We start from the raw sequence: 285,381 nt of genomic DNA, 5'->3' as shown, positions 1-285,381 counted from the left end.
TGGTCTCCAACTCCTGGGCTCAAATGATCCACCTGCCTTGGCCTCCCGAATTGCTGGGATTACAGGCATGAACTATCACGTCTGGCTCATAATGAATTCTTTTTTATTTTTTTGAGACGGAGTTTCGCTCTTGTTTCCCAGTCTGGAGTGCAATGGCATGATCATGGCTCACTGCAACCTCCGCCTCCCAGGTTCAAGTGATTCTCCTGCCTCAGCTTCCCAGCTAGCTAGGATTACAGGCATGCACCAATATACCCCGCTAATTTTGTATTTTTAGTAGAGACGGGGTTTCTCCATGATGGTCAGGCTGATCTCAAACTCCCAACCTCAGGTGATCCTCCCACCTCAGCCTCCCAAAGTGCTGGGATTACAGGCATGAGCCACTGAACCCAGCCAAATTTTTTTTAAATAACAATAGTGGAGTCATCAGCCTGGGCAACATAGCAAGACCCCATCTCTATAAAGTTTTTTTTTTTTCTTTGAGATGGAGTTTTCCCTCTTGTTGCCTATGCTGGAGTGCAGTGGCATGATCTTGTCTTAAAAAAAAAAAGATAATAACTGCCATGTTAGTACGTTACGATTTTTTTTGTTGTGTTATTATTATTATTATTATTTTCAAAGACAAGTTTGCACTATGTTGCCCAGGCTGGTTTTGAACCCCTGACCCTCAAGCAATTCTCCCACTTCGGCCTCCCAAAGTGATGGGATTCCAGGTGGGAGCCACTGAGTCTGGCCTTTTTTTTTTTTTTTTTTTTGCTTTTGTTAGGCTTTTTTCATATGCCTCATGGCTAACAGGCCTAACAGGCCTACCGTTCCTCACCGTTCCTCACCAGCCCTCTGCATGTTCATTTAATCCTTGTATGGACCCTGTGAAGTAGGAAGGATTACGTGTTCATTTTGCATTTGAAGGAACCAGGGAACATAGTGGTTTAGTAACTCACCCTTCAGGGCCAGGCAGGTGGCAAAAATGTGTGAACAGTAGGTGCTGAGCACACACCCTAACAAGTTGAGTCAAGTTGTCTTTTAAAGTAACCTGTGGCACAAACAGACACATCCACAGGCTATTTAGGGCCTGGGGGCTGCCAGGGTAAGGCTGTAGGAGACTACAGTCTCTAAAACGTCCCAGTGCCTCATCTTCCCTACCACAATGCAGGAAAAGTGCTAAATCCAGATGTTGTAGGGAGGAGAGTTACATTACCAGTCCTCAATTTTTGCCAACAAGATAATCCACTCCAAAAGAAAGTGCACATTTGATATACATCTTTTCAAATATTTGTCGGTCATTTGTATTACTTCTTCTCTTGGATTTATGTGACTTGCCCATTTTTCTGCTGTGTTATCTTTTCTTCAGTTTTTTCCCCCAACTACTTTATTTATTTATTTTTATATATTTCTTTTTTCAAGACAGAATCTTCCTCTGTTGCTCAGGCTGGAGTGCAGCAGCACGATCTTGACTCACTGCAACCTCCACCTCTCAGGTTCAAGCAATTCTCCTGTCTCAGCGTCCCGAATAGCTGGGATTACAGGTGCACGACACCATGTCAAGCTAATTTTTGTATTTTCAGTAGAGACGGGGTTTCACCATGTTGGCCAGGCTGGTCTCGAACTCCTGACCTCAGGTGATACACCTGCCTGGGCCTCCCAGAGTGCTGGGATTACAGGTGTGAGCCACTGCACCTGGCCTTCCCCAACTACTTTAATTAATTGTTGTTGATGTTGAGATCTTCAGTGTATCTAGTATGGGTGGCAGAGATGAGTAGGGGGAATATATTTATGGTCTAAAGTAGACCTAATTTGTATTCTTCCCAAATAGACATATAATAAATTGCCTTCACTGCACACATGGGGCTGATGGAAATGTCATCTTTTTTTTTTTTTTTTCTGAGATGCAGTCTCACACTGTCGCCCAGGCTGGAGTGCAATGGTGCAATCTTGGCTCGTGGCAACCTCCACCTCCCGGGTTCAAGCGATTCTCCTGCCTCAGCCTCCTGAGTAGTTTGGAATGCAGGCGCCCACCACCATGCCCGGCTAATTTTTGTATTTTTAGTAGAGACAGGGTTTCGCCATGTTGGTCAGGCTGGTCTCGAACTCCTGACCTCAGGTGATTCGCCCACCTCAGCCTCCCAAAGTGCTGGGATTACAGGCATGAGCCATGGCACCTGGCCTGGAAATGTCACCTTTAATCATATAATGAGCTGACCTCTATCCATGTGCCTTCTTCTGCACCCTCTTACATGTTTAGTTGATTCTATTCCTATGATTCTGTTCCAGAGTCTATTCCTATGCTGATGCCAGACTGTTTTGATTATTGTAGCTTTCAGCCTTGTTTCAATTTCTGCCTTATCTCCCTGGTTCAAGTCTTCCAGTAAAGTTATAGAACCAATGTGTCCTGTTCTTCCCCACCTTCCAACACATAAACAAATCTTGCTCTAATTTTGTGTAGAATTACTCAGAATGGGTAGATATAAAGACTGGATATCTTTCTACTAATGAGGCTGAGATTAGGTCTCTTTTCAGTCTAGAAAGGGCAAGCCCTGGGGCAGAACCCTTATATTAAAGCAGTAGCTCAATCAAGGTGATTTAGTGCCCCCGACCCCCCAGGGGACATTCAGCAAGGTTTGGGGATATTTTTGGTTGTCATGACTAGGGAGGGTGCTCCTGGCATCTAGTGGATAGAGGCCAGCGATGCTGCTCCACATCCTGCAAGAGGGTGCTATGGGAGGCTACAGGGTGGTCTGGTCCGGTCCAGGGGTGAGACAGCTTCGCAGCAATCCTGAGGGTCTTGAAGGATGGAGAAGATCCTTAGAGGAAGCAGGGGGAGGGGAAGGGATAGCAAGGCCCTGGGGCATCCAGAGCCCAGCCAGAATCGGAGCACTAAGGGTGGGGTCAGGAGCTGGTTCTTTCCGTCCACAAACATCCATCCTCTTATCTACCTTGCTCAACAAAGCATTTGGACCACAGCGAGTGTTTAGTAAATAAGATGCTTTTCTTAAGCTGCAAGGGCGGTGGATAAGACGTTCTTGTTTCTGCAACAGATACACTCTGAGCACCTCCCGGATGCCAGGCCTGGCTTGGGGACCCTGGGGAACAAAAGCAACAAAGCCCCTGACCTCACAAAGCTTACCATGACTGGGGAGGATAAACCACCACAAATGAATACTTAGGACACTGTCAGGCATCACTCGGAAGGAGAGAGAAGAGGCGTGGTGTCTTAGAGGTCGCAGCAAGTCCTCTCTGTGAAGGTGGCTCCCCACCGCACCCTTGGTAACCCCAGAGGCAGATGTTTAGAGACGTCCCCTTTAGAGCCAGGCAGGCAGCTCAAGCGAGATTCTCACACCAGGTGCTAAACCACTTGCTTTAAGATTAAACTATTTCCCTGCTTGATTGAGACACATTTTAATATAGCCTGTGGCCCAAGCAAAAGCCACCCCACAGGCTGTTTAGGACCTAAGGGCTGTGAGCATTTAGGAAGTTCAATGCTACAGAATGTAATAGATCATTCCCCATAGTATCTATAGGACTTACAGAATCATACAGGTACATGCTATAGGGTAAATGCAAGAAGGGAGGGTGTAGTGTCCAAGAGTTTGTAGCTAATGCTACATTTAGGTTCTCAAATGCTCCCACCAATCCCTGCTGACAGCAAGGAGGAGAGCCTGTGTCCTGGCAAGTTCACCTGCAATGAGTGTTCCAGTTGGTACGCCATAACGAGTAGGAACTCCCTAGCTTCTCCACAGAAATAACCAGGATTAAGAAGTCTGTAGCCCTTGAGTCCTTTTTCTATGTACTGTATTTAAGTACATATTTCTGCACACAGCATTTATAAAGAAGATCTTACTGCTCTTTTACATGAATTTGCCAAGCAACATTCTTGGCCATTCTTCGACGTTATCTACAGCTATGTCTCATTCTCTGTTTGTTTATCATTTTAGCATCTGCACACCCTGATGGTAGAAATGGTATGGTGATGACAACTTTTCTGGTATTTACTGTATTTACTGTATTTACCTGTATTCTTTCTTCAGTGAACTACCTGTTTAAGCTCTTTGCTCATGTTACCATTGCACTATATTTTTAGTGTTCTTTCTCTTTCTCTTCTTCTTCTTCTTCTTATTATCATTATTATTATTATTTTGAAATGGAGTCTCGCTCTGTCGCCCAGGCTAGAGTACAGTGATGTGATCTCTGTTCACTGCAACCTCTGTCTCCTGGGTCCGGTCCAAATGATTCTCCCGCTTCAGCCTCCTAGCAGCTGAGATTGCAGGTGTGCACTGCCACATCCGGCTAATTTTTGTATTTTTCTTTCTTTTTTTTTTTTTTTTTTTTTGAGATGGAGTCTCACTCGGTCGCCCAGGCTGGAGTGCAGTGGTGCGATCTCGGCTCACTGCAACCTGCGCGTCCCAGGTTCAGGCAATTCTCCTGCCTCAGCCTCCTGAGTAGCTGGGATTACAGATATGCACCACCACACCTGGTTAATTTTTGTATTTTTAGTAGAGATGAGGTTTCACCATGTTGGCCAGGCTGGTCTTGAACTCCCAACCTCAGGTGATCTGTCTGCCTTGCCCTCCCAAAGTGCTGAGATTACAGGCATGAGCTACCACGCCCGGCCTAATTTTTGGATTTTTCATAGAGACGGAGTTTTGCCATGTTGACCAGGCTGGTCTCGGACTCCTGGCCTCAAGCAATCTGCCCACCTCGGCCTCGCAAAGTGCTGGGATTACAGGCGTGAGCCACCCCTCTCAGCCTTTTTATTATTATGTTTAAATGGTGCTCTACATATTTAGAGAAACTTTTCTAGTAACCAGCTATAGAAATTATCCCTGAAAGTATAGTTTCTTTCTTTTTCTTTTTTGAGACGGGGTCGCACTCTGTCACCCAGGTTCAATCACTCAATCGGGGCTCATTGCAGCCTCCATTTCCTGGGCTCAGGCGATCCTCCCACCTCAGCCTGCTGAGTAGCTGGGACCACAGGCGTGTGCCAGCACACCCAGCTAATTTTCGTATTTTTTATAGAGACGGGGGTCTCACCATGCTGCCCAGGCTGGTCTCAAACTCCTGGTCTTAAGCGATCCTCCCGGCTAGGCCTCCCAAGGTGTTAGTGTTATGGGCGTGAGCCACCGTGCCTGGCCCAGTCTTCTTTTTATTAGTCTTGTGTCAAGCATTCTCATATAATTTGTTTTTTAGGTTTGGGTCTTGAGCCCGTGTGGAATTGTGGAATGTGCGTCTATATGTGTTTGGGGTTTGAGGAGGAAGCCTCATGTCACTGTTTCCAAATGGATAGACTTCCAGTTGATTGGCCCAATAGCATTTACTTAAAAATCCCTCCCGGCCGGGCGCGGTGTCTCAATCCTGTAATCACAGCACTTTGGGAGGCCGAGGCGGGCGGATCACAAGGTCAGGAGTTTGAGACCAGCCTGGCCAGTATGGTGAAACCCCGTCTCTACTAAAAATACAAAAGTTAGCCGGGAGTGGTGGCAGACGCCTGTAGTCCCAGCTACTCGGGAGGCTGAGGCAGGAGAATTGCTTGAACCCGGGAGGCGGAGGTTGTAGTGAGCTGAGATTGGGCCACTGCACTCCAGCCTGGAAGACAGAGCGAGATTCTGTCTCAAAAAAAAAAATAAAATAAAATAAAAAATAAAAATCCCTCCCATGGCCAGGCGCGGTGGCTCACACCTGTAATCCCAGCACTTTGGGAGGTTGAGACGGGTGGATTGCCTGAGGTCGGGAGTTCGAGACCAGCTTGGCCAGCATGGTGAAACCCTGTTTCTTCTAAAAATATAAAAATTAGCCGGGCGTGGTGGCTCATGCCTGAATCCCAGCTACTCGGGAAGCTGAGGCAGGAGAATTGCTTGAACCTGGGAAGCAGAGGTTGCGGTGAGCAGAGATCGTGCCATTGCACTCCAGCCTGGGCAATAGAGCGAGACTCCATCTCAAAACAAAACAAAACAAAAAAATCCCTCCCATTTGAAGTACTGTCTTCATCATTTCCCTGATTCCCACATATTCATGGATCCATGCTGGACTCTGCCATGCTGTGGGTGAAACCGTCTACTGGACACAGATACCAGATGGCGTGCAAAGGCCTTCACCTTGTTTCTCTGCCTCCTCTCACCAACTCCACCCTCCGCAAGAACTTTACAAACTTTACAAACTTTACAACTTTACAAACTTTACAATCTGTAGAGTTGGATTTCCCCAACTCTACACGATTCTCTCCACCAAGAAATTTTTTTTCCTTTAATTTTGAGCAGAATTACTCTGAATTTGTGATCCCTTTTGAGAGATCTGAGATCTTTATATAAATTAGACAGAGATTAGGTCCCTTTTAGGTATAGCCCAAACAACAACAAAAAAAGTCAGTTCTTTGATGCAGAGCCCTTGGGCTAAAAAAAATAAAATTCCAGACAGGTGACTGAAGGATGGCCACAAGGGCATAGAGTCCTCAGATGACTCACCTGCCGCTCTGGCCAAAGGCTTCTTCCGGATTCTTCTGCTCAGGGCAAGGGTGTGGCAGCACCAGGCTCCCAGCCCTGAGGCGAGGTTGGAGCAGTACCCAGGATAGGGTGCAATTTATTTCCAGTGAAAGAACTGTAGCCTCATTCCGCATAGGAACTCTTGCTGTGGGTAGGAATCAGATGTACTAAAAAAACAATCACTAATCAGGTATCGATCACTATTAGGCACTCTCATTGTTTGAAAAATTATAGTAACTTTCATTCAACAAGTATTTCTCCTACTCCTTCTGTGTCCTAAGGGTGGGCATATGACAGTGTGTGTGTGATGATTACATCCTGGCCTGGGAGAAAAGCAATGAGCAAATAAGTAGTAAGGTGCGTGGTCCAACATCTGGAGACAGGCCACGGGGCAAAGTAAAGCCAGAGGGGGAGGATGCCTTAGGCGCTGGAACGATTTTGTTTTTCTTGTTTTTTCTTTTTTTTTTTTTTTTTGAGACTGAGTCTTACTTGCTGTATCACCCAGGCTAGAACACAGTGGTGCGATCTGGGCTCACTGCAACCTCCACCTCCTGGGTTCAAGCGATTCCCATGCCTCAGTCTCCCTAGTAGCTGAGATTACAGGCAGGTGCTACCACTCCCAGCTAATATTTGTACTTTTAGTAGAGACGGAGTTTCACCATGTTGGCCAGCTGGTCTCCAACTCCTGACCTTAGGTGATCCGCCCACCTCAGCCTCCCAAAGTGCAGGGATTACAGGTGTGAGCCACCGCACCTGGCTCTGCTAGTGCAATTTCAGTAGGCTTGTTGGGGAGGCCTCATACAGCTCATAGGTAAACAATCACAACCTGAAATTGCTTTATTTCTTTATCAATTTATTAGCTTCTTGTCTGTATCTTGCGCTGGAATAGGAGCCTGTCAACGGCGGTGACCTCATCTGTCCCCATAGGCCTGGTTGACGTTTAACGCATGGTGGGCTCTCACTGCTGGTGGGAGGACTCAGTGAAGCTGCTACCAACCCGCAAGATCCAGGTCTCAAAAAAAGTAGATTAATTCAGAGCGGACCGGCCACTGCCTTCCACACAGTGTAGATAGCCAACCTCAAACTTTAATGATCCATTGGTTTCGGTCAAGTGGTCGTTCCGTTCCACTGGATCTCCACTGGCCCTGGGCCTGGGATTTTGCATTTCCAGCAAGCTCCAGGGTGGTTTGGTAGCCTCACCCAGGGATCACACTTTGAGCACAGCCCTTGAAGACATTCATTTAAGTGCTTTACAATGTTTGCCAAGTTTCCAAAGCTTTCAGCTCTTCCTCTGGTCTCCTTTAAAAGTACAGAATTGAAAAGGGGACCTGTTGTTAGATGGTAAGGAGTTATTATTCATTTATTATTTATTTTTTTGAGATGGAGTCCCACTCACTCAGTTGCCTGGGCTGGAGTGCAGCGGCATGATCTCTGCCCACTGCAACCTGCCCCTCTCAGGTTTGAGCAATTTTCCTGTCTCAGCCTCCCCAAGTGCTGTGATTACAAATGTGAATCACAAAATTAATAAATGCCTGGCTTATGTATTTATTTTGAGATAGGGTCTCACTCTATCACTCAGGCTGGAGGGCAGTGGCACAATCATGGCTCACTGCAGCCTCAACCTCCTGGGCTCAAGCAGTCCTCCCACCTCAGCCTCCCAAGTAACTGAGACCACAGCCTCCCACCACCACACCACACTAATTTGTGTGTGTGTATGTGGAGATGGGGGTCTCACTCTGTTGCCCAGGCTGGTCTCAAATTCCCTGCCTCAAGCCATCCTCCTGTCTTGGCCTCCCAAAGTGCTAGGATTGCAGGTGCAAGCCACCGCACCCAGCCCAGAAATTTTTATTAACTTGTACTGGGTGTGATCATCACATTGGGGGTTAGAAAAACAAACAAGCAGGAATGCCTTTATCTGCTTAGATGCACATTGATGTATTTCTGGGTAAAATGATATGAGGTCCGGGTATGTTTTACAATACTGAGAAAGGAGGGATGGGTGGAGGAGAGGGATGGGTAAAATCCAAGCGGCAGAAAATGTGGCAGTTGAGACCACGATGGGTAGGCCAGGCACAGTGGCTTACGCCTGTAATGCAAGCGCTTTGGGAGGCTGAGGCAGGAGGATTGATCGAGCCCAAGAATTCCTGACCAGCCTAGGCTGTTCTCTACAAGACCCTGTCTTTACAGGAAATTTAAAAATTAACCAGCCATGATGACGTGTGCCTGTGGTCCCAGGTACACGAGAGGCTGAGGCAGGAGGATTGCTCAAGCCTAGGAGGTTGAGACTGTAGCAAGCAGCATTTGTGCCGCTGCACTCCAGCCAGGGTGACAGAGCAAGACCTGTCTCAATTAATAAAAAAGGAAAAGGGCCAGGCATGGTGGCTCATGCCTGTAATCTCAGCACTTTGGGAGGCCCAGGTAGGTGAATCACTTGAGGTCAGGGGTTTAAGACCAGCCTGGCAAACATGGTGAAACCCTGTCTCCACTAAAACTACAAAAATTAGACAGGCATGATGAGGCATGCCTGTAATCCCAGCTAATCCAGAGGCTGAGGCAGGAGAATAACTTGAACCCAGGAGGCGGAGGTTGCAGTGAGCAGAGATCCTGACACTGCACTCCAGCCTGGACAATAGAGGGAAACTCCATCTCAGAAAAAAAAAAGAAAAGAAAAGAAAGAAAGAAAGAAAAAGAAACAGGGTCAAGCACAATAGCTGCTGCTCTTATTCTAATTAACATCATTATTATTCAAAAGGCAGGACTGGGTGCGGTAGCTCCCACTTGTAATCACAGCACTTTGGGAGGCCTAGGCAAGCAAGAAGAATGCTTGAACCCAGGAGTTCAACCCGGGCAACATAGTGAGACTCCATCTTTACATACAATTTCAAAATAATAAACATTGGCCAGGTGCAGTGGCTCACGCCTGTAATCCCAGCACTTTGGGAGGCCGAGGCAGGCAGATCACTTGAGGTCAGGAATTCCAGACCAGCCTGACCAACATGGAGAAACCCCGTCTCTATTAAAAATACAAAATTAGCCAGGCGTGGTGGCACATGCTTGAAATCCCAGCTACTCGGGAGGCTGAGGCAGGAGAATCGCTTGAACCTGGGAGGCAGAGATTGAGATGAGCCGAGATTGTGCCATTGTACTCCAGCCTGGGCAACAAGAGCGAAACTCTGCCTTTAAAATAATAGTAATAATAATAATAGTAATAATTAAGGCCTGGGGTCAACTGTTGTGCCTGTGCACTATGCGTAGAAGGGTTTCATATCAGACTCAGAGGTACTCATTTTGTGGGTCATTGTCTTCTTTTTCCTTTCTTCCTTTCTTTCCTTTTTTCTTCCCCCCATTGGAGGGATGGTTTAATTTCTTTCTCCTCCCATGACTCCGCCCAATGCATAGCCATCCAAATTTGCTGCAGAAAACCCTTGCTATTTGCATTTTCTCTTAACAACAACATTTACTTACAAAGGAACAATTCCAGATCTAAGGGAACATTGTTTATGGTGGCTACCTGGAAGTGGGAAGGCAGGTGAGTGGTGGGTGGGTAAAGGCAGAGACTTGCATTTTTTTCCACTTTATAACTTTGTTAGCTTTCAGTATTAATATATTTTTAAAATCCAGGAAGGCATATGTATATTTTGGTTATAAAATACTCTTAAAATATGTATAAGTGTATTTTATAAATATGTATTGCTATGGAACACATAAATGTCCATCTTCCTGACTTTTTCCCAGAATTGAGTATTATTCCTGAGGTTAATAGGATATTTCTCTCAGGCTCTGCCCTGGCAGGTGCTCTTCCCATACCAACAAATAGGAATTGCTTCGCTTCTCCCCAGAAGGAAACGTGCATTATTGGTAAATATCCTTGGAGTCCCTTTTCTATATATTTAAGTACATATCTCCGCATACAGCTTTTTTTTTTTTTTTTTTTTTTTTTTTGAGGTGGAGTCTCGCTCTGTCACCCTGGCTGGAGTGCAGTGGCACCATCTCGGCTCACTGCAATCTCCACTTCCCGGGTTCAAGCGATTCTCCTGCTTCAGCCCCCTCTAGTAGCTGGGATTACAGGCACCCGCCACCACACCCGGCTAATTTTTGTATTTTTTAGTAGAGATGGGGTTTCACCATGTTGGCCAGGCTGGTCTCAAACTCCTGACCTCAGGTGATCCACCCGCCTCAGCCTCCCAAAGTGCTGGGATTACAGGCGTGAGCCACTGCGCCTGGCCTTGCATGCAGCTTTTATAATGAGGATCTTATTCTTTACTATTTTGCATAAATCTACCACCTGGCAAGATTCTTGTCCATTCTTCTGCATTATTATCTTTGCCCATATCTCATTTTATTCTCTACTAGCCTTTTCCTCCAATTTTATTAAGCTGAAACTGACAAATGAAAGTTATGTATATTTACAGTGTACAACATTTTTTTTTTTTTTTTTTTTTTTTTTTTTGAGACGGAGTCTTGCTCTGTCACCCAGGCTGGAGTGCAGTGGCCGGATCTCAGCTCACTGCAAGCTCCGCCTCCCGGGTTTACGCCATTCTCCTGCCTCAGCCTCCCGAGTAGCTGGGACTACAGGCGCCCGCCACCTCGCCCGGCTATTTTTTTGTATTTTTTTAGTAGAGACGGGGTTTCACCGTGTTAGCCGGGATCGTCTCTCGATCTCCTGACCTCGTGATCCGCCCGTCTCGGCCTCCCAAAGTGCTGGGATTACAGGCTTGAGCCACCGCGCCCGGCCAACATGTTTTGATATATGTGTAATACAATTGTGGAGGCTGGGCTCGGTGGCTCACATCTTCTTTTCCATTTGGGAAAAAAAAATATATATATACACACACACATACATATATATAAATATATATACCCACACACATATATATAAATATATTTATATTTGAGGGATTCCTTTTGTGCCCACAAAGATTTTTCTCCATTTGCCCAAACTTGTATTTGGCCTCCTCAGGTGTAACACGATGTACAGCAAAGCGACCCTTGGTGTCATAGATCAGACAGAAATTCTCTCCCCTCTTGTCAATGCTGCTGATATCCATGAATCCAGCAGGGTAGGTTATATCAATACAAACCCTGCCGTCGATCTTCATGAACCGCTGCATGCAAATCTTCTTTACTTCATTTCCTGTCAGGGCATACTTAAGTCTGTTCCTTAGGAAAATGATGAGGGGGAGACACTCTCTCAACTTGTGGGGACTGGTGGATAGACGAGGAGCAAACACACCGCTCAATTTATTCAGCATCCAAGCTTTGGAGCTGCTACCTGCTTCGGATGCTTCTTGGGACCACGAGCCATGGCTGCATTAGGCAAGGAAAGACGACCTCCGTCTTCCGGTGTGCGTAGAAATTGGGGCCCTAATTTTTATATTTTGTAGACACAGGGTCTCCCTATGTTGCCCAGGCCGGTCTTGAACTCCTGGGCTCAAGCTATCCTCCTACCTCGGCCTCCCAAAGTGCTGGGATGAGCCAGCACAGGCATGAGCCACCGTGACCAGTCTTTTCTCTTTTTTTTGTAAATACAGACAAGGTCGTGCTCTGTTTCCCAGGCTGGAGTACAGTGGCACAATCGTAGTTTGTTGCAGCCTCCAACTACTGGGCTCGAAGAATCTTCCCACCTCAGTCTCCCAAGTAGCTGGAATTACAGGCTTGAGCCACCACGCCCAGCATGCATTTTTTAACATCTGGGGAAAAGTCCACCTTATGATGGAATGTAAGTTAGTTGATAGATAGAAACGATAATTTTCTCTTGTGGTAGGAGACCAAGATTCGTAGGATTTGTTATTCTAGTAACCAAGAAAATATTCCAGGATAATTTAGAATTTTCATTTTATCAGATGGCAGCAAATCTATGAGACACTCCACTCCCCAAGTGTGGTGAGTAAGGGAAAGTCTTGTGAGCCTGCATAGCCCATCCAGGAGACAGGTAACAAAAGCACTGGCACATAAACTCTGACCAGGAGAACCCAGGGCATGGGCATGATTTCTGCTTCCTGGGTCTAGCTTATTTTTATTTTTTGACATGGAACCTCTTGTCACCCAGGCTGGAGTGCAGTGGCACGATCTCGCTCACTGTAACCTCCGCCTCCCAGGTTCAAGTGATTCTCCTGCCTCAGCCTCCCGCATAGCTGAGACTACAGGTGAGCACCCCTATGCCCGGCTAATTTTTTTGTATTTTTAGTAAAGACGGGGTTTCACCATATTGGCCAGGCTGGTCTTGAGCTCCTGACCTCGTGATCTGCCTGCCTCAACCTTCCAAAGTGCTGGGATTACAGGCGTGAGCCACCGCACTGGCCGGGTCTAGCTTATTGAAAGGTGACTTGGTACCAATGTTTAAATAAAAGCAACCAAAATGATGAATGCTCTGTTACTCACAGGTTCTGGGTTACTCAGGCACAGGGACATAGCACCTACACAGATAAGTGGTGGAAGCAGAGGCTTCCCTTTTGTCACCCAGGCTGGAGTGCAGTGACGCAATCTCGGCTCATTGCAACCTCCGCCTCCCAGGTTCATGCAATTCTCCTGCCTCAGCCTCCCGAGCAGCTGGGATTACAGGGGCCCACCACCATGCCCAGCTAATTTTTGTATTTTTAGTAGAGAGGGGGTTTCGCCATGTTGACCAGGCTTGTCTCGAACTCCTGATATCAAGTGATCCACCCACCTCAGCCTCCCAAAGAGCTGGGATTACAGGTATGAGCCACCAGGCCCGGCCTTGTTAGCATGTCTTAACCCTTTCCTAGGCACCTAGGATAAGGGTTTTCCTGTCAATCCACAAACATCCATTGAGCACCTACCATATACTCTCACAATTACAGGCATTGGGCATAGAGCAGTGAACAAAATAGACTTAGTGCCCAGCCCTGTGGAGTTTCTGGTCTACTGGGGTATTGCACGCCTTAGTCGTGGCTACTCAGGAAGCTGATGGGGGAGGATCACTTGAGCCCAGGAGGTTGAGGCTGCAGTGAGCCATGATTGTGCCACTGCACTCCAGCCTAGGTGACAAAGTGAGGCCCTGACTCAAATATATATATACACACACAGACACACACACACACACACACGATATATATAATATAGAAAATTACATCCATATATTTATATTATATATACACACACCATATATATACATACATGTGCTACAACATGTGAAAGAGTGATGGAGGAGGGAAGATATTGCAAATAAAAGAATCAGCATGTGTCTTGCTGTGCAACTTTAACTTGAGGAATTTCACCTACTCCCTAGCAGTATGATTGTGGATTAGACAGCCGCTCATGACCGCATTTTTCCCATCAATAAAGTACTAACAATCACAGCGCGTTGCTAGCCCCAAAGGTGCATCATTTCTAGCTAATGAATAGGGACCACCCAGAACGCTGGAGAAATGACTGCGACCTCCCTTCGCTGGTCCTGAGGCCCCGCATGCTCCCCAGCACCCCGGCTGGGCTCTGGCTCCCTAATTCTGCTGCAAACCCTAACCCAGAGCTTTATCTCTGGGAAGTGTGGTTAGGAGAGGTGGGAAATTAAACTCTCTGGGTGTTGTCTCAACATTATTTACTAGAAGCACGTGTCCTCTTGATAATAATACCAATTTCAATTAAGTGATCTGGTACTGGTATAGGGTAATCAGAAAACTTAATAACATAGAATAAGGCATTTAGAATTCCATCCACATATATATGGGGGTTTGGTACATGGTAAAAGGTATTATTTCCCATTGGTGGAGAAATAACAAGTGATACAATAAATGACATTAAGGAGAAGCATTTTAGGGAAATTTTAAGCTCCTTATTCCAAAAAAAGACTACAGTTGTCCCTCAGTATCCATGGGGCATTGGTTCCAGGACCCTTATCAGGCACCAAAATCCATGGATGCTCAAGTCCCTTACATAAAAATGGTGTAGTATTTGCATGTAACCTGCCACACATCCTTCTGTATACAGTTAACGTTCTTAGAAACTTTGACTTAAAGGGAAAGGATGTATAAACAAAACCATTTGTTTTCCCATCAATGATATAATGAAACAATGTTGAATGAAAGAATGTTGGCCAGGCACAGTGGCTCATGCCTGCAATTCCAGCACTTTAAGAGGCTGAGGCGGGCGGATCACCGGAGGTCAGGAGTTCCAGACCAGCCTGCCCAACATGGTGAAATCCCGTCTCTACTAAAAAATATAATAATTAGCCTGGCATGGTGGCGGATGCCTGTAATCTCAACTACTCAGGAGGCTGAGGCAGGAGAATTGCTTGAACCTGGCAGGCGGAGGTTGCAGTGAGCCAAGATAGCACCACAATGCACTCGAGCCTGGGTGACAGAGCAAGACTCTGTCTCAAAAAAGAAAAAAAAAAGAGTGTTATTTGAGGACCTGCTGTGCAGTCGGTAGCTTTAATACCTAATACAATGCAAATGCTATATAAATAATTGTTACACTGGGCCGGGCGCGGTGGCTCAAGCCTGTAATCCCAGCACTTTGGGAGGCCGAGACGGGCGGATCACGAGGTCAGGAGATCAAGACCATCCTGGCTAACACGGTGAAACCCCGTCTCTACTAAAAAATACAAAAAACTAGCCGGGCGAGGTGGCGGGCGCCTGTAGTCCCAGCTACTCGGGAGGCTGAGGCAGGAGAATGGTCTAAACCCGGGAGGCGGAGCTTGCAGTGAGCTGAGATCCGGCCACTGCACCCCAGCCTGGGCGACAGAGCAAGACTCTGTCTCAAAAAAAAAAAAATAATAATAATAATAGTTACACTGTATTGTTTAGAGAATAATAACAACAAAAAATGTCCATGTTCAGTACAAACACAACCATCCTTTTTTATTTCTAGTAACTTCCACCTGCAGTTGCTTGAATCCATGGATGAGGACCCCATGGATATGGAGGGCTCGCCGTTTAGATATAGCAAAGAGCTAAAGGTATAAAAATATGTTAGGAAGAAAAAGTGTTTAAGGCCAGGTGCAGTGGCTCACACCTGTAATCTCAGTGCTTTGGGTGGCCAACGGAGAAGGATTGCTTGAGCTCAGGAGATTGAGACCAGCCTGGGCAACATGGTGAGATCCTGTCTCTACAAGAAATAAAAATAATTAGCCAGGCATGGTGGCTCACACGTGTAGTCCCAGCTACTGGGGAGGCTGAGGTGGGAGAATTGCTTGAGCCCAAAATGTCGAAGCTGCACTGAGCTATGATCACACCACTGTACTCCAGCCTGGGTTACAGGGCGAGATCCTGCCTCTTAAATTAAAAAAAAAAAAAAAAAGGTTTAGTAATACACATGATTTTAACACCAAGACTTGAAGAAAGAGGTTGACAAAATTTATTATGTAAACATTTAAAATATAAAATATTTCAGATATGAAAACATAGGAGAAATAATAGAATAACCACATGTGTACACCCTCCCATTACAGAAGTAAAACATTATAGCAAGTTACCACCCAGGCAAGCAGAATTTAGAATATTTCCTTCTGTGCATGTTTTTATTCTGCTTTTTCCCTGGTAGGAATCTATGAATCATAGGTAGGCACAAAACTTGATAGAGATTTCTTTTTAAATTTTTTTTATTTTTATATTTATTTATTATTTTTTTTTAGACAAAGTCTTGCTCTGTCACCCAGGCTGGAGTGCAGTGGTGCAATCTTGGCTTACTGCAACCTCCACGTCCTGGGTTCAAGAGATTCTCCTGCCTCAGCCTCCCAAGTAATAGCTGGGATTACAGGCACCCACCACCACACCTGGCTAATTTTTTTTTTTTTGTGATGGAGGAGTCTCGCTGTGTCACCCAGGCTGGAGTGGAGGATGGTCTCAATTTCCTGACCTCGTGATCCTCCTACCTTGGCCTCCCAAAGTGCTGGGATTACAGGCGTGAGCTACCATGCCTGGCCTAGATTCTAGTACCTAAATTTTTCCACCCAAGGATACATCCTGGAGATCCTTCTAGGTTGAGACACATAGCTCTACAACACGCAAATGCAAAACTGCGAGAGGAGCAGGCAATGATGGGGTACGAAGCGCCCACCTTGCTAAATTCTCTGCAGTGTCACCCTCGGTTCTCACCTGGACCTGACCCTCTGGGGGGTTCAGGCTCTTCTCCCCATGACAGATGTGGTCATTGGGGCACAAGAGAATCCACTGGTGTGTCTAGACCATGGGCTCTGAAGAACCCACAGTGAGGGGGAAAAAAGCCGAGACTGGCCAGAATCTGGCGGCTCCCGAGGTGAGCGATTGAAAACCCAGATCCCCTATGGAAATAACAAAGGGTAACATCAGCCCAGGAAATTCAGATCATGCCTCAGAAAAGGTCCTTCCCCTTTCCTGCTGGGAATTGGCCCATTTACGCCAATTGATGGTCTTCCTAAAGTCTAGAACCCTGGTTCTCACCGAGAGGTTCTCTTTGATGCAACATCAGCATCTCCTGGAAAAATAGTAGAAATGCAAATTGGGCCTTCTCTCCTGGGTTCGTCCCCAGTCAGGAAAAGCTGGGTGTGGTGTTGGGCGGGGAGGAAAAGAACAACCAATAATTTTAAAAAGAAATGCAAATTACAGGGTCCCATTCTAGAACTCCTGAATTAGGAAGTCCTGGTGGGGGATGGGCACAACGGCTCATGCCTGTAATCCCAGCGCTTTAGGAGGCGGAGGCAGGTGGATCACTTGAGGTCAGGAGTTCAAGATCAGCCTGGCCAACATGGTGAAACCTCATTTCTACTAAAAATACAAAAATTAGCTGGGCATGGTGGCAGGCATCTGTAGTCCCAGCTACTCAGGAGGCCAACGAAGGAGAATTGCTTGAACTCAGAAGGCGGAGGTTGCAGTGAGCCAAGATCATGCCACTGCACCCCAGCCTGGACAATAAATTGAGACTCGGTCTCAAAAAACAAAAACAAACAAACAAAAAAGAGGCCAGACACAGTGGTTTATGCCTGTAATCCCACCACTTTGGGAGGCCGGGGGTTGGTGGATCACCTGAGGTCAGGAGTTCGAGACCAGCCTGGTCAACATGGCGAAACCCTGTCTCTACTAAAAATACAAAAATTATCCAGGTCTGGTGGCACATGCCTGTAGTCCCAGGTACTCTGGAGGCTGAGGCAGGAGAATTGCTTGAACCTGGGAGGTGGAGGTTGCCGTGAGCTGAGATCACACCATTGCACTCCAGACTGGGAGACAGAGCGAGACTCAAGTCAAAAGGAAAGAAAGAAATAAATAAAAAGAAGAAAGAAAGAAGAGCCGGGTGCGGTGGCTCATGCCTGTATCCTAGCACTTTGGGAGGCCAAGGCGGGAGGATCACGAGGTGAGGAGTTCGAGACCAGCCTGGCCAACATGGTGAAACCCTGTCTCTACTAAAAATACAAAACTTAGCTGGGTGTGGTGGTGCATGCCTGTAATCCCAGCTACTCAGGAGGCTAAGGCAGGAGAACTGCTTGAACCATGACCTGGGAGGTGGAAGTTGTGGTGAGCTGAGATCATGCCACTGCACTCCACTCTGGGCAGCGAGAGTGAAACTCTGTCCTAGGAAAAAAAAAAAAAGAAAGGAGAGAGAGAAAGAAGGAAGGAAGGAAGGAAGGAAGGAAGGAAGGAAGGAAGGAAGGAAGAGAGGAAGGGAGGAAGGGAGGAAGGGAGGAAGGGGAGGAAGGGGAGGAAGGGGAGGAAGAGGAGGAAGAGGAGGAAGGGGAGGAAGGCAAGGAAGGGAAGGAAAGGAAGGAAGAAAAAGAAAGAGAAAGAAAAGAAAAGAGAGGGAGGGAGGGGAGGGAGGGAGGGAGGAAGGAAGGAAAGAAGGAAAGAAGAAAGGAAGGAAGGAAGGAAGGAAGGAAGGAAGGAAGGAAGAAAGGAAGGAAGTTGCAATGGGGTCTCCAGGAAATTCAGACGGGAGCTCCAGCTGGCAACTGCCTCGAATTTAAGATGCTCAAGGTCTTCTCTTTCTGCCAGTGTTCAGCAGTGCGCAGCAGATCATAACTGACATGAACAAGCAGTAGGTGCTCAACAAATACTGTGAATAATTCTGTAAATATTTTCTAAATGCTCACCACGGGCTAGGTCTTTGCATGGTGTCCCAGGTCCTGGGCATCTGGAGGTAGAGTCCAGTGGGGGAAACCTGTAGGGAAAGGACACCTTTCGGAAGCCAGCTCTGTTGCTGAGAACCTGACTCTAGCTGACCTCAAAGGGGAACAAGGGGTGGGGTTGGATATGTTCCTGCGGAGAAGGAGATTTAGGTGCAATTTCTGCTGCTCTTCAGTGCCTGTGCTAATGTATTTGGACTTATGTATAATAAAATAACTAGTTTTGTTTTTCTTTCTGTTTTAAGACAGGATCTCTGTTTGTCACATAGGCTAAAGGGCCGTGCTGGGATCACAGCTCACTGCAGCCTCGATCTCCCAGACTCAAGCAATCCTCCTGCCTCAGCCTCCCCAGTAGCTGGGACCACAGGTGTGCATTACCACACCTGGCTAATTTTTTAAATTTTTTGTAGAGATGGGATCTGGCTATGTTGCCCAGGCTGGTCTTGAATTCCTGTGCTCAAGCAATCCTCCTGCCTCAGCCTCCCTAAGTGCTGGGATTCCAGGTGTGAGCCACTGCACCCCACCTAGTTTTTTAAATTATAAAAACAAGACATCTGCATGGCCCAGAATGCAAACAAAAACAGGGCAGAAGGACCGAAAATAGAAATTGATTTCTCCATTCCCCCAGCAATTCAAACTAATTTTTATTTATTTTTTATTTTTAAAATTTCTTCAATTTTTAATTTTTTTGAGATGGAGACTCACTCTGTCGCCCAGGCTGGAGTGCAGTGGCACAGTCTCCGCTCACTGCAACCTCTGCTTCCCAGGTTCAAGCAATTCTCTTTTTGTATTTTTAATAGAAACAGTGTTTCACCATGTTGGCCAGGCTGGTCTTGAAGTCTTGACCTCAGGTGATCCATCCACCTCAGCCTCCCAAACAGCTGGGATTACAGGCATGAGCCACCGCGCCCGGTCCATCCTCATTTTTATACTATTATTTTTTAAATTTTGAAGTCTTGCTGATTTGCAAAATAAATGGCTCCACATTGTGTAACATGCCTGTGGCTAGAAGGCCTTCTTTAGAAACCAAGTTCATAGAGTTTCCTCACCCAAACATGCTTCAGTAGTGACTTAAGTACAGGAATGTTAAAATGTCCTTCTTTGGAACTTCACATAAAGGTAAGCCACAGAGCTTTGTGTGAGTAAAACAAATCTAAGACAAGAAGCCCGGGTGCGTTGGCTCTCACCTGTAATCCCAGCACTTTGGGAGGCCAAGGTGGGAGGACTGCTTGATCCCAGCAGTTCGAGACAAGCCTGGGCAACATGGCGAAACCCCGTCTCTACAAAATCTACAAAAATTAGCTGGGCGTGGTGGTGTGTGCCAGCAATCCCAGCTACTCAGGAGGCTGAGGCAGGAGAATCGTTTGAACGCAGGAGGCGGAGGTTGCAGTGAGCCAAAACTGTGCTAGTGCACTCCAGCCTGGGTGAGAGAGCGAGAGTCCATCTCCAAAAAAAAAAAAAGAAAGAAAGAAAAAGAAAAAAGTTCTGGAAAAAGTTTCAAAAGGGTATATCATGCATCCACGAAGACAGCTACAACCAAAACTGCCAGGCCTCTGAGCCCAAGCTAAGCCATCTTCTCCCCTGTGACCTGCACGTATACAAGACTCAGCCCACTGCACCCAGGTGATTAAAAAGTTTTATTGCTCACACAAAGCCTGTTCAACGGTCTCTTCACACAGACACGCGTGACAAACACCACGAGAAGTGTTGATGAGAATGACAGATGTGGGGATTATGATGCCACAAGCATCGGTACATTTTTCTAGGGAAAAGGGGCCGGAGCCAGAGTAACCATACGGTTTATCACAGAAGGAAAGGAGCGGTTAGTTCATGAGACACCAACCAGGTGGATCCCAGGAAACCCTGACGTCGATCATCCTACTCCAGTGATTCTCAACCACTGGTGGGGATGGGGTGGGCAATTTGCACTTCAGGGGATGTCCGGGTCTGGAGACATTTTTGGTCGTCACAACAGGGAGGGAGTGATACAGGTATTTAATGGGTAGAGGCCAAGGAAGCTTCTGTAGCACACTCTGCAATGCACAGGACAGCCTCCCAGAACCAAGAATGACTCAGTCCCCAAAGTCAGCAGCGCAGAGGCTGAGAGATCTCCTGGGAGTCAGTCCTGTCACCGGCTTCAGACCAGAGCTGAGGCTGAATTTTCAGGCTATTTTTTGGCAGGGGGATGTCGGAATGAAATTTTAAATTACTTCTGTTGCCCAGCTCTGGCAAAACAATCTTAACGTGACCAAGGAAGCACTTGAGCTGTTAACACCAGCATTTACTTACAATGGAATTGTAACCTGCTTAACGTTATTACCTTTTTGTTCAACTTTTGCTTGTTTTAATGCAGTAAGTGTGTGTTTTCTAAAATGACCTCAATATTATCTAAATACAATCTTTTTTAAATGCCAAAGAGGTAACAGATTTAAGTACTTTGCATTTCTAGGCCCTTGTCTAGGCAGTCGTATGAATATCTCTGTGCAAGCATACATAATGTTAATGTTTGCTTTGTTCTCTAATGCCAGATCCTTGATACCATCTTCAGCTCGGCCTCCTTATTTTTGACACCTGAGAGGCATTCCATTGTATGGATAGACCCTGATGTGTAAGTCAGCAACCCCTCTCTCCTCCATAGACCCTTAGGTTATTCCAGTTTTTCCTGCTTTTACAAAGCGAGATAAAAGAAGTATCCTCTACACACCTGCTGGTTGCATGTTTTTAAAGATGAGGTTCCTGGAGTTCAAACTGCTGAGTCATGGGGTCTGTACAGATTTTAAATCTTGTTAAAAACTCTTCTATAGTGATTGAAGTTTTAATCCCAGGACCATATATTCCCTTCAACTAAATACATAAATATGTGTGGGTTAATTTCCTCCTGGAACTAGGAGACCCCCGGAGTGAAGACCAAGGCATAGCATTATAATATAGTAACTGTTAAGAGGAGGCACTATTTCATCATGTGCAAAAAAATCCTATCTAATTCAAGGGAGATAATCTTGTGAGGGCCAAGCCCAAAATATGCTAATTACAAAAAAAAAAGAAAGAAAGAAAGAAAGAAAACCTGTTTGCTGGGGGACATTTGGAACCAGGACCTAGCCAGGCATATAAACCCTACCTGAGAGCGCCCAGTGCATGGCCAGAATTTCTCCCCCGTCTTGTGTCTGCCCAGCTGTGGGAGATGGATGCTTATCAAATACAGTGACAATGATGAATGATCTCTTCCTCACCAATTTTTTTTTTTTTTTTTTTGAGACAGAGTCTCACTCTGTCACCAGACTGGAGTGCAGTGGCGCGATGGCTCACTGCAACTTCTGCCTCCCAGGTTCAAGCAATTCTCCTGCCTCAGCCTCCTGAGTAGCTGGGACTACAGGTGCCCACCACCACGCCCAGCTAATTTTTGTATTTTTAGTAGAGATGGGGTTTCACCATGTTGGCCAGGATGGTCTCGATCTCTTGACCGCGTGATCCACCTGCCTCAGCCTCCCAAAGTGCTGGGATTACAGGCATGAGCCACCGCGTCCTTGCTCTCACCAATTCTTGAGTATTTACGGGGAGCGGAGTTCCTGCAGGCTGGTGATGATGAAGGCACAGTGGGAGCAGGCCTTTTGGTTACGGGGTAAGCTCCTGCTGGCTGGAGTGGGACAGCCTCTGAGGCCTCTAGGGCTGTGTCTCAGGAAAAGCAGCCATGGATATAGTTGCTCCCTTTCTAGAACACTTACCTGGGAGCCTGCCAGGCATTTCCACGTGGGTCACAAACCTCGGTGAGGATACACTACGCGCTCCCCACTGTTGCTGGTACCACTGCACGGTCACGAAGGAAGCACACCTTTTGCGGATCCTGGTGGGGCTCCTGATCTAACACAAAAGACAAGTTTTTTGTTTGCTTGTTTGTTGGTTTTGCTTTTTGTTTTTTTTTGTTTGTTTGTTTTTGGTTGTTTTTCTGAGACAGAGTCTTGCTCTGTCACCTAGGCTGGAGTGCAATGGCACAATCTTGGCTCACTGCAACCTCTGCCTCCCAGATTCAAGTGATTCTCCTGCCTCAGCCTCCCAAGTAGCTGGGATTACAGGCGCGTGCCACCGTGCCCAGCTAATTTTTGTATTTTTAGTAGAGACGGGGTTTCAACATGTTGGCGAAGCTGGGCTTGAACTCCTAACCTCAAGTGATCCACCCACCTCAGCTTCCCAAAGTGCTGAGATTACAGGTTGTGAGCCACGGTGCCTGGTGGAAGACAGGTTTAATTTAAAAATAACATAAATGGCCGGGCGCGGTGGCTCAAGCCTGTAATCCCAGCACTTTGGGAGGCCGAGACGGGTGGATCACGAGGTCAGGAGATCGAGACCATCCTGGCTAACACGGTGAAACCCCATCTCTACTAAAAAATACAAAAAAAAACTAGCCGGGCGAGCTGGCGGGCGCCTGTAGTCCCAGCTACTCAGGAGGCTGAGGCAGGAGAATGGCGTGGACCCGGGAGGCGGAGCTTGCAGTGAGCTGAGATCCGGCCACTGCACTCCAGCCTGGGCTACAGAGCAAGACTCCGTCTCAAAAAATAAAAAAATAAAAAAAATAAAAATAACATAAATGGACCAGCCACAGTGGCTTAACCCTATGATCACAGCACTTTGGGAGGCTGAGGTGGGTGGATTGCTTGAGGCCAGGAGTTGAGACCAGCCTAAGCAACATGGTAAAACCCTGTCTCTACAAAAAATACAAAAATTAGCTGGGCATGGTGATGCATGCCTGTAGTTCCAATTACTTGGGAAGCTTGAGGAGTAGGATTGTTTGAGCCTAGGAAGTTGAGGCTGCAGTGAACCGATCACACCACTGCACTCCAGCCTGGGCAACAGAAAAAGATTCTGTCTCAATTAAAAACATCAAAGGCCGGGCGCGGTGGCTCACGCCTGTAATCCCAGCACTTTGGGAGGCCGAGGCGGGCGGATCACAAGATCAGGAGATTGAGACCATCCTGGCTAACACAATGAAACCCCATCTCTACTAAAGATGGAAAAATTGGCGGGTACCTGTAGTCCCAGCTACTGGGTCGGCTAAGGCAAGAGAATGGAGTGAACCCGGGAGGCGGAGCTTGCAGTGAGCCAAGATCATGCCACTGCACTCTAGCCTGGGCGACAGAGCCAGACTCCGTCTCAAAACAAACAAACAAAAACCAAAACATCAAAATAGAAACAAATCACACAAATATATAGTTACAAAGTCTGGCATTGTGCTGAGTTGTTCCAGGCAGAAGGGTAGCACCTGGTCTGCTATGCAGCTTTAACTTGGAGAATTTTTCCCAATTAGCCGTGCAGCCCTAAGCATGTCACCTAAGCTCTCTGATCCATCCCCTTTCACCTATTGAGTAAAAGTAATAAGTAGAGCCTCACCTTATTGGAACTGTGCCCATGTAATTCATCATCCAAGGAAGGACTCTTTTGAGAATAATAAAAGGACATGGCTGGGCGTGGTGGTTCCCACCTGTAATCCCAGCACTTTGGGAGGCCAAGCGGGTTGGATCACGAGGTCAGGAGTTCAAGACCAGCCTGGCCAAGATGCTGAAACCCCATCTCTACTAAAAATACAAAAATTAGCCGGGCATGGTGGTAGGTGCTGGTACTCCCAGCTACTTGGGAGGCTGAGGCAGGAGAATCCCTTGAACCCAGGAGGCAGAGGTTGCAGTGAGCAGAGATCGTGCCACTGCACTCCAACCTGGGCAACAGAGCAAGACTCCGTGTGGTGGCACACGTCTGTTATCCCAGCTACTCGGGAGGATGAGGCAGGAGAATCGCTTGAACCCCAGGCATCGGAGGTTGCAGTGAAACAAGATTGCACCACTGCACTCCAGCCTAAGTGACAAAGCAAGATTCCATCTCAAAAAAAAGGACACTACTAACAATGACAGGGGGCCAGGTGCACTGGCTCACACCTGTAATCCCAGCAATTTGGGAGGCTGAGGCAGGTGGGTCACTTGAGCCCGGGAGTTCAAGACCAGCCTGGCCAACCTGGTAAAACCCCATCTCTACTAAAAAGAAAAAAAAAAAAAAATGGCCAGGTGCAGTGGTTCATGCCTGTAATCTCAGCACTTTGGGAGGCTGAGGCAGGCAGATCATGAGGTCAAGAGATCGAGACCATCCTGGCCAACATGGTGAAACCCCATCTCTACTAAAAATACAAAAATTAGCTGGGCATGGTGGCATGTGCCTGTAGTCCCGATTACTCAGGAGGCTGAGGCAGGAGAATCGCTTGAACTCGGGAGGCCGAGGTTGCAGTGAGCCAAGTTCGCCCCACTGCCCTCCAACCTGGCAACAGAGTGAAACTCTGTCTCAAAAATAAATAAATAAATAAAAAATTAACTGGGCATGGTGGCATGCACCTGTAATTCCAGCTACTAGACAGGCTGAGGCAAGAGAATCGCTTGAACCTGGGAGGCAGAGGTTGCAGCGAGCTGAGATTGCACCACTGCACTCCAGCCTGGCGATAGAGCAAGACTCTGTCTTAAACAAAGCAAACCAAAATGAAAACAATGACAGGGAAGCATGGTCCCCCTACTCATGTGGGCACACAGTGTGCACACTCCTACACACTCGAAATGGGAAACATTATCCTGATTTTACAGATGAAGATTCAGAGACTCACCCAGAGAACTAACCTGCCCATTCACCTGGCAAGTAGGTGGAGGAGCCAGGATTTTTATCCAAGACTTTTTGACTCCAAAATCCAAGAGGGGAGTTATTGTGCCATACTGAGATTAAGTTGAAATACCTGCCTTGCAGCATTGTTGTAATTATCAAAATGTATTCCAAGTTGCCTGGCCTGTAGGAGGTGCTCTAAAAAACAGAAATTATGGCCGGGTGCGGTGGCTTACGCTTGTAATTCCAGCATTTTGGTAGGCCGAAGCGGGTGCATCACAAGGTCAGGAGATCGAGACCATCCTGGCCAACATGGTGAAACCCTGTCTCTAATAAAAATACAAAAAATTGGCCGGGCGCGGTGGCTCAAGCCTGTAATCCCAGCACTTTGGGAGGCCGAGGCGGGCGGATCACAAGGTCAGGAGATCGAGACCACAGTGAAACCCCGTCTCTACTAAAAATACAAAAAATTAGCCGGGCGCGGTGGCGGGCGCCTGTAGTCCCAGCTACTCAGGAGGCTGAGGCAGGAGAATGGCGGGAACCCGGGAGGCGGAGCTTGCAGTGAGCCGAGATCGCGCCACTGCACTCCAGCCTGGGCAACAGCGTGAGACTCCGTCTCAAAAAAAAAAAAAAAAAAAAAAAAATACAAAAAATTAGCTGGGCATTGTGGTATGTGCCTGTAATCCCACCTACTTGGGAGGCTGAGGCAGGAGAATCACTTGAACCAGGGAGTCGGAGGTTGCAGTGAGCCAAGATCGCACCACTGCACTCCAGCGTGGCAACAGAGTGAGACTGAGTCCCGAAAAAAATACTATTATTGTAATTAGCAAGGACTAAAACCAACATAATCCTTGGGTTAAGCAATATTAAGACAAGCAAAAGTCATTTCACTTCTTGCTCCAAAAAAATACCTGCCCTGGAAGATAAGATTATGCATCAGATGTGACTTCAAAACCCTGGGCCCACCATTCCAAAGCTGTCTGTCAGAAACTCCCCACTCCCAACCAGTTTCCTGCCTTGCAAGACTTGCTTTAAAATCATCCAGCCAGAGCTGCGATTTTAAACCCGTAAATACCATTCCCTAATTTCCCTAATTTGAATCTGTTGACGTGGTGTTCTCCTTTACTGCAGGAAGTCCAAATAACCTAGTTTTGCTTGATCGACAAGTTTTTCGGGTGGAATTAAGCTAATGGAATTAAAGTCTAGGAAGGCACTCAAAAATGTTTTTTGTTATTAGTCTACAAAATAGAAACAGCCAAATGTGGTAGAACCAATAATTTTGGTAGCCCCCAAAAGCTGTCCACATCCAAATCCCTGCAATCTATAGATATATTACCTAACATGGCGAAGGGATCTTACAGATAGGAGTAAATTAAGGATCTTGAGATGGGAAGATTATCCCAGACTATCTGGGCAGGCCCAGTGTAATCACAGGGGGCCTTCCAGGACGGAGAGGCAGGAGGATCTGAGTCAGAGGAGGAGAGGTGAAGATGGAAGCAGAGGCTGGAGTGATGTCTGGAAAGATGGAGGTGACCACCAGGAGCCAAGGAATGCAGGCAGCTTTTAAAAGCTGGAAATGGCAAGGAAATGGATCCTCCTCTAAAGCCACCAGAAGGAATAGAAGGAATATAGTCCTACCAATCCTTTTTTTTTTTTTTTTTTGAGATGGAGTCTTACTCTGTCACCAGGCTGGAGTGCAGTGGTGCCATCTCGGCTCACTGCAAACTCCTTCCCCCGGGTTCAAGAGATTCCCCTGCCTCAGCCTCCCAAGTAGCTGGGACTACAGGCGCCTGCCACCACGCCCAGCTAAGTTTTTGTATTTTAGTACATACTGGGTTTCGCCATGTTGGCCAGGATGGTCTCGATCTCCCGACTTCGTGATCCGCCCGCCTCTGCCTCCCAAAGTGCTGGGATTACAGACGTGAGCCACTGCACCCAGCCCCGCCAATCCATTTTAAACCTCTGCCTTCTAGAAATGTAAGAGAGTAACTCTGTGTTGTTTGTGCTTATTTGTTGAAGCAGCAATAGAAACAAATATACCAAATATTCAAGAGAAAGAAACTATCTGAAGGTTGCCAATAGAAAGCGGTGGTGAAGCCCACAGTCTCTGAAGCTAGGTTACCTGGGTTCAGATCCCTTCCCTGCCACTCCCAGGCTGGGTAACAGTGGTTGAGTTATTAATGTATCTCTCTGAGCTTTACTGTTTCCATTTATAGAATTAGGATGATACAGTAACTGCCTTGCAATTTGTTGCGGTGAAACAATGAGATCTAATTGGATAAAGAGCTCAGTGCAGTGCCTGGCACATAGTAGGTGCTCAGTACATCTCAGCACTGAGGTTAGGCATGGAGGAGCTGGGGCACATTCCTCACTCATTTTCTTGGGAAAGAGCAGGAGTGATTGGGATAACCAGGCTAATCTCAACTATGCCGTTGCTGTATGTCACTGGGCACATAATTCATCCTTCTGACATTTTATTCCTTAACTTACACAACAAATTGTGTATCCTGCAAGGATTATTTCCATGGATACATTGTATCTGCATCTAAGTAGCTGTAAATATGCTATAAAATGTTTCTCATGAACATGAAGCAAGGGGCAGGATACATGCCAGAGAACTGGGAGCAGTTCATTCTCCCTTCCTCCTCCTTCTCCTCCTCTTCCTCCTCCTAATCCTCCCCCAACCCCCCGCCACTTCTGCATTGTTCTATGGATTGCATAAAACTTCTAGGAGAAGGAGAAAGACAGGAATGGCACTCCAGATAGCAGCAAACACAACGAGAAAGTTAATGGGGTGGTGAGGAGGAGTGGACTTTGTGAGAGGCTTGAAAATAAGCTCCAAAGACCAACCGGACGCAATGGCTCATGCCTGTAATCCCTGCACTTTGGGAGGCCAAGGCGGACAGATGACCTGAAGTCAGGAGTTTGAGACCAGCCTGGCCAACAAGATGAAACCCCATCTCTACTAAAAACACAAAAAATTAGCTGGGTGTGGTGGTGCAGGCCTATAATCCCAGTTACTCACTAGGCTGAGGCGGGAGAATCACTTGAACCCAGGAGGCAGAGGGTGCAGTGAGCTGAGATCCTGCCACAAGAACAAAACTCCTTCTCAAAAAAATAATGATAATAAAATAAAATAAAAAACAGGCCGGGCACAGTGGCTCACACCTGTAATCCCAGCACTTGGGAGGCTGAGGTGGGTGAATCACCTGAGGTCAGGAGATCGAGACCAGCTTGACCAACATGGTGAAACCCCATCTCTACAAAAATTACAAAAAAATTAGCCAGGCGTGATGGCGCATGTCTGTAATCCCAGCTACTCCAGAGGCTGAAGCAGGAGAATCACTTGAACCTGGGAGGTGGAGGTTGCAGTGAGCTGAGATCGTGTCACTGTACTCCAGCCTAGGCAACAAGAGCAAGACTCCATCTCAAAAATAAATAAATAAATAAATAAATAAATGAAATAAAAAATGAGCTCCAAAAACCTAACAGAGAAAGGGGATTCTACAAAGTAGCCTGCCTCTCTCTCTCCCCAGCACCCCCACTCCTTTTTTTGTTTTGCTTTGTTTTGTTTTGAGACAGAGCCTTGCTCTGTCGCCCAGGCTGGAGTGCAATGGTCCCGTCTCAGCACACCGCAACCTCTTCTTCCCAGGTTCAAGCGATTCTCCTGCCCAGCCTCCCAAGTAGCTGGGATTACAGGCGCACTCTACCACACTCAGCTAATTTTTTAGTAAAGACAGGGTTTCACCATGTTGGCCAGGCTGATCTTGAACTCCTGACCTCAGGTAATCCGCCTGCCTTGGCCTCCCAAAGTGCTGGGATTATAGGCGTGAGCTATCGTGCCTGGCCCGTGTCCCTCCCTCCTTCTATCTCACACACACACACACATGCACACACACACGGATCCCTGTCTCTAGATTAGATATTTATTTATTTATTTATTTATTTATTTATTTATTTATTTATTTTGAGATGGAGTCCCACTCTGTTGCCCAGACTGGAGTGCAACTGCGTGATCTCGGCTTACTGCGACCTTCACCTCCTGGGTCCAAGCGATTCTCCTGCCTCAGCTTCCCGAGTAGGTGGGACTACAGGTGTGCATTACCATGCCCAGCTAATTTTTGTATTATTAGTAGAGACAGAGTTTCATCATGTTGGCCAGGCTGGTCTCGAACTCCTGACCTCAGGTGATCCACCCGCCTTGGCCTCCCAAGTGCTGGGATTATAGGCCTGAACCACCACACCTGGCTCTTTTTTTTTTTTTTTTTTTTTTTTTGAGACAGAGTCTCCCTCTGTGGCCAGGCTGGAGTGCAGTGGCATGACCTCGGCTGACTGCAACCTCTGCCTCCTGGGTTCAAGCAATTATCTGCCTCAGCCTCCCAAGTAGCTAGGATTACAGGTGCCCACCACCATGCCTGGCTAATTTTTTGTATTTTTAGTAGAGACGGGGTTTCACCATCTTGGCTAGGCTGATCGTGAACTCCTGACCACGTGATCCACTTGCCTCGGTCTCCCAAGTGCTGGGATTACAGGCGTGAGCCACCGTGCCCGGTCTCTCTCTCTTTTTTTAAAATTTACTTATTCATTTTTACTTTGTGTAGAGACGAGGTCTCACTATGCTACCCAGGCTGGTCCTGAACTCTGGTCTCAAGCGATCCTCCATCTTGGCTTCCCAAAGTGCTGGGATTACAGGCGTGAGCCACCACGCAGCCCGGGACTAGAGAAGATTTCTGAACCCAGAACCTGGGAAAATGGGCCTCAGCAATCCGAGAAGGCCATGACACTGTGGGTAAAACCTCGGTTTCCTGTGTTCCTTTTTCTCCTGAGAAGGGACCAGCATTTTCCGGTCTTCCTTGGGAGAGTCTGGATCCCCAAAAGTTCTCAACCTCTGATCTGGGAACTCCCTAAAGGGCAGAAACCCCATGGGCCTGACTTTCCTCTCTGGTTTTCCCTGTTTCCTCTTAGGATTGGGACTAGCCTCTCCTTCAGGCTGGGCATCAACACTGCTGCTTTCTGTTTCTTTTCTTTTTTTTTTTTTTTTTGAGACGGAGTCTCGCTCTGTCGCCCTGGCTGGAGTGCAGTGGTCGGATCTCAGCTCACTGCAAGCTCCACCTCCCAGGTTTACGCCATTCTCCTGCCTCAGCCTCCCGAGTAGCTGGGACTACAGGCGCCTGCCACCTCGCTGGGCTAGTTTTTTGTATTTTTTAGTAGAGACGGGGTTTCACCGTGTTAGCCAGGATGGTCTCGATCTCCTGACCTCGTGATCTGCCCGTTTCGGCCTCCCAAAGTGCTGGGATTACAGGCTTGAGCCACCGCGCCCGGCCTTCTGTTTCTTTTCTTTTCTTTTTGTTGAGACAGAGTTTCGCTCTTGTTGCCCAGGCTAGAGTGCAATGGCATGATCTCGGCTCACCGCAACCTCTGCCCCGCCAGGTTCAAGCAATTCTCCTGCCTCAGCCTCCCGAGTAGCTGGGATTACAGGCGTGCGCCACCACACCCGGTTAATTTTGTATTTTTAGTAGGGATGGGATTTCTCCATGTTGATCAGGCTGGTCTTGAACTCCTGACCTCAGGTGATCCACGCACCTCGGCCTCCCAAAGTGTTGGGATTACAGGCGTGAGCCACCGCGCCCGGCCTCAACACTGCTTTCTAAACAGGGGATTGTGGACCTCCCTGGGCACCTACAAGGCAGACGCTGCAATGTGGGTGTGAACCCCACTGAGAGCATGCTCTTAGCTTGCAGTGAGCTGGTGAAGGAAAAAAGGTGCAGATGGCTTTCCCAAATGTCAGGAGGGCCCATCTTCTCAACTAAAGGGTCAAGACCACCCAGAAGCTTGGGGACAATCTGGAAACTTCCCCACTGTTGGTCCTCAGGCTGGGCCTAGCCTTTAAAATGCTGGCCCTGGGCTGCGCACTGGCTCCATAATCATCCTAGGAAGAATCCTAACCCAGTCCTCTGCCTCAGGGGACCCAGGATTGGGTGAGAAGGGGTGAAATTACCGTGTGTTTTATATATTTATTTTATTATAATTTTTTTTTTTTTTTTTTGAGATGGAGTCTTGCTCTTTTCACCCAGGCTGGAGTCCAGTGGCACAATCTCGGCTCACTGCAACCTCTGCCTCCCGGGTTCAAGTGATTCTCCTGCCCCAGCCTCCCAAGTAGCTGGGCTTACAGGTGCCTGCCACCATGCCCTGTTAATTTTTTTATTTTTAGTAGAGACAGGGTTTCACCATGTTGGCCATGCTGGTCTCGATCTGTTGACCTCATGATCCACCCACCTCTGCCTCCCAAAGTGCTGGGATTACAAGCGTGAGCCACTGTGGCCGGCCATGTGTTGTTTTAATGTTGTCCAACTTCTTAATTTTTTTTTTATAGAGACAGGGTCTCTCTCTGTTGCCCAGGCTGGAGTGCAGTGGTGCGATCATGGCTTGCTGCAGCCTCAAACTCCTGGGCTCAAGTGATTCTCCTGCCTCAGCCTGCAGAGTGGCTAGGACTACAGGCAGGCACCACCACACCCAGCTGTCTAACATTTTTGAAATAATGTTTCTCATTTCTAACATTATTCTGAAAACAAGATTTTTCTGAAAACCAATAATAGGGTCCTAGTTCAAAAATAAATTAAAAAATTCAGTAGACAAGGGAGTGAACAGCTAAACAGACATGCAGATTTGGTAGATGCTAGAAGCTATTATTTTCCTATCAGTGAAGGAAGAAATAGCTACCCAATAAGGGCCGGGCACGGTGGCTCACACCTGTAATCCCAGCACTTTGGGAGGCTGAGATGGGCAGATCATGAGGTCAGGAGATCGAGACCATCCTGGCTAACATGGTGAAACCCCGTCTCTACTAAAAATACCAAAAATTAGCCAGGTGTGGTGGCGGGTGCCTGTAGTCCCAGCTACTGGGGAGGCTGAGGCAGGAGAATGGCATGAACCCAAGAGGCGGAGGTTGCAGCAAGCCGAGATCGTGCCACTGCACTCCAGCTTGGGTGACAGAGCAAGACTCCGTCTCAAAAAAAAAAAAAAAAAGAAATAGCTACCCAATAAGTCACATGAAGTCCCACTTGGAAAAACAAAAGTAAATAAAGTCAAAATTTAAAACAGGAAAAAAGCTGGGATTTGAGCCTGAAGCACATTCTGTGCTGCACCAGCTCCCCAGGTGGGCGACTGGAAATGTGGACCCACCCCGTGAAGGACAATGGTGACATCAGCCCAGGAAAGAGCTGGAATTCAGTGTGGGCCTCAGAAAAGACTCTTCTTTCTCTCTGCTGGGAATTGACCCATTTGCCCTAATTCATTGTCTTCTCAAACTCTAGAACGGTGGCTCTCAAATGTAAATGTGGACCGGAAGCACCCAGAGAAATTGTTAAGCCATGGATTGCTAGCATCGACCCTTAGAGTTTCTGATTCAGTAGGTCTGGGGTGAGGCCCAGGAATTTCGGGATACTGATGCTGCTCGGGTGGAGAGTGCACTTTGAGAACCCCTAGTCTAGAATTTAGGGTTTGCAGAATTCAGCACGGCGTCTGGCAGTCAGCATCAATCCAACCATCACTGGGTCCTCAATTATGATTGTGTATAACTCCTCCCACTGGCAGTTCTAACTGCCCACGGTTTGCCAGGGTCTTTGCCCAACACTAGGGACCCTGCTGCTCCACATAAAAAGGAAAAGGAGGAAGAAGGTCTGTCTTGGGGAAAATCAGAGTCTCATGGGGAGAGCCGTCAGCAAGGGAACCCCGACAGTACAAACCCAGCTTAAACAGTGGAGCTTGAGTGGAGCTTGGTTGAGGGCAACTGGGGTGCAGATGGCCAAAGTCAGGGGATGATGGGGAAATGAGCAGTGGGAGAGATGAAGACCATAAAAAAAGCAATAAGCAATTCCTTGGTCACTTGTATTTCCACGCACATTAGTTTTCTATTGTGCAAACAAGTTACCCAAAACTTAGTGGCTTAAAACAATACATATGTATTGCCCACAGAGTTTCCATGGATCACAAATTCAGGAGCAGCTTAGGGCTGCAGTCACCTGAAGTCTCTGCCCAGCCTGAAGGATCAACTTTTGTTTAGGCAGTTTATTCTTTTTCGAGACAAGGTCTCACTGTGCTCAGACTGGAGTGCAGTGGCACAATTGTCGCTCACTGCAGCCTCAAACTCCAGGACTCAGGCAATCCTCCTCCATAAACCTCCTGAGTAGCTAGGACTACAGGCACACACCACCACACCCAGCTAACTAAAAAAAATTCTTGTAGAGATGGGGTCTTGCCGCGTTGCTCAGGCTGGTCTCAAATTTCTAGCTTCAAGGGATTATCCCGCCTTGACCTCCCAAAGGTCTGGTTTCTGGTGTTTAGAAACAAAGATCTGGCTACTAGGTGTGCTCATTACTACTGGGGTATGGGTGTGAGTGTGTGCACATTTACGTCTATTGTTTTATATATTTACATGGAAAAACACATTCATATTAATTCTTACCATTCCAAAAGCTCCCCAGGATTCATTCTAGCATTTCCTCCTTCCATAATTGGACTTTTTTTTTTTCTCTGAAAGTAAGAAATTGGATCCCAGAAATCCTCCATATGTTGACTTATTTTCTCCATCACCCTATGTGCAGCAAATCCCCTGAACTACTGGGCCACTGGATCTCCCAGGCACCCTGACGATATGAGCACCAGCTCCCAGCCAGGTTGCTGCCCCACTTGTCCCAGGGACTTCCCCAGAGGGAACGCAAAATATATGTTCTCCATATTTAGTTCCATTTCGCTTAATGATACTTTATGTAGGATTTTTGAACCGTGTTCCTGAGCAATATTGGTCATGGTGTTTGTTTCTGTCCTCTCTGGTATTGTACTAAGGATGAATCTACCCTCACTAAATTCGATGGGGGCTGGGTGAGGTAGCTCACACCTGTAATCCCAGCACCTTGGGAGGCTAAGGTGGGTGGGTCACATGAGCCCAGAAGTTGGAGACCAGCCTGACCAACATAGTGAAGCCCCATCTCTACTAAAAATACAAAAATTAGGCAGATGTGGTGGCATATGCCTGTAATCCCAGCTACTTGGGAGGCTGAAGCAGGAGAATTGCTTGACCCCAGGAGGCAGAGGTTGTAGTGAGCTGAGATCACGCCACTGCACTCCAGCCTGGGTGACGGAGTGACGTTCAGTCTCAAAATAAAAACAAATGAGATGGGGAGTGAAATGGTTTGACTTTGTGTCCCCACCCAAATCTCATCTTAAATTGTAATCCCCACATGTGAAGGGAGAGACCTGTAATCCCAACGTGTCAGGGGAGGAGGAAATTGGATGATGGCGGTGACTTCCCCCATGCTGTTCTCAGGAGATCTGATGGTTTTCTAAGTGTTTGGCAGTTCCTCCTTCACACACGCTCTCGCCTTCTGCCATATCTCTTCACCTTATCTCTATGTATTTACTTCTCAGAGACAGGGTCCCCTTCTGTCACCCACACTGGAGTGCAGTGGCATGATCACAGCTCACTGCAGCCTCAAACTCCGAGTCTCACGTGATCTCCTGCCTCAGCCTCCCAAATAGCTGGGATTAGAGGCATGTGCCAGTGTGCTTGGCTTGTTCTTTTATTTTTTAATCTCTACCATGTCTGTAGTGACTCTGTTTTCATTCATAAAATGTATACATTTTCTTTTTTTTCCATAAATAATATCATCAGAGTCTCAGTTATTTGTCTTCATTTTCAAAGAGCCAGCTTCTGGTTTTGTTGATACTCTGAGTGCATTCTAATCAATTTGTACTATTTTTTTTTTTTTTTTTTTTTTTTTTTTTTTTGAGATGGAGTCTCGCTGTGTCACCCAGGCTGGAGTGCAGTGGCGCGATCTCGGCTCACTGCAAGCTCCGCCTCCCGGGTTTACGCCATTCTCCTGCCTCAGCCTCCGAGTAGCTGGGACTACAGGCGCCCGCCACCACGCCCGGCTAGTTTTTTGTATTTTTAGTAGAGACGGGGTTTCACCATGTTAGCCAGGATGGTCTCGATCTCCTGACTTCGTGATCCACCCGCCTCGGCCTCCCAAAGTACTGGGATTACAGGCTTGAGCCACCGCGCCCGGCCTTGTACTATTATTTTTATCATTCTCTTTCATTTTCTTTGGATTTACTCTGGTGTTCTTTTCTAATTTGTTGAGTTGAATCTTTAACTCATTATCTTTTAGTCTTTCCTCCTGATTATATGTGTGCTTTTATTTAAGGCCATATATTTTCTCTTAGGTACAAGCTTACCTGCCTGCCACACATTTAACTAGGTAGGGTTTTCATTGTCCTTCAGTTCTAAGTATTTTCCCATTTACATTGTGATTTCCTCTTTGATCCTGACTTATTTAGAGGCTTGTCTTTAAACTTCCAGATGTATAGGATGTTTTTGGATTCTTGCTATAGCTTTACATAAAAACATAATAAAGTTTGAATCACAAGAACACATTGAACTATATGCAGCTGGCAAAACTCAGTTATACATTTTAAAACATTTTACAGCAGAGAAAATGTTGGCCAGGCGCGGCGCTCACGCTTGTAATCCAAGCACTTTGGGAGGCCAAGGCAGGCAGATCACCTGAGGTCAGAAGTTCGAGACCAGACTGGCCAACATGGTGAAACCCCATCTCTACTAAAAATACAAAAATTAGTTGGACGTGGTGGTGCATGCCTGTAATCCCAGCTACCCGGGAGGCTGAGGCGGGAGAATCACTTGAACCCAGGAGGTAGAAGTTGCAATGAGCTGAGATCACACCACTGCACTCCAGCCTATGCAACAGAATGAGATTCTGTCTCAAACAAAACAAAACGAAACAAAACAAAGAAAACGTTTCAGATGTTTGCAGCAGGTGCATTTTGTTATGGTTTGTAGTTTGTGGGGTGTCAGTAACTAAAGTGTGAATGTACAGATCCTACAAAGATCTTCAACTGGACTTGAGGGGTTGGAAATAATTCTTTTTTTTTTTTTTTTTTTTGAGACGGAGTCTCGCTCTGTCGCCCAGGCTGGAGTGCAGTGGCCGGATCTCAGTTCACTGCAAGCCCCGCCTCCCGGGTTCACGCCATTCTCCGGCCTCAGCCTCCCGAGTAGCTGGGACTACAGGCGCCCGCCACCTCGCCCGGCTAGTTTTTTTTTGTATTTCTTAATAGAGACGGGGTTTCACCGTGTTAGCCAGGATGGTTTCGATATCCTGACCTCGTGATCCGCCCGTCTCGGCCTCCCAAAGTGCTGGGATTACAGGTTTAGCCACCGCGCCCGGCCGGTTGGAAATAATTCTAAGGCAGACATGAGTTACTGTGGGAGGTAAAAGATGACCCCTGGTTCCAAAGAACCTAGAGACAATGTGAACAGGAAAGAAAACCGCTAAGTTCATCATCCTTTATCCCCTCACTTCTCCATCCATGGAGAACTTTTCTCCCAGGTCCAGCCTGCCTTCTGCAAAAGGATTCCTCTTGTTTCACACACCCAGGCCTAGTTAGAAATGCTCCCGAGAGAGTGTCCACAGGGGTTGGGGCGCAGGGAGTGATGCCCCAGGCTGGTCTCTTCGAGTGGATGCCAAGTAGTCCCACAGTCAGATACTCAGGAGGGCCGGCCGGTGGTCGGGGTGGGGCTGTGGACCTACATCTACTGGGGATCCAGGCCTCGGTAGCCTCTCGGCGATGTTTCCCCCCAACCCACCCACCTTGTTCTTTTTGACACTCTCATGGGCCCCTGGAGCGGACTTTTTTTTTTTTTTTTTTTTTTTGAGACGGAGTCTTGCTCTGTCGCCCAGGCTGGAGTGCTGTGGCCGGATCTCGGCTCACTGCAAGCTCCGCCCCCCGGGTTTACGCCATTCTCCTGCCTCAGCCTCCTGAGTAGCTGGGACTACAGGCGCCCGCCGCCTCGCCCGGCTATTTTTTTGTATTTTTTAGTAGAGACGGGGTTTCACCGTGTTCGCCAGGATGGTCTCGATCTCCTGACCTAGTGATCCGCCCGTCTCGGCCTCCCAAAGTGCTGGGATTACAGACTTGAGCCACCGCGCCCGGCTGGAGCGGACTTTTTGTTCTGAATTAAATGGTGGGTGTTGCCAGCATCCTTCAGGGCTGGGGTATTTCCAGCAAGGGATGCCCCGACTCCTCTTCCCATGGGTGTACTGTGGACGGAGAAGACACAGCCCAGGTGCAGTCAGGTCTCTTCCCTCACACTGGAGGCGCTGGGCCTTCCCTCCTCTGTTTCTATGGCAGGGAGGGGTGGGAGCAGCTGTGAGATGGGGGTGGCCACCCCAAATAACTGTCGTGATAACAATAATATAAATGAAACAAAATTAGGCAAGGCTATGTTCAAAGAGAGAAGGAAAAGACCCTTATTTGGGCCCTAACCGTGCCAAGGTTCTGAGGCAGGAGCTTCGGCTGCTTGAATAAACTCTGTGGGTGCCCAGTGCCCACTGTCTTGAATTCTTCATTTCCTCTGCCAAAAAGCGACACGTGAGGGTCGTTGGTTATCTCTAGAACACAGAGAGGTAAACTCTGAAGATGACCCTCCTGGAGATCTGTCCTTTCTCACACCCTTTATTAACCCTCCTGAGAAGCTCAAAGATTCTTGCAGTGCGGCACGGGAGCAGCTGTAAGCGCAGGGTCCGGAGACCAGTGGAGACAGGTCAAGTCCTCACCCACCTCTCCCAGCCTTGCGCAGGTCACGTCACCTCCCTGAGCCTCGGATTCCTCATTTGCAAAATGGAAATAAACCTCCCTGCAAGGCTGCTGGGATGATGAAATAAGGTTATAAAATACATTCCTCTGTGGTCCCACTAGGAAAATGAGCTCTTTGGTCAGAAGAAGCTCTTTGGACAGATGGCCACGACCTCAGACACACAGTTCCCCAGTAGGGAGCAGCTACTGAAAATTGCTGAGTGACCCCTGGCCGGGCCCCACCTCTTTCAGGATCTCAGCTTCCTCTCCTGTGAAGCAAAAAAGTATTGGGCAAGATCTTCACTAAATGCCTGAAATTCTGTACACCTGGAACATGGCCTGGAGCACACAGCCCCGCTCACAGGCTCTCTGGATGCCTGTTCATTAGCAGGAAGAAGGAGCTGGGCTTCCAAAGGGCCCTGGCTTCTGTCCTCACTGGCCCTGTTTCTGAATCTCATTCTGGAGTGCCTGCCTGGGACCTCCAGCCCCCAAAGCCGTCCAGCCTGTCCAGTGAGCCTTGGGCTCACTGCTAACCTAGGGAGCGGAAGTCCTGCATTTTGAACAGAGCCTTGAGAAGTCTTGCTTTCTTTATTATTATTATTATTATGATTTATTGAGACGGAGTTTCGCTCTTGTTGCCCAGGCTGGAGTACAATGGCACAATTTCAGCTCACCACAACCTCTGCCTCCCGAGTTCAAGTGATTCTTCTGCCTCAGCCTCCCAAGTAGCTGGGACGAGAGGCACGCACCACTATGCCCAGCTAATTTTGTGTTTTTAGTAGAGACGGGGTTTCTCCACCTTGGTCAGGCTGGTCTCGAACTCCCGACTGGTGATCCACCTGCCTTGGCCTCCCAGAGTGCTGGGATTACAGGTGTGAGCCACCGCACCCGGCCCGAGAAGTCTGGTTTTCTACCTTGTTTTCTCTGAGCCTCAGTTTCTTCCTCCCTAAGATAAAGTGGTTAGACATTTCCTTATTTATTATAATTTTTTTTTTTTTTTAATAGAGATGGGGGTCTACCATGGTTCCCAGACTGGTCTCAAATTCCTGGCCTCAAGCAGTCCTCTTCCAAAGTGCTGCGATTACAAGTGTGAGCCACTGTACCCAGCCCCTATTTTTTTTTTTTTTGAGATGGCGTCTCAGTCTGTCCCCCGGGCTGGAGTGCAGTGGTGCGATCTCGGCTCACTGCAACCTCTGCCTCCCGGGTTCAAGCAATTATCCTGCCTCAGCCTCCTGAGTAGCTGGGACCACAGGCACATGCCGCCACGCTCAGCTAATTTTTTTTTTCTTTTTTTTTTTTAAGAGATGGGGTTTCACCATATTGTCCAGGCTGGTGGCAAACTCCTGAGCTCAGGCAACCTTCCTGCCTCAGCCTCCCAAAGTGCTGGAATTACAGGCTTGAGCCACTGTGCCTGGCCTTTTTTTTTTTTTTTTTTTTTTTGAGTCTCGCTTTGTAGCCAGCCTGGAGTGCAATGGTGCAATCTGGCCTCACTGCAACCTCCGCCTCCTGGGTTCAGGGATTCCCCTCCCTCAGCCTCCCAAGTAGCTGGAACTACAGGCACGTTCACCCACACTGGGCTGTTTTTGTTTTGTTTTGTTTTGTTTGTATTTTAGTAGAGACAGGGTTTCACCATGTTGGCCAGGATGGGCTCAGTCTCCTGAGCTTGTGATCCACCTGCCTCGGCTTCCCAAAGTGCCAGGATTATAGGCATGAGCCACCACGCCTGGCCTATTTTTTTTTTATTTTAAATTTTTAATTTATTTTTGAGACAGAGTCTTGCTCTGTTGCCCAGGCTGGAGTGCAGCAGTGAGATCTCAGCTCCCTGCAACCTTCACCTCCTGGGTTCAAGCAATCCTCCTGCCTCAGCCTGTCAAGTAGCTGGGACTAAGGGAGGTCAGACTTAATGATCCCCCAAATCTAGGATTAGGCATCCAAACTACCTGGGCATCTTATTTTCTGGTTTTATGGTAACAGTGAAGAAAGATGTTCTTATTTATTCCTCAGAAAAGTAATACCCACCAACCAAACAGGAGTTTTTACCAAATGCCGTGACAGCCGCCATTTCTTTTCTTTTTTCTTTTTTTTTTTTTTTTGAGACGGAGTCTCCCTCTGTCACCCAGGCTGGAGTGCAGTGGCGCAATCTCGGCTCACTGCAACCTCTGCCTCCAGGGTTCAAGAAATTCTCCTGCCTCAGCCTCCCAAGTAGCTGGGACTACAGGCTCCTGCCACCACGCCCGGCTAATTTTTTGTATTTTTTAGTAGAGACGGGATTTCACTGTGTTAGCCAGGATGGTCTCGATCTCCTGATCTCGTGATTCGCCTGCCTCGGCCTCCCAAAGTGCTGGGATTACAGGCATGAGCCACCGCCCCCAGCTGACAGCTGCCATATCTTACTGGGTCTTCACTGTGAGAGATGAGTGTGTTGCTGTCCCCATGAGTTGGAGACAGAACCTGAATCCTCTTTGGTCATATGGCTGGGAGTGCAGGAACCGGGACTTGAACTCAGGCCTGTAGACCCTGGACTTCGGTGGGAGGAGAGACCTGGGTCCAAATCCTGTCTCCACAACTACATGGAGCCCTGGGGAAAGCAAGATGGAAGATGTGCAGTCCTTAGGTTTGGCCACACGATGGCAAGCTGACCCCAGGCATGTGCTCCTAGGCCTTGCCATTAAAGAGGCACAAATGCATGTCACAAATGTGTGTTGATCCCCCAGCCCATACCTTACTTTCTCTCTCCAGTCCTGGATCTGGTTTTGCAGGGATTGCAATGATCTGAAAAGAAAAGAAAAGAAAAGAAAAGAAAAGAAAAGAAAAGAAAAGAAAAGAAAAGAAGATCAGGCATTATGTTAAAGTCTCCCGGGACTTCTCATCGTATTGAGAATAAAATCAACAAGTCAGGTAAGACCTGGCCCCTGCACACCTCTCCTCCTCCACATTCTTACATCCTACAGGCAGCCTGCCTGCTGTGGGTGAGCAATGGCTTAGCTGGCTCAACTGATAAATTTGGAGGTTGGGCCCTGTGTGGTCCAGGGATTCTCCCATCCTGCCATCCTATAGTTCCGCGATTTAGAGACTGAGAGTCTTGTGTGTGCTGATAAAATTAACCACTGGCCAATAACATGAAACTCAAGGCTCTGGTTTGAGAGTGATTTCATTCGTTCATTCATTTATTCATCAAATTCTTTTTTTTTTTTTTTTTTTTTTTGAGACTGAGTTTTGCTCTCATCACCCAGGCTGGAGTGAAAGGGCACGATTTTGGCTCACTGCAACCTCTGCCTCCTGGGTTCCAGCGATTCTCCTGCCTCAGCCTCCCGAGTAGCTGGGACTACAGGCATGCTCCACCATGCCCAGCTAATATTTTTTTTTTTTTCTTTTTTGAGACGGAGTTTTGCTCTTGTTGCCCAGGCTGGAGTGCCATGGCGCAATCTCAGCTTACTGCAACCTCCGCCTCCCAGGTTCAAGTGATTCTCCTGCCTCAGCCTCCCAAGTAGCTGGGATTACAGGCATGTGCCACTCCGCCTGGCCTAATTTTTGTATTTTTAGTAGAGATGGGGTTTCACTATGTTGGCCAGGCTGGTCTTGAACTCCTGACCTTAGGTGATTCACCTGCCTCGGCCTCCCTAAATTCTGGGATTACAGTCATGAGCCACCGCGCCCAGCCATTTATTCATCAAATATTGCTCTAGCTCCTTCTCTGTGCCCAGCACTTGGGATACCATTAATAGTAGTGCAGAGAGATGTCAAGAAGAGGTCACAGCCACACTCCAGCTCCAGCCGTGTCCTCAGGCCACCCCAAATAACTGTAGTGATAACAATAATATAAATGAAAGAAAACTAGGCAAGGCTGCGTTCAAACTTCCAGGACATGGGTTATGATTTAATTTGTGAAAGGCAGAAGCCAGTTTTGTAATCTATCATTGGAATAACTGACCACTCATAGAAGAAGGAGGAAGAAGGAGGAAGATGAGGAGGGGGAGGAGGAGAAGGAGGAGGAGGAAGAGGAGGAGGCGGACAGGTGTGAGCCACCACCCAGCACTTTGAGAGGCTGAGGTGGGTGGATCGCTTGAGGTCTGGGGGTGGCACTGGAGGTGGGAGAGGCAGGGAGGGGCTGGCTGGGAAGGGTTGTGAAAACCGAGTTAAGGAGGTTAGCTTCACCTGAAGAGCAATAGGGAGCGTGAAATGGTTTTAAGCAAGGAACTGGCTTGATTTGATTTTTATTCTAGAAAGATCTTAATGGCAGCAGCATGAAAAATGGGGGACGTTGATAACTTAGAAGGCTGTCACAGTGTCCAGGCAGGAGCTGATGGTGGCCTGGCCTAGGGTGACAATGCGAGGATGAAAAAAGTGAGGTCTGAGGAGGGGAGGGTTTTGGGAGGAGGAGGAGGGAATCCAGCTTGGCAGTCGGGCACCGGCTGGAAGGTTGGCACCAGTGCCTGCTCCAAGGGAGACTGGGAACAAACCAATGTGGAAGGCCCTGGACAGTCTGGTTTAGGAAACGCTAAGTGTGGAATGCCCAAGAGCCAGAACAGGGGTATCCAGCAGGCCACAGACATGTGAGTTGGCAGTGAGACCAGAGTTGCAATACGGGAGTCTCAGCTTCTAGATTGTGTTAAAAACCTTGGCCACGGATGAGATCATCCCGTGAGAGTCTAGCTAGAGGGGGACCCAGGGCCAAGCCATGCAGAAAGCCAACATTCAGAGAATAGAAATAAGAAAATTCAGAAATGAAGATTGAGAAGAGGTGGCCAGGGAGGAGGTGGGAAAGTCATGAGCGTGTTCCAGGAGAGGAGGGAGGAGAGCATCCTGGGTCAGAGGAAGGAGGCAGGAGGGTCAGAGGGAGGAGGCAGGAAAGCCATGCACGTGTCCCAGGAAGGGAGGGAGGAGAGTGCCCTGGGTCAGAGGGAGGAGGCAGGAGGGTCAGAGGGAGGAGGTGGGAAAACCACGAGCTTGCCCCAGGAGGGAAGGGAGGGGAGCACCCTGGATCAGCTGTGTCAAGTGCAGCTGGTAAGACCCATCCCGCGAGGACATGGAAGTGCCTGTTGTACTGTGCACGGGGTATTCCTGGTGACCTTGACAAGAGTGAATCTGAGAGGAGGGGAGGGGAGGGGAGGGGAGGGGGGGAGGGGAGGGGAAGGGAGGGGGGGAGGGGAGGGGAGGGGAGGGGGGGGGAGGGGAGGGGAGGAAGGGGAGGGAGGGGAGGGGAGGAGGGGAGGAGGGGAGGGACCGTAGGTGCCAAAGCCAGCTAGAAGTGGGCTGGAGAATGGACGGGAATTTAGGAAACGAGGCAGGGGTTGCAGAGAAGTTTGTCTCTGAGGGAAAGCAGGAAAAAAGGGTGGAGGGGGTGGTCGGAGGGGTTTCTGTTTTTGTTTTAATCTGGAAGCAGGTCTGTAGGCTGCTGAGTTTCGAGGGAGAGGGAGAGATGGATGAGTCAGGAGAGGGAGAGGATCATTAGAGACTTGAAGTCCTTGAGAAGGTCAAAAGGGGTGGGATGAGGGCGCCCATGGAGGACTGGCCTTGTGTAAGAGCAGGTGTGCTGTTTCTTCACAAGGGAGGAGAAACCAAGGCGAGAAGGGAACACAAAGGGAAGAGAAGGCTGGGTTGGCTATGTGCCTGCAGCCTTGGGCCCTGGAACTGGGGGGGAAAGCCTCTCGGCGTGATGTGGCTTGTCTCTGAAGTCTGAAGCAACTCGCCCAAGAGGTGAGTTGATTTGGCCCGAGAATGGAGACCCAGCCCAATGCAAATGCCATAGCTCACCTGCTTCAATGCTGGCAGCCTTCGGCCTACCTCCCTGCAAAGTCTGCACACAGCGGGTTCCACCCAGCCAGAGGGAAGCCAAACAAGGCCCTGGAGAAACAGTTGTTACCAAGGGCATTCTTTAGCAATCCTTCAGGTCTTGTCCCTGCAGACGGAAGATGAGAAATTGACAAAGGGCCTTAATCCTCCCTTAATCCTGCCCACTGCCAACCGTGAGCAAACTGCCTGTCTTGCTTATTGAGTTACTTAAGAAAAGGTATCAACTGACTTTGGGTATTTAAAGAAGAAAGGGAGGGAGGAAGGGGGGCAGGGAGGACAGAAAGAGGAGCAAAGGAAGAAGATTCCTTCATGTCAAGGTGTCTTAAGGGGAGAAGCTTCTGGAGTGATCCTTGTCCCATCCATCCACACACAGCCAAGCTCTGCAGCAGAGGGAGGCACTGGCAGCTGCTCGCTGGCATGGGACCACGGGCTTACCTGGTCTCAGCTTGGAGATGCATCAGTAATCAAACCCTGGCGCAGTGCCTGCCTGAGCGCTGCTCTAAGTCGGGAGTAACTATCACAAGTTCCCTGTATTGAGCACCAAGAATCAGGTGCTTCAAATGCTTCTCAACAACTCTGCAGTTACCCCCATTCTGCGGCAAGAAAACCAAGGCTCTAACAAGGCCAATGCCTAGGCTTGCCCAGCTAGTGAGAGGCAAACCCCGAATCTGAACCCCTCTGAAGCAGAGGGAGGCAGCTTTGCAGAGCGGTTATGTGACTCTCTGCGACGAGACTGCCTGGGTTTGAAGCTCTCACACTTGCTGGTGTGTGATATTAGAAAGGCCACTGTGTCCTCACCTGTGAAATGGGGGTATTAAAAAGACCTGCCCCACAGGGTTGTTAGGAGGTTGAAATGAGTTCACACTAATAAAGTTCACAGAAAATATCACAAGTGCTATGTTGTGTTTGGCTATTATTATTGGGAGGATATTTCTCTGCCTCCCAATCTCCATCAGCACCCCCATATCAAGCCACACCAGATAAGCATACAATCTAAATAAAAAATGTATGCTTTCTGGCCAGGCGCGGTGGCTCACACCTGTAATCCTAGCACTTTGGGAGGCCGAGGGAGGCGGATCACTTGAGGTCTGGAGTTCACAACCAACCTGGCCAACATAGTGAAACCCCCGTCTCTACTAAAAATACAAAAATTAGCCAGGCATCGTGGTGGGTGCCTGCAAGTCCAGCTACTCAGGAGGCTGAGGCAGGAGAATCTCTTGAACTCAGGAGGCAGAGGTTGCAGTGAGCCGAGATTGCACCACTGCCCTCCAGCCTGGGTGAGAGTGAGACTCCGTCTCTATAAATACATACATAAATAAATGTATGCTTTCTAAGAAGACATGGTTTTAAGACAAATGCTCAATAGTACAAGTAGGTTGCCACCCTTAATCCCTTCTTCCTTTACCCATAGAATTTCTAGAAGTCAGTCTATTTGTATTTTCTTCGCTTTATTGGCTTCCAGCCTTCTATCCAGTCAATATTGCAAGATCCATTGAAATAATTTTTTTTCTTTTCTTTGTGTTTTTTTGAGACAAGGTCTCGCTCTGTTGCCCAGGCTGAAGTGCAGTGGTATGATCATGGCTCACTGCAGCCTCAACCAGGCTTAAGCAATCCTCCTGTCTTAACCTTCCAAATAGTTGGGACTACAGGCATGCCAATATGCTTGGCTATTTTTTGTATTTTGTGTAGAGATGGTTGTGGGTGGGGGGCAGTCTTACTACATTGCCCAGGCTGGTCTTGAACTTCTGAGCTCAAGATATCTACCTGCCTTGGCCTCCCAAAGTGCTGGGATTATGGGCATGAGCCAATGCATCTGGCCCAGCTGTTCTTTTAATTGTCTCTCTCTTTTTTTTCCCCCCGTAAGGGTCTGCCCTCTTTTCTCCACTTTTCAAATACATCGTAGAGATCATTTCAGTGCAGAGCCATCAGCCTCGTCCGCTCTTTCTTTTTTTTTTATTTTTTTTTACAGAGTCTCACTGTGTCACCCTCAGGCTAGAGTGCAATGGTATGATCTTGGCTCACTGCACCCTCCACCTCCCAGGTTCAAGTGATTCTCATGCCTCAGCCTCCCGAGTAGCTGGGATTACAGACACGCATCACAACATCTGGCTCATTTTTGTTTTTAGTAGAGATGGGGTTTCACCATGTTGGCCCAGCTGAACTCAAATCCCTGAATCTCAGGTGATCTGCCCACCTCAGCCTCCCAAAGTGCTGGGATTATAGGTGTGAACCACCACGCCCGGCCAGCCTTGTTCTTTCTTAAAGGGGCATCCTATCGCCCCATTGACTGGATGCTTTGCAGCTGGTGGAATTTAGGTGGTTTCCCGCCTTTGCTATTACAAATAGCATTGCAATTAATATTGTTGTAAGTAGAGCATCTCACGCTTTGGGGGAACTGTCTTTAGGACGAATTCCTGTAAGTAGAACTGTCTGGTAAAGAGCTTTTGTAATGGGAATTTCACTTTGGATTGGTGTTGCATTTGTATTTTGGTTTGTATTGCTTCGTATTGCATTTTGCTTTGTAATGGGAATAGAGTGGAAGCCAGCTGTGAGCACACCCATCTCTGCTAAGTCTGTGGTTTCAGTCACTCAGCAAAACTGCTACTAACAGACATAAAATGGGCACTTGCCATGTGCAAAGCATGGTCCCAGCTTCTGGGCAGAATATCAGGACAAAGGGAATGAGATATGAACAAGCAAAGTGGCTCAAGAAAGGTACCAAGCTCACTAAAAACTTCCATTTTGTTCAGCCACGCACACAGGTCACCTTCTTATTCTTAATTTCTTAGCAGCCTTTGGAATTGTGGAGTGGCGCCTCTTTGAAACAATAACTTCACTTGGTTTCTTAGCATCTTTCGATCGTTTACCTTTGTTAGTTCTTCGTCTGCCCAGCTCTCCTAAATGTTAGTACTCCTCGGAACTCCTTTGCACAAAGTCTTTATGAGCGTCAGGTGAGATAATGAAAGAAAGTAAGATTTCATATAGGTGTGAGCAAATTTCTAGAAATGTCAGAACATTTTCCTCTTCATCTCATTGCCCATAATTGCATTCTGTTAAAGTAAATTCAGGCTGGGTGCAGTGGCTCACACCTGTAATCCTAGCACTTTGGGAGGCTGAGGTCAGGAGTTCGAGACAAGCCTGACCAATATGGTGAAACCCCGTCTCTACTAAAAATACAAAAATTAGCAGGGCGTGGTGGCATGTGCCTGTAGTCCCAGCTACTCGGGAGGCTGATGCAGGAGAATCGCTTGAACCCGGGAGGTAGAGGTTGCAGTGAGCTGAGATCATGCCATTGTACTCTAGCCTGGACAAGAGTGAAACTCCGTCTCAAAAAACAAACAAACAAACAAAAAATAATAAAAGTGTGTGGTGGTTCCTCCTTCACTATCTCTTTCTACTGCCGCCATTGTGAAGAAGGTGCTTCCCCTTCACCTTCTGCTGATTGTCAGTTTCCTGAGGCCTCACAGTCATGCTTCCCATTAAGTTTGCAGAACTGTAAGTCAGTTAAATTAATTTTCTTCATAAATTACCCAGTCTCAGGTAGTTCTTTATAGCAGTGTGAGAACAAACTACACATAAAATTTATACCAGGAGTGGGGTTTTACCATGTTGGTCAGGCTGGTCTCGAACTGCCAACCTCAAGTTATCCACCCACCTTGGCCTTTCAAAGTGCTGGGATAACAGGTGTGAGCCACTACTCCCAGCCTCCATTAGAGACTTCAATGTAAAGCTAGCTGGGGAAAATTTCTCCCTAGAAGCAGATGGTGTTCTAGACCTGGATGGCTTTTCCAAGATCAAGGCTCCTCTGCCAGTCAGAAAAGCCTTATTCCCTCCCTCCCTTCCTTCCTTCCTCTCTCTCTTTTCTTTCTTTCCCTCCCTTCCTTCCTTCCTTCCTCTTTCTTTCTTTCTTTCTTTCTTTCTTTCTCTCTTTCTTTCTCTCTCTCTCTTTCTTTCTCTCTCCTTCCTTCCTTCCTTCCTTCCTTCCTTCCTTCCTTCCTTCCTTCCTTCCTTCCTTCCTCCTTCCTTTCTCTCTCTCTCTCTCTCTCTTTCTTCCTTTCTTCTTTTTTTTTTTTATTTGACGGAGTTTCACTCTTGGTTGCCCAGGCTGGAGCGCAATGGCATGATCTCAGTTCACCGCAACCTCTTCCTCCCGAGTTCAAGCAATTCTCCTGTCTCACCCTCAAGTAGCTGGAATTACAGGCATGCGCCACCATGCTCGGCTAATTTTTTTTAGTAGACATGGGATTTCTCCATGTTGGTCAGGCTGGTCTCGAACTCCCCCCAACCTCAGATGATCCAACCGCCTCGGCCTCCCAAAGTGCTGGGATTACAGGCATGAGCCACCGCACCCAGCATTCTTATTCTTTTCTTCCTCATGTTTTGCTGTCTTAATCTTTTCCTTTACTCTCGAGGCAAATCCATGGGACCATAATTTATGAATGGCCCTAGCTAAGGTTTATGCTTTATGGAGCAATTATGGGGTTTACGAAGACAAGTTAGTTTCCTCGATGAAAGAGTCCAGTGAGGTTTCTGGAGGCTCACCCTTGGCACTTGTGGGGTACTAGTAGTATAGAATTTGAAACTGATCTGTAAATTGGGGAAACATCTTGGATCTTGCAGTCAGCCAGACCTCCCCACTGTTCAGAGGGGTAGAAACCACTTTCTAAAAGGTAAGTGATAATACATATGTTCAACAAAAACACCTAACAGAGCATCCTGCTTTAGATCTCCTTTAGATCTCCTCTCTCAAGTTGGAGCCTTGTATTTGGTTTTTAAGAAAATGGAATGTTGTATCTATTTTTCTTTTGATTTTCCTACTACAGAAAGCTTAATTAAAAAGGTGACTGAAGGCCGGGCACAGTGGCTCATGCCTGTAATCCCAGCACGTTGGGAGGCTGAGGTGGGCAGAACATGAGGTCAGGAGTTCGAGACCAGCCTGACCAACACGGTGAAACCCCATCTCTACTAAAAATACAAAAATTAGCCCAGCATGGTGGTGTGCACCTGTAATCCCAGCTACTCAGGAGGCTGAGGCAGGATAATTGCTTGAACCCCAGAGGCAGAGGTTGCAGTGAGCCGAGATCATGCACTCCAGCCTGGGCGACAGAATGAGACTCTGTCCACCCCCCTCCCCCCAAAAAAGGTGGCTGATACTGTTGTTTCTTTAGACACTGCTACCAAATACACCAAGAAAATTTCTCAAGGCATGACCGAGTGCAGTGACTCATGCCTGTAATCCCAGCACTTTGGGAGGCCAAGTTGGATCACTTAAGACCAGGAGTTCAAGACCAGCCTGGCCAACATGGGAAAAACCTCGTCTCTACTAAAAATACAACAATTAGCCAGGTATGGTGGTGTGCATCTGTAATCCCAGCTGCTCGGGCCGCTGAGGCATGGGAATCGGAAGGCAGAACTCGCAGTGAGCCAAGATGGCGTCACTGCACTCCAGCCTGGCGACAGAGTGAGACTCTACCTTAAAAAAAAATAAAAATTAAAAAAATAAAAATAAAAATAAATTGCCAATGTAACCACAACAATAAGAAAGAAAATTTCTCAAGGAAAAGGAACAGATGATGTGTTTATGGTCCCCGGGCCTCCTGGGCGGTGGATGGCCAGCTTGGCTCTTGCAAGGTTTTCTCATCTTCATGTTCTTTTGGTAAGTCTCTATATTATACAGCTTATATTATCAGGCTAACAACAAAAACAGATACCTCTTTAAATCAGGCCATTTTATACCAAACTATAGTCCTTCATTGCCATCAGATCCGGAATACAGACCATGGCCAACTGGACTCAAATACTAATGAGCTGTCTATGTTGCCTGAACTTTTACTTGGATTAGTTCAGTTCCTACAGGCTTTTGCTAAGGAGTGCACTTCAGTCTTTTTGGTGTAACCCTCCTGACAGCCATTATAATAGTCTTCTTGGTGCGCCGTATCCTCTCAGGTCTTAAATGTTTGTTTATAATCATTCATCAAATGTTGAACGGTCTCGTTTGAACTAGATCTGCAAGAAGAATTGTTCAACTGTTGTGACTTGTGGATTGTGTATGGAGACTAAATAAGTTCCGTATTTAGTCGGATGATGGTGACAGAGAGTCGTGTCAAGGTTTTGGTCAGTCTCTTAAAATTGAGACTGACCAAAAGGGAGGAAATGTTAAATTAAACTAAATTTGGCCTGAGGAGGCTTCCATACTTTGGCCTTTATGTAATGAACTGTAACCTAACTTAATACATAAATTAACTGACAGGCTAAATTAGGAGCATATTCTTTTAACGAATAGCAGGCTGAGCTTCAGTTAGTCGCAGGCAGCCAAATGTTTAAACTGTGTTCAAATAAGGCAAATGCTGAGGTGTTTCCAGCTGGGCTCTCCTTGTATACAGAAAATTTCCTTTTCCTGTATAATCATTCCTTGGTATCCCTGGGGCAGTGGTTCCAGGACCCACTCGTGGATACAAAAATCCTTGGATTTGGCCAGGTGCGGTGGCTCATGCCTGTAATCCCAGCACTTGGGGAGGCCTAAGCAGGAGGATCACTCGAGCCTAGGAGTTCAAGACCAGCATTGGCAACATGATAAAACCCTGTCTCTACAAAAAATACAAAAATTAGCTGGGTGTGGGGTTGTGTACTCCTGTAATCCCAGCTACTGGGGAGGCTGAGGTGGGAGGATTGCTTGAGCCCTGGAGGTCAAGGCTGCAGTGAGCCATGATGGAACCAATGCACTCCAACCTGGGTGACAGAGCAAGACGCTGTCTCAAAAAAAAAAAAAAAAAAAAGGGTGGGGGCAGGCACAGTAGCTCATGCCTATAATCCCAGAATCCAAGCACTTTGGAAGGCTGAGGCGAGTTGATCACTTGAGGTCAGGAGTTCAAGATCAGCCTGGCCAGCATAGTGATATCCTGCCTCCACTAAATTACAAAAATTAGCTGGGCTTGTTGCACGCCTGTAATCCTAGCTACTTGGGAGGCTGAGGCACGAGAATTGCTTGAACCCAGGAGGCAGAGGATGCAGTGAGCTGAGGTGACACCACTGCACTCCAGCCTGGGCAACAGAGGAAGACTCCATCTAAAAAAAAAAAAAAAAAGGAAGGGGAAAATTTGCCCTACAGTGTTATTTATTCTCTAATGATCATTTAATAATAAAAATTATAATATTATTTTAAAGGAGTTGTGGCTAAAACTCCAAAATTAAAGATTAAAAAGGGTAGTTCTGTACATTTAAACAATTAGCATAATGATAATCTTCTATCTCTTTCTGGCTTCACCAATGTGTCTGAAAGTTCGTCGGGAGGTGACAGCAGCATTTGACACGTCTGAGGCGATAAATGCAGGGGTGTAACTAGGTCTGAAACTCCTGAGACTCCTAGGAGAAGCGCTCTTCGGGGTCAGGAGCGGAAAGACTCATATTTATCAAGTGAAAATGCCACCAAGAAAACTTGGCAGTAGTCCAAGGTTACAGGGCGCAAAGACAGTAATCCTTCTTTTATAAAAATAGAAAAGCCTGAGAGGCAACACTTTCCAAACAATGACTGACCCATGGGCCCCAGGGGATTCTTGGGTGACAAAGAGCTCCGTGTCATTTGCAAATCTAGGTAGGGTTTCTACCTAAGAAAAGTAAACCCAGAGAAGAATCCGGAGAGTGCCTGGAAACTAGAAAAACTGGTTCGGAAACAGCCTCTGTCTTGAACCCTCCTCCCTGGATTAATCAAGGAGACCACCTAACCCAGCTTGATCTTTAATGGCCCTGGGCAAGCAATAAATTCTTTGCTTTCAATAAGACCAGTTGTAAACTATAATTAAAGGGAGAAATAGATTTTAAGGAGCTTTTTGCAAATAGCTGAAAAATAGCATCATGTGAACGGGACCAGGTTACAGGAAAAGAAGAGCCTGCAGGAGTCGTCTTAGGACAGGGCCGGCAGGATTGCACAGCTGGTGGCCTCATTTACAAGTTTGCAAAGTTGCAAGATCTTGGATCAGGAGAAATGACTTAGAAAATGCCCATTTTTCAGCCTGTCAGAGCTTAGACGCCAGGGCAGGGCTGGTAGAGAAGTCAGGATTTGCAGACACTTCCTATTCTATACAAAAGGTGTCTTCTCTTGGCAAATTCTGTTTCAAATGTCGTTACTAAGACACCTTTGGAAGCATCGGTGGAAGGGAAGCAAAATGCAGCCGTTAAAATGGTGCTAACAGCCTGGCCAACATGGTGAAACTCTGTCTCTACTAAAAATACAAAAATTAGCCGGCGTCGTGGCGCACCCCTGTAATCCCAGTTACTCGGGAGGCTGAGGCAGGAGAATCGCTTCAACCTGGATGGCGGAGGTTGCAGTGAGCTGAGATCACACCATTGCCCTCCAGCCTGGGCGACAGAGTGAGACTCCATCTCAAAAAAAAAAAAAAAAAAAAAATTGATGGTAAGCGGTGGGGCTTGGTGATGCGCCTACAGTCCCAGCTACTTGGGAGGCTGAATGGGGAGGATCTCTTGGTCCCAGGAGTTTGTTTCCAGCCTGGGCAACATAGCAAGACTTCATCTCAAAAAAAGATGGTGTTAAGAAAGATGTTCCTACTATATGACAGGGTTGGCAAACGTCTTCTGTAAAGAACCAGATAGCAAATTTTAGGCTTTGTACTCCATATGGTCTTAAAAGCTGCCACAAATAATATGTAAACAGTATGGCTGCTGTCACTACAACAAAGTCTAGCACTGTGGTAGAGAACAGATGGCCCACGGAGCCTAAAATATTTACTATTTCTGGCCAATTACAGAAAAAGTGTGGTGAGAAGCTCTCTGAGTACACTGGGTGGATCACAAACCAATGAAGCAGCCACCTTGAAGAAGCCCGACCCTTTTGTCATCATCAACGTGAGGGAATAAGCTCTCCACGAAGACGGAAACCGCAGAACGGTGAGCCACCCAGCCTTCACCAGCTGGACCAGGCATCCCCCGCAGGTGCTCTTTCTGGGAGAAAAGCCTAGATTTGGATCCAGGAGACCATGGTTCCTGATCCAGTGATTTGCTTTCTCTGGGGCTTGGACCTGGAAGATACGGGAAATGTCAGCCCATTTCCCTCAGTTGTGTCTAACTGCAAGTTGGTCTCCCTTAGAGCTGGAGGAGTTGGCTTGCTTTTGTGATCCTCCCTGATCCAGCCCCACCCTCCTCCTGAGCCTTACTTCTGCTGCTCCAGCTTTCACTTTGCATTCTCATAATCAGAGTATTTAGTGTGGTTTGTTTGTTCGTTTGTTTGTTTGAGATGGAGTCTCACTCTGTCACCCAGGCTGGACTGCACTGGCGCAATCTCAGCTCACTGCAACCTCCGCCTCCTGGGTTCAAGTGATTCTCCTGCCTCAGCCTGCCGAGTAGCTGGGATTGTAGGCGTGCACCACCACACCTGGCTAACTTTTTGTGTTTTTAGTAGACACAAGGTTTCACCATGTTAGCCAGGCTGGTCTCAAACTCCTGACCTCAGGTGATCCACCTGCCTCAGCTTCCCAAAGTGCTAGGATTGCAGGCGTGAGCACCGCGCCTGGCCTCCTGGTTTTAAGGAGCAAGACCAAGAGGCCTTTGTGTTGAGTGCTTGGGCTCAACTGTGTTTGGCCCTTCATTCCTGAGTCACATTTCCAGGGGAGCATCTGACTGGCTGCCCTGAACACTCAGCCACCTCTGATGGGACTGAGCATAGCGTTCTTTTTTATGAGACAGGGTTTTGCTCTTGTTGCCCAGACTGGAGTGCAATGGCGCGATCTCGGCTCACTGCAACCTCCGCCTCCCGGGTTCAAGCGATTCTCCTGCCTCAGCCTCCTGAGCAGCTGGGATTACAGGTGCCCGCCACCACGCCCAGCTAATTTTTGTATTTTTAGTAGAGATGGTGTTTCACCATGTTGGCCAGGCTGGTCATGAACTCCTGACCTCAAGTGATCTGCCCGCCTCGGCCTCCCAAAGTGCTGGGATTACAGGGGTGAGCCATCGCACCCAGCCTACTCATTGTTTTTCAAAACTGAGATTATATTAAGCATTCCTTCTTACATCTTACTTTCCTTAGTTAACACTACCTTGTGGAAAGCTGTTATGGTCAGCTGATAGATAACCCTAGGTTATTTTTCCTATCCTGCAAAATATTCTAAGATACAACATTCAATCATTTCTCTATTTATAGGATTGTGTGCTTAGAAAACTGAAAACATACTAGTTAATTTTTTTAAACCCTGGAATAAATAAGGAAGTTTGATTAGGTGGCTAGTCTCAAGATAAATATACATCAAACAAGGCTGGGTGTGGTGGCTCACTTCTGTAATCCCAGCACTTTGGGAAGCGGAGGTGGATGGATGGCCTGAGGTCAGGAATTCCAGACCAGCCTGGCCAACATGGCAAAACCACATGTCTACGAAAAACACAAAAATTAAACAGGCTTCTAGTGAGGCTGAAGCAGGAGAATCACTTGAACCCAGGAGGCAGAGGTTGCAGTGAGCCCAGAATAAGCCACTGCCCTCCCCTGGGCAATAGAGCAAGACTCCATCTTAAAAAAAAAAACAAAAAACAAAAAACACACACAATAGTTTTCCCATACTGTAGCGACAAACACCTAGAAATTTAAATTAAAAAAGTTGTTCATTCAGCATGCAGACAGAAACTATGAAACACTTAGAAATAAATTTGGCTGGGCGCGGTGGCTCACGCCTGTAATCCTAGCGCTTTGGGAGTTGGAGTGGGTGAATCACCCGAGGTCAGGAGTTTGAGACCAGCCTGGACAACATGGCAAAACCCCGTCTCTGCTAACAATACAAAAAATAGCTGGGCATGGTGGCGGCCGCCCATAATCCCAGCTACATGGAGGCTGAGGCAGGAGAATCACTTGAACCTGGGGGGTGGAGCTTGCAGTGAGCTGAGACTGTGCCACTGCACTCCGGCCTGGGCAACAAAGTGAGACTCTGTCTCAAAAAAAAAAAAAAAAAAGTAATAAATTTAAGAAGAAAGTCATGGGCTTTATGAGGAAAATAATAAAATCTTACTGAACGACATGACATAAACTAGAAACAAAAAAAGAGACATAAGAGTTCTTGAGTAAGAAAAAGTCAGAGGCCAGGCACAGTGGCTCATGCCTGGAATCCCAGCACTTTGGCAGGCTGAGATAGGCGGATCACTTGGGGTCAAGAGTTTGAGACCAGCTTGACCATTCTGGTGAAACCCTGTCTCTACTGGAAATACAAAATTAGTCGGGTGTGGTAGCACATGCCTGTAATCCCAGCTACTTGGGAGGCTGAGGCAGGAGAATCACTTGAATCCAGGAGGCGGAGGTTGCAGTACACCAAGATCACGCCATTGCACTCCACATTGGGCAACAAGAGTGATACTCCGTCTTAAAAAAAAAAAGGAAGGAAGGAAAAAGTCAAAACCCCATCTCTACTAAAAATACAAAAATTAGCCAGGCATGGTGGCAGGCGCCTGTAGTCCCAGCTACATGGGAGGCAGAGGCAGGAGAATTGCTTGAACCTGGGAGGCGGAGGTTGCAGTAAGCTGAGATCGTGCCACTGCACTCCAGCGTGGGCAACACAGCAAGACTCTGTCTCAAAAAAAAAAGTCAAAGTCCCCAAATTATGATATAAATTGTTAAATTGAATACAATTCCAATTAAAATTTCAATAAGATTGTTTTTCTTGGAGAGGTTGTGTTAGGCATTGAATAGTTTCCCCCAAAAACCTATGCTGAAGTCCTAACCACCAGTACCTATGAGTGTGACCTTATGTCTTTGAAGATGTAATTAAGATATCATTTAAGTTGAGGTTATACTGGATGAGAGTGGACCCATAATCCAATATGACTGGTCTCCTTAGAAGAAAAGGACTATAGCACTATTCACAATAGCAAAGACAAGGAATCAATCTCAATGCCTATCAATGAGAGACTGGATAAAGAAAATGTGCTACATATAGACCATGGAATACTATGCAGCCATAAAAAGGAATGAGATCATGTGCTTTGCAGGGACAGGGATGGAGCTAGAAGTCATTAGCCTTAGCAAACTAATGCAGGAACAGAAAACCAAATACTGCATATTCTCACAAATGGGAGCTAAATGATGAGAACACATGGACACATAGATGGGAACAACACACACTGGGGCCTGTCAAAGGGTGAAGGGTGGGAGGAAGGAGAGGATCAGAAAAAATAACTAGGCTGGCTACGGTGGCTCACGCCTGTAATCCCAGTACTTTGGGAGGCCGAGATGGGCGGATCACCTGAGGTCAGGAGTTTGAGACCAGCCTGATTAATATGATTAAACCCCATCTCTACTAGAAATACAAAAATTAGCCGGGTGTGGTGGCACACACCTGTAACCCCAGCTACTTGGGAGGCTGAGACAGGAGAATTGCTTGAACCCGGGAGGCGGAGGTTACAGTGAGCTGAGATCACGCCATTGCACTCCAGCCTGGGCAACAAGAGTGAAACTCCATCTCAAAAAAAAAAAAAAAAAACAAACAACTAATGGATACTAGCTTAATACCTGGGTGATGGGTGATGAAATAATCTGTAAAACAAACCCCCATGACACAAGCTTACCTGTATAACAAAGCTGCACATGTACCCGTGAACTTAAAATAAATATTAAAAAACAAAAGGAAAAACAAAATAATAACAACAAAAACCGAACAAATCGGAAAAGAGAAGGAGGGCCCGGCCCAGTGGCTCATGCCTGTAATCTCAGGGCTGTGGGAGGCTGAGATGAGTAGATCACTTGAGCTCAGGCGTTCGAGACCAGCCTGGACAACATGGTAAACTGCTGTCTCTACTAAAAATACAAAAAATTAGCCGGGCGTGGTGGCGTGAGCCTGAAGTCCCAGCTACTTGGGAGGCTGACATAGGAGGATCACTGGAGCCTGGGGAGGAGGAGGTTGCAGTGAGCCGAGACTGCACCACTGCACTCCAGCCTGGGCCACAGAGTGGGACCCTGTCTCAAAAATAAAAAAAGAAGGCCGGGCGCGGTGGCTCAAGCCTGTAATCCCAGCACTTTGGGAGGCCGAGGCGGGCGGATCACGAGGTCAGGAGATCAAGACCATCCTGGCTAACACGGTGAAACCCCGTCTCTACTAAAAATACAAAAAGAAATTAGCCGGGCGTGGTGGCGGGCGCCTGTAGTCCCAGCTACTCCGGAGGCTGAGGCAGGAGAATGGCGTGAACCCGGGAGGTGGAGCTTGCAGTGAGCCCAGATCGCGCCACTGCACTCCAGTCTGGGCGACAGAGCGAGACTCCGTCTCAAAAAAAAAAAAAAAAAAAAAATAAATAAATAAATAAAAATAAAAAAAAAATAAAAAAAGAAAAGGAGAAGAGGCACAGTGAGGAGAGAGCCATCTGACCCCAGGGCAGGTGCTGCAGTGATAAGCCTACACCCAAAAAGTGCCAAGAGCTGCCAGCAACACCAGCAGCGAAGAGAAAGGCATAGAAACATCCTCCCCCAAGAGCATGTGGAGGGAGAACATGGCCCTGCTGATGGTTTGATTTCAGACTTCTGGCCTCCAGAACTGTGAGAGGATGCATGACTGTTGTTGTTGGTTGGTTTTTTTTTTTTTTGAGATAGAGTCTCACTGTCACTGCAACCTCCACCTCCCAGGTTCAAGCAGTTCTCCTGCCTCAGCATCCTGAGTAGCTGGAATTGCAGCCATGCGCCAGCACCATGCCCAGCTAATTTTTTTTTGTATTTTTAGCAGAGACGGGGTTTCACCGTTTTGGTTAGGCTGATCTTGAACTTCTGACCTCAGGTGATCTGCCTACCCACCTAGGCCTTCCAAAGTGCTGGGATTACAGGTGTGAGCCACCACTATGCCTGGCCACGTGTCTGTTGTTTTAAGCCACCCAGTTTGTGGTACTTTAGGGTTACAGAAGCCGTAGAAATCTAGTAGAGAATAGAATCAAATAACTGTTGAATGAAGTTAAATACCTGATTTCGTTGGGCGGATACAAATTTTCCTCGCCAGAAAAGAGAATACAGTTGGCAAATCTTCCCCAAACCACAAAAAATTAAAATTAAAATTAAAAAAGCTGATCGGAGGGGATTATCAGCATTCTGATAATCCTGGGCTCAGAGTGGGATCCTCCCTTCTTCCACAGGATAACTGTAAAAACTGCTGCAAAAGGCCAGGCGCGGTGGCTCAAGCCTGTAATCCCAGCACTTTGGGAGGCCGAGACGGGCGGATCACGAGGTCAGGAGATCAAGACCATCCTGGCTAACACGGTGAAACCCCGTCTCTACTAAAAAATACAAAAAACTAGCCAGGCGAGGTGGCGGGCGCCTGTAGTCCCAGCTGCTCTGGAGGCTGAGGCAGGAGAATGGCGTAAACCCGGGAGGCGGAGCTTGCAGTGAGCTGAGATCCGGCCACTGCACTCCAGCCGGGGCGACAGGGCGAGACTCCGTCTCAAAAAAAAAAAAACCATAAAAAACAAACAAACAAAAAAACTGCTGCAAGATTTGCATCTTGGTGGGACCAGCAAGTTTCAGGAATTCATTCCCAGCAACAGTGGCTCCCCCTGACTTCCTCGGCCACCCCAACACACCCATTCCCACCTTGTGTTCCAACACCTCCCTTTTACGTGAACGATTCAGAGAAAGATAAAGTTGATTATATGATTATCAAAGCAGAGGGAGCTGTGACCAAGAAGAATGCAGCGTCTCACGGCCACACCAAAGGATTTTTCCTACCTGGAAATTACCAGTTCTTTCTTCTCCCTGAGATTACTCTGCCCTTGTTTCCCAGAGGCCTAAATCAAGGGAGCAGGTGTGTCTCCAATCACTCATTCACCAGCTGTGAGCCGGGCAGACAACCAGTGGTAAGTCAGACAAAACTCAGTGCCTGCATGGAGCGTCCAGTGTACTGAAGAGCCCAGTGGGCTGAAGAGGGACACGGATTTTCTGTAAATAAACAGTATAATATCCTAATGTGATCAATGTGGAGAAAGTCAGGTGGTGTGATTAAGAATGAGTGGGGGCAGCCGGACGCGGTGGCTCACGCCTGTAATCTCAGCACTTTTGGGAAGCGGAGGTGGGTGAATCACCTGAGGTCAGGATTTCGAGACCAGCCTGGCCAACATGGTGAAACGCCATTCTACTAAAAATACAAAAATTACCCGGGCATGGTGGCGGGCGCCTGTAATCCCAGCTGCTCGGGAGGCTGAGGCAGGAGAATTGCTTGAACTTGGGAGGCGGAGGTTGCAGTGAGGCAAGATCGTGCCACTGTACACCAGCCTAGGCGACAGAGCAAGACTCCATCTTTAAAAAAAAAAAAAAAAAAAAAAGGAGTAGGGGCTAGGCATGGTGGCTCACACCTTAGCGTGTTGGGAGGCTAAGGCAGGAGGATTGCTTGAGCCCAGGAGTTTGAGAGCAGCCTGGGCAACATAGTAAGACCTTGCCTCTACAAAAAATAGAAAAAATTAGCTGGGGATGATGGTTCAGGCCTGTGGTCCAAGCTGCCCGGGAGGCTGAGATGGGAGGAGCACTTGAGCCCAGGAGGTTGAGGCTGCAGTGAGCTGTGACCACACCACTGCAAAAAAAAAAAAAAAGGGAAAGAAAAAGCCTGCACTCCAGCCTGGGCAACTGAATGAGACCCTGTCTCCAAAGAAACATGTTCATCACCTTAAAAAGAACCTCAGGGCCATTAGCCCTTCCTCTCCTGAGCTCTTGGCAATCACCATTCTACTTGGCTGCTCCATGGATTTGCCTCTTCTGGACATTTCACACACATGGAATCATCTAGTATGTGGCTTTTGTGTCTGTTGTAGGTACCAGTACTTCTTTTTTTTTTTTTTTTTTTTTGAGACGGAGTCTCATTGTTGCCCAGGCTGGAGTGCAGTGGCACCATCCCAGCTCACTGCAACCTCCACCGCTCTTTTTCAAGTGATTCTCCTGCCTCAGCCTCCCAAGTAGCTGGGACTGCAGGTGCCTGCCACCACGCCCGTCTAATTTTTGTATTTTTAGTAGAGATGGGTTTCACCATGTTGGCCAGGATGGTCTCGATCTCTTGATCTTGTGATCCACCCCCCCTTAGCCTCCTAAAGTGCTGGGATTACAGGTGTGAGCCACTGCGCCTGGCCCTCCCACTCATTCTTTTCTTTTTTCTTTTTTTTTTTTTGAGACAGGGTCTTGCTCTGTCACCCAGGCTGGAGTACAGTGGTACGATCACAACTCACTGCAACCTCAATCTCCTGGGCTTAAGTGATCCTCCCGCCTTAGCCTCCTGAGTAGCTGGGACTCCAAGAGGGCACCACCACACTTGGCTAATTTATTTTTATTTTTATTTTTTTGTAGAGACAGGCTTTCACCATGTTGCCAGGCTGGTCCTGAGCTCAAGCAATCCTCTTGCCTCGGTTTCTCAAAGTGCTGGGATTACAGGCATAAGCCACTGCACCCGGCCTACACAGTGCTTGAATAATTATTCTGGCAGTGTCTCACACATCCCAAGAAATATGGAGTTCTAGGGATAGTTCATGTTTGACACATGAATGACTTTGGTTGCTGAATGAAGACTAATGTAGGGTTTCTAAATACTGGCAAGCTTTGCACTCTGAGGAAATTTTTATCTTTCTTTTTTTGAGATGGAATCTTGTTCTGTCACCAGGCTGGAGAGCAGTGGCAACATCTTGGCTCACTGCAACCTCCGCCTCCCAGGCTCAAACCATCTTTCCACGTCAGCCTCCTGAGTAGCTGGGACCACAGGTGCACACCAAAACACCTGGCTAATTTTTGTAGTTTTTAGAGACAGGGTCTCACTTATGTTGCCCAGGCGAGTCTCAAACTCCTGGACTAAAGCGATCTGCCCACCTAGCATCCCAAAGAGCTGGAATTACAGGCGTGAGCCACCATGCCTGGCCTGAATATTTATCTTATGAGACATGATCTTGCACCATCAAAAATGTTAAAGGATGTTCAGTCTATTCTGTTGAAAAGGCAGGATAATACACAGTACAGTTCATAGTGCAGTTATTGTTGTATTGGCTTTTTCTTTTTCCTTTTTTTTTTTTTTAGAGACAGAGTGCTCTGTCACCTAGGCTGGAGTGCAATGGTGCAATCTCGGCTCACTGCAACCTCCGCCTCCAGGGTTCCAGCGATTCTCCTGCCTCAGCCTCCCAAATAGCTGGGATTACAGGCACCCGCCACCACGCCCAGCTAATTTTTGTATTTTTAGTGGAGACAGGGTTTCACTATGTGTTGGCCAGGCTGGTGTTGAATTCCTGACCTCAAGTGATCCTCCCACCTTGACCTCCCAAAGTGCTAGGATTACAGGCATGAGCCACCGCACTCGGCTGTATTGGCTTTTAAAAATATTTTTTCTTTGAGGTTGGTTGAAGTCGAAGGCCTGAAACCCGTGAATACGGAGGGCCAACTGAATATGTTGTTTAAGCCACCTGGTCACCTAAAATGATATTTTGTTACAGCAACCCAAACAGACTAAGACAACCTTCGTTAGATGATGATTTGAGAATATTTTCTTCCATTCCCTTAGTTGTTTTTTCACTTTCTTTCCATTTCCTTTGAAGCATAAACATTTTTCATTTTGATGAAGTCCAATGTATCTATTTTTTCCTTTTTGATTTCTTGTGCTTTTTGTTGCATTGCTTTGTAATAAGAAAAAAAAAAGGAACATTTTATGGAAAAAAAAAAAAAAAAAAAAACAGGCCCAGACGTACTGCAGCCTTTTCATGCAGCGACATTCCTGTCCACGGGGAGCTAACACTCAGTCGGCATTCCCACGGGGTTGACTCCTCTGTTTGTCTTCCTCTCTGGCCTTTTTCCAGGTTGCGGGAGAAGGCTTTCCTGTTCTGGTGAGCCAGATGGCACAGCAAACAGCTTTGAATTTAAGTGGGATGAGTCATCACTTAAAAGTACTTAGAAATTCTAAAATTAGTCCAGTGTAAGCCGTTTCTGCTTTCTGTTTTCAGTTTCTCTGACTGGCTGTGCCAACAGTGTTTGCTGACTGTAGAATAAACCCCAACACTGGCAGATGGTGGTTGCGCTGCGTGAAGTGGAGATCAGCAAACCCTGCCCGATCTAGAAAGACGTGTACCATATGTGTTCGTAATAACAAAACAGGGAAACCTAGACATCTACCAGCAGGGAACTGGTTAAGTTAGGATACATGTAAACCAGAATAATAACAGCCAAATATATTGAGGGTAGAGAGTTGAATATGTTAAGCAGAAAAAACTTTTCTTCTACCCTCTTTAGTTCAGCACCTGGGATCTGCAAATTAAAGTAACAAAAGACAGATTAACAGGAGAAAAAACATATAATTTTTGTTAATATTTACATGCACGAGAGTTTGTAGAAAAGAAGTAAAACTCGGCCGGGCGCGGTGGCTCAAGCCTGTAATCCCAGCACTTTGGGAGGCCGAGATGGGCGGATCACGAGGTCAGGAGATCGAGATCATCCTGGCTAACACAGTGAAACCCTGCCTCTACTAAAAAATACCAAAAAAAAAAAAAAAAAAGAAAAAAGTAAAACTCAGAGAAATGGTTAGATTCAGGCTTATATAACTTTTTTTTTTTTTTTTTTAGACGGAGTCTCGCTGTGTCTCCCAGGCTGGAGTGCAGTGGCGTGATCTCGGCTCACTGCAAGCTCCGCCTCCCGGGTTCACGCCATTCTCCCGCCTCAGCCTCCCAAGTAGCTGAGACTACAGGCGCCCACCACCACGCCTGACTAGTTTTTTTGTATTTTTAGTAGAGACGGGGTTTCACCATGTTAGCCAGGATAGTCTTGATCTCCTGACCTCATGATCCACCTGCCTCGGCCTCCCAAAGTGCTGGGATTACAGGCTTGAGCCACCGCGCCCGGCAACTTTTTTTTTTTTTTTTCTTGACACAGAGTCTTGCTCTGTTGCCCAGGCTACAGTGCAGTGGTGTGAGCTCGGCTCACTGCAACCTCTGCCTCCCGTGCTCAAGCCATTCTCCTACCTCAGCCTCCTGAGTAGCTGGGACTACAGGTGCCACCAACATGCCCAGCTAATTTTTGTATTTTTAGTAGAGACAGCGTTTCACCATGTTGGCCAGGCTGGTCTCAAACTCCTGACCTCAGATGATCCACCCACCTCGGGCTCCCAAAGTGCTGGGATTACAGGTGTGAGCCACTGCGCCTGATCTTATATAACAAAGGAAATAAGGTTTGGGTTTCAAGCAATGATACATTGTAGGAAAATAACCAGGAAATGAGAGAACTAATGGAAGATAAGGGCTAATTTAGTAAGGTTGGCATATGCAAATTCATATCTTAGTTTAAAAAATGTATTGAGTGGCTAGGTGCAGTGGCTCATGCCTGTAATCCTAGCAGTTTGGGAGGCCAAGGCAGGAGGATTGCTTGAGTTCAGGAGTTTGAGACCAGCCTATGCAACAAAGTGAGACCCCTGTCTCTCCAAAAAATTTAAAAATTAACCGGGTGTGGTAGTATGCACCTGTAGCCCCAGCTACTCAGGGGACTGAAGTTGGAGGATCGCTTGAGCCTAGGAAATCGAGGCTGCAGTGAGCCAAGACCGCATCATTGTACTCCAGTCTGGATAAGAGATTGAGACCGTGTCACCAAAAAAAAAAAAGAAAAATTTGGTTAATGTTTTGAGGTCACATCGCCAAATTATTAGTTATATTTGTTATATTAGTTATGTAATATATAAAACTAATATATAATATTAGTTATATAATAAATGAGTTATTATAGTAATTCATTTTCATATTTTTGTATTATAGTAACTCATTTATTAAGCATTTACTGTGAAGCAGGTATTGCCTAGGCTTGGCAGTGGAGACCCAATGGTGGTGGATTCTGCCCTCCTGAAGCATCTCCTTTAATGCTGTGAGTCAGATAGAAACCCCGTTGCAATGGTAACAAATGTGTCATTAAGGGCAGCGTGTACCCTTGGTGGGAAGGAGCGGAGCTCTGGACCTTTGCACGTGCTGTGCATGCTTTGTTCCAAAGTGCCCTCTTAAAGGTCTTCCCTGACCGTGAAGCTCAGGAGCCCCCTCGTCCTGGTGCATCCTTCTTTCTAGGCCGATCCTCTGCTGATATGCTATTGTATAGTCATGTGTCATTGCTGTTGTCTGCTCCCCACTGTCTAACAGCCTCTAAGAGGCTGACAACTCATAGGATTCTATTACCTATGCATGCTCAGTGCTGAGAGCCTGCTTGGCTCATGGGAGTCAGTTAATATTTAGGGAATGAATGGATGTCTGGCAAGGTAGGTGGGCTGAGACCAGACTGGATGGGCAGGGTGGGGAACCCAAAGCTATCCCCACTGTCCAAGTCACACAGTTTCTGTTCTCTTTTTTTCTTTTCTTTTTTTTTGAGATAAAGTCTCACTCTGTGGCCCAGGCCAGAGGGCAGTGGCGTGATCTAAGCTCACTGCAGCCTCCAGCTCCCTGATGCAAGTGATTCTCCTGCCTCAGCCTCCCGAGTGGTTAGGACTGCAGGCGCCTGCCACCACACCTGGCTAATTTTTGTATTTTTAGTAGAGATGGGGTTTCACCATGTTGGCCAGGCTGGTCTTGAACTTCTGACCTCAGGTTATCTGCCCACCTCCGCCTCCCAAAGAGCTGGGATTACAGGTGTGAGCCACCACGCCCAGCCTACAGAACCACTAAGTAGCTCAAACACGATCGAAGGCTGAGGACCCCCTGAAGGGCACCCTGCACAGGCTAGTTTTCTGCCAATGGCCTCCACAGACCTTCCGGTCCGTTTCAGAGCAGTACACAGCCCTTCCTGACTGCACGCATGTCCTTTCTGGGAAGGAAGGCTTGTTGCCCACCACCCCCAGATTGTCTGAGCCCGCTGGGTCCAGAGTCCAAGGGTTACAGGAAAGGGGTCCCGATCCAGACCCCAAGAGAGGGTACTTGGATCTCGTGCAAGAAAGAATTCAGGGTGAGTCAGCAGTGCAAAGTGAAAGCAAGTTTGTTAAGAAAGTAAAGGAATAAAAGAAAGGCTACTCCGTAGACAGAGCAGTCCCGAGGGCTGCTGGTTGCACATTTTTATGGTTATTTCTTGATGATATGCTAAACAAGGGGTGGCTTATTCATGCCTCCCCCTTTTAGACCATATCGGGTAACTTCCTGATGTTGCCATGGCGTTTGTAAACTGTCATGGCACTGGTGGGAGTGTAGCTGTGAGAACTACCAGAGGTCACTCTTTTTGCTATTTTGGCTTTGGTGGGTTTTGGCCGGCTCCTTTACTGCAACCTGTTTTATCAGCAAGTCTTTATGACATGCATTTTGTGCTGACCTCCTATCTCATCCTGTGACCTAGAATGCCTTCACCATCTGGGAATGCAGCCCAGTAGGTGTCAGCCTCATTTTACCTGCTCCTGTTTAAGATGGAGTAGCTCTGCTTCACACCCTCTGACACAAGCTCCTCTCACGATCAAATCCTGGAATCAGGTCTGGCCCATGGTAGCCATCAGTAAGTACCTGGTGAATGGGGGGTGATCTGTGGTGAGGGGAGTGAGCTGAAGACAGCCACCTTCTGGGCTTCTGAGGGATTTGATTTACTCTCCCACGGCTCTCCTTTCACACGAGGACAAATCCAAAGTCCTTTCAGTAGCCTACAGGGCCTCTATGGTCCACACCCTGCTCCATTGCTGCTCGTGTCTTCTCTCCCTGCACTGGTGCCTCCATCATGCCAGGCTGCTCTGGCTGCAGGCTCTGCCATACACCCTTCCCTCCCAGTTTGTCCTTACAGTTTCCTCTCTCAGTCAGCTGCTTCTCAGTGAGTCCTTCCCTGATCACATTGTTTAAGGTTGTAAACTAACTGCCCTGCTCACCACATACACACACACGCGCACACACGCACACACATGCATGCACACACACCCTATTCCCCTTCTCCACACACACTCGCGCACACACACACACACATACATGCACACACGCCCTATTCCCCTTCTGTGCTCTTTCTCCATAGCACCTCCGCCCCCCGATAGACTACGTATTTGGCTTTTGTATTTCCTGTCTCTCTCTCCCAGGAGAATGAATGCTCTATGCAGGCTGATGGTTGTGTGTGTTTTTAAATCTCTCCATCCCAGTGTCTATAACAGCACATAGAACAAATATCCACTTATTGTATGAATAAATAATCAAATGAAAAATGTTACTTGCTAATGAAAATAATGTTACTATTACTACTAGTATTACAAATGCTAGTTGTGGCCAGAGCTCTGGTGGCTCATGCCTGTAATCCCAGCACTTTGGGAGGCCGAGACAGGAGGATCACTTGAGGCCAGGAGTTTGAGACCAGCCTGGGCAACATAGTGAAACCCTGTCTCTACAAAAAATTAATAAAATTAGCTGGGCGTGGTGGAATGTGCCTGTAATCCAGCAACTCGGGAGACTGAGGCAGGAGAATCACTTGGACTCAGAGGTAGGTAGAGACTGCAGCGAGCCAAGATCATGCCACTGCACTCCAGCCTGCGCAAGACAGCGAGACTCTGTCTCAAGAAAACAAAAAACAAACTCCAAAACAGCTAGTTGTTGTGTTATTAGTCATTTAGAAACATTCTATTACTTCAACTTACACAACTGTTATCACAGGTCTGTCAAGCAAAATCTGGAAAAAGGTGTGCTCACTGTTCTCTGTGATGGGCTGTATCTGCCATCTAGTGGCTCTCTCTAGTAACTGCAAGCCGTGTAAGCACCGGTTCTAACATTGATGCTGCGAGGTGAGCTGTCTGCCAACTCTCCAGCCATCTAGCCACACGTCTTTTGCACACATATGCGCACACATGCGCACATACACATACACGCCCTATTCCCCTTCTATACACACACACACACGCATGCACGCTTGCATGCATATGCGCATACATGCACGCACACACCCCCTATTCCTCTTCTATACACACACACACACACGCACGCTTGCATGCATATGCGCACACATGCACGCACACACCCCCATTCCCCTTCTACACACACACACACAGACATGCACGCTTGCATGCATATGCGCATACATGCACGCACACACCCCCTATTCCCCTTCTATACACACACACACACACATATGCACGCTTGCATGCATATGCGCACACATGCACGCACACACCCCCTATTCCCCTTCTATACACACACACGCACACTTGCACGCATATGCGCACACATGCGTGCACACACGCCCTATTCCCCTTCTCTACACACACACGCGCACACACGCACACACATGCATGCACACACGCCCTATTCCCCTTCTCCACAAACACACGCGCACACACGCACACACATGCATGCACACACGCCCTATTCCCCTTCTCCACACACACTCGCGCACACACGCACACACATGCATGCACACACGCCCTATTCCCCTTCTCCACACACACTCGCGCACACACGCACACACATGCATGCACACACGCCCTATTCCCCTTCTCCACACACACTCGCGCACACACGCACACACATGCATGCACACACCCCCATTCCCCTTCTCCACACACACACGCGCACACACGCACACACATGCATGCACACACGCCCTATTCCCCTTCTCTACACACACTCGCGCACATACATACACACATGCATGCACACATGCCCTATTCCCCTTCTCCACACACACACGCGCACACACGCACACACATGCATGCACACACGCCCTATTCCCCTTCTCCACACACACTCGCGCACACACGCACACACATACATGCACACACGCCCTATTCCCCTTCTCCACACACACGCGCACACACGCACACACACGCACACACATGCATGCACACATGCCCTATTCCCCTTCTCCACACACACACGCGCACACACGCACACACATGCATGCACACACGCCCTATTCCCCTTCTCTACACACACACGCACACACACGCACACACATACATGCACACACGCCGTATTCCCTCTCCACACACACACGCGCACACACGCGCACACACGCACACACATGCATGCACACATGCCCTATTCCCCTTCTCCACACACACACGCGCACACACGCACACACATACATGCACACACGCCCTATTCCCCTTCTCCACACACACACGCGCACACACGCACACACATGCATGCACACACACCCTATTCCCCTTCTCCACACACACTCGCGCACACACACACACACATACATGCACACACGCCCTATTCCCCTTCTGTGCTCTTTCTCCATAGCACCTCCGCCCCCCGATAGACTACGTATTTGGCTTTTGTATTTCCTGTCTCTCTCTCCCAGGAGAATGAATGCTCTATGCAGGCTGATGGTTGTGTGTGTTTTTAAATCTCTCCATCCCAGTGTCTATAACAGCACATAGAACAAATATCCACTTATTGTATGAATAAATAATCAAATGAAAAATGTTACTTGCTAATGAAAATAATGTTACTATTACTACTAGTATTACAAATGCTAGTTGTGGCCAGAGCGGTGGCTCATGCCTGTAATCCCAGCACTTTGGGAGGCCGAGACAGGAGGATCACTTGAGGCCAGGAGTTTGAGACCAGCCTGGGCAACATAGTGAAACCCTGTCTCTACAAAAAATTAATAAAATTAGCTGGGCGTGGTGGAATGTGCCTGTAATCCAGCAACTCGGGAGACTGAGGCAGGAGAATCACTTGGACTCAGAGGTAGGTAGAGACTGCAGCGAGCCAAGATCATGCCACTGCACTCCAGCCTGCGCAAGACAGCGAGACTCTGTCTCAAGAAAACAAAAAACAAACTCCAAAACAGCTAGTTGTTGTGTTATTAGTCATTTAGAAACATTCTATTACTTCAACTTACACAACTGTTATCACAGGTCTGTCAAGCAAAATCTGGAAAAAGGTGTGCTCACTGTTCTCTGTGATGGGCTGTATCTGCCATCTAGTGGCTCTCTCTAGTAACTGCAAGCCGTGTAAGCACCGGTTCTAACATTGATGCTGCGAGGTGAGCTGTCTGCCAACTCTCCAGCCATCTAGCCACACGTCAGTCTCAACACTTGTACTAGCATCTCTTGTGAGAATGCAAATTGGCACAATCCTTTTAGAGGGAAATTTGGCAATACCTAACAAAACTGCATGTGCACTTACCTTTCTAACCTACAATCACTCTTCTAGGTATCTACCCTGAAATTACAGCTTCAGCAATACCAAAATACATAGGCACAAGGTTAGGCGCTGCACCATTGTTTGTAATTTCAAATGTTTGGACGCTCCCTGCGTGTTCATATCTGAGAGCACAGCTGTGTAAAGTGTGGCACGTTCACACAACGAAGTTCTGTAAAGCTGGAAGAAAAGAAGAGAAAGACCTCTGCGAGCTGACATGGAGTAACCTCTGGATATACTGCTAAGTGAAAAGAAGCAAAGTCCAAAAGAATAGCCATAGTGTCTACTCTTTTTTTTTTTTTTCTTAAGATGGAGTCTCACTCTGTTGCCCAGGCTGGAGTGCAATGGTAAGATCTTGGCTCACTGGAAACTCTGCCTCCCAGGTTCAAGCAATCCTTGTGCCTCAGCATCTCAAGTAGCTGGGATTACAGGCGTGTGCCACCATGCTCAGCGAATTTTTGTATTTTTAGTAGAAACAGAGTTTCACCGTGTTGGCCAGTCTGGTCTTGAACTCCTGACCTCAGGTGATCCACCCACCTCCGCCTCCCAAAGTGCTGGGATTACAGGCGTGAGCCACAGCAGCAGGCCCATAGTATCTACTCTCCATGCAAGAAAGAAGGAAACAGAAGAAAATATATTTGTATCTGCTTGTTTGTGAAACACAAAAAGTACAGGAAGAAGAAAGCAGAAACCAAAGAGACTGGTTACTTACACTGGGTGTATGGGAGAGAGGTGGGAAGGAGGAAATGGTACGGGGAGCAGGAATGAGGAAAGAGACACTTCTCTGAATATATCTCTCCCTGACTCTTAGGCTAATCACGATACTTCATATAACTTCACATATCCAAAAGGAACCCAAAATGAAATACAAACACTAACAAATGAACCTAACAAATAACAAATGAAATGAGACCCCATCTCTACAAAAAAAAAAAAAAAAAAAAAAGCCACGCGTGGTGTTGCACGCCTGTAGTTCCAGCTACTCAGGAGGCTGAGGTAAGAGGATAGCTTGAGCCCGGGAGGTCAAGGCTGCAGTGAACTATAATCATACTGCTTCACCCCAGCATGGGCAACAGAGCAAGACACTGTCTCTAAAAAACACACAAAACTACAAACAATAACAAATAAGTAACACAACCACCTGAAGGGGCCAGAGAAGGAAAAACTCACTAACTAACTTTGTTTTTTTTTTTGTTTTGAAACTGAATCTCGCTGTGTCATCCAGGCTGGAGTGTAGTGGCACGATCTCGGCCCACTGCAACCTCCACTTTTCAGGTTCAAGTGATTCTCCTGTCTCAGCCTCCTGAGTATCTGGGATTACAGGTGCGTGCCACCACGTCCAGCTAATTTTTGTATTTTTAGTAGAGATGGGGTTTCACCGTGTTGGTCAGGCTGGTCTCAAACGCTGACCTCAAGTGATCCGCCCCCCTCGGCCTCCCAACGTGCTAGGATTACAGGCGTGAGCCACCATACCCAGCCACACTGAGTAACTTTGGAAGACAACATCGTGACTGGATACTGTGAGGCTCAAGATGAAATGAGCTGTCCCCAAATATGCAATCTAGTTAATATATGTGTTCTTAATGGACTATGGGTCTGCAGTTCTTTATGTGTGTACTAGAATTGAACACTGTATTAGGATTGCTATAAAGAAATACCTGAGACTGGGTAATTTGTAAAGAAAAGAGGTTTAATTGGCTCACAGTTCTGCAGGCTGTACAGGAAGCATGGTGCTGGCATCTGCTGGGCTTCTAGGAAGGCCTCAGGAAACTTACAATCACAGTGGAAGGAAAAGGAGGGGCAGCTACATCACATGGCCAGAGGAGGAGAAAGGGGGTGAGGGGAGGTGCCACACACTTTTAAACAACCAGATCTCACAAGAACTAACCAACAAGAACAGCACCAAGGGGATGGTGCTAAACCATTCATGAGAAATCCACCCTCATGATCCAATCACCTCCCACCATGCCCTACCTCCAACACGGGGGATTACACTTCAACATGAGATTTCAGCGGGGACACAGATCCAAACTATATCAAACATATAAGTAAATATAGATCATTAAAGCCAGGTTTCCTGCTGTTGGAGAAAGAAGTTGTAAGGAAGGGGAAGGAGGATGGCTGGAATGAACCTGAAGTGTCTTTCTAGAATTGGAGAGGTCAGCATAGGATCACGGTATTTCACATTCATATACCCAGACAGATGCAGAACCACAGCTGTGTTCGGGGAGAGGCTTCATGCACCCATTTATATTTCCTACAAGATGGCCCAAGAGCAATAGCAGCCCAACATCAACAAGCACTCCTAGTAACCAGGTCCTGGCTTCTAAACACCATTCTCCAAGAGAAGGAACCTGGCCCCTTGGGGAAGTGGCTGATTCCAGGATGAAGGCAGGCAATGAACCAGATGAGCATGGAGCATCTTGGGTTGCCAGAAAGTAAGGAATTGCTCAGAAGAGGAAGGGGCTTGCTCACAGAACACAAGTGCCAACCCAAAGGAGCTCCTAATGCCAAAGGTGGTAAGGTTGAAGTCAGAAAATAACAAAAATATCAGATTTTAATAGAATAAAATAAACACCCATAAGTCCATACTGAAATCCATCCATCAATCAACAGCAAAGGACCAGCTCTTCCTTACAGCAGAATTCCAATCAATAAAAAATGTAGAAGGAGAGGAAAATTGAAATCACCATTAGGCAAGCACCAAACCCTGCGGAAATAATTGTCGCAGCCAAGGCCCACCGATGCATGCTCAGCTTAGTGGGTGGAAGGCTAAGGAGGCAGGATTGGTGCAACCTCAAAGTAGTTCCCCTAATGCATTTATTAACAACAAGGGGAAAAATACCCTTCCGGAGCAGACATCCATCATAGCCCGGTGAACACCAGGATCGTCCAATGAGCACAGCTAATGTCCACAGTGAGGGGCACGAACACAACACGAACCCCTGGTCCGAGGCACTGGGAAGGCCACCATAGCGCTTCTCCAGTATCACTTCCACACATGCACGACCACATTCCCATCATGAAAAAACACCCTTCAAACCCACGTTGAGGGACATTCTACCGAATAGCCGATCGCTGTTCTTCATTGTACAATTGGCTGTTGAACCACACATGTTTGAACTGCGGGCCCACCTCTGCTCAGATTTTCTTCTTTCTCCACCACACCTGAGACAGCAAGACCAACCCCTCCTCTTCCTCTCCCTCCTCAGCCAACTCAATGTGAAGATGACAAGGACGAAGACCTTTATGATGATCCACTTCCACTTTGTGAATAGTAAATGTATTTTATCTTCTTTGATTTATGAATAATTGTTTTCTCTAGCTTACTTTATTGTAAGAATACTGTATATAATCCATATAATATACAAAATATGTATTAATCAACTGTTTATGTTATCAGTAAGGCAGTCAGTAGTAGGCTATTAGTAGTCATGTTTTTGGGGAGTCCAATGTTAAACATGGGCCAAGCATAGTGGCTCACGCTTATAACCCCAACACTTTGGGATGCTGAGGTGGGAAGATCACTTGAGCCTAGGTGTTCAAAACTAGCTTAGGCAACATAATGAGACCCTGTTTCTACAAAAAATTTTGAAAAAGTAGCTGGGCGTGGTGGTGCATGCCTGTAGTCCCAGCTACTCAGGAAACTGAGGTGGGAGGATCATTTGAGCCCAGGAGGTTGAGGCTGCCGTGAGCCGAGATCACACCACAGCACTCCAGTTTGGGTAACAGAGCAAGAGCAAGACCCTGTCTCAGAAACAACAGAAACCAAATGTTAAAACATGGTGGCCCGACGTGGTGGCTCACACCTGTAATCCTAGCACTTTGGGAAGCCAAGGAGGGTAGAATTCCGGAGCTCAGGAGTTTGAGGCCAACCTGTGCAACATGGTGAAACCCCATCTCTACCAAAAAATACAAAAATTAGCTGGGCGCGGTGGTGCATGCCTGTAATCCCAGCTACTTGGGAGACTGAGGTAAGAAAATTGCTTGAACCTGGGAGGCAGAGATTGCAGTGAGATGAGATTGCGCCACTGAACTCTAGCCTGAGTGACAGAGCAAGACTGTCTCCAAAACAAAAACAAAAGTTAAACATGGATTTTTGACGGCATGGGGGCTAGGGGTGCCCTTAACTTCTGTGTGTTGTTGTTGTTTTTTTTTTTTTTTTTTTTTTTTGAGACGGAGTCTCGCTCTGCCGCCCAGGCTGGAGTGCAGTGGCGCGATCTCGGCTCACTGCAAGCTCCGCCTCCCGGGTTCACGCCATTCTCCTGCCTCAGCCTCCCGAGTAGCTGGGACTACAGGCGCCCGCCACCTCGCCTGGCTAATTTTTTGTATTTTTAGTAGAGACGGGGTTTCACAGTGGTCTCGATCTCCTGACCTTGTGATCCGCCCGCCTCGGCCTCCCAAAGTGCTGGGATTACAGGCGTGAGCCACCGCGCCCGGCCAACTTCTGTGTTGTTCAAGGGTCCGCTGTACCAAAAAACTGATCACGATCAAGGTCATACAAGACGAGGGAAGACTGAGGACTGCTCCAGGCTGGAGGAGTCTAAGGAGGGATAAGTCAATACATTCTGGGTGCTGGTTCTGGAACAGAAAGAACATATTCATGGAGTGAATTCTATTCATGAAGGAAATTCAAATAAAATTGTTAACAGTGCTGTACGAATATCACATGTCTTGGTTTTCACGACTGTACTGCGGTTGTGTAGCCTGTTAAGTTCAGAGACAGCTGGGTGAGAGGGGCACAGGAACTCTGCACTATTGCAACCTTTCCATACGTCTGACAGTTTTTAAAACTCGGCCGGGCTTCGTGGCTCACGCCTGCAATCCCAGCCCTTTGAGAGGCCAAGGCAGATGGATCACCTGAGGTTAGGAGTTCGAGACCAGCCTGACCAATATGGTGAAACCCTGTTTCTACTAAAAATACAAAAACTAGCTGGGCATGATGGCATGTGCCTGTAATCCCAGCTACTTGTGAGGCTGAGACAGGAGAATCCTTGAAGCTGGGAGGCACAGGTTGCAGTGAGCTGAGATTGAGCCACTGCACTCCAGCCTAGGAGACAGAGAGAGACTCTGACTCAAAAGCAAGCAAACAAACAAAAAATAACAACAAAAAATAAAACTTCATATTGAGTACCTGTTATATGCCAAGCCCTGTCCCAGATGCTGAGAATATGGCAATAAACACAATAGACACCCTCCCTGTAACAGACAAGAGAGTCTGGGTACGGTGGCCCATGCCTGTAATCCCAGCACTTTAGGAGGCCGAAGTGGGCGGATCACTTGAGGTCAGGAGTTCAAGACCAGCCTGGTCAACACAGCAAAACCTTGTCTCTACTACAAATACAAAAATTAGCTGGGCGTGGTGGTGCACACTTGTAATCCCAGCTACTCAGAAGGCTGAGACAGGAGAATCGCTTGAACCCAGGAGGCGGAGATTGCAGTGAGCCGAGATGGCGCCACTGCACTCCAGCCTGGGTGACAGAGTGAGATTCCGTCTAAAAAAAAAAAAAAGACAAGAGAAACAAAACCATTGCTCATGCTCTCACACTTACCACATTCTACCTCTGGTTACTATAATGTATATGTGTGTGTCAGTGGGGGTGTTTCCTACACATCAAGCAATTCCCCAGTGGACACCAGCTGGGGGTCTTCCAATTCAATTGTGACACTACTTACCTGGAGATAGCATCAGATCCCACAGGATGAAGACTCAGTCCCCAAGACTGCCTCCCACTTCAGGTGACACCCACAAGTCCCAGGCTGACCTGAATCTCTAACCAACCGGGTAGAGATTGAGAGTTTTCATGACCCGCTCCTCTGGCTTGATTCATTTGCTACTGTGGCTCACAGAACTCAGGGAGACACTTTTGTCATGTTTTTCTGTTTGTTTGTTTGTTTGTTTGTTTGAGATGGCGTCTTGCTCTGTTGCCCAGGCTGGAATGCAGTGGTGCAATCTCAGCTCACTGCAACCTTCACCTCTTGGGTTCAACCAATTCTCTTGCCTCAGCCTCTTGAGTAGCTGGGACTACAGGTGCCTGCCACCACACCTGGCTCTTTTTTTTTTTGAGACGGAGTCTTGCTCTGTCACCCAGGCTGGAGTGCAGTGGTGCAACCTCGGCTCACTGCAACCTCTGCCTCCCGGGTTCAAGTGATTCTCCTGCTTCAGTCTCCTGAGTAACTGGGACTACAGGCACCTGCCACCAAGCCCGGCTGATTTTTTGTATTTTTAGTAGAGACAGAGTTTCACCATGTTGGCTAGGATGGTCTTAATCTCCTGACCTCATGATCCGCCCGCCTTGGCCTCCCAAAGTGCTGAGATTTTTTGTATTTTTAGTAGAGATGGGGTTTCACCATGTTGGCCAGGATGTTCTCAATCTCTTGACCTCGTGATCTGCCCGCCTCAGCCTCCCGAAGTGCTGGGATTACAGGCATGGGCCACCGCACCCGGCCGTCATGGTTTTTTATTGTAAAGGATACTGCAAGGGATACAGATGATCTGCCAGCCAGAAGAGGTACACAGGGCAAGGCGAGGGGGAAGAGGTGCAGAGCCTCCATGTCCTCCCCAGGCGTGCCACCCTCCAGGAACCTCCAGATGCTCAGCTATCCAGAGGTTCCTCACACTCTGTCCCTTGGGTTTTTATGGAGGCTTTATTACATAGGCATTATTGATTACATCACTGGTCAACGGAGATCAACTCAACCTTGAGCATCTCTCTCCTCCCCAGAGGTTGAAGGGTGGGACTGAAAGGTCCAACCCTCCAATCACAGATTTTTAAACCTGTGATTAAAAAGTCACAGGTTATTCCATCCTGAGGCTGTCCAAGTGCCCTTAGCCACCAGACATCACTTTGGAAATTCTAAGGGGTTTAGGAGTTGGATGCCAGGACATGGGGAGGGATGAAGACCAAGTATTTATTTCTGATTATAAATTACAATATCACAGTCCCTGTCTATGGGGAGAAGGCAGAAACAAGAAACAGGTTAACAGAAAGCATAATGTCCCATAGTAATAGGTGCTACAAAAAGAAAAAGAAAAAAAGAAAGTCGGAGGATGTGATAGGAGAGATGGGAAGCAGCCCCATGATTCAATCACCTCCCACAAGGTCTGTCCCCCAACACATGGGGATTACAATTTGGATTACAATTCAAGATGAGATTTGGGTGGGGACACAGAGCCAGACTCTATCAGCCTCTAATTCAAACTTTCAAAAAAAATTGCTGTGGGCTGAAACGCACTTACTCCATTATCCAGAAATTGTACTTCTGGGCATTTATCTCAGAGTCATGAAGACTCGTGTCCACACGAGAGCCTGTGCGTGATTCTCTATAGCAGCTGTTTATAATACCAAAGCTTTTGGAAACAACCCACATGTCCCTCCATAAGGGGGTGGTTCAACAAGGTGGGGCACGTGGTACTCAGTGAGAGAAAGGCTTGAACTCATAGTGTGGGTAACAACCAGGCTGGACCTCAAGGAAGTTAGGCTAAATGAAAAGAGCCCCTCTCAAAAGATCGCAGACTGTATGATTCCACTTATAGAACACTCTCAAAACGAAATTCTAGAGATGGAGATTAGTGGCTGCCAGGGGTTAGGGATGCTGGGGGAAGGCAGCTTGGTGCACAGAAATCCCTGTGGTGACAGGACACTTCTGCATCTTTTCTTCCTTCTTTGTTTTTACGTAGCCCTAACCTAAAGATCGTTTTTTTAAAAAAAATTTTGAGGCAGGGTCTCACTTTGTTGCCAAGGCTGGAGTGCAGTGGTGCAATCTCAGCTCACTGCAGCCTCGACCTCCCAGGCTCAAGCAATCCTCCTGCACAGCCTCCTGAGTAGCTAGGAATACAGGTGCACGCCACCACGCCCAGCTAATTTTTGTATTTTTTGTAGAGACAGGGTCTCACTATGTTGCCCAGGCTGGTCTCAAACTCCTGGGCTCGAGTGATCTTCCCACCTAGGCCTCCCAAAGTGCTGGGAGGCGTGCACCACCTACAGCTGCAAGGGAATGCATTCTGCAGACAGTCTGAGCTGTCAGCCTGCTCTGATAAACACTTTAGGATTTAGGCAGCTGCAGTGATCAGCGGTTATCATTTACATATCAACTTCTCTTTTTATTTTTCATTTCTTTTATTTTATTTATTTATTTATTTATTTATTTTTGAGATGGAGTCTCACGCTGTTGCTCAGGTTGGAGGACAATGACATTATCTCGACTAGCTGCAACCTCCACCTCTCTGGTCAAGTGATTCTCCTGGCTCAGCCTCCTGAGAAGCTGGGACTACAGATGCACACCACCATGCTCAGCTAATTTTTGGATTTTTAGTAGAGACAGGGTTTCATCATGTTGGCCAGGCTGATCTTGAACTCCTGACCTCAGGTGATCCACCCACCTCTGCCTCCCAAAGTGTTGGGATTACAGGCATGAGCCACCGCACCTGGTCTTATTTATTTATTTATTTGAGACAGGGTCTCACTCTGTCACCCAGCCTGGACTGCAGTGGTGATATCACAGCTCACTGCAGCCTCGACTTCCTGGGCTCAAGTGATCCTCCTACCTCAGCCTCCCTAGTAGCTGAGACCACAGGCACGCACCCCCATGCTCAATCACTTTTTTTTTGTTTGCTTGTTTTTTGTTTTGTTTTTTCTTTTTTTTTTTTTTCTAAACTTTTTCTCCCAAGGCTCCATTATCCAGACTATTCTGTATATTTTTTGTAGAGTTACGGTATCATCATGTTGCCCAGGCGTGTCTTGAACTCCTAGACTCAAGGGATACTCCTGCCTGGGTCTCCCAAAGTGCTGGGATTACAGGCTTGAGACACCCTGCCAGGCCTCAATTTCTCTTTTTAAACCACAGGCTGTGGTAATAAAATTTGAGTTTATGCTGTAACAGCAGAGTTGAGTAACTTTAAGTTAAGGCTCCAAAAATGACATCTAATGCATTTTAACATGAAAATATTGCATGAAATTGACTGGATCGAGAAAACACTATTTTCTAGACAAAACTATGGTCTGCAAAGTGTGTCGTAAGCTAGGTCAAAGATATGGGGGATACCATTTTTGAGGAATTGTGAAATCCAAATGTACAGCAGATTTTGTTCTAATTTACGTCCTTGGTGCACTTGCTCTAAGGAGTTTTGGCAATTTCCCCTTTTGGAGGATCCCCATCTTTAGCTGGTAGTGCCCTGGATGGAGCTATACACAAAAATACAGTTTATAGGCTGGGTGTGGGAGCTCACACCTGTAATCCCAGCACTTTGGGAGACTGAGCAGGAGGATCACTTGAGCTTGGGAGTTCAAGACCAGCCTGGGCAACAGACTCTATAAAAAATATCTTAAAAATATTAGCCTGGTGTGGTGGTACATGCCTGTGGTCCCAGCAACTAGAAAGGATGAGGTGGGGCTGGGCGCGATGGCTCACCCCTGTAATCCCAGCACTTTAGGAGGCTGAGGCGGGTGGATCACCTGAGGTCAGGAGTTAGGGACCAGGCTGGGCAACATGGCGAAACCCCAACTCTACTGAAAGTACAAAAATTAGCCAGGCGTGGTGGCGGGTGCTTGTAATCCCAGCTACTTAGGAGGCTGAGGCAGGAGAATCGCTTGAACTCAGGAGGCAGAGGTTGCAGTGAGCCGAGATCACACCACTGCACTCCAGCCCGGGCAACAAGAGCGAGACTTTGTCTCAAAAGAAAAAAGGAAAGGCTGAGGTGGGAGGATCGCTTGAGCCTGGGAAGATGAGGCTGCAGTGAGCCATTATCATGCCACTGCACTCCAAACTGAGTGGCAGAGGGAGACCCTGTCTCAAAAAATAAAAATACAAAAAAAAAATTTATAAAATTACATTTTTGTCCTCCAGACAAATATGTTTGTGAAGATGAATATATCTACTAATGAATACATTTCCTGGTTTTTGTTTTGTTTCGTTTTGAGATGGAGTCTCGCTCTCTGGCCCAGGCTGGAGTGCAATGGTGCAATCTCGGCTCACTGCAACCTCCACCTCCCGGGTTCAAGCGATTCTCTTGCCTCAACCTCCCAAGTAGCTGGGATTACAGGTACCCGCCACCAAGCCTGCCTAACTAATTGTGTAATTTTAGTAGAGATGGGGTTTCACCATGTTGGCTGGGCTGGTCTCGAACTCCTGACCTCAAGTGATCCACCCACCTCAGCCTCCCAAAGTGCTGGGATTCCAAATGTGAGCCGCCGCACCCAGCTTCTGCTTGTTAACATATGAGATTAGCGTAAACTAGGGGTTGGCCAACTTGTTCTGTAAAGGGCCAGTTAGTAAATATTTGTGGGCCCTGTTGGTTTCTGTTGCAGTAATTCAAGCCTGCCATTGTAAGCACAAAAGCTAGAGCCATAGACAATGTGGAAATTTTGTGGCACGAAAGCAGCCATAGATAATATGTAAATGAATGAGTGTGGTTGTGTTCCAATAAAACTTCATAGGTGCTAAAATTTGGATTTTATGTAATTTTCATGTCACCATATATATATATGTATATTTGTTGCCATATATACATATTTATAGCTACAGGGTCTCACTATGTTGCTCAGGCTGAACTCAGACTCCTTGGCTCAAGCAATCCTCCCGCCTCATCCTCCAGAGTAGCTGGTACTACAGGTGCACACCTCCACGCTCTGCCTGATATTTTTAACCGTGAAAAAATATAAAAATCATTATTAGTTCACAAGGCCGTGCAAATATAGGCAGGTGGCCGAATTTGGCCTGTGAGCTGTAGCTTGCTGACCGCAGATCTAAGTATCTACTGGTTAAATGAAGACAATCTAAAACCTGCCCCATCTTGAGATTACTGGTTACAACCAATTTTTTTTTCTTATTTGGATTTCTTCAGAGTGGGCTGTGACAATAACTCACATACTCCAGTTTGCTTGAAAACACTCATAAATAATCTGGAAGGCAAAAGAAGTAATCTTGGCTCCTTCTATTTCTGCTATATCGAAAGCTGAGAGTTAAGACAAAAAGCAAAATGTTCAAGGACCTTTTACAAGAGGTCCACCTCCTACACATGGAGAAAATCACCCGTGTAGGGAGGATCCTGAAAGCCTTGTGCAAATAATGGGAGTGGACTTTGTGGTTGGCAAGGAAGGTGGCAGAGATTCAGGACTTCTCTGTCAGGCACCAGAAGTTTGGACTGAAGTGAAACAAAGGAATTTCCATGGTGTCCCACAGCTAACTGTTCTCTCCAGACATGCACAGGTGTGTCTACGAAACCATCAGGTTGGCCATTTATTTATTTATTTATTTATTTATTTATTTATTATTTTTTGAGATGGAGTCTTACTCTGTTGCCAGGCTGGAGTGCAGTGGCGTAATCTCAGCTTACTGCAACCTCCGCCTCCGGGGTTCAAGCCATTCTCCTGCCTCAGCCTCCCAAGTAGCTGAGACTACAGGCACTCGCCACCACACCCAACTAATTTTTGTATTTTAAGTAAAGACGGGGTTTCACCACATTGGCCAGTATGGTCTCGATCTCTTGACCTTGTAATCTGCCCGCCTCAGCCTCCCAAAGTGCTGGGATTACAGGCGTGAGCCACCATGCCTGGCCATAGGTTGGCCTTTTAAATGAGGAAAGATGGGCTCAGGGGTCAGTAGGGGCCTTACAACCCTAAGTATGTGCAGAGTCAGCCACACTAACATGCAAAATATCCACATTTTAAATAAGTATGATAAAGTACATATCAACTGATTGGGGAGCCCCTGGTTAGCACATCTGTATCTAAAACCCCAATGATATAGAAAGCATGACTTGTTTTTCCCTTCTTTTTCTAATTTAAAAATAATAGAGAAGGAATCTCACTATGTTGCCCAGGGTGGTTTCAAACTCCTGGACTCAAGCAATCCTCCGGCCTTGGCTTCCCAAAGTGCTAAGATTACAGGTGTTAGCCACCGTACCCGGCCTCTCCCTTTTTCTTAATCCAACTATTGACAAATGTAACTGCTAGTTTGGAAGAAGGAAAAGTCAATACATGGAACCTTTGAAATGGAATGAGTGAAAGGACTCTTGTGAGAATCAGATGACTCTAGAATACACCCCTCCTAATTGAATCATTTTACCATTTAAAAACTATCATTAAAGCCATCTTTTGTAATATATCAAAGATAAAAAGCAGTTCCGTATCTTGCACAAATAGATACTATAGAGAATAAGAGTTTGTATGGAAACGACATCAGCATCTTATCCCAGATTTCCCTAGCTCCGTCATCCACCCGCGGCCATTGCACGGAAGCACGAGCTCATCACATACTATTATGTAGCTTTCGGTGCTCTTCTCACCACCCACAGCTCTAGAGGACATGAGAGGGGCAAAAACAAAACCATCACTGCTATGGCTGCTGGTCTCACATTCACTTTTTCTTCTAGTGAAAAAAGAAGCAAGATCTCAAACGTGGAAGTTCTTTTCTTCAGAATACTTTTATTGATTTGCATACAGTTTGTCAACACTCAACTTTTTTCTCTCCTACTTTGACGCACAAATCCATTCAGCTAGAGCTTTCTTCTCCCCATATGTCATAGATCGTGACACGGTATGGATCTGCAGGCATCTCTGACCTTTGAAGCTTGAGGTTACTGACATTGCCTGTTGCCATGGCACCTTTAAGACTCCGCACTTTGGACACAAATCTCACAAGCTCCACCTCGAGTTCGTGTAAGGTATTGAATGTACAGTCTTTGAAAAAAGAAGCATTTTGATTTTTCTTTAGTGGAGTGCGAAATGGGAAGCATCGAAGGCCAGGAGGACTCTGCTCCTGTCGAGAAAGATATTCAAGGTCAATAATATCATGTACTTTGCTGGTTTTGACACAGTTCCAAGAGAGTTGGGCTCATTTAAGAAAAGATGGTTCTAGCATTGCTCGAGTGCAGGCATTGGCAGACTATGGCCAAATTTGGCCCTCTGCCTGCTTTTGTAAATAAAGTTTTATTGGCATACGTTCATGCTCACTCATCTGTATATTGTTTAAGGCTGCTTCATGTTACAACAGCAGACTTGAGTAGTTGCAAGGAAGACCATACTGCCCATAAAGCTGTAAATATGCACTCTCTGGCCCTTTACAGAAAAAGTTTGCCAATCCCTCCTCTAACCAGTTTGGGCACAGGATCATGAAATGCTGGGTCTTTCTAGGGAAGAACATGCTTTCTTTCCCTTTCTCTTTCTACTTGAAAGAGTTGTTTATGGTCACTTTGAGGCCCAGCTGTTACTACTTTACACCTTTATCTCTTGTTTTTGTTTGTTTTTTTGAGACACAGTTTCACTCTGTCACCCAGGCTGGCATGATCTTGGCTCACCGCAACCTCCACTTCCTGGGTTCAAGCAATTCTTTTTTTTTTTTTTTTTTTTTTTGTGAGACGGAGTCTTCCTCTGTCACCCAGGCTGGAGTGCAGTGGCATGATCTCAGTTCACTGCAACCTCTGCCTCCCAGGTTCCAGCGATTCTCCTGCCTCAGCCTCCCAAGTAGCTGGGATTACGGGCACCTGCCATTATGCCCAGCTAATTTTTGTATTTTTGTAGAGACGGGGTTTCATCATGTTGGCCAGGCTGGTCTTGAACTCCTGACCTCAAGTGATCCACCCGCCTCGGCCTCCCAAAGTACTGGGATTACAGGCATGAGCCACTACCCCTGGCCCAGGTTCAAGCAACTCTTATACCTCAGCCTCCCAAGTAGCTGGAACTACAGGTGCCCACCATCATACCGGCTAATTTCTTTTCTTTTTTGACACAGAGTCTCACTTACCCACGCTGGAGTGCAGTGGCACGATCTCAGCTCACTGCAACCTCTGCCTCCCAGATTCAAGTGATTCTCCTGCCTCAGTCTCCCGAGTAGCTGGGATTACAGGTGTGTGCCACCACGCCTGGCTAATTTCTGTATTTTTTTTTTTTTTTTGGAGACGGAGTTTTGCTCTTGTTGCCCAGGCTGGAGTGCAATAGCGCGATTTCGGCTCACCACAACCTCTGCCTCCCGGGTTCAGGCAATTCTCCTGCCTCAGCCTCCCAAATAGCTGGGATTATAGGCATGCGCCAACACGCCCGACTAATTTTGTATTTTTAGTAGAGACGGGGTTTCTCCATGTTGGTCAGGCTGGTCTTAAACTCCTGACCTCAGGTGATCCACCTCGGCCTCCCAAAGTGCTGGGATTACAGGTGTGAGCCACCGTGCCCGGCCTTTTTTTTTTTTTTTTTGAGACGGAGTCTCACTCTGTCACCTGGGCTGGAGTGCAGTGGCTCCATCTCGGCTCGCTGCCACCTCTGCCTCCAGGGTTCAAGTGATTTTCCTGCCTCAGCCTCCCGAGTAGCTGGGATTACAGGCGCCCGCCACTACACCCAGCTAAGTTTTTGTATTTTTAGTAGAGACAGAGTTTCACCATGTTGCCCAGCTGGTCTTGAACTCCTGACCTCGTGATTCACCCGCCTCAGCCTCCCAAAGTGCTAGGATTACAGGTGTGAGCCACCGCACCTGGACTAATTTCTGTATTTTCAGTAAAGACGAGGTTTCACCATGTTGGCCAGGCTGGTCTCAAACTCCTGACCTCAAGTGATCCATCTGCCCCAGACCTTCCAAAGTTCTGGGATTACAGGCATGAGCCACTGTGCCTGGCCTACACCTTTATCTCCTTACAGAAGTCTCATATTTTGTTGGGATGATACCATTTCCATTTAGCTCAGGAATTTGCAGTAAGTCAAACACTAGGAAAAATGTAAAAAGCAAGGGGGAACAGTGAATCTGGCCCTGTGAATAATTTTGACCTTCTAAAACACACCATAAGTTCTTTTTTTTTTTTTTTTTTTTTTTTTTGAGACAGTGTCTCACTTAGTTGCCCAGGCTGAAGTGCAGTAGTATGATCTCGGCTCACCACAACCTCTGCCTCTAGGGTTCAAGCCATTCTCCTGCCTTAGCCTCCCGAGTAGCAGGGATTACAGGCGCACGCCACCACGCCTGGCTAATTTTTGTACTTTTAGTAGAGACGAGGTTTCACCATGTTGGCCAGGCTGGTCTCAAACTCCCGACCTCAGGCAATCCACCTGCCCTGGCCTCCCGAAGTGATGGGATTACAGGCATGAACCACCACGCCCAGCTGAGTTCTTTAATCTATCCTACATTTGAAAAAATCCATCTAACAAGGGGAACTCTGAGCCAATAAGCTAGAGGTCATCTTCCACTGTTTGTCCCAGTATCTGTGGATCTGGGGACTATTGTCTTCATAAGGATACATCAGGATTGCCAACTTTGCCCAGGACCATGAGGTCGGTTCATTATACCCAGCGGTGCCACCTAGACTCACTAGAACATCCGTTTCCCTGAGACTCCTGAGATTGAATCAATATGGTGTAGAAACACGGAGCCATCCTTACCTTATTCTTCTCACTGTCTCTTTGATACTTCAGTATCACAAACAGCACAACAACAAACAAAAACCAGAGCCATTTGCTCCCAAGCCAGCCTTGGGCATACTCCGGTAGATTCTGCCGAATCCGAAAGTGCCCTCCGCACGGCACCTTCCCCTGGGGTTCGCTAGTTTTCTCTCTCCGAGAAGAGAACATAGAGGCATAGCTGCAGGTGAGGCACAGAAGCAGGACCAGGAACCATTTCAGCGTCCACATGGTGAGCAGAGATGGGGAAGGGAGATGCTCATGATGGGTTTGCTTGCCCTCGCAACTGGGAGACTGGGCACCTGGTGCCAGGCCCTTGGTGATGTCACAGAGGCCCTGAGCTGAGGCCACCCTGGCCATTGTGATGATTTCAGGACAGAGGTTAATGGGGCTCACAGGGGTCACCCAGGAGGAGGACTCAAAGGGAGATGGGGCATTTCCAGCAGGCAGTGAGAGAGAGAGGATGGGCATGACGGGGTGCCAATTCCCTGCCAGGGGGCTCTTTCCAACCCTGGAGCTTTGCTGGGAGAGCCCATCATGTTTTTGTTTTTCATTTGTTTGATGCAGACATTGTGATGAGCAGAGGGAGATGCCATGTGCCCTGTAGAGCTGAATTAAATGGGAGAGAAAGGTATTAAACCACAGGCCACCTACAAACTCAAAACACCTATGTGTTTTGTTTGGCCTACATTGTTTCTAAAAATTATTTGTCAGTACTTAAATGTTGCGGTGGGGGGCACTTCACTTTAAAAGTTCAGGTTTCTGGCTTCCTTTGAAAATATGAGAGTGTGGCCGGGCGCGGTGGCTCACGCCTGTAATCCCAGCACTTTGGGAGGCTGAGGCGGGCAGATTACGAGGTCAAGAGATCGATACTATCCTGTCCAACGTGGTGAAACCCTGTCTTTACTAAAAATACAAAAATTAGCTGGATGTGGTGGCACACGCCTGTAGTCTCAGCTACTTGGGAGGCTGAAACAGGAGAATTGCTTGAATCCAGGAGGCAGAGGTTGCAATGAGCCGAGAGCACGCCACTGCACTCCAGCCTGGCAATAGAGCAAGACTCTGTCTCAAAAAAAAAAAAAAAAAAAAAAAAAAAAAAAAGGAACGAAAGAAAACAAAAAACGTAAAGAAAAGAAAATATGAGAGTTCTGGAAGCACTGGGCCCACACTGTCATAGAACCAGTCTCCTGCTGGAGCCAAGTGAAATCATCCATCCTGTGGCCATATTGCCTCCACGGTCCCCACCACTCCCTATTACCTCACACCATCATTGACAGCAGCAGTATGTGCCTGCCTTGGGTTAAGAGTACACTTTGGAGCCGGGCCTGTTGGCTCACACCTGTAATCCCAGCCTTTTGGGAGGCCAAGGCAGGCGGATCACCCGAGGTCAGAAGTTCAAGACCAGCCTGGCCAACATGGTGAAACCCCATCTCTGCTAAAAATACACAGATTAGCGGGGCATAGTGGCATGTGCCTGTAATCCCAGCTACTTGGGAGGCTGAGATAGGAGAATCACTTGAACCTGGGAGGCAGAGGTTATAGTGAGCTGAGATCATACCACTGCACTCCAGCCTGGGCAACAGAGTAGGTCTCAGTCTCCAAAAAAAAAAAAAAGAAAAAAAGACTATACATTGGGCCAGGCGCATTGGCTCACACCTGTAATCCCAGCACTTTGGGAGGCCAAGGTGGAAGGATCACCTGAGGTCAGGAGTTTAAGACCAGCCTGACCAACATGGAGAAACCCTGTCTCTACTAAAAATACAAAATTAGTCGGGCGTGTTGGCGCATGCCTGTAATCCCAGCTACTCGGGAGGCTGAGGCAGGAGAATTGCTTGAACCTGGTAGGCAGAGGCTGCGGTGAGCTGAGATCGCGCCATTGCACTCCAGCCTGGGGAACAAGAGCGAAACTCCCATCTCAAAAAAAAAAAAAAAAGAAAAGAAAAAAATTGTGATAAGAACAGGAAGCTTTAGAGACTAGCACCAGGGGACTGCTCCAAACTAGGTTATGCAGGAAGAGTGTCCAGAAAAAGATGGCTGAGTAGAGGAGAGTTGGTGGGTAAAATGGGAAGGGGCTGAATCCCCCAAGTGAGAAGGAACAGCTGGCTTAACAACTGAGGCCAAGGCTGGGAATAAACCTAGGACTCCACAGTATACCAGAACCCATGAGTTCTTTAAAACGACATGAAACAAGAAATCCTGGGTGCTGGAACGCACGGCTTGTACTTGTTCCCCTGGGTCATCTGTAGAGCTGTCTTCCTGAGGAAGGCTCTGATTCGCAGATTTACTCCCGAGGAGCAGAACTTTATGCTGCATAGGAAATAATGAAGGGTCTGCTGGGCACCCTCGCTGTGGCTTAAATTGTGCTGAGCTCTGTGGAGCGACAAAGAAGTTCTACAAGCTGTGGCCAGAGGCAGTGGCTCATGCCTGTAATCCCAGCAGTTTGGGAGGCCAAGGTGGGCAGATCATCTGAGGTCAGGAGTTCAAGACCAGCCTGGCCAACATGGCGAAACACTGTCTCCACTAAAAATACTTAAAAAAAAAAAAAAATTAGCCAAGTGTGGTGTTGCATGCCTGTAATCTCAGCTACTCAGGAGGCTGAGGCAGGAGAATTGCTTGAGTCCAGGAGTTGCGGCTACAGTGAGCTCAGATGATGCCATTGCACTACAACCTGGGCAACAGAGCAAGACTCCGTCTCTAAAAAAAATAAATAAATTCTGCTGAGTAGTCTAGGGGAAAAGAAAAGAACACATGTGGTATAGACCCTAGTTGCTCAATGAATCCTTCTGTAAAATGATGTCTGATGCGGCCCTTATCAACCCAGCAAACCCAACTTCCTCCATTCCCACCTGCCCTGCCAGCGTCCTCTCTGCTCCTCCATATGACAAACTTGAGCAAACTCTTCCCTCTGTCCTGACATCTGCCTGGACCACTTTTCCACAATCCTTTTCCTGCCTACGACTTTGTCCTCCACTCCTGCTCCTTGCCAAAATGGCATACAGTATATACTCAGTATGTTGTTGAATGGATGGATGAATGGGTGGGAGGGTGGATGGGTGGGTGGGTAGATGGATGGGTGGGCTAGTGGGTGGGTGGATGGATGAATAGGTGGATGGATGGGTGGATGGTTGGATGGATGGGTGCGTGGGTGGGTGGGTGGCTGAGTGGATTTTTGTTGTTGTTGTTTGAGACAAAGTCTTGCTGTGTCACCCAGGCTGGAGTGCAGGGGCACTATGTCAGCTCACTGCAAGCTCCGCCTCCCAGGTTCAAGCAATTCTCACTCCTCAGCCTCCTGAGTAGCTGGGACTACAGGTGCATGCCATCACACCTGCTTAATTTTTGTATTTGTATTTATTATTTATTTATTTATTTATTCTTTTTTGAGATGGAGTCTCACTCTGTTGCCCAGGCTGGAGTGCAGCGGAGCAATCTTGGCTCACTGCAACCTCCACCTCCTGGGTTCAAGAGATGCTCCTGCCTCAGCCTCCTGAGTAGCTGGGATTACAGGCACGTGCCACCACACCCAACTAATTTTTGTATTTTTGGTAGAGATGAGGTTTCACCATGTTGGCCGGGCTGGTCTCAAACTCCTGACCTCAGGTGATCTGCCTGCCTTGGCCTCCCAAAATGTTAGGATTACAGGAGTGAGTCACCGTGCCAGGCCTGAATTTTTAGTTTTTAATTATTATTATTATTGTTAGTTTTGAGATGGAGTCTTGCTCTGTCACCCACTGGGGTGCAATGGCGCAATCTCAGCTCACTGCAGCCTCCGCCTCCAGGGTTCAAGCAATTCTCCTGCCTCAGCCTCCCAAGTAGCTGGGATTACAGGCACCCACCACCATGCTTCGCTAATTTTTGTATTTTTAGTAGAGAAAGGGTTTCACCATGTTGGCCAGGGTGGTCTTGAACTCCTGACCTCAGGTGATCCGCCTACCTTGGCCTCCCGAAGTGCTGGGATTACAGGTGTGAGCCACCACATCCAGCCTAAGAAGATTTTTTTTCTTTTTTTTTGAAACAGGGTCTCACTCTGTCACTCAGGCTATAGTGAAGTGGCACGATATCGGCTCACTGCAACCTCCACCTCGTGGGTTCAAGCGATTCTCCTGCCTCAGCCTCCCAAGTAGCTGGGATTACAGGTACGCACACTGCGCCCGGCTAATTTTGTATTTTTAGTAGAGACGGAGTTTCACCATGTTGGCCAGGTTGGTCTCAAACTCCTGACCTCAGGTGATTCGCCCACCTCGGCCTCCCAAAGTGCTGGGATGACAGGTGTGAGCCACTATGCCAGGCCTTCTTTTGGGTTTTAATGGCGGCTTCATTAAACAGGCATGATTCACAATCATGAAGAAATGTGATTGGGCCAAAAATTGATAAGATCTCATATTAACAGACTGGGGAACCCAGCAGGGCCGGTCCGGATTCCTCGTGGTCTCTCTGTGCAGCTTTCCTTCCTCTGGGGTATGCGGCATGACCCTCTGGAATGACGTCTTTGTCTCCCAATCAGATCAGAGTCTGCCTTGGGCAGGGAAAGGAGGACAGAAAGTCAGAGGGAGAGATTCTGTTTCCCTAGGACTACTCGTAAGGACTAAAGCACTCCAACCTTTTTTTTTTTTTTTTTTTTTTTTTTTTTTTTTTTTTTGGACACAGAGTCTGGCTCTGTCACCCAGGCTGGAATGCAGTGGTGCAATCATAGCTCACTGCAACCTCCACTTCCTGGGCTCAAGGAATCCTCCCACCTCAACCTCCTGAGTAGCTGGGACTACAGGTGCATGCAGCCATGCCCGGCTAATATATATATATATTTTTTTTTGGTAGAGAGGGTTTGCGTGTTGTGCAGGGTGGTCTTGAACATCTGGGCTCAAGCGATCTGCCTTCCCCAATCTCCCATAGTGCTAAGATTACAGGTGAGAATCACTTTGCCCAGCCCCCAAACATTATTTTTATTTTGAAGACAGGGTCTCACGCCACCACCCAGGCTGTAGTGCCGTGGTGCAATCATGGCTCACTACAGCCTCGACCTCCCAGACCCAAAAGATGCTCCTACCTTAGTCTCCCAAGTAGCTGGGACCACAGGTGCACACCACCGCACTCGGGTAATCATTACTTTTATTTATTTATTTTTTTGAGATAGAGTCTAGCTCTGTTGCCCAGGCTGGAGTGCAGTGGTGCAATCTCGGCTCACTGCCACCTCCATCTTCTGGGTTCAAGTGATTCTCCTGTCTCAGCCTCCTGAGTAGCTGGGATTACAGGTGCCTTCCACCATGCCCAGCTAATTTTTGTATTTTTGATAGAGACAGGGGTTTCACTATGTTGGCCAGGCTGGTCTTGAACTCCTGACCTCAAGTGGACACACCTTGGCCTCCCAAAGTGCTGGGATTACACACATGAGCCACCATGCCCGGCCACCACATTCTTATTAAAGAGTTGATTGGGGCCGGGCACGGTGGCTCACGCCTGTAATCCCAGCACTTTGGGAGGCCGAGGCGGGCAGATCACCTGAAGTTGGGAGTTTGAGACCAGCCTGACCAACGTGAAGAAACCGTGTCTCTACTAAAGATACAAAATTAGCCGGGCGTGGTGGCGCATGCTTGTAATCCCAGCTACTCGGGAGGCTAAGGCAGGAGAATCGCTTGAACTCGGGAGGCGGAGGTTGCGGTGAGCCGAGATTGCACCACTGCACTCCAACCTGGACAACAAGAGCAAAACTCCATCTCAAAAATAAAAAAAAAAAAAACAGAGTTGATTGGGAATCCATGTCATGGATACACTAGAATTTGTTAATTTTCCAGTCTTCTCATAGGTTGCATGACCTGGAAGAAGTTCCTTAACTCCATGTCTTAGTCCATGTTGTGCTGCCATTACCCAAAACTGGGTAATTTACAAAATACAGAAATGTATTTGCTCTTGAGGCAGAAGGGCAAAAGGGGTGAACTCTGTGTCTTCCTATGGCAGAAGAGGAGAGTGCATCCAATCCCTTAAGCATTTTACAAGGGCTCTAATCCCATCTGTGACATCTTCACCTTTATGACTTAATCACCTCCTAAAAGGCCTCACTTCTTAATATTATTCTACTGGTAATTAAGTGTATTAGGCCGTTCTTGCTTTGTTATGAAGAGAAGTACAACCAGGCACAGTGGCTCACGCCTGTAATCCCAGCACTTTGGGAGGCACGTGCCTGTAGTACTTGGGAGGCTGAGGCAGAAGGATCGCCTGTGCCCAGGAGATAGGGGCTACAGTGAGCTAAGATTGCGCCATTGCACTCCAGCCTGGGTGACAGACGGAGACCCTGTCTCAAAAAAAAAAAAAAAAAAAAAAAAAAAGGTTAAACTTACAAGGTTTGACAATATTGAGCATTGTGGGGATGTGGAGCAACTTGTATACATGCCAGGCATGAGACTAAAACATCACAAGTATGTCAGAAAACTGTGTGGCAGTTTTCCACCAATGCCAGCACACATACATTCTATTACCCAGCTAATCCTCTACTGTTCCCAACAGAAATGCATAAATACAGCCACCAAAGACATGCAGCCACCACGCCCAGCACTGCCTTTTTTTTTTTTTTTAAGATGGGGGTCTCACTATATTGCCCAGGCTGGCCTTGAACTCCTGGGCTCAAGCAATCCTCCCTAAGTGCTGGGATTACAGGTGTCAGCCATGGTGCCCCACCAGGATATAAGGCATTTGTCAGATATATGTATTGTAAATATCGTACCTCAGTTTTTTTTTTTTTTCTTTTTTTTTTTTTCTGAGATGGAATCTCACTCTGTTGCCCAGGCTGGAGTGCAGTGGCACGATCTTAGCTCACTGCAACCTCCGCCTCCCGGTTTCAAGCGATTCTCCTGCCTCAGCCTCCTGAGTAGCTGGCATTACAGGTGCGTGCCACCAAACCCGGCTAATTTTTGGATTTTCAGTAGAGATGGGGTTTCGCCGTGTTGGCCAGGCTGGTCTCAAATTCCTGGCCTCAAGTGATCCACTCGCCTCAGCCTCCCAAAATGCTGGGATTATAGGTGTGAGCCACCGCACCTGGCCTTTTCTCTTTTTTTTAAGACAGAATCTTGGAGGGTCACAGTGGCTCACCCTGTATTCCCAGCACTTTGGGAGGCCAAGGTGGGTGGATCATCTGAGGTCAGGAGTTCGAGACCAGCCTGGCCAACACAGTGAAACCCCGTCTGTACTAAAAATACAAAAACTAGCCAGGCATGGTGGCACACACCCGTAGTCCTAGCTACTCGGGAGGCTGAGGCAGGAGGCAGGAGAATTGCTTGAACTCAGGAGGCGGAGGTTGCAGTGAGCCGAGATTGCCCCACTGCACTCCAGTCTGGGTGACAGTGAGACTCCATCTCCAAAAAAAAAAAAAAAAAAAAAAAAGAATAAGAATCTTGCTCTGTTGCTTAGGCCGAAGTCTGAAGTGCAGTGGCGATATCATAGCTCTCCGCAGCCTTGACCTCCCGGGCTCCAGCGATCCTCCTGCCTCAGCCTCTGATGCAGCTGGGACTACAGGCGTGCACCATCATGCCTGGCTAATGTGTGTGTGTAGAACTGTGTTCTCACTATGTTGCCCAGTTCGTCTTTAACTCCTGAGCTCAAGCGATCCTCTTGCCTCAGCCTCCAAAGCTTTTTTTTAGTCTTAATGATGTATCTCGGAGGGCAGAGACTCGGTATATCTCATTCACTGCTGAACGCCCAGCGCCCCTTACCCTGCCTGGAACGCAACAAGCCCTCGACAAATTTTTATGGAATGAATGATTGTTGAAGTCCTGCCTCTGGCCTTATTTTCTTCCTTTGGGCATGTTACTCCCTGTCTTGCCCATTTCACAAGATTTTGTGAAGCTGCGGAAACCACAGGATCCGTTCCCCCCACCTTGGCGTTGCGTTTGGCGGCTCTTAGGCCGCATCAGCTTTTACATTCAGAAAAGGCAGAGCTCTGTTCTTCCCCGGCAACTTAACAGCTAAGCTCCACGTGGGCGCCCCGCCCATCTCAGGGCCCGCCCACATCCAGCGACGCCCACACCTGTCAGCTGACGGCAGGGTCAGAACCAGTCTCTAAGGGGCGTAGCCAGAACCCAGAACGAGGAAAAGGGTGGAGTTGCGGAAGCCACTGACCAATGAGAGCGCAGAGTTCTGGGCCCGGAAAAGGCGGGGCCGCGCGCTGGAGAGGGCGGTGTCCACATTTCCATTGGGCTACCTGTCGTCGTCAGGGGAACGCGGTGTCCCGGAGTTGGGGGCGGGCGTTACTGGAATGCGGGGGCTTCTGGGGCGGGCTCGGCTGGGACTGGACGCTTGCCGTCAGCTGACCCGCCGCCATCATGTTCGCCGTTTGCAAGTGTCCCGGAGTGGGATCGCGGACCGTGCCTAGCGGGTCGCCGCCTCTGCCGCAGTCCTCGGACGCCGCCGCCCTGGCCTGGGAGCCTGACCCGCCGCAGGAGCCGGCAGTACAGCGGTCCACGGGAGGCGGGCGCGGCCCCCGGACCCCCTCACGGCGACCGGTCGCGGGCCTCCCGGGGCAAAAGCCCGTGGGCCGCCGCGATGGCCCTCAAGATGGTGAAGGGCATCATCGACTGCATGTTCGACAGTAACCTGCAGGACTAGGTCCGCGGCATCTGCAACGACAAGGAGGACGAGGTGAGCCCGGCGCGCCACAGGGGCGGCTCGGCCTGGTTACCGCCCCGGCCCCGGGCCCAGCCACCAAGCATCTGTCTTCGTTGAAGGATGCCTGTGCAGCCCTTGGGCAGTGGAAGCCTTAGAAAGTCTACCCGAGTGACTGCCTGCATCCCTGCGTGGACAGCAAGGCCGGCCTGAAGGAGAGCAGCCCACTGATACCACAGCCGTCCCAATACCAGAGGCTGTGTCGGGCATGAGGTGCCAAGAGGGCAGGGAAGTTAAGGAATTTGCTTGCAGGCACCAAGTCAACCTCAGCCCATGTCCCTCTCCCTAGGAACCTGAGTTCTTGCCTTATTGTTACACTTTTCCAGAAGTGGTGTGGCTTCTCCTGCCTCTCGCTTAATGAGGTCATTTTTGTTCATCTCCATCCCCTTTCCCTTGGTTTTCATCATCTCAGAAGCTCTCCCTAACTGCTTTGGTTACAACGTGTAACTAACTTGTGTACTCTTCAGATTCCTTTTGAGTTGAGGGCATAGCTAATTAGCCTGGATTTTATTTTACTGAGCGTGGTTCAGCAGATTGGAAATGTGGTTTGCTTCCTGAGAGGACTTTGTCTGCACGGGCAGGATCTCCCAGCGCCTGTCCCTGCCCCCTTCAGCGCATGTCACTGAGCAGCCTATTCTAGGATCCTGAGGAGGAGCCACGGGGTCTGTCCAGTGGAGGACCTCACACTCTAGTCTGGGGCGTGGTTTTCGGGGGGCGGGGCTATGTGCTTGTCTTCACTGGGAAGCCCCTGAGCCTGGGTTTCTTCCTTTGGAACTGGTGTGAGTTGATAGTGCCTTCCCACAGGCATGGGCCCATTCAAGTGGGTATTGATGGTGGAAACATTTTTAGAATAGTGCGGGGCCGTCCTTGAAAGTCCCAGGCTTCCTCGTGGGCCCTGCCATTGGCCAGACAGCGATTCCATGCAGGACACGTGGTGTCTGGGAGCCCTGGCTTTCTCATCGGAAGACCATCTTTATGGCCTGGAGGGTCATTACTCAGGTGTTCACTTCTGATTCCAGATGTTGTCTGCAGCTGCTGGCGTTTCCTGGAGAGCAGCAAATGACTGTTGAATGATAGTTCTAGTGGTCCCCCCAGCGCCCCCCGAAACTCGCTTTTATTTATTTATTTATTTTTTTGAGACAGAGTCTCGCTCTGTCGCCCAGGCTGGAGTGCAGTGGCCTGATCTCAGCTCACTGCAAGCTCCGCCTCCCGGGTTCACGCCATTCTCCTGCCTCAGCCTCCCGAGTAGCTGGGACCACAGGCGCCCGCCAGCTCGCCCGGCTAGTTTTTTGTATTTTTTAGTAGAGACGGGGTTTCACTGTGTTAGCCAGGATGGTCTCGATCTCCTGACCTTGTGATCCACCCGTCTCGGCCTCCCAAAGTGCTGGGATTACAGGCTTGAGCCACCGCGCCCGGCCCGAAACTCGCTTTGAAAAGCAGCTACCCTGTAGACTGCATGCTGTAGGTTCTTCCCACCCACTGCACCTGAAGCGAAGACTCTTGACAGTGTGCTTTTTCTGCAGCAGTCTAGTTTCCAAAACAAGTTTCCATCTCATAATAGATTTCCACTTAAAACTTGAGTGTGGCATCATGGAAACAGGGCTTAGCAATGACTTTGAAAGCCGCGTGGAAAGTTAGTGTGATCGAGTGGAAATCCATGAAGTTTGGGCGATCTGAGTCCAAGCGCTCCGACTGACTTAATGGGGCAGTCCACGGAGAGCCCCTGTTCTGTCTCCTGTGTAACATGGGGACATGGGCTGAGTTGCCTCCCTCCTTGCTGACGCATGCTGAGGATGTTGCAGCCAAACCTGGTTTTCTGGAAGAGCTAGAGCGCTCAAAGAGGTTGTTTAATTCACTGTTTTCCAGTCCTCAGGCTGTGACTTCTTAGTGGGTTGTAAATTCAATTTGCTAGGTTATACTAAGTAAGAAAAAAGAAAACAAACTCGAAAATACCAGAGTGCAGGCACATGCAGTAGCTGTCCTGTCTTGAAACTTTGATTTCTGCATGTGATTCTTGTGTGCATGTGTGAGCATATTGGGTTGCCATGCACAACCCATTAAAATGAGTCCAAAAAGTATGGGAAGTAGTGGTTTGATTTGCACGTGTCTTGGTCTACTTGAGTGTGCCTGAATCATTAAGAAACAGCAAGGATGATGTTGGCAGGCAGGTGGAAATCCACCTGGGGGTGTCCGCAGTTACTAAATCTCGATAGAACTGGGACAAAAGTCAAATGATTTTTAATATTTCATTCTCAGAAGTGCTTTTCATAGTTTTGGGAAAGTTTTCTCTTTGTTTTCTTTTTATCATTTTTTAAAATCTCCATCTTATAGATGGGGATGAGAAAAATTTCTTAATCTTTTTTTTTATTATTATAAAATCTAGGCTGGGACTGGGCGCAGTGGCTCACACCTGTAATCCCAGTACTTTGGGAGGCCAAGGTGGGTGGATTGCTTGAGCCCAGGAGTTCGAGACTGGCCTGGGCAACATAGCAAGACCCCCGTCTCTACAAAGAAACACAAAAAATTAGCCCAGTGCAGTAGCACGTGCTGCTAGTCCCAGCTGCTCAGGATGCTTTGGAGGGAGATTGCTTGAGCTCTGGGAGGTCGAGGCTGCAGTGAACCCTAATCATGCCTCTGCACTCCAGCCTGGCAAGAGAGCCGTACCCTGTCTCAAAAAAAAAAAAAAAAAAAAAAGGCATAACATCTACCCATACATTTAAAGCTTTCTTTTTAATGAGCTCAGTGTTATTAAGTAAAAAGTGAACATGTCTTCGCATCTAAATATCCCCACTCCTTCAAAGCAACCATTTCTACCAGTTTGGTGTCTACTGTTTTTTGAGACAGAGTCTTGCTTTGTTGCCCAGACTGGAGTGCAGTGGTGTGATCTCAGCTCACTGCAACCTCTGCCTTTTGGGTTCAAGCAGTCCTCCCACCTTAGCCTCCCAAGTAGCTGAGATTACAAGCCTGTGCCACCATGCCTGGTTAATTTTCATATTTTTAGTAGAGATGGGGTTTCACCATGTTGGCCAGGCTGATCTTGAACTCCTGATGTCAAGTGATCTGCCCACCTTGGCCTTCCACAGTGCTGGGATTACAGGTGTGAGCCACCGTGCCTGGACTTTTTTTTTTTTTTTAATTTTTTGAGCCCAGGTCTCACTCTGTTGATCAGGCTGGAGTACAGTGGCACGATCTTGGCTCAGTGCAGACTCCAACTGCTAGGCTGAAATAATCCTCCCTTCTCAGCCTCCTGAGTAGCTGGGACTACAGGCATGTACCACCATGCCTGGCTAATTTTTGTTTTGAGACCGAGTCTCACTGTCACTTAGGCTGGAGTGCAGTGGCGCAGTCTCAACTCACTGCAACCTCTGCCTCCCGGGCTGAAGTGATTCTCCTGCCTGAGCCTTCCCAGTAGCTGGGACTACAGGCGTGCGCCACTATGCCCAGCTAATTTTTTGCATTTTTAGTAGAGTTGGGGCTTCACCATGTTGGCCAGGCTTTCTTGAACTCCTGACCTCAAGTGATCCACCTGCCTCAGTCTCCCAAAGTGCTGGGATTACAGGCGTGAACCACTATGCCTAATTTTTGTATTTTTGTAGAGATGGGCTCTCACTATGTTGCACAGGCCAATCTTCAACTTCCGGGCTCAAACAGCTCACCCTCCTCGACCTCTCGAAGTGCTGGGATTACAGGCGTGAGCTACTGCACCCAGCCTGGTGTCTGTATTGTTGAGATTTTGCCCATGCATGGAGATGGCGGGTATTTCTGAGTGTGCACGATCTTGCTCGGCATTCCAGTCATCACTGACGGCTTTCTCTGCAATTGGAGGAAGACCTAGCTTGTTATTTCCAAATCCCCCCAGCATGGACATCCCGTAGGTTTTTTCAGTCATTCCCCCCTTGATGGGCATTTCAGACAGTGTCGCTGTTCACGTCGTGGAGCGTTGTCTGTGCAGATCTGTATGGGACAGATCCTCAGGCAGCGTGGGGAGTTAGAGTTCTCTATGTCGCTGCCCGTCCCCCTCTTCCTGGCTTCTGTGCTTCCTGGGCTTGGTGTCACCTCCCCACTGGTGCCTCTTGGTAACACCAGCAGTGGGTCTCCCAGACCTCCAGTCACGGAGGGCAATTGACTTGGGCCTGGCTCCCGGGCTCTGAAGCTTGTCACCTTGTTCACCAGAGGCCACACTGCCAAGGCCACTCCCATCCAGTGACAGAATACCCAGGGAGACGCAGGTAGGTCTTGAGGGGCTGTGGTCTTCCTGAGCTTCCCTTAGGCCACAGGGCCAGCAGCACAGGACGCTCTCAGGAGCATTGTCTCACTGGAGCAGTCCCTGAAAACTAGAGGCACATGCAGACCGCGCTTGGGGTCACTGCTGCTGGGGGCCTCGGATTGATCTTTCCCTTTGCACGTTTGCTGGCCCAGCTCCTGGTAGGCTGGGAGCAACCAGCTGGCACCCAGGGCTGTAGATGCATAGCTACTCCCACAGGCGTGGCCTTAGGGCAGACCTGTGTGGGGCTGCGTGGAGGCTGGGCCCTCCTCTCCTCTGCCCTGGCCACTCCTTGCTCCCTGGCCCCCTCCTTCCCGATCACAAACCTCCAGGGTCCTCTTTGGCGCCTTTCTCCTTGCTCAGCTTGCCTTCCCAGGCTGATAAGTGCGCCTTCCTGAGGACATATTCCCCTTGCCCCCCGCAGGAAGATGCTGCCCACCCTTCAGGGCCCGGGGTTGGGACCCTTGAGGGGTGCCTATGCCTTCGAGGCAGGGCCTCCTTCCCCTGAGGCCCCAGGCATCTGGGCTGCTCTCTGCCCCGCCTCCGTCTCCTGCGAAGCCATGGCCTCCTGCCTCATGGTCTTGGTCTCCCCTGGGCCCTGGGTGACTTGGATGCTTGTGAGGGTGACAGCACTGGTCAGCTGGGTACCGGCCCCAGAGATGCCCATGCACGAATTCCTGGGACCTGTGGGCCTGCTTTCATGTGGCAAGAGACATTTTGTAGATGAATTAGATTAAGGATTTTAAGATAAGCCTCCTGGCTCCAGGAGGGCAGGTCACCATTCTCCAAGAAAGGGAACCTGGGCCCCTTGGGGAAGTGGCTGATTCCAGCATGAAGGCAGGCAATGAACCAGATGAGCATGGAGCGTCTTGGGTTGCCAGAAAGTAAGGAATTGCTCAGAAGAGGAAGGGGCTTGCTCACAGAACACAAGTGCCAACCCAAAGGAGCTCCTAATGCCAAAGGTGGGAAAGGTGGAGCCAGAAAATAATGAAAATATCAGATTATTTAGAATAAAATAGACACCTGTAAGTCTATACTGAAATCCATTCATCAATCAACGGCGAAGGAACAGCTCTTACAGCAGAATTCCAATCAATAAAGAATGTAGGAGGGAGGAAAATTGAAATCAAGCACCTAAGGATGTACAGAGATGCCATCAGCCACAGTAACATGTAAAATGCCCACGTTTTGAATCAGTAGGATAAAGAACATGTCATCTAATCTGGGAGTCCCTGGTTAGCACATTTGTATCCAAAACTCCAATGGCATAGAATGAATGAATTCTTTCTCCCTTTTCTTTTTTGTTAACTTAAAATAATAGAGACGAGGTCTCACTGTGTTGCCCAGGCTGGTTTCAAACTCTTGGGCTCAATCAATCCTCCCGGCCGAGTGCGGTGGCTCAAGCCTGTAATCCCAGCACTTTGGGAGGCCGAAACAGGCGGATCACAAGGTCAGGAGATCGAGACCATCCTGGCTAACACGGTGAAACCCCATCTCTACTAAAAAATACAAAAAAATAGCCGGGGGAGGTGGCGGGCACCTGTAGTCCCAGCTACTCGGGAGGCTGAGGCAGAATGGCGTAAACCCGGGAGGCGGAGCTTGCAGTGAGCCGAGATCCGACCACTGCACTCCAGCCTGGGTGACAGAGCGAGACTCCGTCTCAAAAAAAAAAAAAAAATCAGTCCTCCCGCCTCAGCTTCCCGATGTACTAAGATTACAGGTGTGAACCACTGTGCCCGGCCTCTCCTTTTTTTTTTTTTCCTTTTGAGACAGAGTCTCGCTCTGTCGCCCAGGCTGGAGTGCAATGGTGCGATCTCAGCTCACTGCAACCTCTGCCTCCCGGGTTCGAGCGATTCTTCTGCGTCATCCCTATTTTTTTTTTTTTAAATCCAACTATTGACAAATGTAACTGCTAGTTTGGTAGAAGGAAAAATCAATATATGGAACCTTTGAAATGCAATGAGTGAAAGGACTCTTGTGAGAGAATCAGATGACTCTAGAATACACCCCTCCTAATTGAATCATTTTACCATTTAAAAACTATCATTAAAGCCATCTTTTGTAATGTATCAAAGATAAAAAGCAGTTCTGTATCTTGCACAAATAGATACTATAGAGAACAAGAGTTTGTATGGAAACGACGTCAGCATCTTATCCCAGATTTCCCTAGCTCCGTCATCCACCTGCGGCCATTGCACGGAAGCACGAGCTCATCACATACTATTTTGTAGCTTTCGGTGCTCTTCTCACCACCCACAGCTCTAGAGGACGTGAGAGGGGCAAAAACAAAACCATCACTGCTATGGCTGCTGGTCTCACATTCACTTTTTCTTCTAGTGAAAAAAGAAGCAAGACCTCAAACGTGGAAGTTCTTTTCTTCAGAATACTTTTATTAGTTTGCATACAGTTTGTCAACACTCAACTTTTTTCTCTCCTACTTTGACACACAAATCCATTCAGCTAGAGCTTTCTTCTCCCCATATGTCATAGATCGTGACACGGTGTGGATCTGTGGGCGTCCCTGACCTTCGAAGCTTGAGGTTACTGACATTGCCTGTTGCCATGGCACCTTTAAGACTCCGCACTGTGGACACAAATCTCACAAGCTCCACCTCGAGTTCGTGTAAGGTATTGAATGTACAGTCTTTGTTGAGGGAAGCATTTTGTTTTTTCTTTAATAGAGAATGAAATTGGCCGCCTCGAAGGCCAGGACTCTGCTTCTGTCAAGAAAGATACTCAAGGTCAGTAATATTGTGAACTTGGCTGGTTTTGACACAGTTCATGTTACAACAGCAGACCTGAGTAGTTGCTAGGAAGTCCATACTGCCCACAAAATTGAAAATATTCACACCCTCCCCGGCCCTTTACAGGAAGGGTTTGCCGATCCCTGCTCTAATCAGTCTGGACACAGTATTATGAAGTGCTGGGTCTTTCTACGGGAGAACACACTTTGTCTCCCCTTCCCTTTCTACCTGAAAGAGTTGTGTGTGGTCACTCTGAGGACCAGCTCAAACTACCTTACACCTTTCTCTCTTCAGCACAAGTCTCGTATTTTGTTGGGATAATGATACCATTTCCATTTAGCTCAGGATTTCGTAGTAGTCAAATACTAGCAAAAATTTAAAAAGCAAGGGACAGTGAATCTGGCCCTGCAAATAATTTTGACCTTCTGAAACACACCGTAAGTTCTTGAATCTATCCTACATTTGAAAAAATCCATCTAACCAGAAAATCTGTGAGCCAGTAAGCAGAGGTCATCTTCCACTGTTTGTCCCAGTATCTGTGGATCTGGGGACTATTGTCTTCACGAAGGATACATCAGGAAGTGAATTTGCCAGCTTTGCCCAGGACCATGAGTTAGGTTCATTATATGTAACAGTCCCGCCTAGACTCACTAGAACATCCGTTTCCCTGAGACTCCTGAGATTGAATCAATATGGTGTAAAAAAAAAATGGAGCCATGCTTACCTTATTCTTCTCATTGTCTCTTTGAAACTTAAGTATCACAAACAGCACAACAACAAACAAAAGCCAGAGCCATTTGCTCCCAAGCCAGCCTTGGGCGTGCTCTGGTTGATTCTGCTGAATCCGAAAGTGCCCTCCGTACGGCACCTTCCCCTGGGGTTCGCTAGTTTTCTCTCTCCGAGAAGAGAACATAGAAGCATAGCTGCAGGTGAGGCACAGAAGCAGGACCAGGAACCATTTCAGCGTCCACATGGTGAGCAGAGATGGGGAAGGGAGATGCTCATGATGGGTTTGCTTGCCCTCGCAACTGGGAGACTGGGCACCTGGTGCCAGGCCCTTGGTGATGTCACAGAGGCCCTGAGCTGAGGCCACCCTGGCCATTGTGATGATTTCAGGACAGAGGTTAATGGGGCTCACAGGGGTCACCCAGGAGGAGGACTCAAAGGGAGATGGGGGCATTTCCAGCAGGCAGTGAGAGAGGATGGGCATGACGGGGTGCCAATTCCCTGCCAGGGGGCTCTTTCCAACCCTGGAGCTTTGCTGAGAGAGCCCATCATGTTTTTGTTTTTCATTTGTTTGATGCAGACATTGTGATGAGCAGAGGGAGATGCCATGTGCCCTGTGAAGCTGAATTAAATGGGAGAGAAAGGTATTAAACCACAGGCCACCTACAAACTCAGAGCCACCTATGTGGTTTTTTGGTTTTGGTTTTTTTGAGACGGAGTTTTGCTCTTGTTGCCCAGACGGGAGTGCAATGGCGTGATCTCAGCTCACCACAACCTCCGCCTCCCGGGTTCAAGCCATTCTCCTGCCTCAGTCTCACACGTAGCTGGGATTACAGGCATGTGCCACCACGCTTGGCTAATTTTGTTAGTAGAGATGGGGTTTCTCCATGTTGGTTAGGCTGGTCTCGAACTTTCGACCTCAGGTGATCCACCTGCCTCAGCCTCCTAAAGTGCTGGGATTACAGGTGTGAGCCACCGCGCCCGGCCCACCTATGTGTTTTGTTTGGCCTACACTGTTTTTAAAAATTGTCAGTACTTAAATATTGGGGGGCATTTCACTTTAAAACTCCAAATTCTGGCTTCTTTTGAAAATATGGGAGGTCCAGAAACACTGGGTCCACACCCTCATAGAACCAGTGTCTCTGCTGCAGCCAAGTGAAGCCATCCTGTCTGTGGCCATATTCCCTCCACAGTCCCCACCACTCACTATTACCTCACACCATCATTGATCGTAGCAGTGTGTGCCCACCCTGGGTTAAGAGTATACTTTGGGCCGGGTGTGGTGGCTCATACCTGTAATCCCAGCACTCTGGGAGGCCAAGGCAGGTGGATCACCTGAGGTCAGGAGTTCGGGAATAGCCTGGCCAACATGGTGAAACCCCATGTCTACTAAAAATACAAAAATTAGCCCAGCATGGTGGCATATGCCTGTAGGCCCAGCTACTTGGGAAGCTGAGGCAGGAGAATCGCTCTTACCTGGGAGGCAGAGATTGCAGTGAACTGAGATCGCACCACTGCACTCTAGCCCGGGCAACAGAGTGAGACTCCATCTCAGGAGGAAAAAAACAAGGGTATACTTTGATTAAAATTGTGATAAGAACAGGAAGGTTTAGAGACTAGCACGAGGGGACTGCTCTAAACTAGGTTATTCAGGAAGAATTTCCAGAAAAAGATGGTTGAGTAGAGTGGGGGAGATGATTAGGAGTTGGTGGGTAAAATGGGAAGGGGCTGAATCCCCCAAGTGAGAAGGAACAGCTGGCTTGACAACTGAGGCCAAGGCTGGGAATAAACCTAGGACTCCACAGTATACCAGAACCCATGAGTTCTTTAAAACGACATGAAACAAGAAATCCTGGGTGCTGGAACGCACGGCTTGTACTTGTTCCCCTGGGTCATCTGTAGAGCTGTCTTCCTGAGGAAGGCTCTGATTCGCAGATTTACTCCCGAGGAGCAGAACTTTATGCTGCATAGGAAATAATCAAAGGTCTGCTGGGCACCTTCGCTGTGGCTTAAAGTACTGAGCTCTGTGGAGCGACAAGTAGTTCTGCAAGGCTATGGCCGGGGCGGTGGCTCACGCCCGGAATCCCAGCACTTTGGGAGGCCAAGGCATGCAGATCACCTGAGGTCAAGGAGTTTGAGGCCAGCCTGACCAACATGGTGAAACCCTGTCTCCACTACAAATAAAAACAAATTAGCCAGGTGTTTTGGTGCACACCTGTAATCTGAGCTACTCAGGAGGCTGAGGCAGGAGAATCGCTTGAATCCAGGAGGCAGTGGTTGCAGTGAGCTGAGATGATGCCACTGCCCTCCAGCCTGGGCAACAGAGTGCGACTCTCTCTCAAGAAAAACCAAAAAATAGTTCTGCAAGACTATTCTAGAAAACCAAAAGGGGAAAATGGTGTTGGGCTGTGCTGCACAGTTTCTTCCCCCCTGAGCGTGGTACAGTGTCGGCTGGGACTTGGGGCTTCCTGCCAGAGACTGTCTGGGCAGGACGGAGAGATGCAAATCTCCGGGTTGATCAGAAGATGCTTACAAGTGCCCACTCAGCTCGGCAGCTACTGCCTGGAATTACGCCCACTGTAGAGGCAGCTGCCCTGATGACCAGGGCCTTGGGCCACCCTGTGGCCTCAGTTTGGAGGTCTGTCCTTGGCATCACGCTGCTCCCTGTCCCCAGTCTTCCCCATTCCAGCAGCTTTGAGGGATGGCTAATTATTTTCAGGAGCCCCCTGTGTCATTTTTTTAGAGATAGGGTCTTGCTGTGTCACCCAGACTGGAGTGCATTGGAATGATCTTGGCTCACTGCAGCCTCAATAATTTTTAGTTTTTGTTTTTTGGTAGAGACAGGGTCTGGATAATTTTTATTTAGTTTTTGATAGAGACAAGGGTCTCTCTGTGTTGCCCAGGCTAGTCTCAAACTCCTGGGCTCAAGCAGTCCTCCTGCCTCAGCCTCCCAAAGTGCTGGGACTGCAGGCAGGAGCCACAGCACTCAGCCAGCCTGTGTCTCAAGTCGGCTGGGAAGTTTGGTGGCTGTGGAGCAATGGAGCAGTAAGGGGCAAACAGACGTGGTTTACAGGAATGGCCCCAAACAACAGAAATGCTCAGTTTTGCCACGTGATTTTGTTATTTGGAAATGTTCACATCTTTAATGGGGAATCACTTTTTCCTATATGTATTCAAAAGTCTAGAGCACTCTCCAATAGAGCAGAACCAGTGGGAAAGCAGATCAGATCTTTGAGCCAAACTTCTGTCTGGACTGTGGAGTGGGGTGGCATTCCTTTCATTCATTTTGGCATGGCTTTCATTTCATTTGTTGGAACTGAAGTGCTGTGGTGTGGCGGGAAGTCAGGGGCCCCGAACGGAGGGACCGGCTGAAGCCACGGCAGAAGAACATAAATTGTGAAGATTTCATGGACATTTATCACTTCCCCAGTCAATACTCTTATAATTTCCTATGCCTGTCTTTAATCTCTTAATCCCATCATCTTTGTAAGCTGAGGATGTATGTCGCCTCAGGACCCTGTGATGATTGCATTATCTGTACAAATCATAAAATGTGTGTTTGAACAATATGAAATCTGGGCATCCTAAAATAACAGGATAAGAGTGATTTTCAGGGAACAAGGGAGATAACCATAAGGACTGACTGCCTGCAAGGCCGAGCAGAACAGAGTCATATTTCTCTTCTTGCAAAAGCAAATAGGAGAAATATCGCTGAATTTTTTTTTTTTTTTTTTTTTTTGAGGCAGAGTCTCGCTCTGTCGCCCCGGCTGGAGTGCAGCGGCCGGATCTCAGCCCACTGTAAGCTCCGCCTCCCAGGTTTACGCCATTCTCCTGCCTCAGCCTCCGGAGTAGCTGGGACTACGGGCGCCCGCCACCTTGCCTGGCTAGTTTTTTGTATTTCTTAGTAGAGACGGGGTTTCACAGTGTTAGCCAGGATGGTCTCGATCTCCTGACCTTGTGATCCACCCGTCTCGGCCTCCCAAAGTGCTGGGATTACAGGCTTGAGCCACCGCGCCTGGCCTGAATTCTTTTTCTTAGCAAGGAACAGCCCTGGGAAAAGAATGCATTCCCGGGGGGGAGGTCTCTAAAATGGCCACTCTGGGAGTGTGTGTCTCATGCCGTCATAGATAAGGGATGAAATATGCCCTGGTCTGTAGTGCCCCCCGGCTTGCTAGGATTGGGAAATTCCAGCCTGGTGAAATTCTAGTCAGACCGAAATTCTAGTCAGACCAGTTGTCTGCTCTCGAACCCTGTTTCCTGTTAAGATGTTTATCAATGACAATGCGTGCACAGTGGGACATGAAACCTCATCAGCAATTCTAATTTCTTTTTTTTTTTTTTTTTTTGAGACGGAGTCTCGCTCTGTCGCCCGGGCTGGAGTGCAGTGGCCGGATCTCAGCTCACTGCAAGCTCCGCCTCCCGGGTTTACGCCATTCTCCTGCCTCAGCCTCCCGAATAGCTGGGACTACAGGCGCCCGCCACCTCGTCCGGCTAGTTTTTTGTATTTTTTTTTAGTAGAGACGGGGTTTCACCGTGTTAGCCAGGATGGTCTCGATCTCCTGACCTCGTGATCCGCCCGCCTCGGCCTCCCAGAGTGCTGGGATTACAGGCTTGAGCCACCGCGCCCGGCCAGCAATTCTAATTTCACCCTGGACTTGTGATCTCGCTCTGCCCCCATGTGCCTTGTGATATTTTGTTGCCTTTGAAGCATATGATCTCTGTGACCCACACCCTATTCATACACTCCCTCCCCTTTCAAAATCGCTAATAAAAACTTGCAGGTTTTGCAGCTCGGGGGCATCACGAAACCTGCTGAGGTGATGTCACCCCTGGAAACCCAGCTGTAAAATTTCTCTCTTTTGTACTCTTTATTTCTCAGACCGGCCGACACGTAGGGAAAATAGAAAAGAACCTATGTTGAAATATTGGGGGCTGGTTCCCCTGGTACTGTGGGAAATTGAATAGATGCTATTTTGGAGAATTTCAACATCTTTTCAATTTTCTCCTCCCAGCTCCCTCCTTGGTGGAAAGCAGCTTGGGTCCTGCGGGTGGACAGGGGAGGAGGGAGAGCTAGGAGATGCTCCACTTTCCTCTTGGGCACAGCACCTGAACCCGTGGTCTCGGCGCCCTGGGTGGGAGCCTGCCGGAGCTGCCACTGAGTCCTTCATTTGGTAAGGACTGAATGGGGAGAAGGTGCGGTGTGGCCAGGCAGAACTGCGATTCACCTTGCGGCTTTGGGCCTCAGGCACCTCACCTATAAAGTGGGGGATGGCCATCTTCCCATCACACTGGGTGGCTGGGGAGTCCCAAGGGGAGAAGCCTGTCAAGGGCTTGGCTGTTCAGTGAGCCCTAAAAGCAATGCGAATGATCAGCCCTCCCCAGCCGCTGGTGTACTGAGGCCTCATGCCCAGCAGGAGCACAGATCATGGATACCTTCTTCCCTCATGCTGGCCAGGAGCCTTGAAGAGTGGTGCCTTAGCAAAATATTAAAGGCTGGCTAGAAATCTCCAAGGAAGCACTGATCCCTCCTGTGTGGAGAGTCCTGAGGGCAGCTGGAGGGAAGCCCACAGCCTGTTTATTTCAGAGAGGCCCAAAGCAGAGGACTTTGAGATGCTGAAGTTTTTGTGTTGAGGATGCTGTGACTCAGTTACCAGAAAAAACTGGACACAGTAAATAAACTCAATGCAAAATAAAACTGATTCGGGCTAACATTAAGAAAACTGAACCTGGTAAAAATAATGGTCATTAAAAGAAAAAAATGCCTCACGATGGTAGAAGCTATAATTAGTAAAATGTGACTAAAAGGATTAAGTTTTCTCAGTAAAATTAAAATAGGGAAGAAGAGATAGTGATAGAAAATAGTGTTATCCAATTGAAGAAGGAACTGATTGTTGTGAAAATAAATTAACACAACAGGCGGGGTAGCTCACACCTGTAATCCTAGCACTTTGGAAGGCCGAGGTGGGCAAAGTGCTTGAGCCCAGGAGTTTAAGACCAGCCTGGGCAACATGGCAAAACCCCATCTCTACAAAAAATAGAAAAATTAGCCGGGTGTGGTAGTGTGCACCTATAATCCCAGCTACTCGGGAAGCTGAGGTGGGTGGATCACCTGAGTCCAGGGGGTCAAGGCTATGGTGAGCCATGATCATGCCACTGCACTGCAGCCTGGATGACAGAGTGAGACCCTGTTTCAAAATTAAAAAAAAAAAAAAAAGAAAAGAAAAAGGGAAATAAAAACAATATGAAAATGGTTGAATTCGGCTGTATAGAAAATTGGGGAAATTAAATGGCTAATTCAGGTTTGTTCTGGAAAAGTCCATGACAAAAATTCATCACAATGTAATTTTTATTAAAATGCTCTATACTCACAATGTCAAAATATCCTTGGGGCCAAACTTTCCCATCACTGTGAAGCCGGGAACCACACAGGGTTTGAGAAAAAGCAGGGCCACACATGGTTCTCCCTTGCTGACCTCTCCCTGGAGTTCTCCCGACGTGTCTGTCTCCCACAGAAGCTGCCTGCTCACCTCCCACCATTCACCTCCCACAGGTCCTTCTCCTGCTTCTGAAGGAAACCCAGGGCCCCGGGGTCTGGTTTAGAGAACCAGTCACTATCTCAGTCATACCACCGTGTGCAGAAAGCCACGCAGAGGCCTGGGGCTCTTGGTTCTTCATTAGGAGTCTCATGAGACGTTCCACTAACTACTGACGTCAACACACATTATAGGCAGATAAAATGCACCTCTTTTTGGGTACAATTCTCCCTTTACCATCTGCTCGAGGAGAGAAGGGTGGGTTCCTCTGACTTCATGGAATGACTTCTATAATCACCAATGCAGTGGCTGCAACGTTCTTACCCACGCATGAGCAGAAGGTAGAAAAGATAAAAACACAGAGGAGAGAAGAGGCAGACCAGCTTTATTTTTGAACCCAATCACTGGGTGCCCAACTAAGACTCTGCTATCTTCAAAATGATGAGATGGGGCAGACTCCCCTAATAGTGTTTAGCTAGACCAACAAGGATCCTGGCTCCTCCCAGGGCTGTAGCAGAGGGACGGGGCTCTTCAAAGCTTCTAGTGGGCACAGTGTATTTGAAATCCATCCTTTCTAAAGCCCAGTTTCACTTGGCCTACTTATTGCTGGTAGCAAAATCATTAGAATTGTAGTTAATACTTGCCAACTCTGCACCAGTGAGGACTCTGGAGTCTCTTGTTACTGCAAGCATAAAAAGTGCAGCCCACAGGGCTTCCTGGCCGTGGAAAGGACCAAATGCACCTGCAGGTGGAAGCAAGCGTGACCTCGGGCCACTGTGCAGCCCCTCCCATGTCCCCCCTGGAACCCACACGCCTCACAGCAAGAGTGACCACACCATCTCGAAGGCTGGCCAGGACAGCTTTATGACACAGAGCTAGAGAGAACACACGGCAGTGCACTCAGAGGTGCACAGCGACCTGCCTACGTGGAAACTAAACAACCTTCGGGGGCAGGAGCGGTGGCATTGTGGGCTTCAGAAGCAGTAGGACGTGTGGGTGACCCAGTGGGCGGACTCCTCCTTGGAGCGCTTGGCGGAGCTGTGAGTGGTAAAGAGGGACTTGTAGGCCTCGGATTCTTCACTGTCAGCGATGGACCTCTTTGTGGCTCCACACAGAGGCTTCCCAGCTTTTCCAGAAAAGCTCTCATTTGTTGCTAGAAAAATGAAGAGTCAGAGTCAAAACTGTCAGGGTTGCGATAAAGATGACTCTAAACTTCGCATCCTCAGAAGGGAAGCGTGTCAGTCACTCTGTCCCAGACGTTCTCTTGCTGGATGTGTGAGTGCTGATGGACATCATCGAAATTGCCAACTCCAGCAAAGCAGACACAGCACGACACATCTATCATTTACTGTCCCACCAACTACTTGCTCTGTCGCAGACACTGGTCCCAGCCCCACGAATGACTTAGGTTGTCCCAATGAGGCAGGGCCTGCGTTCCAGGGGAGGAAACGGGCACAGGAACCTGAGTGGCCATCCCATGTAGAGCTGGGATAGGAGCCTGTCAGCCTCCCTGGATGCTACTTAGAGCACAAGATCACACATTCTTAACAATCAATCTGTATTTTTCTTTTTGTGAAATAAATGCTATTTTCTTTGAGTTAAAGAGAGTGAGTTTTAGGAGAAACTTTGATCCTTGGTCAAGAGGCAGCAGAGAGGGGACTCTGAGAGCCACACGTGGAGCCCACGAAAGCCCCAGGGGTAAAGAAACTGGGAGCATTCCCCGCAGGCCCTGAGCCACAGTCCCTCTAACAGTCTCTGTAACATCTGAGCCAGTTCTCAGCACAGCCTTTTTTGCTTGGCACCAGGCGCTTGCTTACTCAAAGGAATCTAAACAACTAGCATTTGTGCCCAGACCCCATCAATCCTGCCAGGGCTCCTGATGAGGGTGTGTTCAATATTTCTTAGTTACCCCCCTAAAGAGAGTTCAGTGCGCTCTCTGGAGACGTGACACACGACAGGCTTGGATTTCCCATCCGCCCACTCCCGTGAAACTGGACTCAGCCACCTGGGTTTCCAGCCTTCTCGAAACAGCTCCCTGTAGCTACCACAGGACCCACCTGCGCTTTTGGGAGCCAAGTTGTTTTTCTTCTCTCTAGAATCAAGGCTGGTTTCTTCAGGCTTCCCTGTCTTAACTTTTGATGGCCCTGGGGCTTCTGTAAAAGAAACAAAGTAGGCAAAGCGAAAACAATGCAAAACAAAGCATGAACATATTAGCAGATGGCCTTAGAGTCGTATTTTGCTAAAACAAGGATCGCCTGAAGGATCTTACCTTCACTGACATCTGGTTTTGAAACAGACTCTGCTGCCTTGGGTTTCTTTGTTTTCTATAAAAAGAAAGAATGTTGGAGGACGTGCTCAGATTCACTCCACTTCATCGTCAGTATGGCTGCCCATTGTCCCGGGGGCCCTGTCTGACCGGCCGATGCCAGTCACATGAGACAGACAGTCACCTGAAGAAGGCTTTTGAGGTTCTGTAACTCCTGAGCGTTCATCCTCTGCATGTGACTCCAGTCGTGTACTTCTGCCTCACACAAAAATGTATCTGCACAGAGCTGCTCACTTTTATATTTACATCTCCCAAATCACATTTGCAAAAATTTCAAATGAGGCTGACAGATTTCAGTAATAAGGGCCAAGGCTGATGGTGACAATTGTATACAAAAGCACACTTAAATGAATAACATAGAGTATATATGAGTATGTGAAGTCCAGCCAGCATAAACACGAACTAAATCTTGCACATTCCACTAACTTTTTTTCAGAGTTGTCAAACTGCTTTGGTATTTGTTATTCAAGTATAAGGCCTTGAAGTTTACATTAAAGACAGTTGAGCTAATTCTTCTAAACTCAAAACTACTCCTTTTAGATTTCCAGACACTAGAATGCTGTTACTCATAATAGTTATTTTGATCAGCAATAATAAAATAAACCATTCTACAGTTACACAGCTGTGTTGGAACTGATTTAATCGTAGAAATGACACGTAGGACTATGGTCATTCAATTTACTTTAAAATGCAATTTCCTAAGCATCCAAAAGGTGGCACTAAAGATAAGCAGCCTGATTACTTCAGCCATCCCCCAGCACGGAGCATTAAAGACAGACCTCTCAGGCCTTGAATCTGTAACACATACATGCAATGTGATTTATAACAGAACATAAAGACATTCTGCGCATCTCACACCTGCAATGCGAGCACTCACATCTGTGAAAACTGATACTCGGGCCTTCAAACAAGTAAGAGACCACTGTTTATTTCTAAGCCCTCCATTCATGGCTGAGGTTATTTGAAAAGCACAGGCAAGAAGGAGTTAGAGAGGAAATGTTATATCTTGCTTCCAGCTGCAAGTGTATTTGGGAAATATTGTGGTATCCTGGCAGCAGTAGCTGTGAGGTATTCCCAGAAGCTCTGGAGAATATTTTGCAGAGAAGGGCATGCTAGTCCCACTGTTCTTTCAATTAACTTGGCAGGAAACCTGTGACAGAAAACTCACAAAAGCAAAATGGTCAAAGGGAACATGAATATTTCTAGTAGCTTCCTTTAAAATGCATTCTTTCCCCGTTGTGTGTGTGTGTGTGTGTGTGTGTGTGTGTGTGTGTGTGTGTGTGTGTGTGTTTGAGACAGAATCTCACTCTGTTGCCCAGGCTGGAGTGCAGTGTTGCGATCTTGGCTCACTGCAACCTCCACCTCCCAGGTTCAAACAATTCTCCTGCCGCAGCCTCCAGAGTAGATGGGATTACCGGCGTGCCCCACCACATCCAGCTATTTTTTTGTATTTTTAGCAGAGATGAGGTTTCACCATGTTGGCCAGGCTGGTCTCGAACTCCTGACCTCAAGTGATCTGCTTGCCTCGGCCTCCCAAAGTGCTGGGATGACTGGTGTGAGCCACGGCACCCAGCCGCCCTTCTGTGTTTTTCAAAACTGAGCTTGATCAATGGTAGCAGTGAAGAACAGGGAGATGGCTTTTGGCAACTGTGCTTAGTTAAAAACTCCTCAAACTTAGTTTCCCCCTTTTTTTCCCTCTTACAATAATGAAATCATAGTAATTTACAAAACCAACTTAGAATTAACACATTTTATATAAGATATACATGTATTTACTTTTCAACCTTAACACAGCATTTAAACGGCCAAGTGGCTTTTTTTTTTTTTTTTTTTTGAGAGTCTGTCAGGCTGGAGTACAGAAGTGCGATCTCAGCTCTCTGCAACCTCCGCCTTCAGGGTTCAAGTGATTCCTCTGCCTCAGTCTCCCCAGTAACTGGGATTACAGGCACATGCCACTGCACCTGCCTACCAAGTGGCTCTTTAAATAGTTTTTATGAATGCTGTATTAACATCTTATAATATTGCTCCATGCAGTATTTCTACTGGCATCTGAATTCAAAGTTTGGGCACAATTCCTTGAACTACAGAGCCATTTTCAGACATTATTTTCTATGTAAAGTAAAATGATGAAAGGAGAAAATACAAACGCTTTTGGCTCTTTCTGATCATTCTGGATCCATGCGTAATGATAATACTGCTACCATGTGCTCAAGCCTCGGCTTCTTTAAGCCTTACAACCATGAATTACACATTATTCCAGGGTGATACGGTCCTGTCTTATCTGTTATTATTATTTTTTTTTGAGATGGAGTCTTGCTCTGTCACCCAGGCTGGAGTGCACTTGCGTGTTCTCGGCTCACTGCAAGCTCCGCCTCCCGGGTTCACACCATTCTCCTGCCTCAGCCTCCCGAGTAGCTGAGACTACATGTGCACACCACCACACCCGGCTAATTTTTTGTATTTTTTAGTAGAGACGGGGCTTCACCGTGTTAGCCAAGATAGTCTAGGTCTCCTGACCTCATGATCCACCCACCTCGGCCTTCCAAAGTGCTGGGATTATAGGCGGGAGCCACTGCACCTGGCCTGTTATGATTTTTTAAAAACCCCAAACCTCTGAAAAATCTTCAGGTACTCCATCATTCTCGCCTCAGACTGGCACTGGTAAAACGCACGCCCACGTGAGGGCAGGCAATTTGTTTCATAATTTTATGTCCTCAGCCTACTGGCGCTCATTTTCTAGTACTTCAAGCATTCTTTTGCCTTAGTTCTGATCACATAAAGTTTTCTCCCTAGCTTATCCTGAACCTAACTTTTTTTTTTTTTTTAAAGAATAAGAAACTTGCCACTCACCAAAGGCGTGTATTCCACAGCTATCATCTGTAAACATGAACACGCACTGCTAGACGGGGAATCGCCAGCGCACGGAAGAGCTCCTGGCGGATGCACTGTCTGGGGCCTGCTCGCTCTGCCACGTTACTCAGCAATGGCTTCCCTGTTTCTGGGTGCCAGGCTCCCTCCCGGATGCTGAAGCTCCACGCTCCATAAAAGACCCTCCCTCTCCCCGTGAGAGGGCTCAGGAAGGTGAAGGATTTGGCCCCCATTTTTGGGAAGGCTACTCATTAGCTCCTTGCTATTCAAAGTGCGACCCTGAGGAGTTGCATCCACATGCCCTGGGAGTGGGTGAGACGCACAGGCGCCCAGGCCCACCCAGGCCTACTGGAGCCCAGACTGCCAGGGCACTCCCAAGCACATTCCAATCTGGGCAGCAGGGGAGCCTTACATTTGCTGGAATGATGGTAACTTTTCATTTTTCCTTTGTTTTGCAAGCTATGAGACCCGAGTATAAATCAACAGCAACGGTAAGTGACAGCAGCAGCAATGGTGTAGCTGCCTTTCCCCAAGGGCTTGCTGGGGCCGTGTCACTGTCAGTGCTTTATGGCCATGGTCTCTGGAGCTTGCTGACAGCTCCATGCCCTCACATGCTATCACTACCCCACCTCACTGATGAGGAAACTGGGCGGGGAAGAGCAGAGCCGTTGTGCCCACCACAGCCAGGCAGTGCCTGAGCCACAGCTGGAATCTGCTTCTACAGTCCAGGCCCTTCTAGGTTGTAAAAATTGCCTTGATCATGCAAACCCCTAAGTAGCTGCCAGCTCAGTTCAGTGGTTTGCAGTTGGCTCTGGAGCAGAGATGGGTGCTGGGCAGAACCTGAAGACTCCCATTACCTTTTCCAGCTTCGCTCTCAGCCTTCTCTCCTCCATCCTGGCCTTCAGCACATCCACATCCTCCTTGGTGCCATTGAGCACGATGACATCATCCTCCTGGAAGGCAGCCCCACACTGGAGAGGGCAAACAAGAGAGGGCAGATTCCATCACCACTCAGTGGGGAGGTCACGCTTCAGTCCCCCACTCTCAGCCCCAAGCAGTGGCCCCCAGACTCCTATTACTGGCTTTCTGGTCAAAGCCTTGGTTTGGAAAGTTCCTGCACACAGCAAAGGGTCAGCACAGCAGGTTAAGAGTGCTTTCACTTGCAAGGCTGGTGTCTGGGAACTTGGATTTTGGGAGGGTTCCCACCATTTTTTAACTGACGAGTAGCTTGGCTCACGTGCCCAGACCGTTTCTGTGAACAGTGTGGTCTCTGCTGACACCTGCCCTCCTTATGGGAGTGTGGAATTCTGGAACATGCTAGGCCAAGGGTATAAAGCCGGCTCTCAGCCAGACCACTGGGTACTGAGTCTCTCATTTGCTTCCCTGGGCGAAAACATCACACGTGTTGCAGTTTCATTGCGGGGGGAAAGTATTCACTTCGTGCAACCCCTTGAGGGAGGGAGTGCGCATAAGGAAGCCCCACGTGGATCCTTCCAGACTCTGCTACCTGCGCCTTTCCCTTAACACTCAGCTCCGTATCCATACCACACTGCTGCAGTGAATCTTAGGTGAGTACAACCATATGCTAAGTCTCGAGTCTTTCTAGAAAACCCCCAGGCATGACGGCAGCCTTGGGGGTCCTCAACACACTCCGGCAGAACAAGACTGCGAGCAGGGCCCAGGCCACCCTGACAGCATCGTGGTGGTAGAAACGCACACCGCACACACTCAAAGGCATGCCCACACTCACACAACTGTCAGTGAGCGAGCCACCTCGGCAGAGGCTCCCTGTGACCATGCCGTCACTGGTGGGATCCCAGCACTCTTTCTGTTTGCTCCATGGCACTAATCATGACCTGGAGTCTCGTCTTCATCACTTTGTCTATGTGGTCGTCTTCCCTGCTGTGGCCCCAGCAGCTACCCAGTGCCTGGCACAGCAGAGGTACTCAGGGCTGGGGACAGGAAAAACGGGAAAAAACGAGAACCAGGAGTGGAGGTTCCCAGTCGTGCATTTTGAATCGAGATTTCTGCCACCATCTGTCTAGGCCAACTTGCTCAGGCCACACCACCTCTCTGGGCCTGTTTCCTCAGCTGCAAAAATGAGGGGGTCTAAGACTAGGTGTGGTGGCTTATGCCTGTAATCCCAGCACTTAGGGAGGCCGAGGTGGGTGGATCATCGTCTGAGACCAGCCTAATCAACAGGGTGAAACCCTGTCTCTACGAAAAATACAAAAACTGTGTGTGGTGGTGCTGGGTGTGGTGTGCATGCCTCTAGTGCCAGCTACTTGGGAGGCTGAAGTGAGAGATTTGCTTGAACCTGGGAGGCAGGGGTTGTGGTGAGCAGAGATTGTGCCACTGCACTCCAGCCTGGGCGACAGAGCGAGATTCCGTCTCAAAAAAAAAAAAAAAAAAAGGGGGTCTAACCCAAGTGCAGTGGTGATCCTGCTCCCTAGTGGACATTTGGCGATGTCTGGAGACATTTTTAGCTGTCACATCTGGGGCGCAGGTGCTACTGGCATCTTGTGGGTAGAGGCCAGGGATGCAGTAAGCATCATACCGTGCACAGGACGGCCCCCAACAGAGAGTTACCCAGCCAAGATGGCCCTGTGCTGAGGCTGAGAAGCCCTGGACTAGGGTTATAAACACCTAAATGTAAAAAAGGAAAGAAGAAGAATTTATAGGAACACGTGTTTCATAACTAGGGTAGGAAATCCCAACCTTTTTTGCACCAGGGGCCAGTCTCATGGAAGGCAATCTTTCCACAGATGGTGGGTAGTGGCAGGGAAGGTTTTGGGATGAAACTGTTCCACCTCAGATCATCAGGCATTAGATTCTCATAAGCAGCACGCAACCTAGATCCCTCAAGTGCGCAGTTCACAACAGGGTTTGTGCTTCTGTGAGAATCTAATGCCGCTGGTGGAGCCCCGGCACTAATGTTCCCTCGCCCGCAGCTCACCTCCTGCTGCGCGGCCCGGCTCCTAAGAGGCCACGGACCGTCGCCGGTATGGGGGCTGGGGAACTCTGATCTAAAGCTAGTACAGTTAATAAGTTTTACTATGTAAAAAAATTACAAACTTTTACATGACTATGTCACAATAACAACAAAAACATAAGCCAAAGGCTAAGCGAAATATTCGTAGCATATGTAACATTCAAAGGATTAATTTACGGAACATACTCATAGTCACGTAACTTTTTTTTTTTTTGAGACAGGGTCTCACTCAGTCACCCAGGCTGGAGTGCAGTGGTGCCATCATGGCTCACTGCGGCCTCCACCTCCCAGGCTCAAGCCATCCTCCCACCTCATCCTCCTGAGTAGCTGGGGCTATAGGTGTGTGCCACCATGCCTGGTTAATTTTTGTACTTTTTGTACAGACAGGGTTTTGCCATGTTGTCAAGGCTGGTCTCGAACTTCTGGGCTCAGGTAATCTACCTGCCTCAACCTTCCAAAGTGCTAGGATTAAAGGCGTGAGCCACCACACCTAGCCTCGGTTTAAAGATTTCATTGATTTTACCCTGAAGCTGGTAGGCCCTGTGTTATTTAAGACACAGTCCTCTGCCCTCTATGAGTTGGGTGGCCAGTTTTTAAAGATAAAAAATGGAGAAGCAGTGAGCTTACCATTACCATCTTGTCTATGAAACTTCTGTTCTCCCCTACCTGAGGAAGTCTCTTCAAACTTTTATTTACTCTGTAGCTAACTCTTAGAAGAGCATTCTGGGTTTCTGTTTTACATCTTCTGATCTCCCAAACCTTTTCTTAGGCGTGGGGGAAGCAGAAATCATGTTCTGTCTCTTAGCTCACAGTACAATGCTTAGGACATAGAATGCTAAGAGCCGGCTCTAAGGAACAGCTTCAGCACCACGTGCATCTGTTACCTAACTCACCTTTTCAAAAAACAGGCTTTCTGAAATCTCATTTACATAACATCATGAAGTGTACAATTCAATGGCTTTTACTATAGAGTTGTGCAACCATCACCATAATCTAATTTTAGAGTATTTTTATCCCTTCCAAAAGAAATCCCATACCCACTGGGGCCCACTCCATTCCCCTTTCCTCAGTCTTAGGCAACCATTAATCTACTTTCCATCCTACAAATCTGCTTCTTCTGGACATTTCTATAAATGAAATCATACAATATCCGTGTTTTTTTGTGTGTGTGACTGGACTTTGGCAGAATGTTTTAAAGATTTATCCATGTTATAGTATGGATCAGAACTACATTTCTTCTTATTGCCAAATAAAGTTTCATCTACGAATCAGCTGACAAGAGTTGTTTCCACTTTCAGACTAAGAAATTCGCATGCAAGTCTTTTGTGGACAGTTGTTTTCAGTTCTGTTGGGTAGATACCTAGGGTTGGGATGACTGGTCATAAGTTAACTTTATGTTTAACCTTTGGAGGAAATGCCTTTCCTCAAATGATGAATTTCCAAAGTGGCTGTGCCATTTTACATTACCACCAGCTGCATCTGAGGGTTCTCATTTCTCCACATCCTTACCAACACCTGTCATTGTTTTTCTTTTCTTTTCTTTTCTTTTTTTTAAATTTGAGATGGAATCTCACTCTGCCGCCAGGCTAGAGTCCAGTGGTATGGTCTTGGCTCAATGCAACCTGGTCTTGGCTCAATGCAACCTCCACCTCCTGGGTTCAAGCAATTCTCCTGCTTCAGCCTCCCGAGTAGCTGGGATTACAGGCACCCACCACCATGCCCGGCTAATTTTTGTATTTTTAGTAGAGATGGCGCTTCACCATGTTGGCCAGGCTGGTCTTGAACTCCTGACCTCAGGTGATCCACCTACCTCCCAAAGTGCTGGGATTATAGGTGTGAGCCACTGCAACTGGCCGTTTTTCTTTTTAGTTATAACCATCCTAATGGGTGTGAAGTGTTGTCTCATTGTGGTTTAATGTGCATTTCCCAAATGACCAGTGATGTTGAGCATCTTTTCGTGTGCTAACTGGCCATCTGTATACCTTCTCTGGAGCAATGTCTGCTTAAATCCCCGGTCCATTTCTTACTCGTATTATTTGGCTCTTCGATGTTGCATTCTAAGAGGTCTTTATATGGCATATTCTGGATATAAGTTCTGTCTTAGTCCAAGACTGTTACGACAAAATATCTTAACACTGGATAATTATAAAGTTTTTTGTTTTGATGAAATTGGACTTACCAATTTTCTCTCTTATTGCTACGTTTTTGGTGTCATATTTAATAAGTCATAGTCTAACCCAAGATTGTGATTTACTCCTGTGTTTCTCCTAAGTTACAGATTTAGGTCTGTGATCACTTTGAGTTTATTTTCACATTCAGTGTAAGGTAAGGGTCCAAATTCATTCTTCTGCATGTGGATATCCAGTTACCCCAGCACTATTTGTTGAAAAAACTATTCTTTCCACCATTGAATTGTCTTGGCCCTTTTGTCAAAAATCAACGACCATACATGTGAGGGTTTATTTCCGGACTCCCCATTTTATTCCATTGATGTATATGCCCATCCTCATGCCAGCACCACACTATCTTGATTCGTGTAGGTAACGTGACTTCAAAGAGTCACATATTGAGTGGATCAACCAAAATTTATTTTTCTAGTATCTATGAAAAACTCTTATTAAATGTTGTAGTTACAGATATTTGAAAGTATGCCAGATAAGGTCTGTTATTAACTAAAATATTTAGTTACTCAATAAGACACTGCCTTTGAAAAACATCAAGGTAGGCAACCAAATAATCAACAAAATTCTTTAAATAACTGGAACAGTAATTTTCACAGACCTACTGTGCCCAGAGCAATAACAGATATACTATGCCCGGAATCTCTTTTGTAGAAAACGTTATCAGCACAAGAAAAGCCATAAAAGTATTTTTTCCTGAAGTTGCCAAGGATGTTCCAGCATCTCCCAAATGCACAGAAGATACCAACAACCATTTGCTGGCCCTCCTCAGCCCGTGCCTTCGCTGGTTATTTAATGCAGTTCTTGTCTCCAAAAGTGATTTTCAGGTTAGGATCAGCTTTTTTTCTAGGGTGGGTCTGGTAAATTTTCATGACTGAAGACACCTTTTTGACCCACAAATCCCTGAGGGTATGCCACAGAGAAGTTACATGAATGACTGAAGCAGGTGCCCAATCTAGCATTTAACTGGTACAGCCCTTGAAGAAAAGGAGCTTGTTTTTAGCCATCATTGTAGAGAGCTGGGTCTACAGGAGTAACAGCCTGCTCTGCTACAGGAGGTCCCCTGGGAAGTCTCACGCTATGGGAGGTCTGAGTAGAGCTTTCCCGTGGCTCTGGAAGATGGTCTCTTCCTTGGAATGAAAAAGAATCTGCAGGAACAGAACCAGGTGGTAGTTAAGGCCCAGTGGGGCCTGGAGCCACAGCTATGGCATAAAGGGCCAAGGGGTGAGGAGGAGCCCAGCGTCTGCTCCCTGTGGGTGCTGCCCCCACCTCTCTTTTTCTCTCCTCCCGGGTTTGTGCTGCTGCTGCTTTCTATCACTCCTTGCTGCCCCTCCTTCCGACAGTGTCGGGGTGAGCGGTCTCCTTCCTCTAGACCAGGCTGTTCAGAGGCCATGGACCTTATTCTGCACACAGGTGTGCTGTGTTGTGCCCAGACTTATTGTACTTTTAAAGTTGAATCGGCCACTGACAATAAGAAGTTAGGAACCCCTCACATTAGAAATTGAGTAATCTTGCTCTTTCTCTCTCAAAAGATCCATTAATCCCAAACCCACACCCTCAAGGGCCTCAGTGGCTTGGACCTTGGTAGGAACTGCCCCTGGAGACTGGGCAGAGTCCTCCCAACCGCTAGGGGCCCCATCACTTGTTCTGGGTAGGTGCTTGACCCGAGAAACCTGAGTGCAATGGTTCATCCCTGAAGGATGAGGGAAAACAAGGGCAGGGGGCTGCCGCCAAGTCACAGCTGGTCCACAGGGACCCGCTCCCCACCTCTTTGGTAAATAACATGTATTATACCAACAGAAAAAACACCCATATCTTCCTGCTAATGCATTTTTCTTGAGTATTGTTATGGTACAGTAGAAATTATATATCCATTTAAAATTTTATCTTCATTCTTTTTATCGCTTGTAACTCAGATGTCCAAAGAATGGGGGAAATGGTTAAAAAAATCATGAAATACATTCCCAAAAAGGAAGATTATATCGTTAGAGTTTGGGGCAACGTGGAAAATGCTTATCATAAGTTAAAGGAAAAAGTAAACTAGTAATTGTATATTTATATTCATATGCCCTCTCTGGATGCTTTTTAAAAGTATTTTTAAAAAGGCCAGTAGGGAAAATGCCAAGAGGGGAACAGTGGTCAAATTAGGAGCAATATGCTAATGCATCTAGATATTTATATCACTTTAACAAATGGAACAGTGGCTTCCCAATCTTTGTCCTTACCAACAATATTAGCAATGAACAGCTGACTGCATGCATCTCTGACCTAGGAATTCCACTTCCGAGACGTGGTCATTCTCTATCACGGGATCCTGTTTTTGTTTCCTGTGCAGTACCCTATGGCTTAGAGTAAATGAGTGTATGTCTGCATGTTTGTACTGACTTTTAAAACAGTGTGTTTCCTCCACTACACTGTTAGCCCCAAGCAGGAGGCATTTTGTCTTCATGTTCCATGGTGGGAGCCTAAGGTTCTGCCCACAATGGATACAGTGAACAACTGCTGAATGAACGAATAAGAACAGAGCCTAAGGAAGTATTTCAAAGTAGGCTAAACGGAGATGAGATTTTAAAGCCAAGCAATTCTCCCAAAACCTTGCATGAAAATATACATCCCCATCAATGAGCGTCCCCATCACACCGTATGTTTTGAAGAAAAACTTATGCTAATCTGAATGGCAAGGGAAACAGCTCCTTTTTGGCTCGGATTAAGAAACATAAAAAAACCCCACTGCATTCACAATACCTGTTTCGTAAATTATCCCTATGTCCTTTAGTTTATTAGGGATTTCATTTTTTAATTGTTTTACTTTAGTCAATCTGTATAAGAGGTTTATACATCAAACTGATTTACCCTTTGTCCATTTATTACCAATAGAAATGGGTGGCACAGCTCCTCTAGTACATTTGCTTCTTGTGCTGGCATTTCCCGCAGCAATGTGGAAGTGTAACATTTAATGTGGGCAACACTCCCCAGCATTTCCTTAGCTGCTTCTTCCACTGCTGTTTGGCTTAGAACGGCTTCCTCCTTCCAGATGTAGAATGTGAGACAAGGTGAAACCCAGCACCAACCCTCGACCCCCAGGAATGGGCCAGTATGAACAGATCAGGCGTCTAGTCCAGGTGCGCCCACAGGACAAATATTATTGTTATTATTATTATTATGAGATGTCACCTCACTCTGTTGCCCAGACTGCAGTGCAGCGGCACGATCCTAGCTCACTGTAACCTCAAATTCCTGGGCTCAAGCAATCCTCCCACCTTAGCCTCCTAAGTAGCTGGGACTACAGGTGCGCACCACCTTATCTAACTGATTTTAAAGAATTTTTTGTGGAGACAGGGTCTTGCTATGTTTCCAGGCTGGTCTCAAACTCCCGGCCTCAAGCAATCTTTCCACCTCAGCCTCTCAAAGTGCTGGGATTATAGATACGAGCCACTGCACCCAGCAAGGACATGTTTCAAAACAAGCATTCACAAGATGCAGGAAGAGATGGCACAGCAAGACCTCACAAGCTGGCAATGTGACTTTTCCACACATAAAAGGACCTGACCTTTTCTGATTCTTGCTAGATAAAATCAGAACCTTAACTCACAGACTCCGAACATCACACAAATAAAACGTATGGGGTCTCCCCACTGGAAGGCCACATGAATGCCGCAACCCCTGAAGATTATGGGGACCACATTCTGTCTGTTCAATGTTTCTAATACTCTGTGCTATGGCAACAACATCTGTTCTGCAAAACAGCAGCACGTATCTCAGAGGCAGCCCACGAGCAGGCGAGGAGAATCTGTATTCATCTGACCACACATCGCGCTTAGGCGTCAAGGCACACAGAAGATAAGAAATCTCTACGGTGTGTGATCTATGTCTCTTGGTGCCGATATTCTTAATAGAGCTGTCTGTGGCAAGCCTGCAGAGAGTACCAGCAAGCAGAGAACCTTTAAAACCAGAAAAGGAAAGGATGTTAAGAAGAAAAGTACCCAGAGGTGGAGAAAGAAGGGAAGAGGAAAGCCTAGTGAAGGCGTGTCAGACCCCACCTTCACCACGTGCTATGGCGCAGACTCACCCTTGGGGACGCTACAGAGCACAAAGAAGGCTCAGGCCCTGCGTTGTGAAATGTCTGGATCTTTCTGAATGCTATTTATGGAGAAACAGGATTTTTAAGTGACTTTTATTTATTCCCTTCATGAGAGAGGGTCTGGTAACTAAATCATGCCTCCTGTATTTAAAATCATCTCAAGACTCTGACCCATGAATACCACGATTTCATCCTTGCAGTTTTCTGAATGTGAGTGGCTGTGCGCCCTTCATCTGGGTCAGGCGTCTTCTGTTGTCTCATTTTGTTTTTCAAGAGGGATCCGGTCCCAAGGAAATACTCAGAGAAGCAAAAGCAGCAACGACTTTTCAATCTGCAGGTCAGAACTAACAGGAATTAAATTCTCCAGGGACAGACGGCAACAAAACCTGCCAGGCAACTCTACTCAAGTGACTGAAGCAGGCGCTGCTGCTGGGGAGGAACCGATGGGAGAGAAAGGCCAGGCTGCGCCCTGACACCACCAGGACTCCCACTCCAGGAACCAGGGGGCTTCTCCTGGTAAGCGTCTCAGTAGCTATGCAAGACCCACCAATGGCAAAGGTTAAGCAGATAGGTGTGTGTGCGCGTGTGTGTGTGTGCATGTGCGTGTGTGTGTGTGTGTGTGTGTGGCAGGGTCTCACTTCTTTGTCACCCAGGCTGGAGTGCAGTAGTGCAATCTCAGCTCACTGCAACCTCTGCCTCCTGGTTTCCAGTGATTTTCCTGCCTCAGGCTCCAGAGTAGCTGGGATTACAGGCACACGTCACCATGCCCAGCTGATTTTTGTATTTTTGGTAGAGATGGGGTTTCACCATGTTGGGCCAGGCTGGTCTCAAACTCCTGACCTCAAGCGATCCGCCCGCCTCAGCCTCCCAAAGTGCTAGGATTACAGGTGTGAGCCACCACGCCTGGCCACAGGTGCACTTTTTGAAGTAAATAATGTTTTTCTTGGCTCTATGTTTTTAAAATATTAGAATATGAGTAATATTTGAAATGTAGGTGTTGCAGGTGTCTTTTTCTCTCAAAAATAGCCCCCACTTTTTGTTTAAGCCAAAGAAAATAAAAGTAGAATATTTTCCCAGTATGGCATCAACTAGATTTTTAAATATAAAATGCTACCATTTGTTAACTCCTTACATGAGAGGCAGATTCAAGATCATGTTCAAATCCTCAGCTCTCATTTTGTAAAATAAAATGTTCTATTTCTTGTGGTTGTTTTGAGTGGATATCTTAAAGTTTTCTTCTTTCCATCAAAATGGCTAAAATAATTTATACATGTTTTAGGAATAAGCTTTTTGTAAAAGGCATCCATTTTACCAGACAGCTAGCTAGCTTTTGAATGCAAAATTCATCCAACTCATATTATCATCTCAAATAACTCAGGAAAACACTGTACTAACATTGAGGCTGCTCTGGACAGCATTCTAAGCTCCGAGAGAGAGACACCACATTTTCGTTGTGCGGCTACAGGGTTAAGACAAGGGAAGAGAGCACCTGCAGTTACGGTTTCGGGGCCGCATTACTCCAAGGGTGAGCACCAGTGAACATGGAGCAGCTCCTAGGGCCAGGCTCAGTGTGAAACTCACATCCTTCACTCCTGCACCTCCTCCCAGTGTCCCTGTGAGGCAGACACTACCATACACCACGTCCACAGTCAAGAACATGGACACTCAGGGAGCTTCCGTTACTTGCCTGACAGATTCTTAAGCACTAGGGCTGTGAGCCTAACACTGGGGCCCTGATTCAAAACCCATTTCCTGAAGCTAAATATGAGGTTCCTAATAAGGTAAATGCAATATTGAGCTTCCCTCAACCCCCACCCTTTTTTAAAAGTAAAGCTCTCAGAAACTTTCTTTGGGTGCTAAAAATCAACTGCTTCTGCTGGTTAAATTAATGTTAATACTTTAAAACAATAATATTCTAGAATATATGGCAAAAGATTTTGAGTTCACCTTTAAAGGTTCCCATCCATTATCTATTTACTCATAGGAGTTTCCTTTAAAATATATACATATAAAAAATTCAGCAGAAGAGTATATATGGGATGCTGCCAACTCACCCTAAAAAGTCTCTACCACAAATGAAATCCCATCCTAACAAATTCTCAGAGACTATATCCTTCAACGAACTGTTGTGGAGGCAATGTGATATCAAACCCATATTGCTGACTTTTGCTATTGGCTGTGACGGCTTGCTGGGAGTCGGGAGAGGAAGACTGTGGAAGAATTACAAGAAAAGAAGAACACAGGCACTGGCTCTAATGAGAAGAGCAATGCGTTCTGAAACAACTCCCTGGAAGTGCTTTAACCTTGGCCTCAAGACAAAACCTTGGCCTCTGAGGTTGGAAGCGGTTTTGTTCCACTGTACACTATATACACAGAAGGCATGCATTATTATGTTTTTGGTACCATTGTTATGTTTTTGTCTCAAAGGCCAAGGTTTTGTCTTGAGGCCAAACCTCCGCCTCAAGAGCGAAACTCCTCTAAAAAAAAACAAAACAAAACAACAACAAAAAAAACCCAAAATAGGCCGGGTGCAGTGGTTCACGCCTATAATCCCAGCACTTTGGGAGGTCGAGGGTGGATCACTTGAGGTCAGGAGTTCGAGACCAGCCTGGCCAACATGGTGAAACCCCACCTCTACTAAAAATATAGAAATTAGCTAGCATGGTGGCACATGCCTATAATCCCAGCTACTCAGGAGGTTGAGGCAGGAGAATCACTTGAACTGGGGAGGCAGAGGTTGCAGTGAGCCGAGACCACACCACTGCACTCCAGCCTGGGCGACAGAGACTCTGTCTCAAAAAACAAACAAACAAAAAACAAAATAAAAGGACAACAGACAGAAAACAAAAACAAAACCAAACCCTTCTTCCTATACTAAAGTCATAATACAGAGGAAGATATGACAAACTACGGCACATGGTTTATCTTTAATCAAAATTCTTACAGAAGTAGTAAAAAGCTTTACTTTCAAGAACATTTTTCTTTCCTATTAGTTTCTATAATCAGGTTTAATTTATTTTAGAAATCTCATATAAAATGTATAAATTATGATGGTTTCATGTTTATAAAGATAAGTATTACATAATTTATAAGAATGTCTTTGAATTAGGCTATAAGGTTTCATGTTTGGGACAGAAACCATTTACTGAACCAGTGGAACACACTGCAGTCTGACATACCTCGGCAGTGGTGCTTTTTATTTTGGAAGCATGATGGGTAGAAATAAACTATACAATGAAAATAAATACAACAGCTTTAAAAATCCACGGTCAATGTTAGTAGTTTTTGTTGGCTCAGAGTTTAAGAACACAAGGATAACTAAAATGCTGCCTGGTTGAGGCATTATCCAAACAGCATTTGTAAAAATGATGTGGAAAGGCAAGGAACCAGTGTCCAACCTGAGCTCAAACACCAGTCACATGTATATGGGCTTTTGAAAAATAGGAAATAGGAATAACATGCAAATTTTTTTTGTTGTTGTTTTGTTTTTTTGAGAGGGAGTCTTGCTCTGTCACCCAGGCTGGAGTGCAGTGGTGCAATCTCGGCTCACTGTAAGCTCTGCCTCCCGGGTTCACGCCATTCTCCTGTCTCAGCCTCCCGAGTAGCTGGGACTACAGGCACCCGCTACCATGCCCGGCTAATTTTTTGTGTTTTTAGTGGAGATGGGGTTTCACTGTGTTAGCCAGGATGGTCTCGATCTCCTGACTTTGTGATCCGCCTGCCTTGACCTCCCAAAGTGTTGGGATTACAGGCGTGAGCCACCATGCTGGTCAACATGCAACTTTTAATGGAAACCAAATCAAGATTCATAAACAAGAAAAACAAATACTTTCTAACAATATAAAGCTTGACATGTTACCTAATCAATCTTCTTCCCTAAATTCCAAAGAATGATCCTTGCATGTAATAATTACTTAACTGAAACTTTTTGGTCACTTTTTGCTACTGCTACACCTATTCATGTACCTCTGTAGACTCAAGACAGACAACTACATGATTGTCAAATGTTATTAAAGATATCTTTTTTAAAATCTATGACATCTTTCCTAAAAATAATTCAGAAACTCTTTTCTTTCTTTTGGGAGATAGGGTCTCACTCTGTCGCCCAGGCTGGAGTGCAATGGGATAATCAGGGCACCACCACATCTGGCTAATTTTCAAATTTTTTATAGAGATGGGATCTTACTATGTTGCCCAGGCTAGTCTTGAACTCCTGGGCTCAAGTGATCCTCTGCCTTGGCCTCGCAAAGTGCTGAGATCACAGGCACGAGCCACTATGCCTGGCCCAGAAACTCACTTTGACAGGTTTAAGTGTATAATCATAAAATTCCTCTTAATTTGTCACTTGTTTTGTTGGAAATATTTAGTCTTATATGCAGAATAATGGCATAAAATGAACTTTGAATAATGCAGAACAGGACAATGTCTATGTCTAAAATAAATATTTGAGATTTTTCATCTCCCTAAATAAGGGCAATAACATGAAAATATGCTGAACATCATTAGTCATTAGGGAAATGCAAAGTAAAACTACAGGAAACTAACATTACACACTCATTAAAAGGTAAAAATTAAAACATTTGACCACAGCAAGTATGCATGAGGCTATATAATAAATGGAACTATCATACATTGCTGGTATAACCACTTTGGAAAAACAGTTTGGCAGTTTCTTAAAGAGTTAAACACACCCTGACAAACTATAGTGACAGAAGGCATACTGGCAATTGCCAGAGATGGAAAGAACGGATGAAAAGGAGCGTAAGAACACTTTGAGGGGTAAGGGAAATGCTTGTTATCTTCATTGCTGTGATGGTTTCATGGGTGTGTATATGTAGTTTAGTGTACTTCAATAAGTTGGGGGGGAGAGTTACAACACCCTAAATTGTCTCTGTTGTTCTTTTAGGAAGCTTAAAGGAAAAATACTCAAATTATGGTAATAAGAATGCCCTTGGAGCTCAAGATATGAGCCAGCTTCGAGTCACAAAGTCTGGACTTGTCGTGAGCGCAGTCATTTGCATCTTCATTTTTCTTTACTTAAGGAATCCAACTCCTGCGGAACCAGAGGAGGAACCTGTCCATTCAGAAGTAGTAGAATGTGGCTTTTACCCAGATGAACTGTGCTCCCCTTTATTTGAAGGGAAAGGGGCGGCCCCCCAAATTGCAAAATTTTGCAAAACCCCTCATAAATCTGAAATACATGCTCATTTACACACACCAGGAAACTGCTCCAGGATTTCTCGGGGGCTGCATTTCATAACCAGACCCCTGTCTACAGAAGAGGGTGATTTCTCTTTGGCATATATTATAACTATTCATAAGGAGCTGGCCATGTTTGTGCAGCTTCTCAGAGCTATTTATGTACCTCAAAATGTTTATTGTATTCATGTTGATGAAAAGGCCCCAAAGAAGTATAAGACTGCTGTGCAAACCTTGGTTAACTGTTTTGAAAATGTTTTTATTTCCTCCAAGAGAGAGAAGATGGCTTATGCTGGCCTTACAAGACTACAGGCAGATATTAATTGTATGAAAGATCTAGTGCATTCTAAATTTCAATGGAACTATGTCATCAATCTTTGTGGACAGGATTTTCCCATCAAAACCAACAGAGAAATCATACACTACATCAGAAGTAAATGGAATGATAAAAATATCACTCCTGGAGCAATCCAACCACCACACATTAACAACAGATTCAAAGACAAACCACCCCATAACTTAACCATTTATTTTGGAAGTGCTTACTATGTACTTACAAGGAAGTTCGTAGAGTTCATACTGACTGACATCCGTGCAAAAGACATGCTTCAGTGGTCCAAAGACATCCGCAGCCCAGAGCAACACTACTGGGTGACCCTGAACCAACTAAAAGGTAAGAAAGACCCACCGATATGGATGTCTGTGCAGTCAGCAGCAACAGCAGAAGATTTACTTATTTATTTTCAGACGGAGTCTCACACTGTCACCCAGGCTGGAGTACAGTGGCGCAACCTCAGCTCACTGCAAGCTCCGCCTCCCGGGTTCACGCCATTCTCCTGCCTCAGCCTCCCAAGTAGCTGGGATTACAGGCGCCCGCCACCACGCCCAGCTAATTCTTGTATTTTTGGTAGAGACGGGGTTTCTCTATGTTGGTGAGGCTGGTCTCGAACTCCTGATCTCAGGTGATCCGCCTGCCTCGGCCTCCCAAAATGCTGGGATTACAGGTGTGAGTGACCTCACCTGGCCATAAGATTTATTCTTAACTGAAGATTTTTTCAATTCAGCTATGTTTTTTTTGGCTTTGTAAATGTTTCACATTTTGCCAGACCTTCCACTTAGTGAGACAGGAAGTTCTCTGATTTTAGGGGTCTGAAGTTAGCTGAAAGATAACTTATCTTTTGTTCCCTCTCTAGAAAGAAGTACTGGCATTTTGCATTTCCTGAGACTTTGGAAAATTCTGGGCATAAATCTTTAGAAAGTTCTTCATTTATTTGATAAATACTACTGGATAACTACTAGTGCCAGGCATTGTGCTAAGGGCTCTGTAAGATGGAAAATATTAAAGCTAGTAATGATTTTGTGGCAAATTTGATACTTCAGATGGGTTGTCTGAGAGGCAGAGGGAAATCAGATACTATGCTTTAAGTGGACTTCAATATTTTCTTTGTAAAAGGTGGACTGGCTCCTACAGGGAGTGTGGCTTCAAGCCTGAACAACTAAGCTCATCAGCCTAGAGAGTGGTGCACGATGAATCCAGTAGACGTTGGTTAGGATTTTTTAACATAATCTCATATCCATTGCAAGTTCTATTTTCAAATAATCTCCAAAGGCTGTTACAGAGAAAACACAATCCAAAGAACCCCAAGAGAATCACAAACAGCACTCTGCATACAAGGGAGTAACAAGGGATGGAGAAAGGGCCGAAAAATGAAATCCAAGTACAAAGATGGCGATCCCCAACCTTGGTCCACCCGGATGCTACCGCCAGTGTAATACACGCTCCCACCCCCAAAAGCACTAGCCTTTGATCAAATGTCACAAGTGAAACATTTCAAGGAAGGTTGGACTTTCCCTTCTACTTTTCTCATTGACTACCTCATCTAGAGGAAATGGAAATGACAGCACAGAAGAACTTGTACTAAAAGAACTGGGAAGCAGATTCCACACTGTATGCTGGTTTTGTTTGCCTCTTAGATGCTCCAGGTGCTACACTAGACGCTGGCTGGGAAGGAAATGTTCGAGCCATTAAATGGAAAAGTGAGGAAGGAAATGTTCACGATGGATGTAAAGGTAAAAAGAAAAACAAAACAAAACAAAAAAGGCTTGAAATTGTACAACTATAAAACTGCTGCCTCAATTCTAGTGGGAAAGACTGAGGACCATGTTTAAAGTAATCTGGAATTAGTGATGATCCAATCAGCATAGGTTGAGTCAATTTTTAAAAAAAATTTTATATAAGATTCATACAGAAAAGTACACAAATCACAAAAAGTATAGGTTGATAAAATTTCCTAAAGTGAATATACCCTCTGCGGCAATAGCTAGGCCCTGCGTGTGTCTCCACACAGCTTCCTACCCAGCGGCAGGAACTAATGCACAGAGATACAGTAACTGATTTTAACAGTGCTTTTGGGTAGGGACCTCGGGTTTGAATATAGTAGACTAGATATTAAAAATAAACTAGGTTTACCCAGTTTTTCAGCTATTTAAAAGACTGGCCTAAAATAGATTGGAGACAAACAAAAAATGTAAATCAAATACCAGACTAGTTCAAAGACAAGTAAGTCCCACTGCCAACGTGCACAGCCACCCTCCTGACGCAGAGGTGCCAGGTTAGAGGGCTGGAACCATTTCCTAGTGAAGTGGTTTTTTCAAAAGTAGATATGATTCAATTAGGGATCCATTCACACGGTAGAAAAGCGACAGGTAAACAACAGGTTAACGAGCTCTGCCCTTTCTTTAGAAAGCAGCGATTCCCTGTCATTACACACGGGGGTTTGTCAGGACTAGTCAGTAAATGCTCAGAAAAAGCAGGGGGCTCGGATTCTTCCTGAAAACAGGAGCCCCTCAGGTGTGCACATGGCATAAGAAGTCATGACGGGTTGACACTATCAATAATACCTTAATGATTCAGAATTCTGAATGAAATCGGAATGTTTCAACAATGTCTGAAAAAAACCCTAGTTAGTATAAATCCTAACAAAGTCCTCATTCCCTAAAAGTAAACACTTCAGAAAGTTCTTACTGGCTTACTAGTTCACACTAGCTTCAGTACGAAAACGGTTCTCACAGTTAGGCAGTAGCGTGGCCATCCGTGGCCAGCATTCAGAGTCAGCACCCAAAGTAGGCCAAGCCCTGGTGTGTAGGGAAGTGGTAAATCTTCCAGGGTCCCGGCGTTGGGCCTGCCCTCAATCCTCACAGCAATTCTCAGGTAGAAACAATTATTATTCAACCTTCCTACTGATGTGGAGCCCAAGGCTCAGGTAAACGAAGTCAATCCCACAGGTAGAGGGAGGAGGGGCAGGGCTGGGGATCAGACTGGGAGCAACCACCTGCTGCTACTACAATGGGCGAGCTCCCAGCCCGACTCTGCGACTGTGCGTGCAGAGGGACGGCTATCCCATTAGAACCAGCAACAAGGAGTTTATTTTTAATCACCCAAATAGCAGTAACACAGCTCTGAAAATGGTCCATTTATTTGTATTCCCTTCCAGTTCAACTTCATCTGTGTCTAAATGGCACAGCTATATCGTTATAATCAAGGTATAGCTGAGCTGCTTTTCACTTACGTCCTAAGTTTCTCCCACTAACAGTCTTCACATTTGTAATCCTTTTTTTTTTTTTTTTTGGAGACAGGGTCTTGCTCTGTCACCCAGGCTGGAGTGCAGGTGGCATGATCACAGCTCACCGCAGCCTCTACTTGCTGCACTCAAGTGATATTCCCACCTCAGTCTCCCAAGTAGCTGGGACTACAGGTGTCAACCACCAAGCCCAGCTAATTTTTTATTTTTATAGAGATGGGGTCTCACTATGCTGCCCAGGCTGGCCCTGAACTCCTGGACTCAAGTGATCTTGCTGCCTTGGCCTCCCAAAGTGCTGAGATTACACACATGAACCACTGCATCTGGCCCATATTTATAATTTTAAAGCAGTTAAATGTAACTCTACTGAGATTCTATCACATTGTAGCAAATATGTCTATCAGGTAAACTTTTTAAAATCATGGTAACAGCTGCCGCTTATATAGTCTTACAAACAACACTGGACATTTTGTGCATACATCCCCCTGCCCTTTTAAAAACAGTATTTCCTTAAGATAGGTTTTGTTTCGTTTGAGATGATGGAGTCTCGCTCTGTCACCAGGCTGGAGGGCAGTGGTGTGATCTCAGCTCACTGCAACCTTTGACTGCCTGGTTCAAGCGATTCTCCTGCCTCAGCCTCCCGAGTAGCTGGGATATCAGGCACACGCCGCCACGCCCAGCTAATTTTTGTATTTTTAGTAGAGACGGGGTTTCACCATGTTGGCCAGGCTGGTCTCGATCTCCTGCCCTCATGATCCACCCACCTCGGCCTCCCAAAGTGATGGGATTACAGGCGTAAGCCACCGTGTTCAGCCAAGATAGGTTTTTTAAAAGTAGGATTACTGGGCTGGTGTGGGGAAAGAGAGCAGGAAGGAGCTGGGCAGAGAAAGAGCAAGGTTTCTGAAATAAACAGACCTCCCCTCTCACACACACACTGAGGCCTCACTTCTCTGTTTCCTCACCTGCAAAATGGGAGTGATGATGGAATCCACTTCAGAGTGTTACTGTGAGAATTAAAGGGGAGAGCAGAAAGAGCCAGACATGGTTGTCAAAAGCACATAAAAAGTGTCACTGAGTCTCCAAGGAATCCAGTCACCACTGGATTCCAACTCTAATTCCCACTTAAAAAAAAATTTTTTTTTTTTTTAAATTAGAGACGAGGTCTCACTCTATTGCCCAGGCTGGTATCAGACTTCTGGGCTCAAGTCATTCTCCTGCCTCGGCCTCCAAAGTGCTGGGATTACAGGAGTGAGCCACCATGCCTGGCCTGTAATTCCCACTTCAATGTTTGTATCAAATGTTCACTCTGAAAAACAAATAAAAAGCAGTGCCAGGCACAGTGGATCACACCTGTAATCCCAGCACTTTGGGAGGCCGAGGTGGGCGGGTCACTTGAGCCCCAGAGTTTGAGACCAGCCTGACCAACACGGCGAAACCCTGTTTCTATAAAAAATACAAAAATTTGCTGGGCATCGTGGTGCATGCCTGGGGTCCCCCAAAAATATAGAAACAATGACTTATTTAAAATCCATACCATTCTTATGAACTACTAACAACCAATGAAAAGACTTAGAAGTTCGTGGAACTCAGAATCTATCGGAATTGAGATTTTACCAGGTACATGAGTGCTAGCTCATCTCCCTTGTGCCCTTGGTGAGCTAAAATTCCACGATATTCACCCAAAGCAGTAACTAACAAAGACGTTAGAAATCACTAAAAGAATGCAAGCGTCCCTTTCCACCGTAAGTTCAAAATTCACCATAAAAGCCCCTGTCAAGGCGCTCCTGGAAATGCTGTTTGATGTGAACTCTGGTGAAGCCGAGGCTCACCAGTGACACTGGACAGAGCACGCGCCACTTTCTGCGTGTGAATAAAATGGGTGAGGAAACAAAGGCAGCCAGGTTTTTGTGTTTCTTTCTGCAGGCCGCTACGTCCAAGACATCTGTGTATATGGACCAGAAGACCTGCCATGGCTCATTCAGTCGTCTTCTCTGTTTGCCTACAAATTCGAACCCTCGACAGACCCGCTTGTAGTTACCTGCTTAGAGCGGTGGCACAGACTTCAAGTGCTGAGGCAGGCAGAAGTTCCCATAGAGCCACACTGGCATTTTCACCAGCAGAGTCATTTCAACATGAGACTGAACCACTAGGGGACTGTTTGCTTTCTTACTGAGTGGTATCATTCTGTTTCCTTGACTTGAAACAAGAGAACATCGAACCAAAGAAAGTGGGAAGATGATTCCTTGATTCAAATTATTCCTAAAGTGAATTCGGAAATATGCTATTGACGAGACTTTACTATTGATTACAGCCCACTTTTATAGCTTTGGGAAAGAAATCACAAGACCAAAAAAACTCAAGCTACCACTGGTGACATACAGCAATGCACTTAGAAGGCCAACTGCTTCAGTAAAAAGCTGCTGAAAACCCCAATTCTCCAAACACCTGGAGGCTGAAGCTGAAATAGGAATGACACAGCCTGTTTTGAAGACTCAGATATTACTGTGTATGAGACACTAAGAAAGAACAAACTCCCAGTGAAAATGAAAATATGCTTATCTCAAACAGTCCTCACTGGCTGCGAGCCATGTAACTCTGTTCTGGCGGTCCTAGAAAAATAATGACGAGCGTATTTCTTTGGGTAAAACGGAACTCATCTGAGTAGAAAACACACCTTGTTAAAAAGGGTGCCCCAAGTGTCTGCGGTCTTGACGTGTCGTCTCCTAGCACCTTCTGTGATGGTGGACATTCCACAGCTGAGCTGTCCAACGCTCACCACAGCCACAGGGGCTCCTGGGCATTGCAGACATGGTTACAGCGACTACAAAAGTGAATCCTTTTTTTTTTTTTTGGATATGGAGTCTCACTCTGTCGCCCAGGCTGGAGTGCAGTGGCACGATCTCTGCTCACTGCAAGCTCCGCCTCCGGGGTTCACACCATTCCCCTGCCTCAGCCTCCCGAGTAGCTGGGACTACAGGTGCCTGCCTCCGCGCCCGGCTGATTTTTTTTGTATTTTTAGTAGAGACGGGGTTTCACCATGTTAGCCAAGATGGTCTCAATCTCCTGATCTGTTGATCCACCCACCTCGGCCTCCCACAGTGCTGGGATTACAGGCGTGAGCCACCGCGCCCGGCCCGTGAATCTTTACTTTTATTTAATCTTAAAAAAGTAAGTTACATTTATTTATTTATTTATTTTTAAGACGGAGTTTTGCTCTTGTTGCCCAGGCTGGAGTGCAATGGCACAATCTCGGCTCACCGCAACCTCCGCCTCCTGGGTTCAAGCGATTCTCCTGCCTCAGCCTCCTGAATAGCTGGAATTACAGGCATGTGCCACCACGCCCGGCTAATGTTTTGTATTTTTAGTAGAGACGGGGTTTCTCCATGTTGGTCAGGCTGATCTCGAACTCTCGACCTCAGGGGATCTGCCCGCCTTGGCCTCCCAAAGTGCTGGGTTTACAGGTATGAGCCACTGTACCTGGCCTTAAGTTCCCTATAAATGGGCATGTGTGGCTAATGGTACCATGCTGAACAGCACAGATATGAGACATGAATGGCCGTGATTATCTCTATTCACAGATCTGGGTCTCCTCCCTTAGAAAGTCCACAACTTTGATGCTACTGCTGCTGTTGTGGAGAACTTTATATATATCCTCTTTCTCTAAAACAGTTCATACAGCATCATATGAAACAAGTGTGTGACTGTTAAATAGCACAACATACAAGAGATTTAAAAAAGGGAACACAGGAACCAGAGGAGAGGAAATTTAAGAAAGATAATTCCAACGCAAAGTGGAAGCACCTCAGTAAATGGAAGCTTCCCATGCACAGAAATGAAGTCTAGTCACTGTGTGAAATAGCCCTGGGAAAACATCATAGCTAGACAGAAGGAAAAGGGATTTGGAAGGCAGATCCCACACATCAAACATCAAGGAACCACAGAAAATTAACACCTTTGTTTAAACAAACCTTTCTTCCCCTTGGATATCTAATCCAAGGAAAGCACATATAGAAACTATTAAGACCTTCAAAAAGAACACAAGAGCCCCATGACAGCACGCCACCGCCTTCCTACACATTTTTACAGGCAAACACAGCACCTCCAAAGGTGATAGCTGGCTACATGCTGATGGGCTGTTCATTCAGAAAGCTCAGATTAGCCACGATTATGTCCCCGGTAATTTATAACTCAACAGCAACTGAATGTAAACCCCATTAAAGGAACAATAAAAAAGCTTACATCTTTCAAGTTACTTAAAATACCAGCCTGCCTTCACTTCATTCCAATGTCAACCCGTGGCACACCCAGTCACATACCGTGAAGGGGCCTGTAAGAACACCCGCCCACCAGCACTGTTGGGAGGGCATGGGTACTCCTGGGTGGGGAAGCGCTCAGAGGAATGTCTAACACTTTTAATGGATGAGAAAATCGAGGCACAGGGGGACGATGGGATGTTCCTGGGACCACAGAGCTGGGAAGGTGGGGCTGGTATTTGGACCAGGCAGCTACACTCTGCAGTGTGCCTGCTGAGTCCCAGGAAGCTACACCGCCTTACCTTACACAAAGAAGCACAAACTGAAACAAACACCTGCCCCCAACAGGCTTAAATGCCATAATGAAGACGTGTCCTGAACAAATCATTTCAGTACGGCCAGGCGTGGTGGCTCACGCCTGTAATCCCAGCACTTTAGGAGGCCAAGGTGGGCAGGAGTTTGAGACCAGCCTGGTCAATATGGTGAAACCCTGTCTCTACTAAACGTACAAAAAAAAAAAAAAAGAAAAAAAATTAACTAGGCATGGTGGTGGGCGCCTGTAGTCTCAGCTACTCGGGCAGCTGAGGCAGAAGATTCACTTGAACCCGGGAGGCAGAGGTTATGGTGAGCTGAGATCACGCCACTGCACCCCAGCCTGTGCAACAGAGCAAGACTCCGTCTCAAAGAAAAAAAAAAAATCATTTCAGTAACAGCGGGATAAAGTAGAATAATAAAAGTACACTAAATGCACGGTGGAATGCAGCAGCCTGAGACTGGGCTTCAGTGGAGAGTGGGGACAGCAATGGAAAACAAGGCCAAAAGTCAGAGAGGTGGGGAGGCCAAGAGGCAGGGAGGCCGAGAGGCAGGGAGGCCGAGAGTCAGGGAGGCTGAGAGACAGGGAGGCTGAGAGACAGGCAGATGCAACAGGCCAGGGAGGCCAAAGGAAAGCAGCAGCCTCCGTGAGCATGAAAACAAGAAGCCTAGGCTCACTCTCCTGATCAGACCCTCAGTGTGTTCATGGGTACAGTAAAAGAACAAAATTAACACGTGAAAGTTGAAGGCTGCGTATTCTGTGTCTTATGTGATTCCTTGACGCTAAATAGTCACAGAGACTATAAAGATGGCAGAAGGCTAAGATAATCAGAAGAAGAAGTCCAAAGCCTGAAAACCAGAATCAGCTGCACTGACCACTTCTGATGACACTCCTTTTCCCTAACTTAACTTTTTCTTTCTGCTCCACCTCCTCCATGACAAGCAGGTAAACAGTGTGAGCATGTATTTTTGGACTTCTGACTTTAAAACATTTACACATCCCATTCGCCTATCTACAAAGCCTAAATAAATGAAGCCACAGAGGTAGCAAGTCCAATGCTACGGATCACAACTTCAGTACTCTACATCTGCAGTGTTTTTTGTTTTTTTGAGACGGAGTCTTGCTCTGTTGCCCGGGTTGCAGTGCAGTGGCGCGATCTCAGCTCACTGCAACCTCCGCCTCCCGGGTTCAAGTGATTCTCCTGCCTTAGCCTCCCAAGCAGCTGGGACTACAGGTGCGCACCACCATGACCAGCTAATTTTTTTTTTTTTGAGATGGAGTTTTGCTCTTGTTGCCCAGGCTGGAGTACAACGGCGCAATCTTGGCTCACCACAACCTCCGTCTCCCAGGTTCAAGCAATTCTCCTGCCTCGGCCTCCTGAGTAGATAGGATTATAGGCATGCGCCACCACGCCCGGCTAATTTTGTATTTTTAGTAGAGATGGGGTTTCTCCATGTTGGTCAGGCTGGTCTTGAACTCCCGACCTCAGGTGATCCACCTGCCTCAGCCTCCCAAAGTGCTGGGATTACAGGCGTGAGCCACCATGCCCGGCTAATTTTTGTATTTTTAGTAGAGACGGGGTTTCACCATGTTAGCCAGGATGGTCTCGATTTCCTGACCTTGTGATCCGCCCGCCTCAGCCTCCCAAAGTGCTAGGATTACAAGTGTGAGCCACTGCGCCCAGTCCTACATCGGCACTTTTCAAATTTTACTGTGCATACAAATCATCCAAGGATCTTGTTAGAATGTAGATTCTATTTCAACTGGTCTGGGGTAGGGCCTGAGAGTCAGTCTTTCTTTTCTTTTCTTCTCTCTCTCTGTTAACTTTTTATTTTATTTATTTATTTTTTGGAGACAGGGTCTCACTCTGTGTCACCCAGGCTGGAATGCAGTGGAACCATCACAGCTCACTGCAGCCTTGAACTCCTGGGTTTAAGCCACCCACTTGTCCTAGCCTCTCAAGGACTATAGGTGTGTGCCACCACGGCTATTTTAAAATTTGTTGTAGAAACAGGGTCTCCCTATGTTGCCCAGGCTGGTCTTGAACTCCTGGCCTCAAGTGATCCTCCCACCTCAGCTCCCAGAAAGCTGGGATTACAGGTGTCAGCCACTGTGCCTGGCCTTGAGCGGGCATTTCTTAAAAAATAAACAAAAAAAAAATCTCAGGTGATGACAATATTGCAGGTGTGTGGGTCATGCTTTGAGTAACACGCCCATCATTTATTTGGCAGCCTGTAATCACTCTGAAATCAGTGTATTTCTTCGTATTACAAGAAGTGCATAGCACAGTAGGGAATAAAATTAATTGTTTTGGCTAGTGATTTGTTTATAGTAAACACAAAAACACCTAGCAACAACGTCTCTTTGGACCCTGTTTACTGAAATCAGTGTGCATACCATGTGTTTTAGAACATGGCGCCAAAGCCATTTCCAACCCTCAAGTCTCTTCCAGTGAACTGAAAAGCCAACTGCTGGTGAAACTGCAGACCCAAAAGTGGAGAAAATGCATACCCAAAATACCACTGGGGTTCCTGACGTTCTTACAACACTGGCTTCTCTGAATTTTAGACATTACCTAAAAAGTGAAAATATTTGTTTTAGACTTTAACACTGACTCCCTTCATTCATGTTTTGTGATGCACTACAGTTCCTGAAACTGCACCATCACTTTTCTTTTTGGCAGAGTTTGGCAGGAATGGTTAGTGTTCGCCTCTTCTTACTGGGCATCCAGCTAGACTACATTTCCCAAGCTACCCTGCAGGTGTGGCCATGTGACTGAGTTCTGGTGAGTAGAAGCCAAGCGCATCCCTTCCAGGCCTGGTCCGTAACAACCTCCTAAAAGAGATGTTCTCTTCTCTTTCTGACCAAAACAAGAGGTCGGAGCTACAAGACAGCAGCAGCCTGAATCTTTACCTTTGGAAGAAGGCTGTCCACTGGATTAGCCCCTGGAACTTTGGGGTTGTTTGTTATAGCAGTTAGCCAACCCTGACCAAAATAAAAGTTAAGATTTTCCTTATTGGAAAATCTGAAATCTGAAATGCTTCCAAATCTGAAACATTCTGAGTGCTAACTTGGTGTCACAAACGGGGAATTCCACACCTGATCTCATGTGATGGGTCATAGTCAAAACTTTCATTAATGTACAAAATTATTAAATATATTGTATAAAATTACCTTCTATATGCATAAGGTGTATATGAAATTTAAATAAATTCAGTGTTTAGACTTGGGTCCCATCCCCAAGATGCCTCATTATGTTTATATAAATATTCCAAATCCAAATAAATCTGAAATTCAAAACACTTCTGGTCCCAAGCATTTCAGACAAGGAACACTCAACCTGTACTTAGTATTATTAAACTTCAGAAATTAGAAATTAGAAATTGGAGTTTGATTCTTGATAAAAGTATATGAATTCACCATTTCCTCATTTTATAATGTTATTGTTTAGAATTTTGGGTCTAAATAAAAAGCATCTAAAAATTTACTGTAATTCCTTTGTTTTAGATATTAGAATCTGAGGGTTAAAGAGGTGAAGTGATATTCCCAAAGCCAGAGCTGGTGTGTGAGTCCAGACTGTTGTACTGGTTGTGCTATGGTTTGGATGTGTCCACTAAAGTTGATGTGTTGGAAACCTGATCCCTAATCTGTGGTGTTGGGAGGCGAGGCATCATGGGAGGAGCTGGGGTCATGGGGACACTGCCTGCACGAATGGATGGATGTGGGAGTGGGGTCCTTATTAAAGGACAAGGCAGGCTCCCTCTTATTCTCGTTCTCTCTCTCCCTCCTTCCCTCCTTCTCCGTGTGATGCATTCATCATGTTACAGCCCAGCAGAAAGGCTCACACCAGACGCTGTTGCCTTGATCTTGGACTTGCCAGACTTTGGAGCTGTGAGGAAATAAATTTCTGTTCTTTATAAATTACCCATTCTTGGGTATTCTGTTACGGCAGCACAGACCAGACTAAGGTTGCATGCATAAATGAATGGTTCCTACTCTAATGTGCCACTGACTGTCCCATGCTCTCTACTTTTTTTTTTTTTTTGAGAGAGAGCCTTGCCATTATCCAGGCTGAATGCAGAGGCATGATCTCAGTTCACTGCAACTCGCACCTTCCGGGTTCAAGCGATTCTCCTGCCTCAGTCTCCTAAGTAGCTGGGACTACAGGCATGCACCACCAAACCCAGCTAATTTTTGTATTTTTAGTAGAGATGGAGTTTCATCATGTTGGCCAGGTTGGTCTCAAACTCCTGACCTCAAGTGGTCCACCCACCTCAGCCTCCCAAAGTGTTGAGATTACAGGCGTGAGCCACCGCGCCGGGCCCCACGCGCTCTGATTTTATTACAGGCGTGAACCACCGCGCGGGGCCCCGCGCTCTCTGATTTTATTACAGGCGTGAGCCACCGTGCCGGACCCCACGCTCTCTGATTACAGGCGTGAGCCACTGTGCCGGGCCCTGCGCTCTCTGATTTTATTACAGGCGTGAACCACCGCGCGGCCCCGCGCTCTCTGATTTTATTACAGGTGTGAACCACCGCGCGGCCCCGCGCTCTCTGATTTTATTTTCTAAATTGTGTATTACGGGTTGAATTACATCCCCTCGCAAAAATCCATATGTTGAAGTCCAAGTCCTAGTACCTCAAAATGTGACCTTACTGGGCAACACAGTCACTGCAGATGTAATGAGTTAAGATGAGGTCATTAAGTCGGGCTCTAATCCAGTATTGGGACTGGTGTCCTAATCAGGGAAAATTTGGACACAAAGACGGACATGACAGAGGGAAGATGATGTGAACAGGGCGAAGGCCGGCTATAAGCCAACGAGAGGCCTGGACCAGATCCTTCCCTTAGAAGAAGCTAACCCTGATGACACCTTGATTTTGGACATTAGTCTCCAGAACTGTAAGACAATGAATTTCCGGTAATCATCCAGCTTGGCTACTTGATTACAGCAGCCCCAGCAAACTAGCAGAGTATTCAACACAGCTCTGCAAAGGCAGCTTTGATGTACAGCATACAAGTAAAAAGCATTCATTATCTCGTTCATTCATTATCTCGTTCATTCTCTGTTGGCAACGGATGTATTTTTAAGACAATTTCCTGAGGTATTCCTGAATTTCAACCAGTATCCTGTCCTAACTGCAGAAGGTTGCAACAGCCAAGGCGGCCTCCATGAGGAGCCAGGAGGAGCCTATGCTGTTCATCACCTGGTCTCTACTGTCGCTGTGCAGTCCTGACACGGCCCTGTTCCTCTTTCCTCCTGCCTCCTTCCCTTCCCTTGAAGTGCAAGGTACAGACTGTTGAAAGCTTACTAGCTTTCAGTAAAATTTCCCAAGCATCAACAATGTGATGTCAGAGTTCCCTCGTAACGCTGTGTTTCCATGGAACAGAATCAGCTTCTCTGTGAAGCTCGGCAGACAGTGTGATTTTACCGCGCACACGTCATCATGGTTATTAGTATGGATGTTTTAGGCCAACCAACGCAAAGGACAACTGTGCACCCATCTAAGAGATGGGCACTATTATGGGCGTAAGAAAAAAACTGGATTGCTTTAGATCAGTAGGTCCCCCAAGCCTGGTTACCCATTACAATGATTCTGAGAACTCCTAAGAACTAGAACTCCTTCTCCTCCTTCTGGTATTCGAAGGTTTCCCCAGTCCAGTCCAACTCACACCTCGGCCTCTCTCCCTCCTCCCGCACCCCACCCCACAGTCCTGACAGGACTAGGCCTGGATCACACCTGCCGTTCATCTCAGTATGGCTGTCCGGCTGCTTCCGCCCATGAATACTGCTGCTGCCCCTCTTCCCCCCACTAACCAATCACAGTCCCAGCAGGACTTACAACAGTGTTTTGCAAACTTCAGCCATTCCCCTGCTAACTGTACTGTCAATATCTTAGTATTTTTATTTAAATCTACCCATTGTTTCTAGTTAATTTTAACCATTAACTTTATTATTATTATTATTTTTTGAGATGGAGTCTCACTCTGTCGCCCAGGCTGGAGTACAGTGGCACGATCTTGGCTCACTGTAACCTCCGCCTCTCAGGTTCCAGCAATTCTCCTGCCTCAGCCTCCCAAGCAGCCAGGATTACAGGCGCGTGCCACCACAGCCAGCTAATTTTTGTATTTTTAGGAGAGACGGGGTTTTGCTATGTTGGCCAGGCTGGTCTTGAACTCCTGACCTCAGGTGATTCACCCACCTTGGCCTCCCAAAGTGTTGGGATTACAGGCGTGAGCCACCGTGCCCAACCTAACAGTTAACTTTATATTCCTAGGATAAATATATAAAAACAGTACTCTTTGCCATAAATATAAAGTTACCATAAAAATGCAGAGAATACCAAACAGTTTTGTTAGATCCTGCCTGCTAAAGCTCTGAGCTTAAAGTCTACTTTCTTAGGCAGTCAAAAGAGTGTTACAGACATGTGAGGATCAAAGGGAGAATTTCTCCTCAAAGCAAGCAGAAGGTCTGAAGGATAGCAAAATGGGCGTCACTGTCCTGCCAGACAACGCCTTACAGAGACACCCAGTGCCTGGCTGTGCGCCTCCCCAGGGCAGCACCGCTACCACCAGCAATCTCTCCATCCCTGGGAGTGCAACCAATAACCATGCTCTTCCTTTGAGGCCCGGAACAAATGCCCCTCCCTTTATAAAACCATTTCTCACCAGCAGACTAAAGAAGGTTCTCTGGCCCCTTAATGCCAGTATCTTTACCATCTATTTGGTACCTGGCCTCAAAAAGCAAAGTAGAGCACGATGTTTCCTATAACTTATGATTCCTGCAGGACCGCAATCTCCCTGAGTGCAGGAACCGTGTCATCCACATCTTACTTTCCCTTGGAATCTATGTCATCATCTTAATACGGGAGACATAATAAATACTTCTGGCTGAATATCAATCGATTCCCAAATGTCTTCTTTGAATTTCTTTTCTTAAAAGAAAGCTTCATAAGACAGACTCCTCATTCTAAGAAGCCTTTATTCACAGTCACCCCAAAGTGGACACAACCCACCGCCCGCACTGACCTCTTCCCCACTCACCTCTGCCTGCCTCTGGGCCTAGACAACGGGAGCCACCCAGTGTCCTCCTCCACGGCTAGGATTTTTAGAATAAAACTAATGCACATCCCATCTGGCGTAAAGCTGCCTTCTGGCTTCCTGCTGCTCTTAGAATAAAATCTGTAAGCCCCAATGTGGCCCCCAGGCCCTGCACGAGATAACTCCTGCCTAACTCTTCAATCTCATCTATTCCCCTCGCCGGCCCTCCATTCTCACACCTTCTGTTCCCTGAACTCGCAAAGTCCTCTATCACTTCTGAGCTTTTGCACATGCTGTTCCTGCTGCCTAAGAGGCTGCTACTCAGGCTGTGCGCAGCTGGCTCCCTTGTGCCCTGCAGGTCTCAGCTCAAACCTCCAGAGATGCCTCTGCCAACCACCACGATGCCAGCCTCTCTCCCTCCGACACATGGCCTCATGTCTTTCCTTCCTAGCATCGGTCACAATCGAGTCTGCCTTGCTCATCTAGCTGAGTGTCTCTCTCTCCAATCAGGATGTGGGATGCAGGAGGGCAAGGGCCTTCACGGATCTTCTTCAGCATGCTATCCCACAGATCAGTGCCTCGAAGAGGCGCTGGCTCCTAACCATCACTTAGTGAAAGCTGCTGGCTTTCACAACAGGAAGCAACAACACAGTGGGGAGGGGAATGAAATACAAACAGGGTCGATACAGGCAAAATACAGTCAGAAGCTGCTGGCATCCATGACATTAAATGAAGCAGCACGCTTTTGATGGGTCAACAGTACACCCAAGCCGGGCGCGGTGGCTCACGCCTGTAATCCCAGCACTTTAGGAGGCCAAGGCAGGCGGATCACAAGGTCAGGAGATCGAGACCACAGTGAAACCCCGTTTCTACTAAAAATACAAAAAATTAGCCGGGCGCCGTGGCGGGCGCCTGTAGTCCCAGCTACTCAGGAGGCTGAGGCAGGAGAATGGCGTGAACCCGGGAGGCGGAGCTTGCAGTGAGCCGAGATTGCACCACTGCACTCCAGCCTGGGCGACAGCGCAAGACTCTGTCTCAAAAAAAAAAAAAAAAAAAAAAACCAGTACACCCAAGACACACACACATTCTGGCTTCAGCAGCAGCAGCGCCATTAAAGCAAAGCATCAGTATTTCCTCTACGTGAGCTGAGGCTAGCTCTCATGTCTAGTTACTTGCCAATCACGCGAGTATTTACTGAGGGCATGCTACATGCCCTGGAGAGAATTAGTCCTGCGGATAAAGAGATGAACAAGCCTTGTTTCCTACCCTCGAAAACTAAGTCCGGTGGGGAAACAGACACACACATATGCAACTACATGACGATGGGAGGAGTGAGATAACCAGGTGCTTGGGGAGTGGAAGGAGATTTAGCACCAGGGAGTCACAGAACAAGTAAGAACTATAGAACTGAGGCTCACGGGGAGCAGGCCTTTCAGGACAGCAGGTCCACTAGAGGAAACTGAGGCAGTGGCACGTTCAGGAAACAGCCCTTGGGTGGTCTGACCCGGACTGGCAGGCAGTGGTCAGGTGATAAGAGGTCACTGGGGTCTGTATTTCCAGCAACCAAGAGCCGTGGAAGCAGAAAAGCAACTTATGAGAGCCGATTTCAGAAAGAACAAATGGAGGGAAAGAACCCTAAACCATCTGATTCCTCAGCTATGGAGAAGGAACAAATGGTATATGTCAGGAACTCACCGTGTGGCAAACTTCCGCTTTTATCTCTTTCAAGGCTCGCTCAGAAAACACACAGCCGCAGCACCGAAGGAAGCAGAACCTGGAGAAATAACCCAGTGGGGAAATGACTATTAATCACATGATCAACTCACATTTATTCGGTTGATACAAAGGCCACGACCCACAAAGATTAAAATAGTTACATTTCACTCCATTAAAAAAAATCAGTACGTTCTCATAGAAAAGGGCCAGAAAAAAAAGAGAGAAATCAGTTATATCCAAAATAAAAAAAAGATCAAAACTGAAACCACAACCATAAAAAGTCAAAAGAACAGGAACTCAGGGAGGAAATATTTTCAATAAATATAAGATTCAGAGCTTATTTTATGAATATTCAAAAAGGTCTTAGACAGCAACAGCCAACATCATAATAGAAAAATGGCCAAAGAGGACTAACATGCAGTTCACACAAAAAATATATAAAGACCAAAGGATTCTTAACCTCAAATGTTAAAAGAAATGCCTTTTAAAACCATGACACATCAATTTTTTATCTATCGGGCAGTAATTCAAGAGATTGGGGCTGGGCACAGTGGCTCACACGTGTAAATTCCAGCGCTTTGGGAGGCCAAAAGTGGGAGGATCACGTGAGGCCAGGAGTCTGAGATGAGCCTGGGCAACATACTGAGAATCTATCTTTAAAAGAAACCTTTTTAAAAACTTAGCCAAGTGTGGTGGTGGGCTCCTGCAGTCCCAGCTACTAGGGAGGCTGAGGTGGGAGGACGGCCTGAGCTATGATAGTGCCACCGCACTCCAGCCTAGGTAACAGGGACAGATTCTGTCCCTTTAAAAAAAAAAGAAGAAGAAAAGAGACTGAAAGTATCCAGCTGGAAACTGAGGACACAGGCACATTTGCTGTCAGGTGGATACAACACAGTACAACACTTTATGAAGCCAATTTGGCAGTACCAAATAAAGTGTGACTTTTAAGAATTTCTCCTACAGAAACATGCCCACAAGTGTGCAAACATACAAATGTGTGTTTAGGAAGTTGTGTAGTATAGCAAGGTAAAAAGGAAAGAGTAAGTCACCTCCATGTTCCTCAGTAGAGAAATGGTCAAATAAATTATAAACATCCAAACAGCTATTAAAAAGAAGGTAAATCTGTACTCAAGGTCGCGAAATATGTCCAAGGTAGACAGAGTAGAAGGAAAAAAAGATGTTATTAAAAACATATGGCCGGGCGCGGTGGCTCACGCCTGTAATCCCAGCACTTTGGGAGGCCGAGGCGGGCGGATCACAAGGTCAGGAGATCGAGACCATGGTGAAACCCCGTCTCTACTAAAAATACAAAAAAAATTAGCCGGGCGCGGTTGTGGGCGCCTGTAGTCCCAGCTACTCGGGAGGCTGAGGCAGGAGAATGGCGTGAACCCGGGAGGCGGAGCTTGCAGTGAGCCGAGATCGCGCCACTGCACTCCAGCCTGGGCGACAGAGCGAGACTCCGTCTCAAAAAAAAAAAAATAAATAAATAAATGAAAACATGTAATGTGACCCCATGATAGCTTGGGAAGAATATATGTTGATTTCTATGTCTATACGCGGAGGCGTGGAGAAGTGTGGATGTGGGTGTGTGGTGGGGGCGGGTGGCATTAAACATCAAACAACGAATAATGCCACCACCATGGCTGAAGAGCAGCATAAAGCACTTTCACATTTCACTTTAGGCATTCCTTGAAAAACGCCACAGGACAATTTTTCTCTAATTTCCCGGGGATTATAGCAGACGCAGATTTGCCTAACCAAAATCCAGTTCATAACGCTGCACTAAATTCACTGAATGTTGTTTAGAATTTTTAAAATCCTATTTTATAGATACTTACAAATTATTAATTAGGAAGCTATTTTTCTTTTTACAAAGGCCCAATGTTTTTATTACAGTAACAGTTTATTTCTACTTTTCTATATATTTAAATCTTCATTATACAAACTTTATTAAATACAGCTGGTCCTCCATACCCACGCGTTCTGCATCTGTGAATTCAACCAACCCGGATCAAAAATCTTTGGGAGGAAAAATGAATGCATTTGTACTGAACGTGCACAGACCTTTTTCTTATCATTATTCCTCGAACAATGCAGTATAACAACAATTTACACAGCATTTATATTGTATTAGGTATTATAAGTAATCTAGAGTTGACTTGAAGTATACAGGAGGATGTGTGTAGGTTATATGCAAATACTGTACCATTTTATATCAAAGACCTGAGCATCCATGGATTTTGGTATCCACAGGGGATCTGCGAACCAGTCTCCCACATATATCAAGGGATGACCATATACAAACTAATCCAATCATCAATTTCAAGTGTGGAGGCTCTTATCAATAACAGATGGACAAAGTCAAAATAAGCAAAGCTCAATTCATTGGGTAAGAGAAAAAGGAGAAGAGACTGACCAGCAAACCAAAGGAGAAACAACAGAGGAAGCCACAATCAGAGCAGCAGGCTGCAGGGGACTCCTACTCGAGACCCCACTGTGGAGCTCGTTTCTGCTCAGTTCCTCTTCTGGGGTGAGCTACAGTTTTCTTAAAAACAAGTGGGAAGCCAAACACGAAAGGTTACATATTGTATGATCCTATGCATATGAAATATCCGGGAAAGGTAAATCCATTGAGACAGAAACAGACTGGAAATGGGGAGTACCTATGTAGTGGGCAGAGGGTTTTCCTTTTGGGGTGATAAAAATGTTCTGGAACCAGACAGAGGCAGTGACTGTACAACACTGTGAGTGCACTAAATGCCACTGAAACACAGACTTTAAAATGGCCAATGTTATGTGACTTTCGCCTCAAATACAAACACGTATATGTGTGTGTGTATATATATACATGCACGCGCACACGCGTGCACACACACACACACAGAAGTGGGACATGGTTAGGTAAATGAGTCTGGTTCCCCAGAATATGTCCTACTTGACCCCAGTGGTGGTTTAAAGAGAGCCCTAAATGGTTTAAATTCAGATTATTTGAAGAAGAGTGTAGTATTTAAAAGCAAAAGGTCGGCTGGGCGCGGTGGCTCAAGCCTGTAATCCCAGCACTTTGGGAGGCCGAGACGGGCGGATCATGAGGTCAGGAGATCGAGACCATCCTGGCTAACACAGTGAAACCCCGTCTCTACTAAAAATACAAGAAAATTAGCCGGGCGAGGTGGCGGGCACCTGTAGTCCCAGCTACTCGGGAGGCTGAGGCAGGAGAATGGCGTGAACCCGGGGGAGCGGAGCTTGCAGTGAGCCGAGATCGCGCCACTGCACTCCAGCCTGGGGCACAGAGCAAGACTCCGCGTCAAAAAAAAAAAAAAAAAAAAAAAGCAAAAGGTCCTGGGTCCTAAACTGTACTTCTCTCCAAATTCATGAAGCCCCTAGTTGTTCCATTTCAGAACAGGACAGTTAGTTGCCCTGGCAGAGTCTGCCACATGCAACGTTCCTTGGCACCCTGAGAGGGTGTCCACGTACCCCTGTTAAATAAACGGACACCAATGGGCCAGAATGCTCAAGATTAAATACTGCTGGTTCAATAAAACCGTTCTTACTTATTCGAGATGCTTTGCCCCACGCCTTTCCTGAATGAAAGTAGTAAAAAATGCTACCTTTCAATATGTCATGTGTTTGATAGAAGATTCCAGAGGGCAGTCTGGACTACCAGCTACTAAGGATACAGGCATACCTTGTTTCACTGCGCTTTGCAGATACTGTGATTATTTTACAGACTGAAGGTTCACGGCAATCCTGCATCCGGCAGGTCTGTCAGCATCTTCCCAGCAGCATGTGCTTACATCATGCCTCTGGGTCACATTTTGGTAATTCTCAAATATTTCAAATGTTTTCATGATTACTACATCTGCTATGGTGATCTGTGCTCAGTGACGTTTGATGTTACTTTTGTAATTGTTTGGGGTGCCAGGAACCACACCCATAAAAGATGGTGAACTCAATTAATAAATGTGTGTGTTCTGACTGCTCCATGAACTGGCCATTCCCCCACCTCTCTCCTTCTCAGTTCTCCCTATTCCCTGCGACACAACAATATTGAAATTAGGCCAATTGAGAACTCTACCATGGCCTTTAAGTGACCAAATAAGAGGAAGAGTTACACGTATCTCACTTTAAATCAAAAGCTAGAAATGATTAAGCTTAGTGAGGAAGGCAGGTCCAAGATAGGCCAAAAGCCAGCCTCTTGAACCCAACACTTAGCTAGGCTGTGAATGCAAAGGAAAAGTTCTTGAAGGAAATCAAAAGTACCACTCCATAAACACATGAATGGTAAGAAAGTGAAACAACCATATTGCTGATAGGAAGAAAGTTTTAGTGGCCTGGACAGAAGATCAAACTAGCCACAGTGACAGATCCTCAAGCCAAAGCCTAATCCAGAGCAAGGCCCTAACTCTCTTCAATTCTAGGAAGGCTGAGAGAGGTGAGGAAGCTGCAGAGGAAAAGCTGGAAACTAGCAGAAGTTGGTTCATGAGGTTTAGGGAAAGAAGCCGTCTCCATAACATAAAAGTGCAAGGTGAAGCAGCAAGTGCTGATGGAGAAGCTGCAGCAAGTTCTCCAGAAAATCTAGCTAAGATCATTAAAAAAGATGGGTACATTAGACAACAGATTTTCAGAGTAGATAAAATAGCCTGTATTGAAAGCAGATGCTACGTAGGACTTCTACCACTAAAAAGGAGAAGTCAATGCCTGGCTCCAAAGCATAAGGACAGGCCAACTCTCGCTAAGGTCTAACGTGCCTGGTGACTTTCAGTTGAGCCAACGTTCATTTACCGTTTGAAAACCCTAGGGTTCTTAAGGATGATGCTAAGTCTACTCTGCCTGTGCTCTTGAAATGGAAGAACCAAGCCTGAATGACAGCACATCTGTCTATAACATGGCTTACGGAATATTTTAAGCCCAATGTTGAGACTTACTGCTCAAAAAAAAAAAAAAAAAAAAAGATCCCTTTCAAAATGTCACTGCTCATTGATAATGCACCTAAGTCACATAAAAGCTCTGATGGAGATGCACAAGGAGATTAAAGTTATTTTCATGGCTGCTAACACAACCACCATTCTGCAGCCCATGGATCAAGGTGGAATTTTGACTTTAAAGTCTTATTATTTAAAAATACATTTCATAAGGCTATAGCTGCCATAGCCTTCTTCTGCCATTCCTCTGATGGATCTAGGCAAAGTAAATTGAAAACCTTCTGGAAAGAATTCACCATTCTAGATGTCATTAAAAACATCTGTATTTGGCTGGCTGTGGTGGCTCATGCCTGTAATCCCAGCACTTTGGGAGGCTGAGGCAGGCAGATCATCTGAGGTCAGGATTTTGAGACCAGCCTGGCCAACATGGTGAAACCCCGTCTCTACCAAAAATACAAACATTAGCCGGGCGTGGTGGCGGGTGCCTGTAATCCCAGCAACTTGGGACGCTGAGGCAGGAGAACTACTTGAACCCAGGAGGTGGGGGTTGCAGTGAGCCGAGATTGTGCCACTGCACTCCAGATGGGGAAACAGAGCCGAACTCCATCTCAAAAAAGAAAAAAAAAAAAAGAACAACTGTGATTCATGACAGGAGGGCAGAATATCAACATTAACAGGAGTCTGGAAGAAGCTGGTTCCACCCCATGGATGACTTGGAGGGTTTCAAGACTTTAGTAGAGGAAGAATGCAAGTGTGGTAGAATAGCAAGAGAGTGAGTTAGAAATGGAGCCTGAAGATGATGGAATTGCTGCAATCTCATGATAAAACCCAAATGGATGAGGAGTTGCTTCTTATGGATGAGCAAAGAAAGTGGTTTCTTGAGATGGAGTCTGCTGATGGTGAAGATGCTGTGAATATTGTTGACATGATAGATCTGAAATATTACATAAGCTTAATTGATAAAGTAGTTGCAGCGTTTGAGAGAACTGATTCCAAGTTTGAAAGGTCTACTATGGGTGAAATGCTATTAAACAGCATCACATGCTACATACAGAGAAATCTTTCGTGAAAGTCAGAGTCAATCGATGCAGCAAATTCTATTGCTGTCCTACTGTAAGACACTGCTACAGCCACGCTAACCTTCAGCAACCACCACCCTGATCAGTTAGCAGCCATCGACATCAAGGCAACATCGAGGCTCCACCGGCCAAGATGATGACTCACTGAAGGTTCAGATGATTGTTAGCATTCTTTAAGCAATAATTTTTAATCAAGATAGGTACTTTTTTTTTTGACATAATGCTATTGCACACTTAAAAGATTAGAGTATAAACATCTTTTTTTTTTTTTTGAGACAGTGTCTTGCTCTGTCACCCAGGCTCTGCAGTGGCATGATCATACCTCACTGTAGCCTTGAATTCCTGGGCTCAAGCAATTCTCCTGCCTCAGCCTCCCAAGTAGCGAGGTCTATGGGGCATGCTACCACGGCTGGCTAATTGAAAAGAAATTTTGTTTTGTAAAGACAGGGTCTCACCTTGTTATCCAGGCTGGTCTCAAACTCCTAGCCTCAAGCAATCCTCCTGTCTCGGCCTCCCAAAGTGCTGGGATTATAGGTGGGAGCCAGCGTGCCCTGATAAAGATAACTTTTATACGTACTAAGAAACCAAAATTTTCTGTGACTTGCTTTACAGTAATATTTGTTTTATTGTGGTGGTCTGGAATAGAACGCACAATATCTGAGGTATACCTGTACTTCTCAAATGTGGGGGAAAGCGCTTAACACTTTTGCTTAGTGAGACATCCTATGAAAAAGCATGTACTAACCCATTCAACTCTTCATATTTTTGAAAGAGGAAAATATACAGGTTGCTTACATTTGCTACACAAAATCTCAACCATGAGATTCCTGGTGCTATAGCCAGGGAATCTGTTACATATTCAAGGTAGGTTACCATTTTTTAGAGCCTTGGTTGACTGATTAACCACAGGTTCCATAACTCTGCCTGCTACTGCATAACTTTCAGCATTTGTGACCAAGTGCAGTGGCTCCCACATGTTATCTCAGCGCTTTGGGAAGATCATTCAAGGCCAGGAATTTGAATCCAGCCTGGCCAACATAGGGGGACCCTATCTCTACAAAAATAAAACTTAGTGGCTGGGCGTGGTGGCTTATGCCTACAATCCCAGCACTTGGGGTACTTGGGCAGGAGGATCACTTGAGGCCAGTAACTTAAGACCAGCCTGGGCAACAAAGTGAGATCTCATCTCTACTAAAACCAAACCAAACCAAAACAAAACAAACAAAAAAAAAGGATGCAAATAAAACTATAAAACATAATAAAAATTAAAAATTAGTAACTAGAAGGAAATGGGATTTGCTTGATGGGAAACATTTGCCCTTTGCTTTCTGTCCCACAGGAAAAGATGATCTAAGAACTAAACTCAGGTTTCATAAGCGTCACATGAGAACTTTTCAGAATCCCACTTCACTTCAGGTTTTGTTTCCCTACCTCAAGAACAGAAGGCCACAGACTAGGCTAGGTCTTGCAGGAAGTCCTGTAGCAATGGCTGATGGAAATGAATGTGCTCATGACTGAGCACCATTTCCTCTAAGACGCTACCAAACCAAGGACACCAGAAAGAAAGCCACATGATTGCTAAGCTATGGCACCACTGCTACCAAGACCAGCATTATTCCTCCAGCCTCCCACATCATCTGTCCCAGGTGCGTCACTAACCTGTGTCGGCCATTCATCTCCAGGCCCACAACGGGGCAGATGAAACGTGCCCGCTGGAGGTCATCATGTTTGTCACCTTTAGTGTTTCCTTTATCCCCTTCCCAGGCAGGATTATCAGAAAGCTTCAGCTCTGTCACATTCTGGGAAAAACCATTAATATTTTAACAATTCATCTGATAAATAGATCATCCTTTGCCTTAACCACCTAAGTCAACAAATTGTTATTCTAGCCCTTCCCATCAAAATCTCTTCCCCATAGTTACTTTCCTCTGGTCCATAAGAAACACAGATATAATTTTTTTTTTTTTTTTTTTTGAGACGGAGTCTCACTCTGTCCCCCAGGCTGGACTGCAGTGGCCGGATCTCAGCTCACTGCAAGCTCCGCCTCCCAGGTTCACGCCATCCTCCTGCCTCAGCCTCCTGAGTAGCTGGGACTACAGGCGCCCGCCACCTTGCCCGGCTAGTTTTTTATATTTTTTAGTAGAGACGGGGTTTCACCGTGTTAGCCAGGATGGTCTTGATCTTGTGACCTCGTGATCCGCCCGTCTCGGCCTCCCAAAGTGCTGGGATTACAGGCTTGAGCCACTGCGCCCGGCCAGAAACACAGATATAATATTAAACCATAAATAGAAAACAGAAAACAAGGCTGGGACATGGTGGCTCACGCCTGTAATCCCAGCACTTTGGGAGGCCGAGGTGGGCAGAACACCTGACGTCAGGAGTTCAAGACCAGCCTGACCAACATGAAGAAACCTTCTCTCTACTAAAAATACAAAATTAGCCAGGCATGGTGGAGCACGCCTGTAATCCCAGCTCCTCAGGAGGCTGAGGCAGAAGAATCACTTGAACCCAGGAGGCGGAGGTGCAGTGAGCTGAGATCATGCCATTGCACTCGAGCCTGGACAACAAGAGAGAAACTCCATCTCAAAAAAAAAAAAAAAGAAAAGAAAAGAAAACAGAAAACAAGATCTTTTCAATTCACTGACTAGCAAGTAAATTAGTTATTTCTACTATACAAATTTTTTTAACTTAAGGAAAAGTACCTTCTCACATAAAAAATTACTCCACTAAGAGAAAGTTTTGCATGGCTTCCACCCAGAACGGAATGCTTTCTCTCCTGAGGCTGCTTCATGTTACCGACCATCTATATTTATATAATTGTTGAAAAAAGCAAAACAAAACAAAAAAATATATATAAATCATTGAATAGACAGTAAAATCTGAGGCCATGGCCTAAAAGCTAAGGCAGAATATTAGCCAGAAAATACTGTCATACTCCAAGACACAGCCATTCAGGTTTTCAAGAATTTCCAACTTTACAAAGAATTTGATACAATAGCTCTACTTTCGCATTCAAGGCACTTCTTCATATTTAACGAGACCATTTTGACTTCAACACTCTAGAGAGCAGCTGAGTGTCTCCAAAAGCAAATCACCATTCATCCAAATTCAACCTAATTCTCCTGGCTGAGAATCAGCACGTGTCTCAGTGAGTTCTCCGCTCCAAGTATTTGTGGACTATCAATTGACAGTAGTGACAATCCTATGTGTTAGCATTGTTTTATTTGTATCCTTTTTTTTCTTTACCGTTGTAATTTCTTGGAGATTTTTTTCCATTAAAGATTCAACCACATAAAACTGAATATTACATGTATTTTAAGTATCGAACTGTAAGAATTAATTTCAATAACTGCAATTTTTTTCTCATCAGATGGGTAATGTGCTGATGTCACAAGGTTTGAGAGAGGCACATCTTACACATGCAAGTGAAAACCCAATCATAGCACTTATGAACTACTAAAGAATCGTCCATCACATTTTTGATGTAAGACGATTCATACTACCACAGGTTCTTCAGGAATAAATTCTCTTCCACAAGGTAAAAGACCACTAAAATCAGAATAATTTCTACAGCACTATCATTAGCTACATTTCAGAATTACAAATTTGCCTGAAACGAACATATCCTGTAATCAATCCCAAGAATTGGAACAAAAAGCCTAATATAATAATACGAAAGAAAGAAAAAGAAGGCAAAACCTAGAGCCTTAGACTGGGAGTTAAGGGATCTGGTTCTGGTTTAAGTACTTCACTAGCCACGTGGCCTCAAGTAAGTCATTTACAGTGAGACGAAGGTTTGACTAGCCTCATGGTTCTCAAATTCTTCACTACCTTTCTTTTCTCCCACTGACCACATTTAAAAAGCTGTGTCCTCTCAAGAAACTTCCTTTATCAAAAAAACTTGTTTTTTCAACTTTTATGGAAGAACTTTAACTGTCAATCAGAACCTCTAATCACCAGATGGTAACCACATGATTTAACAGTGATCCATAAAATTCTCTAATTCTACAAAAGTACCTTCCAAACCCAAAATCCAAGTAGGTGAATCTTAATTACAAAAATAATGCCTCCCAACATTAATACAGAACATCAAAATTTTCAAAGCACAGCACACAGGTGAAATCACAACAGATTTATAATGAAGGAAGTACGCATGGTGGAACTCGTGGCTTGAGATTTACGTGACTTCCCAAGATCATATGTGTATTAGATATTCCCACCCACCCTGGGTGGGAATGGAATCCCAAATTTCTGAGTTCAGTCTTTAACGTGTATAAATTCTATAAAATAAACCTCAGCCACTTTTCAGACCCTCACAGCACTTCAGAATCACTAGTGTTACCTTAATGCTTTTAATGTGAGATGCTGCCTTCCCAAGAGCCTTTTCTGCAGATTTGTCCAAGAGAAACTCAATGACGGCATCTTTGTTATAAAGTCTGCAATAGTAAGTATTAGAATATTATGTCAACAAGCAACTTTCAAATAACCAAAGGAGGAAGAATAAACTGACCACAATCCAAAAGTCATTTACATTTGATAAGAGAAATGCCCTGAATTATTAAAAAGTAAATTTAACCGTTTCAACTATTTCCGAGCATACAAAGAAGGAAATTATTTATTTATTTATTTGAGACAGTGTTTCACTCTTGTCGCCCAGACTGGAGTGCAATGGTGCAATCTCGGCTCACTGCAACCTCCGCCTCCCTGGTTCAAGCAATTCTCCTGCCTCAGCCTCCCAAGTAGCTGGGATTACAGGCGCCCACCACCATGCCTGGCTGATTTTTGTATTTTTAGTAGACACGGGGTTTTACCATATTGGCCAGGCTGGTCTCAAACTCCTGACCTCAGGTGATTCGCTTACCTCAGCCTCCCAAAGTGCTGGGATTACAGGCATGAGCCAATGCGTCCAGCCAGAAATTAGTTTAAATCAAAGGTGGCAAACTGGCAGTTAGAAGGCTGAATGTAACCTGAACAAGGATTTTTTTAATTGGGAAATTTAATGTATAAGCACACATTTCCTATTTTTCTTTAAAAATTAAAACCAGAAGGTGTGGAATCACTAGGCCCACATCATTGAGCTGTAAAAACTGGCTGGAACTGAGTGGCAGCTCCCGCTTTGGACAGGACACAGACTCTCCAGTATTCTCCATTCCCTGCCATTCCCTCCTGTTCCTCGCATGGCTCCTTCATGTGTTTATGCTTATAACTTAGCTTCTATTGGCCCCTGAGTTTGCTTTTTTTTTTTTTTTTTGAGACAGGGTCTCACTCTTGCACAGGCTGGGGTACAGTGGTGGAATTATAGCTTACTACAGCCTCAACCTCCCAGACTCACAGGCTCCTCCTGCCTCAGCCTCCTGAACAGCTGGGACTACAGGAACATGCCACCATGCCAGGCTAATTTTATTTTTTTGTAGAGGTGTGGTTTCACTATATTGCCCAGACTAGTCTCGAACTCCTGGACTTAAGTGACCCTTCCTCCTCAGCCTCCCAAAGTGGTGGGATTACAGGCGTGAGCCATTGCGCCCGGCCCGGCCCCTGAGTTTTCAAACCATGGATTAAATAAACCAAACTGACTAGAAGAGTGCAGAACTATGTTCAGAGACAGGGAACGATAGCCTATGCCTCACAAATCTACTTGGGATAATTCACGCTTGATGAAGGGAAAACTGCATTTACACATCAAAATTCTCCTCAAAATCACTTCATAAACTCATCTTCATTAACTGTAAAAACCATACCTGCCAAGTTCACAGGCAACTATTGGTCGTCTTAATATTTCCTGACTTAGAGTACAATAGTTCCATTGGGCTACTAATTCAGCATCTTTGTCGACCTAATAAAAAACAAAAAAATTCAATTAATTTTCATCTCTGAAAGACACATGGTTCACAATTCTACATATAAAAGTATATTCGGTAATACCACACTGTAATGATTTTTCTTTTTTAAATCAAAGATAATGAAAATGACATAGGAAGTTGGGTTTTGTTTGTTTTTCAGACGGGGTCTCACTCTGTTGCCCAGGCTGGAGTGTAGTGGCACAATCTTTGCTCACTGCAGCTTCCACCTCCCGGACTCAAGCAATCCTCCCACCTCAGCCTCCGGAGCAGCTGGGACTATAGGTGCACACCACCACGCCTGGTTAATTTCCGTATTTTTTGTAGAGACGTGGTTTTGCCATGTTGCTCTCAAACTCCTGGACTCCACTGATCCGCCATCTCAGCCACCCCAAGTGCTGGAATTACAAGCATGAGCAACTGTGCCTGGCTGAAGTCAGGATTTTAAAAGTCACAAGTAATTGATACTACATCAAATAAAGGCCCATCTACATATGACATGTACAAAGAAAAAGAGTTTATATAAAATTATTAAACTATTCATGCAAGCCACATACAAATATTAACATCTGAATCTTCAGAATAAATTAGGGAGGCCATACAAAAGTACAAAAGAGAAAAACAAAGTGTGTTAATTTCTAACAATGGGAAAGCCCCCTCAGTTATGGCAGATTTTAAAGACTTAAGAACTAAGACGACAAGCATTTTTTTTAAAAAGTTCAGAACAAAGACTACATAACACTTCATAAAATGTTCAATTTAACAGAAATAAGTGTTTTGGGGCTTATTTACTAAGGGATACATCAAACTTTATCTACAGTATGAAAATCCAGACATAAGACCCTCCCTGGCCCTCGAATGACATTTCCACATACATCATATGTCCTACTCCTTCCCATTCCTGTTTTCCCTTCACTGTTAGACTGCACCACTCTTCCCCAGTCTTCACTGTTAGACTGCACCACTCTTCCCCAGTCTTCACTGTTAGACTGCACCACTCTTCCCCAGTCTTCAAATGCCAAACCTGAATAATTTAACAGGACGGCACATTTGGAAGAAAATAGGAAGAGAAAAGAAAAAAAGACAACAAAAACAATCCCGCTGAATTTATTTTATTAATTTATTTTTTGAGACAGGGTCTTGCTCTGTTGCCCAGGCTGGGCTGCAGTGGCACAATCACAGCTCACTGCAGCCTCAATTTTCCTGGGCTCAAGCAATCCTCCTCCTTAGCCTCCAAAGTAGCTAGGACCACAAGCAAGTGCCACTATTCCCCGCTAACTTTATTTTATTTTTCTGAAGAGATCTCCCTGTGTTGCCCAGGCTGTTCTCCAACTGCTGGGCTCAAGTGATCCTCCTGCCTCACTCTCCCCAAGTGCTGAGTTTACAGGTGTAAGCCAACACACCTGGCCCTCTGAATTTCATTTTTAAAGTAAAAACTGCTTAAGCGCTTACTGTGTGCCAGGCACCGTGCTAAGCAGTTTCCATGACTTAACTTTTTAATCCTCAGAAAAACCCTATGAGTTAGTATTTTCACTTTTGTAGATAAGGAAAGCGAGGCACCAAGAGGTTAGGTTATATTCAAAAAGCACCTCAGAGAGTTGGGGACAGGGAGAAAAGTGACAAATCACTCCTTATCCAGGCCTTTAAAACTTGGTTCCCTCCAAAAAGCAGTAAAAAATGTCTTTACCAGGGTCTCTCTTCTTTTCTAGGGTCTTTCATCTTTTAAGTTTTTACATATCTGTACTGAAAAGACAAGTGTTTTTTGGTTTTTTTTCTTTTTTGAGACGGAGTCTCGCTCTGTCGCCCAGGCTGGGGTGCAGTGGCGCTATCTCGGCTCACTGTAAGCTCCGCCTCCTGGGTTCATGCCATTCTCCTGCCTCAGCCTCCTGAGCAGCTGGGACTACAGGTGCCCGCCACCACGCCCAGCTAATTTTTTGTATTTGTAGTGGGGACAGGATTTCACTGTGTTAGCCAGGATGGTCTCGATCTCCTGACCTTGTGATCCGCCTACCTCGGCCTCCCAAAGTGCTGGGATTACAGGCGTGAGCCACCGCGCCCGGCCAGACAAGTGTTTTTTCTATACTTTCACTCACAACACTCAATACTTCCAGAACACTTCTGACAAAATGTATGGGATTTTCCCCACACCAAGCAATTCTCTGATAGCAGCCAGATGTCTCACAATTAAACTCAACTCTGATACCACCTATTTGGATATGGCCTCAAATCCCAAAGGTTAAGGGCTCAGTCCCATAATACTGTCCCCTGCCCCAAATTTAGATGCTAATCACAAGTTCAAAAGTTGTCACCCGTGCTTCTGTCTATAAATCAAAGGCTACCACAATCCCCCACTCAGGTTTGATAATCTGCTAGTGTCTCACAGATGTGGGAAAACAGTTCAGTTACCATTGCTGACTTATTACAAATACATTTTAAGGACACAAATAAATCGCAAGATAAAGAAGCACATAGGGTATAGTCTGCAAGGGTCCAAAGTGCAGGGCTGTCCCCATGGAGCTGGGGTGAGTAACTCTCCTGGCATGTGGATGTGGCTGGCAACCCAGAAAATCTCCAAACCCTCAACTTCTTTATGGAGACCCCCCCCATGTAGGCATGATGGATTATTAACTCCATGCCCAATTCCTCTCCTCCCTAAAGGATGGGGGTGAGGTGGGGTTGAAAGTTCCAAGCTTCTAATCTTGGTTTGGTGTTTCTGGTGACCAGTCCCCATCTAGGAGCTCACCAAGAATTGCCTTATTAGAACAAAAGATGATTCTGTCACCCAGGAAATTACAAGGCATTTAGGTGCTCTGCGTTAGGAACCAGGGCAGATTTCACAATACTGATTTGAAATGTAAGCTCCACCAGGGCTAGACTCTGTCTTGTTCACTGCTATATCCCTGGGGCCTACAACAATGTATATATGGTAACCACTTATTAAGCATTTGTTGTGTGAATAGTGACAACAAAAATCCATCCTGCCTAGGCATTCTGGCTTTTTTGAATCGTTCTTCCTTCTTTTCTACCCTCTTCCGACACCTGTTTCTTGTGAAGCCTTTCATTAAGCTACTCTTTTTCAGCCCAGGGCACAAGAAAACAAAACTGAGCTGAACACTTTTTTGGTAAAAGCCAAAAAAGCACTCACGAATGCTAATTATCCAGCATTAGCCTGTTTAAATGTAGGTATGATCAGAGGATACACTTCATCCTCTTGGGTATTCATTCATTCTCACATTCACACATGTATTTTAGGTGTCTATTACGTGGCAGACACATGGTAGGGGTTACAGACAGGACACCCAAGGTTCCTGTCTACGTGGGAAAGAGACAATAAACAAATAACACAGTGGTAGGCACTGTAAAGAAGAGAAGAAACAATATTGGAAGTGAGGCACATTTCAGCTACAGTGGACAGATAACATCTGAGTAAAGAACTGAATGAAGTAAAGAAACTCATCATGTGACAGTCTCAGTGAAGAATATTTCAGATGGATGAATTCACACTCCAAGTTGAAGAACAAGAGGCCTGTTTAGCTAGAACAGTATGAAAGAGGTGGAGAGGGGCAGAAGATGAGGTCAGAAACACAGGCTGGGTCTGCTCACAGCGCCTGATCAGATTTTATTCTTAATGTGATGGGAAGTCACTGGAATGCTTCAAATGCAATTGTGACGTAAGGGGTTTACCTTTTAAAACAAACTCTCTGGCTCCTGAATCAGAATACATGAAGTCTCCACGTGTGCCAGGCACTCTACTAGGTGCTTTACAAATATTTTATCATTAAAAAGTAATTACTAGTGCTAACTTTGAAATTCCAAATAAGTGGATGGGAATCCTGGCTTCACTACCTACCAGCTGTGTGATCTTAGTCACTTTTTAATATCCCTGGACTCAGTGTCCCTGTCAGTAGCAAAGAAATTATTATAATTTCCTCGATTGCTTGTGAGATTAGGGATTACTCACTCATTTATTTATTCAGAATATTTACTGTGCCAGGAACTATGCTAGTTGCAGAGAAAAAAAAGGGGCAGCCTCTGCTATCAAGAACTTACCGTCTAGCGGGGAAGACTGATACAAAACAACCACGAACAGCCGTGTGCAGGGTGATAAGACAGTCTATAAAAGGATGTGGTAAGGGAACAGTTTGGGAAGGCTTCTCTGAGCAAATGAAGTTAGTGTATACAAAACTCAATATACACTAGGTATTTGTATTATTGCTACTAGCCGCAGGTAGGGTTCAAATCCTAGCTCTGCCATTTACTAGCTTTGCAACTTTCTCCTTTTGAGCCTCAACTTCCATGTCTGAAAATGAAGATGACAGTATGTAGCCACAGGGCTACTGTGATAATTACATGCGATATCCCCTGTTAAGATTACTGTCCAGTGAATGGCAATAGTCAGCACTCATTGAATGTCCACTCTTAATACTGTTGTTAATTTTGAGTCCTGTGAATGGAATAAAAGACCGCAGCTAGGTCTGGAATCCCGCTGGCTCCCTCTTCTTACTTCCTCTCGTTTCCTGGGGTCGTCAAATTCCCACCACCCCCGGTCCCCAACAGCCCGCCCACATCACTGACCTTCTCAACCTTCTTTGGCCCCTTCACCAGTTCATGCCTCTTGGGGATTGTTCCCCCGTCACAACCCATCGCAGGACGGGAGTCAGAGCCAGCAGCAAAATTCTAAAGCTGCCACTTCCGGGATTTCTGGCGCAATCCTCAGCCACTTCCGGCGCACCACCGTGACGCAAACGCTGGTCGCGACGTAGCGGGGCGGGGCAGCACGCTAGTCCCCACGTAGTGGGGCGGGGCGGGGCCGTTGCCAAGTGCCGTTGTCATGGAGAGCGTCGCTTGGAGGCTGGGCGCGGGCGGGTTTCCTTTTTCCCGTGAGACCCTGGGTTTCTGCTGCACAATCGGAATTACTCGCCCACGCTCCGGGAGGGCAGCGAGGGCGTGGGCGGCCCGTGCGCACCCACCGCGCTTTGACCTCTTTGACCCTATCCCACGACAGCTTGTGTGGCTGCGGAGCGGGCACATCCCTGGACTGAGAGCGCCTTGGGAAAAAGGGCCGCCCTCTTGTTTCTGCGATTAATGATGCCTAAGAACGGAATCTGCCGTATTAATGGACATTTTTGTGTTTAAAAGGAGAACGCATCTTTATTGAGCGCCAACTGTGACTCAAGCACTTACAGCAAATCCTGTGAAGTGATGTTACAGCAGATTCTAGGAAGTAAGACCCTCCCTAAGGCCTGGAACTTTCTGGTGTTGCCATGCATATTGTAGATGGCATGTGTGTGAAATTTTGCATACAGTTTGTGCGTGTGTGTATTTCATTCACGGTTTCCTGAAGCCCAGGCTAAAAAAAATTTATTAACAATCAAGTATCATTAATAGACGATACAATAGTTCTTATAAAACATACAGTGACGTTGTTAAGCCCATTCCAAGAGACAGGCTGTATTTTATCTATAGGAACACAAATCCCTTGCTAAAAATCCATGATTGTCTGTCGGCTCTTAGGCGATTGCCTATCTAGTTCCTTTAATTATTATAAATATTATGGGAAAGTGCCTATAATCCCAGCACTTTGGGAGGCCGAGATGGGAGGAGCACTTGAGCCCAGGAGTTCCAGGTCAGCCTGGACAACATGGTGAGACCCCATCTTGAAAGAAAAATTAGAAAAATTAGCCGGGCGTTGTGGTAAGCTTTTGTAGTCCCGGTGGCTCCGGAGGCTGAGGTGGGAGGAAGGATTGCCTGAGCCCAGGAATTCAAGGTTGCAGTGAGCTACCATCATGCCACTGCACTCCAGCCTAGGCAACAGAGCATGACTCTGTCATTATGTATGTATGTGTGTGTGTATGTATTTGTACATATATATGATGGGAAAATTTCTGCATTGCCAAGAAGGCAGATCTTTATGATTGGATGTTGCCCTATTGACCTACATGAAACTAAAATGCTGAAAATATTTTTTACTTGGGAAGAGTTGCCCAGAAAATATGTGGATGTGAAAACTTAAAGGGCTATATGTCAGCTTGGGGTACTTGTTACTGTGATTAATGGGAATTTTAAAAAAATCCCTTTAATTAGTTGGTCTCTGATTGATTTATGATTTATTTCTATGCTAACCACAATAACTGTAAGCTCTATAAGGGTAGGGATTTCGTTTTTATCTTATTTATTTTTTATTTTTTATTTTATTTTTTTATTTTTTATTTTTGAGACAGAGTTTCGATCTGTTGCCCAGACTGGAGTGCAGTGATGTGATCTCAGCTCACTGCAACCTCAACCTCCCAGGATCAAGCGATTCTCCTGCTTCAGCCTCCCCAGTTGCTGAGATTACAGGTGTCCACTACCATGCCTGGCTGATTTTTGTATTTTTAGTAGAGATGGGGCTTCACCATGATGGCCAGGCTGACCTCAGGTGGTTCACCTGCCTCGGCCTCCCAAAGTGCTAGGATTACAGACGTGAGCCACCAAGCCCAGCCAGGACTTCATTTTATTCCACATTGTATCATCAGTGCCTAGAAGTCTTTGGCACACTCAATGTATGAGTACATTTCCTCAGTAAACCAAAAGAAAGTACAGATTCATTGAGAAAGGGGTCAAAAGCCTAGTTTTGGCAGATACTACTGGTTAATACTATTAGAATTCCATTTACTAGTGAGGAAGCAGAAGCGTGGAAAGATCAAATGACTCCTTCAAGGTCACGTGGCTAGTGAGAGACCCGGGAATGAGTGCTGGGATTAGTTCTTTCTCACAGCAAAGGACAGAAGGTCAGATACAGAACAGCAGAAACACCAGCGAGTTTAGAAAGGCTCAAACCAGTGTTCTTTTCTCATTTGGGGAAGAAAAATAAAAAATAGCGGCTCTAAGACATGACCGTGCATGCACTGAGAGATTTGTAGGCATTCTTTCACTTTGGACTCACAACAACGTTAGAAGTTAGAGGGTATAATGCCTCCTATTTTACAAATGAAAACCCCAAGTTGTCTTCGTTCAGGGTCCCACAGCTGGTGAGTAGAAGGAGTAAAAGATGAGGGGCTGTCTCCCATGAGGCCCATCTGACTTAACTGCTTCTCCAAATGCTGCTGATAAAACCCAGCAGTACAGGCTGTGCTGGTGTTCTAGCTCAGGCAGCTGGAATTTTTCTCTTCCTCATTGGTTTCCTCTTTTAGAATATTGGTCTCTAGGCTGCTCTGTGCCTCAGACTATACACAGCTAGAACTTTTGTGAGGTTTATGATCATTGGTAGCAGATATGTGTTGAGAGCTGGCTGCCATGTCAGGTGCTGTGTTCAGCACTTTACTGGACTTAAACCATTTATTCTTCCAGCTCTGCTGGGAAGCAGATGTCATCATTGTCTGCTGCTTCTTCCAGTGCCTGGTTGAATGAACTAATAAAGGTTATTCCCTTACAAGCATCTTTGGAGACAACTTTGTCCTCGTCAAGCCATGGATTTTCAGGGAAGCAGAGGAATGAAATGATAAAAAAGAGAATCATTACTCTTTAGCAAAACCAGTATTTCTTAACCTTTTGGGAGTCATTGGACCTGTTTGAGAATTTGATGAAAACTTCGTACTAAGTCTCCAGAAAAGTATTGATTAGCACATATGACATTTCACATAGCGTATACATGTTTGTATTTTACTCACAGCCTTCTGAATCTCAGGCTAAGAACCAGTATTTTAAATGCTGTTATAGTAAGTCCTTATAGTAGGTCTCAAATATTTCAGACTTCTTTTTTTTTTGTTTCTTGTTGTTGTTGTTTTTGAGATGGAGTCTTGCTCTGTTGCCTATGCTAGACTGCAGTGGTGCAATCTCAGCTCACTGCAACCTCCACCTCCCATGTTCAAGCGATTCTCCTGCCTCAGCCTCCTGAGTAGCTGCAATTACAGGCATGTGCCATCATGCCTGGCGAATTTTTTGTGTTTTTAATAAAGACGGGGTTTCACCACATTGGTCAGGCTGGTCATGACCTCGTGATCTGCCTGCCTTAGGCTCGCAAAGTGCTGGGGATTACAGGCATGCACCACCACGCCCAGGCAATTTTTTGTATTTTTAGTAGAGTCGGGGTTTCACCATGTTGGCCAGGCTGGTCTTGAACTCCTGACCTCATGATCCACCCGCCTCAGCCTCCCAAAGTGCTGGGATTACAGGCATGAGCCACTGCGCCCGGGCCGTTTCAGACTTCTGAGCCATGGCAAGTTTGATTTCCTGATAGCTCTGCTCATGTGCTCTTCCATAGCCGCACTTAGCATAACTCATTTTAAGAGTTGGCATTAAACATTTTTTAAACTATATGCTATGCTTTGAATGTGTCCTCCAAATTTCATGTGTTGGAAATTTAATCCCAGTGCAACAGCGTTGGGAGCTGGGGCCTGATAAGAGGTGATTAGGACCCGAGGGCTCTGCTCTCATGACTGGATTCATGTTGTTATCTTGGGAGTGGGTTAGTGATGAGACAGTGGACTTGTTATAACATTGAGTTCGACCCTCCCTTGCTCTCTTGTCCTTCCACCTTCCACCATGGGACTATGCAGCACAAAAGCCCTTGCCAGATGCAGGCCCCTTGACCTTGGAGTTCCCAGCCTCCAGAACTGCAAGAAATAAATCTGTTCTTATTCTGTTAATGCAGCACAAAATGGACTAAGACAGTAGATATGAAAAATGTTTGAAGAACTTTACAAGCATCCTTCAAGGTCATACACAGGAAGGAGTCCCAAAGACGGTTAAAACAAAGTAGAAAACTGAGGCAAATCCTGAGATAATTCAAGATAAAAATTACTTTTAATTGGCAGTTTTAGGGAAATATTCAAAATATTCTGGCAATATACAAAACTTTGAATGAACTGGCCCCTGGCCACCGCTCCCAGCTAATGTGGGCCACTGTTCCTTTCCTTACTAGGTTCCAGCCACACTGGCCACCCTCCTCTCCCACCTCTGTGCACATGTCTTGCTGATCCTTCTCCAGGGATGCGCTTTCTCTTCATGTGTTCCCAGCTGGCCCCCTCAAGGGATCCAGCCCTCTGCTCCTGGGACCCCTCCTTGGAGCCATCTTCCCTGACCTCTCCATCCAAAATAGCACTGCTCTCTCATCACACTACCTCCATCTTGCTTTATTTTCTTCTTTGCATTTGTCACACAAATATCATGTTATAAATATAAATTTGGACATCTTATTCACTATGGAGTTTTTTGCATTGATTTTTATTTCTTAAAAATAATTGCATCAAAATATTATTTATCTTGATACGCAGTGTTTTCGGCACTGCCTTACATTTTGCATTCCAGAAGAGCTCCTCTCCACCTCCTGCCTGGTTTTTTAAATCTCCCTCGACTGGAAACAAAGCGCCATGCTCCAGAGCCTTTGTTGTGTTTCCTGCAGCATCTCTAGTCATCAGCAAAGGCCTGAACAAGTAGGAGCTGCTCAATGACTATTTGAGAAATGAATGAATGAAAGGAAAAGGGTATTAGCAAGTAGCTTTGATTCACCTCCTTATAAGTGCACACACAAATGGGCAACTTTCAGAGGACTGGGGTGCATCCATAGGGAAAATATAACATTTTTTAAAAGATGTTTATAAAAAACATAGTTGCCACGAAACCACAAACACAACTCCCCACCACTTGTCAAACTGGAAGATCTCTAACATGGGCTCTTCACCACTTCCAGCCTCCTGATGAAATTTGACTTAGTTGAGGTCGAGTTGCTACCACCACACCACCCACCATTTCCTCTTCCTTCCTTGGGAGGAAACCGTACAGAATTCTGGGCATTAAGCAAAAATACTCAGCAAAAAGTTACCAAAAGCTAAAAAATTGTGTTTAATTTTATTTGAAAGTTTTTTTTCAGAAGTAATCATCTTATTAATGAGTATAAATTCGCCCTGGAATCACTGTTTCAAAAAAAGGAAGGAAACACATTTAGCTCACGGCAGCATTTTTCATTATTTTACACCCAAGCATTTTGTATTTTGTTGACAAAGGTCTTCAATGTGGATTCATCTCAGAAAAAAAAAGGACTTTTCGTTACGTATTAGAACACGATGAAAGACTCACTTATGAACGACTAAGTTAAAGAATATAAAGCATTAGAACAGTGCTTTAGTAGCAATGTAGTAATAATTTAATAAATATATGCCACTGTTATTAAGCATAAAACATAATTTTATCCACTGCAATAAAAATTTATTGTTTGCCTCCTCACAATAATCGCTCCTTTTTTTAATTTTCTGTTTTTCGAAATGAAGTTGCACTCTGTCGTCCAGATTGGAGTGTAGTGGTGTAATCATGGCTCACTGCAGCCTCGAATTCCTGAGCTCAAGAGATCCTCCCACTGTAGCCTCCCGAGTAGCTGAGACTTCAGGTGTGTACTATCAGGCTCAGCTAATTTTTTTGTATTTTTTTTTATAGAGACAGCATCTTGCTTTGTTGCCCAGGCTGCTCTCAAACTCCAGGGCTCATGCAACCCTTCTGCCTTAGCCTCCCGAAGTGCTGGGATTTCAGGCATGAGCCACCAAGCCTGGCCTAATCCTTCCTTCTTCCCGCAATATTCCTGACTTTTGTTAGGGGATCCTGTCAGGACACAGTTCTCCAAGGTCTCTTGCCTTTCTGCACATCTTCAGAGCAGAGGCACCAATGGCATTTTGTTGTGAACTGTCTTTTAAAGGATGTTGTCTAACCATCTTCCAACAGCCTCGGAAGATAGAGATAATGTCTCCTTCCAGAGCAGAGGTCAGGTTTGTTTGGTATGCAACATATTAAAAATGAAGGCGAGGCACGATGGCTCACACCTGTAATCTCAGCAGTTTTGCAGGCTGAGGCAAGAGAATCGCTTGAGCCCAGGAGTTTGAGGCTGCAGTGAGCTATGTTCGCACCACTGTATTCCAGCCTGGGTGACAGAGCAAGACTCTGTCTAAATATGTGTGTGTGTGTATATATAAAATACATATTATATATTATATATCTCACATATATAACATCTATATTACATATCTAACATCTATATTGCATAGCTATAACATATATTACATATATAAATATGTATAAAGATGATGTCTCCCTCTGAGGCCAAGCCTGGTCAGATTTGCTCAGAGCCCTTTGTAAAAAATTGGGGATTCCTATGCTAAGGTTCCTTGGCTTTGACACAAACCTATGTGATCAGCATCCACCTGAGCCTGCCACTGCATCACCCCCTGGGACTTGGGGGACATGGGAAATGATGTGAAGGTGAAGCAACGTTGCTTGCGATGCCAGGAGAAAGAGTCCTTTGTCTCCATGCACAAAAGAATGAACACTGCAGGCCTGACAAATATCCTTATGAAGGCCTGCCTGCGAGGTTGACCTTCGGTTGGTGCATGGAGACTTGGATTTTGGGAGGGTTCCCACCATTGCCAGAATTTATAAGAACGGTTCATTGTGCCTAAACTGTTTGTATAAACGTGATTCACACTGAACACCTGCTTTCCTTCTGGGAGTCTGGAAATTTGGTACATGCCAGACAGAGGCTTCCCACCTGATCAGCCCCCAGTAAAACCCTGGCTGCTGAGGCTCTCATGAGCTTTCTTGGTTGACAACATTTCACACATGTTGGCACAAGTGTCGCTGGGGCGAATTAAGCGTGTCCTGTGTGACTCCGCTGGGGGAAAACTCTCGGAAGCTTGTGCCTGGTCTCCCCTAGATTTCACCCCAGGTACCTCTTCCCCTTGCTGATCTTACTTTGTATCTGTTCAATATAGTAAGTCACAGCTGTGAGTATGACTCTATTCTGAGTCCTGTGAATTTTCCTAGGGACTCACTGGACCTGGAGGTGGTCTTGGGGACCACTGACATAGTCTCTGATCCCAGAATCTCATGTCTTCTCTCTGCATCCACGAAATGGTGACAGGCTAACTTGTTAATTTCAGAGATGAAACCTCAGGCCCATCACAATGCTTGAAAGACCAATCCCGTTACCTCTCAGGACATATGGGAGAGTGTGTGTGGGGTGGGTGGGAATTCCAGATCTAAATGAACCTCGGTGTTCCATGCCCTGCTTACCATGGAGCTTTCGGGAGCAGGCACCTGATCTAAGCCAATCCAAGCCTAATGAAGGTCTTTTCTTCTCCTCTGGCCAAGAATCAAGAAGAGTGTAACCTGGAAAAACCACCTTGCAATCATGGGGGTTAACCCAGAGCAAGTGGGACCGAGAAACCGGTCCTGGATGACACTGTTGGAGCCCCTGAAACCAGCCAGCCGTGCGGCTAGTTTGCCCCTGGATGATTTTAAGATCTATGAGTTAATAAATTTCCTTTACTGCTTAAGACAGATTGGATATGATTTTCTATCCCTTGTAAGAGGAGTCCTAACTGATGCAGATCATGGCTGTTCAAAGAATAGGCCCCCTGGAGGGCCTCTGTCCAATTGTAGAGAACTAAGCCTCACAAAGAAGGAATCCTTCTTTTAAGGACCCTGAGACTAACTCAATAAAAATATTGAGAATGTTGACAGTATTGACATATTGAAAATATTGAACAATATTGAACACTGAAAATATTGAACAAATACTGAAAATGTTGACAGTCTCCAGCAGTCAACATTTTACAAGCGCCTACCAAGGAAAGAGTAGCAGATAGCAGTAGGACTTGGTATCATTTCAGGTGACTTACAGCCTGGAGATGTTCTTCCAAGCTGTAGAGGTGTTTATGCGCCTGGGAGACCCAGACCTTCACTTAAAATGAAGTGATGATGTAACCATGGCAACGTGAGCTGAAGACTCAGCTACAAGGAAAGGAAGAGGAGGTGGTTTGAGTTGAGGGGATGTCCGTGCCACTTTCATATCTGTGCCCAATGATGAGCATCCTGTCCACACCACGCCTTCCTGGCTGCACCACCACAGGTGATAGCTTTGTTTTCCAGTACCAATCCGGTGCCTAAGAGCATGGCCTCTACCCCATCTCCCTGCAGACTTCAGGGAGAAGCACTGGAATGACAAAAGTAAACATTGGAGGCTTCACTTGGGTGACAGAGACTTTTCCAAAAAAAAAGAATGCTGCAAATGATGTTTAAAGTCATGATTGTATTTAATATTATTAGGATGATGCAAAGGCAATTGTGGTTTTTGCCATTACTTTCCATGGCAAAAGCTGCAATTACTTTTGCACCAACCAATATACTTTGTAACAGATTTGAGACAAAATATAAAATTTTTCAAACTGAGCAGAATTTATCAACCCAGAATCTGTAATGAATGAAATAAATTAATAGAGAACCCAACAGATCATGTTATGTTGTAAACATAACATCTATCTTTAGGTTAAAGTAACATAGCAAAAATATATATTTATGGGTGCAAGACACATACATAATTTGTACCACTCTCACAGAACTAATTCAATTCAAAACAACAAAGAAACTTACTCTATTTTCTAATGAACGCAATAAAAATTAACCATTTCAAAACAATTTCTCTTGTGCTTCGCCAACTTACGTTTTTCCTGGCACCTGTTATACTGTGTATGTATTTCTTCATCACTTTACTGTCTGACTCCCCTACTAGATTGTAGGTTCCAAGAGGGCAAGGCCTCTGCTACACTGTTATGTCTCCAGCACCTAGAACTTGGCATGTAGTAGGCATCCAATAAATAAATGTTAAATGAGTGAATTTAAAACACGTACACGCCGGGAATGGTGGCTCACACCTGTAATCCCAGCACTTTGGGAGGCCAAGGCGGGGGATGGCCTGAGGTCAGGAGTTCCAGACCAGCCTGGTTAACATGGTGAAAACCCATCTCTACTAAAAATACAAAAATTAGCTCTTCCTTTTTCTGCCATTGTGGTGTATGCTTGACTCTGCTTCTTGCCATGTCTTCTCATAAGACTTTCAGGATTGTGATTCCTGACCAAGAAGCGAAAACAAAATCGTCCCACTCCCCAGTAGATTTGGATGAAAACTGGTAATAAAATCAAGTACAACTCCAAAAGGAGACATTGGAGAAGAACCAAGCTGGGCCTATAAGGAATTGCACATGAGACGGCACACACATTTATGCTGTCTGAAGGTCACAGTCATGTTACCACATCAAGGTGAAAATGTCGCCACTCTCTGGAGAGTTGTACATGTTTTATTGGGAATATATTTTTTCTCTCTGAATCTGTTATGAATGCATTGGTTGGCTGGGTTCAGTAATAAATATGTGAGACTTTTCATTAAAAAAAAAAAATACAAAGATTAGCTGGGCATGGTGGTGCATGCCTGTAGTCCCAGCTACTCTGGAGGCTGAGGCAGGAGAAATGCTTCAACTCGGTAGGCAGACGTTGCAGTGAGCTGAGATGGCGCCACTGCCCTCCGGCCTGTGTGACAGAGTGAGACTGTGTCTCAAAAAACAAACAAACAAAACATGCACACATTTAATTAATCAACATAAAATATTATTTCTATGAAGTCACTTCAAGCTGATACTGCATACTCCATATATGCTAAACTTCACAAGGTCTTTACCTCATATCTGTCTCTCTTTCCTGACCCCCTGTGGGGTAAGTCAATGCCCCAGGGTTGCTTAGCCACTTGGTACTACCAGCTTTGGGTCTTTGGGTACCAGGTCTGTTTCAGCTGATCGGTGTATACCCCGGCTGGCTTTTCCCATAGGACAGAGTTGCACAAGTTGTGGGTGTGAAGCTGAGAGGTGAGCAGAGGAGGAAGGGAGGTAGAGAGTCCTCATCCCAATGTCCCTCTGAACTGCCGCGTGTGTCGCTCCAGCTTCTCAGCCTCCGCCTGGAGGTGCCCCAGCGCGGCAGGGCTTGGGTAGGTGAGCACAGCATTCTTAGTGGCCAGTGCTACGTCCTTGAGCAGGCTGCAGAGGTGACTGCTGCCGCGGAGGATCTCATTGCGCACGTCCCTCTCCTGGGTCTCCGTGCACAGCGTGTCCACCAGCTTCTGGCCCACCGTGATGACCAGCTTGCTCTGAGTGATGATCTCCGCAGGCTGGCTGCTGCTGAGGCTGCCATGAAATGCGCTGATGGCTTTGAAGAGCGCCCCAAAGTAGAGCCGGCAGTGTTCAGAGAGGCGGTGTTTCCTCTCAGGAGTCTGTTGACTCGAAGGCTGGGGTGTAAGAGGGCCAGGATTCTAAAGAAGGGAAGGAAGAATATAGATAGGAGACTCAATCAATGGGCTGTGGCTGTGTGTCCTTTCCTGTTTTGGCTAGATTTGCAAGACCTTTTATTTTTTTAAAGAAAGCATGGTTTGGTTTGGGAAGCCCAATACTGCAACAGTTGTCTAACAAATTAATGTTTTCAAAGCACTGTAACATATAATATATACAATCTTATATTGTAATACATACATATAATTTTATTCAATTATCTCAATAAACCAACCATAAGAAACCCATTTTAAGAAACACATTGGCAATAACTATAATTTTTTTTTTTGAGACAGAGTCTTGCTTTGTCTTCCAGGCTGGAGTGCAGTGGTATGATCTCGGCTCACTGCAACCTCTGCCTTCTGGGTTCAAACAATTCTCCTGCCTCAGCCTCCTGAGTAGCTGGGTTTACAGGCACCTGCCACCATGCCCGGCTAATTTTTGTATTTTTAGTAGGGACGGGGTTTCACCATGTTGACCAGACTGGTTTTGAACTCCTGATCTCAAATGATCCGCCCACCTCAGCCTCCTAAAGTGCTGGGATTACAGGTGTGAACCACTGTACCCAGCTAAATTTTTAACTTTTAAAAATGCAGGAAAACTTGTTGGTGAGTTTTAAAACGTTCTCAAAGAACAGATTTAAAAACATTTAAAAATCCAAAAATCCTCTCTGATTTCAGTATCAGAGGTATACCAGAACCCCCAACATTTCCAGAAGAAACCAAATACCCTGACCTATCTGCCTTAATATTATTATTATTTTTTGCCTTGTTATTAAAATATTTATCATATTTGCTAATAAGGTTTCATCAACATTTTACATTCATGAATTTTATTTTGTGGAAAATGGAACTAATGTCTCCCAAATCCTATATACTCTCAGAGATTTTCAGTACCTAACTTAGTGGCCACAACTCCAGGTAACAATTGAAAGGTGAAGCGAGAAAAGGCTGCCTCTGGCCATACCATTAGCACATCAGAGATCTGGAGCTCTAGGTCTGAAACTCGCTTTCTTTCCATTAAATTTCACACTCTTGCATTTACCTATTATCTCAAAATTCACAGGCCGGAAGCATTTAGACAGCTATGGCATAAAACTGATTTTTTTCAGGAGGGGGTTATGTCTCCAGGGGCCAGTAGGGTTGGAGGGGAAGTTAGACAAGGAGGAGGAAAGGAGGAGGAAAGCATACTTCGAAGAAGCACATTCATTATTAGAATTGCATATTTGGAAAATGAAAACAATGATTGTCTTTGTCATAGAAAGTGAAGGCAAGATTGAGATGTCAGTTCAGATGAACTCTTGGAAGCAGGGAGTGTAAGAATGAAGCAGGTTGAGTGCAGTGACCCACGCCTGAAATCCTAGCCCTTTGGGAGGCCGAGGCAGGAGGATCGCTTAACCCTAGGAGTTCGAGACTAGCCTTGGCGACATATGAAACTCTGTCTCTACCAAAAACAAAACAAAACAAAAATTAGCTGGGTATGGCGGTGTGGGCCTGTGGTCTCAGCTACTTGGGAGGCTGAGGTGGGAGAATCGATTGAACCTGGGTGGTGGAGGCTGCAGTGAGCCATGATCTCACCACTGCACTACAGCCTCAGCAATAGAGCAAAACCCTGTCTCAAAAAAAAAAAAAAAAAAGGAAGGTAGCTGGGAACGGTGGGAGGCTGAGCACTTTGGGAGGCTGAGGCAGGAGGGTATAATCCCAGCACTTTGGGAGGCTGAGGCAGGAGGGTTACTTGAGGTCAGGAGTTCGAGATGAGCCTTGCCAACATGATGACTCTCGTCTCTACTAAAAATACAAAAATCAGCCAGGCATGGTGGTGTGCACCTGTAGTCCCAGCTACTCAGGAGGCTGAGGCAGGAGAATCGCTTGAACCTGTGACGCAGAGGTTGCAGTGAGCCGAGATCACGCCACTGCACTCCCACCTGGGTAACAGAGCGAGACTCCACCTCAAAAAAAAAAAAAAAAAAAAAAAAAAAGAAGAGCTTAGAAATAATGAGAAGTAATGAGGTAGACATCAGATTATGAGCATCGTAAATGAAAATATTAACTGTAGGGAGGTGAAAAATGTACTATGATTCTTAACTTGGGGTGCTGGAAATGTGTAGAGATAGTTTTGATTAGTGCATTGACTAGGGACTTCTATAGGCAGTGAGCGGGCAGGATTCTGGGATGCTGAATAGTTCATCCCACGCAACGGAGAACTGTCCACCCAGTGGCCAACGGTGCCATGGACCTCCACTGAGAAGTGCTGTCACTCTAAAGCGGGGGCTTTCTAAGTGAAGTCCTTGGACCAGAAGCATCAACATCACCTGCAAACTTGCTAGAAAATGCGCATTACTATGCTCCACCCCAGACCTACTAGATCAAAAATTCTGAGAGTGGGGCCCAGCCATGCAAGTTTTTTTTGTTTATTTGTTTTCTTGAGAGAGAGTCTTGTTCTCGTTGCCCAGGTTGGAGTGCAGTGGCACGATCTCAGCTCACTGCAACCTCTGCTTTCCCGGTTCAAGCAATTCTCCTGCCTCAGCCTCCCGAGTAGCTGGGATTACAGGTGCCTGCCACCACACCCAGCTAATTTTTTGTGTTTTTAGATACAGGGTTTCACCATGTTGGCCAGGCTGATCTCGAACTCCTCACCTCAGGTGATCCACTCGCCTCAGCCTCCCAAAGTGGTGGGATTACAGGCACGAGCCACCGCGCCCGGCCAGCCATGTGAGTTTTAACAAACCTCATAGGTGATTGTGATACACTCAAATTTGAGAACCACTAATCTAAGGCGTACTTAATGTTGGACAAAATAGCATGACTGTTAGCAATATGGCAGGCCCAAAGACTAGTGTTTGGGGTTTGGTGACCTGAGCATCAGGAGGCCTGAATTCTTGTCCTAGGTTGCCTCTGAGAAGGTACGTGACCTTATCCTAGTCATTGGATATCCTCTTCTTCCACCCTCTACCCCATCTGCCCTATAACCTAAGTAAGTTTCCCAAGCTTCAGTTATTCAGGGACAGCCTTTACAACCTTTACAAGTTATACTCTTTCCATTTTCCTCTTAACTTCTACTGGCTTCATTCCTTTTCTTTAAATGGACCCATTGCTTTTACTTACATTAATTTAAAGGAAACCGTGAAAAATGGTAAATGGAAAACTACTGTCATTTACCACAAATAGAAGGAAACCAATAAAAATAAGCACAATGATAACATCTTTGACTTTTTTTTTTTTAAAGGAAGAACATCAAGTGTAAAAGAGGTGTTGAAGATATATAAGCCCCAAATCAAGATTTGCTGTTGTAATCAGAAACATTAAATCAGAATGTCAAAGAGCAGTTGAGTCAGTCCTGTTTAGCCCGGTTAGTACCACCCACAACAACCTCGCAGAGCGCCTAGAGTCATTTCATTAATGGTTAATGCTTCACTTCCATTCCCTGGGGTTCGTTCATTAGACTCACTGATCTCCAGGACTCTCTTGCTAAAATAAAGAACAAAGAATCACAAAAACTAACTCTCGCCCATGTGGGTCATGGCTGTAATGCTGAGCTTTCCATAGCATGATGAGACAAATCTAGCAATAAAGCGTATGAATCAGAAGCTTTAGAGAGTGAGTGCTACAGCTTACCATGGTTCCTAAGTCTTTGTTTTCATCTAACCTTTGTTCCAAGATAGGTTTCTCTTTCTTTTCTAAGTTAGGCAATGTCTGAAAAATACAATTCCTTCAAATTACCAAATTGAGTGGTGTTTTACACTACTGTGGAACTGTTTAAGTTCACTTTAGACTTGGGCATTCTTTCTCATGTTTTCTGTTGATGGTTCTGCCTACTGATTCCTTTTCTCAACCAAAGGAGACTCTGGCTGCCCAAAGGCTGAATGTTGCCTATCAACATGGCCTGATATGATGACCCACACAGCTTTGTTAGCGTTATATATATGTGTATGTCAATTTTAAACATCTAAATTTCTAGAACGTATTAAACCTCCTACACCACCAGGCATTTCAGCAGAACACAAAGGTTGGGGCCGAAAGCACCAAATTACCTCCTTGACACAGCCCCCAAGTGACTTCTGGGTTCACAGTCCCTGAACTGAAGCATCTTGCTCTATAATGTCTGAACTCATCCAGAAAAGTATTTCTTTCTGTCTTGTCTTTTATTTGTTCTTGAGACAGAGTCCCGCTCTGTGGTCCAGGCTGAAGTGCAGTGGTGCAATCTCAGCTCACTGCAACCTCCGCCTCCTGGGTTCAAGTGATTCTCCCGCCTCAGCCTCCTGAGTAGCTGGGATTACAGGTGCATTCCACCATGCCCAGCTAATTTTGGTACTTTTAGTAGAGATGGGGTTTCACCATGTTGGCCAGGCTCATCTCAAACTCCTGACTTCAAGTGATCTGCTCGCCTTGGCCTCCCAAAGTACTGAGTTTACAGGGGTAAGCCACCATACCCCACCTCTTTTTTTTTTCTTTTCCTTTTTTAGAGACAAGCTCTTTCTCTGTCACCAAGGTGGGGGTGCAGTGGCGCCATCGTAGCTCTCGGTTACCCCAAACTGCTGGTCTCAAGGGATACCCCTACTCAGCCCCCCAAGTGCATGAGCCACCACACCTGGATATTTAAAACTAAATTTTTTACAGCTGGGGTCTCATTCACTATGCTGCCCAGGCTGGTCTCAAACTCCTGCCTCAAGGAATGGATCTTCCTGTGTTGGCCTCCTAAAGTGTTGGAAATTACAGGCATGAGCCACCACACCCTGCCTCAGAAAAGTATTTCTAAGAGTAGCTAAAGTCTGGAGGCTGATCAGATGGTGAGCAATTTGAAAGAATGTTTCTACTTCCTTTTCCGTTGCTAAGAAACACACTGACAATGACTAAATTTATAACTTTCAAAAATGCAAGGAGACTTGGTGGTGAGGTTTTAAAAATCTACTTGAATAGTAGATTTTAAAGAAAGTTGAAAAATCCCTTTTAATTCTAATATCATGGTAAACTTGAACCCCAAAAGTTTTCGGAAGAAATCCAAATCAACTGACCTATCTGCCTATGCTGCCCTATCTTTATCTGACTTGTTAATAAGATTTCATCAAGAATTTTACTTTCGGCTGGGCGCGGTGGCTCAAGCCTGTAATCCCAGCACTTTGGGAGGCCAAGACGGGCGGATCACGAGGTCAGAAGATCAAGACCATCCTGGCTAACACGGTGAAACCCTGTCTCTACTAAAAAATACAAAAAACTAGCCGGGCGAGGTGGCGGGCGCCTGTAGTCCCAGCTACTTGGGAGGCTGAGGCAGGAGAACGGCGTAAACCCGGGAGGCGGAGCTTGCAGTGAGCTGGGATCGCGCCACTGCACTCCAGCCTGGGCTGAGCGAGACTCCGTCTCAAAAAAAAAAAAGAATTTTACTTTCACAAATTTTATTTTCTGAAAGATGGAACCAGTGTCTCCCCAAAGCCTATACACTATCAAAAGAATCTCAGCATCTTAGTAGCCACTGCTCGAGGTAACAATTGAAGCCCCTCTTTCGATCGCTTGGAACTCTGAACTCACCTGTCCACAGATATTTGCTCTATTTTTCTTTAACAGTTCGGAAGAGTGTTCATCTTCCCTTTGCTTAGTGGAAGGGGTACTCTTTTGGTGTGATTCAGTTTCTCTTTGGGGAGGCTGGATGCATTTGTCACACTTAAATTCTGCATTTGGGGTCAATTGCACGGTCTCTTCCTTTTCACAGTTCCGCTTAAAAAGGAGCCTTCCGTTGGCAATGACAATGGAGGCAAACCTCTTGATGTCTTCTGGAAGCATCCGTGCCACCATGACAAACCTCTCAAGGTCATCTGGGCTGTTCTGGACATTGTCAGTCACAAGAACTTCCAGAGGCCAATTGCGATTATCCAAGCTTTCCTTTGTTTCAAGCAGGATGCGGTAGGAGTTGGAGATTGTCTGCATCTGGTCCCGAATTCTGTTCTGAAGGTTACTGTCAGTGAGGTTACAGGCAGTCCCATGGACTCCTCGGGCAAAATCCAGAAATTCTCTTACAGATTCTTCTATGTGCTCAGTGGACCTGTGGATCGCATCAATGTTGGCCTCCAGATAGTCTCGGAATCTCCACTTCCTACTGACAAAGAGCATCAGGCCAGCGACAGAGCTGACCACCTTGTGCTGCAGTGACCTCACTGTCTCCTTGGCCACATCCAGGTCCAAGGAGAGCTCCTTTGCTGACTCCTCCGAGGAAGAGCTGGAGGAGGAGTCGGTGGATGTGGTGGAGCACGAAGAAACGATGCTGGCTCTGCTGTCAGAACTGGAACCTGATAATCTGTCCAGTTCAGGAGATCGGGAAGCTGTCCGTCTGGAGAACCACGAGGAATGATGGCCCGTGGGATTCTCTGACACCTCCTTGGCTTTCACCAGCTCCTTCCCAGCCTGAGAAACACTCGATGTTGCTTTAGGGATGTCATAAATATTGGGCTTGGTGTTCTGCTGTTCCACTCGGGGAATCAGAAAGCTTGAAGGAACCTTGTAGCTGGCATCTTCATCCAAAGGAAATGTGTCTCTGGGTACAAGAAAGCCGTAAGAAGGAATTTCTGGAAGACTGAGTTTTTTCTGCATGGGCACATTGGTATTCAGTTGTGGAGTGAGGGACCTGGCTCTGCCACTTGGAGGATTGTGGAAAGTGGAGCCGGAACTGGGGAGAGCGTGGGGCCTTGATTCTTCTGCAAAGGTGGGGAGAGGCGTGTTTCTGACGCTGGCCTTTCCTGGAGACACTGGAGTGTCATAAACCCATTCCGATTTCTGCGGACTTGGTAATGTGCCGTAGCCGCCTTTTCTTAAGGTAGTCACTGATATCAGGGAAACACCCTGCCCCTGCGGAAGAACCACACATAGTTGCCCGGGTTAGTAGCTTTCAAAAGAAGGTACGAGTGCCTCGTTTAAACCTCATCGTCACTTCCCCGCTCAAGTTCCTTCAGTGGCTCCCCATTTCCACTCAAGGTCCTTCACAATTCTTTTTTTTTTTTTTTTTTTGAGACGGAGTCTCGCTCTGTCACCCAGGCTGGAGTGCGGTGGCCGGATCTCAGCTCACTGCAAGCTCCACCTCCCGGGTTCATGCCATTCTCCTGCCTCAGCCTCCCGAGTAGCTGGGACTATAGGCGCCCGCCACCTCGCCCGGCTAGTTTTTTGTATTTTTTAGTAGAGACGGGGTTTCACCGTGTTAGCCAGGATGGTCTCGATCTCCTGACCTCGTGATCCGCCCGTCTCGGCCTCCCAAAGTGCTGGGATTACAGGCGTGAGCCACCGCGCCCGGCCCTCACAATTCTTTTGAGCCTCATTTCTTTCCACTTCCACCAAGCTGACCCCACCTTGACTGCCACCATCTGCTTACAGGTCCAGCCACCCAAGCTGTTCACTTTTCCCTGAACTCAGAACACTGACTCATGCCACTGTATTTCATTTTACCCAAACTGGTTTCTCTGCTCTAAAAGCCCTTGCAACCCTTTCTTTTCCATCCACCAAACTCCTATGCATCCCCCTGACACGGCTGAAATGCCAGCTTTCTTGTAAGATGTTCCCTAATGACCTTGGGTGTAAGCGTGTCTGTGGGACACATGTGGTAGAATCCGATTATAAACATAGATCACACAGATTTCAAATAAAGTCATTAGCCCAATACAGATAAGAGTGTACTGTATCACAGCATGCCCCTGAGGTCTGTCATCATAAGAAGCCATTACACAGTTTTGCTCTGTGCCAGGCACTGTCCCAAGTCCTTTGCAGGATTATCTCACTTAATACTCTCAGCCCATAAAAACGGAGAAGTTAAAAGACTTATCCCAAACCACATAATTAGTCCTATTCCTGAACACCAGCTCAATGAGAGGTTTTACCTCAAATGCAGTAAGGTCTCTGTTATGAGGAATTTGCATTCTAATTTTTGACCAAGCTAATAACATCTTTTTTTCTTTTCTTTTTTTTTTTTTTTTTTAACTTTTATATTTTAGTAGAGACAGGGTTTCACCATGTTGGCCAGGCTGGTCTTGAACTCCTGACCTCGAGTGATCCACCCACCTCAGCTTCCCAAAGTGCTGGGGTTACAGGCGCCTGCTACCACGCCCAGCCAATATTTGTGTTTTTAGTAGAGATGGGGTTTCGCCGTGTTGGCCAGGCTGGTCTCGAACTCCTGACCTCAGGTGATCCACTCGCCTCAGTCTCTCAAAGTGCTGGGATTACAGGCTTGAGCCACTGCACCTGGCCCCAAGCTAATAACATTTCTGAGAGGATTTTTATGTGTTCATGACACCGCACCTTAGCACCTCTTCATACTTACACTTGCTTGACCGGCTGGGGGATGGAGTCCTGCCTTCTTGGGGCTGGCTGGTATGTCGTATAGCTGCTGCTTCTCTGGCTCCTGGGGAAAGACCACAAAGGCAGACCACTTGACTGTTTCTTTCCTAATGGCTACACATCACAAACGCTGCCTATTCCAGTGTTTTTTCCCAAAGGAAGACACAAATTCCCGAAGACTTTTTGGTGCTTTTGGTCATGATGCTCTAATGGTGGAAATCTAGGTGACGGGTCCCCAACCTTCCTCGTCTGAGGCAGTGCAGGGGACATTACGGTCCTAAGTTCTCCTCATAACAGGGTATACATTCAACATTGGACTTTGTGCTTTAAAAAGAGGCTTCTCGGCTGGGCGCGGTGGCTCACGCCTGTAATCCCAACACTTGCGGAGGCTGAGGCGGGCAGATCACCTGAGGTCAGGAGTTCGAGACCAGCCTGGCCAACATGGTGAAACCCTGTCTCTACTAAAATATAAAAGTAAAAAAAAAAAAAAAAGATGTTATTAGCTCGGTCAAAAATGAGCCTGGCCAACATGGAGAAACGCTGTCTCTGTTGAAAATACAAAATTAGCCTGGCGTGGTGGCGCGTGCCTGTAATCCCAGCTACTCGGGAGGCTGAGGTAGGAGAATCGCTTGAACCTGGGAGGTGGAGGTTGCAGTAGGCCGAGATTGAACCATTGCACTCCAGCCTGGGCAACAGGAGCGAAACTCCGTCTCAAAAAAAAAAGAGACTTCTCAACCAAAGGTTGTGGTGGGGCTGGGTGGGGGCAACAGTGCTAATTTAGGCAGTTGCCTAAATTAAAAATGGTAATTTATCTTAAGTTCGTCTTAAAATTAAGCCAGAGGATAAATGAGATTGAGACCTAGTATGTCTTCTTTCTTTTTCTCAGTAGAAATTTTCCTGTGTTTATCACTCATATGTATTCTGCAAATATCTAATGAGTGCCCACTAATGACCAGACACTAAGCTGGATGACACTGTGCACATCACGAGAGCAATAAAAACAGGGTGTGAGAGACTCATTTGATAAATGTGCATCTTAGCAATGACCTAAGTGCCAGGCATGGTGCTTCCTAAAAATCTGATTGTCACTCCCCTGCTCAAACTCCTTCAGTGGCTTGAGATATGTATATGATATAACATATTATATATATAACGTGTACAGTAATTACAAAACATATATATTAGGATACAAAAAACAGGTTACAAATTCCAAAGCAAGGCAAGAGAGCACCAAAACAGGTTTTGCAAATAAAGAGAGAAATAGTTGGACATTGGAAGGTTTCTTTAGAGGGAGTTGGGCTGTGAGTCTCCTGAGGCTCTCCTCAGCTGGGAAATGGGGTGCGGTGTAGCGGGGGTTGCCTTTCACTCCCCAAAAACAAACCATCAAGTGCTCCCACGGGATCATTCAATGACTTGAGTTGTCTCCCCTGAGCTTGGGGTCACAGTGGACGGGGGCTGACTCTGGCTTGGGAAAGGTGAAGAGAGAGGGTGGCAGCCATGCCCTGGATGGCCAGTTCTCAGGGTCAGAGTGGCACCGTGCTGTGGTTGGCCTGTTCTCAGGGTCAGGACCAGGGGGAGGAGAGCAAAGCAGTTACCTTGGGCACAACATTAAGAGGGCACCAAGAAAACTCAGTCATCAAGGTAAATACTATTTAAAATGCAATATTTTAAAAAATCATAATGCAAAAAAAATCATGAACAAAATGTCACACTTTTACATAAAGACAGGGTCTAGTGGGGCTGGGATTAGGGCAAGGTGAGTGAAGTGAGTCATACAAGTGTGTCTTCATTGATCACTTTTGTTTTTTTTTTTGAGACGGAGTCTCACTCCGTGGCCCAGGCTGGAGTGCAGTGGCGCGATCTCAGCTCACTGCAAACTCCGCCTCCCGTGTTCACGCCATTCTCCTGCCTTCAGCCTCCCATGTAGCTGGGATTACAGGTGCCCGCCACCATGCCCAGCTAATTTTTGTATTTTTAGTAGAGAAGGGTTTCACCATGTTGGCCAGGCTGGTCTCAAACTCTTGACCTCAGATGATCCTCCCGCCTCAGCCTCCCAAAGCGCTGGGATTACAGGCGTGGGCCACCACACCCAGCCCATTGATAACTTTTGCACCCAAAGCAAGCGCCTGTGTTCCTGGAGTCTATCATGGCAAAGGGAGCTTGTGTGTTTGTCACGGACCAGGCATGGCTCACACAAGAGCTGGAACAAGAGCCAGGGAGGAATGGCTCGGGGAATCTCAGGAGGATGTGGCTGGATGTGGAGGATGTGACCTGCTTGCCCCAGAGCTAAGGGAGGAGCCAGCAGCCAGAGGAGGCGCATTTGTCCACTTGGAAGGACTTGCAGGTAAGAGATGCTCAGCAAGGAGGTGAGGGGTAGGAGGTGGGGGGCAGAGGACATGGCACTTACACGAATGCCCCAGAAGAGAAAGAATCCGCTTGCCACACTGGCCACTGCTATTAGCACCCCTGCCAACAGAACCAGGTGAGCAGGGCCTTTCTCCCTGCCTGCCTCTTGCAGCCTTGCAGGAGTCTGAGACCATCCAGTGAGTGAGAAAGGGTAGAAAACTGAGATGGTGAAACAGCAGATAACTTAGGCAGGCCCAAGCCGGGCAGCAGGAGCTTTGGCTTTAAATGAACTAGAAAGTTTGATTATTGCCTAGACAATTAAATTCCTCAACTGACCTGGCGAGGCTAAAGTGACCTTTTTTCAAATTTTTTATTTTTATTTTTTTCAGACAGAGTCTTGCTCTGTCATCCAGGTTGGAGTGCAGTGGTATGATCTCGGCTCATTGCAACCTCCACCTCCTGGGTTCAAATGATTCTCCCGCCTCAGCCTCCCTAGTAGCTGGGACTACAGGCATGAACTACCATGCCCAGCTAATTTTTGTATTTTTAGGAGAAACGGGGTTTCACCATGTTGGCGAGGTAGTCTCGAACTCCTAGCCTCAAGTGATCCTCCTGCCTTGGCCTCCCAAAATGCTGGGATTGTAGATGTGAGCTGCTGTGCCTGGCCTCAAGTGACTTATTACCCATGAGTGTCCAGGAAGTCACAGAGCCTGCTTGGAATTCTATTTAGACGGGAACTGTTGTCCTAAATCCTGGCTTCATAGTACAATTACCTGAGAGCTTTTAAAAATCCTCATGTTTGGGCCCCACCTAGACCTGATTCCACAGTCTCTGGGGTTGGGGCACAGGCACCAGGACGGCTAAAGCTCTCAGATGCTTTTGCATACAACAGAGGTTGGGAGCTACTGATCTCAACAGCAGATGGGTGGGGAGAACGCCACTGCAGAGCATTTGGGTGGGCTAAGAAAGGAGCAAAGCTATTTTTTGATCACATGAAGCATGTCTTACAAATTTGATGTTCCCCTTATATAAAAACAAGTTAAAAAAAAAAACAACTAAAATTTCTTCCCCCAGAGATAATCAATGTTAAGATAATCAATGATAATCCATGTTAAGACTGTGGTGCATATCCTTCAAAACATCATTTAAAAAAATGTGTGTGTGTATATGTACACACACACATACATTAAATATCTATTATAAATAATGGCTGGGCACGGTGGCTTATGCCCATAATCCCAGCACTTTGGGAGGCTGAGATGGGAGGATTGCTTGAGGCCAGGAGTTTGAGACCAGCCTGGTCAACATAGCAAGACCCCATCTCAAAAAGAAAGAGAAAAAACATATATTATAAATGAAAAGTAAAAATTTCAAAATATTCAGAACTCAGGTAGTCACAATGTTTACTAGAGCAGGACTGGGCTCCATGGGTAAAAAGGAGGTTATGAAGTTGGCCTCTGAGTGGTGATGTGTATTCTGGAGGCTGAGCCCCTGGCCTCCATGGTAATGCTGAAATGCAATGTGAGTGTGAGGTCAAGAACCCCAGACTCTGGGCGCAGAGGTCTGGGTGATGCGGGGCCCCAGAACAAGGCTCACCTTCAGGACCACGGGGCCCCGGTGCTGGGTAGGCACATCGTACACCTGGGAAGGCAGAGTTGGCAGTGAGGCCCGGGCAGGTCTGGGAAGCGTGATGATGGCCTTGGAGAGAAAGGAGGAGAGCAGAGGAAAAGGAAATGTCACTCTGATGATCACAATCAGGTTCAAAGTCATCTCCCCAAAAGCAGAGACAGCTGGGTGGACACTGCTGAGGTAGTCACCTGGCACCCCCGATGGCAGGCTCTTCACTCTCAAGACAGCAGGGTACCAGTGGGAGGCTCCCTGGTGGAGGCAGCCTTCCTCGCAGGTGGCCCACGATCTCCTGCATCTGCCTCACCTGGGAAGTTCACCGGAAGCAGGTTAACATGCATATTCTTGGGCCCATGCGGGTTGGACGGAGTCTCTGGGTGTTGAGTGGGGGCCAGGAACCTGCAGTGTTAACAAGCTTGCCAGGTGATTCTGATGTTCTCTAGCAACCAGGAGGCTGTGACTCTGATACTGGGCTATTCATCTGCATTCATCAAGCTAGGCTGAGGCTGGAGACGTGCATGCAATAGGCAGAGGGGACCTTAAGAATGTAAGGTGGAGGGACCAACAAGGTCTGGGAGGAAACTGCGGCCTGAGAGCTGTCTAAGGACTCGTCACCTGGGCTGAGCAAGGGAAGCAGGAGGTGACCAGATGAGCTGCAGCTGGCAGCTTTTGCTGGCAGCAGTGGGAGGCAGAAGAGAACCTGGCAATGTGAAAGTGATGGAGAGGAGTGAGGGAGGGCAGGAGGGAGGGATGGAATGGAAAAGGTTAACAGGGAGCAGGTCAGTTAAGGAGTTTGAATTTTATCCTACAAAGGATGGGATTGACCATCCAATTTATACATGTATACATTTTTTTTTTTTTTTTAGGTGGAGTTTCGCTCCTGTTGCCCAGGCTGGAGTGCAATGGCGTGATCTCAGCTCACTGCAACCTCCAACTCCCGGGTTCAAGCGATCCTCCTGCCTCAGCCTCCCAAGTAGCTGGGACTACAGGCACGCACCACCATGCCAGGCTAATTTTGTGTTTTTAGTAGAGACAAGGTTTCACCGTATTGGTCAGGCTGGTCTTGAACTCCCGACCTTAGGTGATCCGCCTGCCTTGGCCTCCCAAAGTGCTAGGATTACAGGCATGAGCCACTGCATTCAGCCCCGATTTATATTTTATTGAGAGCACTTGGCCAGTCATTGCTCAAGCCATTTTGGGAAACATGGTCTCAGCCATGAAGCCTGGGTCTGTGAATGGGAACTTCAGATTCAAGTTAGTCCTCCAGAGCTCGATGATGTCAGCTCAATGGTGGGTACCACACTGGGTGCCACAGAGCAGCTTCCGAACCCAGCCAGGGATCCGAGTCCCCTAGGGAATTTTAAAATAATACAGCTGCCAAGGCTCCCACCCAGACTTCCTGAACTAGAACGTCTCTACAAGCGGCCTAGGAATGAACGATCTTTTCTAGAGTAGAGGATGCTGTTTACCACGGGCTTAAAGTCTAAGAGGGAAATGAGGTCTGAGCACACCAAGGACACAGGCTGGGAAGCGAGACAGGGCCTGGAAGAGAGGACAGGGTGAAGCTCCGGAGTCCAGGACAGGGAGAATGTACTTCCCACCGGGGTCCCAAGGAGCTGTTGCTGAGTAGGGGGCTTTCTAAGTTGGCTCAGGGGGTGGTTAGGGTTTCAATGTGCGGAGCTGAGGGAGGGGAATGCAGGCGGAGGAGCAGTTTCTGAGGACTGGGTGTCCCGAGGATGTAGCACTGGGAATGTACGTGCTAGATTTATCTGTTTGTTTTTGGTGAGTGGATGCGTACGGCTTGGATGGTAAACATTAGCACACAGTGTAAAACCCCACCCTGCCATTCACCTGGCTAGACTCGCGGACACAGATAAAGAAGCTGCAATGCAAACAGGATGAACATTTCTTCCAAGGACACGCTGCAGCTGTCACATGTCAAAACAGCCCCCTTCGTTGAGTGACGACTGCTTTCTTACTCCCTGAGAAACTTGGTTCCCTAAAATCCTAGGCTCTGGAAGCACAGCTCTCCAAAGTGCTATCAGTAAGAATGAAACATCCCACTCTCGCCTGGGGGATCTGAGTCATTGACAGAGAAGCAGCCTTGATTCCCAGGCCCTCATGTAGCACCTCAGACAAGGGGTTTCCGGGCCCAGCACTTCCCATCTATCTCCGCTTGCTTTGTGGTTCCCAAGGGGAGAGTGGCCCTCGTCCAGCCTGCACACTGCCCTATTTTGCCCAGAGCCTATCAAGACACGGCTTCGCTTAGATTTCACCTAAACCCCGCCTTTCCCCATCCCATCGTGATGCTGTTTTCCTGTTTGTGAGCTGCCTCGTGGTTCCTCTGCTCTGTGATCTTCTTTACGCTCAGTAAACCTGACTTTGTTCCTGGTGGTCTCGGGCTGATTGGTCTAGGTGGACAAGCCCATCAGTGGTTTCCCATTGCATTTTGAATGAAATCCAAGCTTTTTTTTTTTTTTTTCCCCGGAGACGTAGTCTCACTCTGTCATCTAAGCTAGAGTGCAGTGGTGCCATTTTGGCTCACTACCACGTCCGCCTCTCGGGTTCAAGTGATTCTCCTGCCTCAGACTCCCGAGTAGCTGGGATTACAGGTGTCCGCCACCACGCCTGGCTACTTTTTTGTATTTTTAGTAGAGACAGGATTTCACCATGTTGGCCAGGCTGGTTTTGAACTCCTGACCTCAAGTGATCCACCTGCCTCGGCCTCCCAAAGTGGAAGGATTACAGGCGTGAGCCACCGCACCAGGTCAGAAATCCAAGCTTCTTACCCGGTCTGACAGGCTATGCCCCCGCCAAACCCAGGGACCTTGTGTCCCGGACCACGGGCTGTCACCTCCCTCCCAGTTCTCAGTTATTTGAACACACCAAGCTTTCTCCACCCACAGACCCTTTCCAAATGCTGTCCCAAGGCCTATTCCTCCCCATGGCTTCAGGCCCATTTTATTTTGATGGCTGACTGTGGGGTCCCCTATGCCTATAAGGGCAAGTCCACAGAGCAAAGGGGCTTTCCTGTGCATGACATTTCAGATGGAAGGAAGCCAGCTCAAAAATGCCCGGTGCTTCTTGGAAAACGTAGGCCCAGTCCCAGTATGGTGATCAATTAAGGAACACGTTTGAGAAACACGGTTTCGAAAGGTTTAGGGAGACAGAAGGAAACTCTAGTTCAGGAACTAGTGGATCCAAGAGCAGTTTCACCAGGAAATCTGGCCCTTTTCTCTTGAAATACAAGAGTTCCTTCTAAACTTAAACTGAAATCAAATATGTTCTTGATGTGGTGTTTTTTTTTTTTTTTTAATTAGGCCAGCACATTATATTAAGGAAGTTGGGATAAAAAATAAAACAAAGCTCAAAATAGTGGTTACCGTAGTGGGGAAGTGACAGAGAGAAGGCACTGGAGGCTTCTGGGGTGCTGGTTTTGTTGTTTCATGGTCTGGATATAAGTTACTGATCTGTCACTGAGCATCTCTAGGTGAAATTTCAATAAAGTGTTCATCAGAAAGAATAGTGTCAGTCACAGAGTCAGGTGAAAGAAGATCAAGGAATAAGGGCTCTGTTTTGGGGGGTGATGGAAGTTGTCCTTCATCAGCTGTGTGACTGCACGAGCAGTTTCACCTCCCTGGGAATTAATGTCCTCATTTGTAAAATGAAGAGTTGTTCTAATCTAAAGATATGCAGAGATCTCACCCAGCTATAGAGATGTCTCATTCTGACACATAGACGCCTCTCTTAGGACAACTTGGGAAAAATGACATGTTTCCACCTTCTCGGATGTTAATTTGGGGCCACTCTTAGTCTACAGACTGTCAACACAGATATAAAAAGGAGTCCGTGAAATGCCTCGCAAAAGGCTGTGTTCTAAGCCTGTGAAGTTACCTTGGGAAAACAGTTCAAAACCAGTGGCTCAGAGTTGCCCGGTCTACCACCAGTCACTTCCATTCGGAATGTATTTTCTGGGCAGTTTAGCCTCAGGGTTAATGGTTAGATGACCTGAGCAGGGAGGAGATGCCTGCCTTTTCTGTGGATCAGAAAATCCTTAACTGATTGTTAACTGGTCTTCAAGTTCTTCTAGCTCCTTCCTTCTCAGAGCAGAAGAAGAAGAGAAGTATTTAGAAAAACCAAAAGGTACAACTGAAGGTGATTTTAGAAAAGATGGGGTCCAACCTTCTCCCAATACAGAGGAGGAAGGAGAAACACAGAGGGTGTTGGGAGGTCCCCAATCACCCAGTGCAACATTGGCTGCCCCAGAAGCCAAGTGAGATGGCATTCCTGACTTGTAAGCCACAGACCACATCTCTTGCTGAGAGACTCCAAGCACAGAGAAGGCAAGAAATTAAAAATTATTATTTTTTGAGACAGAGTTTTCCTCTTGTCACCCAAGCTGGAGTGCAGTGGTCTGATCTCAGCTCACTGCAACCTTCACTTCCCGGGTTCAAGTGATTCTCCTGCGTCAGCCTCCTGAGTGGTTGGGACTACAGGTGTGCACCACCACATATGGCTAATTTTTGTATTTTTAGTAGAGATGGGGTTTCACTATGTTGGCCAGGTTGGTCTCAAACTCCTGACCTCAGGTGATCCACCTGCCTCGGCCTCCCAAAGTGCTGGGATTACAGGTGTGAGCCACCGTATCCAGCCAAGAAATTAAAACAATTTTTAAGTAAATAGGCTGGGTGCAGTGGCTCACTCCTGTAATCCCAGCACTTTGGGAGGGCGAGGTGGGCAGATCACCTGAGGTTGGGAGTTCGAGACCAGCCTGGTCAACATGGCAAAACCCTGTCACTACTAAAAATACAAAAAAAAAAAAAAAAAAAAAAAGAAAAGAAAAATTAGCCAGGCGTGGTGGTGGGAGCCTGTGTTCCCAGCTACTTGGGAGGCTAAGGCAGGAGAATCTCTTGAACCCAGGAGGTGAAGGTTGCAATAAGCCTAGATCACGCCACTGCACTCCAACCTGGGTGACAGAGCGAGACTCTGTCTCAAAAAAAAAAAAAAAAAAAAAATTTTTTTTTTTAAGTAAATAAATAGGAAGTGAGGGAAGGAAGGGAGCAAACTTGTAGGTAGGGCAGACATGGAGGGAACTTAAGGAAGGAAAACAAGGCAGGAAATTCCCCTGGGGGGTTTTACTGTGGCCGCTTGAGAACCCTGCTCAGTGGTTAAAGGGACCCCCCCGAATTTCCTTGTGGTTTCTGTTGTTTGCTGCAGCCTCCACAAGCAAGGGCTCAAATGGTTGATGCACTTAAGGACAAATCTCATTGCTAATGCCCTGATCATTTTTCAAAGTTAAGTTTCAATAGTAAACTCATCTTTCCTTTCACACGGATGTCAATCTAGCAGTTGATAGCGGACTCCACATTTTTGAAACCTTATGTTGTGTTTGGTCAATTTCGTTCATGCAACAGATATTTACTAAGTACCTTGTAGGAGCCTGGCACTGTATTGAGTGGCATGAGCAGGGAGGAGGTGCCAGCCTTTTCTCTGGATCCGAAAACCCTCAACTGGTTGTTAACGGGTCTTTGAGTGTCCTCTGGTCAACCGTCAGAGGACAGCGCATCTGTTTTCCTTTCTGGGAGAGGAAGGAATTGCTATTGATTTTTTTGGTTTTTCCTTTCATGGCTTTGGAAGAAATTCAAATTAACTTCAGCTAATGTCACTTGTTGTTCTTAAAAGAAACCTCAGCAAAGCCCTGCTCTGAGTCAGCTGCTCAGACAGCAGCTGAGCATGCCAGGCCTAGATTGGGGCCAGTTGTTCCAGAAAAGAGCGTTAGTGTCCACCTCGTCGACTGATTCAGAAGGCTCCACCAGCTTCCTCCTGGTGTTTGTAACAAGCGCCTGTGCTGGCAGCTGTTCTATGTAACAACTGTCTGGTTCTATGTCTTGTAGCCCAGGGAGTTAGAAAATGTAAAGTATTCAAAATCTTCTAAGGAATCAACACCTTCCTGTTTGAAGACAACCTTGGAAGCTGGTGTGGAGAAGGCCTGAATGGTGAGTAGCACATTCCTAGGGCCCCCACAGCACATGCATCAGGGAGAGTGGCCTTTCCCTGCACACAGACCTTGCCAAGACCCTGTGCCAGAGCTGTGGCCGGGTGGGAAGTGTCATAGGAGCTGACAGCAAAGCATCTGATGGCAGGAAATGCCTGCAGTGACTGAGGCCTGTGCACATCTGCTCTGCATCTCAACACCTCATGAAGGCCAGGGCTTTGGGGGGAAATAGCGCATTCTTTTTCTCCTTCCTTACTTTAATTCTTTTCCTTATTAAAAAAAGTTCTCATTCTGCATTTGTTTTATTATTTTTTAAGACAGGGTTCCGGTCAGTCACCCAGGCTGGCGTGCTGGGGCACCATAATAATAGCTCTCTGCAGCTTCAATCTCCTGGGCTCAAAAGGTCCTCCTGCCTCAGCCTCCTGAATAGCTGGGACTATAGGTGCCTGCTGCCATGCCTGCTGCCATGCCTGCCTAATTATTTTTTATTAGTAGTAGTAAAGATGAGGTCTCACTATGTTGCCCAGGCTAGTCTCAAACTCCTGGGCTCAAGCGATCCTCCTGCCTTGGCCTCCTAAACTGCTGGGATTACAGGAATGAGCCACCAAGCCTAGCCCATTCTACATTTAATGAATGCTCTTTTTCCTCTGTTTTTAAAAATTGATACTTTAGGCCAGGCATGGTGGCTCACACCTGTAATCCCAGCACTTTGGGAGGCTGAAGCAGGAGGACTGCTGCAGGCCACGAGTTCGAGGCTGAAGAGAACTGCATTCCAGCCTGGGAGACAGAGCGAGACCCAGTCTTAAAAAAACAAACCAATTGATATTTTAAAAAATTACGGATGTCATACATGTTCAATATGACATAAAAATCAACTTCCTAATTTGTTTGTTTGTCAGATATGTATCGAGAACCTACCCCAAGCCAGACCTGGTCCCAGGTGCTGGGGACACAGGAGTGAATAAAATAAAGGCCCCAGCTTACTGCCCTCTTTCACTTTCTCTTTAACCAGTTCCCCTTTTTGGGGTAACTATCCCTGGAGCGTGTTCTTCTCAGTCTCAGTGTGAGAGCACACATGCATACACACACTCATATACAGAATTCCTTTTTAGAGTTTTTTGTTTGTTTGTTTTTGAGATGGAGTTTCACTCTTGGCGCCCAGGCTGGAGAGCAATGGTGCGATCTCAGCTCACTGCAACTTCTGCTTCCCAGGTTCAAGTGATTCTCCTGCCTCAGTCTCCCGAGTAGCTGGAATTACAGGCGCCTGCCACCATGCACGGCTAATTTTTTGTATTTTTAGTGGAGACGGAGTTTCACTATGTTGGCTGGGCTGGTCTCAAACTCCTGACCTTGTGATCTGCCTGCCTTGGCCTCCTAAAGTGCTGGGATTACAGGAATGAGCCATTGCACCCTGCCTCTTTTTTGAGCTTACATCTGTTTGGTTTTTGTTTAAATAGATCTTTCTTTCCTCTTATAAATATCTCATCTTTTTTTTTTTTTTCAACTGCACAGCAGCTTGCTGTGGTGATGTGCCAAGATATGTATAACCAATCCAACTGTTAATAAATATTTAGGCCTCTTTGAGTTTTCTATGCCATAATGGCTACAGCCTCCTCATCCAGACATATATTTGCCTGCTTGTATATTTCCATAGCAGTTCTAGAAATAAAATTTCTGCATTGAAGGGGATATACTTTTTTTTTTTTTTTTTTAAAGACAGGTTCTCAATGTCACCGAGGCTGGAGTAGAGTGGCACAATCATAGCTCACTGCAGCCTCGACCTCCTGGGCTCAACCGATCTTCCTGCCTCAGCCTCCCACTGAGTAGTTGGGACTACAGGTGTGTGCCACTATGCTGGCTAATTTTTAAATTTTTGGTAGAGACAGGGTCTCACTATGTTGCCCAGGCTGGTCCCGAACTCTGAGTTCAAATGATCCTCGTGTCTCGTCCTCCCAAAGTACTGGGAATATAGATGGGTTCAAGCCACCGTGCCCAGCCTGGAATATACATGCTAAACGTGATGTATAACTTCTTGCCTCTGAACCCATGGAAACCCCACCCTGCCGTTTGTCACTGGGAGTCCTGGTGATCCTTCATCCTGTGAAAAGGCCGCCATGAACATCTCCAGTGCGTTCCCACACAGCTCAGCTGAGCGTTCCATTTCCCACAGACTGCGCCCAGCCTTGGAGAGCTGGGGAATCACAGGGGGGCAAGGGTGTCAACGACAAGCGGGTGGAGGCCGCTGAGTTCTCCATCCCAACCTGGCACACAAGCTCCCCGAGCGTGATCGCCAGCGATCTGGGCTCCCATTTTGCATGTTTGATCTGGAGTACACCCATGACTCTGCATGTTCGATCTGGAGGACACCTATGACTCAAGGGGTAGTTAGGCCCCTGGGTGTTTCCATACCCCTCAACCCATGTCTAGTAGTTGGAAGTATGCGTACCTGTTTTGGAAAGCTGAGAGTCTTTTCACAGATGATTCTGGCACTGGTGGGAGGGTCGGGGAATTCATAGACTTGGGCAGAAGGGGGCTGGGGCCCCTCCACCCAACTCCTCATGTGCTCATAAACGGGGCCTGGAGTGGGAGGGCAGGGTAGAGTGGGCACCTGATAGGTCTCCTCTGAGCTGGCAGGAGCTTCTTCCAGGCCTCTCAGGAATGGGGGGCATGGCCTGTCTGCAGTGACCTCCGTGAGGATTTGGAGGCGGTTGGCAGGGGCCAGACCTTGCCTTCCGTGGAGCAAACACTTCCACCAACCCTCGCTTTCTGGTACGTGTTGCTCCAGAATGGTCAGGATGTCCCCTCTGCTGAAAGCCAGCTCATCAGAGCAGTCGGGGCAGTTGTCATAAAGCGCCCTGGCCAGGAGTGCCTGCGGGTGGAGAGGGGAGAAGAGAATCTGCTGTTAGCACCATGGCCAGTGACCGCTACACCAGTCCCACTCACTTAGAAAGCTTAATGCAAATTCATAATGCCCTTCCATTTCGTTTCTTCCACCCCAGAGGCTCTTGTCCCTGCTCTTTGCCTGATTTGTTCCTTCACATCCTTTGGGTCTAAGTGAAATGTCACATCCTCAGGGCAGACTTCCCTGCATCCTGAGACGAGGTTGCACGGTCCTAATATGCTTTCATGGCCCTGTTTGTTTATGGTTTTGAGACAGGGTCTCACTCTGTTGCCGAGGCTGGAGTGCAGTGGTGAAATCTTGGTTCACTGCAGCCTCGACTTCCCAGGCTCAGGCAGTTCTCCCACCCCAGCCTCCCGAGTAGCTGGGACTACACATGCGTGCCACCACCCTGGGCTAAATTTTGTATTTTTGTAGAGAAGGTGTTTTGTCATTGCTCAGGCTGGTTTCCAACTCCTGTGTCACAGCGCTGTTTTAATTTGTGGACGTCATGACCTTTGCATATATACACATACGTATATATACGTATATAACATATATACATATATGTATATATGTATATATACATACCATACATATGTGTATATATGTTTATGTATGTACATATGTGTATATGTATGTGTATATATGTATCTGTATGTATATATGTGTATATATGTATCTGTATGTATATATGTATACACATATATACATATATACACATACTATATATGATGGGTTGATACATATATGTACACCACATATATCCTATATATATAGCAGTCCATTATATATTGTGTATACATATGGGTGTCTCGTTCTCTGTCATGTACAGGTGCCTGGCATTTAGTAAGTGCTTGGTACAGGCAGCTGTGACTGTTATTACTATTAGGTCGCTTTTTGTCTGGTTTTTGCTATTTTCCTTCTGAATTGGATTGGCAGTTCTGTGACTGCTGGGCCCACATCTCACTTGGCTATTCTGTCCCCAGTGTCAGGCCCAGGCCCAGGTACACAGAAGATGCTCAATACATGTTCATTAATAAGTGAACGACAAGAGGCTGGGCGCAGTGGTTCAAGCCTGTAATCCCAGCACTCTGGGAGGCCGAGGAGGGCAGATCACTTGAGGCCAGGAGTTCAAGACCAGCCTGACCAACATGGTGAAACCCTGTCTCTACTAAAAATACAAAAATTAGCGGGGCATGATGGTATGTGCCTTTATTTCCAGCTACTTGGGAGACTGAGGCAGGAAAATCGCTTGAACCCTGGAGGCAGAGGTTGCAGTGAACCGAGATCATGCCACTGCACTCCAGCCTGGGCAACAGAGCGAGACTCCGTCTCAAAAACAAAACAAAACAAAAACTAGTGAATGACAAAAGACTCAGGAGGTTAGTGACTTGCCTGTGGTCACAAAGCCAGGATCAAACCCAGTCTCCTAATTCTCTGACCTACGCTCTTTCAGTAAGCCACACAGTTCTAAAACAAATCACCTCGTTACCACGGCAGTGATGGCTGAGCCCCCTTCTTGTTTGAACTTTCCACTGTAATTACATGAAGGCAACTTGTTTCTTGAGGTTTTAAAGTAATCACCTTTTCCCACCTTTTTATATCAATACATGTTCATTACAGAAAAAGAGAGAAATAAAAGAAGGAAATGAAAATTACCCATAATCCCAGCACTCAGAGATACCAATTTACACCATTTTTGGTATTTACCCTTCCAGTGGTTTTTTATTTTCTAAATAAATGTAATTACACCTTTTAAACTCATTAACCTTTGTTCACACGGTTCATAAATAAAGCAAAAGTGACCAACTCTCCCATTATATTTGTTGAAAATTATTGTGCTTCTTGCCTAATATTTCTATTCTGTTACATAAATGGAATTGGAAGACCAACTGCTGATAAAAACCGTCTTAACCAGACAAGCAGGTCTGTGTGGATTTGGGGAAACACCACCACAAGTCTATCTAAAAATCGTAAGTAGAATCAGATCCTTCACGCACCCAGAGAGACATTGAACGTCCCCCACAAAATCTAATACAGCTGAGATCCTAGGAGATCATGAACAATTTTTGTAAAGAAAACCTTTTGTTCTTCCTACAAAAGTAATACAAGTTCATTAAAGAAAAAGTAAAAATGATAACGAGCAAACAGAAGAAAATGAAAATGCCTGCAGTGCCACCACCACAGGTAACTGCTGTTAATCCTTTGGTTTTTGTATCTTTCCAGATCTTTTCTTTTGCATAGTTGTCCACATACACACCTACAGTCATTGTTAAAGTTTTAAAACCTAATGGCATAATATGAAACACACTGTTTTATAATCTGCTTTTTTCTCCCACTTAAAAATAAATTGTGGGACCGGGTGTGGTGGCTCACGTCTGTAATCCCAGCACTTTGGGAGGCCGAGGTGGGCGGATGACAAGGTCAGGAGTTTGAGACCATCCTGGTCAATATGGTGAAACCCCGTCTCTACTAAAAATACAAAAAAAAAAAAAAAAAAAAAAAAAAAAAATTAGCTGGGCGTGGTGGCGTGCACCTGTAGTCCCAGCTACTTGGGAGGCTGAGGCAGAAGAATCACTTGAACCCGGGAGGCAGAGGTTGCAGTGAACTGAAATGGTGCCACTGCACTCCAGCCTGGGCGACAGAGTGAGACTCCATCTCAAATAAATAAATAAATAAATTGTGAGCATCTTTCCATGTCAATAAACATTTTTCTTCAATATCCTTTAAAACAGTGACTTAGTTTTCCATTGTACGGATGAAACATAATTTTTCTTCTTGGTTTTGGACATTTTAGCTAATTGCAGGTTTTAGCTATTACCAACAATGCTGAAATTATCACCTTCATAGCTAGTATTTGCAACTCCCCTTGTTTATTTCCATGGATAAATTCTTCAGTGGGAAGTCGGTGGGTGGAAACCATCAGGGCTCCGGAGGCTGTCACGTTCCCCTCCAGCAAAGTTTCAATCCATTCACACCTCCGCCCACTGTGAATGAGACTGCACTGTTCCTTGTACCCTAATCTACCCTGTGCATTACCTCTTGGTTGGATGATGTATTTGTTTTAAAATCTTTGTCAAGGAAACTTGAAATATTTCCTAGCATATTCTTAGCAACACCCAGACTACTCAAAACTACAGAATCAGCTGCAGCCCTCATGCCGCTGAGGGGTAACTTGCAGGCAACTCGGGGAATGTGTCACCTCCCTGCTGTACCCCACTTTTAACTCATTTTTTAATAGAAAAAAGGTCCCAAAAGGAGTTAGGGGCATGTGTATTGTGAGGGGCATTCCTGCCTGTAGAGATTTCCTCTCTTCTCCATGGTGAAGCAGATATCCTCAAGTGAGAGGGAAGATATGAAGCTGTCACTTGTCGGAGCCCAGTGAGTGTATGAGATGACATTGAAAAGCAGAGAGCTGAGCTACAGCCAGTGGACACTGACTGTATGTCCTGGTGTCAGGCATCCCACGGGGTGTCTCTCTGGGTCAGCCAATTATTCCTTCACAGATTCAGCAAACATTTATGGAATGTTTATTACATATGGCACTGTTGCTGTCCTCGAGTTTTTCAGGGACACAAATTTTGATCGTGCCACTCCCCTCTCTACCACCCTTTAGTGGCTCCCTAAAACCCTCTGGACAAAGCCCAAACTGTGCCCAAACCATCACGGCTCTGTGTGATTTTGCCTCGTCCCACGCTTACAGCCTCATAGGTATCACTTCCTCACTGGCCTCCGGGGCACCACCCTTTCTGAGGGCTTGAGTCTCTCATTTGTGCTGTTCTCTCTACCCCAAAGCAGTCAGCAGCTTTCCACCCAGTGAAATCCCACACATCCTTCCAGGCTCATCTTAAATGTCACTTTCTTAGAAAAAGGGTCCCTGACACCCTCTCAACCAAACTAGCTCTCCCCATACTTAGGCTCAACACCTTTGCACATCAGTACTTATCACATTAGGATTCAACTCATCCAGGGTCTGTCTCCCCACAAGAACGTAAGCTCCAGGAGAGTGAGGGCCACAGCCTCTTGTTCTGGACGGCATCCCATGGTCCAGCACAGAGTAGGGGATCTTAGCTCCTTGTTGAGTTAACGAATGAAAGAGAGGCGTGACATAACACCTCCATTTTCAAGTCTTTAAGAGGTAAGAAGTCACAAACACCAAGAGAAGCACTCCTATTTCTGTCTGGAGTAGGGTAAGAGGAAGCTTTCTGTGACCCCCTGACCACACTCTTCGATAACCTTCAGTAAGAACGACCACCAGCATGTCCAGAAGATAAACTTCAAGGCATAACTAGTCTGCACACGGAATCATTATCCCTTGAATGTGTTGGAAGAATGTGAGTGCTGAGCTTGGAGAATCCAGCAGTGATGAAGTATTTAAGGGACTAGAGTTTTAGAGTCTTATAAAGAGTGTTGATTAAAAGTGAAGACTTAGGCCAGGCGTGATGACGCATGCCTGGAATCCCAGCACCTTGGGAGGCCAAGGCACGTGGATGACTTGAAGCTAGGAGTTCCAGACCAGCCTGGCCAACATGGTGAAACCCTGTCTCTACCAAAAAATACAAAAATTGTCCAGCTTGGTGGTGCACGCCTGTAGTCCCAGCTACTGGGGAGGCTGAGTTGGGAGGATGGCTTGAGCCCAGGAGGTGGAGGTTGCAGTGAGCCAAGACTGTGCCACCGCACTACAGCCTGGGTGAGGAAGTGAGACCCTGTCTCACAAAAATAAAAAAAAAAGGACTTACGAAAGTTACATGCTACTTTGTAGATTTTTTTTTCCAGTTAAATAGACAAATTATTGCTGTTCAGTAAAAAAAAAAAAAAAAAAAACGATAATCTGAAAGGTTTATTATCTGAAACGATAATCTGAAAGGTTTATTGTCTTGTAGGTTTGTTATCTTGTAGGACTTTAACCAGTTTCATATTTAGCCTTGCAATCACACTCTAATATTCCTTAATTAAATTGCCTATACCTACCTAACACCTCAATGATCTCTTTTTAAAAATAAATTCATTCAAGTTGGACAAGCATCCTCAATGATCTTTGACCTAGTTTTAACATTTCATTGATTCCCTAGTAATTGACCAAAATTGATTAAAATCTTTGACATGAGTTCATTTTATATTTGCATGAGAGTCATAATTTTGCCTTTTTGAAAATTGTACTTTAACCATCTACATTGGGAACAAAAGGGAAAATAAAAGCCTTTGCAGAGGCTATAATGAAATAATTATGGTATATTTCATCATAATTCCTATGAAATACATTTAAAGCAATCTTTAAAAACCCATCATCCGAAATGTGCTTGCATTTTTCTAGAAATAAGATAGTGCATGTCTTTAGACAGAGCAGTTGTTGCAATATGGCAGCTGCTCTGAAGGGTCCAGATTGAACGTAGCTTAGCTGGTGGATTTGTCTATTGTAAAAGTAAGGATTTTTTCCAGAGAACAATGGGGTTTTTATGGGCATCCACAGCTGTCCAAGATGAACAGCAGCAGTCTTATTCTTGATATATGATTTATTTTGTAATTTTGACCTGCTGTCTTCAGGACAGCAGACCACATCTTCAAAGGATGTAAACTCCCAGCAAAGGAAAACTCTAAGTATGTTACCATAACACGTTTCCCTTCCATATGAATGAAACACTGTATTGTGTTTCATTACAATTGACAGGGGGGTCTCTGGACAGCTCATGCAATCAATTAATTATATCTCAGAGTTTCAGTAGCAAAGACCATCAATATTAATGTTACAAAAGAAGAATGAAATGCACGTGGAAAGTCTTGGGGAGTTCCTTACCTGGAATGGAGGGTAAACGGAATTATATTGAATGAGAACCTATTTTGTGTTGGATGCACTGAAGTCATGATATTACCTATTTCTCTGAAATCTCAGAGGCAGACTTCCTTAGCCCCATTTTACAGATGAGAGAACTGAGGGCCAGAGAGATCAATGACTTGTTCAAGGTCACTTAAACTCTAACTGGTTCCTCACATCCATTCTTTCACCTTATAATCCACTCTCCAGACACTAGCCAGAATATTTTATTTTATACACATAAATTGGATCCTATTGGTCTCTTATTTTAAAAATCTCTAATTGCTTAGAACTGCATTCCGAACAAAAGGTCACCTTCCTAGTGTGGCTTCGAGGCAGGATTCGCCTCCCAGTTCGCAGCTCTACCCTCATTCGTTTCCCTCCAGTCACATTGTTTTGTTACTTTTCTCAGGTGCCCTGAGCTTGCTTCCACCTCAGACCTTTCCTTTGCTGTTCCTTCTGCCCAGAACTGCCCAGAACTCTCTTCCACCAGATCCTCCTCCTCTGGTTCTCAGCTCGAGTCACCCCTTTGCAGAGGCTGCCCTTGACCACCCCACTTTCGGCTGTGCTCCGGCTCTTGTGGTCAGGCTGGGCGCGCAGGGAGCACTGGACATTGCAATAGCAGCAGCCAGCACTCATCGTGCACCCGTGTTCCTGGCACTGCACTGAGCTCTTTGTGAATAACAGATGGAAGCAGTTGACAGGCCACTGCAAAGGCATCCAATAACCATCGCAATTGTTGCTGAGGCCACTCACAAGGTATTCTTAAATAGAGTGTTAATTGGAAATACTTGTGTAGAAATTTAAGAGGTGAAGAAGGACATATGTTCACATTTTTGTTCCTTGTGGGTACACAAGCAGTTAGATTCTGGGTACAATGGAAGAACTGTTCTTAAACGATTTCCAAAAAGGACATTTTCCACAAATGCCCATCTTCATACAACAGCTGGGAGAGGGAAAAGGAAAATGAATACGCATTTGGAAGGAAGAACGTGAGGAGGATAGAGAAACAAACGTGAAGAATAAGAGGCTGACTGCCTTCATGGTGATGATAACCTCAGTGCGGAGACCTTTCCACACCGGGCAGATGCAATGTGCTCATCTAAACCCGAGCAGCCGAGGATACAGTGGTCTTAGCTGCACTTGGAGAAATCTGGGGAGCAATTCATTCATTCATTCATTCATTCATTCATTCATTCATTCATTCATTCACCGAGATTGTATTGAGCATCAACTGTATTCCAGGGGCTCTGCTGGAGGCATCGTGGTGAACAAAACTGTTTCGGATCTCATGCCATGTACATTTTAGTGGAGCAGACAAATCCTAATCAAATCATCACAGAAATAAATACAGGGTTTCCACCTCTCGTAAGTGGGATGGAAAGAAAATACAAGAAGTTATGAGAAATAAAATACAGGAAGTTATTTAAAAATATGGGAAGTTATGAGAAATAAAATACAGGAAGTTATGAAAAATTATAAGTGCAGTTGGGAAGTACTGATGGGTGAGGGCTTAGGGAAAATTTACCTGAGAAAGTGGCCATGGAAGCTTCCATGGGGGTAAGGAGGAGTTAGTCAGACAAGGAGTTAGTCAGATAAAGTGTTAGATAAAGAGCATTCAGGCAGAGGAAGAGGAATGTGTGGAGGCTGGAGTGCGTGGGTGAGGGGGCGTGTGGGAGTGTGAGTGAGTGTGTATGTGCATGTGTTGGGGAGGCATGGAAAGTTGGAGGAACTGTAAAATGACCAGGTTGCCTGGAGAGAGATCAACAAAGGCCCTGACTCCTAACTTCCATGGCGGCTGCTGTTTATACTTGGTTACTGGGTGGAAAACGGGGTGCATGGAGCAAGTGGAAGCCAGAGAGGCGACTCAAAGCCAATTGTCCGGTCCAGCTGGGAGATGCCTGTGGCTTGGATGAGGGCGGAGGCTGGATTTCCTTAGTTTTGGGGAGGAGCTGGTGAAGGACTGGATGCAACTTGAGGTGAGGCTTGGAGGAAAAGCAGGAACATAACTACAGAGAAGAGAGGGACGCACTGCTGAACGGGCCAGGGAAAGTAAGAAGCAGAGAGGGAACTGGCCCGCACACTTTCATCACCCACGGTGGGATAAGAGCCATCAGCAGGTGTGGCAGCTCTAGGCAGGAGCAGCTCAGATGAGCCAGGAGAGAAGCAGCTGCTGCAGCTTCAGTTATGCTGCTTCATCGTCCCTGTTCCTAGGATGGAAATCCCCTCTCTAGGCCGGGGTGGACACACTGCCCGGGTGACTGCGCCCACGTGCACTCGCCCACAGGCACAGCTTGCTTCTCTGCTTTACCTTCAATTTTCTTTCTCTTTAGATTACTCAAAAGAGCAAAGCTGCAGAAACTCAAGAATGTCAGGGCTGGGGGGCGGGCTGGGCGGCGGGCTGGGGGGCTGGTCCGGGGGCGGGTACACTGATTGCTCTGTTGGCCTCATTTTAGTGCTTTGTGGTGCCTGAGACTAGGAGAGATTAATGACCTAAGGTCATACAGCAGCAGGCAGCAGAGCGGGGATTCAGACTCGCATCTATCTGACTGTAGCCTGCTATTGCCAATACTCTGTGCGGCCTTCCCAAGTCAAAGTCTGTTTCCTACTCTAATCTGCTAACTCTTATGTCCAAATGTGTGCAAATCCAGAAAGAGCTGGTTTAAAGACAGCTATAAGGAGGAGCAGCAAACTCAAAGGATTATAGGAGCTGCACGAGAAATATACATGAATGAGGCAGGCCAGGCATCAGACATTTGGGTGTGGTGGAGACTGCGGCATGCTCGGGTAGCTCTTAAAAGATCACTCCTCAGGCCCAGTGAAGCATTCTGCTGCTGAGTCCAGCCCGCTGCTGGGGTTTTAGAGGCCCCACCCAGATTTCCTTTGCAAACTGAAAGTTAATAGTCAGGGGTCCTGAGTGTTTCTGCCCAATGCAGGACTCACTGAATGGGCAATCTTTACCCCAAAGCTCTGGTTGAGTTGTCAAGACTGTGTCTAAGCTGCCGCACAGTGTGAGGCTCTCCCTACTCTGTCCAGCTCCTTCTCTCTTTCCTGTCACAGGGGTCAGAGCAGCATCATGGCCCCATCCTGCTTCCTCCTTGTTTTATCTTTCACAGCCCGCCCCACACCAAACTCTTATGCTCCTAAAATTAAAACAGTAGTAACTATGGGATAGGAGAGTAGAGATCATGAGACCGTTTTCATCCAAGTAACCTAGAATATCATTCTTTCTTTGGGAAGGTAAATCATACAATGAGGTCACCAGTGCGTAGTGGGAGGTGGCAAATAAGGAAGTTCCCCAAACTAGTGGTGGAGATAGTAACTGTGAAAGAAGCCAGAGCAGTAAGTGATGTCTAGGCCCCTGCTCTGCACAAAGATGTAGATCTCCAAGGTCAAGAGGGACATTTTTCTTCTACTAAAATCCTTCTTTGAAAAATGTCCGTGTTTCGCATTTCGGCTTCCTTCTCACAGATTCCACGTCTTACTTTCAAGAATTCTTAGTACTCAGGCGAGGTGACGGAATGCTTCCTACTTCCCCTTTGAGGGCCGGGAGAGGACACTTAGTTGTAGAGAAACCACATTTTAAAAAATGCATATACTATAAATATCACAGATCTTTTGATACATGGGAAATGTGAATCCCTGAAGTTCATGAAGGATTTCCATGGATATAGGAGCTTTTATGTTGAGATCAGTGACATATTCTGTTATATATTTTTATGAGGTAGCTGAGCCCAGACTCAACATCGAGAGTGAGTGCAGAATGGAGAAAGGGATCTTTGATCATCTTTAAAGTCAATAGTCTCCCTTCGACTGTACTTGGAAGTATTTCATTTCATGTAAATTCAAATACAGGCCAGGAAAGAGTAAAGCAGAGAGAACAGTGTTATCTGTTGGCTTGTGAATGTTTACTTTCCATCATTTTAAAAGGACATTATGTTAAAAAAAAAAAAAAGTTTCCAAGAGCATAAGAAAAATCCCCTCACCACCTCCATTTTATCCCAGCCACATTCTCCAAAAAGGGAAGACAGAGAAGGAGGAAGGACAACCTAAGGAAGAATCAAAGTATCTACAGACACTTCTTCTGGGAGGGATTTCTGGTGAGTAATAACATTCTGTGAAGTCACCTCTAAAAGGATGAGATATGGGTTTTTGTTTTTGTTTTTAAGAGACAGGGTCTTGCTATGTTGCCCAGGCTAGAATGCAGTGGCTATTCTCAGGCATGATCATGGTGCACTACAGCCTTAAACTCCTGGTCTCAAGCAATCCTCCTGCCTCAGCCTCACAGGTAGCTGGGACTATAGGCACACACCACCATACCTAGCTTAAGGAGTTATAGCAAAGGTGATCTGGAAAGGGTCCTCACTTTGCAAACCCCACATAACAATCCAGACTTCTCACACGCTCTGTGTGTCAGCTAGTATTATTTTCCTATAACTGATCAAATAAAGGGGAGAAGCTGGCTGGGTGTGGTGGCTCACACCTGTAATCCCAGCACTTTGGGAGGCTGAGGTGAGCAGATCGCTTTGAACACAGGAGTTTGAGAGCAGCCTGGGCAACATGGTGAAACCCCATCTCTACAAAAAAATATAATAATTAGCTGGGCATGGTGGCACACGCCTGTAATCCCAGCTACTCAGGAAGCTGAGGCTGGAGGATGGCTTGAACATGGGAGGTGGAGGTTGCAGTGAGCCGGGATTGTGCCACTGCTCTCCAGCCTGGAAGACGGAGTGAGACCTTGTCTCGGGGGGGATAAAAAAAGAAGGGGGAAAATCCTCTTTAATCTTTTAGATTCAATGTAGCCCCTCATGAAACCAGTCTGTTTGCCCTGAAAGGAGTGTCCATCGCACTCCAGTTATGCAGGAACTGTGTTAGTCTTGTCCACTGTTTAGCCAGTGCCTTGGGAATGAGGATGGCTTGCGGGTTCTCAACTCTGTGGCAGGTACTGGGATGAGGAGTTAGCACTGATGGCCGCATTTGATATCGAAAAAACCTTATGAAGCAGATACTGTAAGTAACATCTCATTTAGGAGATGAGTAAGCTAAGGCACAGAGATGGTGAGAAAGTAACTTAAGGTAGCTCAGCAATCAAGGGCCAAAGCCAGGATTGGAATACAGGCAGTTTGGGGTCTGGAGTGTGCTCTTTTAGCCTACAAACCACTCTGCTTAGCACGGACTCTATCACAAGACGGTGTGGACATCTTAGCAGATACAGGATGGCAAAGTGCCTCCTGGGAGAGGGAGATGAAGCTGAGACACAGAGACATTTGTATAATGGAGTACAATGTAGCCATTACAAGAATGAGGTAGAGCTTATATCATTGGAAATGGGACAATCTCCAATATGCAGTATTAAATTTTTAAAAAAGAGCAAGATGAGCATAGGTCTGCATGGATGCTTTTGTAAGTATAGCATCTTTCTGGAAGGTTATGTCACTCACTGAGGGTCCCTTCTGGGTAGGAAACAGGGGTCTGGGGAGCTAGAGGTTTGGGATTAGATAAAAACACTTTGAGTCCATGTTCATTTGTGCAGTTGGAATTTTTAAAACCATGTGTAAATGTTCTTTTTCAATATAAAAATCTAATTTACAAAGGATTCTGTTCTATTGGAAGAAGAGGACTTCCGCGCTGGTGAATTAAAGCAGCTGCTTGTCATGACCGCGCAAGGCCTTTCTACTCCTACATTAGATAGAAAGGAAGTTTGACTTTGAGTCCATCTTAATCTTGGCCAAAAGCAGTTTGCCACACGCACAAAGATTTCTCACCTCCCCGAACTTCTGGGATGCTAAACATCATCAACTACTTCTCACTGGCCATCCCCCAAAGGGCCTGGACCGTGTACGGCATGGAGGATGCTGAAAGGTACTTGAGTGTTTTTTTGAGAACTGGCTGATTGTGTGAGCATTTACCTCTTCCTTGAGGGCAGGGCCACAGAGTGGAAGCCCACAGAGAGGGCAATGAATGACTGGTAAATGGGATCTAACTGCAGGTGCATTAAGAATCACAGAAGTTTAGACTCAAAGTGTTTTAAAGATTTGTCTGGCCTGGTCCAGGCACGTTGAGGAGGCACTGAGTGGATCTCTAAGCTCCTGGGGGAGGCCCGCTGCCCTTCCTGCTATCCCAGCGCTCCTCGAGCTCTCCTTTGGCCAGCTGCAGAATGATCTGGGTCCTGTGCACAAAGACCCCGGCCAGAGAGGAGGGCCTCCCACGATGGGACATGTTTCCCAAGGCCAAAGTTAGGATGTGCAGTATCAGGACACAGCAGCTGCGTGTTGCATGTGTATGATGTTGGGGAAAACATTCAGAATAACCATGTCCCTACTTTTCTCCTGGAAAACCTCCTACAACTCCTGAAGTTGTGCTGTGAGGTCTGCAGTTGAGAAGGGAGCACCAGGCAACCAGCCATCTCCTCACTCATCTAACATTCTGTTCTCTCTCCCTTCCTCCCTTCATTTTTGCCAGCTCATTCCTGTCTTCTCTTTGTCCCTTCTGCCTCCTTCCCTCCTCTGTAATCGCCTCCCATTGACATAGTTATCCAAGAAAGAACCTGTTATCTTTTTTTTTTTTTTTTTGAGACAGAGTCTCACTCTGTCACCCCGACTGGAATGCAGTGGTGTGATCTCTGCTTACTGCAACCTCCGCTACCTGGGATCAAGCGATTCTCCTGCCTCAGCTTCCCGAGTAGCTGGGACTACAGTCGCCTGCCACCCTGCCTGGTAAATTTTTGTATTTTTAGTAGAGACGGGGTTTCGCCATGTTGGCCAGGCTGGTCTCGAACCCCTGACCTCAGGTGATCCACCCGCCTCGGCCTCCCAAAGTGCTGGGATTACAGGCGTGAGCCACCGTGCCTGGCCAAAGCTGTAATCTTAACTTTTATTTTCCCCCATAAATTGCAGTGGCTTTCCATATCAATATTTACATTTAAAAGTAAAATTCCATATGTTATGAGGAACTGCCACTTAAAATAAGAAAATGGTATATTTCATAACCAGAACTTGCTCTAAGAATTTGCAAGTAGATTAAACTATCTCTTTAATTTGTCATGCCTAATGTGGTGAGAGAATTAGTTTATGAGGTTGTAAAACTTGAGACAGCTTTGCTTCAGTAATCTGCATCTCATTATCAGAAATATTTTGAATTCTTTTAACGAGGTGATAGCTAAGTGGTTTCTTGCATCATCTCACATAAAGGACAGTTGCTTCTCTTGGAGCTGTTTTAAAAAAAAACTTAGCAAAGTAGTTAAGTGAGAGATGCTGAAGGGAAACTGCTGCCTTTTTTTGTGATTAATATTAATTTGCCCAATAGGCTAGGAAAAGAACTGAGTTTCTGCTTCAGCTCTGGTTTTGAAAAAGGTGAAAATTCTTGAATGAAAAGCTCCAGAATGTGCAGAAAATGATCTGAAAGTTATTTAACTGGAAGTGTGAATTGAAACTCCCTTTTCCCAACTACTCTTATATTTAAAGTAACATTTAAGGCCAGGTGCAGTGGCTCATGCCTGTAATCCCAACACTTTGGGAGGCCGAGGTGTGCGGATCACTTGAGGTCAGGAGTTCAAGACCAGCCTGGCCAACATGGTGAAACCCCGACTCTACTAAAAATACAAAAATTAGCCGGGCATGGTGGTGCGCGCCTGTGGTCCCAGCTTCCGGGGAGGCGGAAACAGGATAGTTGCTTAAACTCAGGAGGTGGAGGTTGCAGTGAGCTGAGATGGCGCCACTGCACTCCAGCCTGGGCAACAGAGCAACACTCCATCTCAATAAATAAATAAATAAATAGATACATAGATAAATAAATAAATAAAATAAAGTAATATGTAAGCTTTAAAACAAAACCTAATAGAATAGAATATAACTTTCTAAACAAAAATATAAGGTCTCCCTTTTTGGTTTCAAAACGGGATGCAACTTTCAATTGTTTCCCATGGTGTGACCGTCATTGGGAAACCATCATTACCTGCTTCCTTAATATAGTGGGGAGCACTGGAAATAACAAGCTCTGGACCCTTTTATACAGTTAACTCAGAGTGCCAAGCAATCACATAGTTGTAGGAAATGGATGTCAGAACACAGAAACTCAGATACTCACATTCACCTTCATCTTGATCCTTTAAAGAAATGATTTTAAAAAGTACTATCCATATCCCGGAAGACACCAGCAGAAGTCGCAGATCGCTTGGAAAGGGAAATCTTTCTGTAGGAGTTTGTGCAGGAATGCTGTGAGGTCTGGGTCTAAACTTTCTCTGCAGCTGTCTTTGCCTGTGGATGTGGCCAGTGGATCTCTAAGCTCTTGGGGGAGGCTCGCTGCCCTTCCTGCTATCCCAGCCATGGGGAAGGATGGGCTGGTTACATAATATATTCTCTCCCACACTCCCATTGGTTCCCTCCCATCCAAATGGATGCACATAGCCTTCGTGGCTGGTTTATCCATAGAAACCAGGGACAAAGAAGTGAATAAACCTGGTGAACTTGCATATGAGGAGGGATATGAGAGAAAAAGAAGAACTTTAATGCAAAGAGAGTTCCTTACTTTCTTAACACCTCTAAAAATAATCCTGGAGAATGGCATATGCTGTAAATAAGCACAAACTTTAACTGGGTTCTTGAAAACTTTGAACTCTGACCCAGCCAGCTTTGAATTCTTCCTGATGATTCAGATGAAAAAGCCACACTTTAAAGGAACTTCTACAGCTGTAGGAGGCACTGCCTACTAATGGGGCTTTGAGGAGGAGGTTGTGGTCAGAAAAAAATTCCAAAGCCACCCAGTGGAAATGAGGCATTTGCTTCTCTGATAACTGAATACTGTGCTTTTCCAGTAGGTTTGGGTCTTACCCAGATCGACATGCTTTAATATACTTCCCCTACTCGTGGAAACCTTGCTAAGCTGCACTTAAGGCTTCATTTAATTGGCAATTATTTATCAAGCACCTACTGTATGTCTGACAATGTACACCAGGGGAACAGGTAACCAGTTTCCTTGATCTAAGCTCAGGATTGAAATGACACAATAAAGGTCTCTCAGGCCTTCACATAATTGATTATCATGTCTGTGGCCCAAGATGGGCCCATGTCATACCAGACTGCATTCTCCAACTCAAAGTGCTCCAGAGATCCTAGTGTGTTCATTCACAGCCTTGCCACTGCCTCCCACCGCCAAGTCTATTCCTTGCCAGCGAAGTCCCTGAGTTATTGCTTAAGATATTTGGTTTGGGGAGCTGTTGGATCAAGTTAAGGGGTTGGCAATTTCACCCTTGCACATGAAAAACCCACCGAAGGAGGAGGCAAGTAACAGAACTTCTCTGGGGTTCAGCTTCTTCACCTGAAAGTGAGATAGCTTCACAGGGCAATCACCAAGTTCCCATCCAGCTGCAAAATCTACATTTCCCATGACTTCTTTTCTTACTCTTACCTCTTAGTTCATGAAAGCCATCCGAGGGATTACAGAGAAAATAACACTCAGGTATTTTTCCTCTCTAACTTCCTTTCCTTTTCTTCTCTCTTTCCTTTTTCTTTTTTCGTTTTTTAAGGAAAGAAGTGAGGAAAAGCGTAAAGAAAGGAGTTTTGTGTTATTTGATGGGTCATAAGCAATTATGCCAACTCCAATTAGAAGAAAACTTTGTCTAAGCATGTGTTTCTCTCTTTTCTTTTCTAGAGACAGGGTCTCACTTTGTCACCCAGGCTGGAGTGCAGCGGCACAATCACAGCTCACTGCAGCCTCGAACTCCTGGGCTCAAACAATCCTCCCACCTAAGCCTTTCAAGTAGCTAGGACTACAGGCATGAGCCACCACACCCAGCTAATTTTTAAAATTTTTTGTAGAGACACAGTCTCGCTATGTTGCCCAGGCTGGTCTTCAAGAGCTGGGCTCAAGTGATCCTCCCACCGCAGCCTCCCAAAGTGCTGGGATTACAGGCGTGAGTTACCACACCCAGCCCCCAGCCTGTGTTTCTAAAGCTTTGTGTGTCTAGCGACTGCCTGCTTCCTGTCATATCCATGTGTCACTACAATTTTTTAGGTAAAATAATAAATTGAGCCAATTAAAAAACAACTCTCCCTCAGCAATGTTACCCATGAAATTCCAGGTTTGATGAGCTAGTTTTAGTTTGTTTGAATGCACATCAAGATACACCAGTAATGTAAAAAACTGTGGTATGCACCACACTTGAAATCCTCTGGAGTGCCCACAGTCAGGGTCCCTGTAGCGTGTGGTTTTTCCATTGGCTTGACTAGGAAGAATTCAAAGCTGGCTCAAGCTGTTTAATGTATCACAGAGAAATGAGTGAAGGTTCAGGCTTGTTCACCGACTTTTCCATTTTTCTATGGTCATTTTTAGAGGTGCTTCAGGAAAGCAAGGAGCCACTCTGTTGTTTAAGTTTTTCTTCTTTTGTTCTGTTAGTGTGAATTTATTGCAACTCACTAGGTTTGTTTGTTTAGTTGTTAATAATGGACTACACGTAAACCCATCCCAACCGTTATTTGGGATACCCAAAGGGAGCTAAGGGAAAATGTCTTATGTAACTGGCCCTGACTCCCAGTGGCTGGCAATCGCCTCACTTTGGGGAACACCAATGTAAGGAAGGAGCACCTTGAGTTGCTTGTTATTAATTACTGACTCTTGTGCTTCTATTCCCCTTTCAACTGTGGTGAGACTCTCACTTTTGAACCTGGGCTGGGTATGGTGGCTCACTCCTGTAATCTCAGTGCTTTAGGAGGCTGAGGCAGGAGGACTGCTTGAGGTCAGAAGTTCGAGACAAGCCTGGGTAATATAGGGAGAGCCCCTTATCTCTACAAAAAAAAAAAAAAATTAGATGGGCATGGTGGTGCGCACCTGTAGTCTCAGCTACTTGGGAGGCTGAGGCAGGAGGACTGCTTGAGTCCAGGAGTTTGAGGTTGTAGTGAACTACGATAACGCCACTGCACTCCAGTCTGGGTGACAAAGTGAGACCCCGTCTCTAAAAGCAAATTTCTGAACCCAAAGTGAACATTCCACAAAGCACTTTTCACTTACTGTTAACCGGATGGCAAACACCTCCAAGACACAGAGATGACCTGCTGCTCTCTTGCCTCCTATCCCTCCCTAGCCCCACAAAAGACAGACTGCCTGGGCTGTCCAGAACATGTAGAGCAAATGAAAGCTGCTCTTGATGATAAGGTGAAGCAATTGTTTAAAGGAAAAGAACAATACATTCACTAACTCATAAACCCGTGCAGAAACTCTCTGAGTGGCCAGGTAAGTGGCCTAGAATTGCCTGTGAATAACTTCTTCATGATCCACACTTGTCTCCTAGAGGAGCTTGCTTTTGTTTGTTTGTTTTTGAGACAGAGTTTTCGCTCTTGTTGCCCAGGTTGGAGTGCAATGGCGCGATTTCGGCTCACCACAACCTCCGCCTCCTGGGTTCAAATGATTCTCCTGCCTCAGTCTCCCAAGTAGTTGGGATTGCAGGCGTGCACCACCACGCCCAGCTAATTTTTGTATTTTTAGTAGAGATGGGGTTTCTCCGTGTTGGTCAGGCTGGTATTGAACTCCCGACCTCAGATGATTCACCTGTCTTGGCCTCCCAGAGTGCTGGGATTACAGGTGTGAGCCACCGTGCCTGGCCTCCTGGAGGAGTTTTAAGAGTGCGGAGCCTGGCCGGGCATGGTAGCTCACGCCTATAATCCCAGTACTGTGGGAAGCTGAGGTGGGCAAATCACTTGAAAACAGGAGTTCGAGACCAGCCTGAGCAACATGGTGAAAAAAACCCCACCTCTACTAAAAATACAAAAATTAGCCGGGCCCAGTGGTGCATGCCTGAAGCCCCAGCTACTTGGGAGGCTGAGGTGGGAGGATCACTTAAGCCCAGGAGGCAGAGGCTGCACTGAGCTGAGATTCTGCCACTGCACTCCAGCCTGAGCAGGAAAAAAAAAAAAAAAAAAAAAAGGGCAGGATCTCCCACGCCGAGAGCTGGGGATGCTGTCCCGGGAACAGGAGACCACGCACTGAGCTGAGATTGTGCCACTGCACTGAAGCCTGAGTGGAGGGTGCAGGATCTCCCACGCCGACAGCTGGGGATGCTGTCCCAGGGACAGGAGGCCACGCATGTTCTTCTCAGTGTCGACTCTACTTTTCGTAGGTGTGTGTACAAGGCGGGTCTTACCCCTGAACAAACGCTTTAGGGGCGTTATGTTTGGAAATGGTTCCTAAAAAATGTATTTCCTTTTTTTGCAACTCAAGTTGGAGTGTTCTAATCTCCCCCTCCGTGGCAGCCCTCTTACCAGCCTCCCACCTTCCTCCTTTTAAGCTATTTCCCCTTCAGGCCGATGTCATTTCCTCCCTTAGTCATCGCAATTCCAAAACAGCCCTGTTTTGATTCTACGGTTGCTTCCCCATTCCATTATCGAGTCGGCCAAGCGCCTGTCTATGCACAGACCTTTTACGTTTTGGGGTGATGGTGGCATTCCCTTAGCTTTTTTCCCCCTAAGTGTGCTCTACAGGAAATAAAATGTTCAAAGACTACAGGTGATTAAACAGGGGAACCAATGATGAGTATATGATGAATTTTTTATTAGTCATAATAATTATTTACTACATATGGAGACAGGGGACCAGACACTTGGCCTTGGTTGCATTTAGAACAATGCCTGGCATGCAGCAGGCATTCAATATTTGTTGAAGGAATGAAAGGTACATTGTGTTCCCGAATCAAACATGGCACACATAAATAGAAGCGATCTACTCCTCGATTTACTATTTGTTATGCTCACAACCACTCCCCACCCCACACGGCAACCAGAGGTCTCAAACACCGAAAGTTTTACTTTTTCTAAAGACAGAGTACATGATTCTCCTTCATGTCCATGGAGAAGAGCAGGGCGCCACCCCAGTGGAAAATGAAGCCACCTACACTGAAGTCTCCACATTGACCAGCTTTGGCTCTTTCCTACCTACAGCCCATTTATTGCACAGCAAGCAGCCTGAGTGATCTAGAAAACATAAATCAGACCATGTCATCTCCTGCCTTAAGTGGGTTGGTGGTTTCCTTTGCAATTAGAATGGCTTCGAAGCTCTTACACGGCCGACCGGGCCCTGTTATCTTGCTAACACCTCAGATCTCACTTCCGACCACTCTCTCTCTGTTTACTCTGCTTTGACCCCACTGGTTTTTATCTGGGCACTCTGCTATGCTGAATGCATTCCCACTGCAGGGCCTTAGCATCTGCTGTTCCCTCTGCCTGGAATGCTTTTCCCATCCCTTGGGTCTTCAGAGTGGCCTTTTCCACCCATCGCCTCCATTAGATCCCCCTGTTTTATCCTCTTTCTGGCAGTTCTCACCACCTGAAACCATGGGTCTATTTACTCACTGTCATGCTGACTCCACTGGAATGTCAGTTCTGTCTTGATCACCCTGAACCCCCAGAGCCCAATACTATGCATTGGGTGAATGGCTGAGCCATGGATGGTGAGCTGTGTTTTCGAGTTGGGTGTTGTATCTGGGCTGTTTTGCCTCATGGAATAGATGAAGGGAGGAAGTTGCTGGGAAATGCTGGAGGGAGGCAACAGGTGTTTGTGACCTTGATTTCAATAGCAACAGCTTGCATCTAAGGCAACATCTGACCATGGAAAAGGAGGGGCCAACTGTCAAGAGAACAGGCTGAGTGGCGGCTTCGGCTGAGGCCAGGTCGGGGTTAGAGAGCTGAGAGTCAGGAATGACCTCTGTTGCCAAACACCTGCTGACTAGAAAGTAGTGCTGTTCCTATCCTCACAGCGGGGCTGCAGCCAGGGCTCCACCTGCACTCCCTGTAACCTCCCATTCATTCACACACATTACCACAAAGCATTTATTGAGCATCTACTTTGTGCAGGCACTGCCGTAGGCACCAGAGATGCAGCACGAAATAAGAAAGTCCAGGTCTGTCCCTCATGGAGTTTTGCTCCCAGAGAGGAAGACAGATGAACAAATAAAGTGAGATAATTTCAGATCTTAATAAATGAAGGTAAGATAGATGAGAGTGATGGCGGTGGGCTTGTGTAGTGGGGGAGGTGATTTGCACAGCATGGTCCAGAGAGGCCTCTGGGTGAGGTGATGCTGGCTAGAGAGAGGAGCATCCAGGACGGGGAACAGCAGGGGAGAAGGGGAAGGAACTGAGGCAGGAGAGCTGCTGGGAGTGGGATCTAATGGGCCCTCAAGGGACAGGTCAGCTTTCTGCACACAATCCCATTTGCCCTTCAACAGAGCCTGAGTCTGAAATGTCTTGCTCACCACCTCAGAGATGCCAAAGGTACAAAGAGAACCTAAAACTGCTCTCCACTCACAAGTGAAGCCTCACCAGGCCTTCTTGCCCAGAAGCACTGAAGCAAGCCAAGTCCCACCACGTGGCAGACATTTCCAAGCTACCACATTTTGTCGTGTTTAAACCAATCTTGAGAATGTGGAAGATTTTACAAAAAATTCTACGTGTGCACCTTGATCTTTCTTGAGTGGGTCCGGAACCATGCCACTCAGAGTGGAGATGGAAGAGAGACAAAAAAGATTTGCTCTTTAATTGAGGCTGAATTTGAAACGTGAAAGATAATTAAGCACATTTAAATGTTCTTACAGTATAAATATTGGACCATCCATTCTTCAATAACATAATAAAGATGCTTGCTTGAAAAGTGCCTTCAGAAAACTGAGTGAGCACATAGCTGTCTTTATGAAAGAAAGTACAGATTGTAGAGAAAATACTGTCGAAAGTAGGTTTAAAATAGAATCAAATATCAGAAATTCTCAGAAAATGATGGAAAATAAGTGCCAATGCTTATTTCATTCAGTAATCTTCTTTCAATTCCTGGACATTTACTCCAGTGAGAAAATAATGTTATTAGGGGGAAAAAAGGGCTGTGTATGAAGATGCCAATTTCAATATTACCTGTAATAGCATGTGCGCGCGTACACACACGGAAGTAAACAGAATTTACAGCAAACAGGACTGAATCACTAAAGTGTATTGCAGACTCTATTTTAATAACTTGAAACTACCAAAAATCCAAAATAAGAACTTACATATAATAAACCCACTTATCTGCCTTGAACTAAATTTCTGGCCGGGCGCCTTGGCTCACGCCTATAATCCCAGCACTTTGGGAGGCCAAGACAGGTGGATAACTTGAGGTCAGGAGTTTGAGACCAGCCTGGCCAACATGGTGAAACTCTGTCTCTACTAAAAATACAGAAATTAGCTGAGTATGGTGGCACATGCCTGTAATCCCAGCTACTCAGGAAGCTGAGGCAAGAGAATTGCTTGAACCTGGGAGGTGGAGGTTGCACTAAGCCAAGATCGTGCCACTGCACTCCAGCCTGGGCAACAGAGTGAAACTCCGTCTCAAAAAACTCCACAAAAACTAAATTTCTAGTATTTCTTGAATGGAGTTGACTAGCTGGCTAGAGTCCAATAAACCAATGAATGAGGTGTTAAATTTACCACCTTTAAGGCCAGTGTTTCCTGTCACTAATATCACGTGTTTTTAAAAAAATGTCCCCTTCTTCTGTAAAACAATTTTTAAAAAACAGAATAAATCGGTCTGGTAATTACACAAAATCTGCTACGCACAAAGGTGAAAGCAGCTCTACTGGCAACGGAGCTACTGGCCGGCAGGTAGAATTAGGAACAGCTTGCCAGAGCAGTCCCTGTTTACCATCCAGTGTACAAAGGCGAACTTCAGTGTTTTCTGAAAGGCTATCTGCGGTGGCCCTGAATGAAAGGCAGGGCTGTTTTAAAGGCGAATGCCCCAAAGCTAAGGACCACTGACATGACATGACCCCCTGAAGCATTGTGCTCCCATTTATTAAGCAATTGAGCAATAATGTAGGCATTAAGATTAATGAGATAGATCAACTGCACTAATATGAACTGAACACCAGTACCTATTGTTAGTTGCTAAAGGCAAGTTCAACAGCTCTTTACTCACAGCTCTCATTTGTGTAAAACCTTAAAACATATATCTTATAGAAGCATTGATAGTTTCTGTAAGGACACCCAAGAAATGGTTAACTGAGGATGCCTCTGAACTAGGAGCCGACAACTTGGGTGTTTCCTGGTACTCCGTGGGTGGGTGGGGGTGGCCTATGTAAACTGAGATGACATAGGCTGCTACACAAGGGCCTGTGGACCAAATCTAGACAGATGAACATGAGCGAAGAATGATTGTACATATCTTAAGGACTGCATAAACAAACAATATGCAACAGAGATCGTATTTGGCCTGCAAAGCATAAAATACTATCTGGCTCTTTATGAAGAGTTTGCCGACCCCTGATCCAAGGGAGAGAATATAATGAGCTAAGAATGGGGCTCTGAGCTTAGTCTGCCTGGGGTTGATTCCTGGCCTTGCCACCTACTAGCTGTATGGCCTTGGGCAAGTCAGCGAGGCCTTGTTTCCTTGTCCGTGACAGGGGAATAATATGCTTCATGAGGATGTTGTGAGGATGTAATAATAAGACAATGCAAGTGGAGCACTCAGCACAGGGCCTCACATGTAGACAACTGGTAAGGGTTGGCTACCATTATATATATATATACACACACACACACATATATATATATATTTTTTTGAGATGGAGTTTCGCTCTTGTTGCCCAGGCTGGAGTGCAATGGCACAATCTTGGCTCACTGCAACTTCCGCCTCCTGGGTTCAAGCAATTCTCCTGCCTCAGCCTCCCAAATAGCTGGGAATACAGGCGTGCACCACTACGCCCAGCTGATTTTTTTGTATTTTTAGTAGAGATGGGGTTTCACTATTTTGGCCAGGCTAATCTCCTGACCTCAAGTGATCCACCCGCTTTAGCCTCTGAAAGTGGTGGGATTACAGGTATGAGCCACCGATCCCGGCCTATCTGTATAATATTAATAGCAGAATTTCATGGGGATGCTGGGAATATCAATTACATGTTCTACGCATACATGCATGTTATTTACAAATTGCAGTGGGGCTCGGAGGTGTGCACCTGTAGTCCCAGCTACTTGGGAGGCTGCGGCAGAAGAATCACCTGAGTTCAGGAATTTGAGTCCAGCTTGGACAACAGAGTGATACCCCCATTGCTAAAAATATTATTTTTAAATAACGAAACCCCACCCAATTGTAAAGTGCTACATAAATTACTTAGGCAGAATAAGCAGCACATAAAAAGAAGTCTAAATCATAAAAAAAAATCTAGGCTATTTAGAAAAAAGGTCAATGTTATGAAAGAGAAAAAGGTAGTAGATTGTTTTAGATTAAGAACTGAGAATTGACAAACAATACCTGGATCAGAAAGACAAACACACAAACAAATAACAACAGCCAGAAAAGCTATAAAGGATCACTTTGGAAAATATGAATTGGACTGAATCGTAGAATGGCATTATTAAATCAGTGTGAATTGGACTGAATCGTAGAATGGCATTATTAAATCAATGTGAAATGTTCTTGGGGATGATGATATGTGGATATTCTTCTACGTTCTGTACATGAATGTCCTTGTTTTTAGGAGACACATAATGAAGTTTAGGGGTGGAGCATCATTGTATTGGCCATTTATTTTCAAAGAGTTTAACAATAATAAAAACAAAGTGTGTTCCAGTGTCTAAATATATACAAATAGATGTACACAAATATGACAAAGTACCATAAACCCATGATCTAGGTGAAAGGTATGCAGGGATTTACTGAATAATCCCCACGCTCCCCATATTTTTCCAATGGTTTGAAAATTTTCAAAGTAAGTAGTTGGGGACAAAATTCTAGGGTAGCTAAGGTATTTACATATAATCTGTATAAGAGAGACTATCATGGGTTACTCAGCCATAAATTCCACTAGTGACTTTTACAATTTTTTTCTTTTGTTATTTAGTTTTGATTTTTTTGAGACAGAGTCTTGCTCTGTCACCTAGGCCGGAGTGCAGTGGTATAATCTCAGCTCACTGCAACCTCTGCCTCCCAGGCTCAAGCAATTCTTGTGCCTCAGTCTCCCGAGTAGCTGGGATCACAGGCATGCACCACCATGCTCAGCTAATTGTTGTATTTTTGGTAGAGATGGGGTTTTTCGTCTTGGTCAGGCTGGTCTCAAACTCCTGGTCTCAAGTGATGCATCTGCCTTGGCCTCCCAAAGTGCTGGGATTACAGGTGTGAGCCACTGCACCCAGCCACACTAGTCACTTTTATTATAATTAAAAATAAGCATTGATTTTTTTATAAGCAAGCTCCCCATTTAGTACTTGTTTCATTTCTTTTTTACTGTTCTACTTAAAATTTAAAAAGGGCATAGCAAGATGAAAACACAATCTTGAGCTTCACTTTCTTTACATCTGGGTAAATTTTTTAAATATGATAACCATTTTAACTTTTTTTTTTTGAGATGGGGTCTTGCTATGTTGCCCAGGCTGGACTCAAACTTCTAGGCTCAATTAATCCTTTCACCTCAGCCTCTCCAGTAGCTGGGAGTACAGGTATGTGCCACTGTGCCTGGCTTCTTTTACCTTTCTAAATAGTGAATCTTTTTTGATTCATGACAGGCATGAAGTCTGTCTGAAAGCTCCAGCTTTGCTCACATAATGCACAAGTAAACATGAAAATAACATGTAACTGCCCACTGTGGGCTCAGCACAGGAGGCTACAGGCAAGGGTCTGGGCTCTGCTATTGCGAGGTGAGCACAGAAATCAATCAGAACAGTTGGAGTGGCACTGAGTGTCTTTGGGGTCCAGAGAAAGAAGGAATTAGTGGGGGCTGAGGCAGACTCACATCTTGCTTCAGAAGTTTGCTGGACACAAAATGATGGACGGTGCTGTCAACCAAGTAAGCTGATTTCTACTACAAGGTCATTTTCACCCATCTTGGATGCAAACTGGTAAGGAGCTTTACAGCACATCTATTTCCCACACTTAAACTTATGTTAAACTTTCCAATCTCAAACTCACACGTCACTGGTATTCAACCTTTGCCTTTATTAGAAAGTCACAACTAAAGCTGGTCAATACCCTTAATCATCACAGCTTGCTCCCTGCCAGAGCCCATTCAAACAGCCCCGCATCACTCACCTTGGGCGCACCGTCCACGACGCCTGTTCCCTTCATGTCGGTGATGTGGAGCAGCTGCCCTGAGCTCTACAGCTAATATCTCCGGCTTCAGAGGCAGATTATGCAATGTCACTGCATGCTTCTGGCTGGTTCTCAGAAACTGAATTCTATGGTGCTATCTGACAACACACGGGAAACGATCAAAAAGACTCTCCCAGCAGGCGAACTTTCTGGAAAGCACGATAAGAGTAAAATGAAAGCAGTGAAGGAGGGGAGAACCAGAAATACAAGCCACACTCACGCCTCATTGCCTGACGTCTCACTTTGTCTATAAGTAGAGACCGTCACTCATTTGCTATGTGAAACCACAAAAGAAGAAGAAGAAAAGAAAAACACCACTCTTCTGCTTTATAGGGCGAAGTTCCTACTTTGAAGAGCTCAGTGTATGAACATACAGCATTCTTGTCCTTTGAACTCTGGGGAACAACTCCCACCCGACAGACCAAGCTCATTTCCCTGATGAGAGGCCACTAAGCCAAATTTCCGATAGCGGTCAGCTTTTCTTCCTTCCTGCTCCCAAAAACTTGCCTTATGACAGCCAGGATAAAAGCAGTCAAGCAGGCTGCCTTAAAGGACACAGTCTCCACTCTACCCACCCTGTCAGTTGCGCATTCTCCCTGCTCGGAACCCCGTGCTCACCTCCTGGTCTTTGCTCACGGTACCTAATGATTAACATCTTCTGGGTGCTGGCTCTGCACTGAGGGCTATGCTGAGTCCCACACCTGTATTCTCTCTCTTAAATCAAATCAACCAATCGCGTGTGCTGTACTTGAAACCCCCGCTAGCTCATGCAGTTTCTCATCACTTGCCAACTCTTTCTACTTTCCCTACATTCAGATCCAACCTCTAGAGAGGACCTACAGCATAGCAGACACTGTGCAAAGTAAGTCTGCATTTTTTTTTTTTTTGAGATGGAGTCTTTCTCTGTCACTCAGGCTGGAGCGCAGTGGTGCTATCTCGGCTCACTGCAACCTCCACCTCCCGGGTTCAAGTGATTCTCCTGCCTCAGCCTCCCAAGCAGCTGGGATTACAGGCACCCACCACCACGCCTGGCTAATTTTTGTACTTTCAGTGTAGACAGGACTTCACCATCTTGGCCAAGCTGGTCTCAAACTCCTGATGTCAAGTGATCCACCCACCTCAGCCTCTCAAACTGCTGGGATTACAGGTGTGAGCCACCACGCCTGGACCTGGCCTTCATTTTTATTTAGACAAAATGGTACCCATTCTTCCAAGCCAGGCTCAAGTTCCATCCCCAGCCAGCTGTGTCTCCGCTCACTGCTCTCTTCTTGTCAGACAGCATCTTTTTATTTTTTATTTTTAAATTTTCTTCTTTTCTTTTACCATGCCTCTGAGACAAGTTCAACAGACAGCCTTAGCGTCTTGTCTTCCGGTTGTCCGGTGTGTAGTCCCCACAAGTCTGGGCACCAGGACATATTTTACCCATTGAAGTAGCTGACTGATTTCTGGCCGAGACAGTCCATATTTTTAAATGTTATCGTTGTTAGAAATTAACTTCCAGAGCCAAGTAATTGGCATACTGCAGGTGATAGCAGATAACAGGGAGGGAACAATGACCCCATGGAATGAACACTGTTTGGTTCAAGGAGGAAATCCATAGAGATATTAAGATGTAAATTATATTAATAATAATTAATATATTAATATTATATTAAGATATAATTCAGGTACCTTAAAATTCACTTTTTTTTTTTTTTTAGATGGAGTCTTGCTCTGTCACCAGGCTGGAGTGCAGTGGTGTAATCTCAGCTCACTGCAACCTCCGTCTCCAGGTTTCAAGCGATTCTCCTGCCTAAGCCTCCTGAGTAGCTGGGATTACAGGTGTGCGCCACCATGCCCAGCTAATCTTTTTGTATTTTAGTAGAGACAGGGTTTCACCACGTTGGCCAGGATGGACTCCATCTCCTGGCCTCGTGATACGCCTGCCATAGCCTCCCAAACTGCTGGGATTATAGGCGTGAGCCAGCGCACCTGGCCAATTCACCTTTTTAAAGTATACAATTAAGTGGTTTTTAATGCATTCAGAGTTGTCAACCACCACTCCAAAAAGTAATTCTCTTTCAGTTCCTGGACATTTACACATTAGCAGTTACTTGTTATCCCCCTCCTCCCCCAGTTCCTGGAAACCACTGTTTCTGCTGTATTACTGACTTTCATTTATGTCTGAAATTATCTGTAATAAAAAGGAAGGATGGATAAACTTGCCCAAGGTCACATAGTAAAGTAACAGACCCAGAATCTGAATTCAAGTCTCTTAGGAAAGACTACACAGTAACTCAAGTTCAGATGGTTTCCATCAACTTGGCAAACTCCCGGCAGTGATTCTTCCCCATACTGAAGAGCCTGCCCTTAAGCTCATAATACAGATCAGAATGCTATAATTTGCATGTTGTTTTTTCTAGGGAAAACAACCCAAACTAGAAAATAAAAGACATAAAAGTCACAGGCTTTGGCCCTGAAAGTATATCAACTAGCTCCCACATAGATACCTAGTTTGATATTTTGTGAATAAGGAACTTGACCTCTCTGTCTGTTATTTGAGGCCTCTATGGTTTTTCTGAATGAAAGGTGTGAGAAACCGCCTTAGACATTTTGTTGCAATCCATTAGTATTTCAAGGCAAATGAGTCTTTAATGTGGACAAACATTGCAAGAACTATTATTCTAGGAAATTGGGTGCTTGCGTAATATCCGGTTGTCTGAAGGCTGAAACAGCTGGAGTTCAAGGGAACCACATCAGGAGGACTCTAGTGAGGTAATCTGAATGCTCTTGGCAAATGTGCTACCAAGAACAGTATTTTGGACTACATTTTCTTTTCTGAGACAACTGAGTCTGACCAATTCACTTCTATAGTGCCCTATACATGCATAGAGAGGAAAATTACTTTTGCATGTTTTTCTGTATGCTTTTTTGTTGTTTTCATGTGACTATCAAGCTCCCTGACTGCTAGCAGTGAAACACTGGGCACTCGATATTTGAATTATAAAGGACAGCTGAACACCAGACTTACAACGTTCAAAACATTAAAGGGTTGGCAGGAAGTTTCAGGCTGTAATCTCATGAAGATCATTCATAAAAATAGCTGTTTTGGTCAAAGCAGAATTTCGTGAGTTGGCCGGACAAGATAGCTCAGGCTTGTAATCCCAGAACGTTGAGAGGCCAGGAGTTCAAGACCAGCCAGGCCAACATGGCAAAGCCCCATCTCTACAAAAAGTACAAAATTAGCAGAACTTGGTGGTGCATGCATATAATCCCAGCTACTTGGGAGGCTGAGGCACGAGAATCGTTTGAACGCGGGAGGTGGAGGTTGCAGTGAGCGGAGATCGTACCACTGCACTCCAGCCTGGGTGACAGAGTGAGACTGTCTTAAAGAAAAAAAAAAAAAGAATTTCATGAATTGCCAACAAATTCACCAAATATTCTGGTGCAGGGATAATACTGGGAGGGCTGGGGAATCTGCAGCCACTCTAGTTATTAGTGATTATTTAGTTTTATCACCCAAGTTTTGACCCCCAGGTTGAGAGGGAAAAGGAATTAGGGCAAGAACTGAAAACAAGGATGCAAAGGAAATGCTCTGGGGACAGAGTGGGGACAGGAAGCTGGATGGAAAGGCTGAATGCTGGTGGGACAGCAAGAAAAAGCCAGACAGAAAATGATGCCCCAGGCAAGCGGTCATCACTGGGGAGCAGACAGAGTGGCGAGGAGTTGCTTGGCCAAAGGACACCTGTGAAAGAGGCTTCACGGAGTCAAATATCCAGTCAGGGAGCAGCAAAGCCAAGGGTAAGAGTTCAGGTCAAAGCAATTCATGACGAAAGCTAGAGAAACATTCCAGTAGGATGGTTTTCCACAAGTTTTATTCTTTAATTCAAACCGGCCCAGTCCCTTGTGCAAGTTTTTATTTTTATTTTTTTGAGACGGAGTCTTGCTCTGTTGCTCAGGTGGGAGTGCAGTGGCGCGATCTTGGCTCACCGCAACCTCTGCCTCCTGGGTTCAAGCGATGCTCCTGCCTCAGCCTCCTGAGTAGCTGGGATTACAGGCATGCACCACCACGCCCGGCTAATTTTTTTTATATTTTTAGTAGAGTTAGGGTTTCTCCATGTTGGTCAGGCTGGTCTTGAACTCCTGGCCTCAAGTGATCCACCAGTCTCAGCCTCCTAAAGTGCTGAGATTACAGGTTTGAGCCACGGCGCCTGGCCTTGTGCAAGCTTTTAAATCCTTGGTCCCATTTTATTTTGATACAGAGGCTCACTTTGTTGCCCAGGCTGGAGTGCAGTGGCTTGATCCTGGCTTACTGCAACCTCCATCTTCCTGGCTCAAGCGATTCTCATGCCTCAGCTTCCTGAGTAGCTGGGACTACAGGTGTGCACCACTACACCCAGCTAGTATTTTTGGTAGAGATGAGGTTTTGCCTTATTGCCCAGGCTGGTCTCGAACCCCTGACCTCAAGCCATCCCACCGCCTTGGCCTCCCAAAGTGTGGAATTCCAGGCGTGAGTCACCACGCCCGGCCCCTTGGTCCCATTTTAGTTACTGTTTTAGTTCTCTGAATATAATCTGTGTCTGGTAATTCCCTAGGTCCCTGTAAGTCTGATTCTGCTATTTTTGCTGATTCTGAGCAGGGTGGCTTGTTTCCTCACGTACCTGTGAGTTCGTGATCCTCAGAGGTTTATCTGGGATAATTATTTGAGGACTGGGGTGAGGATGTGTTCTTGCACAGAGAATTTGCGCTGGCCTCTGCCAGATACCTGTGGCCAGCATCGGTTGGAGATTGCTTTAAGATCCCCATTCAATGTTCTCTGAGCAGTACAGGTACGTGAATTGTTCCAAACCCGCATGAGGAACAGTGCGTGGACCGAATTCTCAGGAGACCCTCCCTTGTGCCAACACCAGACACCCTCTCTCTGAAAACCCCTGAGCCAGCGCCAAGCAGGCAGATTTCTCGTCTCTTTCTCTGAGGCAAGTTTTTGTCAAGTTCATCCTTTTACTGAAAGGGGCACCTTTGGGGTTCCAGGCTTTCTGGGTCTTGACCAAAGTTCCTACTCCATGAAGACTCCGAGCTTTGACTTCTGCTCAGACATCAGTAGGTTACAGGAACTGACCTACTCGAGTGCTCCAGCACTGCGAATCCTCTGGATTTGTGCTTTGTTCTGCCTCTCAGGAATTCCTTCTTTCTTGCTAGCTCAGCTAACTCTTAGAGATTAAAAACATGTTCTATCCAGGTTTGACTTGAAAGGGCTCTCGAAATATCTGGTTTGCCACCTTTTCAGAAACAGATGCCTCCTGCTTAGGAACAACGGCTTCCTCCCTCCCTGAAGTCTGTTTGTATCATCAGGTGGAAAACAAAGAGCTTTACTGGTTGAAGCGCATGCTGGAGATTATTTTCATGAAGCCCTTTAGTCACAGAAAAGGAAGCTGTATCCCAGAAAAATGACTTGCCCTACTACTTACCAAGTCAGCAACAGAGCTGAGACTGGACTCTCTCACACTGCTCTTCCTAAAGGAAACCAAAATGTAAGCAAAGATAGCATTCTCTGAATAAGCCAAAAAACTGAATTATACTCAAGTTCTTTAAATTCATAGACAGCAGCCAGGCACGGTGGCTCACGCCTGTAATCCCAGCACTTTGGGAGGCCAAGGTGGGTGGATCACAAGGTCAGGAGTTCAAGACCAGCCCAGCCGACATGGCGAAACCCTGTCTCTACTAAAGATACAAAAAATTAGCCAGGCGTGGTGGCATGCGCCTGTAATCCCAGCTACTCAGGAGGCTAAGGCAGGAGAATCGCTTAAACCTAGGGGGTGGAGGTTGCAGTGAACCGAGATCACGCCATGCACTCCAGCCTGGGCGGCAGGGTGAGAATCTGTTTCAAAAAAGAAAAATTTATAGAGAGCAGAGGAGCAAAGATACAGAGCTAAAGGTGATCCAGCTATAAAAACCTGACTTCTGGAACAAAGCACTAAAGAAAGTGTGAACAGTACCAAAGTCATAACTGCTGTTTGAGAACAGATGTTCAAATGTGGGAAATATTCAAAGTAAGTTCCAAAAAAATAAGCTAGCTTATCATTCTATAAAAAGTTTATTTCAGAAATCACATACCTTTAAAAAAAAAAAACACAGAGGGTATAAGTTCGTATCCTGACGAGATATTATTCATTATTTGAACGGCAGTGTTGTGTGGTACAATTAACGAGATGCAGATGCTAAGTCCATACAACATTCCTGGCATTTACACCAGGCTCACGAGAGAGTGACCCTTGAAAAGCGAAAAAAACCCAAAAACAAACAAACGAAACACAAAAAACAAACCCACAGAAAACACCTAAAAAACAAAAACCAACCAACCAAACAAGACACAAAAAACAAACCCACAGAAAACACCCAAAAACCAAAAAAAAACAGCTAATTCTGAAACATATAAAACTATCTTGATCTTTTAAATACAGGTCCTGAAATTACAGATCCATTGCTGAGACTATTCTAAAACCTGTAAAACATGGGCATTATTTTAATTTCTGAACAACTGAAAAGATTCAATGGCGTGCCGTGTGGTCATTTCAGTATGTGAGTCAAAGCAGAAGAATAGGGAAACGTTAAATCTCTGCTTTACAGTTTAATAGGTCGAAAGCAAAAGGAAAGTCTGAAAAAAGAACTGGGGAGGTTTGGTTGGTAATGCTTTTGGTGGAACCGGTTATCCTTGTTCCTATTTAGTAGGCGTCTTTTAGTTTTACGAGAGTAGCACCCACAGATGGCCAAGTTCAAATATCAGAATCAGGATGCAAAATACAACTGGAAATTGACACTCACTATGTACCAAAAAATATGGCTCTTTGGAAATCTGAGCTAAAACCCTGTGATGTAACATGTTAAGATGCTTAAGACAAGTTTACAGATCAAGGAGTTAAAATGATCCTCAAGGATGACTAAAGCAGAATTTTTACACAAACAACTTCAATAACTTCCTATAATGGGGCCAGGCATGGTGGCTCACGCCTGTAATCCTAGCAGTTTGGGAGGCTAAGGTGGGCGGATCACCTGAGGTTGGGAGTTCGAGACCAGCCTGACCGACATGGAGAAACCGTCTCTACTAACAAAAAAATACAAAATTAGCCAGGCATGGTGGCACATGCCTGTAATCCCAGCTACTCAGGAGACTGAGGCAGGAGAATCGCTTGAACCCAGGTGGCGGCGGTTGCGGTGAGCCGAGATCGTGCCACTGCATGACAGCCTGGGCAACAAGAGCAAAACTCCATCTCAGAAACAAAACAAAACAAAACAAAACTTCCTATAATACAAAGCAATTGCTTTTACTTCAATCTATTTACTATTTTTATCAAATGATCCCAGATTATATTTCTAGGTACTCCTATGCAGATCACAAGGTATTTGTTTTTTGGGATAAATATAAAGCAAAGTTTATGTTTGTACGAGGGGAGTTCAGAGTTCTCTGACTCTGCTAGTGCTGAATCCAGAGAAGTACTGTCATATTCTAAAAAGTTTCAAGAAGGCCAAGAAGGCCAGGTGCGGTGGCTCACACCTATAATCCCAGCACTTTCGGACGCTGAGGTGGATGGATCACGAGGTCAGGAGATCGAGACCATCCTGGCTAACATGGTAAAACCCCGGCTCTACTAAAAATAAAAATAAAAAAATTAGCTGGGCGTGGTGGTGGGCATCAGTAGTCCCAGCTACTCGGGAGGCTGAGGCAGGAGAATGGTGTGAAACCGGGAGGCGGAGCTTGCAGTGAGCTCAGATCACGACACGGCACTCCAACCTAGGCGACAGAGCAAAACTCCGTCTCAATTAAAAAAAAAAATTCAAGAAAAAGAAAACTTGTATCAGTTGGTTAACTGCATAAATCTTCTGAGAATGCAGTTACTATGTGCCCCCATGATGAGAAGTTAGTTCATGCTGAAGAGAAATGAAGATTTAAAACTACCTAAGAATGAAGTCAATCGATACTAATCATTCGTGAAGATAGGCAACACCTGAGAGCAATAGGAAGCTGACCTAATTTGATTAGATCGGATATATTTTCAATTGTTTCTCATCAAATCATAATCTTAACAGAAATGCAGTTACTAAAGACAAGTATTGCAGATATTTCAGGATAATGTGGCGAGTATGTTGAAAGATACTGTTCCTATAAATTGTCAGGAAAAACTGGCCATTAATTTTATTGAAGTGAAAAATATGTAACACTAAAGTTGCAGATCTGAGCTTTATTATCAGAATAACATCATTTCAGGATAGAATTGAGGGATTCTTGAAAATGCTTTTGATATGGCATAAAACTCTGGAGTCTCAGAGCTGCATGCCTACTTATCTGTTCAAATATATCTGGAATGGAAATACACAGAGGGTTTAGCAGAACAAGCAAGAAAGTTGACAAAAGAACCAAATGAAAATTCCTCATGACAAAAGCACTTTAATACCCTATCCTTCTTCAATCAAGAGATCAAAAGAAATGGCAAGTCCTGTATTTACAAAACTGATGAAAATCACACTGCAATAATCAGTGAATGTAGAACTGCACAGATCTGTGTTTCCAGCTTTTTCCACCATGATTGTACATCAAGGTAAAAAAAGATTCTTTTATACAAATCCAAGAAAGATGTGGACAGAGGTGGCAGCAAAACTGCCAAGGATGGTGCACTGACTTACGACTGCAGCTGAGACAGGACGTGGGGGGTGGGCAGAGTCCTCGAGAAAGAACCCTACGGAGAGGGCGGCTCAATCGGTGGTCGATCTCCGGTACCAAAACCGCGCTCTGAAGTCATCGCTGCACGTCATGAAGCCGGGGTTGGTGGGGGAGTGCACTATGCAGCGTACAATGTTGTTGTGCCCCAGTGAGAGCAGGTTTCTCCGCTCAGCTGTTCTCGAGTCCCAGCAGCAAAGACTGATCGTCCTCTCGTCGGGCAGCAACACATAGTCCTCAGTGTGGTTAAACACAGCCTGCGTTCGGTGCACCTGGCGTCCACTTAAACCCGCACCTGCCACAGAGACCAAGAGGGATAGCTTTCTAAGTCCACATCTTAGACTGTCAGAACATTCTAGCATTCAATGTAAAAGCATTTTAAACCTGTCGAAGTGATACACCTTGTACACTTTCAGAAACTCTAAAAAAGTACAAAAAAGAAAATCAAACCAGGCACAGTGGCTCACGTCTATAATCCCAGTACTCTGGGAGGCTGCAGAAGGAGGGCTGCTTAAGCCCAGGAGTTTAAGACCAGCCTGGGCAACAGACAACAGAGCAAGAGCAAGACTGTATCAGAGAAAAAAAAAAAAAGAGAGAGAGAGAGACCACCAGATTACCTGAAGCAATACTGTTACTGTCCTAATGTACTTCGAGGCTTAAAAATACATATAAAATTGATGCCGCTATATTTTTCTATTATAGTTTTAAACCAACTTTATGTTTAGTACATTTTTCCATGTTTTTTTTAACTAGATGCAAAGTGCCTCATGTTTAGAAGCCCCATTACTTATTTAACAATTCTTTTGTGTGTGTGTGTGTGTGTGTGTGTGTGTGTGTGTGTGTGTGTTTTTAGGCAGAGTCACTCTGTCGCCAGGCTGGAGTGCAGTGGTGTGATCTCGGCTCACTGCAACCTCCGCCTCCTGGGTTCAAGCGATTCTCCCGCCTCAGCCTCCCAAGTAGCTGGGACTACAGGTGCGTGCCACCACACCAAGCCAATTTTTGTATTTTTAGTAGAGACAGGGTTTCACCAAGTTGGCCAGGATGGTCTTGATCTCTTGACCTCGTGATCCACATGCCTCAGCCTCCCAAAGTGCTGGGATTACAGGTGTGAGCCACTGCACCTGGCCTATTTAACAATTCTTTTACTTCCTGACATTTAGTTTATATCAATTATAAGTAATGTTGTAATGAATATCCTTTGTACAGAAAGCTTTATTTCCTTAGGAGTAAATTCCTAGAAACAGAATTACTGAGACAAAGTATATGAATATCTGCTTTCCAAAAGGAAGCCTTTTTATGACTATCAATTACATATTTTAATGTTTAAACTACCAAATAAAGTATAAAAAGGAAAATAAAAACTGCTTAATAATTGCACCCATCCGAGGAAACAGTCAATACTTTGGTGAATACCCTTTCGAAATATCTAAGTGTTAGGTGCTCACTTGTAAATTTTCTTTTTTTTTTTTTTTGAGATAGAGTCTCACTCTGTTGCCCAGGCTGGAGTACAATGGTGTGATCTCGGCTCACTGCAACCTCTGCCTCCCGAGTTCAAGAGATCTCCTGCCTCAGCCTCCTGAGTACCTGGGATTATAGGCATGCGCCACCACACAAAACTAATGTTTGTATTTTTAGTAGACACGGGGTTTCGCCATGTTGGCCAGGCTGGTCTCAAACTCCTGACCTCAGATGATTTGCCCACCTCGGGCTCCCAAAGTGCTGGGATTACAGGTGTGAGCCACAACCCCCAGTTTCATTTGTAACTTAAGTCAGAGCATTTGTCATATACTATTACTATTCAAGCATATGTAGTGCAGATCTGTAAAGACAGAATACAGCTTAGTGGATAAAAACACAAACTCTGTGGTCAGATGTAGGTTGAACACTTACTAGTGATGTGACCCTGGGCAAATTACTTAACATCCCTCAGCCTTAATTTTCTCATCTGTTCCACGGGGTAGTTACAGAACCTACCCCATAGGGCTGAGGATAAGAATAAGAGAATGCATGGGAGGCTCTGGAGTGTGAGTGCTCAGTCAATGTTAGCATGCATACTTATTTTTAAAGGTGTACGTTGTCCACAGATGCGTAACAGATTTCCTTAATGCTTCTTATTGGACATCTATGCTGTTTCTAACTTTCAGCCACTCCAAATGATGTTGGGACACACAATCTTTTATGGGCATGTGCCTGTTTGTCCAATTACCTCTTTAGGTTGAATTTCTAAGAGTAGATATAGTGGGTCAAAAAGCATGTATTTAAAATTTTGATATGATACCAAACTGTGCTGAAATATTTTACCAGCTGACTCTCTGACCAACCAAACATGATATCCTCAAATCTCTATCAATAGTAGATTAATATAAATCTTTAAGACTCCTAAAATCTGATGAACAAAACCAGGTCCCCATATTCATTTATTGGGTCTGCAGCGAGGCTGGCCACCTTTTCTTGTATTTCCTGACCATTTTTCTCTTCTGCAGTCCCCTGTCCTTTGGCTCCTTTTCTCTCAAGTTTGGACTCTTCTTTTTCCTATTTGAGTTCTCTTTACAGATTAAGATATTAACTCATTGTCTAACATCTGTATATATGCTATAACTACTTTCCCCCAGTCCTGTATTTTAATTATTTATATTGTTTTTATTTTTTTGCAACCCAATTTCTAAAGTTTTCTTGATAGTTTTTCCCTTTTCATCATTTCAGAAACCCTTTGAATTCTAATTAATAATAATAATAATTATTATTATTATTTTTGAGATGGAGTCTCGCTCTGTTGCCCAGGCTGGAGTGCAGTGGTATGATCTTGGCTCACTGCAACCTCCACCTCCCAGGTTCAAGCTATTCTCCTGCCTCAGCCTCCCGAGTAGCTGGGACTACAGGCGCCCGCCAACACGCCCAGCTAATTTTTGTATTTTTCGTAGACACGGGGTTTCACCATATTGGCCAGGCTGGTCTTGAACTCCTGACCTTGTGATCCGCCTGCCTCGGCCTCCCAAAGTGCTGGGATTACAGGCGTGAGCCACCGTGCCCAGCCCAAATTCTAACTAATTATTAAAACTAGGAACAGAAATCTTAACATGCTGACATGACAGGGGCTTGATCTGTGAAATGAGAAAAAAGGAAAAGGGGAATTTGCACATAAATTCAGCATAATCACATTTTTGAAAAACCACACTGCTATTCCCCACTAAAACAAGCCGATCAACCTCATACTACTATAAAACATCCAAAACATTCCTAGAGTAAATATTTAAGCTCTTGTCAGTAGGCTGGTGTGTATCTGTCCAGATATAGCACACTCCTTAAAATAGTTACAACTTCTATAGGGGGAGTACTTTCACATTTACTCTGATCACTTTTGTATTTTCTTTTTGCAACAAACACAACTATTATAAAGCAGTTCTTTATAATAAATACTTTTCAGAACAGCTTTATACAAGTGTTTCAATGAAGTCACCAAGAATTATGATAAAAATGGCTCTTCCTAAGATTTGCTAGTTGTATCAGAAGTCAGAGAGATGGCTGGGGAAGCCAACTTTGGTTACAATGAGACAAATCTAAGGCAGGTTATGCTGCCCCCTAGTGGGTCAGATGTCACCGACTCTTCAATGCAAACAACACAGTCCAGTCTCTTCCAATACCGTTTTCTTGTGATTTTCTTTGTTATGCTCATGCCAATTTTAGTGTATGATACAAACATATCTCACAATTGAGAAAACAATCAGAAGTTTTCTGAAGGTTTTCTACCAAACAGTCTTTGCTGCTACAAGGAACAGAAGACACAGTGTTTTAACATTCACTATCAAATAACCAGACTTGGGCCCTACTAGTGATAGGATCAATTTAAATAGATTTCATTATAAAAATACTCCACAGGCACTACTGTGAGTAGTTACCAATGAGACCAACATACATTAATGAGAATTCAATGGATGCAATTTTTTTCTGTCTGCTTAGCCTACTTTATATCTGCATTCAGAACTCACGTGGTTTCCATTGGGGGCTAGCTCTGCTCACTTAGGAATGGGATAAGATCTTTCCTCTCAGCCATTCTTTCCCAAATGCATATATTAGTAATACTGAGATCTACTATTGGAAACTTTTCTCTGGATTGCTTTCACTTTTCTGTGGAAAGAGGGCAGGCCAGTCTACAAATGGATCACCAGGTTCTCAAATGTTACTTGCATGGAATCCAGACCTAGTCCACAGTGTGAGGTGCTCAGAAGAGCAAAGAAAGCACAGTTCTATTTCCAGCTCTGTCACTTAGGAACTACAGCCTTGGCTAAACGACTTAACCGGTAAGTCTTGGTTTCCTCTTATCTAAGAAAGGGATAACATCTGCCTTGCTCAATGCATAGACTTACTGTGTTGCTGTATTGTGAGGTCCTAAAAGAGAGTTCTGGAAAGTGTGAACACTACAGAAATGTTAAGTAACATCAACTTCTCACTTACCCGTGTATCTGACCAGTGTTCGTCCTGTTGATATTTCCCAAAGTTTAGCTACAGAGTCTTTTCCACTTGAGAGAATGTATTTAGAATTTTTGGAAAAAATGGCAGAACAAACTTCAGCACCGTCGTGTGCTTTCTCAAAAGTTGTGATGCATCGATTTGAAACACCATCCCACAATTTGATGCAGCCGTCCTTGCTTCCAGTTACATACATATTGGCACTAGAATTGTAATTAACGGAACATATAGCATCGGTGTGTTGATCTTGAGGATTGCAAGACACAAAACATTGAAAGGTGTTGATATCATAAAGGCGAAGAGTAGGATGCTGAGTTCCGACAAGTATAAAGTCTCCAGAAGGATGAAAAGAGATGGAGCGTAACATTTCAGCTTCCTGTTAGGACAGAGACGTTAACACAAGTGATCAACTGGTGAACAATTAAATCCAGAGGAAATGTGGAAAATATCTGGCTGATGAAAAGAATCCATAAAACAATTATTAGATATTACACAGGTATCATAAGAAAAAAAGTGCTTTTCGGAATACATGAAAGTATTTTTTGAATAGATTCCCAAAACTAAATATTTACTGGTTACATTATTCCAAAAACTATAGAAGTGAGCTTCATTATTTACAAATGAACACCGAGTAACACTCCACTAAGGATGGAGTATTATCAGACAATGACACATTCATGCATTGGTTACTGAAGTACAACTTGTACCTAAGAGCTTCTTTCATTTGCTCTAGGGCTGCAAATATTGAGTAAAAAATTAAGTTTTTATTATTTTTTGTTATTATTTAAGTTACTATTATTTATTATTATTTTTTGCAGACACGGTCTTGCTCTGTCGCCCAGGCAGACCGCGCAGTGGCACGGTCACGGCTCACTGCATGCTCAACCTCCTGGGCTCAAATGATCATCCTTGCCTCCACCTTCTGAGTAGCTGGGACCACAGGCGTGTGCCACCATGCCCAGCTGATTAAAATAATTTTTTCGAAGAGATGAGGTCTCACTGCATTGCTCAGGCTGATCTTACACTTCTGGGCTCAAGTGATCCTCCCACTTTGGCTTCTCAAAGTGCTGGGATTACAGACATGAGCCACTGCAACCAGCCTACTCTAATTATCAAACAGACAGAAGCCACAACTAAAACATTAGTATTTCTGCAATGCATATTCAAAATAGGGTAACAAATGTCACCTTGCCAGGAAACACTTAATACTTTCAACTGAATTTTTATTCCTCTAAGTTATACATTAGTGAAGCTGGTCATGTTTTGTTTATAACAGGGATCTGCAACCTTTAAAGAGTGATACGGATTCCAAACCCTCCAAAGGGTCAGATTATAAACTCTGACCAGCCAGAGGGAGCAGGTACATGAGAGCATGTGGCCTATGTGCCAACAAAATCTGATCCATCTGCCATCCGGCATGCATCCTGGTCTGTACTTGTCTCACAGGACGATCACCGAGACTACTTTTACAACGAGAACAGTTGTACAAGAGCTCATTGTATTTAAGAAAAAATGTAAAGCTCCTTTCCAAAGATTCCTACCTGAATGTATTTGAAGGCTCTTTTTGCTGATGGTTTGGAATAATCAAATAATTTAAGAGTATAGTCCCTTGAACCAGAAGCCAGGATCTGTTCTGTGGGGTGGAAAGCGAGGCACGTGACTTCATCCACATGGTCATAAAGAGTTCGAATCACTGGGTGGTTTTCCATATTTTGTTGTGCGGTCTCATTCATCATGACCTAGACCAACAAGAAGAGATGCTCAAGGTACAGAATGTGTCTGAATCCAAGTACACAATCCACAACTGTAGCAAACTAAAGCTGGTTTGAACCATACTCTCATTTTTCCAAAAATGAAAAACAGAAGGCAATCAGTAAGTATGTAACTGGAATTTTTACCTCTATTGGCATGGCACTTTTGGCCAACATCCTCTCTGTGTCAAGTATCTTTATTGAAGCATCAGCAGACCCAGTAGCTATTAACTGTCCATCTCTACTATAGGTAGCTACACGGCATGGTCCTTTATGTGATGTGACATAGCATGTTTCATACTCAGAAGCCTCTGGGGACATAGTCTGAACATCTGCATCAAATTCCAGGTCAATCCCTGTGCCAGGGGCAACAGTATCTGAACGACCAATTGCATACTGAACTGCGGTGTCATCATTTTCCATTCCTGAAAGAAATCAAAATTAAAGGCGTAACAAAACAAGTGTTTTTTTTTTAAAAGGCCAAGATAAAATTCTAGATCCAAACTGGAAAGATGCTCACCAGCATCAACTTCCTATTTCTTGGAGTCGCGTGACACCTAATGCTTTACAAAACTGTGTATTTTGCCCATGCTATTCAAAGTTCACCACGCTGTGAGGCCACATGGCTCGCTGGAAGTTAGGCTCCAATAGACAAAGTCATTTTCCCAGGTTCTTGCCTCCAGAGTTTACTACTTTATCTACAACTACAGAAACTCAAAAAATAGTTCTGTAGTTAAATTATCCATTTTTTCATTCCAAATTTTAATATTTTTAGGGTTGAGATGTATCAGCAGCTCTGATGCTCATTAAGTTAGCTACATTGTTAACATGAATGCTACTGAAATGTTTTTGAAAGAAAGTTGATATTTAAAAAAAAAGGTTTATCAAGAATATGCATTTAAAACGTATAAATAACTTGACAAATCAAATAATATGTTGATTAGTAGAGGAAAAATTAACACTATGGATCAACAAGAAAATAAAAATGACCTTGAATTTTACCACCCAGAGATAATAACTGTTAACGTATTGGTATAAATTCTTAGGGAATCCTTCCCCATGCACAGCTGTTTTATCTTTCAAAACAGTAATAGAGAAATGCTGTGTAACATGTTGTGACTCACTTGTTCATTTAATCAAGCAGAGCAAAAGCGTATCTTGGCTAATAAATATTCATCTATATAATTATGTTGTAGTATTCAATTTTATGGATATCGAAAAATTTACAGCTAATTCCATGTTGTTGGGCATTGCAGTTTGTCCATTTTATTTCCCCAGGAGAAATGCTCACAATTGGCACTGCCACGTCCAAGGGTATTAACCTGTTTGGTAATTCAATATTTTATTGAGTGCTTTCTATTATTAGCCAGGTAGGCTCCAGGATATACTGCTGAATAATACAAGGTCCTGATCTTTACTGAACTTGTAGTCTTTTTTGACACGGGGGCAGTAGGTGGGAAGTGGGGAGGTAAGGATCATATGGGAAACAATCCAAATGATAAAGGAAATTTCAAAATGACTGTTATAAAACAAATGGGATCACTATGGCAGGGTAACCGGGAAAATGCAGGAAAGGGTCGGATTATCTTAGGAGGGGTTAAGAGAACTCAGAGGACATTTGATGTAAAATCTGAAGGAAGTCAGTAATATGACAGAGTGTTCCAGATAATGTGTACCAAGACCCTCAGGCCAGAACCAGCTTAAGGTCTTCATAATCTGAACTTTGCTTACCCCTTACTTACTGAGCTACTTCCTGAACTCACGCTGAACTACTTACTTACTGAAGTACCTGGCACGTACTAGGCACTAAAACGAAACAAGAATAATCTTGAAAAATTCTGCCATATGCAAACATCTAAAACCTTGCCATGGGATATATGGAATTGTGTTCACAATCTACCTAGTTTGATGAGATGCAGGAGCTGCTCCGAGGGTGCACAGACAGACTGAGGCTTGATTTCATTGATGAGGCCATTGGCGATGCTGATGTAGCCGTCATATAGCAGCTGGCTAATGATCAGCTTGTAGAGCTGCTGGCGGTCCTTCAAGCCCACTTTGGTTCTGTACATCTTGGAGAAGAGGAAGACAGTTTCCCTGCCAGCTGCAAAAAGGGAAAACGGATGGTGAAGGGTAGAGGCTCTAGCAAATCACAGAAGGAACAGAGGACTCTTTGGTCAGACTTAATCTTGCAGGACTCAAATCCCATCGCTACCAGCTGCATTGTCTTTGGTCGCTGACCTCATTTCTCTTAAGCCTCATGTTCTTCAGCTGTTAAGTTACTGGAAGTTAAACAAGGTGGTGCATATAGAGCCCTGAGCACAGTGCCTGGCATACAGAAATTATTCAGGTCATGTTAGCCAATATTTACGGTACAATCCCTCATCGACTTTTCTTCCCCCACCAAACTACCTACCTATGATTTTTGTTCTTTATTGCTATCCCAGAATCTTCCATTTCTTTTGTTAATTAAACATTGACTAGCACCTGCAACATGCAAGATAGCTGCTGTTTTGTCAAGGCCTAGACTGCTGGTTCCACTAGCTGAGCTGTATGTTTACTAATATCTTTTATGTTCATTCTCAAAACCTGTTTTAAGGCAACTGAGCTTGTGACTGTAATTCTATAATCTAATTCGACAGTAAATGAAAATATGAAGGAAAAAAAGCAACTGTACTATAAAAACTCAACAGAGTTAAATGCGTTAGAAAGGCTCGAAGGTGAGCTGCCCAATAAAATCCTGCCAATCAAGGTCAAAACAATAAAAATGAAAAACACAGTAAAAATCTGGAAGGACTGTGCATGCACTGATTTACAAGTGTCTAAGTTTTCCTTTAGTCTTAAGAGACAAAAAAAACTGTAAATGGTTTCTGGCTTATTCAAAAAAGAACTCCAACTGTTGAACATGATAATCTGCTTACTAAAAATCAATGCCTTTATGTATGTGTATGTTTGAACCAATATTAAAAGGCTACAGGTGTCTGGGGACAGCAATAAAGAATAAAAGCGACCTCAGAGCCTGATTTCTTTTTTCTTTTTTTTCTTTTTGAGATGGAGTCTCGTTCTGTCGCCCAGGCTGGAGGGCAGTGGCCCAGTCTCGGCTCACTGCAACCTCTGCCTCCCAGGTTCAAGCTATTCTCCTGCCTCAGCCTCCCAAGTAGCTGGGACTACAGGCACGTGCCACCACGCCTGGCTAATTTTCGTATTTTTAGTAGAGACGGGGTTTCACAATATTGGCCAGGCTGGTCTTGAACTCCTGACCTTGTGATCTGCCTGCCTCAGCCTCCCAAAGTGCTGGAATTATGGGCATGAGCCACTGCGCCTGGCCCAGAGTCTATTTCTTATACACTGTACGACACTGATGGTGTTAATAATAACCAACAACATTAAGCACTTCCTGCATGCCAGATACAGTCATGCTAAGTACTTTGTAAGCATCAGTTCACTGAATAAAATCATTCAATGTATTCAAGTATCTGAAGTAGTACATGAACATAATAAGTCTATGCTTGAGTAGAAAATCCTGGGACACAATAAAGATGATGAAATGGGTTCAAGGAGGTCAGAACACCTACTCAAGGTAAAAAGTGGCTGAGTTACTTATCCAAGGTTAAAAGCACACCAGAATTGCCAACTCCAGAGCCCTGAGCTTAACCACTGAAGGAGTTCAGGAAATGCCAGCCCAAAGCAAGATGCTTTGGCGGGCTGATTACTTTGAACTGAGGGCACTTGGAGAACAGCAGGCGGGAAGAGGCTTTCCCTGTGCTTTCCTTACCTGCCTAAAGTCTGACCCTCCAAAAATACCTCAATTGTCACGAATCCTTATTAACCAGGGAAGATTCACTTAGATCATAGGAACCAGGGAAGATTAACTCCGATCACGAGAGGAGATTAGAGGTTGACACCACCCAGAGGATCACCTATTCTGTCTGCATTAACAAACTTGATTCACCATACATTTCCTCCGTTCACCCTCCCAAAACTTGTGTTACAGCTGCTGCTTACCATCCTCCCACCCGCCCCCAACCCTCTATTCATTCCTTTCAGTAGCTCAGGATGCCATGTAAGCTTTAATCATCTGACTTCAACTTCTTAGTCTCGTATTTTGTGGGACTCCTGTACATAATTAAATATCGTTTTTCTCCTATGGACAATGTTTAGTGACCCGAAAAAAATGGGAGATTCTTAAGTACCAACAAAGAATGAAAATCACAAGTGGGTAGTCTGGCAAAGAAAAGTTGATGAGAGATTCTACTGTTAATGTCGTGCTAATATGACTTGAATAATTTCCGTATGCCAGTTCAATGCTTTACATGCACATCCTGTTTACCCTGCAGTAATCTGTTAATTTGTCTTATGGTAATTTAACTCTTAGTCTTAATAAGGTACCTAGAAGGATGGAGGGAAGCCATTTTTGGCTCCCCTACACCACTATTCTATCCGGTCTCTTCACTTCTGAGCACATGTCGGGTGTACAAATATATATATACACACACACACATTTGTGTGTATATATGTATACATGTATGTGTATATATATATGTGTGTGTATATATATATTTTATGGTGGCCCAGTCCTAACTTCTCAACTCCCACAGAACGTTCACTCGCCAGGTAAACAGAAGCCTAATTATCCCCAATTTGCAGGTGAGCACACGGAGACACGAGGACAAGAACCCGATCCAGGACCGGTTACATCGCAGTTGGAAAGGCTAGAACACAGACGCCCCCTCACTATATGCGCCGCGACCATCTGGATGCAGAGGCGAACTAAGGACTGGGTGGGAATGGAAGCGAGGCCCTTTGAGGAAGAGGAGGGGGTGCAGGCCAAGCCGGGCAACTTAGGAAGCACAAAGTAGAGGCGCATGCCATCTTGCTAACTCTGGACTCTTCCGGTCTCGCCCCAGTTGTTTCTGTGGTTTTCGCTAAACGCCCCAGCCGACCGCACCAGCCACTCTCCCCGTGCCCCAGTACCAGCTGGTCCGGTTCTCTCGGTATCCCGCTCTCTCCTGGAAAAATGGAGGCGCGAATCCTGCCCAATCGACCGCTCCGAGCGCACATTCACTGCGCACGCTGAAAGGGCGCCAAGCCGACCGCTGCGCTATCGATCGGTCGCACTCTCGCTTGCTTTTCTCGCCATCTTACTTACTGGCACGTTCAAAAGGTTAGTTCACCCCCTCGGACTTTATCTCCAATGCGACAAGCTTGACGTCAAGGGGCTGCTGCCTCACCGATAAATGGCCGACCCCGGAGAGTACCCTGGGGCTGGCACTGCCACGGGTCTGGCTGGCCGTTGGCTCCGCCACTTCCGGGGTCTCAAGGAGCAAGTGCGCCTGCGCGCGGTGTGCGCCTTAAACGCGACTCAAGGCGTCGGGTTTGTTGTCAACCAATCACAAGGCAGCCTCGCTCGAGTGCAGGCCAATCGGCTTTCTGGCTAGAGGGTTTAACTCCTATTTAAAAAGAAGAACCTTTGAATTCTAACGGCTGAGCTCTTGGAAGACTCGGGTCCTTGGGTCGCAGGTGGGAGCCGACGGGTGGGTAGACCGTGGGGGATATCTCAGTGGCGACGAGGGCGGCGGGGACAAGGGGCGGCCGGCCGGAGTGGCGGAGCGTCAAGTCCCCTCTCGGTTCCTTCGTCCCTGGGTGTCCTTGGCGCTACCCTGTGCCCGCCCAGTGCCTTTGCATCCGCTCTTGGGCACCGAGGCGCCCTGTAAGACACTGCTTGTTACTTATTACAGCTAGAGGTAGAAGGGGTTTGTTGAATGGTGTTGACACGCGCGGGAGGGGTGGGTGAGCGTCAGATTGGATTTTGTTCTCGGAGATCACCTGGGTAAGAAAAGCACAGAAGGTCGCTGCTGTGTTGGAGTTCACGTTCTAGTGGGTAGGGAGTCAGACGGTAAGCGTACAGAGAACTTGCAACTGGGGTGGGTGTTATAAGGGAAAAGCAGGAGTGCGGTTTAACGGGGGCCGCTTTAGACAGAATAGCCTAGGAAGGCCCTTGTCCTGGCTGGATGAGTGGGTGAATTTATGAATGAGAACCTCCTTGCAGAGGCCTTCCCGGTCCGTACTTCTCAGACCGTAGACCTTGAAGTAGTTATATCGGGATAACTTGGAGAGCCTTGTTAAAAATATAGCTCCACCGAGAGCCCGGAAAATCAGAATCTCTGAGGGATAGGACCCAGGTGTCTAGTTATTAGCAAACTCTCCAGATGATTCTTTGATTTCATTGAGAACTAGGGATGCAGACCGGTGCATGCAAATCGTCTGGGGATGTTAAAATGCAGAATCTGTTTTCCTAGACCTGGGGTTGGGCCTCAGAGTCTCCATTTCTAAGATCCCTCCGGCTGAGGTAGACGTAGCCACTGTCGTTAACTCGTAATGTCTCTTCCTCTTCCTTAACCTTCCTTGTCCCTTGAATTAAACGTTTTTCAGCAACCTACTCAATTCGTCCTTCCCTTCATCTCTGCAGACATGCACAGGTCTGAAGGAGGAAGGAATAAACCCGTATAAACCTCCTGTGCTATTAGCCTAACAGCTTTTCTATTCACAGTGGTAGGATTTCTGGTGTGAACTGAATAGATCCTGTGAAAGTCATCTGGTTGCAGATTAGAGTCACCTGAAGGGCAGTCTTATTGGCGTTGTCTCCAGAATTCTGGATTAGAATCTTATTCCATTCTGCTTGTTACTCAATTTCCCTAGAAAGAAAAGTAGAATAAATTGGAGCAAATGCCTGTAGCTTCTGTCAGAAGAATGTTAAATAAATGTTGTTAGGCCTCTGTGATCTCATTAGACTGCTACTTGTAATTGTAAGGGAAGTAAAGCATTAGAGCATGTGTGAAATTAAATGATTAACACAAGTGGGCATTTCCTTGCTGCTGTTTATTAACTTTAACTTACCCACTGTTTTTTCATAAGGGCTCCCGCCTGTAGTCTGGGCCTAGCTTCATCATGGAGTTATTTGCTTAATTGTAAAATGGCAATTTTAATTTTTTTTTGAGACAGGGTCTCACTCCGTTGCCCAGGCTGGAGTGTGGGGACATTTGATAAGAAACTTCAGTGAAGGCTGCACATGGTGGCTCATGCCTGTGATCCCAGCATTTTGGGAGTCCGAGACGGGTGGATCACCTGAGGTGGGGAGTTCCAGACCAGCCCAACCAACATGGAGAAACCCCGTCTCTACTAAAAATACAAAATTAGCTGGGTGTGGTGGCATATGCCCGTAATCCCAGCTACTCCGGAGGCTGAGGCAGGAGAATTGCTTGAACCCGGGAGGTGGAGGTTGCGGGTGAGCCGAGATTGTGCCACTGCACTCCAGCCTGGGCAACAAGAGCAAAACTCCATCTCAAAAAAAGGAGAAACCTCTGTGAAATGAAAGACTGAACTACACACCTGAGGGAAAAGCCTAATAAAGGGAGCAAGAAGTGCAAATGCCTATGGCAGGGGACTTGTTTGAGGAAAGAAAGAAGCCTTGTGTGGCTGGTGCACAATCGAGAAGAAGAGAGGAAGTCAGAGAGGCAGTTAGGGTCCATGTTCTGTGAGACTTCAATAGGCCTGTCTATGCAGGTTAGGAGTTTGCATTGTTTTGATTGAGTTGGGGAGCCATGGGGGTCTTCTGAACCAAGGACCAACACATCTGACTTGTTAATGAGATTGTTGGCCTCAGTGTTGAGAATGGACCATAACGGGGTAAGGTTGGAAGTCGGGAGGCCATTGGGAGGCCGTTGCAAAAAATTCAAAGGAGAATTACGGTTTGACCAGGTGGTAGTAGTAGAGGTTCTGAGCAGTGATCTTGAAGGCAGAGCCTACAGAATATGCTCGTGGATTAGATGAGGGGTTTGAGAGAGAGAGAAACCTCTTAAAGGGTTATTATGCCAAGGCTTTTGGCCTGAGCAACTGGCAGGATGGATTTGCCATCAACTGGGATGAGGATATCTAGAGACTAGATTTGGGGAGGTGAGAGTGTGGAGGGATTAGGACTTCTGTTTGGGACATGTTAAAATGGAGATGCCTCTCAGATAATCAGGTGCAGATGTTGCATAGAAAGTAGAAAATGTAGATCAGGAGTTCAGAGGAGAGGTCTGGGCTGAAGAATGAATATTTGGGAGTCCTCAGCCTGTAGATGGTATTGAAAGCAAAGAGACTGGATGTACTTGGCTAGGGAGTAATTGGAGATGGAGAAGTCGTTCTAGGCGTGAGCTCAGGGCACACCCATGAACAGGGAGGTGAGAAGTGGAGAAGGGAAGCGGTTCGGTTTTGGATATGTTAGGATTGAGGTGCCTGGCAGACATTTCTGGGAGATCCTGGACAAATCCTTGGATATCCAAGTCTGACAGTCCAAGGTGAGATTGGGGCAGAAGATGCACTTTGAGAGGTCCTCATGAAGGCATTTAGAGCTGAGGCACTCGGTGATATGGATTCCTGTGAAGGTGTAGATGGAGAAGTGGAGGGTCCAGGGACTCATTCTTTAGTCACCCCAGACCCTTGATCGGGCAACAATGAGAGTGACCCAGCAAGGAGGGAAAGATAGGATGACTAGGTGGTAGATAAACCTGGAAGTGAAGTGAAGAAAAAGGTGTAAGATGTGATCAACCTTGTCGGATTCTGCTGAGGATGCAAGTACGAGGAAGGTGGAATTGACCCTTGGGTTTGGCAACAGTAGGTGTCAGCCATGAGCCTGATGATGTGGTGGAGGCAAAAAAGCTGGGTGGGGATGGGCTCAGGGGAGGGGAGAGGAGGAGTAGAGGTGGCAAGTGTGGATGGTTCTTCTGGAGCTTTGCTGTTGGAGAGGAGGGGGTCATGGTTAGCAAAGATAATACAATAAAGAGGACTATTTTATTCTATTTTATTTTTTTTTTGAGAAAAAGTCTCACTCTTGTCCCCCAGGCTGGAGTGCAATGGCATGATCTCAGCTCACTGCAACCTCCGCCTCCTGGGTTCAAGCGATTCTCCTGCCTCAGCCTCCCAAATAGCTGGGATTACAGGCGCCCGCCACCACACCCAGCTAATTTTTGTATTTTTAGCAGAGACGGGGTTTCACCATGTTGGCCAGGCTGGTCTCGAACTCCTGACCTCAGGTGATCCGCCCGCCTCGGCCTCCAAAAGTGCTGGGATTACAGGCGTGAGTCACCATGCCCGGCCTAAAGAGGACTTTTTTAAGGTAGCAGGTATGCCAGCAGGCTGCACAGGGATGGAAGTGATCCGTTAGAAGAGAGATGATGGAGCCGCAAGACCATCAGGAGTGAAGACTCCGTGTGAGAGAGGATGGGATGCAGTGCCCAAGGGGAGGTTGGCCTTGCGGGGAAAGCACATGTCTGGCCCTCCCTCATTAGCTTCATTTGGACAAAAAGTGTAAAATCCTGTGTGTTGTGGAGGCCTTTTGATCAGGGAACTGTAACGCTGCCTATCAAGCAGCAGCACTTTAAGCAGGTGGCTTTGTTCAAATTAAAGGTTCTTCTTTTTCTTTTCAGGCATCATGGACCGATCTAAAGAAAACTGCATTTCAGGGCCTGTTAAGGTAAATTGAATAATCTGTAATCTCATTCACATTTATAAACCCACATGGAGGTTGGTCTTGTTGGGAATTCTTTCCACCTTTACTTTGGATTATAAATTTAGATCCCTTACCGTGCCCCTGGATATAAATTAGTCACTTTTCTTGTGTTCGGTAACATTTTGCTGATTCTTAGAGTAGCTTTTTGGTTCTGCTTTGTCTTATAATTGGCTGCTTAAGTTTCTATATCCCTCTGTTGTATGCAAGATAATAGTAATAATGCATCCAGCAGGAGTCCAAAACTTTTAAAATTGGCCATAAATATAAAATAATTAGAAAAGGCTACCTTGAATTACTGTTTTTGATTCTCAGTTCCTATGATAACGGCTATTTAAAAAATTGCTCTACATTTAAAATGTTTCTTTATATTTGTCTTGGAATGCCTACTATGTTGTGGACAGTGTACTAATTTCAGGAGTAACTGACTTTGAATTTGGAAGTCTTAACACCCTGTCTTTGTAGAGCACTCATACCATTGAGCTGGGGATGGACTTTTAGGCTTTCATTTCTAGCACTTGCCCCTCACTTACAATGAGCTGTTGAAGCTGGAGGAAATCTCATCCCTCCTACCCCTTTTAGTTTGATTAGCTCAGGGTGTTAGAGTTAACTTAACTATTTAAGCTTGTAATACAGTACTTACAGGCGTATAAATAATACATTTCAAGGCTCACGCCTGTAATCCCAGCACTTTGGGATACCAAGGCAAGTGGATCACAAGGTCAGGAGTTCAAGACCAGCCTGGCCAAGATGGTGAAACCCCGTCTCTACTGAAAATACCAAAAATTAGCCAGGCGTGGTGGTATTGCCTGTAGTCCCAGCTACTTGGGAGGCTGAGGCAGAGAATTGCTTGAACCTTGGAGGCAGAGGTTGCAGTGAGCTGAGATCATGCCACTGCTCTCCAGCCTGCGTGACAGAGCAAGATTCCATCTCAAAAATAATAACACATTTTAGTAATAACTTTTTGAAGTGCCTACATTTGTTTCCTTTTTGTCACAGATTTTTGCTCAAGTCCATTTTGTCAATACTTGGAAAATGAAACATTGGTTAATTAATAGTATAGTAATAAGCTTATTGTGGAAAATCCTGGCCATATGAAAACTTAGACTCTTCCAAAACTTCATGAAGATAACCAATGTTGAATGTTTTGACAGATTTTTTTTTTTTGGTCTTTTTCTTAAATGTATATTATCAAAGAAATTTAAATGGAACTGAGATTTTGTCATAAAGTTTTTGTATCATAGCTTTTTGCCAAATAACAAGTTAGTGTCTATTTCCAAATTATTGAGAAATTCTAGGAAGTGTTTGTCTCCTTCAGTAATGGATATTTGTTAATAAAGCATGATTTTTAGGGGTGAGGAGTTGGAGGGGGTAGAAAGTATCATTCGGGTATTCTTAGCCACATACTAACTATCCTCTGGAAGTACTGATTAAAATACCTTTTCCCCTTCCATCTCTTATCCGTGACATTCATTATTTTGCTATACTAGAGAACAAACTTTGTGAAATTCTCAAAATATTCATCTTTTGCGTTCACGAATACCAGAAAGTTTATTTTCTCTTCCATTCTAGCCTGCAGCTCCAGTTGGAGGTCCAAAACGTGTTCTCGTGACTCAGCAATTTCCTTGTCAGAATCCATTACCTGCAAATAGTGGCCAGGCTCAGCGGGTCCTGTGTCCTTCAAATTCTTCCCAGCGTGTTCCTTTGCAAGCACAAAAGCTTGTTTCCAGTCACAAACTGGTTCAGAATCAGAAGCAGAAGCAATTGCAGGCAACCAGTGTACCTCATCCTGTCTCCAGGCCACCGAGTCATACCCCAAAGAGCAAGCAGCCCCTGCCGTCGGCACCTGGTAAACTAGCTTTTGAGACTCATTGGATGGTCATTCTTTGTCGTTGTTGCTAAAAAAGCAAGTGTATATTACTTGCAGTTACTGTTTGGAGCCTTAGCTTTTATATCTGTTGAGGATGGGGAGAAAATATGGTATCTGGGTTGAAGTAACAGTGTCTGCCCATGGGCCAGATCTGTGCTAAAAATACAGACCTGATTCTCACTCCCTTGGAAGAGTGGGGCACCCAGGGAGGACACAGCACCAATTGGTGTCCTTTTGATTGCTTGTTAGTGGGTCTGGATGTAGGGTGCTTGTAGTAAGTGACTTGAGGGACTGAGATCTAAAGTTTGGGGGAAATCCAGAGAAGTGGATGAACCGAGGCAGGCTGCGGTGAGGTCACCATGGGCATTGCTGGCCATGGTAAGGAATGGGGCCTCATCTCTAGGGCATTTGGAAGCTACTGAAGGTTTTTTGAACTTAGAAGGGAACTTTGCCTTTTAGAAAGTTTACTGTGGAAGGCCAGGCGTGGTGGCTCACACCTGTAATCCCAGCACTTTGGGAGACTGAGGCAGGTGGATCACCTGAGGTCAGGAGTTAGAGACCAATCTGACCAACATGGGGAAACCCCGTCTGTACTAAAAAAAATTAGCTAGGTGTGGTGGCGCACGCCTGTAATCCCAGCTACTTGGGAGGCTGAGGCAGGAGAATCTCTTGAACCTGGGAGGCGGAGGTTGTGGTGAGCCGAAATCACGCCATTGCACTCCAGCCTGGACAACGAGAGCAAAACTCCATCTCAAAAAAAAAAAAAAAAAGTTGACTGTGGAAGTACTGAATACATTGGAGTAGAACGCTGGATTTAGGAGTACCAGACAGGAAGGAGGTTGAGGTCAGAGATGGCAATAACCTGCTGTGTGTGGAGCAGAGTAGATGCTGTTATTTACCAACTGTCGAGTGCTCATTCCCTGCAGGCTCTGAGATAAGTGCGTGCTTCATGCGCGTCATCTCATTCAATCCTTGTAACCACTTCCTGAAGGTAGCCAGTAATTAACTCAGTTTTACAGAGGAGGAAGCTAAGACTCAGAAGCAGTTAACTTATCCAAAGACAAGCCAGGATGGAGAGGTGCACACAAATTTGAGAGCTCATTTATGATGCAGACTCATTAGAACTGGGCAATAAATTGTACCTGAAAGATGAGTAAAGAGGAGTTAGGGATGGTGATTAAATTGATATTAACTGAGTTAGTGAACTGGGGGTTGCGGGGTGCACATGTGACAGGGGCACCTGGAGGAAGAGTTTGGACCTGCATCCAAATATCTGAGCAGACCATCATGTGCTGTTCGAGTTTGCGATGTTGGAGACAGACCGGTGGAAATGTTCCATATGTTCTTGTGGCTAATGAAATAGTTACCCCAGTCCTCTGCTGCACAACTGTTCCTTGTGCATTTTGCCGAATTGGTGGCTTTTATTTTTATATTTCCCCTTGGCAACTAATATAATGGAGGGTGGCTGGCTTATGTTTTGCTACATGTTGGTGATAATTTGTACATAGGGTATAGACTGTTGGCTGGCCCACCTAGTAGGGAGAAAAGGTGACGAGGTGGCAGCTTGTCATGTATGGGAAGATTGGTAATTCTGCCACAAAAGTTCTTCATTTGGAAACTGAGGCTTCAAAAGAACCTTCATAGTCTGCCTTTAATTTATCAGAGAGGGACCCGTCTATATATACTTCTGCTCGTCTTTAGAAATTCTGTAAAGACTTCACATGATGGAAGTCAGGGTGTAGTAGTCCTTTTTTTCTATAAGGAAAACTTAAAAAAAAAAAAAAACCCGGTTTATCATTCTTGACATACCATTAATATTTTGGTGACCAATTCTTTGATTCACCTCTATTCACAGCTTAGCTTATCCTATATCGTTATTCTAAAAACAGGTTTTTAACTTATTCCATATAGAAAATAATCCTGAGGAGGAACTGGCATCAAAACAGAAAAATGAAGAATCAAAAAAGTAAGCTTTTTTATTTACAAAGTTCTGTACTATTCTACTACATTATATCATTTTGTTGCAAATTTAGTTGTGGGAACTCTTGGGGGAAAAAATGAGGCCTTTATTTTCATTTAGAGGATATAAATGTTTCCAGATTTCCAATCTTAAAAAAAAAAGGAATTTTGTATATTGAGGTATTTTGCTAGGGACTCAAGTGCTTTAAAAAATGGCTTTCAAGGCCTGGTGCAGTGGCTCATGCGTGTAATCCCAGCACTTTGGGAGGCCGAGGTGGGCGGATCATGAGGTCAGGAGATCGAGACCATCCTGGCTAACACGGTGAAACCCCGTCTCTACTAAAAATACAAAAAATTAGCTGGGCCTGGTGGCGGGCGCCTGTAGTCCCAGCTACTCGGGAGGCTGAGGCAGGAGAATGGCGTGAACCCCGGAGGCGGAGCTTGCAGTGAGCTGAGATTGCACCACTGCACTCCAGCCTGGGCAACAGAGGGAGACTCCATCTCAAAATAAAACAAACAACAACAACAAAAAATGCATTTCAAATTTAGAAAAAGTTTGTATGAATCTGTTACAGAAATGTGTGGAAGTTCCTCTCTGTCCTTAGAAGTAACCACTACATATGGTTTATGTGTCTGTGCTTTTTTATTGTATAAAAGTGCAAGTTTTAAAAAAATAGAATATGTTGCAGAACTGTATACTCATATACGACTGAGGGTTTTGACAGTGTGATAGTTTTAGTTCTTTGTTATAAAGGTTGGCTCTAATGTCTTCCCCAGGGCTTTTCTAAAATCCTACTGTTAGTCTCTGAACTGTCTGGATTCTAGAATATACTAGGAGGAGCGAGGAATGAACCCACAGACTTTTGCTTCTAGCGGCCTAACAGAGGCTAAGAGTCTAAATCCACTGGTACTCATGCCCCAGCTAGCCTGTGGGCTCCATCCTGCTTCCATTAGTAACAGTGGCTCAGTGGCTCAGGGCTCTGTGTCCACCACCAGAGTGCTTCTCCACCCAGAGAGAATTAGCACCTCTGGGACTGGAGGGAGCGGCTGTGGTTAGTTTGAAACAGGCCCCCAGATGGTCCGGAAGCATTCCTCCCTCTCTGGTCACTTATCCTTTTTATGGTCTTCAGCGTTGTCATGGGCCTGTTCCTCTGAGCATAGTACAGGCTTGGGACATTTCCCATAGAGTGCTTCAGATCTAAAACCCGAGACTGTTCCTTGTCACTGACTCTTCACACCTAACGGCAGCTAGGGACGTCAGGGTTTCATGTTGCAGCAGCTCTTTGATAGTGGTTGTTGCCTTGGTTCTTGCTGAGGATACATATTGAGTACAAGTTGGAATATAAAATTATTTATAGAATGTGTCTACTAATTGAGAATTTGTTAGAAAAGCTTTGTTTTCCTCACATTCTAAAATGTTCAAATTCCTTCCTAGGAGGCAGTGGGCTTTGGAAGACTTTGAAATTGGTCGCCCTCTGGGTAAAGGAAAGTTTGGTAATGTTTATTTGGCAAGAGAAAAACAAAGCAAGTTTATTCTGGCTCTTAAAGTGTTATTTAAAGCTCAGCTGGAGAAAGCCGGAGTGGAGCATCAGCTCAGAAGAGAAGTGGAAATACAGTCCCACCTTCGGTGAGTTTTCAGGTTCATGTTCAAAACAATATTCACCCATGCTGCACCCCTCCCCCTCCTGTAATGTCAGCCTCCCACTGCCCAGGTCCGTGCACTCCCTCTTATGAGGCACTGTCCTCAAATGCGTGGCCCCCGTTCCTCACCTCCCGCTCCCTTATGAAAAAGATTAGATAAGCTTCTGTACCACACTGGGTTATAATCATTCTCCTGTGATTCTCCTGTGCTCTTCATGTTAAAATAAAATTGTATTCCTTTTCTTTTCTTTTTTTTTTTAAAGTATAAATTTACTTTTTAGAGGGCCTGCTTTTCATAGTACCACAAAAAATGATTAAACTTGTCATCTTTCAAAGAGCACTTAAGTGCTCTGATCCTGAAAAATCACTTGAGGATTTAATGTTTTGTTAATGGAATAGTTTATATGGGCAAGTCTTTTTGGTGGATAATGAAGGGGAATGGCACCCCTTATTCTGAAGTATGCAGGGGTTGCGAGCAGCCACCTGCAGGTTGACTAGGGCTGATGGGTTTTTGTTTTTCCTTTTTTTCTTTTTCCTTTCAGTGTTTTTCAGATTTGAATCAGATGCTAATACTTCAAGTCTGGCCACATCAGGCCTGGTGTGTCTCTACCTGGCAATACCTGGCTGGGGCTGGGAGGGGCAGGCATCTTACACGGGCTGTGCTTCCCATTGCCTGCTTCCCACTGGCCACAGTCTGCACCTGCCCAGTCTGCTCAGCACCCATCTACTGCCGTTACTGATCACTGCTTTTATCTGTCACAGTGTCTGGGTATCAAACTACTGTGGCAATGCCTTTTTTTTTTTTTTTTTTTTTTTTTGAGATGAGTCTCGCTCTGTCACCCAGGCTGGAGTGTAGTGGCGTGATCTCAGCTCACTGCAACCTCCGCCTCCCAGGTTAAAGCGATTCTCCTGCCTCAGCCTCCTGAGTAGCTAGGATTACAGGCGTGCACCAACAAGCCCAGCTAATTTTTGCATTTTTAGTAGAGACGGGGTTTCACCATATTGGCCAGGCTGGTCTCAAAGTCCTGACCTCGTGATCCTCCCACTTCGGCCTCTCAAAGTGCTGGGATTACAGGCGTGAGCCACTGTGCCTGGCCATGTGCTTTTTTTAGTATGTAGATAATTAATATTCAGCTGAATTTTCCTCCTAAGAATAAAGGTGCCTAAAGGAGGGAAATAGTCTTTTTTTTTTTTTTTTTTTTTTTTTTTTGAGACGGAGTCTCTCTCTGTCACCCAGGCTGGAGTGCAGTGGCCGGATCTCAGCTCACTGCAAGCTCCGCCTCCCGGGTTCACGCCATTCTCCTGCCTCAGCCTCCCGAGTAGCTGGGACTACAGGCGCCTGCCACCTCGCCCGGCTAAGTTTTTGTATTTTTAGTAGAGACGGGGTTTCACTGTGTTACCCAGGATGGTCTCGATCTCCTGACCTCGTGATCCGCCCGTCTCGGCCTCCCAAAGTGCTGGGATTACAGGCTTGAGCCACCGCGCCCGGCTAGGAGGGAAATAGTCTTAACTAAACCAGAGGTCCATTAATACTTTGAAATGCTTGTAAAATGAAATGTGGGTCTATGTATTTTTCTTGGAGTGGGTTTACAGTTTCAGATTCTCAAGTGGAGTTTGGAGTGTGGTTTCATGGTAAACACCACTGGTTTTACATGAAGAGTTTGTTTGACATTTAGTACATAGTCTTCTGTCAGCTCCAAACCAGGTGTTAGAATGTTTATCCTTTGTTGCAGGCATCCTAATATTCTCAGACTGTATGGTTATTTCCATGATGCTACCAGAGTCTACCTAATTCTGGAATATGCACCACTTGGAACAGTCTATAGAGAACTTCAGAAACTTTCAAAGTTTGATGAGCAGAGAACTGCTACGGTAAGTGTTCATTTGTTGTCCAGGCTAGTTGTGTTTCCTGTGTACCTGTCCTCCAGAGCAGTGCACCTTTCATTCTAGTAGAGTGGGTGTTGTCTTGACGGAAGGATAGCTTAATATCAAATATTTGAAGTGGAAAAATCAAAAGAGCTTATTTGTACCATATGTACCGATAAAGTCTAGAACCAGGCAGAATGTTGTGTCTGCTTTTGTGCCTAGTTTGCACAGCTGTTTTCTATGGAAATGTATATAATGTATATAGATAGTCACCCTCATTTTCTTTAATAGATTTTTAATTTTAGAATAGTTTTTACTTTTCTTTCTTTCTTTTTTTTTTTTTAAAGGGACAGGGTCTTGTTATGTTGCCCAGGCTGGACTAGAACTCCTGGACTCAAGTGATCCTCCACCTCAGCCTCCCGAGTAGCTGGGACTACAGGTGCACACCACTGTGCCTGGCTAGGATAGTTTTAGATTTACAGAAATTGTGAAGGCAGTACAGAGACTTCCCATATACCCCACACTGAATTTCCTGCTAATTTTCCCACTAACATCTTGCATTAATATGGTACATTTGTCACAATTGATGAACCAATATTGATATATAACTGTTAAGTCCACATTTTATTCAGATTTTCTTAGTTTTTATCATGATTAAATTGGGCTTATGGGTTTTTGAGGGGAGAGCAGAGGTAAAATGCATTCTTATCACATACCAGGGATGTAAACTCTTATGACTTTTAACTGTGGATGTCAGCTTGATCTTCTGCCTGAGAGAGTGTTTGTCTGGTTTCTCCACTGTAAAGTTACTATTTTCCCTCCTTTCCATACTGTATTTCTTCAAAGGAAGTTACTATGAATAGCCCACACTTAAGGAGTAGAGAGTGGATGGAGTATTTCCATAAATTATCTGGAATTCTGTGCCAGAATAAGGCTGTTCTCCCTTATTTATTTCATCATTTATTTATTTAAAGATGTAGACTCCTGGGTATTTATTTTATCCCTTGAGCTATAATCCAGTACTTTATTTTGTGGTTCAGATGGCTACAACTTTGGCCACTGGGAGCTTTTTTTCTTTTTTATTTTTTTCTTTTTGAGATGGAGTCTTGCTCTGGTGCCCAGGTTGGAGTGCAGTGGCGCAATCTCTGCTCACTGCAACCTCCGCCTCCTGGGTTCAAGGGATTCTCCTGCCTCAGCCTCCCAAGTAGCTGGGAGTACCGGCACCTACCACCACGCCCGGCTAATTTTTGTATTTTTAGTAGAGATGGGGTTTCACCAAATTGGCTAGGCTGGTCTTGAACTCCTGACCTTGTGATCTGCCTGCCTCAGCCTCCCAAAGTGCTGGGATTACAGGTATGAGCCACCACACCCGGCCTGCTCTTTTTCTTTTACCAGGTTCCTGGGAAAATCACTGCCGTTTTGTCTTGCGTGTGTGTGTGTGTGTGTTTGTACTTCCTTACTTTTTTTTTTTTTCTTTTTTTGAGATGGAATCTCACTCTGTCGCCCAGGCTGGAGTGCAGTAGCGCAGTCCTGGCTCACTGCAGCCTCCACCTCCTGGGTTCAAGCGATTCTCCTGCCTCAGCCTCCTGAGTAGCTAGGATTAACAGGCATGCACCACCACACCCAGCTAATTTTTGTATTTTTAGTAGAGATAGGGTTTCGCCATGTTGCCCAGGCTGGTCTCTAACCCCTGACCTCAGGTGATCTGCCTGCCTCAGCCTCCCAAAGTGCTAGGATTACAGGAGTGAGCCACCACACCTGGCCTTGTACTTCTTTACTTTCTGATACAAGATGCTGAAGCCTCATCTTGTATATTTCCTGCTCCTGTCCTAGAATCGAACCATTTCTCCAAGGAGCCCTGGTTCCTCTTCTTGGAGAATGTTATTATAAACCAAGATCAAGATCTGGGCACTTGTACTCATTGCTACTGTGGCGTCACTACTTCTAGGCTTTCAGCTGACAGAGCAAGGAAATATATGTGGATAGTAATCTGTGTATAGATTTATCCATCTGTCTCTTCATTAAGCATACCATGAATTCATACCGATGTCTTCAACTTGAATCCGTTACCACGTTTCATTCTAACTTCCTCCTGTTTACCTGTAAACTCCCACTCCAAAAGTGAGAAACCTGGATTTCACTGCCCACCATCCTTGTACTTAATTATTCAATTCCAATATACATGTATAATGGTATCGGAATTGTTAACCAGCTGCATGGGAACCAACTTTATCAATTAGAGTGCTTATGTGCACTTCCTTTGGCCTTTGTCTTAAAGACTCCACTAGTTTCCAAAGCTGCTTGGATCAACACTTTACCCTCACACCCTTTAGTAAGATGGTTTCCTACATTTGTAATGCAGTGAGATTCTTTTGTCACAATCTGCATGCCCACGATGGAATCATTTACATTTTCATATCCTGAGATTGATTTTTGTGTGTTTGCTGTAAAGTTCTATGAATTTTGACAAATACACAATGCCATGTATCCACCATTACGATATACAGAATAGTTTCACTGCTCTTGAAAAATAATCCTGTGTCTCAGCTACTCATCCCTCCCAACTCTTCCATCTCTGGCAACCACTGATCTGTTTACAGTCTCTATTGCCTTTTCCAGAATATCATATAATTGGAATCATAACAGTATGTAGCCTTTTTAGATGGGCTTCTTCCACTTAGCAGTATGCATTGAAGATTCATCTGTATATTTTTGGAGGCATGAGAGCTTGTTCATTTCTTTTTATCACGAAATCATCTTCCATTATTTCAATATATGGAAGTACCTCAGTTTGTTCATCTACTGAAGGGTATCTTGGCTGATTCTGGTTTTTGGCAGTTATGTTTTGGCTATAAACATTTGCATGCAGGTTTTTGTGAAACATAAGTCTTCAAATTAGTTGGGCACATATCTAGGAGTGCTATTGTCAGCTTATACAGTAAGACTTTATTTTGCTTTGTGAGGAAACTGTCTTCCAAAGTGATTTTTACATTCTATTTTACATTGCATTACAAATGTAGGAAACCACCTTACTAAAGGGTGTAAGGGTAAAGTGTTGATCCAAGCAGCTTTGGAAATGAGTGGATTCTATAAGACAAAGGCCAAAGGAAGTTCACATAAGCACTCTAATTGATACAGTTGGTTCCCACAGGGCAGCTGGTTAACAATTCTGATACCATTATACAATGGCAATACGGTATCAGAACCAATGAATTGAGATCCTATTGCTTCTCATAGTTGCCAACATTTGATGTCAGTGCTTTGGATTTTTGTTTGTTTTGAGACAAGGTTTCACTGTCACTCAGACTGGAGTGCAGTGGCGTGATCAGCCACCTCAACCTCCCTGGCTCAAGCAGTCCTCCCAGCTCAGCCTCCCAAGCAGCTAGGACTACAGGCATGTGCTTCCATGCCTGGCTGATTTTTGTATTTTTTTGTAGAGACAAGGTTTTGCCTTGTTGCTCAGGTTGGACTTGAAATCCTGGTCTCAAGTAATTCATGCCTCCCAAAATATTGGGATTACAGGAGTGAGCCACTATACCTGGCCTAGTGTTTTGCATTTTAGTCATTCTAATGGGCATGTGGTGGTATCTCATTGTTCTGATTTAGTTTCCTAACAACATTCAATGTTGAACATCTTTTTTTTTTTTTTTTGAGATGGAGTCTCGCTTGTCACCAGGCTGGAGTGCAGTGGCACAATTTTGGCTCACTGCAACCTCCGCCTCTTGGGTTCAAGTGATTCTCCCACCTCAACCTCCTGAATAACTGGGACTACAGTCATGCACCACCATGCCCAGCTAATTTTTGTACTTTTAGGGTTTCACCATGTTGGTCAGGATGGTCTCGATCTCTTGATCTTGTGATCCGCTTGCCTCAGCCTCCCAAAGTGCTGGGATTATAGGCGTGAGCCACCGCTTCCAGCCTTGAACATCTTTTTATGTGTTTATTTGCCATCTGTGTATCGTCTTTGAGGCACCTGTTGGAATCTTTTGCTTTTTTGAGTTTTAAGAGTTATTTGTATATTTTGGATGCAGGTCGTCTGTCATACATGTTTTGCAAGTATTTTCTCCCAATGCATGCCTTGTATTTTCCTTCTCTTATCTGTGTCTTTCACAAAGCTGTTTTTATTTGACTTTTTTGAGAAAGGGTCTTACTGTGTCACCCAGGCTGGGGTGCAGTGGTGCAATCTCTCTCACTGCAGCCTCTACCTTTTGAGCTCAAGTGATCCTCCCTAGTAGTTGAGACTACATGTGGGTGCCACCACGCTGAGCTAATTTTTGTATTTTTTGTATAGACATAGTCTCACCATCTTGCCCAGGTTGTTGGGTTTTTTTTTTTTTTTTTTTTGAGACAGTCTTTCTCTGTCACCCAGACTGGAGGGCGGTGGCGTGATCTTGATTCTTAGCTCACTGCAGCCTCTACCTCCTAGGTTCAAGCAGTTCTGCCTCAGCCTCCCAAGTAGCTGGGATTACAGGCGTGCGCCACCACGCCCAGCTAATTTTTGTGTTTTTAGTAGAGACGGGGTTTCACCGTGTTGGCCAGTTTAGTCTCGAACTCCTGACCTCAGGTGATTTGCCCACCTCAGCCTCCCAGAGTGCTGGGATTGCAGGCGTGAGCCACTGTACCCGGCCTCCCAGGCTGTATTTTTAATAAAAGTCCAAATGTGTCAGTTTTTTCTTTCATGATTGTGCTTTTTGTGCCTCTCCTTTTTTAAGTGATTAAAATTACTTGTTTTAAGAAGTTGAGTCTTAATTTGGGCCGTTTCTTATTGGATTGACAGCTTGATAAAGCATGTTGGATGGTGGTTACTTTGATTTTTTTTCCGTTTCTTGGTGGAGATCTCTGGGTAGCGTGGACATTAGTTTTCTTTGTTTTTGGCATTGATGTACATGGCATTTAAAATCAAGTAATTTTACTTTCAGTATCTGATGAAATCACACTACTATGGACATATGGCCCTTTGGTCTTGTCTCTGCAACAATGACATGCTGTTTTACACTTAAAGACTTAATCTTAAATGTTTGTGCTTCTCCTAAGTAGAAACAGATCTCTAATTTACTTTTTAAATATTAGCTAAACAAATCAACTTCTTATTTAATTGGCAATTAATATTTCTTTATGAGTTCAGCTTTTGGGCCAGCTTTCTCTTACAGCTCAATAAGGAAATCTGTGCTCATTCATGGTAGTGACTGCCTCAGGTGATCACATTTTACCCTTGGGTTTTTTCCTTGTCATCTTGCTTACGGTGGGTTGGAGTTTGTTGTTTTGGGTCAGTTAATCTTTTTCTTCAGTTTCTGATATTGATATCCTACTTTAAAAGATTCACCTTATCTCAACAGTATAAAATTACACATGATACTACTTCTCTGTTTTCTCTCCTCACACCCAAGGCTTCAATCTAGATGGAGTTTTGGTGTGAGCAGATAGCTATTTGAAAGAAAATGAAAGATTATTTCTGTCTAGATTCCTTTGCAGTTAGAATGAATACGCATGTACCTGTTTTCCTTTTCAGATGAATTCAAATAAAACTAATTGTAGTGACACGTCAGTGACCTATCCATACCTGCAGTCTAACAACATGTGAGGTGTGGAGGGAGTAGCAGTGCCAGAGAGCCATGGCGAAACTAATAGCTTCTTGTCTGGAAATGACTGGAGGAGTGAAGTCCATTGCCTCTTGAACTTTAATGTGTGCAATTAAAGCATCAGCAACTCAAAGTCGGTGTAGTCAGAAGAGCAGCTTTCTTGTATTTGACTTCAGTTTATCGTGGTCTGAATTTTGATCTCTGGCTTTGGACTGAAAGAATGAAAAGTGTTTTTTCTGCCAGTGACACTTGGTGTTTACTTATCTGTTTAGTAAACCTTTTTGATGTAAAATAATGTTCAATCCTGTCTAGCAATTGCTTTAGAAAGGAAACTCAAACTTTAGGCAGAGCTAAATATATTTTTTCAATATTCAAACAGTTACCTGTATGATAAAATAAATTCTGGGCCAGGCATGGTAGCTCACACTGGTAATCTCAGCACTTGGAGAGGCCAAGATGGGAGGATTACCTGAAGTCAGGAATTAGCGACCAGCCTGGGCAACATGGGGAGACTCTGTCTCTACAAAAAAAAAAAAAAAAAAAAAAGAAAGAAACATTAAAAATTAGCTGGGCATGGTGGCACACACCTGTAGTCCCAACTACTCGGTAGGAGGATTGCTTAAGCCCAGGAGTTCAAGGCTGCAGTGAGGTCTGATCATGCCGTAGCAATCCAGGGTGGGTGACAGAGTGAGACCCTGTCTCTTAAAAATAAATAAGTAAATAACATACATACATACATACATACTAGATTTGTTGGCTAAATCTTAGAGATAGGGACTGGAAAACTTTTCTTTTTTCTTGCTTTTTTTTTGAGATGGAATTTCATTCTTGTTGCCCAGGCTGGAGTGCAATGACGTGATCTCGGCTCACTGCAACCTCTACCTCCCGGGTTCAACCAATTCTCCTGCCTCAGCCTCCTGAGTAGCTGGGATTATAGGCATGCACCACCACGCTCGGCTAATTTTTGTATTTTTGGTAGAGAAAGGGTTTCACCATGTTGGTCAGGCTGGTCTCGAACTCCTGACTTCAGGTGATCCCCCTGCCTTGGCTTCCCAGAGTGCTGGGATTACAGGTGCCCAGCCAGGCAAACTTTTCTTACAAGATAGTAACTTGGCAGGGTGCGGTGGCTCATGTCTGTAATCCTAGCACTTTGTGAGGCTGAGATGGGAGGATCACTTGAGGTCAGGAGTTTGAGACTAGCCTGGTCAACATAGCGAGACCCCCATCTCTATTAAAAAAAAAAAAGATAGTAACTTAAGGAAATAAAATTAACAAAAGGACTGATTTCTTATGTACTTCTATGCTGACTTAGTGTAACCCAAAATTTAACATGCTATTTAATATGTCAGTGCAACTGCTTTTTAGTTTCTGTTTATTGTTCAGGATAATTTCTTTCTCCTGATATTCTTGAAGTAAATTTTTAGCTTTAAACAAATTATTCTGTCACAGAATGATCTTGGTTTTAAAAAAAGGAATTGACTATACTTGAAAAGTTAATTTTATTTTTCTAAAAAAGAAAAAGGCAGTATTTACACACCTGAATCCTTAATTTGTACCAGGTCTTCGGCACTGCCTTACTTCCTTGCCGCAGGGCCGTTTGTTGCCGTATGGGGGTGTAACTGTTAGGCTGGTGCAGAAGTAACTGTGTTTTGCATTGAAATGGCACCAACCTAAGAGCTAGCTCTAACTAGCTGAATGTCTTTTCCGTCTTTCAACATCACACCAACTGTATTAGCAAAGCGATAACTAAACATTGGGTAATTTCACTTCATGCTAACCACTATAAATTGGTTCAGTTGATTCTGTGTGTGTGTGTGTGTGTGTGTGTGTGTGTGTGTTTGTGTGTGTGTAGACTCATGTATAATTTCTACGATGCTTGCTTCAAAACCTGCAATATGTGTTTTTTGTTTTGTCTTTTCCTTTTTGAGACAGGGTCTCACTCTGTCACCCAGGCTGAAGTGTGATCATGGCTTACTGCAGCTTTGACCTCCTGGGCTCAAGCGATCCTCCCGCCTCAGCTTCCCAAGTAGCTGGGACTACAGGCATACACCATCATGCTTGGCTAATTTTTAAATTTTTTTTGCAGAGATGGAGTCTTGCTATGTTTCCCAGGCTGGCTTTGAATTCCTGGGCTTGAGTGATCCTCCCACCTCAGTCCCCCAAAGTGCTGGGATTACAGGTGGGAGCCACTGTGTCTGGCCAAAACCTGCAAACCATGTTAAATCTATGTTGTGTTCCTTTCAGAAGAGATGTCTAATATTAACTTGTGTTATACAAAATCTAAAACACAGGCTTTCAATATTTTTTTAACAGTATATAACAGAATTGGCAAATGCCTTGTCTTACTGTCATTCGAAGAGAGTTATTCATAGAGACATTAAGCCAGAGAACTTACTTCTTGGATCAGCTGGAGAGCTTAAAATTGCAGATTTTGGGTGGTCAGTACATGCTCCATCTTCCAGGTATGTAACTTTAGAGGTGGAAGTTGTTTGGTTTACCAGAGCCCTGGGAGCTAATCATGAGCCAAATATAAAATATTTTAGTGTAGATTTTGTGCTATAAGAGGGGTATGTAGCTAACCCAGAAGTACCTTGGAGTAATTTAGGCTTAATAATAAACTAGGGTTTGCAAGAAAATTTTATTCTGTGGTGATTTGGGGCTATTAACAGTGTTCTAGGCCTAGGGTTAAAGATGCTTAATGTCCTTAGAGGCTAATGAGGGGATGAATGAGTCAACAGATAGGACAAGTATATGACAGAGGTGAAGTGCCCATGTGTTGAGGGGGAGGAACTCTTCACCTCTGCTGCTTCCTGGATGAGGAGATGGGGAGATGTTCCAGAGGACAGCACCGACAAAGGTCTAGCACTCAGACTGCAGGTCATATCAGGGAACTTGAAACACCAAATTAGTTTGGTGGAGCTTTGAGGGCAGTGGTGAGAGATTCTCTTTGGTCTGCCTCTGTCAATAGTAGGGATAGTCCTTCCTTGTCCCCTCTCACAGCTGAAGCAGAGATGTCAATCTCAAAACAATTCAAATCTTAAAGAGCTTTCCACATGAACTACAGTATCTTTACTGTTTTAAATTTGAGTTTAAATAAGCTTTGAAACTTCACGTGAAGTGGGGCATTTTAAAGCATACATCTACCGATCAAGGTTTGTCAACTTTGGAGGACTCAAATTATAGCCAGATGACTTAAAAATCAAGCTAGTTAAAAAAAAAAAAGTATAGCCTAAAACAGATTATATGTGAGGGAGAAATCCTTTGCTTTTGTTACAGAGCACTTCTAACTGTTCCCAGCAATGCATTGAATCTGCTATTGCAGTCTTTTTTTTAAAAAAACTGGTTGTCATTAGTGGGAGCTGTTATCTGCTAAGACAAACCAGAATAAAGAATTATAGGCTTCATGGAATTGCAGAGTTAAACTATTTTAACCGGTTGAATTGTGATAGAAAAGATGGCTTCTTGCTTTTTGAAAAGATTGCTTACATAACCGATAGTCACTTCACTCTGAATCCCAGATGTTAATCATCATCATTTCCTGGTTATTGCCTCAGTTTGAGAACCCGCGATTCAGTCTGTTGGTGGTGATGGAGGGGTTAGATGACCAGAGTGGTAGCTTCTTAATCCTACATCACAATTCAGTAGTGACTGTGTGCTCAGTGGGTGCCAGGCCTGGCTGAACACAGCACCAGGGCTGTGACAGCGTAAGCATCTATGGTGAAGAGCAGCTGGTGACAAAGCAATACGAAACCACACGTACTGTTCTGGCTTGGTGTCTGCTGTCCCCAGCTTTTTTCCAACCTTCATTACAAAAACCTAAACCGATAGAAATGTGGAATTGGTAGTTGATGGCCTACCTGTCTATCCAGTGCCTGCGTTCAGCACTTTTTCCCATTTAGTCAGATCGGCTGCATCTACTTTTTTGGTGAACACTTGAAAATACGTTGCAAACATCATGATGCTTCAACCTGAAGCACTATAATAGCATGCATTTCCTAAATAAGGATATTCTCCTATATACTTAGAACCATGATCACTCCTAAGAAAATTAACAGCATTGTCAGTATCTAATATTTAGTCCATGTTCAAATTTCTCCTATTGTCTATGACATCTTATAGCTGGTTTGTAAAATCAGAACTCAACCAAGGCCCATGCTTTGTATTGGATTGTCTCTGTGGTCTTAAGCCAGACCAGTCTCCCACTTTAAAGAGGACTTTTCTGATTGTGTTGCCACTTAACTTGGACCTTTATTCCCCATATTTGCTGAAAACTGGAATGGAGGTCTCAGGGCCTGAAGAGATTCAAGTTAAAATTTTTTTTTTTTTTTTTTTTTTTGAGACGGAGTCTCGCTGTGTCACCCAGGCTGGAGTGCAGTGGCGCGATCTTGGCTCACTGCTGCAAGCTCTGCCTCCCGGGTTCACACCATTCTCCTGCCTCAGCCTCCTAAGTAGCTGGGACTACAGGCGCATGCCGTCACGTCCAGCTAATTTTTTGTATTTTTAGTAGATACGGGGTTTCACCATGTTAGCCAGGATGGTCTCTATCTCCTGACCTCGTGATCCCCCCACCTCCGCCTCCCAAAGTGCTGGGATTACAGGCATGAGCCACCGCGCCCGGCCAAGTTAAATATTTTTGGCAAGAGTACTTCATAGGCCACCCTCAAAATTTCAGCATGTATCTACATCTCCACCCCAGTGCTGTTACAACGGGACAGTTTCTAGTGTCTTGTCATTGCGACCAGGCTCTTAAGATTCTTAGCATATCTGTAATATCCACATGCAGATGTAGAACTCCAAATCGTATTTGCAGAGAACTCTGCATGGCAACTTTTATATGGTAGTGATACATTCAATTTCTTGCATTCTAGATCATTCAGGGAGGTTCTGGAGTTGGACAGATTGCGGGTTAAGCTTGGTGGCTAGCTCTGTGACCTTACACACCTCCCTTCATCTGTTTCCTATGGGAATTTATAATAGTAGCTACTTCGTAGGGCATAGGATTTGGCCCAGGGGAAGTCTTCAGTGTTAGTGGAATCTTCAATGATTTTAGCAGCTGTTGTGATCATAAAACCAGAAGCACATCAACCTGAGCCTCCCTCTTTTTAGGAGGACCACTCTCTGTGGCACCCTGGACTACCTGCCCCCTGAAATGATTGAAGGTCGGATGCATGATGAGAAGGTGGATCTCTGGAGCCTTGGAGTTCTTTGCTATGAGTTTTTAGTTGGGAAGCCTCCTTTTGAGGCAAACACATACCAAGAGACCTATAAAAGAATATCCCGGGTAAGATGCAACTGAAAAGGACCCAGCGCATCTGCTGGAATTCTTTCCTTATCAGCCTGAACTTCAGGCCAAGATCTGAATATCTGTACTGTTTGATCTCTCTAACCTGTGTTTTGTGATGTTTTATCATTTGTTGTATTCCAGGTTGAATTCACATTCCCTGATTTTGTAACAGAGGGAGCCAGGGACCTCATTTCAAGACTGTTGAAGCATAATCCCAGCCAGAGGCCAATGCTCAGAGAAGTACTTGAACACCCCTGGATCACAGCAAATTCATCAAAACCATCAAATTGCCAAAACAAAGAGTCAACTAGCAAACAGTCTTAGGAATCATGCAGGGGGAGAAATCCTTGAGCCAGGGCTGCTGTATAACTTGTCAGGAACATGCTACTGAAGTTTATTTTACCATTGTCTGCTGCCCTCAATCTAGAACGCTACAAGAAATATTTGTTTTACTGAGCAGGTGTGCCTTAACCTCCCTATTCAGAAAGCTCCACATCAATAAACATGACACTCTGCAGTGAAAGTAGCCACGAGAATTGTGCTACTTACACTGATTCATAATCTGGAGGCAAGGTTCGACTGCAGCCGCCCCGTCAGCCTGTGCCAGGCATGGTGTCCCCACAGGAGGCAAATCCAGAGTCTGGCTGTGGGGAAAGTGACCACTTTGCCTGACGCGATCAGTTAAGGAGCTGTGCAATAACCTTCCCAGTCCCTGAGTGAGTGTGTAACTTATTGGGTTGGCCACGCCTGGTAAAGCTGTTGGAATGAGTATGTGATTCTTTTTAAGTATGAAAATAAAGATATTTGTACAGACGTGTTTTTTCTCTGGTGGCATTCCCTTAGGAATGCTCTGTGTCTGTCCAGCACCCTGGTAGGCCTGATTGGGTTTCTAGTCCTCCTTAACCACTTATCTCCCATATGAGTGTGTGTAAAATAGGAACATGTGCTCTACCTCCATTTAGAGACTTGCTTGGGATACAGAAGAGGCCGTGTGTCTCAGAGCTGTTAAGGGCTTATTTTTTTAAAACATTGGAGTCATGGCATGTGTGTAAACTTTAAATATGCAAATAAATAAGTATCTATGTCTGCGTGGAGTACTGTGTAATTCTTTCCACCATCTGTTCATTGTTGGCCTGGAAATGAGCAGGGGCAGAGAGGAGCAGGTCTCGCCCTCTTCTAGTCCTCCTCTTCTGGTATCTCCTGTTGGGCGTACTCCTAATACTTCGCTATATATAGTGTTTATATATTTGCCGTCTGTCCATCGACTAAAGATACAGTGAAAGTGACCGTGATGAAGGAAAAGTAGAAGTGCTGAACTTAGAGCTAGTAGAGAAATCTGCTTGCACGGCCAATGCTCAGTGCAAGAAACTGGACAGCAGGTATGTCAGGATATATCGTAACAAAGTGGCCAACATAGAGAAACTTAAAAACACGACTGAGTAAAATTGCAGTTGCCAGCCCTCTTGGGACAAAGGAGCTTCTGGTTCTCACAGTCTTGAGCTGAAATGACTTTGACATTCCCAAATAGTTCTTGTGCCACCCTCCCAAGCTATAGTTACTACCACGTGACTTAACTTCCCCAGTGTTACCAGTGAGACTTGGGATGTTTCCGCAGACAATCCCACACAAGCAAAGAAAAAGCTCATTGGAGTAGCACATTAATACACTGGTCACAGTGCCACTTCATCAACAACCATGGCTTACCAGAAGGAATATTAAAAAGTTCATAAAGATGTTTCACAGAATTTAAGCTGCTCAGTTTGTCAGATAAATTAGAGAAACAATGGCTTTCATTTTTAAAATAGATCAGTTTTATTCTGCTAGTTCCATAAAAACAATGTAAACACAAGTGTTCTGTACATCTTGCTGGTGAATTCACATAATGCTTAGTTCCCTGATCCTTTGACCTCTTCGTCCTCAGTTATTTTCTGTTTGGACCACCGGCCACAGGAGTGGAGTGGGGTTGGGGCTTAGGAGAGAGCCATGTGGCTTTTTGGTATGACTTGTTTTATTGCTTGCCCTCTCAGCACACTCTTGTTACTCCTAACACAAAGTTTGAGATTTAAGCCCTTAAACCTGTTTCATCATCAGCTTTTTCATTTTTTTTTTGCATAGGCATTACTAGGGACGTAAATGGGAGACTAGTATAGAAAGTGGTGAGGAGCCGAAGCCAACAAATTGCTTTAAACACAAGGTGAAAATGCTCTGTTCTGTCCACACAAAGAATCATCTAATACTGGTGTGAGGCATCTCACTTAGCTGTGGAGAAGTCCTTGGAATTAGATCTCAGAAAGACAGTTCCAGCTTTAAGACAGTAAAATCTTTTGGCAGTGGGCTAATTGCCTTAAAGGAAAGAAGAGTTCTATTTGAAAGACCTTGCAGGTGGAGAAACTGTCCTACAAAGATTCTTGGAGATGTTAGTGGAGATAACTGACATGGGTAGGTGTGGGCCAACCAGGAACTGTCAACAGCCTGATCTCAGCAAAACCAGGACAGCCAGTTAATAGTTCTTTCAGTTCTCTGATGGTCACAAATGTAATTTTATTTAGCCTTGTGGAAGTTCTGCAACAATGTAATTTTAAAGGAATTGAGAGCCAGAAAGATAAATGCAACTCCTTCAACTACGTGACAGGGCAGACTGGTTAATCTGGGTTCCCGGAATGTGGAGCAAGTGCCCTGTATCAAGAGAACGGCCCAGGGGGAACGTGCATGATGCCGAACCCCACAGGACAGAATTACTTCAATCGCCTGCTCCTGACTACTGTAAGGAGGAAGTCTCAGTGTCTCAGTTTGGATCTATGCTTGGATTTCTTTTGGAGACAGAGTCTCCCTCTGTCGCCCAGGCTGGAATGCAGTGGTGTGATCTTGGCTCACTGCAACCTCTACCTCCTGGGTTCAAGCAATTCTGCCTCAGCCTCCCCAGTAGCTGGGACTACAGGCGTGTGCCACCATGCCCGACTAACTTTTGTATTTATAGTAGAGACGGGGTTTCACCATGTTGGTCAGGCTGGTCTCGAACTCCTGGCCTCAAGTGACCCGCCTGCCTCCACCTCCCAAAGTGCTGGGATTACAGGCATAAACCACCGCCTCTATGCTTGAATTTCTACTCTTTGCTAATCTCTCTAACATACATGCCCTTCATTGGGTAAAGCTGGCTCAGTAGACTAATTACACCTGCCGTGTAATACAAGCCCCTCTCTGACTTGTATTATCTCATAGTTGCCTTCCATTTGTGACAAGTGCCACGAATATTCCTTTTTAGGAAGTGATACAAAATGTTTTTTTTTTTTCTTGAACAGGATTTTTAACTCAATGAGACAGTGTAAACATGACAATTCTGGAATGTTTGAAGTTTGAGATAAAGATTGTCTAAGGAAAGCTAAGATTGTCTTAGCTGTTTATGTGTGGTATCCAAATTCCTCTGGAACGTGGGCATCAGGAACCAAGCGATGCCCCTGCTACTGGGCAGAGTTTTCATGGTTTACCTAAACAGAGACAAATGACGCTGACCTACTTTAATGAAATCTCAGAAAAACCATCTGGAATCAGCCCCATCATGTCCAGATTGGAAGGTGTTTGGGGATCAATGAAACATACCAGAAATACTCTTCTTCCCCCAAAAACAAATGTAATGAATGTCAAAGTATTGATGCTAATTTAGATTGTGATTACGTATTAAGTTTTGCTTCATTAACCGTAGCACTGGCCGCTGTTTTGCAGAACGCTGCATATTAAACTGTAGGCAGCTGACAACAAATATCAGCGGAAGGGGGTATTTAAAAGCCAGTTAAATCAATCATTGCTTTTTAGGAAACTGAGCCAAGATGAACCCCCTGGAGCTTTTACAGACAGACCCTCGCCAAAATCTCCCACAAGGAACGTTTGTAGGCTATTTTGTTTTGAGATGTTAACCCATCTGTGATGTCTTGCTGACATTTTAGATTATACATACAAGCCCTATAATGAATAGCATTCACAAAATGTATGAGGCAAAAAATTAAAATTGTTCAAAAGCCTGATTTTTGCTGGCAAAGTTTATCCATGAGAACATAGCAATTAGCCCCCTGCCTCTCCAAAAGAAACCCTACAACCCTAAAACCAATCCAAACTGTGTAATTTAGAAGAAATAGGTTTTCAGTGTGTACGACTGAAGAGTTCATTAAGGTTTTGCAGCTGGAGGTTTAAAAAACCCCACTTTTCGAAAATATCTGACAATCAAGGGCACAGAGACTAGCGTCATGCTGATTCTCACTGGCGCAAACAGCTTGTGGATTGCATAGGCCACCACAAAGGTACTTGTGCCTGCTGCCATTTTTGACTGTACCAGGGACTCTTTAAATCCGAGTTTCAGCAGGACTGCAGACATGTCCACACCACTAGGGGGGAAGAAGCAAAGAAAACAATTGTTACAGCAAAGGATTAAATGAAGAAATTGGTTTGATTATAAGATTTACAGTATTTTTAAAAATGTAATGAAGTAGCTGAATGGATAAAAGTCTTAGCGTCCAGGTGCAGTGGCTCAGGCCTGTAATCCTAGCACTTTGGGAGGCTGAGATGGGAGGATCACTTGAGCTCAGGAGTTCAAGAACAGTCTGGGCAACATAGCAAGACCCCTGTCTCAACAACAACAATAAAAAACATAAAATCAGCCTGGCGTGGTGGCTCATGCCTGTAATCCCAGCACTTTGGGTGGCCGGGGGGGCGTGGATCATGAGATCAAAAGATTGAGACCATCCTGGCCAATATGGTGAAACCCTGGCTCTACTAAAAAGATAAAAATCAGCTGGGCTTGGTGGTGTGCGACTGTAGTTCCAGCTACTTGGGAGGCTGAGGCAGGAGAATCACTTGACCCCGGGAGGCGGAGCTTGCAGTGAGCTAAGATAGATAGCGCCACTGCATTCCAGCCTGGCAACAGAGCGAGACTCCGTCTCAGAAAACAACAACAACAACAACAACAAAAAACCCATAAAATCAGCTGGGTGCAGTGGTGCATGCCTGTAGTCTCAGCTACTTGGGAGGCTGAGGTGGGAGGATCACTTGAGTCCAGGGAGGTCGAGACTGCAGTGACCTGTGATCGTGCCACTGCACTCCAGCCTGGGCAGCAGAGTGAGACCCTGGAGGCCGAGGCGGGTGGATCACGAGGTCAGGAGATCGAGACTATCCTGGCTAACATGGTGAAACCCCGTCTCTACTAAAAATACAAAAAACTAGCCGGGTGTGGTGGCGGGCGCCTGTAGTCTCAGCTACTTGGGAGGCTGAGGCGGGAGAATGGCGTGAACCCAGGAGGCGGAGCTTGCAGTGAGCCAAGATCACGCCACTGCACTCCAGCCTGGGAGACACAGCGAGACTCCGTCTCAAAAAAAAAAAAAATAAATAAAATAAAAATAAAAATAAAAATAAAAAAAAGTCTCAGCAAACACGTTCTTATTCACATAGAATCTTACATGACGGTAAAAAACAAATATTAATTAGTGTCAAAAATCTTACCTTGACACAACCATGTAAAATATGCCCAAGGAGATTAATGAGATTCCAATGTGCAGTGACACGCCGACAGTGCCATACTCTTGAAAAATCTTTTTCAGTTGCTGTGACTTGCTTTGCTTTTTCTCCTCTGTGCAACTGACGCTGCTGCCTGTTGTCTCTGTGGCCTGGCTGGGATCCTGTGTACAAATCAGAGAAGAGGTGATGCTTTAGGGCAGGCATGGGCAGTCATTACTGGGTTTTATACGCGCATGCAAGGTTATACTCTTTCCTGCTGGATGAGAGATCAGTTACCCCTTTCCTTTTTTTTTTTTTGAGATGGAGTCTCGCTCTGTCGTCCAGGCTGGAGTGCAGTGGTGCAACTGCGGCTCACTGCAACCTCCACCTCCCTGGTTCAAGGGATTCTTTTGCCTCAGCTTCCCAAGTAGCTGGGATTACAGGCGCACACCACCACACCCAGCTAATTTTTTGTATTTTTAGTAGAGATGGGGTTTCACGGTGTTAGCCAGGTTGGTCTTGATCTCCTGACCTCGTGATCCACCCACCTCAGCCTCCCAAAGTGCTGGGATTACAGGCGTGGATCAGTTACCCCTTTCTTACTCAGTGAGCCGAGTTTGAGCCAACTTAGTCACCAAGTGCAATGCAAGCCTGGAACTAGGTATGGCTGGCAGAATGATGGCTCCAAAGATGTCCCAATCCCAGGATCGGTGAATATGTCACCTTACATGGCAGAAGGACTTTGCAGATGTGATTAAGGGTCTTGAGATAGGGAGATGATCACGGATTACCTGGGCTACATTATTACCAATGTCATCACAAGGGTCCTTATAAGAGAAAAGAGGGGCCGGGCGCTGTGGCTCACGCCTGTAATCCCAGCACTTTGGGAGGCCGAGGCGGGCGGATCACAAGGTCAGGAGATCGAGACCACGGTGAAACCCCGTCTCTACTAAAAATACAAAAAATTAGCCGGGCGCGGTGGCGGGCGCCTGTAGTCCCAGCTACTCAGGAGGCTGAGGCAGGAGAATGGCGTAAACCCAGGAGGAAAGCTTGCAGTGAGCCGAGATCGCGCCACTGCACTCCAGCCTGGGCGACAGAGCGAGACTCCGTCTCAAAAAACAAAAAAAAAAAACAAAAAAAAAAAAAGAGAAAAGAGGGAGGCAGGAAACTCAGTGTCGGGGAGGGGGTTGTGAGGACAGAAGCAGAGTGAGAGATCCGAAGATGTGCTGCTACTGGAGCTGCTTATGGAGGCAAGGGCCATGAGCCAAGGAATGCAAGCGGCTTGAAGCTAGAAAAGGCAGCACATGGATTCGAGCCTCCAGAAGGACCCAGCTCTGCTGAGACCTTGACTTTAGTGCATTAAGACTCATTGTGGACTTCTGGCCTCCAGAACTGTAAGATAATAAATGTGGATTGTTTTAAGCCACCAGGTGTGTGCTCATCTGTCACAGCAGCAATAGTAACTAAAACACCAGGGTGCACAAGCCTGGGGACAATGATCCTTTATCAAGCATTTTCTCTGAGCCAGGCGGTCCTCCGACACTTTCTCCTTCCATCCTCACGCCAACCTTCAGAGGTAGATACTACTGCTTTTCCCACTTTACAAACGAGCAACGCAGGCTTGGTGAGGTGAGGTCACCGGCCTGAAGTCACCAAGATCAGAGCCCAGCCCTCCAAGTCCACAGCCTGCACATGTGACAACCATGTTATATGCCACCAAAAAAGGACGGCGTGCACAAAATTAATGCAGCAAAAGTGATGGCAGATGTACTCCTACGATCAAGATTTACACCTGACATCTGAAACACACAAAATGGGGGTGATTCTTGCACAGTACTCTACCAGGACTTGTACAGAAATCACGGATTGCATGGGACATCTGTTAACAGTTATTGAGCACCCACCAAGCCTGGAATGTGTGGGAGAAACAAAAATCCCAACACCACCCGGATTAGGGGAGGGAAAAAACCGCTTCTCAGTAAGAGAGCACTTTAATCAAAAGACTTCTCTAAGGACAGTCCTGAGGCTGGTCCCGGCAGGTGACGAGCACCTGGCTGTAAGTCAGCTCTTGTTATGGGCTCTGCAGCTGGCCCACTTTTACCCTGTTATTTTTAGAGGCATAAGATGTTTTAGAACATTGGAGGAAAACCCTCAGTGTCCTGATGACAGGTCCTTTCTGCTGAGCCAGGAGCTGAGCTTACACTTCAAAGGTGTCATTTCATAAAGCCCTCACTGCCTCATGACCCGGGAAACTTTGTCGCTCCTGTTTTGGCAGATGGATGACTGAGGCTCAGAAGGGAGGGATGGCTAACTGGCAGCATGGACTGGTGACTGGGCTGGTGACCACCAGGCCTCAGCCTCTGTGGTACTCAGCACGCTCCCCTTTCCTGTCCTGCCAGAATGACCCTTCTCAAAGGAAGGCACTTTTCCAGAACGTCCAGGCTCTGGAGGGGAGGAGGGAAGATGTCATCAGCCCCTTTCATTGGCCAGCTTATGTGACCTCCCGTTTCCTCCAAGCCTTCTGACTAGCCCTGCCACCCCCGGCCAGGATGGCTGTGGAGAGCATCGGTTCTCCCTGATAAACAAGCCCTCACCCTCCTCCAGCTGCTGAGGGAGGCTGCAGAGGGGGGAGCAGCCAGGCGGTGGGGACTGATAGGAGGCCACCTACAGCCCCTCGCAGGGCCAAACACCCATGCCCTTGATACCTGGCCCCACTCTGTCCATTCAGTGGACCGAGTGCAGCTGTCTCTGAGAGGGCCCTTTTCTTTGTGGTCTTTATTTTGGCAAAAGGCCTTTTGGCCAAAAAATAAAAATAAAAAGGCAGCGAGGATTCCAACTATAGAATGAGCAGCATCTACTGCAAGACTGTGGTAGGGGCAAGACATTCGGACACAGGGACAATCTCGGGTTAGCTGGCACCACGGCTGGTTTCTGACATTCTAGAGAACACCCGGTTACTGGACAATTTTCTTCCTTTTGTTTTGGTAAAAACACCCGTCTGTAAGCACTGTGAACCACGCATTTTCTTCCTAATCTTTGGGGAGACTAAAGAAGCTAAAATAAAAGAATTTATGAGGGTGTGACTTGCAGGCAACGGAAAATTTTTAGACATTCATTTCTTCATGAAACACTGCCTTAAGTACCCGGGATGTGTTAGGCACTGTACTGAATGCACAGGACGACGTGACACATCTTCTGTCTGGACTCAACGTGCATGCGCATGTGTGTGAGTGTGTGTGTGCGAGTGTGTGTGTGAGATGCCCCTTTTGCCTCTCCTCAACATTTTTTAAAGTACAAAAACCTGTAATAGAGAAGGGGTAGGAAAGTTTAAAGAATGAGCCAAGGACCTTGCCAAGTCGATCACAGTGTTTGGAGTGTCACCTGTTTTCTTTCACTTGATAAATCATATTAATAATAAACACCATATTGTGTATATTTTGTACTAGGCACTGTTCTGAGTACTTTGAAACTATTGGCTGGGCGCGGTGGGTCATGGTTGTAATCCTAACACTTTGGGAAGCTGAGGTGTAGGAGGACTGCTTGAGGCCAGGAGTTCAAGACCAACCTGGCCAACGTATCTTTTATTTTATTATTTTATATTTTTGAGACAGATTCTTGCTCTGTTGCCCAGGCTGGAGTGGAGTGATACGACCTTGGCTTACTGCAACCTCAGGCTCCCAGGTTCAAGCGATTCTCCTGCCTCAGCCTCCCCAGTAGCTGGGACTACAGGCACGTGCCACCATGCCTGGCTAATATTTGTATTTTTAGTAGAGATGGGGTTTCACTATGTTAGCCAGGCTGATCTCAAGCTCCTGAACCCAGGTGATCCACCCGCCTTGGCCTCCCAAAGTGCTGGGATTACAGGAGTGAGCCACCGTGCCCGCCTTGTCTCTAATTTTAAAAAAAGGAAATATTAATGCATATAATCCTCACAACAACCTTTACTACTGTCAATTCCACTTAACAGAAGAGGATCTGAGAAGCCCAGAGAGGTTGAGTAATTTACCAAGGATCACACAGGGATTACCGTCAGAGCTGGGATCCAAACTCACTGAGTCTGGGTCCAAGGCCTTTGCTCTGAACAACCATGCTATGTTACTTCTTGTGGATTCATGAGTGTCCCCTCTGTGCCTGGCACTGTTCTAAGTGTAGGGGACAGAGCAATGGGAAAAACTGACAAAACCCCATCCTCAATGAGCTTATGGTCTTATGGGAGGGCAGGGACAATAAACAGAAAAGTAAAATACCAGGGCTGCTACTTGTGACAAGCGCCATAGAGAAACACCAGTCACGGGGGAGACAGGGAGTAGGAGGAACGTTGCAAGTTTAAATAAGGCCATCAGGGAAGGTGTCCCTGAAAAGGTGGCACTGGAACCAGAACTGATGGAGACAAAAGGACACTGGGGCTCTGGGAGAGGAAGTCGTCTGCCTGAGTTCCCCCTACCTCCCTGGAAGGGGTAAGTGGCACAGGCAGCCGGGGCTGCTAGGCGGTTTACAGGACATGGAATCACGTTAAGACAAAAAGGCGGGTCTCTTCTGTGGCTTTCCCTACCCCTCTTACACAGACCCCCTGCCAAGGCAGAGGTGGGTGGGCCTCTTTGGCTCTTAATTAAACACCTGGCAAATCTGGAGCTCCCAGCTGGGCAGCACACGCCTACCTCCCAACGAGGGTGGCCAGAACAGCCCACAGGGGAGGTGCTGGGCTCTGGCCAAGCTCAGACCCTCCCTGCACGGCTCCCAGGCCCTGCTGGGGACACATTTTCTGAGGCAGATGAGTTATCTTTTGTCCTAATCTCCTTTGAGTTCTGATCCCACTCGGATTCTGCGGATTTTACCATGCTGCTGAAGCAACGAGGACAGCTCACGGGGGCCTTGTGACCGTATATATTTACTGCAATGATAACCATTTCTAACCTTAATTTGGGACACACCAGATGCTAGGTATGAACATATCTCATTTTACATTTACATTCTATGAAGTCTGAATTATTAACATCCCATTTTACATATGAGGATACTGAGACAGAGAGAAGGGAATTTGATCAAGGTCACACAAGTGAGTAGAGAGGAATCCAGGGAGTCTGCGGCCAACTCTTCGCCACTGTATACACACAAGCCGCTCCAGTGCCAGGGCCCGAGCTGGGGACAAGGTCAATGTGGCTGACAGACAAGCAGGACAAGAGGCCATTCCAGATGAGTGCAGAGAAGACCCACAGCCATGGGGTGGAAGGAGGCCCAGTGGAGGCATCGGAGGCCTCACAGGTGGTTAGAGAGGGCTTCCTGGAGGCAGGAACAGCTGGGCTGGGCCCTGAACAATCACCAGGAGGTGGCACGGTGTGTGCAGAAGGTGCCCCTCTGGAGAGGATCCCCAAGACCTGTGTGCCACCTGTCGGACTGGAGAAGGCAAGGAAGGAAGCCGATGTGGGCAGGAGGCCTGGTGAAAGCCTGGGTCCAATCCCCATCCGCTCCTCACTGAAAAGCTAGGGAATGCTCAGGAGATGCTCGCTGGGCCGGCGGCACTACGCTGGGGCCCGCACCAGCTCATGGAGTTGTCTTCCAAACTCTTGCTGGGAAGGCGCTATTTTTGGCCCTCTAAAAGGTCAGAAAACAAGCTCAAAAGCCTTCAGGGCTCGGTCTGAGGTCACCCGGTGGTCAATGGAGGGCCCTGTCTGCACCCAGGCAAACAAAGAGGCTCCAGACTGCGAGGCCGGACGCGCTCCGGGCTAGACGCCGGCTCCGCGCTTATGGGTTTGCCATTCCTGGACCGCCAGACTTCATTATTTACTACTATTTTTACTGAAAAAGACCCACTTGGAAGAAAGTGATAGATTTCTTGAAAGGAAAGCTGCTATGACTGCTCTGAATGAAAATCAGTTTTCACTTAGCACCCATGGAAGGTGACAGAAATGAAACATAACAAACAGCACTGTGGGTTCCTTGGCCGCGGCTTCCCTGGGGACGCCTGCTCTTCCAGTTAGATCAAAAGGGAGGAGCTGCGAGCGTCGGGAGGTGTTCAAAACACAGCGAGACGCAGCCAGACCCAGCCAGAAGGCCTGGACAACAACCCCGCGGGCAACGTGAGGAAGTTCAGACCAAGTCCAGGCCCATCTGCAACTCCGTCGGCTGCGCCCCAGCCTGGCTGAGGCTCTGCAGACCCGGGGCTCGGCCGAAGACTGAGCGACCTTGCGTAGAGCGCCATACCTTCCCGAGCCTCAGTTTCTCTGGCTGTCAACTAGGAGGAATGCTTCCTTAGCTTGTAGGGATTTGGGGTTTCGGGGACCCTGGAAGGGCTCGGTCTCGGGCAGCTACAAGTGCAAAGGCGTCCTTGGCGGAGGCGGCCGGCCCCGGGCGCGGCCCTGCGGACGTCTGGGGACCTGGACATCCCCCGGGATCAGGGTCGGGGTGGGGTGCTTACCTGGCGGCCGCGGCAGTCCCCGCGCGCCGTGCGGAGCAGCCGGGCGTCTGGCCTGGGCGGGAGCAGGGCCAGGGCCAGGGGCGGCGGGGCGCAGGGGGCAGTGGAGCCCAGGAGCCAGGTGGCGCGAGGCCGGACCCGGGCGCCCACCCTGCCTGCCGGGCCCAGTAACGCCAGCAACCCGGCCATGGCGCGCAGCTAGGCGCGGCACCGGAGCCGCTGACTGGGGGCGGGTGGGCGGAGCTGACCCGGCGAGGGCCCTCCCCGGCCCCGCCCGCCAGGGGCGCCGCGGCGCGCGCGGTGGGCGGGGCTGGAGAGGCGTGTGCACATTCCCTTGGCTCACCCTCTAGCTCCCCTCCTCGGGAGAGGGAGTCCAGGGCTGGTGGGCGGGGCTGAAGGAGCGCGCCCCGCCTCCTCTCCGCTCACCAGGCCCGCCCCTTTGGGGGCGGGTGCAGGTCTTCGCAGGGTCTTGGGCTTTCTAACTGCGGAGTGTAGTTCGCGGGTTTCCTTATTCTGCGGGCACAAAGGTGGGCATAGGGCCGTGGCTTATGAGCTTTCCTCCCTGCAGAAATGCGTAAAACCTGAAAAAGATTATAGATATGTTTACGTGTTAGCTCCAAAGAAGAAAATAAATATGGAATTGACATTAGTACATGTTTAATGAAAAGTCCTGTAAATGACCCTCATAGATTGTTGGCGTGAATGTAAAGCGAAAGATGGTGTGGCAGTTTCTTAAAAAGTTAGACATACACTAACCATATAACCCAGCAACTCCACTCCTCGGTAGCTTCTCAAGAGAAACAAGGGCTCGACACTCAAAGACTAAAATGTGAAGACACCAACGTTTGTAGAGAGCTTATAAATATTAGTCAATAATTAGGAATGTCCATAAACTGGGACACACTGTGGCACAAGCCTTCAATGGAACGCTTTGCAGCAATGAAAAGGAACGGACTACTGATACATGCATAACATAAATGAATCTCAAAGCTCTTATGCCAACTGAAAAACTCTAGGCACAAAAGTCACGCATTGGAGGATTCCACCTACACGAAGTGCCCAGAATAGGCAAAATCACAGAGACCTAAAAGATCCGTGGTGGCCTAGGGCTGGGAGTGGGAAATGAGATTGACTGCCAAGGAGCGGGAGGAACGTCTTGCGGGTGAGGGAAGGATCCTAAACCCAGATTGTGGGGATGGTGGCAGCTGTGCAACTAAAACTCGTGGGTCAGTACACTTAAAATGGATGAATTTTATGCTATGTAAATTATACTTCAATAAAGATGTTCCGGCTGGGCGGAGGGGCTCATATAATCCAAGACCGTTGGGAGGCTGAGGTGGGAGGATCACTTGAGCTCAGGAGTTCAAGACCAGCCTGAGCAACATAGCGAAACCCCGTCACTACAAAAATAAAAATAAATTAGCCGGGTGTGGTGGCACGCACCTGTAGTCCCAACTACTCGGGAGGCTGACGCAGAATTGCTTGAGCCCAGGAGGTCCAGGTTTCAGGGAGTCACGATTATGCTACTAAACTCCAGCCTGGGCAACAAAGCGAGACCCTGTCTCTCTAGAAAAAGAAAAAGAATTAGATTTTACAAAAGATGTAACATTCTGTTAGTCAACTGCAATTCAACTCAACGAAGCTCTTACACAGGCAAAGAAATGATATGAAACATATGTGCATTTAAAAATGTTTATTACATAAGATGGAGTTATAGCTGTGAAAATAACAGGGTCTGTTGGAGGGAGGTCCCAAAGTGCCCCTGGATGAGAGTGCTTCTGTTTAAGTGCCTGCAAGAAGTTGGGGAAGAGTGCTTACAGGTGCAGATTGTCTGTCAGGTTGGCCCTATCAGTCCAGCTGTGTGATTTGGAACTAGTGACTCAACCTCTCTGAGCCTTGGTCTTTTCATGTGTAAAATGAAGATGATAATAGTTTTCCCCCATGGGATTGTTGAGATAATTCTTTGACACAGTTCTTGGAAAGGGCTTTGCTCAGTGCCTGGTGCACAGAGAGGGCACACACGTTAGCTGTGATGTTGTAGAAATAGCTTGCCTGAAGCCCCTCTGTCAGCCGGTGACAGTGCCACCTCCAGATGGCATCTGATCTCAAGTTCCTCCCTGTTCCCATCATTTTCTTTTTCTTTTTAGACAGAGTCTTGCTCTGTTGCCCAGGCTAAAGTGCAGTCTTGGCTCACTGCAAGCTCCGCCTCCCGGGTTCACGCCAGTCTCCTGCCTCAGCCTCCCGAGTAACTGGGACTACAGGCACTCGCCACCACACCGGGCTAATTGTTTGTATTTTTAGTAGAGACGGTGTTTTACCATGTTAGCCAGGATGGTCTCGATCTCCTGACCTCATGATCCGCCTGCCTCAGCCTCCCAAAGTGCCCACGATTTTCTTGTCACCAGGCCTTCTTCATTCATTTAAGTTACCTGCCTGGGTTTAAAGGGCAGTTGAGTTTGTGATTCATGCTCTACGCTTATTAGAGAAGAGAAAAAGAAAATTTTGTTTTTCCCTTTAAATTTGACGGTAAATATAATACTGTAATTATAGACTTTAGGTTATTTTTTTCTTCTAAATGTGAAGAAATTTTCCTCTTAACAAAATGTATTGGAGCTGCTGTCTGCCTGAACTTGTGACAGTTTTGTTTTTTTTTCTTATGATGTCAGCTCTCTTTGTCTCTTTGGAGCAGCAGCTCATGCAGGAGCTATATTTATTTTAATTTCTTCATTTTCATGAATAGATAATGTATTCTCATGGTTCAGATTTTTAAAGGTACAAAAAGTCTACACAATGACAAGTTTCCTTCCTATCCCAGTGACCGGTTCTCCTCATTTTTTTCTCTCTAGAGGCAAACACTGTTACCAGTTGCTTGTGCATATCCTTCTAGAGAATTTTACACGTGTGCAGGCAAATTCCCACAAATGGTTTTCATCGCTATTTTTACCCAAGTGGGGCATAGTATACACAGTGTTCTTCACCTGGACTTTTTCGCTTCCAATATATTTTAGAGTTTTCCGAATCTGTACACAAAAATCTTCCATATTCTTAAAAAAATCTGCTTAGCATTCCAGTGTATTCCAGGGTGCTGTAATGCATTTAACCAATCCCTTGTGGGTGGACAATTAGGGTATTTAGGGTATTTTCCAGTTCTTGTGATCATAAACCATGCTGTGATGAACCAGTGGGTACTTCTATCATTTGCCTTGTCTAAGTATACCTATGTAATACATTCCTCAAAGTGAAATTGCTTAGTGAGAAGATATGTGTATTTGTAAATTTAAAGAAATGGCAAAATTTCACTCCATAAAGGTTGCAGAGTACAGCAAATGAGAGGGTTTTTTGTTTGTTTGTTTTGAGATGGAATCTTGCTCTGTTTTCTGGGGCTGGAGTGCAGTGGTGTGATCTCAGCTCACTGCAGCCTCTGCCTCCCAAGCTCAAATGATCCTCCTGCCTCAGCCTTCTGAGTAGCTGGGACCTCAGGAGTGTACCACCATGCCTGGCTAATTTTTGTAATTTTAGTAGAAACGGAGTTTCACCATGTTGGCCAAGCTGGTCTCAAACTCCTGGCCTCAGGTGATCCACCCGCCTGGGCCTAACAAAGTTCTGGACTTACAGGCATGAGCCACTGCGCCTAGCCAAGAGTGTCTATTTATCCTGACTCTAAATGGTGTCTTTAGCAGAGAAATGTAGGACCAACTTTTATGTTCTTAACTTGAGAATCTGACATTAAAGGCAGCCATGTAAGGCCAGGCGCAGTGGCTCACGCCTATAATCCCGGCTCTTTGGAAGGCCGAGGCAGGCCGATCACCTGAGGTCAGGAGTTCAAGACCAGCCTGGCCAACATGGCCAAACTTGGTCTCTACTGAAAATACAAAAAAAAAAAAAAAAAAAAAATTAGCCAGGTGTGGTGGTGCATGCCTGTAATCCCAGCTACTCGGGAGGCTGAGGCAGGAGGACAGCTTGAACCTGAGAGGCGGAGGTTGTGGTGAGCTGAGATTTCGCCACTGCACTCCAGCCTGGGCAACAAGAGCAAAACTCTATCTTAAGAAAAAAAAAAAAAAAGGTCTTCATCCTCGTCATCTTTGCACTGAGTTGGCTGAGGAGGAAAGGGAAGAGGAACGGTTGTTCTTGCTGTCGCGGGTGACAGCGCCTATAGTGACAGCTACTCTGGAGGCTGACGTGGAAGGATTGCTTGAGCCCAGGAGAAGAGGTTGCAGTGAACTATGATCACACCCCTGCACTCCAGCCTGGGTGACAGTGAGACCCTGTCTCAAAATAAAATAAAATAGTACAATAAAAAATAATAATTAAAAAAGCAGGCAAGAAATGCCTTTTAAGGTATTACAATATGAAACTGTTTTCTTCTTTTCGTAATCTCTCTCCCTTGAGTTGTCATGGTGATTTTTACTGCCTATTTAACAGTGTCCTTCTATTTTTTTTTTTGAGATGGAGTCTTGTTTTGTTGTCCAGGCTGGAGTGCAGTGGCACGATCATGGCTCACTGCAACCTCAGCCACCCTGGCTCAAGCAATCCTCCTGCTTCAGCCTCCTGAATAGCTGGAACTACAGGTGCATGCCACCCTATCCTGCTAATTTTTTTAGTTTTTATACAGATGGGTGTTATGTTGCCCAGGCTGGTCTCAGGAACATTTTTATTCCAATTCTCCTTCTCTCTTTGTCAGGTTCTACAGTAACCGTTCCAGATGAGCTCTGCCCTCAGGTCCTCCCTCCTTCCCTGGTGCCTTCCCTCTCAGCGCGAACCCTCACTCCCTTCTCCTCTGGGGAAGCTGGAGACTGACCAAGGGGATCCACCGTTCACCCCCATACTTCCCTCCAGCCACCCCTCCCCTCCTTCCAAGACACACCCAACCACCTGTGCCCACATGTCACTTCTTGCCTCCTCTCTGTTAGTTTCCAATCTGCATTCTTTATTCCAAACCCCTACTGCCCTAGCAGTGGGTAATACAGTAAAAGGAAGGCCTTACTGTATCAAGATTTGGTGGTTAACATCCTGGCCTTGGTGTGGGGTACACTTGTCTTAGAACCCGGCTCTGCTCCGAACTTCAGCTAAATGACTCGAACTACCTAAGTCTCTGCTTCCTCACTTGTGAGAGGTACAAATAATAATACTTATCTCGAAGGGTTGCCAGAAGGTTAAATGAGATCTCATGTCTAAGTGCTTTTAGCACTGGGCCTGACACAGGGCACAGGACTCAAGCCATGGAAATATGGCTAGCGTTGTTTCGATATCTTTGTTTGGCCAGCCGTTTCTGTCGATGGAGAGTGCACTTCCCTCCCTACTATATTAGAGTGAGGCTGGCAAACCCCAGCTCCCACCTGGCCTCAAGTCATGGGGATGAGCACATGACCAAGAACGCACCAGAGCACCCCATGTCCTGAAGTATCCCATGGATAAAAATGGGGTCGTGCTGTACACATGTGTCCTAACATAACGTTTTCATTGTATATTTATTTGTTTATTTACTTATTTATTTTTGAGACCGAGTCTCACTCTATCGCCCACGCTGGAGTGCAATGGCATGATCTCGGCTCACTGCAACATCTGCCTCCCAGGTTCAAGCAATTCTCCTGCCTCAGCCTCCTAAGTAGCTGGGACTACAGGCACCCGCCACCACATCCGGCTAATTTTTGTATTTTTAGTAGAGATGAGGTTTCTCCATGTTGGCCAGGCTGGTCTCCAACTACTGACCTCAAGTGATCCGTCCATCTTCGCCTCCCAAAGTGCTGAGATTACAGGCGTGAGCCACCGTGTCCAGCCTCAGGTTTTACTTTACAGATCACGAATGTGTTTCCTGTCAAAACAATAATTATAGGACATGATTTTAAAATCCGTAGACATTTTGTCATATGGATGCACCATGATTAATCTAATCTCTGGTGATGGATATATAGGTGACTTCCTCTGTTTTTTTCTTTTTTTTTTGCTACTGTAAGTTGAAATTAACTGTCAAATCTACCAGACTTTGTCCAGTCTCCATTTTTCATGACGTTTTATAATAACAAATCCTGTTAGTAATCCTCTTCTTGAAATATTCCTGTTCATGTATTTATTCATTCATTTACCACATACTTGCTGTGTACTGATCATGTGTGTGGTTTGTGTCCATCACGCAATACCTGCTCATTCTTCTCCCTCTGTGGTTAACTGGCAGGGTCTTTGGAGCAAATAGGTCAGAATTGCCTTCCAGAGGGCATAACTACTGGCTGAGTGGCCATATGGAAATGATGTAAACTCCTCGAACCTCAGCTTTCTTTCTCTGTAAATATACAAATAATGACAAGTGCCTCAGTGACTTCCTGCAAGGATTAAAAGCAATCCTATGTGTGCAGGACAGGCAGGATATCAGTACTTGCAAGGCTCTCCTCCCTGTCCCACTTCATCCTTCTCCACACAAATGGCCTTGTAAGCCACACAGAAGGGAGGAGGGCAGAGGAGGACACCTGGAGTCCAGGCCCATGCAGACCACTTCTCAGTTGGCCACTGTGGAAGCACCAGCAATAGGTCTCTTGTAGAAGGGAAGATGTGCATTAATTCCTTTGTTCAGCAACTATTTTTTTTTTTTTTTTTTTGAGACGGAGTCTCGCTCTGTTGCCCAGGCTGGAGTGCAGTGGCGCGATCTCGGCTCACTGCAAGCTCCGCCTCCTGGGTTTACGCCATTCTCCTGCCTCAGCCTCCTGAGTAGCTGGGACTACAGGCGCCCGCCACCGCGCCCGGCTGATTTTTTTGTATTTTTAGTAGAGACGGGGTTTCACCGTGGTCTCGATCTCCTGACCTTGTGATCCGCCCGCCTCGGCCTCCCAAAGTGCTGGGATTACAGGCGTGAGCCACCGCGCCCGGCCTGTTCAGCAACTATTTAAAAAATTTTTTTTCACCTCCTTGTGGTCAGTGTGCAATTCAACAACTATTCACTGAGCATCTGCAATGTGCTAGGCACAAAAGAAGACAGAGCAGAAACACAGGCCGGGGGCCCTCGTCCTCCACACGACAAACAAAAAGAATGCTTGAGCTTCTCCATTCCCAGGACAGAGGACTCACCCTGCCCCTTAAGCTGGTGTGGAGAACATCGCCTGTGATAACTACCACCGCCCACTTTAGGACAACCCCTTTCTCCTCCCGGCCCGTCCTTGTTTGCACTTGGACTGATTTGGATGTTTTCCTTCATTGCTTTGGGAGAGTTGTGCCTAAGAACATTGGCCGCAGGGACAGACCTGAATTGGATTCTGCCTTAGCCACTAACTCACTGTGGCACCTTAGTAGATCCCTTTGCCTCTCTCAGCTTCGTAGTCCCTTCTCTGCAATAGCGATGGTCATAGCACACACCTCCCAGTGCTGTTGTGCGGCTCGCGTTGGGTGACATCTTTAGTGTGCATAGGCTAATGCTTGGCACTCGGTAGGAACTCGGAAAACGTGACTTAGTTAGACAAATTCTGATTCCTCTTGGCCAGGTTCTTGCCTGGTTGAGTTTTTTCCTTTTTGTTTCCTTGCTTTGGGGCTAAGGGCATTTTATGGCTTGGGGTTAAGAGCTGAGACTTTGGGGTCAAGGCCATCTGAGAGTGTGTAGCCTCCAATAACGATGTGACTAGGAAGTCACTCAACATCTTGGGGCCTCTGTTTTCTCCTCTGTAAACTGGGGATATTAATAGTACCCACCTCATGGGGTGGTTGTGAGAAGTAAGCGAGTTAATGCACCTAAGGTGCTTGGTACAGGGCCTGGCGCCCACACTGCCTTCTGGAAACTAACCATAGAATGTGCTATAACCATTTTTGGTTTGCTTCGTTCACTCATACTGAGAAGAGCGTGGAAGGTTTTGGGGTGGGTGCGGGGGCGCAGTGCACAGGAACTGAGCTGTCCAATTCGATGAGCCCGCTCAGGGAGAGATGCTACTTATAAAAACACCACTGTGGCCAGGGTGCAGTGGCTCATGCCTGTTATCCCGGCACTTTGGAGACTGAGGTGGGCGGATTGCTTGAGCTCAGGAGTTTGAAACCAGCCTGGGCAACATGACACAACCCCGTCTCTACCAAATATACAAAAAATTAGTCTGGCGTGGTGGCAGGTGCCTATAATCCCCAGCTACTAGTTACTTGGGAGGCTGAGGTGGGAGCATCACTTGAACCTGAGAGGCAGAGGCTGCAATGAGCCGGGATGGTGCCACTGGCCACTTCACTCCAGCCAGGGTGACAGAGGATGCTCCATCTCAAAACCAACCAACCAAACAAACAAACAAAACCAAAAAACCCAACCCACCACTGTGAAAATTGGTAGCTTATTGGAGGATTGAGGTGCTAATACGGTATTCTGACAATCTTCTCTGCAGTGCTTTTGAGATAAGGGATCAATTCTCAGTACTTAGAAAGGACCTGGGTAACTGGGAGTGTGAGTTCTGAAGGTATTCGTTCTTTTGTACGATATCTGCAGAGGCTGCTAATGACAATGTCTGAAGTAGTTACTAATAACGATCTAAAGCATACTGACTCATGTCTGAGAAGCATGGCGATTAACAGGAAATAAAGTCCGTATCTGTAAAGCAAACCAGTTCCTGTTCTATTAGCAATTGTAGAGCTTTTAAAAGCTCAATTGTTTTTTTATTATAATACATGAAGCTTGCTCATTGTTAAAGAGAAAATTCAAACAACATTGGGAGTCGGTTTGTTTATTTATCCCATAAACATGTTTTGAGCGCCATCTCAATGCCAGGCACGATGCTGGGGACGGCTGTGAACAAGAAGGACAGAGAGCCTGTGGATCTTATGCTCTACTAGGGAAGAGATGTTGAGGAAATATAATGAAAGACAAAAATCCCCTGCCAAGGCAGGAAGCCCTTCCGTGAAAGTAGAAGAGAAAGAACACAGTGTTATCAGTGAATAAATATTAAGCCAGAATGCAACGCACGTCACTGGCAATCTGCTCAAAGGCTGCAAAGACAGCAAGAAATCTCACCCTTTCATGTAGCCAAGCAGATACGATCCATTATATCCGTGTTCCCGAGATCAACAAAGCCTCAAGTAAGGGGATTTGACAGCACATTTGCCACACATAACTTATCTTACAATCACTTGGTAATTGGGGTGGCCGATTTGTGTTTGCTAATTGTCATTATTCAAAGGAATAATACACTTCTTACACCTCTGTGACAAGGACATAGTTATAACTTGCTAGTCACCTAAATTTAATTCTAGACTGGAAGACGGGAGGATGACCTTCCTTGATGTTTACATTTCAAAGTGAAGGCTCTTAGACCCGTAAGAGAAAATTCCTGGGTTGTAAAACCGGCAGGAGACTTATCTAGCCTTTAAAGCGATTTACATCTCAAAAGTCCAGAGGAAGAATGGATCATTACATGTTTTCTCAAGGAAATGCTCTATGAGAAAGAGGGGGTCTTTTTCTCTTTTTACATCAGAGAAAATTATTTTATTTTTCTTTTGCAATTTGTATTCACCCTTACAGAGACAGGCATTAAACAAATAAATATGTGCTATAATGAGGAAGCTGAGCAAAGGCCCAGAGTGTGACAGGAGATGCTCTGAAGGGCAGTTAGGGGTCTCACTGAAGAGCGAGCACCACTTGCCCAGAGCCTGGAGAGAGGGACCAGGGGAGGCGCCAGCAGTGGCCAGTCAGCTGCTTGCGATGTGTGTTTCCAGCCGTGTTGCTACATATGAATGATCATACCTGGTTGTTGCTGTGTTTGATTTTCCCCCCAAATGGGATTAAAACATGTTGATCTGTATTCGCTTATTCACCCACTGTCCTATCGGGATATCTGTCCACGCTGGTAAAGGCAGAGGGGCTTAATCTTTCTTTCTTTCTTTTTTTTTTTTGTTTTGAGATGGAGTCTCCCTCTGTCGCCCAGGCTGCAGTGCAGGGGCGCGATCTCAGCCCACTGCAACCTCCGCCTCCTGGGTTTAAGGGATTCTGCTGCCTCAGCCTCCCAAGTAGCTGAGATTACTGGCACGCACCACCATGGCTGGCTATATATATGTGTGTGTGTGTGTGTGTATATGTGTGTGTGTGTGTGTGTGTATATATACACATATATATACACATATATGTGTGTGTGTATATATATACACAAGAGAATTAATGGGTACATGATGGGGTTATTGGGGGGATTAAATGCATTCACACATGTAAGGAATATATGTATTGTATTTTCAGTAGAAACGGTGTTTCACCATGTTGGCCAGGCTGGTCTCAAACTCCTGACCTCAAGTGGTCCACCTGCCTCAGGGGGATTACAGGCATGAGCCACCTCACCTGGCAGCTTAATCTTTCTTTACATGGCTGCCCTGCATTGTGCTAGAAATGGTTCATCCCTTTCCTTAGTGGATGAACGTTTAGGCACTGTTGCCTGGAGGGTGACGGCATGAACACTGGAGTGAAGCTCGGACTGAAACTCAAGTTGCACCACCTGCTTGCTGTGTGACACTGGGCTGGTTACTTAACCTGTGCCTCAATTTCCTTATGTGTGTGAATGCATTTAATTCCCCCCATAACCCCATCATGTACCCAGCACCCCATATCCAAGATGGATATAGTAATACTGGGAACATGATGGGATTATTGGGAGGGTTAAATGCATTCACACTTGTGAAGTGCTTAGGATAGTGCCTGGCTCAGAGCAGACCTGTATTGGTGTTGGCTATTACTATTATAAAATATATTAAGAATTATTGATTGTTAGCATGCGTGATTCTCCTATAAGGGCTTGTAGCTCTCGTATCATTAATTCTCTCACCAAGTACTTACAGAGTCTGTGATCTGCCCGTTACTATGCCAGGCACTGGGTGATGGGGTGGATAGCTTGGCCCCTGCTTTTATGGAGCTTAGAGTCGGGTGTGGATGATGCACAACAAACGAACAGTCAAGTGAGGAAAGCATCATGAATTGTGGTGACACTGGGTGATCAGAAAGGCCTCATCCAGAAGGAAGCACTTGCTGTGTGGAGCGGGAGAAGGAGCTCACAGGGTCTGCGGTGGGAAGGGGCTGCCAAGCATGTGGATGGCATGGGCGCATTTCCAAAGGAACAAGAGAACTTGGCATGTTGGGAGGTGGGGGAAGCACTCTGGGAAGGCCAGCATGGCAACGATGCAAGGAGCATGAGATAGCTTGAAAAACCTGCCAGAAGCCTGATCTGCAGTGCCTCATGGCCATGTGGATTTCAGCCTAGCTGCAGTGGGTAACTGTTGAGGGGTTTTAATCAGGGGAATGACACAATCCAGTGATGCTTGCTGGGTAGAAAATGAGTTGGAGGAAGCAACACAGGAAACGGGAGACCCATTGAGAGGGTTGTGCAGAATTCCGGGTGAGAGAGGATGTGACTCGGGCACTGGTGGTGACAGTGTTGATGGCCTGGAGATGGGACGAGGAAAGGAGGACCCACGGAGGCCCTGGAGACTTCACGTCCGAGCACCCAGCTGGATGGTCAGGCATTTATGGGAATTGCTGCCATGTGGAAGTAAATCAAGACTGTCCCTTTGAACAAGTTGTATTCCAGAGTTGGTGTGAGACTTCAGTGGACGTGTCGGGAGGCAGCTAACGGGTGAGAACTCAGGGCTCCAATCTTCTCTAAAACCACATCTTAGTCAGCTCCTCAACACTGTGGGCCAATGCTCAGACCTCAAAATACAGGGACATTGTAAGGTGATGTTGATTCTCAGATAACCAGGGAGTGGGGTATATCTCTGTGTGTGTGTGTGTGTGTGTGTGTGTGCGCGCGCGTGCGCGTGCGTGTGTGTATGTATGTCCTGTCTCCCATTTATCCTCCAGCAATTTGGAAGCATTGCTCAGCAACCTCCCTCAGTCAGCCTCACGAGGTTGCAAAGGGCAACACCTCGGAAAGCATCAGGTTTGATCACAAGCGTGGTGACCCAGGTCAGTGTTGGGGAGAGAGATGGCTTGGAGCTCTGGATTCCAGCTCGCCCCTGCCCCCTAAAAAAAAAACTTACTGGTTTCTCGGTGTGGCAAGTGAGTGATCTGAACTCGTCAGCTCCACTCAGCTTCTCCATGTTCTCTCTGTAAGATGGGGACAAATACCCAGGGCCACCCTGCCAGCATGGCAATAAGGAATGTCATAGAAGGGTGTTGGTGGGGGTGGTGGGACAGGTGGAGAAGAAACAAAGCCACTTGATTAGTTTAATTTCTCCTTTTTAATAGATAACCAACAAAAACAGCAGGAAGCGGGGAGAGATTTGGTCTGCCAATATCTATACAAGAAGAAAACCTGGCATTTGAGTTCTGGTCCTGCTGCTTGCTTGCTAGTGGACCTTGGATTAATTACTTAATATCTCTGAGTTTATTTTCTTATCAGTGAAATGGGGATAACAATGTTTTTGACTTTATGGGAATGCTTGACATTTAAAAACGTTCCAGCTGGGTGCAGTGGCTCACACTTGTAATCCTAGCACTTTGGGAGGCAGGCGGATCACTTGAGGTCAGGAGTTTGAGACCAGCCTGGCTAACGTGGTGAAACTCCGTCTCTACTACAAATACAAAAATTAGCCAGGAGTGGTGGCGCATGCCTGTAATCCCACCTATTCGGGAGGCTGAGGCAGGAGGACTGCTTGAACCCAGGAGCCGGAAGTTGCAGTGAGCCGAGATTGCGCCACTGCACTCCAGCCTGGGTGACAGAGCAAGATTTGGTCTCAAGAAACAAAACAAACAAACAACGTTCCATACACGGAAGAGTCTTAGTGCTTGGGAGATAGTAAGTGTATAGCCCATGTATCAGCTGTCATTTACTATGATGACAGTGAAGACTACCATTTGTTATTATTGTTATTACATTACTATTATGCAGAGGAGTTTCAGGCCTAATAATAAGAGCTGCTAATCAGGCCTAGTAATAAGAGCTGCACTTTCTATGCCAGGCTCTGAGTGCTTGATGCAGATGGTCACACCCCTATGGTGTTGGAATGATCACCATTTCGATTTTGCAGATGAAGGAATTGAGGCTTGGGGAGGTTAAGGGAGGATGGGGGCAAGGGGGGATTCCTGGGATTCTACCCGACGTGGGAGGCTTCCTGAGCCACGGCTGGCCTGGGAGCTGAGTTTCTTGCAGACCCATGCCATTCAAACGGTTCCCGTCCGCATTTCGAGCACGCTCCGAGGCTGAGTTGCGCGCTTGTGCAGGAAGGCAATCTGGATCTGATGGTTGCAGGGGACCGCAGAGCTCGACTTCGAAGAAGCGGGCATTAGAGAATCAGGGCTCCCCCGGCGTCCCGCTTGGAGGTGAGCGCGGGTCCTGGCGGGGCGAGAAGCGGGTCCCGACACCGGATGACTTTGCACCAGGCGGCCGCGCCCACGAGGTGGCGCCGCAGGCTCTGCCAAGGCTCCGACCGCGCACGGGGAGGCGCAGCTCAAGACTTCGAGGTTTCGCGGAGTCCCAGCTTGTACAGGCAACTCCTCGAGACAACCTCGGGTAACTGATCCTCTGGACCCTTCGCAAGCCACAGATTTGCCTCTTTTTTGGAAGCTTGTCATAAATTCATCAGGCTTGGGCGCTGCAGAGCTAAACAGGGAACTAACATTAACTACTCTTCTATTTTCTTTTTTTCTTATTTTTTTGGTTACATCAAAATGAGTCCCCGTTTATGCACTACGTACGACTTGACACAGTATCTTCAAAGAGAAATATGGCAACATAGCAGGTAGTTTTACAGATGGGGAAACTGAGAGATTATGAGTGGAGTGGAACCAACAGAGAACCCAAGGCTCTCTGGCTCGCAAGCTGCCTTCTTCTAAATCTTGAGATTATTGAATAACCTCTCCGTACTCCTGCAGATTCTTGCACCAGCTATTGGCTGGGGAGGGAAATAGGGGAAGTAGAGGGAGAGATGTTCTGAGAAGTGAAAAGTGATTTCTGGGTACGGCACAACAGTTGTGTTCATGGCTGGGAGTGGCTTTGGGATACGTTGAGGAGGGAGCTTATTCTGGGATCAGGAATGACAGGCGCTCCCTTGCCCACAGGCCCAGATGGTCGTATGAATGAATGAAGCAGTGAGGACAAGGCTTGTGCAGGAGGAACACACCCTTCTAAGGAGGGCAGCTGCTTCTGGGCTCTAGCGCATGAATACCACTGGCCAGGTGGCCTGACCCACATCCACTGATTTCTTAAGATAACTGTGTGGTTGATTGCAAAAATGGCCACAAATTCTTTCCCTCCCATCCAGGGTGGAGTCTCTTTCTCCATTCCTTGAGTCTGGGCTGGCCTAAGACTTGTTCTGGCCAATAGAATACAGCAGAAATGATGGCATGTGCGTTTGAGCCCAGCCCTCAAAATGTCTTGCACCCTTCTGCTTTTGTCTTTAGAAACTGTGACCTTATGTGAACA

General features: G+C 46.0%; 8 protein-coding genes, 1 long non-coding RNA gene and 2 other non-coding genes across 25 annotated transcripts; 4 read left to right on the top strand and 7 right to left on the bottom strand.

The window, feature by feature from the left end:
• Positions 1-80,932: 80,932 nt before the first annotated feature.
• On the bottom strand, positions 80,933-84,664 carry LOC102124295 (protein FAM209B). The gene is made up of 2 exons (XM_005569403.4): positions 83,991-84,664; positions 80,933-81,390 (listed from the first exon to the last, which is right to left on the bottom strand). Exons 1-2 carry the CDS (start codon positions 84,477-84,479, stop codon positions 81,124-81,126), a joined length of 756 nt encoding a protein of 251 aa, XP_005569460.3. The 5' UTR covers positions 84,480-84,664; the 3' UTR covers positions 80,933-81,123.
• A 7,632-nt stretch (positions 84,665-92,296) lies between these two features.
• On the top strand, positions 92,297-100,045 carry LOC101867262 (uncharacterized). Of its 2 annotated transcripts, none has more exons than XR_006689943.2 (2): positions 92,297-92,630; positions 99,409-100,045. It is a non-coding gene; the product is annotated as an uncharacterized protein (transcript). The 2 variants fall into 2 exon arrangements; XR_010578736.2 differs by having other exon boundaries at positions 99,600-99,760.
• FAM209A (family with sequence similarity 209 member A) lies at positions 99,288-100,837 on the bottom strand. Its single transcript, XM_005569404.4, has 2 exons — positions 100,387-100,837; positions 99,288-99,638 (listed from the first exon to the last, which is right to left on the bottom strand). Exons 1-2 carry the CDS (start codon positions 100,762-100,764, stop codon positions 99,375-99,377), a joined length of 642 nt encoding a protein of 213 aa, XP_005569461.4. The 5' UTR covers positions 100,765-100,837; the 3' UTR covers positions 99,288-99,374.
• Positions 100,838-107,289: 6,452 nt separating this feature from the next.
• Positions 107,290-160,025, bottom strand: RTF2 (replication termination factor 2). Of its 2 annotated transcripts, XM_065523328.2 has the most exons (10): positions 159,886-160,025; positions 155,212-155,306; positions 153,816-153,909; positions 151,133-151,272; positions 149,929-150,024; positions 143,452-143,530; positions 112,973-113,086; positions 109,191-109,245; positions 108,979-109,074; positions 107,290-108,074 (listed from the first exon to the last, which is right to left on the bottom strand). In XM_065523328.2, exons 1-10 carry the CDS (start codon positions 159,952-159,954, stop codon positions 107,896-107,898), a joined length of 1,017 nt encoding a protein of 338 aa, XP_065379400.1. In that variant the 5' UTR covers positions 159,955-160,025; the 3' UTR covers positions 107,290-107,895. The 2 variants fall into 2 exon arrangements, with proteins under 2 accessions (XP_065379400.1, XP_005569466.3); XM_005569409.5 differs by lacking the exon at positions 149,929-150,024.
• LOC102125955 (beta-1,3-galactosyl-O-glycosyl-glycoprotein beta-1,6-N-acetylglucosaminyltransferase 7) lies at positions 125,717-132,361 on the top strand. Its single transcript, XM_015429989.4, has 3 exons — positions 125,717-127,240; positions 128,542-128,637; positions 132,072-132,361. The coding sequence occupies exons 1-3, from the start codon at positions 126,334-126,336 to the stop codon at positions 132,296-132,298; spliced, it is 1,230 nt and encodes a 409-aa protein (XP_015285475.3). The 5' UTR covers positions 125,717-126,333; the 3' UTR covers positions 132,299-132,361.
• Positions 152,838-152,938, bottom strand: LOC123567383 (small nucleolar RNA U13). The gene has a single exon (XR_006690297.1). It is a non-coding gene; the product is annotated as a small nucleolar RNA U13 (small nucleolar RNA).
• Positions 160,026-160,192: 167 nt separating the features above from the next.
• LOC135965672 (uncharacterized) lies at positions 160,193-164,490 on the top strand. Its single transcript, XR_010578737.1, has 2 exons — positions 160,193-160,534; positions 164,213-164,490. It is a non-coding gene; the product is annotated as an uncharacterized lncRNA (long non-coding RNA).
• Positions 164,491-168,344: 3,854 nt separating this feature from the next.
• CASS4 (Cas scaffold protein family member 4) lies at positions 168,345-216,724 on the bottom strand. 8 transcript variants are annotated; one of them, XM_005569397.5, is made up of 6 exons: positions 216,425-216,724; positions 191,149-191,571; positions 182,678-182,779; positions 178,719-178,799; positions 175,949-177,259; positions 168,345-170,410 (listed from the first exon to the last, which is right to left on the bottom strand). In XM_005569397.5, exons 1-6 carry the CDS (start codon positions 216,458-216,460, stop codon positions 170,003-170,005), a joined length of 2,361 nt encoding a protein of 786 aa, XP_005569454.3. In that variant the 5' UTR covers positions 216,461-216,724; the 3' UTR covers positions 168,345-170,002. The 8 variants fall into 8 exon arrangements, with proteins under 8 accessions (XP_005569454.3, XP_005569458.3, XP_005569457.3 ...); XM_005569401.5 differs by having other exon boundaries at positions 191,311-191,571; XM_005569400.5 differs by lacking the exon at positions 216,425-216,724 and adding an exon at positions 205,481-205,720.
• A 7,961-nt stretch (positions 216,725-224,685) lies between these two features.
• On the bottom strand, positions 224,686-236,716 carry CSTF1 (cleavage stimulation factor subunit 1). Of its 2 annotated transcripts, none has more exons than XM_005569396.4 (6): positions 236,541-236,716; positions 233,295-233,495; positions 231,542-231,819; positions 231,185-231,382; positions 229,629-230,019; positions 224,686-225,471 (listed from the first exon to the last, which is right to left on the bottom strand). In XM_005569396.4, exons 2-6 carry the CDS (start codon positions 233,461-233,463, stop codon positions 225,212-225,214), a joined length of 1,296 nt encoding a protein of 431 aa, XP_005569453.1. In that variant the 5' UTR covers positions 233,464-233,495; positions 236,541-236,716; the 3' UTR covers positions 224,686-225,211. The 2 variants fall into 2 exon arrangements, with proteins under 2 accessions (XP_005569453.1, XP_005569452.1); XM_005569395.4 differs by lacking the exon at positions 236,541-236,716 and adding an exon at positions 236,366-236,442.
• Positions 236,717-236,863: 147 nt separating this feature from the next.
• On the top strand, positions 236,864-260,223 carry AURKA (aurora kinase A). 5 transcript variants are annotated; one of them, XM_005569391.4, is made up of 9 exons: positions 236,864-236,911; positions 240,859-240,905; positions 242,511-242,787; positions 244,720-244,774; positions 246,203-246,394; positions 248,142-248,280; positions 256,167-256,315; positions 258,960-259,134; positions 259,279-260,223. In XM_005569391.4, the coding sequence occupies exons 2-9, from the start codon at positions 240,864-240,866 to the stop codon at positions 259,459-259,461; spliced, it is 1,212 nt and encodes a 403-aa protein (XP_005569448.1). In that variant the 5' UTR covers positions 236,864-236,911; positions 240,859-240,863; the 3' UTR covers positions 259,462-260,223. The 5 variants fall into 5 exon arrangements, with proteins under 5 accessions (XP_005569448.1, XP_005569449.1, XP_005569451.1 ...); XM_005569392.3 differs by having other exon boundaries at positions 236,864-236,925; XM_005569394.4 differs by having other exon boundaries at positions 236,864-237,101.
• Positions 260,224-260,925: 702 nt separating this feature from the next.
• FAM210B (family with sequence similarity 210 member B) lies at positions 260,926-271,259 on the bottom strand. Its single transcript, XM_005569390.4, has 3 exons — positions 271,034-271,259; positions 264,625-264,800; positions 260,926-263,513 (listed from the first exon to the last, which is right to left on the bottom strand). Exons 1-3 carry the CDS (start codon positions 271,217-271,219, stop codon positions 263,297-263,299), a joined length of 579 nt encoding a protein of 192 aa, XP_005569447.2. The 5' UTR covers positions 271,220-271,259; the 3' UTR covers positions 260,926-263,296.
• Between the last annotated feature and the right edge of the window lie 14,122 nt (positions 271,260-285,381).

Source organism: Macaca fascicularis, chromosome 10, assembly GCF_037993035.2.
Source record: "Macaca fascicularis isolate 582-1 chromosome 10, T2T-MFA8v1.1".
Classification (NCBI taxonomy): Eukaryota; Metazoa; Chordata; class Mammalia; order Primates; family Cercopithecidae; genus Macaca; species Macaca fascicularis.
This window is presented reverse-complemented; position numbering and strand designations above follow the sequence as displayed.

What these genes read in the sequence shown, in the direction of transcription:
- RTF2 (XM_065523328.2), bottom strand. Translation starts at nt 159,954, where the DNA reads ATGGGTTGTGACGGGGGAACAATCCCCAAGAGGCATGAACTGGTGAAG. An exon ending in CTCACATTAAAAGCATTAAG is followed by an intron (nt 151,273 to 153,815) that starts GTAACACTAGTG and finishes GGTTTTTCCCAG; the next exon opens with AATGTGACAGAGCTGAAGCT. An exon ending in AAGCGGAAGTTTGCCACACG is followed by an intron (nt 113,087 to 143,451) that starts GTGAGTTCCTGA and finishes TGCCCTCTCCAG; the next exon opens with TGTGGGGCTGCCTTCCAGGA.
- CASS4 (XM_005569397.5), bottom strand. Translation starts at nt 216,460, where the DNA reads ATGAAGGGAACAGGCGTCGTGGACGGTGCGCCCAAG. An exon ending in GGGGCCCCGTGGTCCTGAAG is followed by an intron (nt 178,800 to 182,677) that starts GTGAGCCTTGTT and finishes GTCTTTCCCCAG; the next exon opens with GAGCCAGAGAAGCAGCAGCT. An exon ending in GAGCAAATATCTGTGGACAG is followed by an intron (nt 170,411 to 175,948) that starts GTGAGTTCAGAG and finishes TCCCTTCTTTAG; the next exon opens with AATCCTGGCCCTCTTACACC.
- LOC102125955 (XM_015429989.4), top strand. Translation starts at nt 126,334, where the DNA reads ATGAGCCAGCTTCGAGTCACAAAGTCTGGACTTGTCGTGAGCGCAGTC. An exon ending in GACCCTGAACCAACTAAAAG is followed by an intron (nt 127,241 to 128,541) that starts GTAAGAAAGACC and finishes TTTGCCTCTTAG; the next exon opens with ATGCTCCAGGTGCTACACTA. An exon ending in TGTTCACGATGGATGTAAAG is followed by an intron (nt 128,638 to 132,071) that starts GTAAAAAGAAAA and finishes TTCTTTCTGCAG; the next exon opens with GCCGCTACGTCCAAGACATC.
- AURKA (XM_005569391.4), top strand. Translation starts at nt 240,864, where the DNA reads ATGGACCGATCTAAAGAAAACTGCATTTCAGGGCCTGTTAAG. An exon ending in ATGAGCAGAGAACTGCTACG is followed by an intron (nt 248,281 to 256,166) that starts GTAAGTGTTCAT and finishes TTTTTTTAACAG; the next exon opens with TATATAACAGAATTGGCAAA. An exon ending in CCTATAAAAGAATATCCCGG is followed by an intron (nt 259,135 to 259,278) that starts GTAAGATGCAAC and finishes GTTGTATTCCAG; the next exon opens with GTTGAATTCACATTCCCTGA.
- LOC102124295 (XM_005569403.4), bottom strand. Translation starts at nt 84,479, where the DNA reads ATGCCCATCCTCTCTCTCTCACTGCCTGCTGGAAATGCCCCATCTCCC. An exon ending in GAGACAGTGAGAAGAATAAG is followed by an intron (nt 81,391 to 83,990) that starts GTAAGGATGGCT and finishes CTTTCTCGACAG; the next exon opens with GAGCAGAGTCCTCCTGGCCT.
- FAM210B (XM_005569390.4), bottom strand. Translation starts at nt 271,219, where the DNA reads ATGGCCGGGTTGCTGGCGTTACTGGGCCCGGCAGGCAGGGTGGGCGCC. An exon ending in GGGACTGCCGCGGCCGCCAG is followed by an intron (nt 264,801 to 271,033) that starts GTAAGCACCCCA and finishes ATTTGTACACAG; the next exon opens with GATCCCAGCCAGGCCACAGA. An exon ending in TTTTACATGGTTGTGTCAAG is followed by an intron (nt 263,514 to 264,624) that starts GTAAGATTTTTG and finishes CTTCCCCCCTAG; the next exon opens with TGGTGTGGACATGTCTGCAG.
- CSTF1 (XM_005569396.4), bottom strand. Translation starts at nt 233,463, where the DNA reads ATGTACAGAACCAAAGTGGGCTTGAAGGACCGCCAGCAGCTCTACAAG. An exon ending in AAAGTGCCATGCCAATAGAG is followed by an intron (nt 231,383 to 231,541) that starts GTAAAAATTCCA and finishes TTGTTGGTCTAG; the next exon opens with GTCATGATGAATGAGACCGC. An exon ending in AACACTGGTCAGATACACGG is followed by an intron (nt 225,472 to 229,628) that starts GTAAGTGAGAAG and finishes TCTCTGTGGCAG; the next exon opens with GTGCGGGTTTAAGTGGACGC.
- FAM209A (XM_005569404.4), bottom strand. Translation starts at nt 100,764, where the DNA reads ATGGCCAGGGTGGCCTCAGCTCAGGGCCTCTGTGACATCACCAAGGGC. An exon ending in GAGACAATGAGAAGAATAAG is followed by an intron (nt 99,639 to 100,386) that starts GTAAGCATGGCT and finishes CTTTCTTGACAG; the next exon opens with AAGCAGAGTCCTGGCCTTCG.